Source organism: Delphinus delphis, chromosome 11, assembly GCF_949987515.2.
Source record: "Delphinus delphis chromosome 11, mDelDel1.2, whole genome shotgun sequence".
Taxonomy (NCBI): domain Eukaryota; kingdom Metazoa; phylum Chordata; class Mammalia; order Artiodactyla; family Delphinidae; genus Delphinus; species Delphinus delphis.
The window spans coordinates 94898513-95114522 of record NC_082693.1 but is presented as its reverse complement, the minus strand read 5'-3'; the positions used below and the strand labels follow the sequence as shown (position 1 = coordinate 95114522).

Below are 216010 nucleotides of genomic sequence, written 5' to 3'. Positions count from 1 at the left end.
GGAGGCCTGTGTGGCCAGAATGGAATGAGTGAGTGATGAAGACAGCGCTAGGAGATGAGGTCAGAGAGGAATGCAGGGCAGATTATTCTGAGCCTTGGAGTTGTGGTTAGGAGTTGGATTTTATTCTGAGTTTGACTGGAAGTGTATCCATCAGAGCCATTGCAGAGTCTTGAGTGGCAAAGTCCTGTGATCTGTTTTTTTTAAAGTTGGTTCTTGCTCATGAGCATAATGTTAGGCTTAAGCCAGGTGCAAAAAAAATACTGTATGATTCCATACGGACAAAACTAGTCTATGCTATTAGAAATCAGCACAGTTGTGTCTGCAACCTTCTGGGCTGCTGGTAGTGGTCTATTTCTTTTTTTTAAAAAATTCTTCTTATTTTTTTTAAATTTTTATTTATTTATTTTTGGCTGTGTTGGGTCTTTGTTGCTGCGCTCATGCTTTCTCTAGTTGCGGCAAGCGGGGACTACTCTTCATTGCAGTGGCTTCTCTTGCTGTGGAGCAGAGGATCTAGGCGCGCGGGCTTCAGTAGTTGTGGCACGTGGGCTCAGTAGCTTTGGCTCACGGGCTCTAGAGCACAGGCTCAGTAGTTGTGGCGCACGGGCTTAGTTGCTCTGCGGCATGTGGGATCTTCCTGGACCAGGGCTCGAACCCATGTCCCCTGCCTTGGCAGGCAGATTCTTAACCACTGCGCCACCAGGGAAGTCCAGTGGTCTGTTTCTTAATCAAGTGCTGCACCTGGATGTGTTCAGTTTGCAAAAATTCATTGATCTATACACTTATAATCTGTATATGTATATTCCCTTGGATTAACATTTTTTAATATAAATTTATTTATTTATTTATTTTTGGCTGCGTTGGGTCTTCGTTGCTGCATGCAGGCTTTCTCTAGTTGCATCAAGTGGGGGCTACTCTTTGTTGCAGTGCATGGGCTTCTCATCATTGTGGCTTCTGTTGTTGTGGAATACAGGCTCTAGGCGCACAGGCTTCAGTGGTTGCAGCACGCGGGCTCAGTAGTTGTGGCTCGCGGGCTCTAGAGTGCAGCCTCAGTAGTTGTGGTGCATAGGTTTAGTTGCTCCATGGCATGTGGGATCTTCCCAGACCAGGGCTCGAACCCGTGTCCCCTGCATTGGCAGGCGGATTCTTAACCACTGCGCCACCAGGGAAGTCTGGGTTAACATTTTTAAAAAGAGAAAGAAGAAATTCATTCAGTTGGCTGCATAGAGCACTGACGATGGTTGGGTGAGAGAGAAAGCAGGAACCAGGCAGAAGGCAGTACCTACAGTCCAGGTGAGCCCTGAGGGTGGCTTTGCCCAGGAGGGTGAAGTGAAGTTTTAAGAAGTGATCAGATTCGGGGCTTCCCTGGTGGCGCAGTGGTTAAGAATCTGCCTGCTAATGCAGGGGACACGGGTTCGAGCCCTGGTCTGGGAGGATCCCACATGCCGTGGAGCAACTGGGCCCGTGAGCCACAACTACTGAGCCTGTGCGTCTGGAGCCTGTGCTCCGCAACAAGAGAGGCCGTGATAGTGAGAGGCCTGCGCACCGCGATGAACAGTGGCCCCCGCTTGCCACAACTAGAGAAAGCCCTCGCACAGAAATGAAGACCCAAAACAGCCAAAGTAAATAAATAAATTTAAAAAAAAAAAGGAAGAAGAAGTGATCAGATTTGAGATACGGGTTGCAAGTAGAGCCCATAGGACTTGCAGGTGGATTGATCCTGAGGAGTGAGGGAGAGAGAAGTCCAGGGTGACCGCTGGGTTTGGGGCAAGATAATGCTCTTCCTGACCAGTCTGAGTTCATCTCTGATACACAGGGCATAGAACAGGGTCCTTGTAACAAATGACTGAGACAATCATGGTGTTGAGGGAAGGAGGTGTGTAGGATCCCCTCACCTTGATGACCTTCCTCATGCTGGAGTGGGTCCTGGTGATCTGGTGCCAGTAGTTCTGGACCTGTCAGATCAGAAAGAGGCAGAGGACAAGCAGGTTGCCGCAGCACCGAGGGTCCCTGCAGCTGTGATTCTCGGAGAGCAGGCCCCGCACTGGCTCCCACTCAGGGCCCTGGAATGGGGCCCCACCATGGCACAGACGCCCAGGAGGGGCAGCAACATGACACAGCTTAGGTCAGGCAGGTGGTGTTCAGGAGTTGTAGGGCAGGACTGGTATGGCTGACCCAGCCACTTCAGGGCGGGGTAGCCCCTGCCTCATAGCACCCCCGTCGCTAAGGCCACCTCACAAAGGCTCCTGATGCTGCAGCCTCAGCTCCAGCTGCTGCACCTGGCATCAGGGCTGGATAACATGCCCTCAGTACAGGTGAGGGCAACATCAGGGAACTGCCCAAAAGGAATTAAGAGGAAGAAGAACTTGTTCTAAATATCCTGACCTCTGGAATGGAGAGATTAAGTTCCCCTGTGTATGATGGAGGGATGGAAACTGCAGTCTGCTTGCTTTCTTTCTTCCTATTTGATACTTTCATCCTTTTGTCCATCAGGCTATCCAATATCAAACATTTAATGAACACTGTATTGAATGTGTGTTCTTGTTTAACCACCCAACATATCCTGATTTTTTGTTAGGGGATTACTTTCCCATCTCAAGATCACTGTTTGTAGGAGTATAAATGCTACCCTGGAGACTTTCACCCAAAGGTTATATTCAAAATATTGAATTACAGAGCAGGCAGGGTCATCAGCCAATCAGAATGGGCCACGCCTTAACCCTTTAATACCTGGGTGGTAAGTGGCCCCTGGGGTCCCAGTAGAAGGGCATCACCTATTTACCAACCAGTTGGGAAGTATTTCTCTACTTTAAGAACCCAGGGACTTCCCTGGTGGCATAGTGGTTAAGAATCTGCCTGCCAGTGCAGGGGACACAGGTTTGAGCCCTGGTCTTGGAAGATCCACATGCCACGGAGCAACTAAGCCTGCGAGCCACAACTACTGAGCCCGCATGCCACAACTACTGAAGCCTGCGTGCCTAGAGCCCGTGCTCCGCAACAAGAGAAACCACCGCAGGGAGCAGCATGCCCACTGCAACGAACAGTAGCCCCTGCTCACCACAACTAGAGAAAGCCCGTGCGCAGCAACAAAGACCCAGTGCAGCCAAAAATAAATAAATAAAATAAATAAATTTTTTTAAAAAAGAACTCAATATACCACACAATGTATCTTGGTTAAATGTTACCCCGGCTTATACCTGATACTCTTTCACAGGCCCAGGACAGCCAAGGAGTGGAGGTGTGACCTAAGTTTGGCCAATTGGGCCCTCTCTTCCAGGGCTCTAACTATCAAGGTAGGGATAGGAAGCTGGTAAAAAAAAAAAAAAGAAAAGCAGCCCATGGCAGCTAGAAACTGGCCCAGCTCTATCAGTTAGGCCTGATGTTGCTAGGAGCTGGCCTGACACTCATAGCTGAGCCTTGGTGTTCTCCTGTTGAACATAAAATACTTCATAGAGTGTCAGCATCAGACAAAACCACTCTAACTGTGATAATCAAGAAAAAAACAAGACCACTCTTTAGTCATGTCTGAACACAGACAAAAGCATGAACATTGTCAAAACCACAAAAATAACCAAACACCTTACCATCCTGGCTAATATCTATTTTGTCACCAATTATAGCTTTAGCCTCACTTCATTCCTTCCACCTTGTAGATAAGATTTATTAGGATGCCCAATCATAGAATTACTCACACTTTCTAATAGCGTCTAATCCAGAGCAAAGCCCATTTCCTTGAACCCTCCCGAAATCATTTGACACAAGGTCAAATCCTATAGTAAATCCAAACACCCTCTTACTGAGAAGTGCCACAGTTCCCCATGGTATGTGTTCTCCCTTGTTGCAATGAGTAATAACACTGTAGAGGTGTGTGCCTGGTGGTCTTTAGCTAAATTTAGGACACTGGTGTAAGATTTTATGTCTGGTCCTGCTCGCACAACCAGCTCCCCTTGAGCCTCCAGGCTCCACTGCAGAGTCTTTTCCCAGATTCCTTTTTGCTTGCTTCCCACCAAAGATCCCTAAGTGAAAAAGAACTTCCTTTGGATCAGGCACAGTGCCAAAAGATAGATATCCAAAGTGTCCAAGGCATCTACCAGCCCTGCTCTCATAAAGCTCTCAGTATGGTTGGAAAGGCAAACACTGAATAAAGACAGAGTTGACGAAGGCTACAAAGGGCAAGTACAGGGGGCTTGTGGGTGCATCCAGCAGGGGTAATTACCTGGTCTGGATGATCAGGGAGGCTTCACTGAAGAGGTGATGAATACTAAGCAGAACAGTGGAGCACATCACATCACTCCCAAAAGAGAGTGATGGATGGGCTTGGGGAGACTGCGGTGAGCTCAGGGTAGAAAAAGAAGGTGGGTGGGGCTGTAACATGCGGATGAGGAGGGGGGTACCAGTGGGGAGAGGCATAGTAAGCCATGGCAAGGATTTAGCATTTTAAGCACAGAACTGTGGTAAAAGACAAATTTCTAAGACAAATTGATTCTGAGCCTATGTTAACATTTATCAGCCAACTAGCAAGTGAAATAGCAAGATACAAGAGGGTGGGCTAGTTCTGTGAGAACATGGAAACTGAGTTATTATATAGTTGGGAAACAATTAATTAGGTAGAGTATACAGTCTCATTACTCATGGTCATAAAAACATCAAGCCCCTATCAGTCATTACTAGGAGATCTGGGATATAATGGTCCAAGATGCCAGGTAGGCCAAATAACAACCAGACATTATTATAAAGGATATCAAAAAGGCAAATGATAATGACACATCTATGACTGTAAACTGGAATAATAAGGTTTCATTCTCCCACAGTGGTAGCTGATAGGTCCAATTAATATGGAAATATGGGGCTTCCCTGGTGGCGTAGTGGTTGAGAGTCCGCCTGCTGATGCAGGGGACGCGGGTTCGTGCCCTGGTCCGGGAAGGTCCCACATGCCGCGGGGCGCCTGGGCCCGTGAGCTGTGGCCGCTGAGCCTGCGCGTCCGGAGCCTGTGCTCCGCAACGGGAGAGGCCACAACAGTGAGAGGCCCGTGTACTGCAAAAAAAAAAAAAAAAAAGGAAATATGAAACAAGATCTGAGAAAGATGAGGAGCAGGGTCCAAATCACAGATTCTACTCTTTTTTAAAAAATATCGATTTATTTATTTATGTATTTGGCTGTGCCAGGTCTTAGTTGTGGCACGCAGGATCTTCGTTGTGGCATGCAGGACTGTAGTTGCAGCTTAGTTGCTGCACGCGGAATGTGGGATCTTTTTTTAGTTGTGGCATGCAAACCCTTAGTTGCAGCAGGTGAGATCTAGTTCCCTGACTAGGGTTCGAACCCGGGCCCCCTGCATTGCGAGTGTGGAGTCTTAGCCACTGGACGACCAGGGAAGTCCCCTCAGGTTCTACTCTTAAACAGGAGCCATCAGTGGGAATTTCTTAATTTGGAGACAAAATTTATTTTTTGACACGTCATAGATATGCATGGATGAAGTCTGATGGGGGGATTTTTCACGTAATAAATGTTCAGTCCTGGAGCCACTTCAAACCCATCTGGCTGGGTTTTCAAGCATAGCAACCAGATGTGGTGGAAGTAACCCAAGCCGATAGCCAAAATTCCCAGGGTCCAGTTCTGGCTCTGCCACTGCCTCATTCTGTGACTGTGGACAAGGAGCTTCCCCTCTCTGGGCCTCAGTATCTGTAAAATGAAGGGGTTGCACTGCGTGATTCCTAAGGGTCCTGCTACGTCTCTACTTCTAGGTTTCCAAAGGAAATAACTGGAACTGGCCCACTACAGTCTAGTTTTGGCTAGATCCAAATGGTCCCAAGAGGGAATTCCCAGGCAGTCCAGTGCTTAGGACTCTGCGCTTTCACTGCCAGGGCAATCCCTGGTTGGGGAACTAAGATCCTGCAAGCTGAGCGGCATGGCCAAAACAACAACAGCAACAACAACAAAATGGTCCCAAGATATGCCTGGCATCATGCGAAGAGAGATGAGTAAGGGCCATAAGAATCCAGGAGCACCTCTTGGAGGTGGTGAGGCATGAGTGTAGCCTTAAAAAATGGAGATTTGGAGCAGCATAGGGAAAAAAGCACCATGCTAAGCCAGAAGAAATTGGGTGTCCTAGACATTTCCAAACTCAACCTGACAAACTCAGCCCCCATCCTCAAACCTGCTGTTCTTCTTGAATTCCCTACTCAATGGATTCCATTTCTGGTGGACTCCACCCCCACCAGAAAAATTTAACAAAGGCATCTGAATATGAAGGAGAACATTTAGGATTACCTATCATTATCTCCATACCATTCCTTTACCAGGGTAGAACAAAAAAGATGATTTTAAAAGCACAAAAATGTGCTAAAAGATAAACTAGCAATGGAATGACGACACCCTTGAAAATCTTTGTTTTGGTGTGTTATTTTTTGAATGTTTAACTCACTGTTTCGGCCAATAATTTATGGTAGAATAACAGTAAAAACAGCAAAATACGGTCCCTCGCCCAAAACTGGCGTCATTCCCCGCTGGTGCCTTTAAGGGGCGTGACCCGTCCGCCTCTTGGTGACGCCACTTCCGCTTCCTGCCGCACGCTGCCATTTCCACTTCTACCCTGCGACTTGCCTCAGCCGTGAGCGCTGCAGCTCTGACGTCGCCTGTGCTCCTTGAAGAGTGACGGTACCACGGAAGCGGAGCCATGGTGAGTGCGTGCTCGTGGCTGAAGGGCTGGGAAGTGGGAGACGGGGTTCCGTTCTCTCACTAGCTTGTCGGGTGCTTAGAACGTGCGCCGTCTCGTCCGCCCGGCCCGGGCGGGCGCGTAGCGCCAAGCACTGTCTTCTCTCCCGGCCCGAGGTTAGAAGTCTAGAGGACTCAGGGTCTCAGGTGCTGTGCTGGGGCTTCTTTCCGCAGTTTGTGCTCCTGGCCGAAAGCCTCCGGTGAGCAGAGGGGGGCATGGCCCAACCTGGGAGAAAGAGACAAACCCACGTAGGAGAGAGTTGAAAGCTGGATGGATGGGGAAACTTGGCTCCATCGGTTTTCTTTTTCTTTTGGGGGGATCGCTAGAGTATGGGGTGGAACCCTGGATTTGGATCAGCCCTCTCCTACCCCGCTTTCTCCATTGCTGATGTTCAGGAGAGGGAGCTCTCCATGGGTCTGCGCGCCTAGTGTCTGCCGCGAGTTACATGGGCCAGGGATTAAAGTGGCTTTTGGCGTTTGGGGGCTGTGGGGAACGTGGAGTGAACCCCAGCCTGGAATGCAGGAAAGACTCTTCCTGCGAGGCGGTAGCCTCTGAAATCTGAAGCGCTGGTAGCACCACGTGCGGCTCCTCTAAAACTCTTGGTGGTCTCCAACTTTTTAGTCAGATCTTGTGGCCTGGTAGCTAGTTTTGGTTGGCACTTAGTAAGGAGGGAAGAGTTTACAAAACACTGATTTCCGTAATGAGGTTTAATCCTTTTAACGGATTTTGGATCCTAGCGGTATCTCTCCTACTGCCCGCCCCGCCCCCATTTTGAAGCTAGTACGTGGCTGAGCCTAGAATTTAAAGCTTCTAAACCAGTGCTCATCTTTCGCAGTGCCGTGAAAAGTTTTGGAATCGGTTGATTTCAGTTTAAATGCATTTAGTAGACCTAACGCTTGGTATGGAGAGAGTGAGCATGCACTATTTGTTGTTAAATCAAAACCTTGCAGGTTTCGGCTGTCTGGTGTATGGGGAAATCAAACGCATCAAGCTACGGGTTACAGTTGCCTAGCAGTAAGATTTCATTCATTCATTCATTCAGTTAGCCCTTGGAAAAATTAAAAGGTGAATAAATACACACTAAGCAAATTTCAGTTGCTATTTATAAGGTGGTTTGGTTTTAAAGTTGAGTGGAATTTTTGTTGTTGTTGACTTTTATTAAACCAATAAAGTGACTCTTCTTTGATCGTGTTGGATCTCCTGAAGTCTCCCCTTTTGTGCATTTTATGTTTATTAAGAGTTGAGAATCCTAATTTCCAGAGATGGGCTATTGGAAACTGCAATAAAAATATCTGGCATTTTAAAAAGTATATTTATGAGGAGTGATAGGAATAAAAGTGTTGCTGGAACCTTTATTGTTTAAGAGGAGGGTGACATTATTGAGCATTAGATTTTGACAGACATAAGTTGTGATTTCTCAGATAGCCACCAAAAGAATATAGATAAATAGCTCCAAACCACTAGAGGGGAAAATAGTGGGGAGAAAAAACTCAAAGGAAGGAAAGAGAGAAAAGGAAACCGAACAGGTGGGACAAATAGAAGGCACAAAAGAAGGGAGATTTGGACCCAATATATTAGTACTTAAATAAATACAGGAATGGACTAAGTGCTTCAGTTAAAAGACAGGTTGAAGTAAAAAGAACGGGAAAAAAAATCAGTAAAGATAGTGGCTAAAAAATAAGGTACAAGTAAAATGAAAATGACATAATTACAAGAAGAAATAGACAAATATGCAATTATATAGCATTTAATTGATCGTGAAGCCAAAACATCAGTGTGGAAATAGAAGATTAGAACGGCACTATGAATAAACTTGACCTAGTGGTCGTAGTGAAACCAGTGAATACTTTACCTATCAGTTATAGAAGACACTTCTCAAGCAGAGAACATTAATGAAAATTGGCCACCTACTGGGTCATAAAGCAAGTTAAACAACTCTTAAAAGATGATAATAATATAGACCGTGGTCTCCCAACCAAAATACAAATGACTTAGAAATCAGAAACAAAGTGTTTAGAAAGAAGGTATAAAGAACTCGTGGGTCAAATGGAAAATATGTAAGGGAAATTTGAAAACAACTGAACAATAATGAAAATACCACATATTGAGAGTATGTAGGGTACAAATGAAGCACTGGAACCTAAAATGCTTGGTGAGGGAGAAGTAGTAACGTGAAAAGTCCCTTCTGGTGAGATTAATCAAGAAAATAAGCAAAAAGTTATAAATAAGGAATAACAAACTTGAAGGAGATATAATTTGCAAACATTAAAAGAAAGGATATTATGAACAATGTGATATCTATAAATGTAGAAATTTAGATGAAATGAACAAATACCTGAAAAAAATAGAATCAAAACCAATTCAAGTAGAAATAGGACGGCTGAATAATAATAAAGAAACTAAGTTAATGTACCGTATGTTAATTATAACTCAATAAGAAAAACTAAAGTTTTTTGACATGAAAAAACTTTACACCTACTTTAAAAAATAGCTTTATTGAGATAATTTGCATACCATAAAGTTCCACTCTAAAAGTGTATAACTCAATGGTGATCATTTTGTAATGTATAGAAATATCAAATAACGGTGTTGTGTTTTGCACCTGGAACTAACACAATATTGTGGTCAATTATACATTAATTTTAAAAAACAAAACCAAAACAAGGTGGTAGTAGAAAAAAAGTGTATAACTCAGTGGGTTTTCTTATATTTACAGAATTGTGCAACCATCATAAGAAAATATTAAAATTGGTTTTATCTCGGGAGTGTAAAAGTGGTTTAACATTAGAAAAACTTTAAGGAGAAATATCTAATTCATCCAACTCAGTACAAAAAACATGACAGAATTCAACATCAATTTTATTTATAACAGAAGAAATTCTTAGTATACTACGGAATAGAGTGAATTTTCTTAAGCTGAAATATCTTAAGAGTAAATCTAAAAGATATTAAAACTTTTGGAGAAATTACAAAGCTTTATTTAAAAGCACTAAAGGTAGATACATGTGTTTGAATGGGTTGACAGATTCTGTATCCTAAAGGTGTCTTATCCTAATTGGGATTACTTCAAATCTACAAATCAGTCCCAGCAGGCTTTTTTTGTACACCTTGAAAAAGCTGATTCTAGAATGTATGAAGAGAGCAAATAATTAGAGGTCTACTCCAGCCCTTGCCTAATTCCTCACCACCCTGGGACCATGACAAATTCACCCAGTGCGATGTGTTGGTATTAGGGAACAGGCATTTTGGTGCAATCAGGTTATTGACGCCACTTCCCCTGACGTCACTTCCTGCTCCTCTGTGGGTGGGTCATTTCTTTGTCTTTGCGGCATCGGGCTGGAGACCGCCGAGGCGGACTCAATGGTGAGTGTTCCCACTGGGCCATCACCCATGGGTCACCACCTAGAACCGCTGTGCCGCCGCGGCACCGCACACGTGTATAATCAGCAGCCTCCAAACCCAGGGTTAGACGGCACCGCTGCGGGCGAACTGCTCAGTGCTCAGGAATGGTAACGTGGGCTGCACCCGGGTTATGTCTATAATAAAATATATATTTGTAAAAAGAATCACAGGGAAAACAAATGAGAAATTAATAAAAATGGTTAAAGTTGAGAGGTGAAGATGGGATAGAAGGAATGGAATAGGCCAGGCACCACCCAATTTGTTCCCTACGTGTGTTATTTTGAAACGGATCCATTGAGGTAGGATTTTTTTTTTTTTTTTTTTTTTGGTACGCGGGCCTCTCACTGCTGTGGCCTCTCCCGTTGCGGAGCACAGGCTCCGGACGCTCAGGCTCAGCGGCCATGGCTCACGGGCCCAGCCGCTCTGCGGCATGTGGGATCCTCCCGGACCGGGGCACGAACCCGTGTCCCCTGCATCGGCAGGCGGACTCTCAACCACTACGCCACCAGGGAAGCCCGAGGTAGCATTTTATCCATAGGTATTACAGTATGTGACTATAAAATAAGGATTTTCAACAACTGCAATGCCACTACAATACCCCAAAATTTAATAATTCCTTAATATCAAATATCTAGTATTAGAATCAAAGGCTGGGACTTCCCTGGTGATCCAGTGGTTAAGACTCCACAGCTTCCACTGCAGGGGGTGTGGGTTCGATCCCTGGTCGGGGAACTAAGATCCCGAATGCCCTGCGGTGCAGCCAAAAAAAAGAATCAAAGGCTGGATCAGATTTTTTCTTAGCTCTCCGCCCACGCCCCCCCACCCCAAGACAGCTTGATCACAGATGTTTTGCTAAGAGGGGCAGTGGTCACATGGTATTTTTTGTGATGTTGGTAGCTATTAAAATCAATGTCTGGATCCATTAATTTGGATTAAATTAGTATGGGTTGCAAGATGGTGCTATTTAATTTTATCATTCTTTCTTTATTAGGTGGAATACAGGAGAAACTTATCCTCGCTATTTGGTTACCTAGTAATACAGTCTGTATAGGAAAGGCAGGATAAATGCTCTACAGTTTACCTTTACCAGTTTTCAAAACACTGACTTTGGAACCATGTAGATGTTTTATATATTTTTAAGAATTTTTTTAAAAAGCAAACTAAATACGAAGGAGCCCTAATTGTATATCAAATTGATAACCACAGGAAAAAAATAATTTGAGTAACCTTTGAATATAATACTCTGGACGGCTTTAGTCAGATTATTCTAAGAATAAAAAGAAATGTTGACCTTATAGTTGGTGGAGGTAGTATTGGTATAGCAATTCTGAAACAATTTTTATATGTATTGTAGGGTAGAATAAATGAGAAAATATGTTGATGTTTTGGAAACCGGGATTCTTACTGAAAACAGAATAAGATTCAAATATTGAAGGGAATAGAGGGAACTTTGTGCTAGGTTTCTATAAATTATACCTTAGTTTAGATTTAGTAAATTCAGGGTGGAATATGGAAATCTAAATTTAGAGATTACCCCATGTGACTGAAATGGGTACTGAGCCATGGAAGCCTGTAATAATCCATTTGCAATAATATTAGCAAGCATTAGGCTAAAGAGGCAAAAATACATAAGCTTTAGTATACATTATTGGATTATGTAATTACTAATTTTTTTTTTCTTGAGCCTAATATTTTCATTTTTCTAAGTTGAGAGTGGGCAGGCCAGTGTCAATTATTAAATGTGTGTGTTTGGAGGGGGGGAGCAGGGAAGCTGACCATTGTCTCTCTCAAGTGTTGACTGAAGTATTTTGTGACTTGTCTGGAACAACTTCTAGTTCAGTTTGACTCATGCTTTGATTTCCCCCCCGCCATAGACTGAGGCTGATGTAAATCCGAAGGCCTACCCTCTTGCAGATGCCCACCTCACCAAGAAACTATTGGACCTCGTTCAGCAGTCATGTAACTACAAGCAGCTTCGAAAAGGAGCCAATGAGGGTAAGGCAACCAGAGAGTGCTCCAGGAAGAGTGCTAAAGGCACTGTCCCTGTGTGGGGTCTCTGGACTAGATTTCCAGTATGGAAAGAGGGCTGGATGCTCTTGATTAGGCCCAACATGAGGACCTAAGAGTGTGGTCCGTGGGCTAGCACTGGGTCACAGAGATAAGCAATCAGGAATAAGTATTTGAACAATGCTGTGGTGCATTGAACTTGCTCGGTGAGTTGCATGTGGTATGAGCTTTCTAGAAGTATAGATCGTGGCAGATTGGGATGGTAAAACCCTGATCCTTGATCACAGAGTTTGAGAAGTGCTGCATTGCACTGCTTCGTGCTGGTAGAGGTCAGCCAGGCAAGGGGTGGTGGTGACTTGGATGAGTGTGGTAGCAGAGGACAGGAAAGAAGGGCTCTGATTTAGGATGTGTTTGGACAGAACTGATGGGTTTGATGTAGGGTTTGAGAAAGGCATTGGGGATGAGTAATTGGTGCTTGGCTCCCTATCACTTCCCAAGGCCACTATGGGGCACAGAATTGCTTAGTCCTGGACATTTTGCCCAGTTTTCTTGCACCTGTTTCTTTTCCTTGGAAATTGCTTTGTTGTGGCTTCCCTGCCCCAACCCCACATCACCTATTGGCCTCATGTTCTCTCTACAGCCACCAAAACCCTCAACAGAGGCATCTCTGAGTTCATTGTGATGGCTGCAGACGCCGAGCCCCTGGAGATCATCCTGCACCTCCCACTGCTGTGTGAGGACAAGAATGTGCCCTACGTGTTTGTGCGCTCCAAGCAGGCCCTGGGGCGAGCCTGTGGGGTCTCCAGACCTGTCATCGCCTGTTCTGTCACCATCAAAGAAGGCTCACAACTGAAGCAGCAGATCCAATCCATCCAACAGTCCATTGAAAGGCTCTTAGTCTAAACAGGTGGCGTCTGCCACACTCCCTGCTGCTGACTCCTACCCCAGGGGTTATGTATCGTTTGTTTGTTAGCATATAGTATTTCCAGCTACCTTCTATTGTTATAAAATATTTTAGTGCTCAATTTGGTTTTTGTATTTTTGTATTGTTTTTGTCTTGTTTTTAGGTTGTCATCTCCTCCCCAGCCTCTCCTGTAATCTCCACTTCCACTCTCTCTCTGCCGTCTTATCCTCCCTTTTGGAAAATGCATGCCCAGAATAGGTGGAAGCAGGGTGGTTGATACCATTCAAAGGCAGGGAAGAGCCAAGGTAGAGATTTGGTTCCAGCCTTCAGGTGCCACCTTCCTACTGTGCAGGGCATGATGGAAGTAAACACTGTCCACTTTGTATCCCTTGTGCCCAGCATACAGGATCATGTTTGAATAATCAAGGGGTTTCCTTTGCTCTCTAGGACATTATGTATCATTTGGGGAGGAAGCATGTTTCTGTGAAGTTGTTGGGTGTATGTCCCAAGAGTCAGTTTCTGATGTACCCCTGCTGTTTGCTTTTGGTAATATATTTCCCCCCAACTCCCACCTATGCCTCTGAGGGTGGCAGGGCAGCAACATACCAAAGAGATACGCTGCAAAATTCCAGAGGCACCTTGGTGAGTGAGACATGGGACAGTTGACCTAGGTCTTGAAGGTGTGGCAAGAGGTTCTGGAATGGAGGATTCTGGGCCAGTCATGGAGAACTGGAAGCTACAGCAAAGATGATGGAATTCAAGGGAACATCCTTGCTTTGGTGAATGGAGATTTCTACAGTAGACGCTTGGTACCAGCTCTGAGAGCCCTTACCCCTTGCCCATTTCCTGCCATGATGTGGGTCAGATGTGTGTATTCTCTGTCACATCAGAAGGACAGTGCTAATGTGTCATTCTTGTGAGCACCCTAATAAAGAACACATATATTCGTATTCCAGTTTAAAGAAGGTGTGATTCTTGTTAGGAGTCCAGCTGATACTTGAATGAAGCGTTAGAATGGTTACTAGTTTCTTGAACTTTTCACCAAGAAGGTGTGGAAAAGCCATGACCTCCACCAGATGATTTCTGGTAGTTCAAAATGTCTTGTTCAGTCATTGAGGTGTTGCTGTCACTCTAGAGCAGTATTTCTCAACCTCAGCTGCCCTGTATGTTGTAGAATGTTTAACAGCCTCCCTGGCCTTTACCCACTAGATGTCACTAGCAATCTTCCCCGTCTACCCGGACATTGCCAACTGTTCCCTGGTGGCAGAGTCACCCCTGGTTGAGAATCACTGTTGCAGGACTAGGGCTCCTAGCAGTCCTCCACAGGTGCTAGAGAGCGGGGGAGCCGGTATTGCTGACTGAAGCTGCTGCCACCTCGCCTGCCGCATTACTCTCTATCTTAAAGTACCATGAGAGCCTGACACCTCCTCTACCTTGAGAAATTTTCTTCCAAAGTACAAACAACTGGATACCATAATGGTCATATTGATAAGAATGGATTACATTTAGTTTACTCTTGGCCAGCTTGGGCCAGTGTGACCACTCCAGCAGTGGGTTCCTAGGGAACCTAAAATCACCCTGTCATGCTAAGGCCTGTTCTGTACCTACTGAGCTCATCATCTCCCCCAGCTCACTCCAGTGTTTATATACCCCGCCCCAACTGCCACCCCAAGCAGTTTTCTATCTATCTGTGGATGGTGGAGTCTGAGGTAGTACATACGTTCTTTTGTTGTATATGTATCTTTACAATCATACTCTAAAAGACTGAAGTAATTTGGGGGTGGAGGGAGATCAAGTAATCCAACCTCAGGAATTCCCTGGTGGTTCAGTGGTTAGGACTCTGAGCTTTCACTGCCAACGGCCCAGGTTCGATCCCTGGTCAGGGAACTAGGATCCCACAAGCCATGGGGCATGACCAGAAGAAAATAAAAAAGGTAATCCAACCTCCACTTAGATGGAAACTAGGGCATACCCACCAGAACCCTGAGAAATGGGGTGGGGCAGGGCTTCTGGAATCTTCATCTCTAGGGTCCATTTGGAGTGCTAACTCAGTTCCCACAGCTTCATCGTAATCCTTCAAAGGACAGGGCATCGATTTGTGATCACCCGAAAAAACTCCATGACTCTTCCCTGTTCCTAATGGCTCTGCTGTGTGTCTTGTGTCTGCCTCTCTGCCATGTTCTGTCTTTGCTCAGTGTTTCATATTTGGTTTCTTGAACACGTCAAATCTGTTTCTCAGATTCTTTGTACTTGGTATTCCTTTACTGCACTAGTGGCTTTGTCCTCATGCTAGTCTTAATTCAAGTACCACTTTTTAAGGGCCTTTCCTAGCTACATCTCATGTTTCCTTTACCCCTAGCACTGTAACATTCTGTTTTTTAACCTGTCCTTAGCTAATATCTGAGGTTGTTTTCTGATTATTGCCCTCATTAGGAACTTGTGTGACTGTGATCCCCTAGCACCTGCAGCAGCGCCCTAACACTGATGCTCCAAAAGTGTAGAATGAATAATTCCTAAAGCCTAGACATGCAAGCAAGAAGGAAATCTAGTAATTCCATTCAGTCACCTATGAAGTAGGTTGCAAATTTTTGTGTGTAAACATTTTATTTTGGAGAGAGAATCCATTAGGCCTCAAAGGGTCCTCTGACCTCAAACACTGGTTAGGAATTTCTGTTTTAGAATAAGTTTCCTGAAACTCTTTTCTCAAGAGGACCTATGATTAAGGAATATTTTTACATTAACAGTAATGGTCTTGTTAAAGAGATTATTCATTCTGTAGTATTCTTAAGTACTAAACAATGCATTTCCATTATCTTTAATCCCAAACTGATGTGACAAGGAAGGGAGGGAGAGGAGCTTGTTCTAGGCACTTAGTATCCCTGGGTTCCTCTTCTCAGTGTCAGCTAAGTTACATTTTGAAAAGTCAAGAATGTGCTTTAGCAGATATATCTGCTTGAGGGAGGTGGGGGGGTATAATTGCTTGTTTTCTGAAGGAAAAAAATTTTTTAAGTAGCAAGTCAGTATTTTCCATGATACCCTGTGGCAGCCAGCCTCTAAAATGTTCCCCAGTGACACACACAGCCACCCCCTAGAATTCATGCCCTTCTGTGTGAATGCTCTGAGACCAGTCTACACCAACTCAGAGCTGGTCTAGCTGCAGGACTCAGTATTATGGAATAACATGTGACTTTCAAGTTTCTATAAAAGACATTGCAGCTTCTGCCTTCATGTCTTTGGATCACTGACTGTGACAGAAATCATAGCCATGTTATAAAGACTTCTAAGCAGCCTGTGGAAAGTGCCTTGAGGCCTCTAGCCAAAAGTCAGCACCAACTACCAGCTGTAGGAAATGAGTCTATCTCATCTGTACTTGAGGGATTTTAATTCATAGAGGTGACTGAGTGATGACATGGAGAAGTTGGTACTACTGAAAGAAGAATTTATTACTTTTCCCAGGAGAAGGGTGCCAGTGTGCCATGCAGGACCACAGGGAAAACACCAGGTTTTGGTCAGGCAGCAGAAGCAGGAGCAAGGGGAAAGCTTAGGCCACAGCCTTTATTGGGGTTTCTTTGGCAAAGGCAAGGCAGGGCAGAGTAAACAGCTTAGGATTGGCTAGTTTGAACAATTCTGGTGGGCTTTGGGCTATAAGGGTGGTCTCTAGTTGCCTGGTACCCTGCCCTGATAATTTAAGGCAAGGGCAATACTGGCTTGGTGTGTGACGTAGATAAAGGAGGTGCTTCGCTTGCGTGAGAGGTATGCTCCCAAGTAAGTTTTTAACTGGCTTTAGTAACTACCTAGCCCTGGGAGGAGCAGTCTCTCCATCCATTTGTAAGGCCCCGCAGCTTATGTCAAAACATAAAATACAGAAAATAAAAAACGTGATTAATACAGCCTCCCTGCAAGTGGATCCTCCAGCCTCAGTCAAGCTTTCAGATGACAGCAGCCCTGGGCAACATCTTGAATGTAGCCTCATGACTGACTTCAAGCCAGAACCACCCAGCCTCTTCTTTCCCAAATTCCTTATCTACAAAAATGGTGAGAGAATATGTGGTTATTGTTGTTTTCAAGCCAACAGTTTTGGGGGTAATTTGTTACACAGCAATAGACAACTAAGGTTGGGAGGTAGATGAAGAAAAGCTGAGGCAGTCTTGTCAGAACAGCACCAATAAATACGACCATGTCAAAATTGCTCTGGTGACAAAGAATGCCGGAAGTGCTAGCAGGGCCCACAGGTGAGAGGGTCCCAGCTGCTTGAGTACCCAGAAGTAAATTCTAGGTAGGACTGGCTTTCATATATGAGGCAGTCAGTTACAATGAAGATTACACATTCAGGGATAGTTTGGGCTCAAACCAGAAAGGCTGGATAGTCATCATAGCTGCTGGTCGAGAATAACAGGTATGTGCTTTCCCTCCAAAACAGATTTGAGGTTGGAATTTCTGTTTGAGGGGGAGGGAGAGGAAGTGGATGACTAATCTCTCCCAGATTTCACGGTCCTGCGTTACTTTTCTTCTAATTTTTTAATAAGACATTACATCTAAACATTACAGGACTTCCCTGCCTGCCAATGCAGGGGACGTGTTTGAGCCCTGGTCTGGGAAGATCCCACATGCTGCAGAGCAACTAAGCCTGTGCACCACAACTACTGAGCCTGTGCTCTACAGCCCCCGAGGCACAGCTACTGAGCCCGTGAGCCACAACTACTGAGTGCCACAACTACTGAACCTGCGTGCCGCAACTATTGAAGCCCGTGTGCCCAGAGCCCGTGTTCCACAATGAGAAGCCACTGCAATGAGAAGCCTGCACACCACAATGAAGACTAGCCCCTGCTTGCTGCAACTAGAGAAAGCCCTCGTGCAGTAACGAAGACCCAACGCAGCCAAAAAATAAAAATTTAAAAAACAAAACAGGACAAAAAAAACTAAACATTAAGGGACATCCCTGGTGGCACAGTGGTTAAGACTCCACGCTCCCAGTGCATGGGACTGGGGTTTGATCCCTGGTCAGGGAACTAGATCCCACATGGATGCCGCAACTAAGAGTTCACATGCCACAACTAAGGAGCCAGTGAGCTGAAACTAAGGAGCCCCCAAGCTGCAACTAAGACCCAGTGCAACCAAATAAATATTAAAAAAATTACAGATGTTCCCTCTGCATTCAGCCAGGAGGCATATGCACCTATGCACATATGCTTGTTTGGTGCAGTTTTGGCCAAACATCCGTCCGTGCTCTCCAGCTCTTGCCCCGCCCCCGCCCCCGCCGCTGGCCGCTCAGAGGCGGATGCACCTCCCTTCCCTTCCCTACCCGCGTGGCTCCTAGCCCTCCTAGCCGCGAGGTCTGCGGCGCGCATGCGCAGGCCGTTTCGTCCAATCATTGGCCGCGCGTCACCAGCACCTGCAGGAGCGAAGCGTGTTTGCAGCCAGAGAAGTTAGGATAAGAGTTAGTGCCTATTGAGTACCGTGCCCATTTACGTGTTTTCTCATTTATTTTCCATATTCCACGTTATTATTCTTATTATAAATATGATGAAACTGAGGCTTGAAAATGCCAGGTAAATTGCCGGTGGTCACTTGTACGTATGTGATGGAGCCAAGATGCAAATTTACTAAATCTGACTTGTGAGTTTACAAAAGCCCAACCAGATTATGTCTGGACATGATGTTTCTCTCCTGGGGAGCTCAAGAGCAGAGAAGGCAAACATTATTAATTTACAGAGAAACTGAGATCACACAGTTGCTCTTTATCACAGACCTCAGTGGTTATTTTTCTAACATTCATATTACTGGTGCTTTGTTGGACCCTTGAACTCTTTCCTTCTCTCCATTTTGTAAATAGGAGAACAGAGGAGAAGGAGCCTACACTTGGGTAAGGTCCTGCAGGAGTGCACAGAGAAGCCTGGGACTCACTAGGTTTCCTCCTCACTAGCCAAGAAATCCAGGCTTGAAAAGAAAGGCCCAGCAGTGGTACTCATTCTTACCTTCCTACTTATGGTGACTAGCCTGATTCTAATCTACCTTTGTGGTATTAGTAACCCTCTCTAGAACCCAGAGTTTCCAAGCATGCTTCATTTAACGGGGATGGTCTTATTTCTCAACAACAAGAATGAATAAGTACTATATTAAATGGTTTTGCATTATTTTGCTGTATCCTCAAAGGCATCTCTTCTAATTGAAGAATTATTTTCCCTCTCCCCCAGATAAGGAAAGAAATCCAAACAAGAACATAACATCTCCTTTCCAAACAAAAACAAGCAAAAAGAAGTTAAAAAAAAAACAACTTATAAAAATCAGAGCAAAGAATCCAAAACTGAAAAAACTCTTCCAAGAGTAATCTGACCCCTCCAACACTCACCTCATGAGATGCTCATTCTAGTTTTGAAAGACACAGGACCTACAAGCCATCCTCAGAGGATAAAAACCCTTCCATCTCCTTCCTTCTCTCAGGCTAATTCTTCAAAAGCAATAGCTGCAGGAAGAGCAGGAAAGGGGCAGGGAGGATAGAGGGATGGGAAGGGGAAGAAAACAAAGAGAGACACTCCCCTCCTCTTCCTCTTTTCCTGACACTAGGACCCTTCCTTTTTCCCTTCTCCCATCGAACCTCTCTGTATCTTCTCGAACTTCCTACAGCACCCCTGAAAATAACAGGAATAACTCATTTCACTTACACTGCAACCCGAACTCTCAGGGCAACAGAAAATGTGTATCTCTTCTTCTTATACTTGAGTGTCACATTAAGAAAATACAACATGAGGGGGGGTTGCTATTTACTCATGAAGCAAATGGTACCAGAATTAGAAATGTTGCCTCCTTATTACTTCTGAAATCTGATCTTTAGATCTTCAATATGACACATTTAAAGGAAAACAGGTGGGAGGACAGAGGATCAGGAGAATATAACCTTACTAGGGCTTGTCATTCCTAAACTATGTTCACCTGTCCTTAATTGTCACACTCTTCCCTACCCTCATGGATATTCATTTTGTTTCCATTGTGATGAAATGCGTTCCCAGTGGGAGAGAATATTAAGCTAACAGCCAATGGCATCTTTGGATGCAAAGCAGACACATCTTTCTCTTTTATACTATAGAACAATATATAGTACAAAGTTAGGGCTCTTTATTCAGACAGTAGAGTAAGGCACAGCAAAGTGAGATGGCAATGCTCTCTCCATGACAACAGAAAGTCTCATAAACAAAGTCCTTGGCTTCTGTCAGCCAGACTCTCCCTGGCTCAGGAGAAACATGTTTTAACTTGATAAAAACAAAACCAGGCCACCTGGCTGCAATGTGGAAGGGTAACTGGCTGTATGGTCTCTGGTCAGGCCTTCTGGAAGCGCTTGGTGAGCGCATCCAGCAGCTCCTGCTTCTTTGTCCCGCTCTTCAGCCCGTACACCCTGCAGGCTTCCTTCAGTGTGGGCACAGTGAGCTTACCCAGTGTGCCCTTGCTGACGTGGGCCTTCAGCTCCTCTTCAGATAACTCCACCTTGGGCCTTTTGCTTCCAGAATTTTCATCACCTGGGGAAACAGGTCAGGTGGGAGTGATTGGAAATGCTACCAGTGGGATCCCAGCTATACTGCACGGGGGCCCTCATATGATCTGGGCTGCAGTTAACCATCTTCCATAAAGCTGTGATGCCTACCTAGAACACCATGGGGAAGACAGATGTCTTGATAAGGCAGCTTCAGTTAAACACAAAAAAATGTATCATGTCTAGGAGGGAGTTAAAAGTAGTGAATCCTATCAGTTTACCCGAAACTGCTGATCACGCTGGGTGAGCAAGTCATTCCTTCCTTCCTTTCTTCATTCGAAAAGATTTATACTTTCAAACTATACTACAAAGCTACAGTGATCAAAATAGTATGATATTGGCCCCAAAACAAGACACATAGGTCAATGAAACAGATGGAGAGCCCAGAAATGAACCCACACTTATATGGGTAATAAATCTATGACAAAGGAAGCAAGAATATACAATGGGAAAAAGACAGCCTCTTCAATAAATGGTGTTGGGAAAACTGGACAGCTACATGCAAAAGAATCAAACTTTCTCAGACCATATTTTAAAAAGACCTCAAAATAAATTAAAGATTTTTTAAAGATTAAAAAATAAAGATTAAATGTAAGACCTGAAACCATAAAACTTCTAGACGAAAACACAGGCCGTATGCACTTTGATACTAGTCTTAGCAATATTTTTTTGGATATGTCTCCTCAGGCAAGGGAAACAAAAGAAAAAATAAACAAATGGGACTATATAAAACTAAAATGCTTTCACACAGCAAAGGAAACTACCAACAAACAAAAAGGCTGCCTACTGAATGGAAGAAGATATTTGCAAATGACGTATCAGACAAGAGATTAATATCTGAAACATGCAAAGAACTCAACATCAAAAAAACAAACAACCCAATTGAAAATGGGCAGAGGACCTGAAAGTCCATTTTTCCAAAGAAGACAATACAGATGGCCAACAGGCACATGAAAAGATGCTCAACATCACTTATCATCAGGGAAGTGCAAATCAAAACCACAGTGAGATATCCTTACACCTGTCAGAATGGCTATTATCAAAAAGACAACAAATAACAAGAGTGGAGAAAAGGGAACCCTCATGTACCATTGGTGGTAATGTAAATTGGTTAATGGAAAATAGTATGGAGATTCCTCAAAAATTAAAAACAAAACTACCATACAAGCCAGCAATTCCACTTCTGGACATTTATTTGAAGAAATACAAAACACTAATTAAAAAGATACATGCACCCCTATGTTCACTGCAGCATTATTTACAACAGCCAAGATATGGATGCAACCTAAGTGCCCATAAATAGATGAACGGATAAAGAAAATGTGGTACACATATATGCAATGGAATATTAGCCATAAGAAAGAATGAAATCTCGCTATTTGTGACCACACAGATGGACCTAGAGTGCATTATACTAAGTGAAATAAGTCCGACAGAGAATAGCAAAAACTATATGATTTCACTTATATGTGGAATCTACAAAACAAAACAAATGAAAAAACATAACCAAACAGAAACAGAGTCATAGATACAAAGAACAAATAGATGGTTGCCAGGGCGGCCTGAGGGGAGGAGAGAAATAGGTGAGGGAGATTAAGAGTATAAGCTTTTTTCAGTTACAAAATAAATGAGTCACAGGAATGAAATGTAAACTGTGGGGAATATAGTTAATAATTATGTAACATCTTTGTTTGGTGACACATGACAACTAGACTTATCGTAGTGATCATTTTGAAATGTATAGCAATATTGAATCACTATGCTATGTACCAGAAACTAACATTGTGTTGGAGGTCAATAATACTTCACAAACAAACAAACAAACAAACTCATTGAAAAAGGGATCAGATTTGTGGTTACCAGAAGTGGGGAGTAGGGGCAAGGAGAACTCGGTGAAGGCAGTCAAAAGGTACAAACTTCCACTTACAGAATAAAGAAGTACTAGGGATGGAATGTACAACGTGATAAAGATAATGAACACTGCTGTATGTTACATATGAAGATTGTTAGGAGAGTAAATCCTAAGAGTTCTCATCACAAGGAAAAAAAATTTTTTTTCTATTTCTTTAATGTTGTATCTACATGAGATGCTGGATGTTCACTAAACCTAATGTGGTCATCTTTTCATGATATATGTGAGTCAAATCATTATGTTGTAGGGACTTCCCTGGTGGTGCAGTGGTTAAGAATCCGCCTGCCAATGCAGGGGACATGGGTTCGATCTCTGGTCCAGGAAGATCCCACATGCCGTGGAGCAACTAAGCCCATGCGCCACAACTATTGAGCCCACATGCCACAACTACTGAAGCCCGTGCGCCTAGAGTCCATGCTCCACAACAAAAGAAGCCACCGCAACGAGAAGCCCGTGCACAGCAATGAAAACTAGCCCCTGCTCGCCACAACTAGAGAAAGCCCGCGCAGCAACGAAGACCCAATGCAGCCAAAAATTCAAAAAATAAATAAATTTATTTTTAAGAAAACCATTATGTTGTACACCTTAAACTTATACAATGGTGTATGTCAATTATATATCAATAAAACTGGAAACAAAACAAAACAAAAAGCATTTACAGAGCACCTTGTCAGTACCATGGCGCTATGCTAAGTGATAAGGACATGCAGGCTGAGTGAGATAAACAAATATATAAATCACACTCATGCAGGTGTGAAAAGTTCTGACAGCACACAGGGCACTGGAGGAATCACTTCTGATGCAAAAGGGAGAAAGCGCAATGACCACAAACCTAACCTCTCATAGCTCCACTTCCTCATGGGTCTCAGGGGCAAGCAAGGCCCAAATTTGGCTTTACTTGAGCAAAGATAGTTAAAAGGATTACAACCTAAGACAGAATTATTCCCAAATGCTGAGGAATTCACAACGTGCTGTCCTGAAAAATGTGAGAGTCGCAGTAAAGACATTTTGTTTGGGTCCAGCAGTAAGAAAAAGGGCAGTCTAGTAGGAAAAATGGTTAAAGCCCCAAACTGGGAGTTCACAGAAAAAAAAAAGTCCAGTAAAACTACATCTTACTCATAACTGAAGAACTGCAAATCAAAACAGAATACATTTTCCCTCTATTATTTTTTTGTGAATATATAATTTTTAAAGTATATAAAGTCTACAATTGGTGAGAGTGTAGGGAAACACACCAATCCCTTCTTGGATAGGGTATAAACTATCACTTTTTCAGAGGCAAACTGGCAATTCTTATCAGAATTTAAATGCCTACACCTTGACCCAGCAATTCCACTGCTAAGAATTTATGCTGTGTAACTGCTCACACCAGTATGCAATGGTGGTTCCTGTTCACTGCAGTATATCTATCCATCAGTAAAGGTCTGGTTGGATAAATTGTGTATATCTATCCAATGAAGTACTCTGTAGCCTTATTTTTTTTTAAGTAGGTAGGTATGTGAGTGTAGATATAAATACCTGCCCAACATATATAGCTGAGTAACAAAATAAACTAGAAAACAATGTGAATATTGTTTCATTTGTGCTGAAATATGTTGTGTTAGTAAATATGTAGGTTTGTATAGCAATTTCTGAAAGGACATTATCCTCTGTGATAGGACTATAAAGGCAACTTTAAAAAATAACCCACTGGGAATTCCCTGGTGGTCCAAAAAATAACCCACTGGGAATTCCCTGGCGGTCTAGTGGTTAGGACTCCACGAGTTCACTGCTGAGGGCCTGGGTTCAATCCCTGGTCAGTGAATTAAGATCCTGCAAGCCGCACGTGTGGCCAAAAAGAAAAACAAACAAAGCAAAACAAAACCAAAAAAAACCCAAAAACCCACTGAACGTCCACACCCAGCTCCTTACCTTGTTTTCGCTTGGGAACTTTTTCCTCAGGATTGTAATCTGGTGGGTAGACAAGTTCCTTAAACTCATCCACCAGGGAGCCCAGTCTTCTGTCCATTACTTCAACCTTGGGCACTAGAAAATAAAAACACAAGAAGAGTGGCCTGTGAAGTCACAAGCCCTGGCTTCCTGTCCAGTTCAACTCTACTGGGACCGGAGGAGAAAATACTTAGTTGCTGAGATGGGGGAGGGTCCGCAAGTCAGCTGAGCTGGCCATGAATACATTTGCTCGAAGTCTAACATTTACCAAGTAGCTTTTAACAATTGTACTTAATGAGCACTTTTGACAACCAGGCACTCTCCTAAATGCTTTAAACTTATTATTTTTATTTAATCCTCCTAACAATCTCTGGGGTAGGTAAACCTGTCTTCCCGTTTTACAGAGCTGGAAATCAGAGACGTTAAATGACTTTCCTGAAGTCAAACAGCTGGGAAGCGGTAGAGTTGAGAACCGGGCTAGACCCTGTGGATTCAAACAAGAGTCTGTACCCTCAGGGCTTACAGTCCACGCGCCATAAGGAGGTGGTAAAAACACCAATGCAATACAGCTGCACAGTGCCATGAAGAAAGGGACCGTACAGGGCACGCTGGAACACAGGAGGGGTCAGGAAGGACTCTGTGCAGCACAGTCTCGCAAGCTGAGTGTCCTTCCTCAGGCAGATACTAGTCTAAGCAGAAGGCACAGGGGTGAGAGACAGCCAGTGACACACAGCTTGCAGGCAGGGTGTGAGATGGGCAGGACCAGCAAGGAGGCTAGAAAGACAAGCATGGCGAGGTCATGGAAGCCTCGAATGCCTGCCCAGGAATTAGGCCTTATCCTAAAAGCAGTGGGGAACCTTTGAAGGTCTACAAGCAGGGGAGCGACGTGATCAGATGGACGTTTTAGATCACCCTGCCTGCCAGCTGTGTAGAGTATGAATTGACGGAAGGTGAGACAGAAGGCTGAAGCAGTGTGTGTGAGTGGGGCGGCTGGGGGGTGGCAATGGGACTGTAACTTGAGAAGTGACAGCACTGGCAGGACTTATGGACGGAATAAGAGGTGTGGGGGTGGGTGGGGGAGGAGGTGAGTGGTTGGGGTGGCAGGAACATTCCCCAAGGCAAATGCAATAGGCAAAGGAAGCTCTGGGGGAAAGAGAATATTTTTATTTCCTTTCTTACAGCTGTATAGCTTGTAGAGCTTTTGCTGAGAGCTGGGTCACATCAAGGACAAGCATGATGAGATGAATATCTCATCTCCTCATGTGACCACGTTTGCCAAGTACAGAGGGGAGCTCCTGCCCTGTGGTGTATGTACCTACAAGACGGCAGAACGTCACCGTCAAACTGCGCTACCACCGTGTCAGAAGCCCCATGTTCCAGGTTACAGGAATCTCTACTAGAGCTTTGGTTCTCAACCTGGGGACTTTTAAAGAGTACTGATGCCCAGGAGATTCTTATTTAATTGGTCTGGGGTGAGGCCTAAAGAGCCAGATTTTTTTTTAAGTCCCCCAGATGAGTCTGCTGTATAGCCGAAGTTGAGAACCAATGTGCTAGAGGCAGTGGCATGTCTCAGAATCACCGGGAAGGCTTGTTAAAACACATGTTGCTGGGGACTTCCCTGGCGGTCCAGTGGTTAAGACTCTGAGCTTCCAATACAGAGGGCACGGGTTCGACCCCTGGTTTGGGAATTAAGATCTCACATGCCACATGGCATGGCCAAATACAATAAAATAAAACACACGTTGCTAGGCCTCAACCTGAGTTTCAAATTCAGTCAGCTTGGGGTAGGGCTCAAAAGGTGCATTTCTGACAAGTTCCCAGGAGATACCAGTGCTGCTGGTCCAGGGACCACACTTAGAACCACTGATGTAGCCTGATGAGGCCATGCAGGGACAAGTGAGAGGACAGAGAAAGATGGCGCCCAGGATCACCCAGCACATTTCCATGTTAGAGGAGAAAAAAGGGAAGCAGGTCCAGCAAAGAAGTCTTAGGGTCTCCACAGGCATAGGAGAAAAACCAAAACAGTATGGTTTGACAAAGCCAAAAGAAGAAAGAAAACAATTTTGAGTCTTTGATAAGGTATTTATTAAAAGAAAGCCTTATGGCTTCCCTGGTGGCACAGTGGTTGAGAGTCCGCCTGCTGATGCAGGGGACACGGGTTCATGCCCCGGTCCGGGAAGATCCCACGTGCCGCAGAGCGGGTGGGCCCGTGGGCCATGGCCACTGAGCCTGCGCATCCAGAGCCTGTGCTCCACAATGGGAGAGGCCACAACAGTGAGAGGCCCGCATACTGGGAAAAAAAAAAAAGAAAGCCTTATTGTGTCACAGAGAAGCAGACACATTTGATTAGAACTGAGAGAGGGATGTGAAAGAACAAAGAGTCAAAGGGGTCACATGTTTGAGCAGTAGGATACCCAGGGCCTTCAATAGATGTCACCTGGGCAGCTGGAAGCTTTGGCCAGAGCTTAGAGGAAAGGACAGGGCTGGAGATACAGGTTTGGGGGTTGTGGGCATGAGGTCATACTTAAGGCTATGGGAGTGGATAACATAACCAACAGAAAGGAGAGAAGAAAGGGCTAAAGACAGGAACCTGAGACATTTAGCTTACAAGAAACACTACAGCAGCCAAAATTGTTTTTGAAAAATAGAAGTAGAAAGAAAAAAACAAGACTTTCTCCCAAAAAGTATAGGGCCAGAAGAGAGAATGCAAGAGGCTGGGGCGCTAGTAAGTAGAGCACACGGCTGTGGAATAAAGGAGAACAACTGTGTTCTGAGCACCTTCCCGAGTGTCAGGGCCTATATTTTGTTAACACCTTGTAAGGACAGATCATTATCCCCATTTTACCAATAAGGAAACTGGGCTTCAGTGAGATTAAGTATTGTTCCAAGGCCACGCAATTTAATAAGTGCCAGAGAGCTGGGATTCAAATCTACCTACATCGAGTGTTTCCAAAGTCTGTGTCTCTAGCCATCTTGCTAGAGACTAGGCAATTGACTTCCTGATCTGCCTAAAGGCCATAAAGGAAGAGATGGGCTGCCTCACTCAAGGGTTCTTCTTCTGCCAGGCCCAGCTGACAGTCACCACCGTGACACACGTCCAACAACTCATGCTTTTAATGCTGGCGCTAGCATGAAAGAGATCAATAATAACTGGGAAGCTAAGCAGGCCGAACTAACTGTTCTGATCTTTTCAACCTCTGTCAAGAGTCTTTATTAAATCCAATCTGTTTTCCAGTGGGTATTTACTTACATTGCTAAACTTCATGCATCCTCTTATGAAGTACATGAGAGAACCACAATCCAGAAAGGGACCAGCAGGGAGCTCAGAACACCTCAGCCTGGGAGGCCAGGCAAATGTCCTCCATGCTGGGTAACGAGGTCCATTTTCTCAGGGCAGAGCACGCCGTCTGATGGAGCAGCAGTAAGGTAAGCATAGTGGTTCAGAGCAAGGGCTCTGGGCCAGACTCACTGGATTCTGCGCCGACAGCCACCGCTTACTACTTAGTGCAAATCACTCCCTTCCCTGCAAACTAGGGACAGTGACAGAACCTACCTCATAGTCACACAGAACAAATGAGTCAACACACAGGACAACAAGGCCTGGCACACAGTAAGCACTCAATAAATGTTGCAGATTTTTGTTTTTAACTTTTACCAACATGTAGTCATGGATGGTCTACTTCAGAGGCAGGTCTCAGAAGCCTGGCACTTCCTCCTCCTCTTACTGCAGAATCGGCCAAACCCGTTCCCAGGCAATCTAAGATGGTCTAGGAAACCTCTCAGGAAGAGATGATCTGGACCACAAGGTTGTGTACTTAGAGGGTGCTAGGAAATGCATCCATATTACTGGTCCAGAGTAAAATCGACACGAAAGCCTCCCACGAAAAGAACTTCTCAACTCAGTCACGGCCTCCTTACGTGTCAGATCCACGGCTTGTTCGGGCTCCATCAAATCCAAAGCCAAGGCCTCCATGTTCCTAAAGTGCTGCTGCAGCACTGGGTTCTCAAAGCTGCCACTTCTGTTAAAACATTAACAGTGGCATGAATAAGTTAAAAAATAAAAATTTAAACATTTAAAAAATAAAATAATAGAGTTAAAAACCCAGCTGAGACAGTGAAGGCCCAAGGTCAGCTGAGAAATACACCCCAGGTAAAACAGTTGGGAATCTTATCTCTTGAATCAACTTCTCTCTTTCCAATTTTCAGTTTATTGTCCAATGCTAGGGATCCACAAGCAAATTTTAAAGCAAAACAATACCTGCCCACCTGTCTGTCACTGGAAGCTGTGGACAGAGACAGAAACAGAGGAGGCAGGGCCAGAGGAGGTAAGTACAGAGAAAACACAACAGAGGGATGGTGGGAGGTGAGGAGACAACGAACCTGAGTATTCTTTCTTCCCATACTCGATAGAACATGAAAGTAAAAACAGAAAGAATCTAGAGGCATACAGTCCTACACTTGAATCCTGGCTCCAGTTCCTTCTAGGTGGGTGAGTCTCGGCAAGCTGCCTCACTCCTCTAAGCCTCAGTTTCTTTACCTGTAACATGGGCACCAAAACTTTCAGGGTTCTCATGAAGAATAAATGAGATACTGTTGGAGTTGTATCTAGAACAGTGCATGGCACATGGTAGAACCTTAACAATGCTTCCATTTTCCCAACAAAGGACTACACCAGGAGGTTTCCTTTGGAGAAAGAAGGTCACTTTGCCCACAGGTAGGAAGAGTTAGGGAAATAGCCCAGAGACACAAGACGAAATGTGAAAAAAATTACGTTTGGTGTCACCTTATGCGGGTTCTGGGAGATGGTCTATGTGCATTATATAATCATTTTTTCAACCCCATGACAATTTACACTGGATTTACTTGCTTTTACTCACCATGTGACAACAAACAATCAAGGAGAAGGCCAACCAAGAATCTTCTCCTTACTGCTGCTTTGCGGAGCTTGTTCAACTAACCAACCTGGCTTTCTAAGCACAACACAGCAGGTCAACCAGCTGTGAACCCTTAGCACAATTCCAGAGCCTTCAATAAAAGAACTTCCACTCTCCCTATAGCTTCTAAAGACTAATTATCTATCAGTTAATGGAAAAGAATACAATCACATTCTCTTGGTTTATGCTTAACTCAAATCTCCAGTACAACCTTCAAGTCAGGAGGCAGTTCCAGAAGAAAGCCTGTGAATGACCCATCACTCACCTGTACTTGAAGTGGAGCTTCTGAACAATAGCCTTCATCTTGTCTATCTGCTCTGGGTTTGCCATGACTTTTTCAGTAAAGGGCACCTTCCGTTTGTCATCAGCATAGGGCAAGAAGATGAGCTGGAAGCCTGAAGAAGAAAGAAAAATACGTTTTCGGAGATTTGACTCAACGAAAGGTTTCAGTCACTGAGCTATCGTTTTAATTCCTTTTTAAAAAAAATTAATCTATTTTATTTTTGGCTGCATTGGGTCTTAGTTGAGGCAAGCAGGATCTTTGTTGCAGCACGGGGGGCTTCTCTCTCATTGTGGCGCACGGGCTCAGTAGTTGCGGCACACAGGCTTAGTTGCTCCGCAGGAAGTGGGATCTTAGTTCCCGGACCAGGGCTCGAACCGGTGTCCCCTGCATCGGCAGGCAGATTCTTGACCGCTGTGCCACCAGGGAACCCTCCTGAGCTGTTGTTTTTTTCTCAGCTCCAATTCACCCTTCTGCGTGCTGTGCTGCTGGAGCTAGGACCCTGCAAATCCCATTTCTCCTTTACCAGCTGATTCCCGTTAGCATCTGCCTAGCAGACTCCCTTTGGAGTCTCCAGAGGGGGACCTGAAAGGAGACTTCTTCCTTCCTTCTCAGGTACTTCCTGTTCCTGCAAGTGTCGCTCCAGCCAGCTTCCAGCCACCAGCTTTTTCCATACACCCAGAACCAGGTGGACAGTGCCCCTCCCTGGAGGGCTACATCCAACTCTGTCGGCCCCTCCTCCGAGCTTCAACCTCTCCCCTTTGCTCCCCAGTCCCCACCATGTGCTAGAAGGGAAGAGGTAACGGTTACCAGCCTGACCCTGTCCAGTTGCTGACGGGCTCTAGAAAGACTGAAAAATCTAGAGACTGGAACCCACTGCTGCTGCCAGGTGAAGAGCCCTTGCTGGCAATGCCAACAGCACTGAGCAAGAGGAAGTCTCTTAGCTCTCCACGGCCCTAATGTCTCCCTCTAGCACCCACTATTGACAGAGCATCACCGAGAGCCCGCTGGCAAAGGAGAAATGGGGCTTGGAGAGCCTCTGCTTCATCAGCACAGAGCTGAGAGACAAAGCGTCAGAACTGACATAAAAGGTGTTCCTGAGCATTCACATGACCAGGGCTGGAAATATAACGCATTCAAAGACTTACTTTATAATTTTTATTAGCATGGCTAAAGAGGAAGGATGGGACTCCCTGGTGGTGCAGTGGTTAAGAATCAGCCCACCAATGCAGGGAACATGGGTTCGAGCCCTGGTCTGGGAAGATCCCACATGCCGCAGAGCAACTAAGCCTGTGCGCCACAACTACTGAGCCTGCGCTCTAGAGCCCGCGTGCCACAACTACTGAAGCCCGCGTGCCTAGAGTCCGTGCTCTGCAACAAGAGAAGCCACCGCAGTGAGAAGCCCATGTACCGCAACGAAGAGTAGCCCCCGCTCACCGCAACTAGAGAAAGCCCATGTGCAGCAACAAAGACCCAACACAGCCATAAATAAATAAATATTTTTTAAAAAGAAAGATGACTAGTAGTCATCTGTTGGCTGCTTTGTGCTAGGCACTTATCTGTTTATTAACTTATTTCAAATGTGAACTGACCTTGAGAGAAAGGTGTTCCAGAATTCTCATCTTTGCAGATAAGGAACATAAACAGAAAGGTTAAATTATTTGCCCAAGGGCTTCCCTGGTGCTGCAGTGGTTGAGAGTCCACCTGCCGATGCAGGGGACACGGGTTCGTGCCCCGGGCCGGGAAGATCCCACATGCTACGGAGCAGCTGGGCCTGTGAGCCATGGCCGCTGAGCCTGCGCGTCTGGAGCCTGTGCTCCACAACGGGAGAGGCCACAAAAAAATAAATAAATAAAAATTAAAAAAATTATTTGCCCAAGTTGGCCAACTAACAGGTGGCAGAGAACGGTCTAAAACAAAAGAAAGTGAGCTTTCAGACACATAAGTGTAAGACAAAGTCAAGTGTGACTTCAAAACCCACGGTCATGGGACTTCCCTGGCATCGCAGTGCATAGGACTCCACACTCCCAATGCAGGGGGTCCGGGTTCCATCTCTGGTCAGGGAACTAGATCCCACATGCATGCTGCAACTAAGAGTTCGCATGCTGCAACTAAGGAGCAGGTGAGGCGCAACTAAGGCGCCCTGAAGCCGCAACTAAGGAGCCCTGGAGCCGCAACTAAGGAGCCCTAGAGCCACAACAAAGGAGCCCACCTGCTGCAACTAAGACTCGGTGCAACCAAATAAATAAATAAATATTTTTTAAAAAAAGGGGCTTCCCTGGTGGCGCAGTGGTTGAGAGTCTGCCTGCCGATGCAGGGGACACGGGTTCGTGTCCCGGTCCAGGAATATCCCACATGCCGCGGAGGGGCTGGGCCCGTGAGCCGTGGCCGCTGAGCCTGCGCGTCCGGAGCCTGTGCTCCGCAACGGGAGAGGCCACAACAGTGAGAGGCCCACATACCGCAAAAAAAAAAAAAAAAAAACCCACAGTCATTCCATGATACCTCACTGCTTTGGTATACACAAGAGATAAACCAACCATTAAATATTACAAGGGTACCAAACAATGGTTTTTAGTAAAGAATGTGTCAGCAGTGAGACCGCATGAACTTATGCCAGTAACCTGCAAACAGTCCCTATCAAGTCAATTTTCAACCCTGGCTGCAGAGCTGCCTTGTACAGTTGTACATGCTGTGCACTGCACAACCATATTTGACAGACTTACCTGGCTGTTCATCAAATTCACCTGTGCAATCTTATAAACACACATTTCCCAGGCCCCACTCCTGGAGACTCTGGTTCAGCAGGTCTGAGTTGGTATCCCAGGAATGACTCCAAGGCTAAGCAAGGTTCAGAAGCACTGAAATTATCTCTTTCACATACCTGGGGGAGTCACCTGAATTTTCTGGTCATCCAGCTCCTCTTCCTGTGGCATCAAGGCCACAAAACAAGGGGGGACATTCTGGCGGGGTGTGTATCTGCACACTGCCATGACCTCCTTCTCCAGACACTTGGTGAGTAGAGCACTGAATAGGGTTGAGCTCCCTGGAAAACAAACATCCCAGGGATCTATATCCTAAAGATGTCTCCTCCTTTCTTAGCCCACGTTATAAACCTACAGTTTCTCTCACATTTTCTTAAAAGCATTTATGATACTTTGATAGCTCAGGGGTGATGGACCCAGAGGTGAGGGTAAAGTGACGGTAGCAGAGGCATAGAAAGGAAGAGAAAGGAAAGGGCACCTCAAATACTCCATTTAGGGGTGTGAATTATTACTGTCAGTTCACTTTTACTATCATTAGGCTAATGACATAAGCCCTAGTTGCTAATGAAAACCAGTCAGGTCAGATCTGGGAGGTTCATTAGCTATAGCACAGAGGAATATAGGTCTGGACAGCACAAATAAACCCAATGGCCAAGTTCATATCATCCTTAATCGCAACACTAGGGAAGAAGCCAGGTTTGTTTTTTAGTTTTTCCCGAACTCTTTATTTGATGCCTCAAAGAAAGAATTTCATAGCAACTAAGTTTTAAATATGCTAATTCCATATCCCCTCCTGGATATTCACAATGCTATCAGTATATTATAGTTCCTAAAGAAATCTCTTTAACTTTGTTTAGTCCCACGTTTCCAAAATTTATTTGAGCGTGAAACACTTTCAAAACACCCAGTAACACATCCTATATAGTTTCCAGCAGCAGCCATTTAGGAATGCTGCTCGGTAAATTGCCTTCTGCGTGGCTTACTCGTTTATCCCTGGTTTATGCCCCTTACCATTTATCAGGGACTCCTCGGGGTACACGAACAGGGAGGGCCTCAGGTAATGGTGCTTCTTCAGCATTATCAAGGGCTTGAAACCGATGAGAATCAAACCTGGTTCATCAAACCGTTTAAGCTCTTCTGTTTCCTCTTTCTCTAATACAATCTGACGACTCCCATAGGTCTATAGAAGGGGAACAACGAGGGCCACATAGCGAGGATACACAGAGATGCGAAATGGTTGCCATAGGACACTAGCAAGTTAAAATCAGCTTTCTTCTAAGGAGCAGGAAGAGGGCTCATCAGAGGCATCTTCCTCCTATCAACAGCAATTGACATGTATTGAGTGCCAGCCAGGCACTTTACTTTTGCCACCCAGTTTATCATCTGTAACAATCCTAGGCAGTAAATGTTAAAAACTCTGTTTTACAGATGAGTGAACTGAGGCTCTACAGTTAGTAACTTGCTCCAGAGTATACAACCGAATTGGGCTTTGAACTGTACCACATCTGTCTGGTGCTAAAGGCCATGCTCTTCAGGCATTTGTTCCTTCCCTCATTTAATGTGTACTAAACCCTCAGCATCATCCCTGACACACAAAGGATGCTCAAACCTTACCTACTTATTGAGAGGACCTACGTCAGGTATTGTGCTAGGTCTCAGTGTAGGAGGCCCACACGCACACACACATACACACATACTACTTCCAAACTTTAACATTTGCATTTCGATCCTAAATATGTGATTAGTAACAGAACTTAGTAAAGGTCAAATTTGGGTTTTATAACAAAAACAGAGCCCTTAAGACTTTTTGTAGGCACAGTTAATCAAGAAAGAAACTTAGTAACCGGAAGAGCTACTGCCTATGAATAAACCAACATGGAAAACTAGCTACTTCCAAAATGGAAGGAGAAATTTCTTGTCGTCTTCTCCTCCTGAAAAGTAGGGCAAGACACTCTGGCCTGAAATTTGTGCTCCAAAAGACATCTCGAGGGTTGAATCAAAATAATATTTAATTTTAGTCACTTAGTTGATCCTTCTAGGTCCTGAACTTAGGCAAAATCTGCTCTCCCACGTTTTGCATAACTAAAAAGGAAGAATGACTCACTTGATTTTAATTTCAGATATCAAATCCTTCTATAGGGAACTACATTCAATATCCTGAGATAAACCATATGGAAAAGAATATTTAAAATGTATATATATATGTATAACGGAATCACTTTGCTGTACAGCAGAAATTAACAGAACTTTGTAAATCAACTGTACTTCAATTAAAAAAAATCCTTCTATAGATTGAACAAAGGTGAGAGGATGAGGAGAGATAATGTTCTGCATCCTTAGTATGTCTTTCAGATTAAGAAAGGCATGAGGGGGGCTTCCCTGGTGGCGCAGTGGTTGAGAGTCCGCCTGCCAATGCAGGGGACACGGGTTTGTGCCCGGGTCCGGGAGGATCCCACATGCCACGGGACCCGTAAGCCATGGCCGCTGAGCCTGCGCGTCCGGAGCCTGTGCTCCGCAGCGGGAGAGGCCACAATGGTGAGAGTCCCGCATACCGCAAAAAAAGAGGGTATCATTTCAAGGCACAGGAAAAACTGGTTAGTTTGGCAAAAAAAAAAAAAAATCTCCCTAAAACGAGGGTACTTCACACCTAACACACTTTCTTTCCCTAGCTCATCTCCCTAGTTAACTATAAAACAATTTCTGCCACTGTACTGGAATTAGACTGTTAAGACTCAGAGCAGCAATGTGCTGGCTGATCGAGGGCTGAAGTTTTCACTGACACCTCTTCCAAATACTGGCTCTAACTTTCTAGCTCCCAAGGTATTACTGATCTAGATGCCATATTCCAAAGGGTAATGACAACAACTTTCTAGCTTGGCTAGAAAGATGCGCACATGAAAGTTATTTAACTAGTTAGGCTGATCATGTCTCCCCCTCCCTGTTAACTCTTCAACAGGACAAAATTCAGTAAGAAGGCAGAGACCTACCTGGGACCTCTTGGTGTCGCTAGGCAAAAGCAAACTGCCTGTATTTACATTAAATGTCCGGGTCTTGGTTTTCACTGGTTCATTTGTTTCCCGATAAAGCCTCACTGGAGAAGGTTTGAGAGCCTTCTGGACCATATTGTAAATGCCAACAGTGAGCGCTACATCTTTGTTGAGCTTAAGCTTCAACCTGAAGGAGAGAAAAACTTTTTAATTTGGACAGAAAGAGTATATTTTCCTATCTAAAATTCATTCATGGCACCCAAGCCCTGATTTGTTTTATTCTCTCCAATAACCTAAGCTTTTCGAATACAAATATAAAGCTTTTTAATAATACAATGGAGTTTGCTGTAATACATCTCAGTGTCTATATTGCACAATATTAGTCTCAGAATGTATTGTTAACTCCTTAAAATAATGATAAAGAATGTACCGTAATAAAAATAATGATTTTTTAAATAGAGCCTAGCAATTTATTAAATCACTTTACAGTTATTCTCTCATTTAATCATCATTATAATCCTATAAGTACTATATTATCTGCTGCTTCTGCTTGTCTACTATACCTTCCCTCTTATTTTAACAATGAAACCCCAATTTTTCTTAGGGAACCACCCTTGCCCCACTGCAGTTTTAGGAAAATGTTCATCCAGGTGCTATGCTTTACCCTGACCAAGAGATAGGCACATCTGGCCCAGGCTCAAGCCATCAGACTTATTCTCCTGAGAATCTGGGTCTTAAACAGTGACCAAGAAAGGACACGGTTGGAGGGGATGCTTGCTGACAGTGGTACCCCAAAGACACTGTCAATAATTTTTATTTTCTAGATTCCTGGTGCCGCCCTGGTTCCTATACTACCCACCCTGTTCAGGATTTTGTTTTAATATGCTGAAATTAGTCAAGAGTCAGTGTCTGTTACTTGCTACCCAATAACCTTATTGTTGTCATTTTTACAGATGAAAACACTGAGGCTCAGGGATGTTATCTAACTTGCCCAAAGACATACAACTAATGAAAACTGGTATTCAAATTCACGTATGTCTGATTCAAAGCTCAGGTACTTTTCCTTTATAACATTTTGCTCCAGCGTATTTATATCAACATCTTAAGCACAAACAGGACCTCTTGAAAATGTGTTCTATAATAAAGACAACATGCAAAAATATTTACAATACAATACTGTGGGGAAAAAAGGCAGAACAGAAAACTAACCTGTGCTACACGTTCTCTTCAAGCACACACAGAACATTCTCTAGGATAGACCATATACTGAGACACAAGACAAGTCTAAATGCATCTAAAAAAATTGAAATTGGAAATTCCCTGGTGGTCCAGTGGTTAGGACTCTGCGCTTCCACTGCAGGGGACACAGGTCAATCCCTGGTCAGGGAACTAAGATCTCACATGCTGTGCAGCGCAGCCAAAAAGGAAAAAATAAAAAGGATTGCTATCATACAAAATATGTTCTTTACCCCAAATGGAACTAGGTTAGAAATCCACAACAGAGAGAAATCTGGGAAAACCTCAAATATTTGGAAAGTAAACAATACAATTCTAAATAACCCAGGAGGTCAAAGGAGAAATCACAAGGGAAATTTAAAATGATTTTGAACTGAATGAAAGTGAAAACACAACATATCAAAAGGTATAGGATGCAGCTAAATCAGTGCTCAGAGGGAAATTTATAGCTTTAAAACCTTTACCCCAAAAGAAGAAAAGTCTTAAATTAATAACCCAGTCTTCACTGTTGTAGAATGTTTAGCAGTATTTACTTTAAAGAAGAGAACATGTTTAAACAAGTTATAGCTAGTTCAAAGATATATTGGTTCACACAGTAGAAAGAACATTGGTTTGGGACAGAGCCCTGACTAGAAATTTTAGGTTCCTGGAGCAAGCACCTGGTAGGTATGGTACAATTTGGTAATGTATGATGTGCCCCAGAGATGAGTGTTAGTAACAGATGGGCATTAGTAATAACACCACCCATTTGATGGCTTCCTACTTTAAATCATTCCGGCTTACTAGGTGTTAAACACAGTTGTTTAAAGGCTGCTGAAGGAGAGCTGACAATAAATGTAACCGATTTAAAAACTGCACAATCTGCAAAAGTAATTTTTTAAAATTGTTGTGCCCTCTAAATTTTAGTATCCTGGGAAAAAGCACTGGTCAATGTGGTCTACTATGGCCTCAGGCTTCAAGTGACCTTAGTTCTATTTCTGAACCAAAAGAGCCAATCGGTTAGTCCCCCCACCCCATATTAAATGTTCACATCTATAAACTAAGGTACCTTTCGACCTTGAAAATGTCATAACTCTAAGTTAAGACAGAATTATAGTATAACATCATGTGGTTTGTGTCATACCAAGGAAAGGAAAATGTGAAAGCCCACAGCACAAAACAAGCTGCTTATGTTAAACGTCATCTGAAATGATTTAAGGTTAATAAATGTTACTAATGGGTAGGTTTCAACCCAACTCAAAGCACTGTTTTTATAGATTAAATGAGGTAATTATGTTAACAAAGAACTTAGGACATACGGATGAACTGGTTTGCAGGGCATAAATAGAGACACAGGTGGCACAGTGGTTAAGAATCTGCCTGCCAGTGCAGGGGACACAGATTCAAGCCCTGGTCCGGGAAGATCCCACATGCCGCGGAACAACTAAGCCCGCGCGCCACAGCTACTGGGCCTGCGCTCTAGAGCCCGCGAGCCACAACTACTGGGCCCACGTGCTGCAACTACTGAAGCCTGCCCACCCTAGAGCCCGTGCTCTGCAACAAGAGAAGCCACCTCAATGAGAAGCCCGCGCACCGCAACACCCCGCACGCAGCAAGAAAGACCCAACGCAGCCAAAAATAAATAAATAAATTTATTAAAAGAAAGAAAGAAAGAAAGAAAGAAATAGAGACACAGATGTAGAGAACAAACGTATGGACACCAAGGCGGGTAAAGTGGCAGGGGTGGGAGTGGTGGTGTGATGAATTGGGAGATTGGGATTGACATAGATACACTAATATGTATAAAATGGATAACTAATAAGAACCTGCAGTATAAAAAATAAATAAAATTCTAAAATTCACAAAAAAAAAAGAACTTAGGACAGTGCCTGGCACATAATAATTATGCAATAAAATAATTCTATTATTTTATTATAGCAAGAATAAGTGTAATAATTTTCTAAGCCTTAGGCAATTAATTCTCAAACAGCTCCAATTTATTATTATTACTACCAAGTATCCTATAATGACTCTTTCACAAAATAGTAAGAATAGCTAACGTTTATAATTACTATGTTATTCCATTTAATCATCACAGCAGCCCTATAAAGAGGGACCATTTTTGCTCCCATTTTACTGAGGCTCAGAGAAGTTACATGATTTACCCCAGGTCACACAGCAGAGGACTAGAATCTGAGCCAATCTGACTCTAGAACCTACTTTTAACCACCATTTTATCCCCCCTGCCACTCCCACCAATATGCGTAGATTTCCAAATTATAGTAGTAACAATATTCTACCATTTCAGGAAGGAGAAAAGGTGACAGGGTAATTGTTTGAGGAAAGAGAAATAGTTCCTGGGAGGAAAAGGAGAACAATGACAAAACTATAACTGTAGCAATGAGCTGCTTCATGGTTTCCTTAAAATATTTAATTTCATGGGTTTTCTAGTAGAATTGTCAGTAATCTCTTGAAAACAGCTCAAAAACTACCAAGGGTCTTATTCCTCTATACTGAGGAAACTAGTCTAAAATGAAAGTCTGATGCTCTTTAGGAAGAAACACTGAGGCGGCCTTAGGATTCTAATGTCAAAGGAAGATAATCCAACCACCTGGTTCTTATTGGTCTCAAGTTTATAAGAAATTAGAATAACACAATTTTAACAACAATGATAATAACTAAAATTTATTGAGTTTTTGCTCTATACCAGGTACTATCGTTATCCCCAATTTACAGAGGAGAAGAAAACAGACAATGTCCTAGTGAGTGCAACTGAGGATACCGTTAGCCGCAACTGTTTACCCCAAAGGAGTGGAGAGCTGTTTTATTTTGGAGAAACAGCATACCAGCTCTTTCTAGAGAAAGAGAAGCAAATAGCTTGTGCTATCCTGAAATAAAGCAAGTTTTTTTTTTAGAGGAACAGTGAGGCAGTGGTACAGCCCAGAGTTAAGGAGCCAGGGAGGTCAAAGCCATGCACTGCTTATGATCAGTTAGGGGCCTTGTGGGCAGCTGACCCGGGCTTAGTGCCTACCTGTAGAGCACGCGCTTCCTGGTCTCCTTGGCGCGAACCTTCCTCGACAGGTCTTCGAGCTTGCTCGACTCCTCAAAGTGAACCCCTATGTCCTCATCCTCTGCTATGCTGATAATATCTCTGTAGAACAAGGATATGTCAAAGCCCCCACGTTTCCTTAGGTGCAACAAGTCAAGGAAGATACCTGGAGCGAGGATAGACAAAAGTGAGGGGAAACAATTTCCAGCAAGGGAGAATTTTTTTCAGTTAAGTTTAATTATGCTGTTAAAAGCTCCCAAAGAACTAGATTGATTATAAACATTTTCAGGACTTAGAGAAAGTGGTTAAGGGGATCAGCTGCTCTAATGACTTCAGACAACTTATTCAAATAACCACCATTTGTGGTGGCGTTAAAGTCAAGAAAAGCTCCCTCTGGTAGAGCCCTTCAGACAACTAATGGCCTGGTCATTTTCACTGGGAATATTACATAGGGGTCTCCCCCAGCTTCACTACATTGTGTCATTTTACTTTGAAGGGTGAAAAGCAACTATTTGACATCAGCTATAAAAAAGCAAAAAAAAATTAAGTGCCAAGTTAAAAGAACAGGGGGCAACTTCCCTGGAGGTCCAGTGGTTAAGACTCCTCGATTCCATTGCAGGCAGCACGGGTCCGATCCCTGGTCGGGGAACTAAGATCCCACAAGCCGCACAATGCGGCCAAAGAAATAAAATAAAAGAACAGGGGAATGCCGACCTGTGTCACGGAGATCCCCAGCTTTGGTCCTGGCCCTGCTGGCTTTGGCACTGTCATTGCCGTGGGGGTCATCTTCATTGGTGAAAAGCATGATCCTCTTATGGCTCATCTTGAACTGGACATCGCTAAAGAGGTTGGCGCAGACCCACAGTACTTCACTTAGGGAGTAGTCAGATCCGTGGCCAATTAGGTCTTGGAAATGTTTCTTCCCCTCCTGCCCCTTAAAGCGGTCAAGCTCTAGCACTCGTTTAGCACCTGATCAGAGACAGGGAGTCAAATGGGCAGAAAAGTCGGAACAGCGTCAGTGTTTTACAAGACTAACAGAAGCTCTTTCTCACCCAGAGCTGTTTAACCCACATAACAAAAGTCTACACCCCAGTAAGAACCCCCTTGTGCAGGAAAGCATACTCCCAGTCAAGATGTTATCTGCTTCCTTCTTCACATCCCCCTTTGTGTATGTTAGTGACCTTCTCATGTAAGGGAAAAGCTGATCTTAGAATACTACTGACCTGGATTATCCAATTCCTGCAAGACGTAAATATTTTTGAAATTCACTGAATTTTTGTCCTTCTTGGTACCATAGAACACCACTGCCAAGAGATCTCGATCACTGCTTATGATCTTACTGGTGTATACACTCCGGATACACTGAAAAAACAAACATAAAATTTCAATTAATATTTAACTACGTACCACTAAACTTAAGCTCCACAGGTGCCTGACACATAGTAGGGCACTCAATATATATTTGCTGAATTTGTACATGGCATTAGAGTAAGGCGTGACCCCTACCTTCAGGAAACTCATAATCCAGTGAGGGTGATGGTCATTTATATTATGTATAACACAAAGCAAAGTGTGGTTAAGTATACAACAGACATATAAGCAGTCCCTACAATAAGAAATCGGAGAATTCAAAACATGTAGGGCTTCCCTGGTGGTGCAGTGGTTGAGAGTCCGCCTGCTGATGCAGGGGACGCGGGTTCGTGCCCCAGTCCGGGAAGATCCCACATGCCGCGGAGCGGCTGGGCCCGCGAGCCATGGCCGCTGAGCCTGCGCGTCCTCAGCCTGTGCTCTGCAACGGGAGAGGCCACAACAGTGAGAGGCCCGTGTACCGAAAAAAAAAAAAAAACATGTATATACTCCGGAAGGAAACTCTGCTATAGGGAAATAAAAATCAATAAAAGCCCAGCACTAGAATCGGAAAACGTGGATTTGAGTCCCAATGATGTCACTTACTTAATTGGCTGAGTTTGAACAGGCCATTTGATCATTCCTCAAGTAGCTTTTTTTTTTTTAATGTGGACCATTTTTAAAGTCTTTATTGAATTTTTTACAATATTACTTCTGTTTATGTTTTGGTTTTTTGGCCCTGAAGCATGTGAGATCTTAGCTCTCTGACCAGGGATCAAACCCACACCCCCTGCATTGGAAGGCAAAGTCTTAACCACTGGACCACCAGGGAAGTCTCTTTTCCTCAAGCAGCTTGATACCAAGAAACAAAATTTACATATATAAAATAATTACATATATAAAAGGTTTAAGTGAATGTTAGTATATGTGACATTAATAAATAATGGAAAATAAATCTATACCTACTAAAAGCAACTTTTGAAATAAAATTTGCCTAATTACACAATTAAACACATCAGTATTCCAGGAAATATAAACTAAAGCCATATCTAGTAAATCAGTGTCTCATAAGTGGTCAGTCCTGGTGGCCTATAATTCTGGGGGTACTGACAAAATTAAGTTTCTGATTCTGCAAAACTGAGGAATAAACCAACAATGGTGACCTCCCTCCATATCCTGCTTGAGACTCTACCTGGCCTTCCTCCATAGCAATTCTCTCCTTAAATGCAGAACTTACGGTATGTCTAGTCATTGACAGTTATCTTCATGGCAAGCAATCATTTCTTTTTATTTATTTGTTTATATATTTATTTTTCATATTTATTTATTTATTTGGCTATGCTGGGCAGGATCTTTAGTTGCGGCATGCGAGATCTTAGTTATAGCATGCAGGATCTAGTTCCCTGACCAGGGACCAAACCTGTGCCCCCTGCAGTAGAAGTCTTAACCACTGGACTGCCAGGGAAGTCCCAGTGAGGGCTTCTTTAGGTTCTACTATTAACCACCCCTCCCCACCCACACACACACACACACACAAACTAAAATAGAATTTTAGAAAATGTTTTTTCATTGCTCCTTATCAAATACATTACGTTCATCGGTGAATGTTTCACTTACTCACTACATAATACTACAGTTGCTTCTGGGTTCTCTAGGCGTTAGCATTTCATGAACCCTTTCAAATTACATGTAGAACTGTATCTTTTTGGGGAGAGGGTACATAGCCTTCATCACATCTTCAAAGAGGTCCATGGTCCAAAAAAGGTTAAAGCAGTGCTCCTCAAAGAGTGATCTCCAAACAACATCAGCGTCACCTGGGAGCTCTGTTGGAAATGCAAATTCTTGGTCCCTCCTCTAGACCTATAGAATCAGAAATTCTGATTGCAGGGTAAGGCCCTGCAATCTGTGTCAACAGCCCTGCAGGTGATTCTGATGTAGGTTAAAGTTTGCAAACCACTGCTTTAAAGTTAAGAATTGTTTTTATTAATTCTTTTTTTAGATGCAAGATATTCTGACTTGTCAATTGCAAGAACTGTCTGTGTACAAATTAGGACATGAGAAGCTTCTGTTTGGTTCCAAACTCCAGAAATATGAGAAATGAGATGTACAATAAATTCTTAAAAATTCTTCTCTATGAAGAAATACTAAACTTTTTAATTGAGGTGAAATTCACATAACAAAATTAATCTTTTTTTTTTTTTTTTGCGGTACGTGGGCCTCTCACTGTTGTGGCCTCTCCCGTTGCAGAGCACAGGCTCCGGACACGCTGGCTCAGTGGCCATGGCTCACGAGCCTAGCCGCTCAGCGGCATGTGGGATCTTCCCAGACCGGGGCACGAACCCGTGTTCCCTGCATCGTCAGGCGGACTCTCAACCACTGCACCACCAGAGAAGCCCCAAAATTAATCATTTAAAGTGAACAATTCAGTGTTCAATTTAGTACATTCACAATGTTGTGCAACCACCACTTCTATCTAGTTCCCAAACATTTTTATCATCCCAAAAGCAAACCCCATACCAATTAAGCAGTTGCTCCCTCCCCTGCAGCACCTGGTAACCACCAACCTGCATTCTCTATGGATTATCTATTCTATACTTCATATAAATGTAATCATACAGCATGTGACCTTTTGCCTGGCTTCTTTCACTTAATGTAATGTTTTCAGGGTTCATGCACCTTGTAGCATGTATCACTACTTCATTCCTTTTTATGACTAATATTCTACTGTATATATAAACATTTTGTATATCCACTGAAAAAGTTTTAGAATGAGATAGGGGTGGTGATTATTGCATGACGTGAATGACTAAATACCTTAAAACTGTATACTTTAAAATCGTTAATTTTGTTATGTGAATTATACCTCAATTTAAAAAGTAAAAATATTTAATCCTCATAACAATTTGACAAAGTAGGTACTATTATTTTATTTTTTATTTTTAATAAATGTATTTATTCATTTATTTTTGGCTGCACTGGGTCTTTGTTGCTGCGCACGGGCTTTCTCTAATTGCAGCAAGCCAGGGCTACTCTTTGTTGCAGCGCACAGGCTTCTCACTGCGGTGGCTTCTCTTGTTGCGCAGCACGGGCTCTAGGTGCGTGGGCGTCAGCAGTTGTGGCATGCGGGCTTCAGCAGTTGTGGCTCGCGGGCTCTAGAGTGCAGGCTCAGCAGTTGTGGCGCACGGGCTTAGTTGCTCCACGGCATGTGGCATCTTCCCGGACCAGGGCTCGAACCTGTGTCCCCTGCATTGGCAGGCAGATTCTTAACCACTGTGCCACAAGGGAAGCCCAAAGTAGGTACTATTATTATCTCCATTTTACAGATGAGAAAACATATCAAGAGCTTCAGCAACTCTTCCAATATCATACAGTTTGTAAGTGGCAGAATCAAGATCTGAGTAGCTGTTATTTATTTAATTGGGTAAACACCTAGGAGGGGAACTGCTGGCTCATGTAAGTCTACGTTTAACTCTTTGAGGAACTGCCAAACTGTTTTCCACAGCAGCTGATCCATTTCACATTCCCACCGACAATGTATGAGAGTTCCAATTTCTACATCCTTGTCAACACTTCTTATTGTCCCTTTCTTTTTTTTTTTAAATTACAGCAGTCCTAGTGGGTGGGTATGATACCTCATTGTGGTTTTGATTTGTATTTCTCTAATACCTAAAAATATTGAGCATCTCTTCATGTGCTTTTGGCCATTTGTACATCTTTAGAGAAATGTATATTCAAGTTTTGTGCCCATTTTTAAATTGGGTTGTTTGTCTTTTTGTTGTAATAATCTTTTTCAACCACAGGTAACACTCAACTACAAAAGGACTCATCTCCACACCATAATAGCTGGAACTTCTTTCCTTCCTTTACACTGACATCTCTATAGAAAGAGGAGCCCACTTCTGCTACCAGGGCTAACACAGAAGGTGGAAGCAGTGTAGTCCCAGGGTCGGAAGTTCAAACCCAAAATAAAATGGGCCTGTTCTCCAACACTGCTACTCTTTTTTTTTTTTTTAAGTTTATTTATTTATTTATTTATTTTTGGCTGCGTTGGGTCTTTGTTGCTGCGTGTGAGCTTTCTCTAATTGCGGCAAGCGGGGGCTACTCTTTTTTTTGTTTAAAGGAATTTTGCCTTATTTATTTATTTATTTATTTATTTATTTATGGATGTGTTGGCTCTTCGTTTCTGTGCGAGGGCTTTCTCTAGTTGCAGCAAGTGGGGGCCACTCCTGATCGCGGTGCGCAGGCCTCTCACTATTGCGGCCTCTCTTGTTGCGGAGCACAGGCTCCAGATGTGCCGGCTCAGTAATTGTGGCTCACGGGGCCTGTTGCTCCACGGCATGTGGGATCCTCCCAGACCAGGGCTCGAACCCGTGTCCCCTGCATTGGCAGGCAGATTCTCAACCACTGCGCCACCAGGAAAGCCCCGGGGCTACTCTTCGTTGCGGAGCGTGGGCTTCTCATTGCGGTAGCTTCTCTTTTTGCATAACACGGGCTCTAGGCACACAGGCTTCAGTAGTTGTGGCACGCGGGCTCTAAAGCACAGGCTCAGTAGCTGTGGCACATGGGCCTAGTTGCCCCGTGGCATGTGGGATCTTCCTGGACCAGGGATTGAACCCATGTCTCCTGCATTGGCAGGCGGATTCTTAACCACTGTGCCGCCAGGGAAGTCTCCATATTTTTTAAAGTGGTGTTGATACTTTTTGTTGTTTGCTTAATTAAATGAAAGGTAGTCTTACCTGGATGCTCATGTCAAAAGGAGTCAACTCATCTTCATCCTGAGTTTCAAACATGGCCTCAGAAGCATCAATCAAAAAAATCAAACTATCTCTTCCTGAATATTTATAATCTCCTATGGGGAAAAAAATAGAAGGAAATGTTTGCCCTTGTTTTATATTTATCATGTTTATTATTCATATAAAACAAACAGAGGGACTTCCCTGCTGGTGCAGTGGTTAAGACTCGCACTCCCAACACAGGGGGCTAGGGTTTGACCTCTCGTCAGGGAACTAGATCTCACATGCATGCCGCAACCAAGAGTTCACATGCCAAAACTAAGGAGCTGCTGAACTGCAACTAAGGAGTCTGCCTGCCAGGGCTTCCCTGGTGGCGCAGTGGTTGAGAGTCCGCCTGCCGATGCAGGGGACACGGGTTCGTGCCCGGGTCCGGGAAGATCCCACATGCCGCGGAGCAACTGGGCCCATGAGCCATGGCCGCTGAGCCTGCGCGTCTGGAGCCTGTGCTCCGCAACGGGAGAGGCCACAACGGTGAGAGGCCCATGTACCGCGGAAAAAAAAAAAAAAAAAGGAGTCTGCCTGCCGCAACTAAGACCCGGGACAACCAAATTAATTAATTAAATCATCCGTCATAAGCATGTCAAAAAAAAAAAAAACCCAAAACTTCTAAGAAATAGAATTAAAATAAAATAAAATAAAACAAATAAAGTAAAATAAAACAAATAGAGAAAAGCCCATTAAGCAAAATTATAATCTGAGGAATTCCCTAAAGTGAACACCCTTAGGGAATTTCTTGGTGGGCCAGTGGTTAGGACTCCATGCTTTCACTGCTAAGGGCGCGGGTTCAATTGCTGGTCAGGGAACTAAGATCCCGCAAGCCACAAGCTGCGCAATGCAGCCAAAAAAACAAGAAAAAAAGTGAACACCCTTAAAACCACCATGCACATCAGGCAATTGAATCTTGCCAGTCACCCCAGAAGCCCTCTCCAGGTCGCCTCCCAATTTTAACACCCACCTTCCTCCCAAGAGTAATCACCATCCTGACTTTTGGTAATCACTTCATTTTTTTCTTTATAATCATCCAAGCCAACATTCCTAAACACTGGTTTTGACTTTAAAAAAAACAAAAGCTTTTAAAGCCTCTTATAATCTGTAGATACCCCCTCTGTCTTTTGTCTCATAATTTATTTGCTGAAAAACCTGGATATTATGTCATATAGTTTTCCACCTTCTGGATTTTGCTGACTGCATTCTTTTGGTGTAGATTAACATAGTCCTCTGTCTTTTCTACTAAGGACCTAGAGAGGCTTCATTGGATTTGGGTTTTGGTTTTTTTTTTTCTGGCATGATTACATTATAGGTGATGTTGAGTTTTTCATAAAACGGCATATAATATCTGGTTGTCTCCCTTTTTGACGATGCTGCTTCCTAATGCAGTAAATTTAATTACCCATCTTTTCTGAAGCAATACAGCAATACGTGTCAAGGGCCTTAAACAAAAATTCTACCTTGAGCCAGTGAACTCTACTTCTTAGGAATCTATCTTAAGAAAATAAAATATGGAAAAACCCTATGCAAAAATTTCCACAATGTTGTTTATTAAAGAAACTGAAAACTAAAATGTCCAACAAAAGATAGAATGAACAAATTATAGCATATTTAAAATGATTTATAGAGGCTATATTTGCAGTTACATGGAAAGATATATCTATAATACAGTAAGAAAAAAAGACAGAACACAAAACTGTGTATATATGTTTAAAATTCTTTTTGAAGATGTAAATTTTGAAAATGTAAATTAAAATGAAAAAAATATATGCACTATGATTACAACCATATAAAAAATCAGACAAAAACAAACTATATATAGTTACAAAATATAAAGAAAGATATATGAAGGAAATATGCAAAATGCCAAAATGCTAGTAGTGGTTGTGTTAGGGTGGTAGATTACATATATTACTGAATTCTGTTTTATTTTTTATATAAATAAAAAATATTTTTAATAAAAAAATAAATATAAAAAATATATAAAATATATAAAAAATATATTTTTCCTACTTTTAAAAAATAAAAATACTTTAAAAATTTCTACCCAGGACTTAAATTAACCAGTATGTAGAGTACAGGCACCCCTTATTTCTCTTCCTTTGTCCTATGTGTTACTGTGTTGTCTGAACATATACTCCCAAACCTGCAGGCTAGGTGAGGGAATGACTCTTGTAACTGTGTTGCTAATGTATACTCTTTGGTTGCTGCAGTTATTGAAGGGTGAAAGCATTTTCACACTGAGGTCCAAGAATGAGGAAAACTACTTTTCTGGGTGAGGAAGGGTCTTACCTGAGTCACCTAAGGTGACACAGGATACCAATGTTCAGGGTCATTTATTGGAGATCAATCTACCAGTGTCCAGCAAAAGTTTAAGGCTAGGAATGTTCCATAAACTAGAGTAGGACCTGAATAAAAGAGCCTAGGGTAGCTCTGCAAAGTTCAAAGGGAGAAAAGTATTGGAGATTCTCTGGGGAGAGAAGCATGGACCACAAGACAGCAAAGATCACCCAGCAGAGACAAGTAGGGAAAGTCTTTCTTCCACACACACAAGGGTACATGTTAATGAAAGTCACTTACCACCTTCTTCAAGGCCCTCCTCTTGATCTTCTTCTTCCTCATCACCCTGATTTTTGTAATAAGACTCCCACCCTGACATGTTGGTTACTGCTCACAAGATGAAAGAAAGTGGAGATCAGTAACAACCAAATTTAAACCTAAAAGTTATCGACCCCTAGGCTTCTTTGAGGTCTGTTCTAAAAGCTACATGTTACTGCTGAGGAACGTGGATGCTGGATCCTGCTGCCTGGAGAGCTTGGTAATTGAGATGCAAGGTAAAAGGGCATGGGGATCATTCCTGAAATAGTCTCACCTTAGCTATCCCTTAAGGACAATTCAGGGCCAGTGGCCCGTAATGACCTCTCTGACGGGTGTGCTGGGGCAGCCTGACCTGGAGGTCCAGTCCCGCCTCCAGCATCATCTGGCATATGAAAATTTATTACTATCGTGCTTTCATCATCAAAACTTATGATCTTGGTCTTTCCTTCTTGCCTTTGTATAAGGCCAAAAGAGTGACACTGGCTACTCTGACAACCTTAAAGCAGACTCCAGGAATGTCACCAACAGCATGACCTTTGCGACCAAATCCAGAAACCAGAACTTCATCATTTTCCTCAATAAAATTCAAACAACCATCATTGTGTACAAAGGGTGTGATTTTTTTGCCATTCTTGATTAGCTGAACCCTGACACACTTCCTGATGGCAGAATTTGGCTGTTTGGCCCCTACTTTTTCAAGCACAATTCCCTTGGCATGAGAATCACCTCCAAAAGGGTTGGCCTTCAGGGCTGTACCCAAATGGGCTCTTTTGTACTGTTTATCATGCCACTCCTGGTCTCGTCGGCGGCTACGGAGCTTCCTGGCAGTACGAAGACCGCGACACTTGCCCAGCCTGCCTGCGCCACGGGCCTGAGCGAAAGAGCTCCGGCATCATCTGGATTTGAGAGATTCCCGGTCCAGTGTACTGCGTCCTTTAGCAGACCCACTTGTCCTCATCCCGCCCCCAAATCTCCCCCAACTCCTCAGCCAGCTATGCCCAGTGGGGTCTCAAACGCAGGCGGGCCTCCAAGGCCGGGTGCGCCTCCCCTCGGAGGAAGGAACAGGGATCAGAGGCCGTCTCCACCCCTCGGGTCCGCACACTTCTGGCTGACGCTGCCCCACGATGAGGCTACGGGGACGCGCAAGGCTGAGTGGGCAAAGCAAAATGAAGCCAGCCCTGGCAGAGAGCAACAAACACAAAACTCAGCCCCTTTCCTACCTACCTTGAGCGTAATGAAGAGATCAATTTGGGCAGAAGGCGGGGCGCCGCACACGCGCAGGCTCCTGTTCCCGCTCCCAATCAACGCCCCTTACGTCATCACGCATAGCGCGCGCCTTTCGCGTCCAGGTGACACGCCCACTCTCTCAGGCGCTTTCCACACCCGTCCCGAACTAACACCACCCCGTCCGCGAAGCCCCGCCCCCTGGGAAAACCCGCCCCCCGCCGCCCGTCAGGACGGTACGCACATGCGCGAGAATGCGTCCCCGCCCGCGTCCCCGCCCCCGCTCCCGCCCCCGCCCCCGCCCAGTCTTCCGCGCGAAGCCGGCCGGACCCCGCTCTGTCACCTCACGGTAGTCGTTGCCGGTGGCGGGTGCGGGGGCCCGAGCAGCGCTGGGCGACCTCTACCCCGCCCCTCAGGCCGGGCCCGGGCTCGGTCTCCCCGCTCCCTCCGCTCCCCTCCCCCGTCGGGTACGGGAAGGTCCAAGCAGCTGCCGGGTGCCTGAGGGACTTAGTGGCTGCAGCCGCCACGGGTCCCGATGGAGCCGCCAAATCTCTATCCTGTGAAGCTCTACGTGTACGACCTGTCCAAGGGCCTGGCCCGGCGGCTCAGCCCCATCATGCTGGGTGAGGGGCTGGGGGCGGGCGGGAAGGAGGGCGGGAGCCGGGCCGGAGGGCGCCGAGACGGCCGGCCGAGGTGGGGAGGCCTGGGCCATGGCTCAGGGGAAGGCCCAGAGGATGGAGAAGAGCCCCAGTAGAGAAGGTGTGGGTCTGAGGTTTGGGCCCCCGAAGCCCCTCTTGGCCCTCATCACGTTTGAATCCACGGAGAGGGGATAAAGGAGTCACGCTCTCCCCTAGACCTTCAGAGCCACTTCAGCTGGGAGGTGGGGGAAGCCGGCGCTGGGTCCCCGTGGGTTTCCTGACTCGCTTGGGGAGCCCCCTACACTCCTTCCTCGGCGCTGTGGAGTGGAGGTGAAGATGCCTGCCGCGCGGTGCCCCTCGTGGTGAAAGGGACACTGCGGAGGAGAGCCTTCCCTCCGTGCCAAAATGAAACTCTTTGTGCAGTCTCTGGGGTAGGTGGGGAGAGAAAGCTAGAGCTGCACAGGGGCCCAGCCGTTGCCCCCAGGTAGAAGTAAAGTCAGGTCTACTGGAGCCCGAACTCAAGAATTCACCAAGTTCCGCCTGACAGTGCGGTCTTCTCAACAGCTTCTAAGTTAATTGCTTTTGCCCAGGTGGTAAGAAAGCAATTCTGGGGGAGGATTGGTTGCTGTTGTGTCAGTAAGGATTAGTAAGGGAAGTATTTCAGTTGTGCTCCATTAAACTACTTAACTGCCAGGAGAGAAAATCAGCCCTAGTTCAACATGGATCAAACCTCTTTATAACCCAAATACCAAAATGTCTTGTGTAACATAGGAATTGTCAGGTTTGTGATTTCAGATGATGTTGGGCAGGAAAGGATTCTGGGAATTGAAAATTGAACAGCTTTGGCAACATCCATTTGAATGGCTAGTATTTCCTGGCTTCTATGGAGACATTAGAGAATGTTTTAGTTCTTGTCATATCTGTGAGACAAGAGGGCAGAGATCAAGTAAGCAGGGCTGCTTTTGAGTTTCAGTGTCCTTGAGTTTCTAATGTGCCTTAGTGGGTTGAACTTAATCTCTTAACCCTGGGGCAATGAGTGATTCCTATATTTGGCTTCACATCAGAATCACCTAGGGTGCTTGTTAAAGATACAGATAACTTCATTTCCAACATATATTGTTTTTTGTTTATTTTATTTTATTTTATTTTTGGCTGTGTTGGGTCTTTGTTGCTGTGCATGGATTTTTCTCTAGTTGCGGCAAGCGGGGGCTACTCTTCGTTGCGGTGCGCGGGCTTCTCATTGTGGTGGCTTCTCTTGTTGCGGAGCACGGCATGTGGGATCTTCTCGAACCCGTGTCCCCTGCATTGGCAGGCAGATTCTTAGCCAGTGTGCCACCAGGGAAGCCCCCAACATATATTGTTAAATGGGAATAGAAAAAATGAAGTTGGAACAGTTCTTTAAATATGCAGTTGTGTGTTTAAAGCAAAGGATACATGGTTGTTTAGGCAAATAATTATCTGGAAGATACATAAGAAAATTGCTAACAGTGGTAGCTTATGAAAAGAGGAACTTAGGGAATTCCCTGGTGGTCCAATGGTTAGGACTCCGTGCTTCCACTGCAGAGGGCACAGGTTTGATCCCTGGTCGGGGAAACTACATGCTGCACAGTGAAAGAAAAAGAGAAGAAAAGGGGAACTTGACGCTGAAGACATACATATATTTTCTATTCAAAATAAGCAAAGTTTTTTTGGCCACGCCGCACAGCTTGCGGGATCTTAGTTCCCCAACTAGGGATTGAACCCTCACCCTTGGCAGTGAAAGCATGGAGTCCTAACCACTGGACCTCCAGGGAATTCCTGCAAAGTTTTAAACGTATGGATTCTAGAGTCTTATTACACAAGTACTTAATAAGAATCTTTTGGAGTTTTGATCCAGAAATCTGTATTGTTAATAAGCTCCTCAGGTAATTCTTACGTAGCCAATCCATTATTAGAAGGTTGGGCCTAGATCTCCAACTGTTAAAATGAATAAGGCCAATCTGAAAGCAAACTAACAGAGGCACTGTTTGAGGAAGGTGCTAGTCACTAGTACATTACATCAGTCAAGTTCTGACTACACGTCTTGTAATGGAGCCATTTAGTTAGCTTGATCATAGTGAGGAGTTACTTAGGTATTTCCTAGACCCATAAATAAAAGCCTCCACCTTTACACTGGATATTTTTTTGTTCTATTGTATACTAGTTATTGATTTTAGCTAAAGGGGGCCTTAGGGTCATTGATTCATGATTCATTCAGCAGACATTGAGTGTCTACTACGTGCTAGTCCCAGTGTTAAGCTTAACTGAAAATGATGTGATAAAGATGTTCTCTGTCATCATGGAGCTATTTAGTGGGGAAGACATTAAAAATAAATACGCAAATGAAGTAATTACAGATCGTGATAAGTACTAGGTTGTGCAGGAAGCCAACTAGGTGCTGAGACAGAAAATAAGAAGAGAGACCTACTTTAAATAAGGGGATCAGAAGTAGTAACTTTTAAGTTGGGAATTAAAGGATGAGGAAGAAGTAGTCACAAGGTGGGTGGTGAGGGAGTTATAATGTTCCAAACAGAAGGGGGATTAACCTGCCAAGGCCCTCAGGCAAAAAAGAGCCTGGCCTGGTCTAGAAGTGGCCTGGCCTTTGTGGAGTTTGGTGGGTGAAGAGGAAGGTGCCATAACTGAAGGTGGAGTACTGGGACTCCCTCCCACCCCCCAAACCTTTTTTAATAGATGTGAAATCCTAGAAGACCTCAGCCAACGTCATCAGTTTGGCACATCTGATTCCAGTGGTATTTCTGAGAACATTACCTTGCCTGCAAATCTGATTCTCTCTTCTCTATCCCATTTTCTCATATTGCTTTTATGCCTTTTTCAAAAGTAATGAATAAAGGGTTATCAAAGGTGGTAATCATTACTTTCTAGAGTTAAAAACTTATGGAAAATGGGCATTGCCTTATGGGTGCATCCTATCCAGACATCACTAACCTTAAAGTTGGGTATGTCCCAGTTCTGTTAGGAGCCAACTATTAATTTCCCGTTCCTAAATATATTTGAACCTTTAAAAAATCAATTTGTTTCCTGATTTTTGCAATGAATTCTAGAAGCATATTAATAGCTAGATTTACTGAGTGCTTACCATGTGCCAGACCCTTTTTTTTCTGAGTATCTTCATGTGTTATATTCTTCACCACAAATTTGTGAGATAGGTCCTGTTATTATCTCCATTTTTCATTTGAGGAACCCAAGATATAGGACATTAAGAAATTTGCCCCCCACGTCACACAGCTGGTAAGTGGCAGAGCTGGGTTATAAACACAGGCAGTCTGACTTCCAGAGCTCATGTTCTCAGGTATTTTGCTATACCACCTTTCCTGTGTAATATGTTCCTTTATAATTGATGTAAAGTAGGTCCCTAGTTCAAGTTTATAAAGGCATCTCTGGCCAAGTGTTTCAAATTTGGATGAGGAAAATAGCTGGATTCAATGTGAATGTGCCATTCATAATCATAGTTTTATGATCATCCCTCCCAGCCTTCATTGTCCTGAACTAGTGTGACCTCATCAGCAGTGCCAACTTCTTCTTTTTTTTTTTTAAAGGGGGAACTTCATGGGTGGAGTGGCCTGGCTCTTTATCTAGTTATAGTAGCCTCTTATTATGACAGCTCCTCATTGTAAGACCCCCATCTAGTCTATTACAATCCTGATTAGACTAGATAAACCCAATGTAATTCCTTTCTCCCCTGAAACAATGTAGACTCCACAGTTTTACCCTGTCCAGTTTTCAGTCTTCTAGAATTGCTTCCTATGAAGGTATTCCTGCTCCACAGTCTTTCACTCATAATGAAGACAGTCCTGGAATTATCCTTATCACTCTAATCGAGTAGACAGCCTGATTGTACTTTTTTTTTCATAGTTACTATTTGCCTAAGATAATTAGCTATTATGATTGTCCTTCAGTTTGTCCTTTTAATAATTTTGGCTGCTCTTTAAATTTCTTGACCTCTTTCTGTGCTAAAGTACATAAAGATAATGGTGGAGGTTTGTTATATTTGTTTAATCGTGGTAAGGGATACTTTATATTTGTTGACTGTTTTCCGATCTGAAGTTTGTGTGCATGTACGTGTTCCAAGATCACATTTATTTTTCTTTACAAGCCTATCTCAAAATTGTTGTCAGGGGGCTTCCCTGGTGGCACAGTGGTTGAGAGTCTGCCTGCCGATGCAGGAGACACAGGTTCGTGCCCTGGTCCAGGAAGATCCCACATGCCGTGGAGCGAGCGGCTGGGCCCGTGAGCCATGGCCGCTGAGCCTCCGTGTCCTGAGCCTGTGCTCCGCAACGGGAGAGGCCATAACAGTGAGAGGCCCGCGTACCACACACACACACACAAAATTGTTGTCAGGTTTAAAGACTTAGGCATATGGAATGTGTGTGTGTGTGTGTGTGTGTGTGTGTGTGTGTGTGTGTGTGTGTGTGTTTATGTATTTCTTGGCAGAATGCAATCAAACGAATATTTGAGATTTTACACTGCTCAGTTCCTTGCTTAATTCTGTAGTACAAATAGTAATGAAATAAAAGACATGGACTCTGTCCTCGAGGAGTTTAATTAGTTAAAAGTAATGCTGTGCATATGCAACATTAGATAACAGCACAAAAGAGATTATGATTAGGACTTCCCTAGTGTTGCAGTGGTTAAGAATCCGCCTGCCAATGCAGGGGACACGGGTTCAAGCCCTGGTCTGGGAGATCCCACATGCCACGGAGCAACTGAGCCCGTGTGCCACAACTGCTGAGCCTGTGCTCTAGAGCCCATGCTCTGCAACAAGAGAAGCCACCGCAGTGAGAAGCCTGTGCACTGCAGCAAAGAGTAGCCCCTGCTCGCCGCAGCTAGAGAAACCCCACATGCAGCAGAAAAGTCCCAACGCAGCCAAATAAATAAATAAAGTAAATTTTAAAAAAATAAAATAAAAAGTGAATTAAAAAAAATAGAAATTATGATTAGATGCCAAAAAGGGGTGAGTGGTGAAACAATTATTTTAGGCCTTGAAAGATGGGACAGGCCATGGTGGGCTGGATGTGTCAGAAAGACTTAAGCAAGAACCTTGAGCTCCTGGAGGGCAGCAACTCTGACTCCCCTGTGTGTCCCCTGTGGCCTTTCAGAGCTAGTGGTCAGTAAATATTGATTATAGGAATGATTGAGACTTGAACTCAAGCTTAAAGATTAAGTAGAATTTATTTGAATCTGAGGATTTTTTATAACGTTTTAATGCCATCTATTGTGCTTTGTTTTAGATTTTTTTTTGTTCATTGTGTGCACTGTTTTACATCCGTCCAGTGAATTAATTTAGTAATTGTGCAGTTTCTTTCTGGCAAAATGAAAAAACACCAAGCCCTTCGTGATTCTTCTCCTGCTTTTCTCTCCACCCTCACCTGTCTCTACATACTGAACACGCTGTACATGAGCCTTTCTCAACTGGGTTCCACAAGAGAATTAAGCACTAGGGAAAATGATCTGAGTAGCTATTTTCTCATTCTCCCAATAGATTCCTCAGGGCATAAGGGCTTAATTCTCTTGCAGAACCCCAGTGGAGAAGGGCTGTTTCACACGGTAACAGGACTGAACCCGTTCAGTTCTTTTTTACCTCTAGACTTTTCAAAGGCTGTGCTCTCTGCCAGGAATACTTTCTCTCCCCATCTCTTAGCCTGGATAACTTCTGCTTATCCTTGAGGTTTCAACTGAAATGTTACTTCCTACAGGAAACTTTCCCTGTCCCCCACCTCGCAAATCTTGGTCATGTGTCTCTATAATGTGCTGATAACATCCTGTAATCTCCTTTAATAGCATTTATCATTCTATTTTTAAATTGCATGTTTTCTCATCTGTGTCCACTCCCCCAGCGCCAACTTGACTTTAAGCTCCAATGGGGGCAAGAACTCTTGAGTGTATCCCCAGAGTTTAGCACAGTTACTGGCATTCAGTAAATACAACCTGAGTAAGTGACAGGATGTTGCAGACCTACCTCAAAGCATTGCTACAAGGCCTGACTAATAACAACAAGCAGTGGTTAGGAGGGAACCTTCTGAGTACTGAAATAAAGAACTCACAAATTAGTTATTTTTATTCTGAGAAAGAATCCTGTACTGGCTCCAAGGAATCCTAGTGCTAGAGTATTAAGTAGTTTTAAATCTACCCTTTTTTGAGGATTAAAATACCCTCTTAGTTTTTAGCAATGTTTTGCATTTTGATTTTGTGATAACCTCTCTACCTAAAGGAGGGGCAACTGGCAATAGGCATTTTTTTTAGCCTATAGGCACAGAGGTCCACTTATGTTATACAAATGTATCCTTTTACCTTTTCCCACGTAGATTCGACATTTACCTGGTAGTTCCAGAGAAGAATAAGCTGATTTTTTGAGTTAACCCCTTCACATTGCTGGTAATCTGGCAAGTCACATTAAAACACTGCCAATTAAGAACACTTTGTCAGGGACTTCCCTGGTGGCGCAGTGGTTAAGAATTCGCCTGCCAACGCAGGGGGACAGAGGTTCGAGCCCTGGTCCGGGAAGATTTCCACATGCCGCGGAGCAACTAAGCCCATGTGCCACAACTACTGAGCCTGAGCTCTAGAGCCTGCAAGCCACAACTACTGAAGCCCGCATGCCTAGAGCCCGTGCTCCACAACAAGAGAAGCCACTGCAGTGAGAAGCCCTCGCGCCGCAACGACGAGTAGCCCCCCACTCTCTGCAACTAGAGAAAGCCCGCGTACAGCAACAAAGACCCAACGCAGCCAGATAAATAAATAAATAAAAAGAACACTTTGTCACTGTGGGGTGAAATCTAGGAGGTGAGCTAGGGCTACTTTTGATTTATACTAATGAGCTAATACTGCCTGCCCCTGGAGTCCCAGCAACATCACCCACTTTATGCTTATTAATATACATTTATTTAGCACCAGCAGTATACCAGGTGCTGATCTTGAGCACAACCCATAACCAGCAGGAATGTCTATATGCACAAGCTCCATTACCTTAATTGATGAGGAGGTAGATGGAGTATTTTCTCCTTGGCTTTTATGTACTGACTTTACTTTTTACAATCAGTGGACGGCTGACTAGTGTGGACCTCACTCTACATTCTTTGTTGTGCATGATGAAAAACAGGGCTAATATCCATGTCTTCCATTTGTTTTCTTTTTTTTGTTTTCTTTTTTATTTTTGGCCGCGTTGGGTCTTTGTTGCTGCATGCGGGCTTTCTCTGGTTGCGGTGAGCGGGGGCTACTCTTCGTTGCAGTGCGTGGGCTTCACATTGCAGTGGTTTCTCTTGTTGCAGAGCATGGGCTCTAGGCACGTGGGCTTCAGTAGTTGCAGCATGCAGGCTCAGTAGTTGTGGCTCGCAGGCTCTAGAGCACAGGCTCAGTAGTTGTGGCACACGGGCTTAGTTGCTTTGCAGCATGTGGGATCTTCCCGGACCAGGGCTCGAACCCGTGTCCCCTACATTGGCAGGTGGATTCTTTTTTTTTTTAATAAATTTATTTTTTTACTTGTTTTTATTTTTGACTGTGTTGGATCTTCATTGCTGCTCACAGGCCTTCTCTAGTTGCATCAAGTGGGGGCTACTCTTTTTTTTTTTTTTTTGTGGTATGCGAGCCTCTCACTGCTGCGGTCTCTCCCATTGCGGAGCACAGGCTCCGGACGCGCAGGCTCAGCGGCCATGGCTCACGGGCCCAGCCGCTCCGTGGCATGTGGGATCTTACTGGACCAGGGCACGAGCCCGTGTCCCCTGCATTGGCAGGAGGACTCTCAACTACTGTGCCACCAGGGAAGCCCTTTTACGTTAGGTTTTTTTTTTTTTTTGAGGGGGCTACTCATTGCAGTGCACGGACTTCTTATTGTGGTGGCTTTTGGTTGCAGAGCACGGGCTCTAGGTGCATGGGCTTCAGTAGTTGTGGCACGAGGCTCAATAGTTGTGGCTCACTGGCTCTAGAGTGCAGGCTCAGTAGTTGTGGCGCACGGACTTAGTTGCTCCGCGGCATGTGGGATCTTCCCAGACCAGCGCTCAAAGCTGTGTCCCCTGCATTGGCAGGCGGATTCTTAACCACTGTGCCACCAGGGAAGCCCTTCCATTTGTTTTCATGTGCATACCTCATAGGCTTCAAAATCAACGCAACGGACGTGCCAGCAAGTTTGAGACATGCAGCCATCTGACCCACCCACTCTCCAGTTTGCTGAGGAAATCCTAGTGGGAAAACAGTCTGTTCCTATAGTGTGCTAATATCCACTGAGCCTAATTCACATCCCAAAATGACCTTGTGCCCCAATTCAATCTCAGACCCCCACCATCTACTCACCTACTGTACCTCAGTCTGGCTGAAAAAACTTTTTAAATCAGTTCAGTCCCACTTTACAATGCCTGTCACCCCCAGAGGAGGCCATGACCCTCATTCTTGTCCTCATGAGAGCAGGCCACTGTGTAGCCAACCTTACGTTTCTACCTGAGCTGCTCCAACAAGTACATGGTTACATCCTTTTTTTTTCTTGTCTTTACACTGGACAAACCATGCATCTTTATTTACCTGTTTGAAATGATGTTAATAAATATTTGTTCCACTCTATCATGTAAAGATGTGAGAATAAGGATAATTATGAAGCACTTTAAATTAAGAAAGGATGTAAATCCACTCAATCCATTTTAAATGTTGTTGGCTCCAAGTGTTTGGTAGACAGATTAATAAATGAAAGAATGAATAAGAGGATCTTTTTTCTACAGTTTCTATCACCATTCTATGGATGGATGTGATCTTAAGCATACCTTGATGTAGTTGAATAAGGAGGAAGTATAATGTCCAGCTTACAGATAAATTTAGTGATCAATACAGAGGATATCAAGTAGAATAAAGTAGGGTTTGTATCCCACAACTTTTGAATTGTTTTTCAGGTGTAAAATAAGTGGCAGGATGGTCTCTGAGGCCTCTCTCCAAAAACCCATTATTTTAGTAGGGCTGGGTTTGAACCGGTGCATCTGTACCTGCCACCTGTCCACCTGGATCATTGAACATAGGCATCTGAGAAGGCAGTAGCACACTCAGGGTGCAATATGCCAGGGTTGCAAAGTCATTTGAGTAACAAGCCAGGGCAGCAAAGATTGGGATTAAGAACTTTGGCCTCATTAGCACTGTGTGTCAACCACAACAGCTGTGCATGTAGCATCTCTGTTCCAGGTTCTTTGCTAGGTGCTAGAATTGCAAAGATGCATAAGAAACTGACCTTGTCCTTGAAACAATTATAGTCTAATGAGGGAAAAAGGTAGTTTCCATACCAAGGTACTATGAAAGCAGCCATAACACTTTCAAATCATGAAGGCTAAAAGAAGAGTTAGTTTTTGTTTGTTTGTTTTTATTTGGCTGCGTCAGGTCTTAGTTGCAGGATCTTCGTTGCAGCACGTGGGATCTTCTGTTGCAGCACGTGGGCTTCCTTCTAGTTACAGCGCGCAGGCTCAGTAGTTGGGGCACGGGGGCTCTAGAGCCCGCAGGCTTAGTTGCCCCGCGGCATGTGGGATTTTAGTTCCTCCAACAGGGAGCGAACCCAAGTTCCCTGCATTGGAAGGCGGATTCTTAACCACTAGACCACCAGGGAAGTCCCAGAAGAGTTAGTTTGTGGGGGGCATATATTATGTGCCAGGCGCTGTGCTGGGCCTATTTTGTGTGTCATCTCTTTTAACCTTGGAAATGTTATGAGGTAGACACTATTACTATGCTTTTTTTTTTTTTCTGACAGAATAGGAAACTAAGGTTTAAACAATGCCATCCAGAAAAACTTCCTGCAATGATGGAAATGTTCTAGATCTGCACTGTCCCATCTCTAACTGCTAGCCGCATGTGGCTACTGAGTACTTGAAATGAAGTAGTCAACTGAGGAACTGAATTTGTTCTTTTAATTTTAATAGCCACGTGTGGTCAGTGACTACCATACTGGACAGCTTAGGCTTAGAAAAATTCTCAACTTCTACAAGTTCATCTATATGATCTGGTCCTCGATTACCTCTGCTCATCTCCTACTTTTCTCCTCCTCACTCACCAAGTCTAGCCACACGGGCCTCCTTAAGGTCCCTCAGATACACCTAGCATGTCCTGCCTCTGCATGGCTCCCTCCCTTGCCTCCTTCAGGCCTTTGCTCAAATGACACTTTCTCAAAGAAGCCCACCCTGACTATCCCTGAAACTCCCAGTGTCCCTTACCCTGCTCTTATTTTTCTTTATCACTCATTATTGTTAACCTACTATGATTTATTATGTTTATTAGTAGTATTTATTGACTATCCTATCTCCCCACCCTGTAAATACAATGAAGGAGGTTTATTTTCATCTCCTTTGTTTACTGATGTATCCCTACTGCCAAGAATATTGCCTGAAGTATAGTAGTCACTTCATAAACATTAGTTCACTGACTGAACTGATAGGATTCAGACCTGGGCTGTCCACACTAGAACCTGTGTTCTTGTTCACTACACTGTACTTCTTCTCATACAAGTATAGTGTTTTTCCCAAAGTAAATGAGAGCAGGAACAGTCAAGAGAAAGCAATATCCCTTATATGTCTAGTTTCATGCATCATTGCATGTCTCCAAGGAAATAAACAACAAATTGCTGCCATTTAGACAGCAAGCTGTTTTATAAGTGGCAGTCCAGAAGAGCACATCAGCTCTATTTAAAATGCAATGTTAAAAAAAAAAAAAATGCAATGTTAGGGCTTACCTGCTGGCGCAGTGGTTAAGAATCCGCCTGCCAGGGAAGTCCCTAACGTTGCATTTTATTTATTTATTTATGGCTGCGTTGGGTCTTCATTGCTGCACGCAGGCTTTCTTTTGTTGCAGAGAGCAGGGGTTACTCTTCGTTGCGGTGCGCGGGCTTCTCATCGCAGTAGCTTGTCTTGTCGCAGAGCACGGGCTCTAGGCGTGCGGGCTTCAGTAGTTGTGGCTCAGAGGCTCTAGAGCGCAGGCTCAGTAGTTGTGGTGCACGGACTTAGTTGCTCCGCGGCATGTGGGATCTTCCCAGACCAGGGCTTGAACCCATGTCCCCTGCACTGGCAGGCGGATTCTTAACCACTGCACCACCAGGGAAGCACCTTCTTTTATCTTTTGAAAGTCTTCATCCTTTTCCCCAAGGAGGCTATCATATGTAATATCTCCATTTATCAAACTTCTGTGTACCACACACTGTGATGCTTTATACAGATTATCATTACCAGTTACAACAACTTTGTATTGAAGAAACTGTGGCTCAAGTTGAGTTAACTTGCCCAAGATCCATCGCTAGCAAAGGGAAAAAGCTCAGCTCTGAACCTGTGCCATATTCTTAACTGCCTCTGATGACACTATGCTGAGCCATCAATAGGTTGTCATTGCAGGACCCATGGTTTCTTCTGTCTCTTCCAAAAAAAAGAAAATTAGGCTACTGTTACCTTATTTTAAAAGCTTTCTTACAGGGGCAAAATAGTGCAACTTATGCAAAGGGAGAAGTGTAATCATATCACCTCTCCTTCCACACAGTGCCTAGAGTTTCATCCTTTAGAAAGTCACAGGGCAAACACTGAAGCATTGAAAGTATTCAATTCAGCAATCAATAAACAGTTACCATAAAATTATTACCGAAGGTGAATGAGTGATGTTTGATAATGTTCTCATGTCTTTCACTGCCCTTCCTCTTCATCCTTAGCACTGTGGAATCTCCCGTGGGCTACTGCAAAGACCTCCTCACTCTCGTCTGCTCTCTCTACTCTCTGTCCTCCAATTCATCTTCTATTCCTACAGTTATCTCTTAGAAGATACAGTTATCATTTAAAAACATGGATCTTATCAGGGCACTCTACTGCATAAAAACCTTCAATGCCCCACAGTGTAGGGCAGCCTTCAGTCCAGGTTTGCCCTACTTTGCTCACACCCTGGCCTGCCACTCGTCCTCTTACCACCATCACTGCACCCTTTGCTCTACCCTGCAAGACCTTAGTCTTTTTCACAACTATGCATTTGTACATACTATTCCCGCTGGCACAGATGTCCATCCCTCCCCCGTTTGTTCATTGGTTGAATTGCAGCTTGTGAAGGTAATTCTTTATCTTTATTATGTTTACCACTATTATGGAGCCTATCAACATTGTGTTTTAGTAAGTTACGTGTGTCTCTCTCTTTCCATTTGACTTTGGGCTCCTTAAAGGCAGGACAGTAATCTGTTCATATTTGCATTTCCATACCTCGCATCATTTCTGGCACAGAGGTGTAGAATACATGTGCATTGACTATTCCAATGGATGGCATCTGCAGTTTGCTCTCTAATTTTCTAAAGGAGTTCACCTCACATATGCTCCATGAAGAAGTAGACAATAGTTTTTCTATACTATTTTTAAGATTTTTTTTTCTTTTTTTTTGCTGTGGACCATTTTTAAAGTCTTTATTGAATTTCTTACAATATTGCTTCGGTTTTTTTATGTTTTGGTTTTTTGGCCACGAGGCATGTGGGATCTTAGCTCCCCAACTAGGGATTGAACCCACACCTCCTGCATTGGAAGGCGAAGTCTTAACCACTGGACCACCAGGGAAGTCCTCTATACTATCGTTTTGCTTTATCTCTGTAGATGAGACAAAGACATTAAAAAGGCAGAGTTGAGTTGACCCTAAAGGGGAAAGAAAAGCAGACATAAAATTGGGTACCTCTATACCAGTGTTCCATCTTGCATTCTGCTTAAGGATTCTGATTATTTTTTCAGCTTATTTAACACAACATACCATGTCATGACCTAAGGACCTTATTGGAGGAGAATTGCGTTCCTAGAAAGTCCCCCAGGAGGTTTATAATGGGTTACTCTGGGTTTGACTGATGTTCTGAATTTACTCCGGCTGGGGGGCCGGTTAGTCTAGTCCCAAGTGGTTAAATCTGTTCTTTTTTTCTCCACAGGGAAACAACTGGAAGGCATCTGGTAAGCTGGGTGGGACTCCTTAATTGGCTGGTTTATGAAACCAAATAGCACCCATGCATTTCAGGTTCCAATCTGTGGCTTCCAGTTTGAAACCTAGCTCTCTCAAGTCACAAATCTTCAAGTTCTAAAGCAGTGGTTCCCAACCAGGAGTTATCAGTGTCTCGAGACTTTTGGGGTGGATGGGTGAAGGCCAGGGATACTGCTATAAACATCCTACATTGTACAGGACACCCCTCCACAATGAAGAATTTTCCAACCAGAAATATCAGTGGTGCAGAGGTTGAGAAAGCCTGTCCTAAAGAAAGGTGGAATTATGTCATGCACACCCCTGACCAAGCTTTCTAACTATGGAAGTCATGAGTATCCCACATGTCTGTCTTAGAACACATTCTACTTTGGTCTCTCAGACCCATCCCTGTCAGACACAAGGTGGTGGCTGGGCTCAGTTCCATTTCTGAGAAAACCTTAGGTCAGCATTCTGTCTGGATCCTAGAGCCTGCTGACATATTGGTTGACCAGAATGACCCTTTGCTTTGTTTGACTCGAACCAAGAAGTGATATGAGCACCTTCACCTGAAATAGTTTCACACTTATCATCTGGTCTTTCTCTCAACATGGTCCAGGTTAACTGCTCCTGTTAGTTTAAAAAGTCTGGGAACACACCTTGGTCTGCAGAGATTTATTTCAGTAATTGATTTGTTAATACTGGGGTGAATCTGTAAGGACTCCTCTCTGCTTACATGATCTACAGCGGTGGTTCTCAACAAGGGACAGTTCTGCCCCCAGGAGACCTTTGGCGATGTCTGGAGACATGTTTGTCGCCACAGCGGAGGCAGGTAATGCTAGTGCCATCTAGTGGGTAAAGGCCAGGATCTGCTGAACATTCTAGAATGCACAGGTCAGTCCCCACAACAAAGGATTAGCCAGCCCCAGATGTCAGTAGTGCCAAAGTTGAGAAACTCTGGCCTATGGTATTTATCTTACCTTTGTTTGGTTAGTTTTATAAAGATGTTGACCTTATAAGTCATATCCTTAGGCAGAAATCACTCTCATTGCAGTGTGGTGTTTGCTTTTTCTCGGACCAATTTTAAGCTTTCTGGCTTATTCTGCCTCTTCTCTGCATTGCAGGCACACCTCCATAGTTGTACACAAGGATGAGTTCTTCTTCGGCAGTGGCGGTATCTCCAGCTGTCCACCGGTGAGTGTCTTCCCCCACCCTGTCTGCAGTGTCGGGTTCCCATAGACCAGGAACTTTGTTCTCCTCTATAGTTCTGGCTTCTAGCCCAGTGTATACAGGCCTGTGGCATAGTTCCTCATGGTGACCTTAAGACTCAGCTCAAGAATACCCTTCCCAGATCTTCCAGCTAGCTGACCTCCCCTCTGCTCCCATGGTATTCGTGGTCCCTCTGTGTCACACTGAGCATGTTATGGTGAAATGGGCTGTTCCTGAGTCTCCAGGGGGAGCCCTGTGTAAGCTCCTTGTAAGCTGAGACTGTCTCATTCTTTTGTCACCACCACCAGCTCAGTGCCTTGTGCATGGTGTGAACTCAGTCAATGTGAAGCTCAGTCAGTGTGAACTATGAGGGCTCTGATAGGTAAAGTGAGTTGCCCAAAGTTACATGGCCAGTTACAGCACCAGTACTAAAACTCACGTCTCTCTGACTCCAAAGCCCATGCCCTTTTCCAGAAAATTTGTCGGAGCTGTCTAAGGGTCGTCACAGGAGGTACTCAAGCAAAGACTAAAAAAACATTCTTTTTTAAAAAAATTTATTTATTTGGCTGCGTTGGGTCTTCGTTGCTGCGCGCAGGCTTTCTCTAGTTGCAGCGGGGGGGGGGGGGGCTACTCTTTGTTGAGGTGCATGGACTTCTCATTGTGGTGGCTTCTTTTGTTGTGGAGCACAGGCTCTAGGCACGTGGGCTTCAGTAGTTGTGGCATGTGGGCTCTAGAGCGCAGACTCCGTAGTTGTGGCGCATGGGCTTAGTTGCTCCGCAACATGTGGGATCTTCCCGGACCAGGGCTCGAACCCGTGTCCCCTGCATTGGCAGGTGGATTCTTAACCACTGTGCCACCAGGGAAGTCCAAACCATGCATTTTGATACTTATAAATGGGAAGTCATTTTTTTTTATCTCTTCCTCCCACTGGCCCCCCCACCTCATATAACAAGTCCTTTGTTAAGCCCACGTCTGTTCTATCTTGTAAGTGTACCTTAAACTAGTCTAATTCTCTTCATCTCATCTCATTTTTCCAGAGCTTTCACCTTAATCCAGGCCACCCTCATTTCTAGCCTGGACCACAGCAATTCATCTACTATTCCTTCTCAGTGAGTTCTCTGTACAGGAGGCAAAGTGATTGTTTCAGAATGAAAATCTGATCATGGCATTCCCCTGCTTAAGTCAGTACTCTGCCCGTTGCTCTTGGAATAAAAACAAGAAAGCTCAGCATAGCCTACAAGGCCCCATCTGATCTGGTCTCGGTCTCTCTCTCTGGGTGGCCTCTTTGCAGGTTGTGCCCTTCCCCACCCCCCTCTTCTCATTCCTTGAACCCACCTTGGACATTTAAACCTGTCCTCTGACTTCAGTCTACCTCCCTGACCCTTCATGTGGTTATGCCTCTCCATTCTCCAGATGAACTCAATGTCACTTTCTCAGCCAAGTCTTCTCTGACCCTTCGGACTGGGAAGGTCTCCTGTCTTAAGTACTGACAGCAGTACTTTTTCCAACAAGACCCTATCGCAGCTCGTAATTATACATGGTTTATGGGATTTTTTTGTTTGCCCTCCCTGGTAGACTATAAGCTCCGTGAGGGCAAGAATCTCATCTGTTTTGTCCAATGCCTAGCATAAGGCCTGGCAGATAGTAAGTTCTCAATACATATTTGTCATATGAGTGAATAATAGGGGGTTGAATAATGACCTTTTAGTTTCTTGCAACTCTGACTACAATGGTTATCCTGCTCACCATGTTTTCCCCAGTGCCTAGAACAATATCAGGCACATAGTAGGTGCTCAATAGCTGCTATTGTGTGAATTTATGGTGTTTTCAGGGAGCTCTGCTCTGGAGTACTCTCCCTTACTCCTCAGTCCATTCCCAGCTCTCTCCTCTTCAGTGACCCTGTTGCTTTCCACTTGGCTGGTTTCCCCCAGGACCTCGGTCTCTCCTTGAGTCTGCTATGGCAGTCTGTTAACCCATGGCTGAGACTTTTCTGTAGGTCTTTTGGGGACCATTAACTCCCTTGCCAGAGGAACCCTATCACCTCGTTAACTTAGCCTCACAGATAAAAAAGGAACTGAATTGTGGAAATATTTGCCAGCCTGCCAGCTTCCTCACAGTTCTTCACATTTTCCCAGTGTTACAAGGGATATCAAGTGTGTCACAAAAAAAACTGGCTGCATACATTATGAATATAGACCTGGAAAGATGGCATGTCAAGTGTGAGCCATTTCTAGTCGTCCTGTTCTGCCCTCGTGAGTAGGCATGTTGGGGCCAAAGGGAGACTTCAGATTCCGGGTTTCTATCCTTTTATCAACTGAATGAATGGACAGTGTCAGGAGTCTGACCTGCAGGAGACTAAGCTTCCCAGGGCCCTGCCAGAAACAGGACACCTGACTTCTTAGCCATGTTGCCAGCACGTGGCGATGGAAAGTCTCCAGGGAGCTCTAAGCCATTATAACCTTGACACAAATAGGAACTAACTCTTGGGCTTCCCTGGTGGCTCAGTGGTTAAGAATCCGCCTGCCAATGCAGGGGACACGGGTTCGAGCCCTGGTCTAGGAAGATCCCACATGCCGTGGAGCTACTAAACCCATGCACCACAACTACTGCACTTGCGCTCTAGAGCCCACAAGCCACAACTACTGAGCCTGGGTGCCACAACTACTGAAGCCTGCACACCTAGAGCCTGTGCTCCACAACAAGAGAAGCCACCGCAATGAGAAGCCCGCGCACTGCAACGAAGAGTAGCCCCGGCTCGCCACAACTAGAGAAAAGCCCAAGCGCAGCAACGAAGACCCAATGCAGCCAAAAAAATTTAAAAAGTAAATAAAGGGGGCTTCCCTGGTGGTGCAGTGGTTGAGAGTCCGCCTGCCAATGCAGGGGACGCGGGTTCGTGCCCCGGTCCGGGAAGATTCCACATACTGCCGAGCGGCTGGGCCCATGAGCCATGGCCGCTGAGCCTGCGCGTCCGGAGCCTGTGCTCCGCAACGGGAGAGGCTGCAACAGTGAGAGGCCCGCGTATCGCAAAAAAAAAAAAAGTAAATAAATTAAAAAAAAATAATAACTCTTCATCTGTCCTGGGTGCTCTGAGAGTTAAAAGTTGTTGGAACAGGACATTTGTGGTCTTCCACGGGAAACCACATGAAAAAATTCAGTGGAGAGAGTGATTTACTGACTTTCTTTGGGTTGGCTTTTTTAGGGAGGTACGTTGCTTGGGCCCCCAGATTCTGTGGTTGATGTGGGGAGTACAGAAGTCACAGAAGAAATCTTCCTGGAGTACCTGTCCTCCCTGGGGGAGTCTCTGTTCCGGTGAGTGGAGACAGGGGTGGTGGTTAGTTGTGTCTGTCTCCCCCACTAGATGATTGGCCCGCAGGGGCAGCCACCAGGTCATTTCCCCCAGAACACTCAGCGTGTTTGACCCGGTATTTGCTGAATAAATATGAAGGGAAAGCAGTTAATTGTTACACAAAAAGAGCTCAGCATTGCCTCCAAGGCCACTGTTCCATCCCAGCATATGTACTGCTGAAACTTTTGAGGAAAGGAAGGGCTGTTTATTCCTTCTGATTAAAATCAGCTGCTGCTATTTCAGCACATGCTGCTCTCGACAGCAGTATTTTATCCTGAAAATCAAAAACGGAGTTTGTAGAGAGGTTGGGATAAAATACAAATTTGAGCATATTTTCTCTTAAAGAAACTTTAGTCAATTTGAAGTGTTAAACTCTAACCCTGTAGCTCTGATTTCGTGACTATAAAGATTCTCCTGAAACTGTGGAGGAGCCAAATGTGTTTATTTCATCCTTCCCTTAAAATGCCCAGAGTGGCAAATCAGGCACTCCTTTTGGGTGTAAGAGAGGGGAAATCGCAGTCCTCAAATTCAGCTGTGCTCACCATTCTGTTACCTGGTTTGAATGGTTTCCCATACATGGTTGCTGACTTTCATATCTGTTTCCCAAACCTCACAATGTACAGAGGTGAAGCCTACAACCTCTTTGAACACAACTGTAACACCTTCAGCAATGAAGTGGCACAGTTCCTGACTGGCCGGAAGATCCCTTCTTACATCACTGACCTTCCCTCTGAAGTTCTCTCCACGTAAGTGGCCTCTGTCTCTGCCTTTGAAATCCCCATTCACAGACAGGGCCTCTCCTCTGGCCCACATCTGCCCCCACTGTTCTCAGCAGAATCCTCCCAAGCTGGGTGGGGTGTCATGATGGCAGCTTCTAACATAGAACGCCACCATTCTTTCTACTCTCGGGTGCTCACCTGTGTTACCTTCACCCTCCTTGGAGTTGGACCAACTCTATCCTGACCTGAGTGCAACTGCAGAACTTAGAAACCCAGTTGACGCTGGCCCCAGTGTTTGTACAGAGTCCTGGTATCTGTCTTCCCCATTGCACATGAAGCACGCCACTCCCCAGAAATGCCCACTTAAAAGGCGGTTTAGATAGACGAGCCAAGAGTAGGTCAGAGAATTAGTAGGGTGGCTTGTTTTGAAACTGTTGTTCGTCCTTCTTCCCCTGCACCTTGAGTTCTTTGACACCTTCAAACCTCCTAATCGCCCTCGTACCTCGTAGCGCACAGTCAGCCTTCGGTAGATGTTTTCTTCAAAAATACTGTGTAGCCCCTCCCTCCCTGATGTGGTCCAAGCTTTGTGGGCCATCATCCAGGCACCCCCAATGCCATCACACCCCTCCCTCCCTTTGCTGTTGATTGCATTCAGGCAGTCTCTGCCCACTCTAGGACCGGGTCCATTTGCTGACTCTGACTCAGTTTCTCCTGAACTGGGGACCTGTTCAACAGGGATCCTGGCAGGTTTAGCAGACTCAGCAAGGTGAGCTGTTCTTCGCACCCAGGTAGGAGCCCCTCAGGAAAAACTTACACAGGAAAGAAGGCTATTGTCTGTGTCGAGCTGGTGAGGAGAGCCCCACGTCCCAGTCCTGGCCCTGCCTTCCTATTCCTTGGTGGGTGTGTTAAACACCACAGCATTGCTGAAGGATCTAGGTTATTGGGCCCTGAGCAAACCCGAGTAGTTGGAATGTTCTTGCTATTATTATTTGATGGGTGGGGTTCCTGGACTTGTTGGAATTGGGGTTAGTATTTCTTCGTTTCATCAGTTTATGCTTTAGAATATTTCATTTCCTTTGAATTTGGGGATGGTTTTCAAAAATGGCAGTATCACCGAAGAAAAAGAAAGCCAGTAACTGAGATGTGTTGTGGGCAACCGGACTTAAGGTTGCAGTAATCTTGGAAAGTCTCTAAGACTACAGCATTTGTGGTCTTTTTTCCAGCTAAGCTACTCTGAGAGCAAACTGGGAGCCCTTTATACAGTGGCATTAACACCTTCTGACATCCTGCACCTGTCATTTTTCCTGAGTATTCCCTGTACTCCCTAGAAGACCTCAGTTCCCTGAGGAGTCCAATTATGTACCATCCTCACTTCTGACTTTTTCTTTTTCATATCCTTTTTCTTTTACCTCAGCTTCCTCACTTAAACTTTATCTTCTTGTACCGTGAGAATTAAAAATACAAGTACAGAAAGTACAGAAAGCTCTAGTTCCCAGTACGTCACCAACCTTTTCAAACCACAGCTAACCAGGAGGCAAAGGTAGTACGATGGTAGCATTTACTAAGGAGGGGACACCAGGAATAAAAATGCAGAGCAGCTATGTAGCGATCCCCTCTATGAAAAAGGATGGGTGAGATAGGTGAGAAAATTAAATGGACTGTAGCGAACTTTTTCCTGGCGTGGCAGTGCTGCTGCACGTGTGGGCAGAGCTGGGCGCGCCGGCCAGCTGTGGCAGTCTGCGTCCGAGAGCCCACTCCAGCTCCCGTGTCTGTTCTCTCTGCAGGCCCTTTGGACAGGCCCTGAGGCCCCTCCTGGACTCCATCCAGATCCAGCCTCCCGGAGGGAGCACGGTGGGCCGACCCAACGGCCAGAGCTAACAGGACTGCATGGGACCGCCCTGCCTCACCAGGGCTTTTCCTTTTTAAACAAAACAAACCCTACCAGATTTCTATTTTATAATTTTACATCAGAGCTAACAACCAGGGAACGGCTTTTTAAATTTCCCAGGGAAGGAGATCATCAGGCTGCATGTAGAACAATGCTGCTAAGAAACAGAACAAAATGCCATCCCTTCTAATAGTATTATACTAATTTATTCAGGCTGTCTTGTCTGTGAGTTCACTTTTGACACTGCTTCCTAAGCGTCCTCCACACTGGAGAAACAGAGGGCATTTGTTTAAGCAGAAAGCAAGAGACACAGTCTAGGGGAGCCCCAGCCCAGAACCTCTTTCCAGAGAATGCCCACGCTCTACCCAGGTTGCCACCACCTATGGGACCCAGGTGAGTTTTACATTATCCATGACCTGGAAACGGTTACTCTCCACCATTAAATGAACCAAAGGATTTGGTGCACATGGGGCCAGTTTCAGGATGACTAAACCAGCCTAAGTGAACTCTTTAGCCATGATCTCTCTCACCTTCCCTCTCCTCCCCCAAGCAAGGCCATGGGGTGGGCTGGAGCAACCCAAAGCCTCAAGATGGAAGGGGAGTAACAGCAAGTGTCAGGCCAGAGGAAACAGGATAAAGCCATTCCTCCCTCCACCTAGACTGATTGCCAGTCCTCTGACATCAATCTTGGAGAACCTGCTTTGCTGTCTACAGGCTGCATTTCCTCAGCATAGCTGACCTGTCATAGTTAATGAAGGTCTGGAGCAGCAGAGACCTTTTGTCTGCAAGTAATAATGTAGGTTATTTGCAGTCACTGTACCCACCCCACCCAGACCAATATGCAGTATTCAGCTAGGGGCCAAGGGGGAATGATTCCCTGCTCTTGGAAAATATCCCTGATGTAGCAAGAATAATGATGCAGAATCAAGGTGGCAAGAAAATTTAGAGTTATTTCTGATATGGATTTTTACCTTATCCTAAATGTGTTTTGAAGGCACGTGTTATTTCTGGTGTCATTCTGACGTTAAAGAAGCAAGGTTGAGGGCATGAGTGGGCATTTTCATAAAGAGCTGCTGCTAGGAGCTTATAGGCAACAAATAATCTGGAAGTTTCTAATCTGGAGAGGCTTTCATATTCTCTTTCTTCACGTGAACCTCCTTTAACTTGGGAGAGTGAATGTGGAGAAGAACTCAGAGCTGCGTGGTACCTGAGTCCCAGCCCTGGCATCCTCGGGCCCCTCATGCCGTGGCTCCTGCCACTTCTCAGACTTGAATTATGTTCTCTTTCCTGGCCTCTGGCCTGCAGCAGGTGCCTTTCCTCACCAAAAAGCTGCTGCTCACCTCTGGCCTCATCTCCTCCCATCTCTGCCATTAGCCATGGCAATTGGCATCATCAGGGTCTCAGCTAGAGGACAAGATGTTATTCTGCCTTAGTGTTTGCCTGTGACCTGACCAGGGCACGTCCATGATGACTAGCTGTGATGTCAAGTGACATTTTGGAACTGTTAAGATTGGAAGCCAAACCAGTGAGCACTTTAATTCTTCTCAAGACCCACTGATTGGCCAGTGTGCATGGTAATAATACATTAGAGCAGAAACTATCAGGGGCTGTTATTTAATGTTGACCGACTGGCAGAATTGGGCCGTGGAGAATGGGTTTCAGGCTGGCTTTCTCCTGGGAGGGCAGCATGTGGATCAAGGCCATGGCTCTGCTTCTCGGCTGCTGGGTTTCTCTCCTTTTTCAGCTTGCCTTGCCCAGCGCTCTCTCCCTTCCAGGCTCCTGCTCCAGACCTCTCTGCCCAGGGCACTCAGCTCTGGCCAGAGCATGATGGGCATCACAAACTCCTTCTCTTCTCCCTCCTCCCCCACGTCCAGGCTCAGCTGATTGCTCTCCTTCCAGTAGTCACCTCCAGACCCAGGGCTGTACCACGAAGTTAGCCTGAGTGGCTCCCCTGAGAGACTTTGAGTCACTTGGTTCATTTAAAGACACCCTTCATGTGCAACAGCCACTTGTGCCAATGCCTGTGCCTTAGGGTTTGTGGGGGGAGAAGGAGGATCAATAAGCCGTCTTCTCAGCTCTGCAGGAAGGCAAGCCCTCCCTCCCCCACCCTAGTCCCACCATCACTAACTGGAAACCTAGTCTCAGGCTAGGAACCCCCCCAGCCCCATCCTCACATTTCTCTGTCTATCCCAGAACCTCAGGAGCCTGCTCACTCTGACCAGCTAGCTCCACACGGGCGTGCGCAGGCAAGCAGGATGAGAAAGATGTGTGTGACTATATCACACAGGTGGACACCTCTATCAAGGTCCATTGGTTTAAAGGGACAGGGAAGGAGGAGGAGGGATGAGACTGTCACCCCCTCCCAGAAATAAAGTTTGTACCTTTGAGATTCCTTTTCGCCCTTGAAGTCAAACTAATAATTGTGTCTAGTACGGAGGTGTTTGCTGTTTTTCTTTGGTATTTTTTCTAATGCAATAAACTCATTTCTGCCTGCGGCATCTGGGTAGCGCTTGAAGGTCTGGGTATGCATCCACCATGAAGCAACTCCAGGCTGCTGCTTCATCTGTCTCCCTCTGAGCCTAAATATGCTGAGTCTGGCTATGCCGCCTTTGCTTGGTTGTACACCTTGTGGATAATAAGTGTCAAGAGCAGAGAAGAATGTATGACTTTCACCATTGGATTATAAAGATGGGGAAAGGGCCCAGAGAGAACTCGACTTGCCCAAGGTCACCTCGTGACTGGGGGTGGAGTAAGACTCAAAAGCCTGACCTGCTGGCCCCAACCTCTGAGATCTCAGAGGACCTCTGACCTCACCAAGAAGTGTTCACTTCTGGCTTCAGTTTGGCTGTAGGCTGGGACTGTGGCCCCAGGGATCTCTCCCCACCTTGTTACTGTCACCTCACTGAACAAGTGTTGGGGTGGGTGGACAGCTCTCTGAATGTCCCCTGATAGGACCAGGCTCATCAGCTTGGCTGCTGGTGTCTGCAGGTTCAGTCAGGCCACTTTGAGTGAGCACCTTCCACTCACAATGGACGTGAGATGTGAGCAGTGGTCCCGTTTTACAGATGGGGAAACAGGTGCAGAGAAACTAAGTTATCCATGTGGCGAGTGGCTGAGCTCTTGTATCCAGGCTGTGTTCTCACCACCACCCAGCTGAGACCTCATCATTGAAGCACTGTATCTTTCCAACATGCTAGCTTAAAAATTAAACAAGAGATTCTGTCTTTCCAGAGGACACAGAGGGCGGGTGGCTTTGACTGACATATTTGCTTCCCAAGAGCTGACATTTTCAGAAGCAGGAGTCCTTTAAGAACACCTGGTCTGGGGGAGTTCCGTGGTTTGTCTAGTGGTTAGGATGTGGTGTTTTCACTGCCGTGGTCCGGGTTCAATCCCTGGTTGGGGAACTGAGATCCTGCAAGCTACGTGGCACAGCCAAAAAAAAATGTGCACCTGGTCTGAGATCACACAGCCTGGGCTGAAGTCCTAACTTTGCCACATATGGGCCAGTCTGTTTATCTCCTTATCTGTAAAATGGGGGAACTGGTACCTACTTCACAGGGTGGTTTTGAAGAGAGTAAATGGAATGCATTTTGCCCAGTGCCTGGCACAGATTAAATGATCGATGAATGTCAGGCCGAGGACGGAATCCATTCAACAGCCACTGACTGAGGACTCCTGCCAGCCAGCTCTGTGCCGAGGCCCTGACCAATTCTCTGTGCTGAGGACGGTTTACAAGATAAGGTACTGCAGACTTGCACTGTTTGCATCGGGTGGGGGGAATGGCAGAAAACAGATACTTTACCCTTAGACTTTGTGACTCATGACAAGTCACTGTGGGGTTCGTTCATTCAACCCCACAAACTTCCCTGGGAGCCTACCGTGTGTCAAGCGGCACTGGGCTCTTTGCTGGGGTACAGTGGTGAGCAGGACTGATAAGGCCTCTGCCCGGGCAGGGGTTAAATTCTGGGGAAGCTGAGGGAGACTTGGGGAGACAGGGTAGACAAGTTCAGCAATCTCAGGTGGCAATTGCGCTAGGGAAGAAATAAAACCAGGTGGCAGCATAGTGTGTGGTGGGAGTCGGGGGGGACAGGGGGATGTTTTAGGAGGCTGGGGAAGCCTTGTGTGACGAGGTGATGTTTGATCTGAGACCTAAATGACAAAGCACAGATCTGAGGGAAGAGCATTCCAGGCAGAGGGAGCAGCAAGTGAAAGAACGTTGGAGGGACTGAACGGGGGCCAGAGCAGTTGGTGCGTGAGCAGAGGGGTTGGTGGGAGGTGTTGAGGTAGTTTCTGGAGGGGCCGGTGGGCCAAACAGTGCAGGGCCTTGTAGGTCAAAGAATGATGTGATTGATTTGCACTGTTGAAAACAGACTGGGGGTGGGGGGAAATGGGGTGGGCGGGTGGCAGAAAACCAGAGAGGAGGGTAGCGCAATTGTCAGGCAAGAAGTGAGGTGTATTGTGCATCTGCTCTGTGCCCAGAGCTGTGAAGAAGCTCTGGAAATTGGTTTGGTCCCTGCCCCCAGGAGCTTAGAGTGCCAGGAAAAATGGAACAGCCCTTGTGAAACATGCAAAGAGTCAAGAGCTACAGGACTGCAGAGCCACTGTCAGCCACTCACGTTTACTGCACTATTCCAGCTTCGTTTGGGATGTGCTTAGATTTCTTAATTTGTTTTTTCCAAAATGAAAACTTTGGGGTTATGTGAGTATAAAGATAATATAGATTTAGAAGATGTAAGGAATCAGTAAAATTACAAAGATGAGAGAAAACAGTCACCTAAAATTCCATCATCCTAAGATATGTTAACATTTTGTGAACATCCTTGCAGATGTATCTGTGGATTCAAAGGCACACATGCTAGACATGCCTTGTTGTACCTGGCTTTGATCCCTTGACACGTAGAGATCTGTACAGCCCCAGCAAGGTGGAAGAGAACCATGGAAGAGGGGGTGGGGGGGCTGACGGGATGGACAGAGGAAGTCCTAAGGAGAAGTTATTCCAGCAAAGTTCCCCAAAGCCTGAGGGAGCTTTAGATAGGAGTAGGATGCTCATCACAGATGTGTGCTTGGAGGCGGGCCCTGCTCTGGGGTGGGATGATAGTGTAAGAGGATTCCTGCCCAGGCTGGCAGGTTGGACCATGAGACCCATGTCTCCTCACGCTCTCATGGGGACCCTGGCCTGAGAGGGCAGGCAAAGAATCTAGTAGGGGTCTGGCACATCCCTGAATGTGAGCTCTTGACCATAAAGCCTGGCTGTTTTGGAAGGGGACAGAGGTTCCGGGACTGGTCCTGGTCCACAAGTTTGCCTGGGAGCCCAGAGTCCCCTGTAGAGATCTCTCCTACCTTTTCCCCAGCTAGAGAGCCCAGCGAAGTCAAGCTGCAGTGAGGGAGATGGGCACCAGGTGGCGCTGTGGACCCAGGCGGCCCAGCCCACTGCCAAACTCGGCGGGTCTTGGGTATCCCAGGTCACGTGAGCGTGCCCTGCTCCCCACACATCTCAACTTCTCCGTGACGCCCCCTAGAGTCCACGGGGCAACAGCCAAGCTCCCTGTACTCATGGATCAAGGCTCTCCTCAAACTTGTCCCCAGACCTCTCCAACCCGCACTCCCTGCTACATATGTGGGTGCCTATCACAGCAGGCAGGCAGTTTCCACCTCCAGCCTTGGTTTACCTCACCTGTCCTCAGAGCAACCCCTTAGCGCTAAAGCAGCACCAGCGTTTCCTCAGAACCTTCCTGATCTCTCCCTAACCCAGGGTCAACCTCTCCCCGCCGGTAGGTGCCTCCCAGCACACTCTCCCCAGCTGTGGCTCTCCAAGGGCAGGCCCTGGCTCTGATTACCTGAGTGCCCGGCACAGAGCAGGCTTCTCTGAGTGAATCAAACCACCAGTTCAGTCCTGATAGGGCTGACATTTCAGGGGAGGGCAGATCATAAAAACCCTGAACTTGGACACAGACAAACCTGGATGGAGCCTCTGCCTCAGAGACCTTGATCAAAGCCATCCCTTCTCTGGGCCTGTTTCTGCATCTGGCAGTTTCTGGATCAGATAGCCTCAAAGGCCCCTTCCAGGGAGACTCCCAGCCACCGCACCCCACCCCACCAGCCTCATCCCCCAAGTGATGTTTGAAAGGTGAGGAGTGACTTGCCCAAGTTCTCACAGTCCTGGGGCTGAGTTCTGATCTGCAGAGGTCACTAACACCAAGTTTTGGGGGGCTACTGCCCCTGCCCCCCAGCCCCAGGTGGGGCAGTGCCATCCCTGTCCCCACTGTCTTTGGCTAAGGGAGCCCCAAGGGGGCCTATGACAACCCAGCAACAGCCTCCACCCCTCCACAAACACCACCTTTGAGCATGCGCCCTTCAGCGTAAGTTCAATGGACTTATTTATTGTGAAAACAATGTAAGCACTGCTGGCATTTTGAAAAATGGAGAAAAAACCAGCCCACATCCACAGTCTCTCCAACTTCCCACTGCCCCTGAACCAAGATGGAATTGAAACCAGCAACCAGCCCTGACCTGTTCTTTGCAGAGCCTCTTTAAGCACTTCTCCTTCCCTGCACCCCTCATCTTCCTGACAGCTCAGAGAGGCTGGCAGTGTTGGCCCCATTTATTAATGTGAAACAGGCTCAGAGTGGGAGGCATCTGTCCAGGGTCACCTGGCTGTGGAGGGGCAGCCCTAGGAACTGTCGGTCTGACTCTACCCCCACTATACGGAGGCTGCCCCTGGGGCTGGGACTGCCTACCCTCAGAAGGCCACACTCCAGGTAGGGAAAAAGAGGGTCAACACCTCCTATATTCATTCACTCAGCAACATGTGGACACTTGGCCTTCTACCAACAGCCAGGGTCAGGGAAAAGTGTGGGCTTTGGGGGAACAGAACTGAATGAGAATCCTGGCTCTGCTGTGACTCTGAGAGAACCACTTCACATCTCTGGTGTCAGCACCTACCTCTGGAAACTGACTGTACAGTGCAAGGGTACTCACCTCAGAGGGTTCTTAACAAAAGTAAGTGAAACGCGCCAGGGAAGAGCTACACTGCCCAAAGCAAACACAGAAGTCACTAACCTCCAAACCTCAGCCACTGTCTGGCCCAGAGGAACCAAGAGTCTTCCTTTCTGATCAGGATTCTGCCAGGCTGGGGTCTCAGGCCCCCTGCTTTCAGGCCTGGCTTCCTTTGGTGCTCTGGAAACATCCTTCTGGCCAGACCTCCCAGTCCCAGTTCCCCAGTCCTGCCCCTCCCTCTCCCTGGGGCCTCCCTGAGCACCAGCTGCCAGGCATGAGCCTTCCTCTTAAAGGGACATACTGATGGCCATAAGGGCTACCCCACCTGGTCTTCCTGAGTCTGTGCCTCAGGGCAGTTCACTCATCCCCCTCTGAGTTTCAGAGGCCTCGTCTGTGAAATGGGTTATGGTGAAAATCCAGGGTGAGACTGTGAAAGGTACTTGTAAGGAAACTAGTTCACTACAGATCTAAGGCACTGGCGTGCTACTGTCAGGGAGCTTATCTTTGGAAAGGTGGATCGAACCCTAGGAGGAAAAAACCTGCCCTGCCCTGTGGGCCCCACCCTACAGCTTCCAGATCCCAGAACCAGGGGTGGGACCCAGGTATCTGCATTTACCCAGTTCCCTAGGAATTCTTAAGCAAAGGAACAGGTATTGACTGTGAGATATCAGAGATTAATCTAGGCAGTTCCAGCACCACCAACAGGCTCTAGATGAGGTGGACCCTGGGAGGGGTCTTGGGCCCTGCCAGCACCCAGAGTCATAGAAACCAGATCTAGATGGAACAGGAGGTGCAGAAAAAAGAGTTCAGTCTTCCCTCCCACGGAGATGGTTCCATTTGCTATCTGCATCCTACAGAAAACAAAAGCTTCTTGAGGGCAGGGTTCTTGTTTTGTTCCCTACGGTGTTCCTGGGACCCAGAACACACTGTCTGGCACAACAGTCGTTTAACGACTGAACCAAACTCTGTCACAGGGCCTGGAAGGAAAGACAGATTTTTCCTTTTGCCTCTCCAGCATGGCTCCTCAACTGGACACAGTTATTCATCCTGTCCTTAAAATTTTTTCTTGATATTTTGTTCATCATCTAATTTTGATTTTTAAAAAATTACATTAAAATGCTATTTGTTGTAAATCAACTATACTTCAATAATTTTTTTTAGATGCTATTTGTTTTGGTTACTGAGCTTTCTGATTCCCTCTTAAATTTTGTGCCTGCAGAAAGTACCTCACTCAGGTGCTCCGTGCAGTGCATCCCTTTCCATTTTCTGCACCAAGTGGAGACGGTAACATCTCCTAGAGATGCTGTCAGAGTGAATGAAGGTATGTGATCAAGGGTCCAGTATGGGGGCTGGCACATAGTAAGGGATCAATAAATATAAGTTATTACTATGTCAACTAAAGAAAAACACACACACACAACCTAAAAACTGCGAGTTATGTTTTATTTGGGGAACTTACTGAGGCCTATAGATGGGGAGACAGCCTCTCAGACAGCTCTGAGGACCTGCTCCAAAGAGGTAAGGGAGGTGCCAGGATATATAGGAGTTGTTTGCTGGAAAAAAACATCAAAAGTTTATTGCTAATCACAAAAATAGACATCTCAGTTATTTTAGTGCTTTTCTATATATGGGAAGATGAAAGAGTCTGGGCTCATTGAAATCATTCCCTACATATGCATCTTTATTATCTAGGGCCAGTCTCCAAAGTACATAATGCTTCCTGTTTTCCTCCATCCCTGAATTCCTCTCAGGGCCCACCATGGTGTGAGGCGTGGGGGCATCTGCAGTGGCTGACGGCTTGATCTTACTAGAACTGAAATGGCAGTCAACACTCTTCGTTTATTGGAATGGCAGGCAAGTCACTGTCCACAGGTGGAGATTACATCCCCATTTGTATAGATAAAGAAACTGAGGCCCAGCAAAGGAAGGTGACCTGTGCAAGTCCCTTTGGTTATCAGGGACCTCACTGTGGTTCTCCTGACTTGGTCTCCAGTTATCTCCTCAGGGTACAGAAGCTACCGAGACAGAAAAACAAACAGGCCTATCAAAAGTATTGTGCACATCAGCGTCACTCATAGATGTGTGGAGTGTGTGTAGGACCAAAACTGCCAGAGTTGATCCCAGGCATCAGGGCAAAGACGGTGGATGTAGCAAAAACGCCTGCCTACCCAGGCACGCTGGCAAGCTGGAGGGCAACCCACACAAATACAGGGGGGACTGGAGGTGGGCCTTTGCCTCTGGCTTCTGGAGGAAGAAATAGAGAATCTTAGAAAAGACGAAGCTGCGGCTAATGCACTTCCAAGGGGGGAAAGGACTTTGAAATTTGCCATAATACCAGCATCCAGAGACAGTCTGCTACTTTTCCATTAGAAAAATGGGATTATGCTTTTTCCATGTTAAATTTCCTACAACACAGATTTTCAAGGCTTCACAGGAATTCATCTTACTGATGGATCGATCATAATTAATTTAACCAATCTCCAATTTTTTTTCCTTTTCTTATTTTCTAAAAGTTGAGGACTTCCCTGGTGGCGCAGTGGTTAAGAATCCACCTGCCAATGTAGGAGACACGGGTTCGAGCCCTGGTCCGGGAAGATCCCACATGCCGTGGAGCAACTAAGCCCGTGCACCACAACTACTGAGCCTGCGTTCTAGAGCCCGTGGGGCACAACTACTGAGCCCGTGAGCCACAATTACTGAAGCCCGCGCACCTAGAGCCCATGCTCCACAACACGAGAAGCCACCACAATGAGAAGCCTGCGCACTGCAATGAAGAGTAGCCCCTGCTTGCCACAACTAGAGAAAGCCCGCGCGCAGCAATGAAGACCCAACGCAGACAAATTAATTAATTTTTTAAAAAGTTGAATTGTTGGCTCAAAGGGTCTGCACATTTTTAATGCTGTTGACATGAAATAGCTGTTTAATTAGTAACAGTATCAAGTACATCTATACAAATTCTTCTTTGGAGAGGGCCTGCTATGTGGGCTTTTTTATATTAATTATTTCTTTTCATGCATAAAGCAACCCTACAAAGTAGGTGGTGTTCTTCACATTTTACAGATGGGGACACAAAGCCTCAGAGAGGTGAAGTGACTTGTCCAAAGTCACATGGTTGGTGAAGCTGGGAAGACACCTAGAACTGACTCCAAAGTCAACGTGATGGTTAAATAGTTGTGAATAGAGAGGTGTCCAGGAAGGCTTCTTTTTTTTATGCATTTATTTATTTATTTATTTATTTTGGCTGCGTTGGGTCTTCCTTGCTGTGTGCGGGCTTTCCCTAGTTGGGCGAGCGGGGCTACTCTTCCTTGCAGTGCGCGGGCTTCTCATTGCGGTGGCTTCTCTTCTTGCAGAGCACGGGCTCTAGGCGCATGGGCTTCAGTAGTTGTGGCGCAAGGGCTCAGTATTTGTGGTGCACCGGCTTAGTTGCTCCGCGGCTTGTGGGGTCTTCCTGGACTAGGGCTCTAACCCATATCCTCTGCATTGGCAGGTGGATTCTTTTTTTTTTTTTTTTTTTGGCAAGAGTATTCTTAATCACTGCACCACCAGGGAAGTCCCAGGAAGGTTTCTTAAAGGAAGTAAACCGTTAGCTGCGCTTTATGTGGTGGACAGAATGACAGCGGGAGGAGTAAGGGTCGGGTCAGGCCGTTCGGCAAAGTCCAGAGCCTTGAGAAAAGGCCATCAGGAGATTTCTTAAAGCTCAAGATTTCTAGGTCAAAGGCATTAGCCGGGAGGCGTTGAGTCCTAGAGCGATTGATGGCCGCTGAGACAGCTGTGGACGCTGAGTCCCGCCCTCCCCCCGGGGACTAGGCACTGCGAGCTCGAGACCCCGCCCCAGTCCAACCACTTCTCGGTCAGCAGCAATCGGACTCATCCAGCCAAGGGCCAATTCTGGCCCCGCCCCTCCCTTCCGGGTTCTATCCCTCGCTTCCGGTCCCAGGCCCACGCCCCGCCTCCGTCTAATTTGGAACAATCCGACGGAACCTGCTGGGGTCTGCTCCTCCCTATGCCACGCCCCTTCTCCTTCTGGTGCATTCAGAATTATCCTCCCGAGTCAGCTCAGGCCCCGCCCCTGCCCCGTCCGTGCCACCCCCTGCCTCCGAGATCAAGCCCTGACCACGCCCCTTCTTCGTTTGGCGAGGGCTGGCCTGCTGGCCCCGCCCCTCCCAGGCCCCGCCCCGTCTAGACTCTTCGCAAAGCCGCCGCCTCCTTCGACTCAGCTGGGCGTCGGGAGCTGCACCCATGGCGGTCACCGCTGAGGGCGCCCGCAGGAAGGAGCGCGTCCTCTGCCTGTTTGACGTGGACGGCACCCTCACGCCGGCTCGCCAGGTAGGGCCCCGAAGTTCAGAAGCTCCCGTCGGGAGTGTCACGCGCACACCCGGAGGCCGAATGTGTGGCCTGCAGCGGCATGACCCCAGACCCCCCGGGACCGTGTGTGGGATGCGGCAACACCCGACCCCTGACACCCCCGGGCCTTCTGCTGGGAGTGATGGGAACCCGGTTCCCCACGTCAGAGCCCGCTAGCGTCCGCGCCCACGTTCTGCCCGGGAGCGAGAGGGGTGGGTCGGATTCTGGAGGGAGGAAGCTGCGAGCAGGGGCCTAGTCTCCTCCCCACCCTACCAGGCCTGGCTCCGGGGCGCCCCCGCCTCCCCAGCCGTGGCTCCCACCCCATTTCAGCCCTAGGACGCACCGGTATCGCGAAGCTGGAGTCTGAACGTAGGGTTCCATACAAGGCTCAGCGCACCCAAGCGTTAGGTCCCCATCGGTGGGGGACAAGGGGGTCTCGGAGCCATCCCACCTGACCTTTGCAAGACTGGGCCTGCGTTTAGTTTCTCAAACCCCTCCCCTACTTTCCCTCCCTTCCATCCCCATCCCCCTCCTCACCGAGGGAAGGATGGCGGGCTTCTGTACCATTTAGGCTGTTTTGGGGCTCCTTCCACCTGGAGATGGGGGCGGTGGCTAGTCTGGTCCCATGGGGATATTGTGGTACAGGGTGAGTGGGAGTGCAGTTTTCCTTCTAAAAACATCTCACTGGGTTGTTGATGCTCCAACCTCTGCTCCACACATTGTTTTTCTCCCTTTGGATCTCAGGATGAACCCCCAGACCCACCCTCACCAGCTGGGTGCATGGATAAGCAGGCCTCTTTCTTGCCCTCCAGTCTGGGTCCACCAGGACCTACTGAAGGATCTCCTAGAGCAGGGAGCCAGCAGGTCTAGGTTGCAGGGCAGGGGCTGATAGGAACCCAGGTCTTGGCCTCCCCTCCCCTATGTGAGGGCCCTGGGGGCACAGGCAGCAGTCAGGCCACCTGGCCTTCCAGCAGCTCCCAGGGTCCTCAGGGCTGGGAGGAAGACGACAGTGGAGGGAGGATAGCAGAGTCTAGGAACAGCCCCTACACCTCCCTCTGACCCTTAGCTCCCCTAACCTAATAGCCTAAACAAGGACAGAGTGTCAATGCTGTTCACCCACCTGGATCTGTCCTTAGCACTTTTTAAAAGTTAATTTTTAATTGTACACGTATTTACAAAGACATTCTCTTGTAAAGAATGGAACCATAACAGAGGAGGGTAAAGTCCCCTCTGACTAGTCAGGATCCCAGGCCCAGCCCCATCCCCAAAGTTCTAAGGTTTTTTGTGTGATTTGTTTTTAGTAAGTGGCATCATACCGTGTGTGCCTTTCTGCAACTTGCTTTTGACAGTTAACAGCATGTCTTGGGGCTGTCTCATGTTGGAAGCACAGCCCTGCTTTATTCTGTGTAGCCACAGTATAGAATTTCAGAGCAGGTGTGTGCCATGCTCCGACTGACTAGCTTATTTGCAGTTTTTCACTGTTATAAACCCTCCCAATGAACATCCATATACACCTGGGCAGTTCTGTGTGACAGGGTATTTGCATTTAAAGTTTTAATAGGTTTTGCTAAATTAACCTCCAAAGTGACTGTTCCAATTTATACTCTCACCAGCAACATATGAGAGTGCCTGTTTCCCCTATGTCCACCCTAGATGTTGTCAGCTTTGAATAGCTGAATGTTTGAAAACATGGATTATAACTCATTAGCTTACATTTCCTTGGTGGGGAATCTTTTCAAGTGATTAGTCACTAGTTAATTGTTTATTCATTTCCAAGCACTATCTCATATAATCCTTAACAGTGATGTGGTTGCTACTCCACATGGTTGTTATTATGATTCCCATTTTATAGATGGGACAACTAAGGCAAAGAAAGGCAAAGCCATTTGCTCAGGTCATCCTGGTATTGAGGGACTTGAGCCAGAGTTTGAACCCAGGTGCATCTAATTTGGAGATGTGGGTTCTAAACCTTGACCTGCCTCAGATCTGGGTGGAACATGGGCTCCCAGGATTCTGAGCACTGAGTAACATCTAAGTGGAGATCCCAGATGTGCTGACAGAATGCTGTGCTTCCCTGCCCCCCTGCAGAAAATCGACCCTGAGGTGGCTGCCTTCCTGCAGAAGCTGCGAAGAAGGGTGCAGATCGGTGTGGTGGGCGGCTCTGACTACTCTAAGATTGCTGAGCAGCTGGGAGAGGGGGATGAAGGTAAGAGGAGCAACTAGAGCCAGTTCCACATTCGGGGTGGGGATGGAGGAAGTGGGGAGTTTGTGAGATCCCTGGAGCAATGTGCCTTCAAAGACCCAGTCCTGCTTCTGTGGGGCAAAAGAAGCAGAGTGAACAGCCAGGTGTTTCCTTCAGTGATTCAACAAACATTTGGTGAGCACCTACTATGTGCCCGGCACTGTGCTGGGCTTTGGAGAAACAGCAGGGAACAAACCAGACAGAATCCTGACCTTACATAGTTTACGTTCTCAGTTCTCCCTGCTGAGTCTTGATTTCCTCATCTTTAAAATGGGCCTATGGGGCTTCCCTGGTGGCACAGTGGTTAAGAATCTGCCTGCCAAAGCAGGGGACACAGGTTCGAGCCCTGGTCTGGGAAGATCCCACATGCCGCGGAGCACCTAAGCCCGTGTGCCACAACTACTGAGCCTGCGCTCTAGAGCCTGCGAGACCCAACGCAGCCAAAAATAAATAAATAAATAAAATGGGCCTAATCAGTAATGGCTACCATTTGTTGAAAATGACCTTGTGTTAACTTCTTTTCATTTAATCCTCACAACCATGCTTTAGAGTGGGTATGAATACCCCATTTAACAGAGGAGGATTCTGAAGTCACCCAGGAAGTTGTGTGGACCCAGAGCCCCTTTTCTCAGCTGGGTTCCCGGTTTCAGCTTAGTTGAGGCAAATGCCTCCAGTTCCTCAAACCAGAGACTTCCTTGACTTTTCCCTTTTCCCCTTCTCCTCGTTTATTCCATCAGCAAGTCCAAAATGTCTCCTTGTGTCCGTGTCTCCATCTCCATCGCCCCACCATAGTCCAGGTGGTCACCTCCCACCTAACCCTGCAGCAGCCTCCTGGCTGTGCTCCAGCCACTTCTTGTGGCAGTCAGAGCCGAAAACTCCCCTTGCAGCCAGCCTTGATAGCACAGTGATGGAAGTTGTAAAATGAAAGGGAAGTCCCCATACAGAGGGGCTGTGAGAGCACAGAGCGGAAATGATGTCCTCTGCCGGAAAGTCCTGGAGGGCTTCCAGAGGAGGGAGCTGGATCTTGGAGAAGCAGTGAAGGGGGAGGGCACCCCAGGCAGAAGGAGCTGCATGAGCCAAGGCCCAGAGCGAAGCTCACTGGCTTGTGTGCTTGTTCGGGAAAAACCAAGCTGCAGGAGGCGAGGAGGCTGGAAAAGCAGCTTCTGGACAGAACAATTGTGCTTTGGACGCCAGACCAAGGGGTGTGGGTTTCATCTCTCTGCTTGGCTCTGGGTACCCGGTCTCACACTCTTTCTTTCCTCCCTGGCCTCTACATGGCCCTGAAGTCATTGAGAAGTTTGATTATGTGTTTGCTGAGAACGGGACGGTGCAGTATAAGCATGGACGACTGCTCTCCAAGCAGGTCAGTGCCCCCCTTCCCTGGGGCCTTAGGACCCCTTTCCACAGTGGAACATTCCCTTGGTGGCTTCTGTCCTGGGCGGGGGGGAACAGTGCTGTGCCCACCACACTCAGAGCCCTGTGTCCCTTGCCCAGACAATCCAGAACCACCTGGGGGAGGAACTCCTGCAGGACTTGATCAACTTCTGCCTCCGCTACATGGCCCTGCTCAGACTGCCCAAGAAGCGGTGAGGTCCCACCCAGCCTGTGTCCTGCCCCTCCTGGGCCTGAGCGAGGAAAGGGGCAGGTCTCTCAGATGGGCCCTGACTTGCCTGTGGGTGGCTTCTTGTCCCCCCTGATGTCCAGGTGGGGCTGGATTTGAATTCAGGGCCCTTCTCCTTCTCTCTGGCTCTCCGCCCTCCCACCTGCCCCCTCCCCACCAGTGGAACCTTCATCGAGTTCCGGAACGGCATGCTGAACATCTCGCCCATTGGCCGGAGCTGCACCCTGGAGGAGCGAATCGAGTTCTCCGAACTGGACAAGGTGCCGCCAACTGTGCAACCTTAGGCTATAGGACCTCAGTCACTCAGCCTCTCTGAGCCTTTATTTTCTCACAATTGAAAAGGATTGGGGGTGGGTGGGTGTTCTGATTCAACCAGTACCCTTTTGGATACCTACCATGCGCCATGGTTGTAGGCACTTCTGCGTCTTTCCAGTACTGCTAGCTTCCCTCCCTTGGTGACCAGCACCACCAGCCACCTACTTACCTGAGCAACACCTAGGGCATCATTTCCACCTGCCCACCCCCATCAAGTCCAGAAGTAATGTCTAGGGTTTCAGCCTCCAGAGTTGGCCTCAGATCCTTTCGCTTCTGTGTGTGCCTCCACCCCCCTGCCCTAAAGCCCTGCCAGTCAGTTCTCCAGCAGTGCCATTGAGAAGCTTTTGAAGCACATCTCTCTGCCCCCATCCACTCCCTGCTTACAGTCCTTCCATGGGTCAGCTTTCCAACAGGACCGTGTCCCAGCTGCCTCCCGTGGTGTCCTGAGCCCCGAGGGGTCTGCCTGGCTCACGGCTCCCTCTTCAGCCTTCTCCCTGTGCCTCTGTTCTTGGAACACACCAAGGTCCCTGTCGCCTTTGGATGTGCTACCCTCGCTGAAGCTTGACTTGCATTTTGCTCATCATCCCCACCATGTACCTGCTCCCTTTCAGGGATGGAGCCAGTCCACCAAGCCTCTTCACGCCCGCCCATCTCTGTCCTTCCCGCTGACCTGCCCTTCTGCTCTCCCCCTGCTCTCTCTGCTCCGGCCATGTCCTCCTTGCTGATTCTAGAGATAGCAGACAGTTTCCTACTTCAGGGCTGTGCCTTCTCACCTCCTTCACATCCGCTCAAGTGTCACCTTCTCAGTGTCACCTTCCCCGAGCATTACACGAAACATTGCAACCCCTTGTACCTGCTGATCTTCTCCTCTATTTTATTTCTTCCCAAACAGCCATCACCCTCTAATCCACTGTATCACCTATTTTTAAATCTTGGTTATTGTCTGTCTCCCCAGCTGAAGCTGTAAGCTCCTTAAGGGCTGGGGTTTCTGTGACTGTTCACTGCTGGATCCACCGGGCCCAGCACATGCCTGACAGAAGTGCTTGAGAAATACTTTTTGAATGAATGAAACAGATGATATTATACCCATGTTATGAATGAGGAAACTGAGGCTCAGAGAGAGGAAATGGCTTGCCCAAGGTCGCTTAGTTGCAGCCCAAAGATTTGAACTTGGGCCTCCACCTGCCGCCCTCTGATGTTTCCCTGAGGCTGGGTGGGACTTGCAATGATGTCCTAGCTCATCCCCATTCTCACCCTGTGCCCCAAGGCTTCAGGTAGGCAATGCCCGCAGACATGGAGACTTTTCTTGTAGAGTGGTTAAGGTTGACCATTGGCCGAGAACCTCCTCCCACGCACATATTGAGAGGTGGCCCTTTCTCTCCAGTTTCTAATCCCAGTTCCACCTCCTACTTGCCCAGTTACCTGGAAAAGTGGCTTCACTACTATGTGCCTCTGTTTTCTCATCCGTAAAGTGGGGATAATCACAGTTCCCATCTCATGAGCTGTAATGAGACAGGACACGCCGACTCCTCCCGCAGCCCCCAGGGTCTTCTCTTGTCTTTTGGGTCTTGTTTTGCCCTCTTCTGATATTGGAGAGGGAGACGAACCTTCTGATCTCCTGTGTACCCTTCACCAGTGCAGATCTAATATAAATGCTTTACTCTCCTTCAGCCCTGCGGACTGGGCAGAGCTGACAGGGCTGAGTCCTGCCCTGAGGTGGACACTGTGACTTGGGACTCAGACTGTCCCATCCCTTCAGCCTTCCTCCTCGAGCCTCTGCTCCAAGGCCTCCTTCAGGACACCCCGCCCGTACCCCACTGGCAGGATCTGGCGCTGAGTTCAGTTACAGGCCTTTGGGATTCAGGCCCTGGCTCTGCCACTGAGGCTGGGTGACCTTGAACAAGGCATAGCCCCCTCTGAGCCTCAGTTTCCTCATCTGTAAAGTGGGGGGTGGGGCATGACATCCACCTGGAAGACTCAGTGAGCTCACATGCACTGTGTACCCAGCCCAGGGCCTGGCCCACAGCAGCCCTCTGAACCTCAGTCTGCTCTCTCCCCTTCCGCAGAAGGAGAAGATCCGGGAGAAGTTTGTGGAAGCCCTGAAAACAGAGTTTGCCGGCAAAGGACTGAGGTTCTCCCGAGGTACGTCAACCCCTTGGAGGGCCTGAAAGGTCTGGTACATGAGCCCACCCCAGGGCCTCACTCCCAAGGCCAGGCTGCACCCCCCAGCATCTTTAGAAACCCCTCCCAGCCCTCCGAGCACAGCAAGGGCAAGCTGAGCCAAAACAGGCAGGCACTCCAGCCCCCGAGGCTTCCCCACCTAAACCCAGGCAACCCACACCTCCCACCCAGTTGCTCAGGTCAAAAACCAAAGCGTCTCCCACCACCACCTCCCGCTACAGTCCATCCCCTACAGTGGCCAGAGGGATCGTTACGGAAAAACAGACCCTGTCATACCCCTGCTTAGAGCCCTTCAGAGGCTCCTTCTCACTCCTCATGAAACCCAGGCCCCCTCCCTGCACCCCAGGGCCCGCATGCCTGTGCTGCTGCCCTTTCCCAGCTTTCTGTGTCACTGGGACACTCCACGCCCTTTCCTGCCTTGGGGATTGTATCATTCCCTGGCAACTGCCACTCTGGCTCAGGTCTCAGCTCAATGTCACCTTCTTGGACAGCTCTCCCCTGATCACACCGTCTGGGGAGCTTCCCTCCCCCGCACCCTGCCCCCTTCATTGACTTACACGATCTGAAAGGTGGTCTGGTCACTTACCACCCGTTTCTCCCACCTGGATCGTAACTCCCGTGAGGATCCTGAGTCTGTCCATGCCCTGTGCCTGGTGCTCAGTAGGCACTCTAGGGTTGTTGAATGAATGAATGAAGGAAGGAAGGGCCTTGCCCGAGGTCCCCGTGAGCCGCCCCTCTGCCGGCCTCATCTGCCACCCTCACTCCCACCCCCACAGGAGGCATGATCAGTTTTGACGTCTTCCCTGAGGGCTGGGACAAGCGCTACTGCCTGGACAGCCTGGACCAGGACTGCTTCGACACCATCCACTTCTTTGGGAACGAGACCAGCCCCGTAAGTGTGGCTCAGGCTCAGCCCAGGTCCCCCCACCCCAAGTCACCTCCAGATCGGGGCCAGGACATGGGGTGACAGAACAGACCTCCTGGGAAACTCCCAGAGAACAGCCAGTGCTCACCAGCCCCATCACACAGATTGGAAGGCTGGGGCCCAGAGCTGGCTGGACACTTGCCCCATGTCACACAGCAAGTCAGGGCCTCCTGGCGGTTCTAAGGCAGCAGGAGGAGGGGCAGCTGTGTAGGAGCCGGTGTGGGGAGGGGATCCCATGGCAGAGTGGGTGTTGGGCTCCAAACCTGGGAACCTCCTCCAGGCACCACATGCGTACATATGCCTTCACTGCCCTTCCTCTGTGTGCAGGGTGGGAACGACTTTGAGATCTACACAGACCCCCGGACTGTTGGCCACAGTGTGGTGTCCCCGCAGGACACGGTGCAGCGATGCCGTGAGATCTTTTTCCCAGAGACAGCCCACGAGGCGTGACCAGGGCCCACACCTGCCCCTTGGGACTTCCAGAGAGCTCTGCCCGGCCCTAAGAGAGCCCCTGGCCCTGGTGTTCGGGGGCGCCAGGGCCCCTCCTCTGGCCCAGGACACCTGCCTCATGTTACCTGCCTAAGTGGGCCCAGGGTCTGTGTGGACAGCCACCCCCAGCTGGTCAGCTTGTGGTGGGCCTGGCTCCCGTCCTCCAGCCCGATGGCCCCGGCTGCAGCTGCTGCTCGTACTTCTGGACAGAACAGGTTTCTGTCTACGCGGGAAGCGTGTGCGAGTGTCGGTACAAGATAGAGCCCGCACTGCTTCCCTGCCCTAGATGGGGAGCACAGCAGTGGGGAAGGTGCATACTTGTGAGAACTTGATCTCACAGATACTAAACTTCGTGGAACGCGGTGTGGAGTCTGAATGGCTATTTGGCCCCAGTCACAGACGCTGTTACAGCCCTGCCTTTGCAGATGCGAAAACAGGCACAGATGGCAGGGACTTGCCCCAGGTCACACAGGGAATCTGATGCAGTCGAGGAGGGTGGGCCATTGAAGCCCCAAACAAGGGCTGTTTGAGGTGTCCTCCCCCAGCCCCTTCCCCTGGGACCCAGACAGAAAGGCAGCTGTGGGTCAGGCTGAGTCACAGTTGAGGGTTTATTGCCAGTGTGAGGAAGGATGGGGGAGTCCAGGTGGCTGGGGGTCTCAGGAGGTCGGACTGGACGCTGTGGGGCGGCCCCAGGGCTGACGTTACCACAGCCTGCTTCCTGGTTGGTGCCTAAAGCGGGGGCCTACTCCTGGTGTGTGTGTGGGGGGAGGGCGTCTTGGGGGTTCCCAAGAGTTAACCTTCCGCCAAGGAATCCAGGGAGCCTTGTTCCTCAGGGGAAAGGCCTCAGGCCTTGCTAGAGTAGCCCCAGCTCAGCGTGGGGGCCAGGCTGGGCCATTCTGAGCTTTAGGGGGCTGGCCAGTGCATCTTAGCAGCTCTGGTCTTCCAGCCTCTGTGCTGGGGACAGGGGTGAGAGACACATACCTCAGCTGGTGTCTCCCCTGGGGCCTTGGGGCGCCTACAGGGCTGGGGATCCTCCTAGACAGTCACTGACCCCCACATCCTTGGCATCTGTTTCACTCAGACTGGGTTTCATAAGGATCACTCCCTGGCAGGTCCTCCCTTGAACCCCATTTCTTCCCCCATCAGGTGATGTGTTCTCTGGAGGGGAGTGTGGTGGGAAGGTGGGGGGATGGAGGTAGACCCCCTCCTTCCTGACCTCCCAGGCCAGGCCAACCCCCTGCCCAGGAGTGAATGCACGCAAACACATCCTGGCCCAAAAGGAAGAGGGATACCCCACACCTTAAGGGATGGACAAGACAGGCCACACCTCAGCCACTGGCCTGTTGGTGGCCAGTGGGAGCCACTATCCCATGGCTTTGGGAAGAGGGTCCAGCAAGGGGGGCTGCAGGGCTGGTGGTCTCCCAGGCTGAGAGCTGTCCTTGTGGCTGGCTCGCCTGAGGGCATGTGTGTTCCTCCATCGCTGGGTCCTCAGCGGCCATGATGGCTGGGCACGGGCAGAGCATCAGTGGGGTTTCTGAGTCAGGGCAAAGGGGATGGCTGCCTCCAAGCGGGGGGAGCCGTGCTCCCACCCCTCTGCAGACCTTTGCCTCCCCGGGGTGGAGTCAAGGCAGCAAGACTCAGCAAGGCCCAGGGAAGTGGACACAGCCTCAGTTTGGGGTTGCCAAAGCCACTGCCAGGCTGAGGAGGCGCTGGCCAGCAAAACCGGAGCCCCCAGAACTGCCTTCTGCCCCCAGGCCCCTCTTTCCTGCCTCAAGTGTGCTGAGAGCGAGCAGGAAGGAGGGAAGGCTGGGCCTTGGCCATGGGGGGCGCGAGGGGGTGGCCTTTCTGCCCCGGATTTCACCCTCTTCCCCGGCAAGAGGCCGGGAGGCTCCCCCAAAGCACTCAGTGGCCTGGCTTCTGAGAGGAGGGGTCCAGGTCACAGTGGGAGACCCCAGCCCGGGGGGAGGGGGCTGTGTGTGAGTAGCACAAGCAGAGTCTGGCCCCCGGGGCCAGGCCTGGAGCAGAGGCAAGGGGAGCAAGCTTGTACGGGGCGGGGGGGCAGGGCCCACTGCTGCCCCGACTCCCAGCCCAGGCCTGACGCAGGCCCTCAGAGGCTCAGTGGACACGCACATGGGTGTTAGGAGGGCAAGAGGGTCCTGTGCGTGTGTGGCAGGGAGGGGAGGAAGGAGAGAGAGTGGAAAGCAGGGAAGGCAGGTCTGGTGGCCTTGCCCTCGCTCCAGCTCACACGACAGTCACGGGGTAGGTGGAGGCACACACTCACGCCCACAAGCACAGACAGACACACGTGCACGCCGAGGCCGCCCGGGGGACTGGCTCAGCCAGTGCCGTGGGGCGTGGAGCTGGCTGCTGCCCATCTACCCTGTGTGGCTCCCCGCACGCCTGGCGGCTGGCACAGGGGCCAGCAGCCTAGGAGCCCACGACCTGGCCGGACCACGTCTCGTGGGGAGTGTGTGGAGCCAGCTGGGTGAGCACCACCTCCACGGCTTGGAACTTCTGGTTCTTGGGCGGGATAGGGCACATCTTGTAGGTCACCTCGTCGCCTTCCACTGGCACGTACTCCCCCTCGATGCTGGTGGGGGGGAGGGGGTGTCAGCCCAGGAGCAGGCCCCCTCCCTGGATGCCCCCTGTGGTCTGGCCTAAGGGCATCCTAGCCCTGGGCCTAGTTAGGCCAGGGAGCCTGAGCCTGAGGCTCCCCCTTCTCGGAGCCTCAGTTCTCTAATCTGTAAAATGGGAATCATAAACAGCCCCTCGCTATGCTACAAACTGAGATGCAAAAGGGCTCAGGGAGGTTCCCAAGGCTTAGGGCTCAGTGACTCCACAGGTCACACCTGGCATTAGGGCTGGGGGCCAGGCCTAGACCACCTCCCACCTCCTAGCTTCCCTCCAGGCTGAAGGACCCAGCCCTCTCCGTCCCCGTGATGCGGGAACAGGATCCCAGGACTCAGGCAGTGGTTCCCAGGGCTTCTGGGGTCTGAGTGCCCCCTCTCCATCTGGCCCCAGCCCTCCTCCACCCATGCCCCTGGAGGCCCTATGAGAGGAGAAATGTGCCAGGAACAGACTTCAGCCAGTGAGGGGAGAGGCCTAGGGAGCATTCTGGAGGCACTGCTAGGATACTGCAGCAGGGGCCCAGCCAACAACGGGGAAGGGGGAGAGACTCACTCAGACACATGCACGAAGATGTCCTCTGACCCGTTCTCCGGGGTGATGAAGCCGTGGCCCTGTGAGCGTGAGAACTGCTTACAGACACCCTTGAACACGGGGCCAGCCGAGGCACGGGCTGTCCTGAAGATAGGGTAGGGGTATTGGAACTGTGGGCTGGGGACCCCCTCCCTGGACCCCCACAGCTCTCCCGGGGCCCGTCTGCAGGGCCTGCCTCAGCGCTAGCGCTGTGGAGAACCCTCCCCAGGGCAGAAACCACCCATAGAGATTAGTTCAGTCCTCTCATCATCCCATTGGACAATAAGGAGACTGAGGCCCAGAGAGGGAAACTGGCTCTCCGAGGGTGCACAGCAAGTGGGTCTCCTGACTCCCAGCCAGTGCCCCTCTCCCTGTACAAGACCCTCCCCTCCTGAGGTTACATGGATTCCTGTTGTAAGATTTCGAAGTGAAGAATGTACAACCTAGGCTTGAATAACTCCCAGAACGAGGAGCTCACTATCTCCTGAAGCAGCAGTATCCATTCTGTTCACTTATTTGTCATTCATCCATTCATTCATCATTTATTAAGCATCTGCTCTGTGCCTGGTCTTGGGTTGGACATGGGACAATCAGCGCTTGCCATCAAAAACCCCTCCTTTGACCAAAGCAAGTCAGCCTCCCTGTGGCTCCCACAAAACCCTTCCCCAATTTGACTCCACCCCGTGACCCACCCCAAAGACCCAGGGCTGGTCTCTGTCCAGCCTGCCCGCCTCTCTCCAAAGGTCCACCCCATGCCTCTGCATTTGCCCAGTCTGTTTCATCCACTGGGAGCACCCAGCTTCCTTCTTCACCTGATAAATCTTCCAAACCCAGCTAGGACATCTTCCCTGATGCCCAACCCGGCCAGGTGTAGTGAATGGTGGACAAATTCCCTCTGGATTGTAAGCACCTTGCAGGCTGAGACTTTGCCTTATTCATCACTGGATCCCCTGGTCGGGAGCTCAGTACAGCTTTGTGGAATGAATGAACGCTAGCAGTTACTGGAAGGTCCTTACACAGCTCCCCTGTCCTCGGATGAGGACAACAGGGGATGGAGGAGGCTGGGAGCTGGGCAGCCCCGACCGGAGCCCTGTCCTGGAGAAGGACCACCAGAGCCTGGGTGAGGGGCGGGTACTCACGCTGAATACGTCCTGGTCCGTTTGGTGGGCAGGGGACTGGGCAGGTCCCGAGATGAGACACAGCCTCGTTCCCAGACCCTGCTGCCCTCCCGGTGGAATGGGAAGGTGGGCCAGACAGGGGACTTGGGGGAGTGGAGCGGGGGCACGACCGGGGGTGGCGTGGGCTCCGAAGTCATGGTGGAGCCAGTGGGAGAGCCTGGTGGGCTCCCAGGCGCAGGGGCCGGTGAAGGGCTTGGGCGTCCTTGTGGGCAGGGCCCGGCCTGGCCCTGCTCGGCGGACTCACCAGCCACAGGCTCCGTCTGGAAGGGGGAGAGAGAGGTAGAGGTGAGTGTGGTCCAGGGTGGGCAGCTTCTGGACACAAGTCTGGAGGGCTGGGCCTGCCTGCTACTCCTGACAGAGTGAGTTCAGGCCACTCACAGCCCCTGCCTGACTCAGTGTCCTCCCCAGAAAGACAAAATGGTCATACAACCTTGCTGTGGGCTGAACTGTGTTCCCCTAAAATTCACATGTTGAAATCCTAACCCCTCCGATGTGATAGTATTTGGAGATGGGGCATTTGGGAGGTAACTAGGTTTAGATGAGGTCAGGAGGGTGGGGCCCCCATGATGGGATTAGTGTCCTTAGAAGGACAGACACCCCCCCAGCCAGAGCTTGCCTCCTTTCTCCCTGCCTTATAAGGACACAGCCAGAAGGGGGCGGTCTACAAGTTAGGACAAGAGCTCTCCCCAGACAGAGCCAGACCATGCTAGCACACTGATCTCGGGCTTCTAGTCTCCAGAGCTGTAAGAAGTAAATGTCTTGTTTAAGCCCCCAGTCTGGGGTATTTTGTTAATGGTGATCCAAGCTGACTGAGACTAACCAAAAGTCCTTCCAGCTTGAAGTTCAATTCTTTAACTTGGGGCCCTAAGAGGTGGGATGGGTAAAGTGACCAATGATCCGGGACACAGTGTGGCACAACTACTAGCAGTTTCAAATCCACAGACCTGGGTCTGAATCTCAGCTTTGTCACCTGTAACTTGGTGACCTCAAGCAAGCCACCCAACAGTTCCAACATGGCAGGTGGGAATGTGGGTGAATGTGGACCCAAAAGGTCTGGGTTTGAATCCTGGCTCCTCTACCTACCAGCTGTGCAGCCTTGGTCAACACTCATAACCTTTGACTTGGTTTCCTGCTCTGTAAAATGGGGATAATGTTGGTTCTTATTTCACAGAGAGGTTGCTGTGAGGATTAAATGACTTTCTGCATGCTTAGAACAGGGCCGGGGCATGGTGAGCTCTTAGGAATGTTGGAGATTCTTCCTTCGCCCCAGGTTCCCCGTCTCTAAAATGAGGTTGAGAATGCTTACCACGCAAGGCCGCTGAGGTTTTTGGGTTTTTGGTCACACCACACAGCTTGTGGGATCTTAGTTCCCAGACCAGGGATTGAACCCAGGTCCACGGCAGTGAAAACCCGTGTCCTAATCACTGGACTACCAGGGAATTCCCCTGGTTGCTGAGGATTCAATGATTTAGTGTGTGTGACGGCATCTGGCATCTTGTAGGTACCCAATAAATTGCTACTATCAGTGCTAATCAATAGAAATTCCCCTGTCAACAGCTCAGTGCCTGGATGACCTTAAAAAAATTCATCCTATATTTTTCTCTGCAGAGGAAGAGAATGTAGTTCCCCCACCCATGCACTCACCCCCCCTCTCCCTCCCCAGGGGCTGGAAAGTCTTGGGCTCAAAGAGACGCTAGCTGTTGACTGAGCCTGGGGCGGGCAGCCTGCCACAGTGGGGCCAGGCAGGACATCACCTGGACCAGGAGAGCTCCAGCTCCGCTGCGTGTTAGCCGTGGACTTGGGTAGCACTTCCACTGGCCTCAGCTTCCTCATCTGTATAATGGAGATGATAAGCCCCGCCTCACTCCCTCACAGGCTATGGTGAGGCTTGGCTAAGGTGGGGGATACAAAGAAGTGCCCATTGTCCATGGTCATATAAGAGTGAGGGTGGCGAGTTCCCCACCTCCTCACCCCCATTCCTTCACTCCCCCCCACTTCACCCAAAGGCCTTGGGGCCAGAGGTGAATCCCTGAACTAAGTCTCTTTCTGGCCTCCATCTCCACCCTGCCCTGCCCCCCAGGGAAGAGCTTAGGACTCCTTAGGACTCCAGAGCCCTGCATGGACTAGAAGAGCCAAGGAGTCACCCCATTCAACCCCCGTCATTGGAGCAGGTCTCCTGGCCACTGTTCAAGATCACATAGCAAGTGGGACTTTTCTGGGTCAAGGTGATGAGCTGACTGTGCCATCCCTGGGGGTGGAGATGCAGCCTCCCTCCTCCCCAGCAGGCGCCCAACACATCCCTTCCAGCCAAAAGAACTGCCAGGGGTGGGGTGAGAATTGCCCCTCACAGCCCCTCACGCTGACGTGCAGTTTTTCTCTCTGAGCCCACTTGAGGAGGCAGGGATGGGCCAGGTTTAGCATTTTTATCCCTATTTTATTTATTTATTTATATATTTATTGGCTGCGCCGCCCCGCGGCTTGTGGGATCTTAGTTCCCCAACCAGGGATCGAACCCGGGCCCTCGGCACTGAAAGCGTGGAGTCCTAACCACTGGACTGCCAGGGAATTCCCATGTCCCCATTTTAGAGAGAAGAAAACTGAAGCAGTCACAGAAAAACTTGCACATGAATGTCCATGGCAGCGTTACTCATAACAGCCCCAAAGTGGAAACCACCCAAGGGTCCAACAACAGATAAATGGATAAACAAGATGTGGTTAACCATAAAGTAGAGTATTATTCAGCCATAAGAAGAAATGAAGTACCGATACATGTTACATTACAGCTGAACCTTGAAACCGTGAACCTTGAAATCATGATGCTATGTGGGAGAAGCCAGTCACAAAAGACCATGGATTACATGATTCCATGCATGTGAAACGTCCAGAATAAGCAGACCCATAGAGACAGGAAGTAGATTAGCGGTTCCAGGCTTTGGGGAGGGGGAAGGAGAATGAGTAGTGACTGCTAATGGGTACAGGGTTTCTTTTGGGGGTGATGAAAATGTCCTAAAATTGACTGCAGTGATGTTGCACAACTCTGTAAATATACTAAAAGCCATTGACTTGTCCATCTTAAGCGGATGAATTATATGGTGTGGGAATGATATCTAATAAAGCTGTTACCAAAAAGGAAGACAGGCAACAAAGCTACCCAAGATGACACAGCCAGGAAAGCAGGAGATGACGGGCCCTGCATCACAGCCCTGGGTGCCTGCTTCCCTAACTGGGTGAGGGTGGCCGGGGGCAGGGAGAGGAGCTCGGCCTCCCTTTCTGCAGGAAGCAGGGCGGCACAGCCTGCCCACTGCACAGTTTTCCCAGGCCTGGTATTGTGCTTGGCGGTGACAGCCTGTGCTGGGAGGTCATGGCGGGTGGAGGGGAGGGAAGGAGGTGGGGGAGGGGCAGAGGCAGCCCACAGTGGTTACCAGGGAGATGCAGCTGAGCTGGGCCCTGCTCTGGCCAGCCAGGCCTCCAGACCCAAGACTGAGTGAGCGTGCCTCCCAGGTCTCATGCAAAGCGGGCAGTGGGGAAGGGGAAAGAGGCACCGATTTTCCAGGGTTAGGGTTGAGGGCAGCCCCCCTCCTTCCCTTCCCCCAAATGGGCCAGGCAGCAGAGGGGGAGGAGAAGGGGATGGAGTAACAGCAGCAATTGACATTCATCCCCTGTAGCTCCCAGTCCACAGCCCCACCTACCCAGAGGGGCTCCCAGGGAGAAGGTGGGGAGTTGACCTTCGGGCAGGAGCTGGGGCTGGAGGGGCAGACGAATTAGGCCCCACAAGTGCCAAGAGCGCTGCTCTGAGATCTCCCCTCTCTCCTTCCTCTTATGGAAAATGGAGATTACAAGAATCCGTCCTCCGAGAGCTTCAGTGAGAATGACATGGGATGGAATGGGGGAAGCACTGGGTAGGTGCTGGGTGAGAGGGTGCTCCTTCCGGACAAGGTGGCTAAGTTGGGCGTGGAGGGGAGAGGGGGTGGGCAGAAGGAGAGACCCGCCAGCCAAAGCCGCCCCTTATGCTCATCTTCCCTGTTTCCCCAAGGACTCACCCACACACTAGGTCCCTGCGCTGCCCCTCATAGCTTCTCCTTTCATTTAGTTCCTGCAATAGTCCTTTAAGGCTGGTGCTATTATGACCCCATTTTGCAGATGAGGAAACTGAGGCTCAGAGAGGCTGTCACTCACTCAATGCCACACAGCAATTAATGTCTGAGCCAGGACTTGAACCAGGGGAATCCGACTCTGGAGCCTTGGAGTGGGAAGTCAGGAGTCCTGGGTTCAGCCCCTGCATTGCTACTGACTTGCTGTGTGATCTTGGACAGAGTCTTTCCCTCTCTGGTTCCTGCCAGAGCCCTGGACTTGAAGAAACTCTACAGCGCAGGGCAGCCTGGGAGACCAGGGAGAGCGGAACAAGGGGGTGCTGAGCAAGCCTCCAGTTCAGACCCTTTCTCCAGAATATTGCCACAGAAGGGGGCAAGTGAAGACAGGGCTTTTATTGTCTGAATGCTATACACAGTCTTTACAAAAAGTCTTTACAGGACTTCCCTGGTGGCGCAGTGATTAAGAATCAGCCTGCCGACGCAGGGGACACAGGTTTGAGCCCTGGTCTGGGAAGATCCCACATGCCGCGGAGCAACTAAGCCTGTGGACTACAACTACTGAGCCTGCGCTCTAGAGCCTGCAAGCCACAACTACTGAGACTGCGTGCTGCAACTACTGAAGCCCATGCGCCTAGAGCCTGTGCTCTGCAACAAGAGAAGCCACCGCAATGAGAAGCCCGCGCACAGCAACGAAGACTCAACAGATCCAAAAATAAATAATAAAATATTTTTTCTTTAAAAAGTCTTTACAGAAATTATTTTCCATTTTTAAATTTCCCAGTTGCCCTCAAAGGTTGAAATCACAATTGTTTCCATTTTACAAATGAGGAAGCTGAAGCTCAGAGAGGATAAGTGACTTGCCCAAAGTCACACAGCAGGTAAGTGACAGAGGCCAGATTTGTCTGAAAGCAAATGGTGCTTTTCCTGCGAGGATAAATTCTGTTCCTGGTTCAGCCAAGACAAGGCTGAAGTTTTCCCAAAAGAACTTTCCCTGAGAAAGGGGAAATAAACTCCGAGAGCAGAGAAATAGATGTGTCTGTAGAACATGTGCTTCAACTCAAACAGAGCTAAGCCCTAGCTCCTGAGGAATTCGGTGTGCCCATCTGGGGGCATCTCTGGCCTGGAATAATGCCCTTCAGAACTAGCAGTTGGAGGGCAAGAGGACAGCTCAGGACCCAGAGGGCCCAGGACTGAATCCTGGCTCTGCAGTGTCCTAGCTGAGTGACCCTCCCTCTTTGAGCCTCAGTTTCCCCATCTGTCCAATAGGGCAAATCGTAGCACCCTGTCCAGGTTATGAGAGGAGCTGGGAGCTGTGTCAATGGTCCACCTGTGAGTGTTTTGGTTCTGACCCTGCCAGCCAAGATCCTCTTCATTTCCCTGCAAGAAGATCAAACCCCAGCAATTCCACAGACAAAAGGGCCAGGGGAGCTGAAAACAAAACATCAGGGCTGTTCGGAGATAACCCTAGGCAAGGTCGTGATACAGCTTCACAGGGCTGTGAATGGTGACTCAGCCCTGACAGCAGGTGGCCATCAACCTGGTGTTGGGGCTCCTCCAATTATCAGCTCCCCAAAAAAGAACTGGGCAGGAGATGGCCCTCAGAGTCCTCTGTTGACCAAGCGAATCCCTCTCCTGGGCAGATCAGGGAAAGCAAGGTGGCTCAACCACCCAGGGCTGTGTGACCTGGGGCAAGCACCTGCCCTTCTCTGGGCCTCAATTTTCTCCTCAGCTATATGAATCATCATTGGTCCAGATGACTCATGAGGGTCACTCCAACTCTCCTCTGAGGTTGTCAGAAACACACACGTCACTGAATATGATTGCCAGGCTCTGGGACAACAAACAGGAGAGGAGACAGCCCTGCCCTTAGAGGGCCCCATTCCACTGGGGGTAGCAGATAGACAAGTAAAACACAGGGTGGTTAGTCCTGATACGACTAGATCACAGCCACCGGGACTTCCCTGGTGGCACAGTGGTTAAGAATCCGCCTGCCAATGCAGGGGACATGGATTTGATCCCTGGCCTGGGAAGATCCCACATGCCGTGGAGCAACTGAGCCCGTGCTCCACAACTACTGAGCCTATGCTCCGGAGCCCATGAGCCACAGCTACTGAGCCCGCGTGCCACAACTACTGAAGCCCATGCTCCTAGAGCCCGTGCTCAGCAACAAGAGAAGCCACCGCAATGAGAAGCCCGTGCACCGCAACGAAGAGTAGACCCTGCTCGCCGCAACTAGAGAAAGCCCGCGCGCAGCAACGAAGACCCAATGCAGCCAAAAATAAATAAATAATTTATAAATTTATTTTATAAAAAAACAAAACAAAACAAAATTCAAGTAGTGAGTTTAAAAAAGAAAAAGATCACAGCCACCATCGATTGATTATTAACCGTGTACCAAGTGGTATGCCAAACCCTTTGCCCTGTTTCCTCATTTACTCCTCACAACACACCTACATGATAATTACTGTTATTAACCCTGTTCTTCAGAGGAGTAAACTGAGGCCCAGAGAGGTGAAGAGTTTTGCTGGGGTCACACAGCCTTCCACACCCTGGAGACGTTTTGGGGGGCGGTGCAGAAAGGCCTCCAGTGGGAGGCGCAGCAGGTCCCTGAAAGCGCCTGCCTCCCCTGGAGAGGGAAGAGAACAGGGCCTGGGGTTCTATTTCTGGCTTTGTGCTGACTCAGACTGTGACCTTGGGTGAGTCACTTGTCAACTACAGCAAGCTTAAAAGCAACTCCCTCAATAAAAACATCCCAGCCCGAGCCCCCATTGTGGAGGAACAGAGAGGGGGAGGAATGGGTATGGTGGCTTGGAAAGGGGAAGGGCAGGGAACACAGGGTGATGGTGGAAGGGCTTTCTGAACTTTGAGGTCTTGCCTGTGATGGGCCAGAGGAGGTGAGGAAACAGCCTCAGAACCACCAGAGAGAAGCTGGCACTTCCCCGGCCCCTCCCCCTCTCCCAGCCTCCCAGACACTCCTTAAAATACATCAGTGCCAAAGCTGCTCTAGCAGCTGGAGGTGACCTAATTAAACCTGGTTCTTTCCCTCTCCCACATCGTGTTTGTGTGTTTGTGTGTGTGTGTGTGTGTGTGTGTATATTGCAGGGAGGTGGGGGTGCGCTGCCCCGGCCAATACTTGAGCTTAATTGAGACCCTTTAACTCTCCTCCTTGTTATGTCCCCAAGCTGCCCTGGGGGGCTGCTATGATTAAGCCCTTTGGGCTTCCTTGGTATTAGTGGGGGTAGGGATGCCAGGATGGACACCACGAGATCCATGCTCACATCCCAGCTCTGCTGGGCTGTGTGACCCTGGGCAAGTTGCTTTCCCATCCTGAGTCCCCCTAGAAAGAGGTACGGCCTGGTCAAAGTCACATTTAGACTGGCCGAGCTTGCATTCAAATCAATATAACCCCAAAGCCCATGAGCTTTCCAGCGTGCCATGCCACTCCTCCTGGTGACCATCATGCCACTGGCTTTGGGGCAGGGGAAGAGCTCCCTGCTCCCATTGCTTTTTGCCTCCCATCTTAATGCTCTGCATGGACAAAGGTCTGAATTGCCCCAAGACCTCTTCCCACCAGGCTCTGGGTCCTGGTTTTGCTGGTTGTTACCAATGGATGTGACCAGCTCAGCTAAGCCCTGAGCTCCCTCTGCTGGTGCCACTCTCAGGGACTTGCCTCTAGACCAGCCTGCTGGTGTCCCCTCCCCACCAGCCAGCTGTGTGGGACCCCCCAGTCCCCCCTAGGGAGGCCCCCTCCAAGGCCAGTGGACTTCTGTGAACATTGCCCATCCGTCTCTTTCCAGGCCTGGGAGAAACCTCTGTGGCCAAGATTGTCCCCTGACCTCTCCCAGGCCCCTGTGAGCTGGTTCCTGCTTACACCTGTCTTTGTTTTTGTTTTTGTTTTTGTTTTTGGAGGAGGGTCAGACAGATCCAGAGGGGTGGGGCAGATATGGGGAAATAGATGTTTTTGGAAAGGACTTAAAAGAAATGGTGGGGGGAGGTGGGGTAGGAGGCTGGGAGGAGGAAATATCCAGAATTTGGAGGACCCAGAGGCCTCTGGGATGGAGTCAGTTTTGGGGAACTGGCTCCCCATCCCCCAGGGGGCTGGAGACAGTCCCTTCCGAGGGAGACGTCTCCACAGGAGCATACCCAGGCGGGCATGATGCCAGGCTCTCAGAGAGGTTGCCCACCCTCCACCCAGGCGCACTTCCTCTTCCCCTCCCCCAGCCCCAGCGGATGCAGCAGTTCACACTCTGTATTTATTATTGTTCTCGCTCCGCGTCTCCCTCCCCTCTGCCTGGGAAGAGTCTGCAGGCTGGCAGATTGGCAGGAACCTGCTGTCTCCCTTCTGGGTGCCAGCATCACCCCTTATCTCCGCCCGGACTCCTTGTGCCAGGGTCATGCCACTGAGGAACTCGGCACTAAGCAAGGCTGCCCGAGTCCCTGAATCCCACGGCAGGGGACCCAACAGCCCCTGGCTTATCACCCCTGCCCTCCAGGGGCTGCGTCCTGGCAAGGGTGGAGGTTACAGCCAGACCAGTGGGCAAGGGAGAGGAGTGGCCTTAGGAGAGGCAAGAGCTCCTGGTGGGGTTGGCTCTGAGGCAAAGGGGAATATAAGAACATGGAGCCACCTCCCCAAGCCAATTAACACCATTATCCCCCATCACATCAGGGAAGAAATAGTCAGGATGAGACAGCTGCTCCAGGTCCAACTGTCTGCCTGCCCCAGATGGTCCCTGCCGACCCCCAACCCAGATTCCAAGGGGAAAGACCTATTTTGCTCCCTGCTGCACTCTCTTTTCAGTGTCTGGTAGGAGACACAGTGATTTCTCCAGTCATTTCTCTCCCCCTGGTTCCCAGACAGGAGGCTGCGGCTTGGCAGGTGTCTGATGCTCTCTGCTTCTTGAGCCAGACACAAGTCCCAGACACACACACACACACACACACACACACACACACACACACACCCTCTCACAGGGAGCCACACAGCCTCAGCTTCCCCTGGGGGCCAGGGAGAGGGAGCGCAGGCGGCGGGATGGCCCGGTGGGCTCATGTGCTCAGCCGCCTGCCCCTCTTCTGTAAACTGAACGGGGCTGAACCAGCCCCAGGGGAGGTGCCCACCTTCCCAGTGCCCCCAAATCACGCCTCCCTCCTTCGCCCCTGCCAGAGCCAGTTTCCAGCGTGCCCTCTGTGTGCCCGCACGGTCTGGCCCCTTACCTCTCCCTGGCAGCTGAGGTCCTGGCACTGCCTCCTGCAGCTGGCTTCAGACTCGGCCTCTCGCGCGCGCTTGGAGCTGATGAGCAGGGGATGGTCTGAAAGATGAGCTGTGTGTATGACTCTGTGTGAGTGAGTGTGTGTGTGTGTGTGTGTGTGTGTGTGAGCATGCGGCACCTCAGGCCCCTCACTCACTCACACACGCCTTCCTCCTGACGTCAGGAAGAGCTGGAGGGCGGGGCTGGGATGGAAATTTGTACTCCCTGCTTAAAGGGACACAGGGCCCGTCTCCTCTGGCCCCGGCACCACCTCCTGAGTCAGACGCAGGCAGTGCGAGAGAGTTAGCTGCATCCCTCAGGGCCCTAAAGCTTCTTTTTCTGGAAAGTGGCTTTTATTGGCAGGCCAGGGTATAATTTGCCCTGCCAGGTGGGAGCCGTGGCTGAGGAATGCAGAGGAGGAAGAGCTGGGGACAGCCTGCATTCCTGGCAGTGCGGGAGCAAGTGAGGCGGTGAGTGTGTGTGTGGGGGGGGGGTGGGCCGCGGGGTTGGGGGTGAGTCTGGGAGAATGGAGGCCACAGCAGGGTCCCAGGGACTCTCAGACCTTCCTCTCCCCTCTGTACCCTCTTGTGTCTCCTGCCCTCCACTGGTCTGTCCCTCACTTGGCTCTGAGATCCTCGTGAGTGAACCCACGTGGGTAGGTCACAGGAACCCATCTCTTCCTCTGTCTGACCCACGGCAGGCCCTTGAGCTATTTCTAGTGAATTGAACTGAAGAGGAGTGAACGTTTGCTTCAGACACACACACACACACACACACAAGCACCACAGCCTGGGAAGCTCTCCAGAGGCCCTGGATGTGAGTCTCAGCCCCAGTGCTTCCAAACTGGGTGACCTTGGGCAAGTCTCTTACGACTCTGGTCCTCCACACGCTCTGTAAAGTAAGGAAGGAGGCCCTTTCTGAGGCGGCTGTCGGAGGCTCCAGCACAGCCCGTGTACAAGCCCCGGCCTGGCTGCAGGAGGCCCCTACACACTGGTTCCTCTTCCCTCTTCCCGTCCCTTCTCCTCAGACTCGGCCTGGAAAGAACGAAGTCTGTCCCTCACGTATCTTTAGTACTGCTGACGCAGCATGGCGTTTTCAAAAGAAGCCTTATTTAAAAAAAAAGGAGTGGGGAGTTTTAAAGGAGACAATTAAGAAAGATATAAATACCTAATAAAAATAGCTAGTAAGAGGCATTGAGGGCACCCCACCTGTCAGGCAACCTGCTTTGCCCTCATTTAAAGCTCAGGACAACCCAGCAATGTATTATCATCATCTGGATTTTGCTGGTGAGGAAAGAGTGGCTCGGGTAGGAGGAGTGACTTGCCTGCATTCCTTACCTGGTTACAGGGGTATTTGAACCAATGTGACCGCTTATCCATGCCCTTCCAGAACGTCCCAGAACAATCAGGTTTCTGATTCTGCAAGAGAGATGGTGATACACGTCAGCTGTTGTTACCTGAGGCCCGGAGTTCTGATTCTATTCCACCCAGTCTGAGGACCCTGCGCAGAGGACCCCATGCCCCCTTTAATTCCTCTTCTTCCTCTCTGCCTCCATCTCTTCTAAAGATAATAATAGTTTCCAAAGTGCCCTCCCAGGCATCATCCCACCTGTTTCTTATAACAACTCTGTGAGGTTTACCTGGGTGAGGAAACAGGTGGCACAGATGGGCCTGGGCCCCAGGCTCTAGACCCATGATTTCCACACTCACCCACTTGTTTTTCTGGAGAAGGGCTGGGGCCAGGGTGGACACCTGTGATTTTCCCTGCCCACCACCCACTGTCCCTTCTGGGGGGAAATGCCTCCCTGCTTTCACCTGGGGACTCCTCTCTCCCCTGTCTTGGTCCACAGGACCCCTGGCCCAGGCCGGGCCAATCAGAACCAGAGTCAGGCCTTGGGCTGGAATGCCAGGCAGGCTCTTCTCCCGTGGCTCCTGGGTTGGTAGAGTTTCGGCCTTGAGCTGTTGGTGGCTGGGCGTTACGAGCCAGCAGAGGGGAGTGGCCAGGGAGGACCTCTCTGAGGTGACGATGTTTAAGCTGAGCCCCAAGTGACAAGAAGTATCTGGCCTTGCCACGATCTAGAGAGAATTGTGGGAAGAGGGGATGGTGTGTTAGAAGGCCCTCAGGCGGGAGTGAGCTTTGGCGTGACAGAGGACTGGGAAGGAGGCTGATGTGGCTGGAAGGGGTGAGGGAAGTGAGAGGTAGGGTATGAGCCTGGAGGGTGGGAGGCAGGGCCTCAAAGGCCAGTTCTGAGGAGGCTGCGGCTTGGTCCGCTGGGGACAAGGCCAAGGCAAGGGCCAAGGGCCTGACCTGTCCCTTCACATCCAGCCTCCAGTGTCTGCGGCCCTCCCCGCCCCGCCAGCTGGCAAACATGTGCTGTGACTGCCAGGCCGCCAGGGAGCCGTGAATGAAGGAGGCTGGGCTGAGGTTATGATTATTCTCGACAAAGACGAGAGGGCACAGCTGTTCATTCAGGAAAAGAGCAGCCCGTGGCACCACCCACCTACCCACCAGCAGCTGAGCTACAAAGAAACCAGGGGCTCCGCCCTGGAGGCTATTTCTGTGGAAACCAAGCATTCAAAAGCTCATCTCCTCGAAAGCCTCCGTCGCCTTGGAGAGACTGTAGAGGTGAGTCAAGGCAGAGCAGCCCTTAGTCTTATTGATTCCAATCGAATTATAATCCCCGTTTTGTTGTTGACTGTCAGCCCACAAGTGGGGGCCAGTTCTGGGCTTATGTGGCCTTGAATCCACATAACCCTTTAAGGTACATACACTCCTAAGGTGTTGGTGCCGGTTGACAGATGCTGAAACTTAGGCACAGAGAGGATAAGAAACTTACCCAGCACCACACAGCTGGTGATAGAGCTGGAATTAAAACACAGGAATTCTGACTTCATTACATTCTTGTTCTTTCTGCTACACCACGCCACACTGCCTTTGCAATGTCTTCAGTTCCCTGGATGCCCTTCTCCTCCACTGTGAGACTCATCTCCAGCCTCTACTAACGATTTTACCCAGTAAAGCAGAGTGGTCCTTCCCTCCTCTCTGGCTATGCCCCAGTCATCTTCTCTAATTCAACTACTGTCCTTCTGCCAGAGAAGATCTTTTCCTGCAATTCTGACCACGTCATTTGTTCATTCACTCATACATTTGACAAATATTTACTGACTACTTACTATGTGTCAGATGGTCCAGGCTGGAAGACTGCAATGAATGAGACAGGTATATGCCTTGAGTTTACAAAGCTCCTGTTTCATCTAGGAAGAGACTTAGCACAAAGTGCACAAGCAAATAAATGTATAGTCACAAATTATGAAGACAACAAACAAGCAGGGTGAGACGAAGGAGACTAATAGGGCCAAGTCAATCTGCTGAGACAGAGGGCTGAGAAGGGGCCCGGTAAGCTGAGCCCAAGGCGTGAGAAGGAGCCAGCCTTGTCAAAAAGCAGGGAAGAGGGTTTCCCTGGTGGCGCAGTGGTTGAGAGTCCGCCTGCCGATGCAGGGGACACGGGTTTGTGCCCCGGTCCGGGAGGATCCCACATGCCGCGGAGCGGCTGGGCCCGTGAGCCGTCGCTGAGCCTGCGCATCCGGAGCCTGTGCTCCACAACGGGAGAGGCCACAACAGTGAGAGGCCCGCGTACAGCGCAAAAAAAAAAAAAAAAAAGCAGGGAAAGGTGTTTCCCAAAGAGAGAACAGCAAGGGAGAACTCCCAGAGGCAGGAAAGGACTCCGCATGTTCAAGGAACTTCAGGTCAGCAGTGTGGCTGGAGCAGAGGCCACATTGTGTAAGGTTTGGGGGACCTGGCAAGAGGCCCGCTCCTCATCTGAGATGAGACAGTGTCGCTGGCAGCCTCGCAGCCTCATCCAGGGTAATGGTCAGGGCAGGCGGGAGGACGGGGGTATGAAAGGCTCTCCTGGCCCTGCCCCTAACCTGGAGCCTACCCTTAGGTTGGTGGGTGAGGGTCTCCTTCTGCTATAGCAGCTTGGATCCTCTCAAGTCACTAGGAGAAGCTCTCTGTGATGGGGTGAGGGGGTCCCTGGCCCACAGCCGGCCTCCCTTGCACCCTTCCCTGAGGACCTGGGGCTGGAACAGCCAGGCTGACCAGCTGACCTAGGTCTGGGATGGGCCGTGAGCCAGGCCTCTATCAGCCATCTGTTCACAGATGTGCGCTCCTGGACCTTGGGCCTCCAGCCTTCTCAACCCTTAGTGCTCAGCTCCGCTCTCACCTTCTGAGCCAGGCTGTCCCTGACTGCTCTCACCTTCTGAGCCAGGCTGTCCCTGACCGCCTTGGCCAGAGGAGCAGTTCTCACTCACTTGCTATCACATGCATGTGACCTTTCTCAGCAGCAGTGCCTGAGGTGATCTGTATCTGTTTCCCCATTTACTGTTGGTCCCCCTCACTGTAGCACTAGCCCTCATGCACAGCAGCCCTAACAAATATCTATTGACTTTCTGTACTTTGCTTTTGGCTCAAACCAGAACAGAGAGCAATGTCCTGGGATGCTTTGTTTAGGTCCCTTCTAGAATCACCATTCCCGGTGGTCCTCAGCTATGCCTCTGCCTCCATGGAGGGCATTTTTTTAAACATATTTATTATTTTTTTAAAATAAATTTATTTATTTACTTTTGGCTGAGTTGGGTCTTTGTTGCTGCGTGCAAGCTTTCTCTAGTTGCGGCGAGCAGGGGCTACTCTTTGTTGCGGTGTGCAGGCTTCTCGTTGCAGTGGCTTCTCTTGTTGCGGAGCACGGCCTCTAGGTGCGCAGGCTCAGTAGTTGTGGCACGCAGGCTCAGTAGTTGTGGCACACGGGCTCTAGAGCACAGGCTCAGTGTTTGTAGTGCACGGGCTTAGTTGCTCCGTGACATGTGGGATCTTCCCCGAACAGGGCTCGAACCTGTGTCCCCTGTATGGGCAGGCGTATTCTTAACCACTGTGCCACCAGGGAAGCCCAAGGACAAAGTCCTTTTTGAAGATGGAAAGTCGGATAGGATAGCAGCAGGTTTGCGGGGTAGAGACGACCAGGAGCGCCATTTTGGCCCAGGTTAAGCTTGAGTTGCCAAATGGGCACGTGAGCAGGTAGGTTTGTAGACTGTGCAGGGGAGCCCGCCAGTTTAGAGGTGGGTAGAGGAACCTGGGAAGTGGGAAGAGGATCCGGGTGTGTGAAGGAGGAGGGAGTGATCAGCTGGGATAAACGCTGCCCTTGAGGACTGAGAATTACCACTGGATTTGCCAAAGTGGAGGCCATTGTTGACCTTGAAAAAGCAGCTTGGGTTGAGAGGTAGGGCCAAAAACCTCACGGGAGCAGGTTGAAGAGAGGACAAGAAGAGAGGATTTGGAAACAGCAAATGCAGATGACTCCTTCAAGGGGTTTTGCTGGTTAAAGGGAGCAGAAAATGGGGCAGTAGCTGGAGGGAAAGGGGGCCGAGAGGGTTTTTTTTTAAGAAGTGAAAAAAATCTTAATTGCTTTTTAAAATTTGAATTTTATTCAGTTTTTAATTTGAATAGGTAATATGTTCCTATGATCCCAAACATCAAAGATTCTGAAGGGCATTTGAAAAAAAAATTCTTCCTACCCCTGTCACTCTCCCACACCCCTCAGGCATTCAGTTCCTTGCCCTGGAGACAGCCAGCGTAATTAGTCCCAGAGCACACACTCATGCACGCGCGCGCGCACACACACACAGTATTATTTTTCTTTTTATATGAATAGTAACATCCCATATAAACCACTCTGTGCCTTGCATTTTTTAACAATATATTCTGAATATCATTCTATCTCAAGACACAGAGGGCATTTGCATCCTTTCTTATGGCTTTGCATTATTTCCCTCTATGATACACTGTGTGTATTTTTTCATCCAGTCTTCCACTGATGGACAATCATTTGAGATGGGTTCTATCATTATCTCCATTTTACAGAGAGGCAAGGAGGTGCTGAGAGGTTCACCGGCTCCACCACGGTTGCTAGCTAGTGCGCTGCGGCGTGGGAACTCCATGCCCTTAACCACCACTGCTCTCTCCTCATCCTCCTGGATTAGTTTCCAACCCTATTTCTCCTTCACTCCTACACTCTTAGCAATTATTTTGCTATCCCTTTGTTCATTCAAATTGCACATATTTACAAGCGCTGACCTTGTGCCAGGCACAGGGCTAGGCCCTGAGGATGCAGAGGGACAGGACAGTCCTCTGCTGTCGAGGAGCTTGCAGACTAAGTCTTTGTGTGTTTTTGTAAGCTACCTCAAAGCTTCTGTGGAAGGACACAGAGAATTAATAAAGAAGCCTGGTCCTTGTTTTAACTAATGAGGAAAGCAATCGTGCCAACAAATCACTGTTGCAATCCTATGAGCTGAATACTATAAAAAAGCCTGGGAACTCTGCAATTCTGGCCTCATCCCCTGAGCCTGGCCCTCCTCCAGTTTCCCATCTCAGTGAAAGGCCTTAGGCGTTGGCTCCTCCCACTTCCGTCCACAGGTCTTCCACCCTATCTCTGAGAGCACCCCCTGAAGGCCTCTGGACTCGGTCCAACTTTGCTCTCCATGGCTACCAGCTTGCTTGGGTCTTCTCTTTCAGGGGCCACCCAGTAATTTCCTCCCTGGTGTTCTTGTCTCCACACCAGCCCCTTCCCATCCACTGTCCCTCCAGCTGATGTGTCACTATGTCATTTCCCCGTTCTGACCTAGAAGGTGCTGCCCTTGGGCTAATGTGGTGGCAGCATAGCCCAGTGGTTAGGATGATCATGGGCTCTGGAGCCTGAATCCCACCTCTGCCACTTATTAGCTGTGTGACCTAGAACGACCCACTTAACCCCTCTTTGCTTTCGGTGAGGCAAAATGAGAAGAGATAAATGATAATGAAATAAATTAGATAACAATGGTAATAGCTCCTACCTTATACAGCTGTCGTGAGGATTAAAAGTTAATGGATAGTATAATAATAAGGCCCTGTGATCTGGACCCTGCCTAGGTCTCCAGTCTCACCAGTTTTCATCTTCCCTATAAATTTTTGGATCCCTGAGAGAGCATCAAATCCTCTGGCCCCGCCCTCCCTCTCCTCCCTGCACCCTCTCTGAGCTGAAGCTGGGCCTGGGAACCAGTTCTTCTTCCCCACTGGATCTCTGACAGCTGTAAAATAGTGTGTTGGATGAATGAATGAGAAAGGTATTACATTTGGGTTCCAATGGATGAGTAGGAGTTTTTCAGGTAAAGAAGTGTTCAAGGTTGGGTTATAAAAAAGGGCTTGCTCCATCCTTCGGGCTGGAAACTCCCAGTGCCAGGAGGACAGAAGGGAGGTGAGGCTGGAGAGGAAGGCTGGGTTTAGTCCAGAATTTCTGCGTGGACAAAAGATATTCATGAAGGGAAGGCTTTTGTGACCGTGTGGGAGGTCAGTTGCAGGAAGGACTTGAGGGCAGGAGCTGGGATGTGTGGTGGCTAAGCTCCAGGGCAGCAATGAAAAGGCTCTCAGGGCAGTGATTATAGTGGTGATAGCTGTGGGAATGGAACGAAGAAGGAAAATTTGAGAGGAAGAAATAATGATCTCCTAAATACTTTTTAAAAATTTAGTTATTTATTTATGGCTGTGTTTGCGTTCTGAAAGGATCACTCTGGCTGCAGCTTAGAGGACGGCCCGAGGCCAGCAAGGAGAGTAGTTACCGGCTGGGCGAGAGATGACTGGATTGCACCGAGGTCGCCTAGCAACCTGAGAGCGTTGTCGGAGGGTTGACAGCTGCGCCTGCGGCAGGCAAGGCCCCACCCCACCCCACTCAGGCCCCTCCCCCCGCCCCGCCCCGCGCACGAGCCGGTAGACAGCTCCGCCCCGCGTCGGGGGGCGGGCCGAGGATTCTTATTGGTCGGTCCTCCGGAAGCTACCGGATTCGGAGTCTCGCCTAAAGTCTTGCCGCCGCCGGCTGCGAGTGGGTTAGCGGTGCGTGGCGGTGGCGCTTGGCGAGGGCTGTGTGTGGCTGGCCGCGCACCCCTCCCGCTCGAGCCCGAGACCCTGCGGCTGAGCCTCATTTTCCTCTGTTTGTAGTAGCGGAGCACGCCCCGCACGGGACACCCCTACGGTGCAGCCCCATTTCTGGCCTGGGGGCTGGTCACAGCTATTGGAACGGGACGGAGCGGGCTCAGGGATCCCCACTGCCCCAGGCCCCGGTGCGTGACTGACCCACCCGTTCCCAGAGCCCCCCGCGCAGGCCGGGATGTTCGTCCTGGTGGAGATGGTAGACACCGTGCGGATCCCCCCGTGGCAGTTTGAGAGGAAGCTCAACGACTCCATTGCCGAGGAGTTGAACAAGAAGTTGGCCAACAAGGTACTGGGTCCACGGGGTCGCGGGCAGGCCTTGGCACGGGAGGGCCCAGCACTGCCTACCCACCCGCTGCCGGCCTGGCCATGCCAAGCCTTGGAGTTGGGCAAATAGCTTAAAGTCTCAGAATTCGGTTTCTAAGCCTGTGCATGGGATGGGGGTAATCCTTAACCCACTAGGATGCTGGCAGGAATCAAAAGAAAGACTGGGTTTGAAAAAGGCCTTGTAACTGGGAATTGCTAGCGTCCCCACTTCCAAATTACTTTGCAATCTAGGGCGAGTCCTTTACCCACTCTGGGCCTCAGTTTCCATTTGTAAAATGGAAATAATAATTGCTGTCCAACCATGCATTGTTTCTGTGAAGATGGATGGTAGTTTAGCTATAAGGAGGTTTATCCATTCATTCCTGCAAAAAAATGTTTGTGCACCTTTTATGTGCCAGGCTAGCATGCCTTAGTGCTGGGTCCTCAGAGGCCTTCCCGTGGCCTTTTCTGAAGCAGCCCTGCCTCTGCAGTTATTCTGTGCCATGTCACTCTTTCCTTCTTAGCACTCACCACTCTTTTCTTATTTGTTTACTTGGTTACTGTTTTTCTCTTTCCCTCTCCATGAGGGCAAGTGACTGTTGTCTTCTTCCCCATGGTATCCCCCATATTTAGCCAGAGTCTGGCACAGAGTAGATGTTCCATAATTGCTTATTAAATGAATAAGACAAGCTTCTGCTCTGTAGTGTGGTGGGGAAAGCTGATAATGGGTGAGAGACTCCCACAGCTGAGTGTGTGATGAGACGTTGAGGTAAATGTTATGAGAACAGGTGTTCACAAGCCTGTGGAATGAAGGAACTTCACCTACAATGAGGGAGACAAGAGGGTTTGCTAGGGAGGTAGTGCTTGAGCTGAGATCTGGTGGTGAGGAAGAACTAACATAGGGGATTTGTTTGTTTGGGGGGGGAGGTTCTGGGCAGAGAGTAGAGCTGTGCAGGAAGCAGAAACAGGATGTGCAAAGGCCCTGTGGCAGGAGGGAATATCGCATCTATCATGGCATGGAGGGGCTGGTGTGGCCTGAGCACACAGAGCGAGGAGAGGCTGGAAAGTGGTGGGAGCCAGGTCATACAGGGCCTGCAGGACTTCATCGAATAATGGTCTTCAGCAGGAGGTAGTAGGCTGAGGAGAGAGCCGGAGGAAGATTGGCTGGCTGTCGGCAGGAGGCAGGTCCCTTCCATAGAGCCTGAAATCACAGAAGGTGGAGTGTACAGACCTAGGGATTTATTGTTGGTGGAGAGAACTCATGGAGTCCTTAGTGGATGGTGTCTGATTACTTTGTGAGGTAAAAGGAGAAGGGACCTCTAAGGGACAAAGAGAAAAGGTGTGAAAGTTACAAGAAGGGTATGTAGTCCTTCTGTAATGCAGGTCCTTCTCTGACCTGTTCAGACAAATATTTCTTTTTTTTTTGGCCACGCTGCGAGGGTTGCAGGATTTTAGTTCCCTGACCAGGGATCGAACCGGGGCCTTCAGCAGTGAAAGAGCTGGACTGCCAGGGAATTCCCAGACGAGTATTTCTGTATTTAAATCATTGAGTCATTTGAGAGGAGGCCACACAGAAGAGGTCCAAGGTCCAGCCAAGGGCACACATCTCCTTGTGCTTCCAAAGCCAGCCGACTGCCTCATTGCCCTGAGGTCTGGCCAGGACTCTGAGTTCTCTGAGCTTCCTGCTAATCCTTGAACAGTCCTGCAAGGTCTCTAACTGGGAGGTGATGACGCTGGTGTCAGATAAACAGACACCAAGCAGCTAGTCCTTTGCAGCATCCTGGAGTGGAGATGGGTCATGGGATGTCCTCTGCCTGTTCTCTGCCCAGTTTCAGGGCCTCCCATGTGTCACTCTGCCAGCCTCAGTCCCTGTGGCCCCGTCTGTGTGTCCGAGACTTTGTGAGCAGAACAGCGATTAGCTGTGGTCTGACACTTTAAACTGTGAGCTCTAGTATGGAACTGGGGCCTTGGAAAGTGTAGGTTTAACCAGGGGTTCCCCACCACTGATCCTTATTAGTAATGATAATGATCCTTGATTGGTGATTGTTATTTCTAGCAGGTGAGCTGGCTACTGAGCTAGGTACTTCGCAGCTGTTCTCTTGATTTAACAACCCCACAGCCTGGTATGTCCATTTTTGCAGATGGGTAAACTGAGGCTCAGGGAAGTGACCTTGGAGGTCACACAGGGAGTGGTGGAGCTGGCGTTGTAACCTGCATCCGTCATGTCACCAAAGACCTTGTTCTTTCCAGAGTTCAGCATCCTCCCCGAGTTCCTTACCTCAGGCAGTGCCCCAATGCATTTCCAGCTGTAAAGGGGGATAATCATACCTGCCCGGCGCGGGGTGGGGGTGGGAGGTGGGGGGTGGATCTCAGGAGAGACTGCGCAGGGAGCTGGGCCTCAAGGTCACGGGCTGTGTACACGGATGCCCACAGGTCGTGTACAACGTGGGACTCTGCATCTGCCTGTTTGACATCACCAAGCTGGAGGACGCCTATGTGTTCCCGGGGGACGGTGCATCACACACCAAAGGTGGGTGCCCTCCTTCTGGGCACTGGGCTTCTTGGGGCTCAGTTTTCTGTAGGGGGAGTCCTGGTCAGGGTGTTGGGAGACCTGGGGCCTAGTCCTGACTCTGCCAGGAATTTACTGGGTGATCATGGGCAGAATCTTCCCCTTTCTGGGCCTCAGTTTCCTATCTATAAGAAGGGGAGGTAGACAAGGTGATTCTCAAGGCTTCTCCAGCTCTGAGATTGTGGCTCTGTGTCTGTGTCCCCTTTGGTCTTGTGTGTTATATGAGCCCCGCTCTGCCTGGCTCTCAGGCTGCTCAGGTAGGGTGGGTGGACAGATAGTGGAAGACAATTGGAGTAGGCATTGCTAGCTTAAAAGTGGGGAGAGCGGAGGGGAGCACAGCTGCCCCTCTTGGGGAGATGGCTGGATGGGGGTGGGAGACTTTGAGGGACACCAAGACATAATGGTTAAAAGTGTGGCCTCTAGGTTTAAATCCCAACTCTGCTACTTACTTGCTGTGTGTCCTGAGCGGAACATGTAACTTCTCTGTGCCTCTGTTTCCTCTTCAGTAAAATGCAGTTAACAGACTTTATTTTTTAATTTTTTAACAGTAGACGTTATTGTTGTGAGAATCACTAAGTTAATATGTACAAAGCTCTCAGGACAGGACCTTGGCACAGAGCGAGTGCTTGACGGCTCATCGATTTGAATTGTTTCTCCGATTCTGTGGGTCAGCTCAGTGGTGGTCTTCTGGGCTGGCTTGGCCAGGGCTGGATGGTATAGGGTGGTCTCATGTGTCTGGTGGTTGACAGACTGGTTGGATGGGGGGCTTCGGCTGGGTTTCACGTCTCTGCTCGGTGTGGTGTCCTGTTTCAGTAGGTAGACTGGGCACCAAAGCACGGATGCTTTTCAGGCCTCTGCTTATGTCCCATTGGCCAGAGCAGGTCACATGGCCGAGGCCAGAGTCTAAGGATGGAGAAGGGCTTCCTCTGGATGGGAGGGGCTGCGGTCACATTGGCAAGGGATGTGCACCCCGGATGGGAGGGAGGAGTAGAGGGCGGGTCACCTTGAGGAGAGGGCTCAGGGAGGAAGCGGGGTGTTCTTCTCTCCCCTGCCTGGACAAACCAGATCAGAAGCAGAGGGCAAGGGTGCCATTGAGGTGGTCCGGGGCTAGTCGGGGTGCAGGCATGCCTCTCGCCTTCCGCTGGGCGCTCGTCCGCCTGCCCCAGACCCTCTGAGTCAGAATCTCTGGGGAGGGGCCTGCAGGGATTCTCACAGGAGGCCGCATTTCAGGAGCCCTGCCCTGGCCCGTACTGGGGGGGGGGGGGGGGTCAGCCTCAGCACAGAGATGTCCGAGCATTCCAGAATGTGCCGTGAGGCTGCCTGGTGTGTGTGTCCAGGAATCCAGAGATTTAATTAGTTCTCACGGATGCTGTTGAACTCTGTGGGGAGCTGCGTGTAGGGACCAGGACGGTTTCGTTAGCAGAAAGACCAGTCGGTGATGTGGACACAAGGCCACGAGGGCTCTGAGCCCAGTCTCTGTCGTGGGACAGGGGCCTTGCTGTCCAGGAGACAAGTGGTCAGGGGGCCAGAACTTCAAGAAAAACTCAAAGGGACTTCCCTGGTGGTGCACTGGTTAGGAATCTGCCTGCTAATGCGGGTGACACGGGTTCGATCCCTGGTCCGGGAGGATCCCACATGCCGCGGAGCAACTAAGCCCGTGAGCCCCAACTACTGAGCCTGTGCTCTAGAGCCTGTGACCCACAACTACTGCTGAGCCCACGTGCCACAACTACTGAGGCCCGCGCGCCTAGAGCCCGTGCTCCGCAATGAGAGGCCCGCGCACCACAACGAAGAGTAGCCCCAGGCTTCCCTGGTGGAGCAGTGGTTGAGAGTCCACCTGCCAATGCAGGGGACACGGGTTCGTGCCCTGGTCTGGGAAGATCCCACATGCCACAGAGCGGCTGGGCCCGTGAGCCATGGCTGCTAAGCCTGCGTGTCCAGAACCTGTGCTCTGCAGCGGGAGAGGCCACAGCAGTGACAGGCCCGAGTACCGGAAAAAAAAAAAAAAGAGTAGTCCCCGCTCACTACAACTAGAGAAAGCCTGCGTGCAGCAACAAAGACCCAACGCAGCCAAAAATAAATAAATTAATTAATTTAAAAAAAGAAAAAAACTCAGAGAGAAAAGTTAAATATGAGGAAATTCTGTCCGTTCATTTGGGTGTGTCTGCTGCTTGGTGTAGGACTTCACTGCTGGTTTTCTTATCCACCCTGCTTCACCCTGGGTCCCCTGCGTTCTTGGGAACGAGGTACGGGAGTAGAGCCCAGGGTTAGGCCTGTCACACAGACCTGGAGTTGAATTCTGGCTCAGGCCCCCCTTCGTGGGGACCTCAGGCATGTGACTACCTTCCTCAGCCACACTCTCCTCATCTGTAAATTCTGGCTCAGGCCCCCCTTCGTGGGGACCTCAGGCATGTGACTACCTTCCTCAGCCACACTCTCCTCATCTGTAAAATGGGCTTAACACGTGGCTACAAGGCTCCTCAGGGCCCATCGAGCATCGCGCAGGGTGAGTCTTTGGTCTGTGGTGGGGATCGGTGGCCAGGCTTCGAGGCTGAGCACAAGCCCAGGCCCCCCTCCCGCCACTGCCTCGCCAGGGCTGTGGCCAAGGGTGTGCTGAGCGGGGCTCCGCACCGGGCCTCTGCCTTCGCTTAGAGGATTATTCATTTGCCAGTTGCCTTCTGCTTCTTTCTGTTTCTCCTCCTACTCAGGCCAGATTACTTTACCTGTCTCTCTGGGACTCACTCCTGGAAAAACGGTGTAATGATAATGGTACCCGCCTCACACAGCCCTTGCGAGGAATAAACGAGAAAAACCACGGGAGGCCTTTGGTCCGGTGCCTGGCGCATAGTAGGTGCTCAGACATGTTAGCCTTTGTGACTGGTGACACTGGCCCCGACTGGCCAGCCTTATCCCTTGTCACTTAGGGTACCTCTCCTTGGCACCAGCCCTGTGTTCTCCATGCCTGCCAGGCCGGCTGGACCCGCCTCCTTCCCCTGCCTCTGGCTGAACTGGGGCCCCGCTCTGGGCTCTGGAGCAGCCTGTCTTTGTGCCCACCGTTTGCTTTGCTCTTTTCCCTTGTTTTTTAAGTTGTGATAAAACACATATAACATAAAATTTACCATTTTTAGTGTATAGTTCGGTGGTATTCAGTGCATTTACATTGTTGTGTGGCCATCACCACCATCCATCTCCACGACTTTGTCTTCTTTTTTTTTAAACTTATTATTTTTTTTAATTTAATTTTATTTATTTTTATTTATTTATTTATTTATTTTTGGCTGTGTTGGGTCTTTGTTGCTGCGTGCAGGCTTTCTCTAGTTGCAGCGAGCAGGGGCTGCTCTTTGTTGCAGTGCGTGGGCTTTTCATTGCAGTGGCTTCTCTTGTTGTAGATCATGGGCTCTAGGCGCGTGGGCTTCAGTAGTTGTGGCACGTGGGCTCTAGAGCACAGGCTCAGTAGCTGCAGCACACAGGCTCAGTAGTTGTGGCTCACGGGCTCTAGAGCGCAGGTTCAGCAGGTGTGGCTCACGGGCTTAGTTGCTCCGCGGCATGTGGGATCCTCCCGGACCAGGGATTGAACCCGTGTCCCCCGCATTGGCAGGCGATTTCTAACCAGTGCACCACCAGGAAAGTCCCTTTATTGTCTTCTGAAACTGAATCTCTGTCTCCACTAAACAACAGTTCCCCAGCCCCTGCCCCCCAGCCCCTGTCCACCACCATTCTACTTTCTGTCTCTATGAATTCGACTACTCCAGGTACCTCATGTGAGTGGAATCATGGTATTTGTCCTTTGTTGAAACTCATCATATCCTGAGACAGCCCTACGTATCCTGGAACAAGGTTTGCTCGAGCCTACAACTAAGAATGGGTCTTCCTCTTCTTACTGGACCTTCAGACCCATCCTTTCTGACTTTCCAGTCTTCCCACCTGCAGGCTAAACATCCCTAGAACTTCAGATGGGGGTCTTGGGAGGTGGCCCGCAACATAGCACCATCCCAGCTGGCCCTCCAGCTGGTCTGTGGCCTCCTATTTTATTTTATTTATTTTATTTTTTGGCCGTGTGGCATGTGGGATCTTAGTTCCCTGGCCAGAGATCGAACGTGTGCTCCCTGCAGTGGAAGCGTGGAGTCTTAACCACTGAACCGCCAGGGAAGTTCCTTCCTTTTTGTTTTTTAATTGAGATATAATTCACATACCATGAAATTCACCCTTTTAAAGCATACGGTACAGTGGCTTTTAGTATATTCACCAGGCTGTGTGACTATCACCACTGGCTAATTCCAGAACATTTTCATCACCCCCAAAAGAAACACCGTACTCATTAGCAGTTACTCCCCGCTCTGCCAGCCCCTGACAACCATTAATCGACTTTCTGTCTCTGGATTTGCCTATTTTGGACGTTTCATATGAATAGGATCGTAAAATACGTGGCCTTTTGTGATTGGCTTATTTCATGTAGCATAATGTCCTCGAGGTTCTTCCATGTTGTTGCATGTGTCGGTACTTTATTCCTTTTTGTGGCTGAATAATCTCCCATTGTATGGATATGTCACATTTTGTTTATACATTGATCTGTTGTCAGACACCTGGGTGGCTCACCATTTGCTTCTGGAGGTAATTGTTCCAGCCTTGAGCTCCCTGGGCACAGGATCCTGTGTCATCCTGCCCCTGCAAGCCCAGTGCCCAAATCGGGCCTGGCACAGACCTGGCAGAGGCTCCGTGGGGATTTATTAAAATGAACTGACATTGGGTCATACAGGGGACAGGATTTTTCCATGCTGTGCGTAAGTGACATCTGCCCTCATCTACCCTCTCCGAGGTCAGCATGCGGCTCTCCCATCTTAAGAAGGCTCAGACGGCTTTTATTTGTCTCCTCCCAGGGAGGGAGGGGCACCAGCTGCCTCCTCTCCTTTTCCCACACTTTCCTGCCTGGTGGAGCCATGGGGAAGCAGCCTGGTGGGGAGCTGGGGGCCAGGTGGACCCTGCTGTCCTTGGGGTGAGGCTGCCAGACCAGGCAGCTGAGGGCATTGGTAGCAGAAGCCTGTGTTTAGGGATTAAACCCTTTCTGAGGAAGGCAGATTCAACCCAGCGTTCCTGTCTCATGGTTCAGAAAGACTTGGAGTTTCCCCTTGGCAGAACAGCTGTGTGACTGTGAGTGGGTAACTCAGCCTCTCTGAGCCACTTGAGCATGGTCACACTGAGGAAGCATGACATCTGACACAGGTGGATCGTGATGGGCACTGGGCGACTGCCAGGGGGCAGCCTTATGGTTATTTACTAGCCCTGGCGGAATTCAGGCCCTAGACACCACCTTTGGGGCTCGGTGGACACCCCGTGTGTGTGCGTGCACGCGTGTGTGCAGGGCAGGGGGCAGGCGCTCAGCAAGGGGCAGCAGTGATGGAGTGACGGCTTCTGCCAGGCTGTGGAGTCAGAGTCTGTGATGTGGGCACAGACCTTACCTGATATTTTTCTTGGGGTCAGGTGAGTAGGGACCACATAGGACAGGACTTGAGAACCCACAGAGGCATTTTTGCTGGTTTATTGGCTCTTCCCCCACCCGAAATTCCAGAGCATTTTTAGCATCCTGTTCCAGGTCAGAGCTATGCCTGGGGCAAACTTTGCCAATCAGCAGGAGATGGGGGAACTTGTTTCCAAACCTGGTTCTCTTTGCCAGTTGCTTCTGCCCTTGTTAGAATTTAAAGGAGAGAGCCTGGGCTTCCCTGGTGGCAGAGTGGTTAGGAATCCACCTGCCAACGCAGGGGACATGGTTCGAGCCCTGGTCCGGGAAGATCCCACATGCTGCGGAGCAACCAAGCCCGTGCGCCACAACTACTGAGCCTGTGCTCTAGAGCCCGTGAGCCACAACTACTGAACCCACGTGCCACAACTACTGAAGCCTGCACACCTAGAGCCCGTGCTCCACAACAAGAGAAGCCACCACAATGAGAAGTCTGCGCACCGCAATGAAGAGTAGCCCCTGCTCACGCAACTGGAGAAAGCCCGCGAGCAGCAACGAGAACCCAGCGCAGCCAAAAATAAAAATAAATAAATTTTTTAAAAAAAGAAAAAAAAGAACAGCAGCCCGGTAATTTTAAAAATAAATAAATAAATAAAGGAGAGAGCCTGGAGGAAGGCTGGAATTGCCTTTGGAGTCATTGCTGGCCCAGAATCTGAGCTCAGCTGTGACTGATGGATTTGGGAACTGAGCCTCAGTTCCAGGGCCAGTGCTGCCGGCCTCTCACACGGGGGCCAAGTTGTGGCCTTGCCGGGGACGGGGCCGAGGGTCCCTCCGGCTTAGCTAACAGGTCTAGGCCCACGGGCGCCTGGCGTGGACTGCTGTGTGGCTTCTTGGTGCCGCCACGGGGTCAGCATGCCAGTGAGTGAGAGTGGACACTGGAAAGCACAGGCCACCCCAGCTGGAGCAGCCTTTCCTCATGGCCTGCTCATCACCGACACGCTTTCATTTCCAGTTCACTTTCGCTATGTGGTGTTCCATCCGTTCCTGGACGAGATTCTGATTGGAAACATCAAAGGCTGCAGCCCGGAGGGAGTGCACGGTAATGTTGGCCCTGAGTCCTCACATGAGACCCGGGAGCACACTGGGGGCAGATGGCGGGGCTGGCCTGCCTCCCTTTAGCTTCTGTGCTGGGCCGCATGGTCAGGGGAGGGGTCACATAGGTAAAGAGAACCTTCCCGAGCTGTCTGAGCAGCTTGTGCGCAAGGGGGATGCTCAGCCCCGTGCTCTAACTGTGAGGACCTAGGCCAGCTGGGGGCCGTCACTGCAAGGCTGTGAGTCAGGACCTCAGGGCAGGCACTGGAGCTGGCAGAGGTGACTCGGGGCCCTTGGCATCCGCTGGTCCCTGTCGTGCAGTGTCCACCTCGGGTTTGGGTGGCTGCTCAGGCTGTGGCAGAGGCGTGGGGCTCTGGGGTGGGGACGGGGCCCAGGGTTCCATGGGCAGCACAGGGTAAGGGCTTGCTTGTCCATTCTGAGCCCCGTCTCATGCTGTGACCTGCATGTCTTCCAGTCTCTCTAGGGTTCTTCGATGACATTCTCATCCCTCCAGAGTCACTGCAGCAGCCGGCCAAGTTGTATCCTCCCAGGGTTAGAGTGGGTCATGGAGGAGCTCGGGCCTCTCCAAAGGAAGGTCCTCACTCTTCGAGGTGGCCTTGGGTCCTGTGACCTGATGCTGCTGGCCTCTGCCCACCCCTCCAGCTTGCATTTTGCTCTGGAAGCACTGACCTGCCTGTGCTTCTCACACTGACCGTGGTGTCTGCACACCTGCGCCTCCATCTGGACTGTCAGGCCTGGTTCCAGCTCAGTGCGCTTAGGTTGTCCCTTCAGGAGTCATCTCAAAGGTCACCTCCCTCTAGAGGCCCGCCTGACTGGCCCACCTCCCCCCCCTCAGCTAACATTTGAGGGCTTGGCTCTGCGGTTCCTAGGCTGGTTGAAGATTCCCGTTGCTGGCTCCCCCATTGTCCCTGTCCCAGCCCTTGCCTGCTGCACTGGGGTTGCTGTTTCTGTGGGTGCTCACCGAGACTGCTCACCAGGAGGGACCCCATCTTGTCCCGACTGTACCTGCAATGCCCAGCATGGGACCTGGCGCAGAGGAGGGGCAGGACCCATCTGCGGGGCTGCCATTAGAGGGCAGCATGTCTCTTCAGTGTGAGCTCTGCTGATTGGAGGGGGGCCATCCAGCAGAGCCGGCAGTAGGAAGCCGGGGTGTGTGCGTGCGTGCGTGGGTGTGTGTGTGTGCGCGCGCGCGCACATGTGTGCAGGGCAGGGGCTGTGTGTGGCTCTGGAACTTGCCAGAAAACCTGGCCCAGGCTGGCCTGTCCCTCAGCCTGGTGACCTCCCATCCTGCCGTGTCCTCTTGGAAACTGGGCAAGTCCTTGGGCTGCCTGCTGTCAAGTGTCCTGAGGCACTGAGAGGGATGTGGAATTGCACTATGTGGAGAACGCTGGCCAGCGTCAGTGAGCGCTCGGGCTGACCGAGGGGTCCTGTGGAAAGCACTTTCCACATGTGCTGTTTTATTACCTCCCCACCGCAGCCCTGGAGGGCAGGCCTTACTGTAATCTGTGTTTTACAGATGGGGACCCTGAGGCACCGAGAGCTTGGGCCTGGCCCCAGGTGGGTGGTGGAGCTGAGGTTTGAACTTGGCGGTTGGCCTCTGAGAGGACACACGGGCAGAGTAAGACCTCAGGCACCGAGGGGCTGTGGTCATTCCACGTTGAGGCAGAGCTCGCGCTGTGCTCTGGAGCTCCCTCCTGCGCTGGTGTCCCGTGGTGCCTGCCGGGGTCCGTGTTCCCAGTCTGGATCCTGGTGCCCAGGAGATCCAGCCACTCACTGGGCCCGGCCCGACCTTGCCTCTCGCACACAGCGCTGGGCCTGCTTTTCCTGTGACTTCCCAAAGCATCTCAGCCTGGGATTGGATTTTCCTGGGGCGTGCCATGGGAGGACTCCCCAACACTCTGGCTCCCCCGTGGCCTGGTTGTTGCCTTGACCCTGCGCCCCACCTAGCGATGAGGCAGAGCAAGTGTGGGTGTGGGAGTACGAGACGGAGGAAGGAGCGCACGACCTATACATGGACACCGGCGAGGAGATCCGCTTCCGGGTGGTGGACGAGAGCTTTGTGGACACGTCCCCCACTGGGCCCAGCTCAGCCGATGCCACCTCTTCCAGCGAGGAGCTGCCAAAGAAGGAGGCTCCGTACACGCTTGTGGTAAGCTGTCCTCATAAGACTGCGGGGAACCGAGGGGCGGGAGGCCCCAGCAGGTCAGGGCGCAGGTCCCTGTTGTGGGGTCTTGGGCAGTCCCTTCTCCCTGGGCAGCCCCATTTCTGCAGGCCAGGGCAGCGGTAGTTCTTTGTTTTTTCCTTATAAATTTATTTTTTGGCTGCGTCAGGTCTTTGTTGCTGTGCGTGGGCTTTCTCTAGTTGCAGGGAGCGGGGGCTACTCTTGGTTGTGGTGCGGTGGCTTCTCCTGTTGCGGAGCATGGGCTCTAGGCACGCGGGCTTCAGTAGTTGTGGCTCACGGGCTTAGTTGCTCTGTGGCATGTGGGAGCTTCCCGGACCAGGGCTCGAACCCATGTCCCCTGCATTGGCAGGTGGATTCTTAACCACTGCGCCTCCAGGGCAGCCCAGGGCAGCAGTAGTTCTTGCAGCGAGGTTGTAACGCTGCCATGGCTGTTGGGGAGGCGGGGGAGTCAGGCCCCGCCCACAGGAGGGATGACACCAACTGGACGACGAGGCTGTGGGTCAAGGGGCTGAGAGAGGAAGAAACCAAGGGAGGGGTGGCAGGGCTGCTCCCACTACAAACCCACACGGCCTGAGGTGGCAGGGAAGCTGCAACCGGCCAGATCTGACTTGGGTCCCTTTTGTCTTTTATCCTCATGAAGCCAGACAGTGAGCGACCCATGACAAAAGTGGGATTTCAGGGGCCTGCTGGTAGGGTTTTCTGGTATAACGTGGGCCCCGTAGTTCACTTTTAGGGCACCTGTCTTTGTCAGGATTGTGGGTGGCCCAAGGCTTCCCCTCTGCGTGTGTTTGGAGGCTGGGGCTCAAGGTTACTAGGCCTTTCTGGCAGAACTAGACCACGAGTGGCTCAGAAGCCAGGCCCAGGACTGGTCTGCTGGTGCCTGTGTGGGCCAGGCCTGGGGGCGAGGGGTGAGGGGCTGTACCCTCAGTAAACCAGCACTTTTCCTTACATGCCTCAGGAGAGGCTGGAGCAGGAGAGGGGAGTCTGGACCAGCGGGGAGTACTGCTGCAGCTCCGGCATGTCCCCAGAGCCTCCTGGCTGGGGTGTGCCCCACCCTCCCTTTGGCCTGTGCTGGGCACCTAAAAGGAAGGGCCCCCATTGCCTCCTGTCCAGGTTGGCTCCAGCTCTAAAGGTAGATGAAACATGCCTGTTCTCTCTCCCCCCCTGGCAGGGATCCATCAGTGAGCCGGGCCTGGGCCTTCTCTCCTGGTGGACTAGCAGCTAGCACTGGGGCTTTGACACTGGACCCTGCCCAGCCCTCGGGAAGGTGGTGCGGTGGGTCCTGAAGACGACAGGATCCGAAGAGCAGCCTGTGCCCTTCCAGGCTGTGCCCTCCCCTCCTCCTCCCAGACCTACCCCGCTAAGTCCCACCGTCCACATGGACTTCTGCCTGTCAGTGACAACAAAGATATTTAATAAATGATGGCCACGTCAGTTGGGAGAGCCACCATTGTCTCAGTGTTCTAAGGTTACCGAGTTGCCACAGCTGGGACAGTTCCTCACCCCGGATCACTTCTGGAGATGACTTAATGGCAGGACTTGGGGTCTGAGAGATCCAGGCTGCCTCAGGCTATGCTCTGGGCCAGCTGAGCTTGGTGGCTCCATAAAGTAACAGCAAGAGGCTGGCCTGGGGCAGCTGCCAGTTGCTGATCAGAGTCTGACCTTTAAGGGAAAAACCCTCTTCCCACCAGCGTGTGGAAGGTGGGGCGGCCTGGACTCAGCTGACCAGCTCCGTCAGGAAAGTGGATGCTGTGGATTTTGCTGGCCCAAGGGGGTGAGGGCTGGTGACCTGCTGTTGTTACTCCCCCACCAGCAGTAAAGCAGGAAGCCTCGGGCCACCTGTCACTTTCCGACCTTGGCCACACCAGGAACAAACACCAGTGGGTGTCTGCTTGTGATGTGAGATCCTGGCACCAGGGCAAGCACCCCATCATTTACTCAGCAGAATGGCTTTGCCAGAGTCCTGTCCCTTCACTCATTTCTGCCAGGAATTTTTGCCGGGACCAGGACATCGTTTTGTAGCACCCACCCGACGCCATGTTTCTGTCAGGCAAGTCTTGTCCTGATGAAGGAATCTCCGTGGAGCCTGCCTCCTGCCCTGGCCTTTCTGCTCACATGGACACAGGGCCGTGGAGGTATGAGTAATGCCAGTGGGCAGTGCTCCAGGGAGAGGAGCAGTTGCTGAGCAGTGCCTGCGGCCGCCCTGTACTAGAAACTAGGGAGCAGTACACATATGGACTAGCTGTGACCTTGGACGTGGTGGTCTGTCTGTAAAACAGACACTCTCTGGGCATTTGAAAGGCAACTCGATGCCCAGGGGAAGTGGGGGCTGCATCTTGGGCCAACCCCTGCCCCCATTGGGGAAACTACTGGAATGTGTGGGCGTGGGGAGGGGAGGCTGCAGGCAGAAGCAGGGCGGGAAGGAAAGTGGGAAGTCTGGTGATGGGTCCGGCTGTGGCGTGGCTGTCGGCATCCACTGACTCTGGCTGTGAAGGACCCCCTGCCCCACAGGCTGGAGTTGGTAACAGCACAGACACCATCACTCACAAAGGAACACTCACTGAATCTGGATTCTTATTTTCCTTAGAAGAGCAAAAGGATCTTTCGAACCCTTCGGCCACCAGTGAAATGATCATGCAGGAGAAAAACTTTAGATGGGAGTCTGTTGTTAAAAATAAATACAGTTGCCCAAAGCTGCTCTAGATCTGAATCAAACTAAAAACAGGAAGGTGGGGGGTTGATACGTTATTTTAAGAACCTCCCCACCCCCACCTGTGGGTCGCTCCATGGGCAGAGGGAAGAGAGGCCAGGAGGCCTGGCCACACCATCTCGGTGGTGAGCGAAGCCACGGCTGGATCGGATCAGATCCCGTTTTGGTGACGCAGAACTGCACTCGTGACACCGGAGCTGGGTCCGAGGAGCAGGACGGGCGGGCGCTGGTGGCAGAGCAGGACCTTACTTCTGCTGCAGCTCCTTCATTCTGTTCAGAGCACTGCCAGCGCGGAACCACTCGATCTGGGTCTCATTGAAGGTGTGGTTCAGGAGGATGGTCTCCTGGGTCCCGTTGGGGTGCTTGATGATGCATTTCAGGGGCTGGGAGGAGGAGGGGGAGGGAGGCAGGTGTGGGTGGCCTGGCTCTTGGGAACACGGCCTGGCCCTCGGTTCTGGTAGAGGGTCAGGAGGGTGGGTCAATGCTCTGGGTCCTTGGGGCCAGCAAGGCGAACCAAATCCTAGGCCAGGTCTGGGCCTCGGTGGCCATGGTAAGACCTAGATGGCTTAACTCCTGGGGCCAAGAAGGTCCTGCCGGGCATGGGCTGTTGGCCTCTGAGTGCCAAGCCTGGGCTACTGAGTGGACGGTAGGAGGGCCTGAGCTGGCTCTACCCTCATCTATGGGACGGCATTTCCTTCCCTCTCTAGGGGGGTTACCTGGAGAATTTAGGGGCCCTTCTAGCTGGAACAGAGGCTCATGGGAGGAGGTGCAGGTAGGGCCAGGTTTAGAAGGAGGGGAACCAAGGCGGCTGCCCCCTCCATTCCCCTCCCCTCTTAGGAGGGCCCTGGGGGAAATGGGCTGGCTGGTCCACCTCCTTCCCTGGTCCCCTACCTTGCCAGGGGTAAAGTCCTTCAGGCCCTGGATGGTCAGCTTGTCCACAGGGTGAATCTTGTTGTAGTCAGCTGGGTCAGCGAAGGTGAGGGGCAGTAGACCCTGCTTCTTCAGGTTGGTTTCTAGAAGGCAGAGGGCACACTCAGTCCATACACGGCAGGTTCCTTTTGTGAGGAACCTCACCAACCAAATCTAGTTAAGGCTCTGGGAGAGGCACCCCTAGTCCTGCCACATGGGGACAAACCTGGGGCATCGACTATGAGGACCAAGGTGGCGCACTCCCTGTGATGTGGGGCCCTATGCAAGTGTGCTTTGGTGCCTGTGTTTCCTGAGGCCTCTGACAATCAGAGACAATCCTTTGACCACGTGCCCTGGATTTCAACTGCTACAAGTTTGGAAGCAAGACCAGCACATGCTAGAGATGGGAAGCCGTGGGTGTCAGAATCCACGCAAACCTGAAGGGGCAGAGGCTGGAGGCTGGTGATGGTGGAAAATGAGCTGCCGACACGCCCCAGGAATCAGGCGTGTGGCTCCAGGCCCCACTGGGCCACTGGCAGGTTAAGGAACCTTGGGCTGCCAGCGAGGGGAGGTGGATGGGGCTGGGATGGCGCTCCAGCTCACCGTGGATCCTGGCGAAGCTCTTGGTGATGATGGCCCGGCCCCCGAGGTGGCGAGGCTCCAGTGCCGCGTGCTCCCGGCTCGAGCCCTCGCCGTAGTTCTCATCTCCGATCACCACCCACCGGATGCCATGTGCCTGTCAGGAAAGTAAGGAGCGAGTTTATGAGGGAGAGGAGGGCACTGGCCCCCCTCCTGCACAGTCCTCGGGCTTCCTAAGGCTCACAGGTCAAGGAGCTAGAGAGTCCCCTCCTCACCTGCTCCCCAAGGACAGGTGAAGTTAGAGGTGAATCTGGCCCAAACCAGGCCCTGGGAAGACATGTGATGAGACACGGGCCCTGGCTGTCTGCAGTGGGCCTGAGAAGGTGCGACCCCCCCATCAGTGCTCAGCCTGGAGGCAAGCGTGAGTGGGGGGGCACAGTGTCGGGGAGAGCCCAGGGCAGTGGGGGTGACAGACATGGGACTGCCTCCGTGGCACTGGGACACTATTCAACTGCAGAGTTACTGGTATGGACTCCCCCTGTCCCTGAACCACCCACTGCCCCATGCAGCCACCAGGAGGTGCCAGAGGACCCCCATCCCTAACCCCCACCAACCCACCTTGTAGTAGCGGGCAGTGTCAGGGACGGGACCAAACTCCTGGGTGACGGCATTGCGCACGGAGTTGGCCTTGCCGTTTTCGATGTTGATGGCACCGATGAGCAGATTATTGGAGATGTTGTCCAGGTGCCCACGGAACTTGAGCCAGGGGCCAGCAGCCGAGATGTGGTCAGTGGTACACTTCCCTTTGACCTGGGGTGGGTGAGCAGAGAGGACAGAGGTCGTGGCAGGGCCTCTGAGTGGCGGATGAAGGGAGAGGCCCTCTCGAGGCAGGCAGCGGGACCGGGGGATGGGGACACGAGAAGGATGTCGGGCTGTGACACAGGGTCTACAGTTTTGGCGTCACCACTCTGGCCAAGAGGGCTCAGGCAAGGCTGTCACCCACCCCTCAGAGCGGGTAGAGGAGTCTGGACATGGAGGACACGTATGTCTGCTCACTCACCCTTTAGACCTAGGCCCCCAGGTAGGAGATGCCCAGGCTGGAAGACCAGCGACACAGAGAGGAGCCCAGGGATGTGTCTGGGTTCTGGCTAGTGACTGATCAGTTTCATCTACCACGTGGGCCTAATATTGGCTGTGACACTGCCTGGAGACCCCACAGTTAACAGCATAATGCACGTGTGACATGGGTCTGAGGCCTCTGGCTGTACCACAAGAGCTTGTCTGCTCAGCTCCCAAACACAGGCCATACCCCCGATGCTCAACTGTGGGAACAGAGGAAATGACGTCTTCCGGAGCTTGTCTTGCAAGCCAGACGTGTGGAGACCTGGCTGTGCAGGGTCACATGTGCCCATCTTGCCCTCCCTGTGCTGCATTCGCTACCCACACCCACTGGAGGTGGCCCTCACCAGCTGGAGCAGGATTGCTGAGGGCCTCAGACAGCAGCTGGCCAGACTCAGTTCTGCCCGGCATGGGGCAGTGGAAGAGGTTTGGCTCCTCTGCAGCCAAACCTCCCTTCCTGCCCCCACCCTAATCTTGACTGTGTCCTCCACCATGGTCCATGGGAGAACGTGTGGTTTCACGGCCCTTCCTACCAATCAAGGGAGGGTGCCCTGGCAGCACAGTGTCCTCCCTGTCCCCACGCCGCTGACCTTGATGAGGATCTGCAGGTCCTCCAGGTCTTTGCCGTCCCACTTGTCAAAAGGCTCCAGGAGCTGCAGACGCTGGCTGGTGGGACTCACGTCCACCCGCTGCCCGCTGCTGTCCTTAGGGGGGTGCTGGTAGGTGTCCTGTCCAGGATCGAACTCCTGCAGCAGGGGACAGGGCACATTGGGTGCCAGCCCCTCAGCCCCCATTCAGAAAGGCTCTCACGGAAGGCAAGCTCCCCCGAGCACCAAGCCGCTCTCTCCCAGTGAACACGGCCGCTTCACCCTCACAGACAGTGAGCGTCCCTCCTGGGCAGGAAGTGTCTCAGCCACACAGCGGCCCTGAGGCCCAGGCCGAGGCGGGCGTGCAGGACAGGTGGCCGTGGTGGTGCCTGCTCACCGCTCGGGGAAGCTCATCTGCGTCTGGAGCCTCCAGCTTGAACTTCTTGCCATCCTTGCCCGTCAGGAAGTCAGTATCTGGGTTGAACTTGAGGGTGCCAGCAATGGCCAGGGCTGTGACAATCTGAAATGGAGGCGGCCAATTTGTCAGTCGGCACCAAACTCCACTCCCGTTCCTCCACCTCAGCAGAGACCAAAACTGAGCTGGAGCCCAGGAAATTTCCAGATTCTCCACAGACCACTCTTCCCCTTAGAGGCGGGAGCTGCAGGAATCTCCCTGGGACCAGGGCCATTGGGCCCGCAGGGGACTCATGAACCCAAGGGTAATCTGGCCTCTACCACCCCCACTGGGGCCTGACCTCAGAGCCCCCTCGACCAGGGTCAGTGCTGGACCCAGAGAGGCCGGAAATGCGGCTGCAGTGAAAATGTTCCTTAATGGGCACTGAAAACATGGAAAGGGCCGTTTCTTCACAAAAGTATTTCTGGAACACTCATTCAAAAAACCAAGTTACAAAAGACTGGCCAAGTGCGGACAATCACTAAGTGCCCGGAGCACGCGGCTCAGTGGCTGTTCACCATGACAGCGGCCTCCCTCCCGGCTCAGGGACAGTGCGAGCAACTCCTGCGCTGCTCCTGGGCCGCTGACAGGACCCTGGGGCACAGAGGAGGGGAGCGACAGGGTCAAGGCCATAGGTCTGGGTGGAGGTGGGCTGCCTCTGTCCCCAGGTGATGCTAAGGCTCCTGCTCACCATCGCAACTGTGCTAAATGAGACCTCAGGCTCCTGCCACTGAGCGGAGCCAGGTGGGGGGCACCAAGGGAGCTGGACGCCTGGGGCCGGCAAGGTTTATGGCTCTTGGTTTCTGCCCTGACAGTCCCTTGCCCTGCAATGCCAAGCCTCCCTCAGCAGCCCTGCGGGGTCAGACGGCCTTCCCCAGTGCCCCTACTCCCCTGACCGGCCAGCAGCAGGGCCCCGAGAGGCCGTCCCAGGTTAGGGCCGGGCCTGGCAGAGTCTCACCTCAGGGGATGTGACAAAGGCATGGGTCTCAGGGTTCGCATCATTGCGGCCTGTGAAGTTCCTGTTGTAGGAGGTGACGATGGTGTTCTTCTCCCCCTTCTTGATGTCCTTTCTGCCAGGTCAGAGGGGACAGAGTTAGGGATGTCTGGCCTTGCCACCTGGCCCATCCTGCCTAGCTCATGGCAGAGGAGGGGGAACTGGAAAGACCCTGAAAGGGTCACCTCCTCCCAGAACTCACACACACAGAGCAAGAGGGAACCTCGGGCATCACTGAGGTTTGCTTGAGACCACACGTAAGACAGAGGCCAGACCAAGGCCAGAGTTTCCTGACCCGGGCACTGCTTCCTTTCAAGAGGCTGCATCAGAGGTCACCACTGTGTGCATTACGATGAGGCCCCCTGGCTTCTTCCTGCCACCCCAGGCTCGTCCAGGTGGCCACTCAGTGCTGCTGGAGGCTCTTCCTCTTTACTTCCAGCCCAACTTTCCAGTCCTTCCTGGAAAAGTCTTCTAATGTGCAACAGCCCCAAAGCTAGAGGCCTTGGGCTGAGAGTTTTCACTTCAATGACATCTCCCCTCAACATCTGGGGCTCTGTACCCCAGGACATAAAGGGCCGTCCTATCAAAATCGTGCTTCTGGGGCTTCCCTGGTGGTGCAGTGGTTGAGAGTCCGCCTCCCGATGCAGGGGACACGGATTCGTGCCCCGATCCAGGAAGATCCCACATGCCGCAGAGCGGCTGGGCCCGTGAGCCATGCCCGCTGAGCCTGCGCGTCCGGAGCCTGTGCTCAGCAACGGGAGAGGCCACAACAGTGAAAGGCCCGCGTACCGCAAAAGAGAGAAAAAAAAAATCGTGCTTCTCACCTGTCCCACTGGCCAATGCAGGGGCCACAGGCATTGGCCAGGACAATGCCACCCACGTCCCTCAGGATCTGTGCCTGCAGCAGGGACAGAGGACAGGGAGTTGTCAGGGGCAGGCTGGCAGCTGATGGGAAAGGGTGGTTCAGCAGCCTGAGGGATGAATAGCTGATGGGAACCCTGGGGCCTGTCCCAGCCCCTGCCTACAAGGCTGTGGTTTGTTCTGCCCTGAAGCCACGTTACTCAGCAGTGGGGTGGGGGAGCCAGGGGCGGGATGCGTGGGCACTCACGTAGCCGTCCCGCTCAATGGTGGCACGGATCTGCTCAGAGCCTGGCGTGATGGTGAACTGGGACTTGCACTTGAGTCCATGAGCCAGTGCCTGCTTGGCCACAGCAGCTGAACGCCCCATGTCCTCGTAGCTGGAGTTGGTACAGCTGCCAATCAGACCTGGTGCATCATAGGTGGTGAGGCCAGGAGTCAGGAGGAGAGAGTAACCAGAGCTCTCCACCTGACCGCAAATGATCCAGGTCTGGTCAAGAGTTCACCAACTCTGCTTCCAACAGAGACACGTTGGAAGCAAACTACCTAGCTGTTTAAGAGTAAAGGATAAGCTCCTCTTGACCCAGCCATTTAAGGGAAGAAGATGAGGCCAGTGAACACGACACTGAACATGCGTGGAAGCAGTACAAGCCACTCTTACAGTAGTACAGTCTGCATGTGTATGCACATCAGCAGGCCCACACTGAGACACTTACATGACTGCTGCTGGGTGAGGGCCTATAGGCCAATTTTCTTCTCTTATACTTTGTAGTATTCTCTGGCTTTCTAGTTGGTTTATAATCAGGGGAAAAAGAATTCTTTTTAAAAAGTCTGGCTTCCCTGGTAGCACAGTGGTTAAGAATCCGCCTGCCAACGCAGGGGACACGGGATCGAGCCCTGGTCCGGGAAGATTCCATATGCTGCGAAGCAACAGCCCGTGCGCCACAACTACTGAGCCTGCACTAGAGCCCACAAGCCCCAACTACTGAAGCCCGCGTGCCAGAACTACTAAGGCCCGCGCGCCTAGAGCCCGTGCTCCATAATAAGAGAAGCCACTGCAATGAGAAGCCCACGCACCGCAACGAAGAGTAGCCCCTGCTCGCCGCAACTAGAGAAAGCCCGCACGCAGCGACAAAGACCCAACACAGCCAAAAAAGTAAATTAATTAAGTAAATAAATCAGAAAAAGGAAAGTCTATCAGTTATTCAGAAAGTCAATAAAGACTGGATGACATCACACTGTCTATAGACAGAGACAGTCTCTCTCACCAGCTCAGCAATTTAGTTTCTAATTTTAAGCTACCAAAGATTTGTTTTTATTTACTTCAACTCATAAGGCTGAACACATTGTATAGCACTTCATGCCAGGCACCACCGAAAGCTCTTACCACACATTAACTCGTCCCACTTCCCAGCAATTTTAACGGGTAAGTACAGTATCACCCTCGTTTTACACCTGGGGAACCGAGGCACAGGAGGTGAAGTGATTTGCTCTCAGTCACCCAGCTGTGAAGTGGCAGAGTCAGATTCATACCCAGGCCACCTGGGTTCATGTGCTTCACAGCCACACTAAACTGTGACAGCGGTGATACCATGCCAGTGTGTCCGTATATGTAAAGCATGTAAAGTAAAATCAGTCGTCACGGTTGGTGAGAGGAAGTGTTTGTAAAACAGAAAATTACACACATCGGTATGTGCATGTACACAGAAACACAGTATCCTGTCAAAGAGCTTCCAGAGCTGCTTCTGGCTGAGGGTGGAGATTAGGGGTGTTTTAAAATACTTCTTATTTGTCAATATTCTCTACACTGATATATATTTCTTTTTTTTTTGAAGGTTTTCTTTTCTTTTTCTTTTTTTTTTTTAGGTTCCACATATATGTGTTAGCATACAGTATTTGTTTTTCTCTTTCTGACTTACTTCACTCTGTATGACAGACTCTATGAAGATTTTCTTGATGTGGACCATTTTTGAAGTCTTTACTGAATTTGTTACAATATTGCTTCTGTTTTACGTTTTGTTTTTTTTTGGCCGCAAGACACGGTGGGATCTTAGCTCCCCAACCAGGGATCGAACCTGCACCCTCTGCACTGGAAGGTGAAGTCTTAACCACTGGACCATCAGGAAATCCCTCTATTTCTTTTATACCAAGAAAAAGTAATTTTTTAAAAAGCCATAAGAAAAAAACCAACTGCTTCAGAAAGTGCCTGGTCCATTCAGGAAGGGCCCCACGGTAAGCACAGGCCACAGCCCACAGCCCTGGGTGGACCGCTGGCCCTGAGGCAGGGGGCGGGGGTGGCTCACCTACTCGGATGTCCAGGGGCCACCCCTCCTTCTCTGCCACACTGCCCACTTCTGCCACAGGGTGAGCCAGGTCGGGGGTGAAGGGCCCATTGATGTGCGGCTTCAGCTGAGGAAGAAAAGGCACGGGAGGGAACCCAGCTTGGCGCGTGGACAGCCTCTCTTCTTCAGAGGCGGCCTCACTCCCGCTCACCAAGTCACGGTGGGCCTGGGAGGCCAACTACTGTTCTCACGGCTCTACCCAGGAAATGCCCGAGCAACGGGCACTGTACGTGCCGCAGCTCCTGGGATCTCTCCAACCCCGCACGGCTCGTCATCTCCAGCCTGCAGACGGCAGAGCGCCTACTTTGCCCAAGGTCACATAGCTCGGCGATAGCAGAGGCATGGGATGAATCAAGGTTGCCAGCTTCCTAAGCCCATTACCTCCCATACTATGGTGCTTCTGGAATCTTACAGCCAGATGCTTTACGTGTGACGATACTTATCAATCAACGTGAAGCACTTAACGAAGTGCCTGGCACACAGTAAGCACTCAATAAATGTCAGCAACTGTTATTACACGGATTAGCTCATTCAGTTCCCATGACTGCCTTGGGTACACTGTGAAGTGAGGCCCACAGTGCTTGAGTAACTTGCCCAAGGTCGCAGGCTTAAGTGGCAGAATCAAGATGTGAACTCATGCAGGTTGGCTTCAGGGCCTAAACCCTTGGCTGCTGTGCTCTGCTGCTTCTGCTCCTCCAGACTGCCCTTTCTCTGGCCTTCCAAACGCCACCCTGGCCTACAGGTCTCAGGGTGCCAGGCTCAGGCTTGGGAATCTTGGGCTTTGCCCTCTGAACTCTCACAACTCTAGGGCAAAATCCTGGCTTCTCCTAAAGCTGAGGTGGGGGCCAACTGAATGTTTCTGAATCACCAGCAGTAGCCACCTCCACTCTCCCCTTGGCCATACAGCCTTCCTGCTGCCCCTCCCACCCCACTGATTCAGGCAGCAGTTTGCAGGGACACTGGGGAACCAAAAGCCCAAGAGCCCTGCTGGGTGTGCAGCCAGGGACCTGCTCTGGCTCTCCCCAGGGCCCACCAGAAGTCCCCAGACGGGGCCTGAACCCCCCACCCTCAGAAACTCCTGGAACCAACTCCCTTCCTCACCTCGCTGAGGTTAATTTCTATCAGTTGGTCATAATGGCAGCCAGGGTCAGGTACCAAGTGATCCTTGAATTCATCAGCAAGGTTGGCAATGTCTGAAATCAACAAGGGAGGGAGACTGAAGCATGTAAAACAGAAATTGGCCATGAGACTCCATCCATCCATCCATCCACCTGCGCATCCATCCATCCATCCATGCATCCATCCACCCGCCCACCCATCCATCCATATGAACCAGCTACCAGGCACCTGTCAAACACCAGGCCCTGGACACTGACTGGGCAAACAAAGGAACAAAACAAACAGCACAGGACACAGCTCCTGCCCTCGAGGAGCTCACATCTAGCGAAGGAGCTATCAGTGAGCCGGAAGTCACAACATAATACAACAGAGGCACGCAGGAACACGGGGACACAGGGGAGAAGTAGTGACTGAGGCTCAGAGTCAGGGAAGGCTTCCTGGAGATGAGAAGCACTGAGTTTTCAAAGAAGGAGAAGAAGTTACTTGATAATAAAAGCGAGGGAAGGGCCTTTCTGGTAGGACTCTGTGTGCGGAGAGCTTGGGAACAAAGTGACAAACTCCCCCCCAGGCCCCTGGCCTCTGGCTCCACCAATCACCCTCGCTCACCTCCCTTCAGAGGCTCCAACAATTCCTCCCCCAGGACCCATTTCCCACTCTGGGTTTCAAAGAAGCCAAACTAGAACCTCAAGGAAGTTGCTGAGGGAGGCCTACAAAGTGGTTCTTGTTCCAGACCTTTATCCTCCTCCCCCTGCCAGGGCAGGGATTACAAACAGAAGCAGATCCATGTCATTTCCAGAGCCTCCCACAGAGGGCACCAGGGACCAGGCCAAGAAGAACCGGAATGCAGACACCCTTTCAGGGGAAACTAAATTCCAATCCTGAGGCAGGGATATCTCACACTTAGATGCCAGACCCACTGAGAAGCTGATGAGAGCTACAGACACCCCACTCAGGAACAGTAACACACATAACCTCTCACAGACCGTTAGAGGCTTCTCAGAGCCTCTGAAGCCAGTCCGGAGACACCAGGCTTAGGACTTAGGACGCCCACTGGCTCACCTGCCCGGCCTGTCTTGCTCAGGTACTTCTTCATCCTGTGGTTGTAAGGAAACACCGAAGTGGTGGCCCCAATTTCTGCACCCATGTTGCAGATTGTCGCCATGCCTGTAGAGAAACAGAGCCCAAGGGGCTGGCTGTGCAGCTAGGCGAGGGTCCCCCACACCTGCTAGAGGTGCACACACGTCTTCACACCAGGGAGCTGGCATCATTTCTTCCCTCACTCTCACTGCCTCTGTGGCCCAGGGTTAAAATGAGGCCCAGTGAAGAGAGGCCACGGGGCCAGAGCTCGGTGTCCCGGTTCTCAGGGTGGCTGCTGGGTAGAGTGAAGGGGATACAAGATTCAGCTCCTGCAAGCCAAGTTCCAGTTCTAGGCCTGGCTGTCCCGCTCAGCAGACTAGACAGCCCCCATGTAATGAACGCTGACCTGGCCAGACCACCCAGTTGTTACTGTGTCCATCTGCAGGCGAGGGAACTGGCTCAGAGAGGCCCAAGGTCATGCCACAGAGCAAATGCAGCATGGCCTGAAGTTCTCGGTCTGACTGCCTGGTGTGCAGGCCTGCACTGTTTCAGCTACAACACGGTGGAAATGTTTCTGGGTCCGCAGTTTTCCAGCAATAAGACTGGAATGACGTCCACTGCCTGGACCACAGACCGCCCACAGAACTAGAAAGGCTACAGATGCCCTGACTGCTATCAGGACTCCAGCCTCATGGGGTTGCTGGGACATGGGTCTGGGCTTGTTGCCAACTTCCTAACTGAGCTGTCCAACAGTAGTAAGGGCTACTTATAAGAATGAGCCCCACATCACTGGAGGGACACAAGGGCCAGCTGAACTGTAGCTCTGTGGGGCTGCTGTGGAGCTGAGGGAGGCCCCTAGGGAAGTCTGGACTGAACCATCTCTAAGGTTCATTCCAAGTCTACCTGGATTTCTGAGGGCCCAGGCATTGGGGCCAGATCACCAGGAGTGATGAGTAGGAAGGGGCTGGCTCCCACCTGGTCTTGGAGACTAGCAAGTGACGGTCTCTAATCCAAAGGAAGAGAGTGAGGTTCCAACTCCAGCCAAGGGAAGATGTGAGAATGCGGCTGCTTTGAGACAGAAGCCCTGACTCTGATTCCCCTTCCCACCACCACCTCCACCCTCTGTAGGTTCTTCTTCTGGATCACCCAAGGCAGCCCAGGGCCACAGCCAAGTTGGCTCAGCCCCTAAGGGAAGTTACCTGTCGTCCTTGAGGGGCCCCAGTCTCCCGTTTAATGAGGGACCTGGACTAGACAGTGAGGTCTCCCCTCGACCTCTAAGTGTCCATCCCAAGTCCCCAAATTGACTGGACAGATCCTCAGGGGAAGGCCATTCACTGCTTCTACGGCTCAACTACAGGCCCCATTGGGCCCAGCACAGGCTGAGAGCCATGTCACGTGGCCGCCCTCCTCACCAGTGCAGGAGATGGAGTCTATGCCAGGCCCGTGGTACTCCACAATCGCGCCCGTGCCGCCTTTTACTGTGAGGATGCCCGCCACCTTTAGGATCACATCTTTGGGTGAGGTCCAACCGGAGAGTGAGCCTGTCAGCTTCACACCGATCACCTGAGTAGGTGGGGCAAGGAAGCAGTTACAGGCCTGTGTATCATGTGCCATGTTCCAACCAGGAATCTACCTGCTGGAATTCAGCTTATTTATCCCTGCCTCCTTCCCAAAGAGATCTGAGCCTGACCTATTCTCTCATCCTTTTCGGGTCCCACATCTCCCATTCACCCCCGCCAACCACCCCTCTGCTGTCACCCCGAAATGAGCCCTTCCCTACCCCTCACCTTGGGGCACTTCAGCTCCCAGGGGATCCCAGCCATGACGTCCACTGCATCAGCGCCCCCAACTCCAATGCAGATGCCCCCCAGGCCACCACCATTGGGGGTGTGGGAATCAGTGCCAATGAGAAGAACCCCAGGGTATGCATAGTTTTCCAGAATGATCTGAAAAAGAATCCAAGATCTTAAGCTTAAAAGCCCTCAGGAGAGAATGGAGGTAGGGCTCCAAAGGGGTCTGCAAAACTGCCCCCTACCGACACTGGGCCACTGGGCCATTCCCAGGCACCCCTCCAGGATGGGGCCTCTCCAGTGTGGCCTGGACGAGCCAGAGACCTGGGAGACCGGCGGCCTGGGCTCACAAACTGCTCTGACAGTTCCTGACTGTATGACTTGGGCTTGTCAGTGCCTCTCTGCACCTCAGTTTCCTCATTTGTTAAGAACGGCCACACCACCTCGACCCCAGGATTGTGGCGAGAACCAGATGAACTAGGTACAAGAGTGTGTCGTGTGACAGGCCTGGGGACAAGTGCTGACCCCTGAAAGGTGTTCCCCTACAACACCCACTGCCTCACATGGTGGACACAGGGAGTGTGCTTATCTGGCTTCTCAACAGGGCAGACAATCTTTCATGGCCTGGCTCCAGCACCCACAAGGAAGTACCGGGAATCCTACGGGAGCACAGGCCAGGAGTTTTTCCACCACTGAACTAAAAAGAAGTATAGACAACGCCTCCCTAGCCTCAGTGGCCTGGAGGTGGCTCTGAGAACAGAAGTGACTTGCTTAAGGAAGAGGATGACTTGCCGCATTACCTCTCCGAGTTCAGTGTTCCCTTCGTCGAGGCACTCCTCCTAGCTGGGAGCTAGGAGCTGGCGGTGAGCATTTCTCCCCAGGATATTTAAAGGAGCTACGGGGGCAGCTCCCCCAGTGCAGCCCCGCCCACCATCCTGACAGCTGAGGTGCTGGACACGCTGAGGCTGCAGCGGGGCTGCTTGAAGAAACTGCAGCCAAAGGCCACGCCTGGGTCTGCGGTGTGGCCGCACCGCCTACCGGTAGTCACTTCACCCCTCCAAGCCTCAGCTTCCCATCTGTAAAAAGTAGCTGATAACAGTGCCCCCCTCACTGGATCATTGTGAGCACTTGATAGGAACATGTTCGTCAAGCTGTAATAATGTCTGAGAGAGGCATTATTTTTATTTATTATTTTGCAGCAAGATCCTTCACCTGAGGTTCTGTTGCTTGCTGCCAGAGGCAATTATGGCCCAACACACACATAAGAATGTTGGGGAGGATAAATGAGATCAGAGACGCGAAAGGCTCTATGAACTGTCAGGACTGACAGAATGGTGGGTAGTCTCCCCAGAATATTACAGAAACCCCAGGGCCTCTGCCTCAGGCTAGGCATCTGCTCAGCAGACTCAGCAAGGGTCCAGGGGTCTCGCCTCTTGGGAACACAGAAAGTTAGAAGACCTGGTTCCTTCTCCAGAAACGAGGCAGCTGGCTGGGAGAATAGGCCAACACAGAAGAAATCCCTAACAAAAAACAACTGTTGGAGAGAACGCCGTTTAACTGCTTCATTTCTCCAGCCCTCCTTTTCCTTGGCCACATACAAAGATTTAAAACTAGTTAATCTCTAAAGCTCCTCAAGGTTGTAAAAGTCTGATCCATGAAGACCAGACACACAGAATTCAGTGTGGTCACACCATGTAGACTGCCAGTGTGGTCCATGTCCAAAAGGGAGTGGTCAGCACAGACCCGAGGACTGCAGAAAGCATCACAAAGAAGCTGGTTGTGACAGTGACCTCAGTGGTCGGCTGCATACGGTTAGGCAGACGGGGGTGTGGTGGAGAAGTGTATTTTTAGGCTGGACTAACATCTAGAACATAAAACTAGAAATTCAGCCATCTACCTGCATGACACATGTACACTGAGGATCTATTCTATACTGACCTGGCGCCAGGCCCAGAGCTAGACAGGAATAAATAAGCCATAGTCCCTGTCCCCACAGGGCACACTCAGCATACACTGTGGCCATAATGTGAAGGGTCCCACACAGGATCACAAGATCCCCAATGCTGGGCACCGGAGGGCCAGGACTTCACAAAGGTGACCAGAAAGCAGAACTGTGGAGGAGGAAGGGTCTGCCAAGGGACTCAAGGCAGAGGGAAAGGGATTAAGATGTAATCTGGACATGGCAGATTAAAGCTGCCTACTGTCAAGGGGGAGAGGAAAGAAAAGCTGCACAGAGATCACATGATTCCTGGGAACTTTCTTTCTAAAGAAAGATATCAGGCTGTACACTTAGCTGGTGGCCACTGGCAGGTGTGAGCTGCCATCACTCACGACCCCAAACTTTGGCCCAGAAGCTGCCAAAACGGCCTCAGCATTTGTACTAAGGTGAATGGAGGACACTTGGATTGGGGTCCCCTTGACGACAAAAGACCAAGGTTGGGTCCACCTGACTCCCTCGCCCTGCTGCTGAGAGAGGCTCTCTGGCCCCTGCAGACCAGTGTGACATGCCATACCCGGGGAGCCCCTTCCTGGCAAGGGCGATGGTTTGAAAGGGCAGAGCAGTGATCTGTGGCTCTGGTTTCAGAGTGGGGCAGTGCTGGGAACCCATGCAGGGTCGGATTACAACCTGACTCAGCTCATCTTGAAGGAAGGCCTGGAAGTGAGCCCTGGGATGGAGGTGGGGAGAAAGGTCACCTTGAGAAGGTACAAAGAGGCAGGTTTCACATACAGGATGGATGGCAAATGGACACAAACCAGCACACACCCCACAAACCAGTCAGAAGCCCTGAACAGACACCTTTGATGAAAGCTAATCACCTATCTCCCCAGAAACACACACACACACACACACACACACACACGCGCGCGCGCGCGCGCGACAGAACTGCCTATCAAGAGAAAATCCATCCTTGGGAGACCACAGGAGAACTCCTGACTGATGTGGCCATGTGACCTTTGGCCCCTCCATCCTCTAGGACACCCACAATGGGCCAAAAGGCTCCGAGGAGCACTCTGTGCACTGAGAGGGGAAGAGCTCCCGGTGTGATGGGAGGCCGTGACGCAGCACAGCAGTGTGGAGCACTGGCTCCAGGGCCAGGCCGCCTGGATGCAAAGCCTGGCCCCACAATCGGCCAACTGGGTGCCCCTGGGCAAGGAGATTAACTTCTCCATGCCTGTTTCCTCATCTGTAAGGTGGGGACAATAAAACCGCCAATCTCACAGGGTCACGGCGAGCACCCAGTAGGTTACCATCTGCGGAGTGCCTGGCACACGGAATATGCTCATCAAGTGCTAGCTATCCACACAACAAGGTATAACGCTTGTGGAAAAAAGCAAAACAAAAAAACAATACAATACTATAATGCTTAGAAGAAGGTGTAGCACAAAACATGTCAACCTTAAAAAGCTGGTCAGAAGGGACTATTTTAATTTCTCACACGGAGAGTGAGACTGTATAACTTGACACAGTGAAAATTAATTTTAGGGACTTCCCTGGTGGCACAGTGGTTAAGAATCCGCCTGCCAACTGCAGGGGACATGGATTCGAGCCCTGGTCTGGGAAGATCCCACATGCTGCGGACCAACTAAGCCTGTGCGCCACAACTACTGAGCCTGCACGCCATAACTACTGAAGCCCGCATGCCTAGAGCCCATGCTCCGCAACAAGAGAAGCCACCGCAATGAGAAACCCGCGCACTGCAATGAAGAGTAGCCCCGCTCGCCACAACTAGAGAAAGCCTGAGTGCAGCAATGAAGACCCAACTCGGCCAAAAAATAATTAATTAATTAATTTTGAAAACAGAAAATTAAATTTAAAATGAAGGCGGAGGAGTCTAAGGGCTGATGAAAATGTCACCCAATTGCCTGCCTGAGCCCCGGGCTCCCACAGGCCTGGAGGTGCTCCCTGGTTCCCTAAGGGCAGCCCGCTCCCCTGCCCACCCACAAAGGCAGGCCAGGCCCTGCTTTACCTGGTGAATGATTCCAGAGCCAGGCCTCCAGAAGCCCACGCCGTACTTGGCACCTGCAGATGCCAGGAAATTATACACTTCCTGGTTTATGTCCTATGGAGACAAATCAATAACCAGGTCATTAGTAACACAGTTTGCTCATGCCTTCCCCCCTCCCCCACCCCTCCCCTCTGACTCTGAAATGCTGGCACTGTGAAGACAGGCCCTCTCCTGGAGGCCGTCTACAAATAATTCCAAAAGGGCTTGGACGCTGGCCCATAGTCTCAGCTGGCAGGCCCAGGAGAGAGAGCAGGGAACAGAGACAAAGCCCAGTTCTGTGACACCTGGCCAGGGAGTGGGTCCAAAACAAATCCCTTCCCTGCCCTGGGTCTCAGTTTCCTTATTTGTAGAAGGGTCCCTCTGGCACTCAAGTCCTCAGCCAAGGCCAGCAGTGAGGGGTAAGCATGGGACTACAGGACTAACTGGGACATGGTGTGGGGGAGGGGAACTCTCAAAGGGAAGCAGTGGGACAGAGTGGACAGCCCGGTCCCACCACGCCTCATGTTGGGTGTTGTTTCTCCACTGGCGCCTCGGATGCCTCATTTGCAATCCTGGCTGACATTTACTGAATGTCCACTACGGAAATGGCACCACGCTAAACATCCTCACAACTCAGGGGAAGTATGTCACCAAACCCATTTTACAGATGCAAAAACAGAAACTCAGAGGTGAAATAACTTGCTGGAGATCCCAGGGTTAAACAGAGGAGCCAGTGTTTGAACCCAGGCCTGTCCAACCACAGAGCTGAGGGCTACGTTGTAATAGAAATAAGGCTACCTCCCTTACAGAGACTACATCTCAGAACACCTAGACCACTGTCTGGCATACGGTAGGTGCTCAACACTGGGTAATATGTTTGATGGGCCCCAAATGAAAGACCGTGAAATGGACCATGCTCTGAACAAACAAAACAAAAAACAGGATGGTACCCACTATACCTATAATTCAGAGACAACTTCCTCGGGGGGAAGGAAAGGCTTCCCACCACACGGATGTAGGCCAGAGTTTATCTGGAAGACATGGCATGTCCCTGGATAGGTGAGACCCCAGGGACTAAAGGGATGGGACCATAGCAGACAGCACAGAGCTGCAAAGGAGGAAGTAGGAATAGAGACCTGCTAGCCTCTGGGTGTGGGACAGCCGTGCTCCAAGACAGAGGAAGGACTCACTGTGGATTCCGCTGGGCCCTCCATAAAACACTCTCAATACCGTGCAGCCCCCTTCATTTAAACTCCACACCAACCATGCATCCTTCTGAGGGCCCGTGTAGTTCCCCCAAGTAAAAGAACGGCAGACAAGAACTTAGGTATCCAAGGCAGTCTCTTTCTGATTAATAATATACTGGGTTTTTCGTTTATAAATCAGTCACCAATTGTAAAACTGGTACTGAGGGCAGGAGGCAGCTGGTTGTGTGTGCATTTGCTCATGTGTCTGCGTGTGGGAAGAGAGGCAGCGCGGCGGCCAGAGTGGTGTGGCAGAGTCTCGACCAGAACTCAGCCTAGATACTTCTCTGGTGGTCTGTATGACCCTGGACAGGTCACTCTGCCTCTCTGAGCTCCAACCAGAGGGACCCTTTACAAATACATGTAAATCTGACCATATCCCTCTCCTGTGTAAACCCCTCAGCGACTCCTAGGAGGGCGCCCACAGTCCTCAAGGCCCTGCCTGCACCTGCCCCCACCCACCTCAGAGTTCCAGGCCCACAGGCCCCCTTCCAGCTCCACAAAAGTACCAGGTTTCTTCCTCCTCAAGGTCTTTAGGTCATCTGTTCTGTCTAGAACGTTCTTATCTGTTCACATCTCAGCTTACATGTTACATCCTCAAAAGAGGCTGTCCTTTCCCCAACGAAGTCTAAATCAGACATCTTTCTTATACTTCCAGCGTTCCACACTCTCCCAAATTGGCAGTTACCAATTTGTGCGATTGTTTAGCTTCTGTCTCCCTACTGGACTCTAAGATCCATGAGGGCAGAAGGCAGAGCCCCTGTCTGTCATGTTCACACTGAGTCCCAGCACCTAGCACAGTGCCTGGCACATAATTAATGTTCAATGAACATTTGTTAAATAAATGAGGGAATGGGTCCTGAAATCCTATGATTTTGTGAATCTCATCTCCAGAAGGTAGATTTTAAAACTATAAAGTAAGGGGAGGGCCAGACCCTGAAGGTGGTGGCCCTGCTGCAGGCAGTCATTCACCCCTAGGGCTGAAGAGGACCCAGTTCCCAGCACTGAAGGATCCCCTGTAATGTTACCAGTTACCACCGCCGCTGCTGCTAACATGGAAACCACCAGACAGAAAGCTGGGCTCTTTCAGCTGAGTGGAGCCGCTGTCCCACCAGGACACAAACGAGCAGGCCAAGGTAGGAAGAAGGGGCTTGAATGGGAAAGCTGCCCTGAGCGTTTCCCATGGGTCTGAGAGGCTCTCTGAGCCATGCTGACCCTGGGAGCCGAAGCACTTTCAATTGCATGCTCTGCTCTATGCCCAGCCGGGCTGCAGCCCTGCCAGCATTCAGCTCCTGCCAATGGCCCCCCAAGAGCAGTGCCCACTTCCATTGCGAGGGACGGGGAGGGGGTGGGGAGGGTGGAGGCCCAGAGCTGGGGGAGACCTGCTATTGCCAAGAGTAGACACACACAAAGGCACCACAAGTAGAGCCTGGAGGAAGGAGCACAAATTTGGTTTCATAAGAGTGAGAGGAATCCAAGGGGAAAACTCTTCAGTGTGGCATCCAGCCCCTTCTACCTTGTTAAGTGAAACTCACAGAAGAAAGCCCACAAAGCGGGTCAATCAGTAAGAGAGGGCCCTGACTGGGAGAAGGGATAAGGGTCTGGTCCTAACCTCGCCCCCATGCAGGTGTGCGACTTGATGCACGCGCCTTGGCCGCCTCAAATTTACCAACAGCGACACTATTCGCCTCCCTCCCTGACAAGGTCCCCAGGGGCCAGGCGAGAGCACGAGTGATCACATGTGATGGTGGCAGCACGGGAACTAAAAAGTCCCTTCTCCAGAGCAAGTGGCGATAGGTATCAGAACCCGACATCTGCATCACTTTTCTTATAAAGTATTCTGTTTTATTACAGAAAAAGGACCTGAAAAGAATACCTTTATTATGGTAAGATTAAGGATGATTTTTGTTTTCTTTAGGTTTTCTCAGTATTTTCTAACAGCTTCACAAAGGGCAAATGGTATTTTTCAAAGTAGAAGAGAGCAAAAATAAATTAAAAAAAAAAAAAAAGTAAACCAAAGAGTCCATTAGAATTTGGGGGTAATGCCCTAGTTCAAGGGTTTTGTCTCTCATCCCATGTCACATCCACTGGCCCCCTCCACGCCCCTCCCACACTACCTTCAGCTCACCTTGGCCCGACGCAGGTCTTTCTCACCCCCGAGCTGGGCCTCGATCAGATGGTCACAGTGGATGGTGGACGGCACAGCCACCTTGGGCAGTCCACTGCTGATGAACTGCAACATGGCCATCTGGGCTGTGGCATCCTGCATGGCCACGCGGTCAGGCCGCAGCCGCAGGTAGGTCTTGCCTCGCTCGATCTCCTGGTGGGCCGGGTCATCCAGGTGTCCATACACGATCTTCTCTGAGAGGGTCAGAGGCCGGTTCAACCTGGCGGGAGAAAGGAGGGATGGCCTGGGACCAGCTGCATGGGCCCCCGTCCGCCACAGCCATTCCCTCTCCGCACACACGGCGGGCACCCTGCACCCCACGAGGGTGGAGGCGAATCGGTGCTGCTCACTGTGGTAGCTCCAGCACACGGCACAGCACCTGGCACTCGCTAGGTCCAAAACCACTTGATGAATGCCAACATCACAAGAGGCGGCACTGTTTTATTTTTCCCTGAAGTATATTTGCTTTTTCCAGCATATTAATTGCTATTATCTGACGGGCACCTATTCCGTGTATGTCTCATCTTTTAATCCTTACTGTATCCTTGTCATTTAGTAAAACGACCATGAGGTAACAGAGACCCAGCAGAGTGATGTTCGAAGCTCAAGTTCGCAGCCAGAGTCTCACCTTGGATGCTCTATTTCTCGCTGTTCACGGCCACCTCCCCCGTGCACTCAGCCCCACTGAGACAGAGACTCTGCACCAGCACCCCTCACCCAACCCGCCTCACGCTCCGCCCGCAACCCTCCGCCTCAGGTGCTAGAGGCCTTGTTACCCTATTACGCTAAAGCCTTTCCTGCTGGCTCCACTCGCTCTCACCCCATGAAGACAGGTGTGGCTGTCAGCTCTCAAGAACAGAAGCTGCCTCTGGCCTCTCATGAGCCCCTCTTCCTAGACCCTGTTTCCTCATCAGAGCCCCCGGGGAGGTGCCACCCGGGCAGGACTCAGCTGCCTCCTTGGCACAGCCTCCCCCCCACCCGCCCCCATCCCCGCACAGACGGAGCTGGGCGCGGGTCAACTCTCACCCCCCCCTCCCCTGACCTTGAGGCTCCCTGCTGCTGCTTGCCGCTGCAGCACAGCTGCCACCCCACGTGCCTGGACCTCACACTCTGCCTCCGCCGTTCTCAAAGCTTAGGCCAAACCTGAAGGCTCCTCGGGAGGGGCACAGTTCCACTCACACCCAACGAGCCCAAAAAAAAATATATGGGACGAGGAGTCAGAGGCTCTGGGTTTAGACCTGACCCTAGTACTAAACACACCGTGTAACCAGATAAGCCACTGCCCCTCCCAGGGAGCTCCCAGTCCGTCTCTAAAGTCCAGGGCTCGTATTGGAAAGAGATAACAGATAGCACTTATATAGCACATACTTGTTTTTAAACAGCTTTATTGAGATATAATTGGTGTGTAATTAACCGCACATATTTAAAGTATACAACTGGTAAGTTTTGACATATGAATACACCTGTGAAATCATCAGCACAGTCAAGATAATGAACACTTCCATCACCCAAAAGTCTCCTTGTCCCCTTTTATAATCCCTCCCTTCTGCCCCCATCCCCAAGCAACCACTCATCTGCTTTCTGTCATTATAGTTTTATCTTAGCACTTACTTTTAGCCCAGAGCACTCTGATGTATATAACTCACTTTATCCTCACAACACAGATGAGCAAACTGAAAAGCACAGTGAGGTGAAGTAACTTGACCCTCCCTGGTCATGAGCTAGTTACTGAGTGGAAGAGCTAGAATGCAAGGAGCCATTGTGGCTTTATACTGTCTCTCAATAACATCTGGAAACTCAGAACAGGGCCCGGCCTGCAGTTAAGTGTTCAATTACTATCATTACTGCTGTTGCTATTACAAATACGACTCTGCTGGGAAAGCAGAGAAATGTCCTTCTGCTAGTCTGGGTTCTAGCCCCTCACTCCCAAGTTTACCTAACCCCTTGAGAGCAAGAGTTTCCTAGGGTGCTGGCTCTGTGGGCAACAGCAGAGCAACTGGCAATTCTAAAAATCTCTCAGTTCTGCTGTCATGAGAACCTTGAATAAAAATAGCACAGGCCTGAAGTACAGCCTGCCCCCTTTTTGTGGCAGCATCTCCAAGGCTGGTGTACAGGCAGTGACTCACTGCACAGCCCCTCCTTCTGCGTCCAGGGGAGGTGAAAAATAGCACATGAGCTTTAAAACCAAAGACCTTGACAGCAAATGCCTGAAGTTGTATAAAAAAGCCTGACAATGACAAAAGCCTAAGGACGAGTTCATCACCACATTTCCTTGAGGATTAACTGAGGATGGCAAGGTGGGTCCTCTATGTCCATCTGTCCCCCACTTCACTGGATGACAGAGGCCCAGTTCCCAGGAACAGAATCAGGCCCCTCTGTCACAGGGTGGAGGAATCGTCCCCCTGCAAATCCCCTGGCCCTCTAAAACACTCTTACATCTGTTTTAATCCACTAGCATCTTTTTAGAACAGCCTCACTTATGCTTTCTTTCTCTATGGAAGGGTTTCTCAACTATGGCACAACTGACAGTTTGGGCCATATGACTCTTTAGTGTGGAGGCTGTCTTCTGCACTGTAGGATGTGTGACAGTTTTTTTGGCCTCTACCCACTAGGTAACAGTAAACCACTCCCCACCCCAGGTTATGACAGCCTACAATGTCTCTAGACATTCCCTAGGGGACAAAATCGACCCCTTACCCCACCTCCAGCGAGAACCACTCTTCTATGGCAACAATGAAAATGGAACATCTCTTGTCTGTACTAATCTGGAAAATGCTAAAAGTTATTGATTGGACTTTCTGGTTAGTGCAGAGTTGGAATAAGAAGGCAAAGGAAAAATTTTAGGGGGAGGGTTAATTTTGCTGATAAAAATTAAAACCAAAGGGCAGTTTTTTGATTAATTTTTTTAAAGCAAAGACAAAATGGTGAGCACTTTTTTGTCAAGTTATCTCAAAGCAAGCTTCTATGTTAACTCTCCTTCTAAGCATGATAAAGAGCAGGGGAGAAGTGTTTTGCAGACTAAAGCAAAATCTATTATTTTTCCACTGAGCTGTGATCTGAGAGCTCTAAGAATAAATAGTGTTTTCTGGTGAAAAAGTATTTTATAAGGTTGCACAGTGATGAGGACAGTGGTTTCAACCCTGACTACACATTAGAACCAGATGGAAACCTGACCAGCACTTCTCACATTTTGATGTGCACTCCAGTCACCTGGGGCTCCTGTTAAAACTGCAGATTCTGACTCAGTGGGTCTGGGGTGAGGCCTGAGGCTCTGCATTTCTAACAAGCTCCCAGTGCTCTTGTTGATGCCGATGCTGCTGATCCATGGGCTGCAGTTTGAGCAGTAAGGCCTACGCCACCTGAATCAGATGAACATCCTTGATGTGCATTAAGAGGTCTTTATTACAATTAGGTGATGCCAAGTTGCAGGTACAGCAGATAAAGACTAAGATAGTCCCTTACCTGTAAAACTGAAGTGAGGATACCAGTAAAGAGGAAGCAAAGTGGCAACAGAGAGCAAGTGTGGGACAGTGGCCAGAGCACTGGACGAGAGCCTGGAGACCAGGTCCCACACTCACTCACAGTGTGGCTTTGTCCACCTGAGCCCATTCGTCAGCTATTAATGCGGATGGGGACACTGTGTACTCATACTGGTTCTCTCGTCCTCCCAGGGCCATGTCACCAGATAGGCAAGCGCGCAGCTCTGTCTGCAGCCATTCAAGTTTCAGGCGCAGCGCTGGTTGGCGCTACCAGCCCCCACTCCGCATCCTCTTGTGGTTATCTTATTCATCCCTCCTGTGCCAGCATCTAGCCCAGAACCTGGCACACAGAACAGCAGTGCAAAGACAGCTGCCATTTTATCAAATGAGCAAAGAGAGGTCCAGAAAAAAAATATGCTCAAGATCCCACCTGAGATTCCTGCTGAGTCTCAAGGCTGAGCTCTCCCCTGGGCTTATGCACTGAAGGGGAAATATATGTATTTCTGAAGTCACTGGGCCCGGCAGATCCCAGAGAAATGGCCCAGGGCTAGTCGTCTGTCCTGGAAAGAGTGGGTGGAAGGTTCGGGCCACAGCACCGAAGAGTGCCTGAGACCTTCCCTAGGGCCCACATCTCCAGGCTTCTTGCTAACAGACTTTTCCTTGGCAGAGAGGACAGAAGGTCCACCACTGATCTGGAACACCCTTCCTCAGCAGGGACCGCTGTACCCTAAACGACTCAATCCTGCCACCACCACGACCAACCATCCTTCCCCAAGCACCTCCTACGCTGCCCGAAAGGGGCAGGCGGCACCAGAAGCACCAACACCCTCTCGCAGTCTCCGCAGCTCGCCCTGCAGCCTTACCGTTTGCGGACGACGTTAATGTTCTTCTCGAGCAGGTCATAGCGGATGTACTCAGTGGGCTCAAAGTGGCTCATGGCCACCTCGGCCCGCTGGCACAGGACCGAGGCCACATGGTACTGCCGCACACCCAGGGCTTTCTGCAAGAAGAAGGACAGCAGCGACTGTCAGTGGAGTATTTAGAGCGGTCCACCCCTGAGAGACAGCGCAGAATGGTGAAAAAAGCAAAGAATTCAAGTGTCAAGAGCTATTCAGTGACTGCAGCCTCAGTTTCCTCACCTGAGGCACAGGGATGAGACAGTAGCCAAAAGGAACACAGCCTGTGGTAGCAGAAAAGTGTAAGGGATTTACAGTCAGAATTTCTGCATCAAAGTCAAATTCTGTCCACTTAAGAAAATCCTCTATCATCTGAGGACCAGAAAAGTTGGGCAATGGGGATACAACCAGCTGTAGCGATCATATAGTTACTGGGAAGGTTGAAGGAGAAAATATGTGGATGTTCCCATTAAGCTCTGAAGCACCACCCAAATGGTAGCTGCTATCCTGCCTGCCCTATAAGTTCCTTGGGGCTTGGGATCAAGCTCTGTCTGTCTTATTCATCTGTATCTGGACTACCTGGCACATATTTGAGATGTAATAACTAATGGTTGAATAGATGGAAAAATTAGTGAGGAAAACCTATGCATGAGCTTTGGATGTTTCCTCAATCCTTGAAAAGGTGGTGCCTAATCCTGCTCCCCTGGAATGTGCAGCAGACTCACCGACTGACTGGACAGAATGGCACAGTGATACCAGGGGACCTCTGAGGCTAGGCCGCAAAAAGGATTGCTTCTGCATGGCTCTCTCTTTCTTTGATGGCTCTGGCGGAAGACAGTCACCACCGCTGTTAAAACATTTCAGCAGGGCTTCCCCGGTGGCGCAGTGGCTGTGAATCCGCCTGCCGATGCGGGGGACACAGGTTTGTGCCCCGGTCCGGGAAGATCCCACATGCCGCGGAGCGGCTGGGCCCGTGAGCCATGGCCGCTGAGCCTGCGCGTCCGGAGCCTCTGCTCCACAGCGGGAGGGGCCGCAACGGTGAGAGGCCCGCGTACCGCAAAAAACAAACAAACAAACAAACAAACAGTTCAGCAGTCCTCAGAGAGGCCCACCTAGAGAGGAACTGAGGCCTCTTGCCAAAAACCAGCACCACCTTGCTAGGCGTGTAAGCATGCCATCTTGCAAGCCAGTGCTCCAGCCTCAGCCCAAGCCCTCAGATCACCAGGGCCCTGACCGACAACCTGGACTGCAAGTTCTTGAGCGACTCTGAGCCAGAACCACCAGCCAAGACGCTCCCAAATTCCGGGCCCACAGGAACTGTGAGCGAGAAACGTGTATTGTTGTTTTAATCCTCTAAGTTTGGGAGCAACGACTTCTTATGCAGCAACAGATAAGCAACTGTTATGAAGGGGTCTGTATTAGTTCATTTTAAACTGTGGATGACAAACTTCACAGGGTCCATTTTGACCAAGGAGGAATAGATGAACCCAAAGAAGCGACAGAGGGAAAGAACAGTGGTGTTCGCCATCTAGGAAGTCATACCCTCGGGCAAGGAAAGAGGCAAAGCTCAAGCCACTGCCCCAGGCTCCCTTCTATATGTCACCAGAACATTTAAAGCCAAATCCTGCCGACCTCAGCATCTAAACCAATACAAATGCACAGCTGCCACTCGCTGTCCAGGTGGCCGGCGAGGAGGGCAGACCCCATCAGGAAACAGCACCCCACCCGCCACCCCCTGACCTGCCACAGCAGAAGCGACCTCCCAGTGCAGACTGCAGATCCACCTGCCCTCCAGCTAAAAATCCACCAGGGGACCCTCACTCTCTGCCCTACTGGGTAGGGGTGAAGAACTCACCAATCAAAGGACTTTCCTTTTTTTTTTTTTTGGCTTCACAGCATGTGGGATTCTAGTTCCCCGATCAGGGAACAAACCTGTGCCCCCTGCAGTGGAAGTATGGAGTCTTAACCACTGGACCGCCAGGGGAGTCCCAAAGGACTTTCAACAGCCTGTGCAGAGGAGGAATGTGGGACACTGCAGCTGCAGGTACAGCCGCTGCTGCCTGCCGCTGCCATTACAGTGGGAGGCCCAGTGCACAGCGGCAGTCGGGGGGACCTGGACTTCAACCTGGCAAGCCATTTACTACCTGAGCCACCTAGGACAATTTACCCTCTCTAAGTAATCATTTCCACACAGTGCTATTGTGAGGGCTAGGAGGTAACAGAAAGTACTTGGCACGGTTTCTATTATTACCCCTGTGCATTTATAAGCATACATTCAACCTCCTCTGTGTTTTTCACACAAATGAGAAGCTATACAAGTTGTTCTGCAACTTGCTTTTTTCATTTATCAACATATCTTTGACATCTTTCCAATGTTTATACACAGATCTATCGCTCTCTTTTTGTAAATTAATTGCCCTTAACTTCAGTTTCCTTAGAAATAAAAATGAGTAGAACAATACCTAGTGTCTGGCCCAGTAAGCAAAACAAATAACTGTAATCATAATTATAGTGTAGAGAAAAGGTAAAGTAGCAAATTCCTAACAGTAAGGGGACAATTAAGCAATCTATGGACACATATCAATACTTAAAAATAGATTTAAGTAATAATGCTGATTGGAAAAAAAAGGACAAAATAATATGTTCATACAGAATACAACTCTGGGATAAAAAAAGAATATTTATTAGTACCTAGTGTGAGATGAGCACCGTGCTAAGCATCTAATCCTCACAGCCGCCCAGTGAAGCGGCGTCTATGATTAGCCTATTTTCCAAGTGAGGCAACTGAGGCTCTCATGCAGTGACCAAGGCCACAGAGCAGCAACCAGGACCCAACCCAGCCTGACTGGCCCACTTTCTGCTATTGCCCCAGGCCCTCACCCGAAGCTTTGCCCCTAAAATGGAGAAAAACTCAATAGTGTTAATAACAAATCAACCAGCTACATGCTCAATCCTTAATCATGACACTGCTCTGCTTACCAACTATGTGCAAATGTCTGTTCACAACAGCTAGCGCTGCCCAAGAGGACTTCCTGCCACGATGGACACGTCCTAGATCCTCACTGTTCAATACAGTAGCCACCCACCACGCGTGGCTGCAGGGCACCTGAAGTGTGCTGAGGTGACTGAGGAGTGGAATTTTTAATGTTACTCAACTTTAATTAAAGTTAAGTTGCCACATGGGACGGCTCAGGTTTATACATTAATAAGGATGGAAAGAGTTTTTAGGGAGCCTGAACAACCTGAATGTTCATCAAGTCAATTTTTCTAAAAAGCTATTTGGACCCCATCCCATGCCAGGAGTTCATCATCCCACACGACCACCAATCCATTTCTGAAAAATTTCAAAATATTCTCCCTCTCTCTGTTTCCTTGCACAGTCTGCTTTTTCAGGTAGTGGGGGCGTCTGCCCTCTGGACGGTATGAAATAAACGCAACCATCTTTCTCAGGATATTGCTTCCCAGACCTGAGGTGCAACAGAATCTCCTGAGTTTCTTAAAAATACACAATCCTGGGACTTACCTGGTGGTCCAGTGGTTAGGACTCGGCACCTTCACTGCATGGGCCTGGGTTCAATCCCTGGTTGGGGAACTAAGGTCCCGCAAGCCACAAGATATGGCCCAAAACAACAACGTAACCCTAAACCTTACCCAGGTCAATAACTCAGCTGAGGGCGGGGGTCCCTCAACTATCTGAAGACAGGACTTACTGTCCTCTCTAAACTCCCTCTTCTCTAGGCCAAGGGTAGCCCTGAGTTTTTTCAACTTTTCCTTTACGTGGCATGTTTCTAAGTCCTGCAATAGCCCAACCATGCCCTGTGCTGAGGGCAAAGGGACAGTCACTTCCTTTGCTGAGCTCGTGGCTGTCCACCTCACTGCTGACACATGCATCACTCCCTTCCTCCTAACCCCTCAACAGCCACCTTCCTCACTGACCGCTCAAGCCACACTGTACTACAGACTTGGTTTTCTGTGCAGAGCTCTACCTTAATCTTGGTTTAATTTCAGCACCAGTTTCTGTCTACCTCCAGCCCTCTGTGGTCTACAGGAGTCCGGGTCAGTCACCCCAGGTCCTGACAGGCTGGCCTTCCCAGTGCGTGTCAGCCACACACAGTAAGCACAACTCTCAGGCTGTTCATTCAAGTCTCAGTACAAATGTGACCCATTCCAGGCCAGGCTCCCCAGGGTGGACGTTTGGTCAAGCCAACAGTGATCTATTTAGTGACAATCCCCAGGTCCGGGTCTTCAACCCACAACAATAACCACCTGACTGAAATGTCACTAAGCCATCGCTTCTGTTTTGCGACTAGGGACAGCCTGACTGACCCGTCAGTTGCCCTACAGAAATCAACACTCACACTCCGTTTCACTAATCTAATCGCAACAAAAAAGTAAGAAGATGTTAGCCTGGCTGTGAGACCTTAAGCAATTCACTTTGTTCCTCCAGGCCTGAGTTTTTCACACCTGTAAAGGGTGAAATCTCAGCCCTGTTCCCTGCTTCAGAGCCGAACTGTGAGAGGTTTAAAGTGTATGAAATGTCATGTATAACTCTGAAGAGGCTGATCACACTAATATGCTTACCCAAAGACTGACTTCAAGGGCAAGGGTACCATGTATCATTCATTCAGGACCACATATATCTCACATATAAAATGAAGACTAGGCTATGGGTAGTCTTAGAATAAAAATAAAACAGCCTTACTTATTAAGTACCTGCTCCATGCCAAGCATTTTCTGTGCCTAATTTTGAATTCCATAGTGGTACAAGGTAATTGTTATTCCCATCTTACAGATTTGGAAACTGAAGATCATAGAGGTTAAGTCAGAAGTCTTACATGTGACAGTGAATCCAGGATGCAAGTGCAGACCTGTCTCTTTCTAGGATAAGCCAATTCCCCTAGATTCTGCTACCCGCTAACCCCACATAGCCTATCCTTTCCCATTGGAAGGTAGCATGGTGTGATGGTTCAGATTGAAGACCTGTAGTCAGATTGCCCAACCCAGCAGCATCACTAACCTGCTGTGGCCCTAGAGAAGTTATTTAGCCTCACCAAGCCTTAGCTTCCCCACAGAGAAAATGGAGATAAACGTGTTAATAGTAAATGAAATAGTCTACTTTAAGTGCTTGGCACAGAGCGGGTTCATATGTGCTCAATGTATGTGATTTTTTTTTAATTAATTTATTTGTTTTTATTTTTGGCTGTGTTGGGTCTCTGCTGCTGTGCGCAGGCTTTCTCTAGTTGCGGCGAGCGGGGGCTACTCTTCATTGTGGTGCGCAGGCTTCCCATTGTCGTGGCTTCTCTTGTCGCGGAGCACGGCTCTAGGTGCATGGGCTTCAGTAGTTCTGGCGCACAGGCTTAGCTGCTCCGTGGCATGTGGGATCTTCCCGGGCCAGGGATCGAACCCATGTCCCCCGCATCGGCAGGCGGATTCTTAACCACTGCACCTCCAGGAAAGCCCTCAATGTATGTTATATTGTATTATTTTCATGGAGGAGACAGACACACAATTAGATGTGATGAAGTTGTGCTCCTTTTCTGGATTCTGGCAGAAGGGGTATCCTCTTCTTTTGCTTACTGAAAACATAACTTTTGGCTGATCAGCATTTTTCAGAAGCCTTAGCTCATCTGGGCCTTTGACATTCTTGACCCCTTTCTGATGTATTCCAGCTGCCACAGTGTTTCTCCTTAGTTACTTGCCCTCCTTCCAACTTTGGCTAAGACATTCTAAAAATCTAAGCTGAGCTCTGTAGCAGCATCTCTTCTGTCTCTCCTTCAGACTACTTGCAATTTGTTAGAATTTGCCTTGGAAAACCTCCCATCTCTCTGAAACCCCTTCTGCTTACGGGATCCTGGCAGAGAGACCTCATCTATTTGGTCTCTGAATAATTCAGAAACTTGCTTTCCTCCAGGGCACCAAACATGCTGAACTTCCGTAGCCAGTACAAAGTCTAAAGGGATCTGCCACTGGGCCTTTGCACATGCCGTTTCTTCTGCTTAGAATGTTCTCTGCCCACCTCCTTCTCAATCTACCCTTTGTGTAGGTAATTCCCATTGATCCTTCAAGTTCCAAATTAACTTCACTTTCTTAGGGAACCTTCTTGAACTCTCAGCCCAAGCAGAGCCTCCTATCATCTATGCCCATTTACTACTTTCTGACGTTCATTCGTGAGATGATATCTGTCTCCACTAGTCTGTAAGATCCACTAAGGGAGGGATTATGTCTGTTCATTCATAATAAAATTCCCCATGCCTGAACACCAGGTCTGATACACAGGTGCTACATAAATATCAGTTAATTAAACCAATGAATGTTGCTTTTACTTTACCAACCAGTTCTTCCTTATTGAGCAAGGTTAAATACAGAGCAAGTTTGGTTAACCTTGTGAGAACAAATAGTTAACAGGACAAATCAATAATTTGCCAGGCTCAGATGCTTGTGGTTAGACTGTAAACAGGTTGAACGTTTTTGAAAAACAATTAGGCAATACCTATTAAAATGTAAAACGTTTGTACCTTTTGACTAGCTTTCCCTCTTCCAGGAAGCTATCTTATAAAAATACTCACTTCAATGGGTGTAGAGACTAGCAAAGACGCTCTCTACATCACTGTTTTTACTTATTTATTGAGACAACTGTTCTTTATCTAGCTTCACATTTGGATTGATGGTCTTCGTTGCCACGTGCGGGCTTTCTCTAGTTGCGGCAAGCGGGGCTGCTCTTTGTTGCGGTGTGCGGGCTTTTCATTGCGGTGGCTTCTCTTGTTTCAGAGCACAGGCTCTAGGCGCGCAGGCTTCAGTAGTTGTGGCTCACGGGCTCTAGAGAGCAGGCTCAGCAGTTGCGGCGCACAGGCTTATTTCCGTGGCATGTGGGAGCTTCCCAGACCAGGGTTCGAACCCGTGTCCCCTGCACTGGCAGGTGGATTCTTAACTACTGTGCCACCAGGGAAGTCCCCATCACTGTTTTTAAAAGAACAACACAATTGTCCAAAAATAGGGCACTGATTGAATAAATTCTGGTTCATCCACGAAGGAATGCCATTCTACACCTTTTTAAATATTCAAGAGTAAGATGATGGTGGTGGTCTAACAACATTGTGAATGTAGTTAACGTCACTGAAGTGAACAGTCAAAAATGGTTAAAATGTCAAACTTTATTATGTATTTTACCATGATTTAAAAAAAGAAGTAGAGGGGACTTCCCTTGTGGCGCAGTGGATAAGACTCTGAGCTCCCAATGCAGAGGGCCCTGGTTCGATCCCTGGTCAGGGAACTAGATCGCACATCATGCTGCAACTAAGAGTTCGCATGCCGCAACAAAGGAGCCCACCTGCCACAACTAAGACCCGGTGCAACCAAATAAATACATAAATAAATATTTTTTTAAAAAGAATATTTAAAAAATAAAAAAAAATTTAAAAAGAAGTAGATCTACCTTTACTGGCAGGAAAAAAATTTCATGACACATTCAATGAAAATAAGAAATAGCAAAATAGTGCCATGGTATGGGCCCATTTCTGTATAATAACAGTAATTAACAAATGTAAATATGTTTAGAAAAAAATTGACATGATATGCCTAAACTGTTCACAGCAATTATCTCTAGAGATTAGAATTATGGGCACTTTTATGTTCTAGGCTAAGTATTTCTGTAACTTTTAAATGCTGCATGATATATGTGAGTTTCTTTTGTAATCAGGGGGAAAAAAAAGAATGAACAAGACAAATTGGTGCAGAAAAGCATGCTGACTGTAGTGTAGCATACACAGCAGGATCAGTCAGGAGCACTTAGACAATAATCAAGCGTTCTGGTTTTTAAAAATGTGCAAACCCTTTGTTTCAGCAAGTTAACTTACAGGAATTTATCACGACTAAGTAAAAGGAAAAAAATGTACCTTCACACTAGAGGAATCTGGTTACCACCAGCTCAACCCAGACATCAAACAGCATCACCAACAGCAAGACTACCTTACATTCGTGCCTCCCGATGGGACAGCGTCACCTATGAAGAATTCTTGTCAAAAAACGTTTAACCTGAATCTAAGAAAGCTTTGGGACCTTACTTCCAGTTTAAGGGAAATGTAAGGAATAAAAGAATAATCAATTACATCCAGAATGCGAAAGGTCTACGAGAATCTGGGCTAGTCCCTTTCAAGTCAATGTCATGGGGAAAAACGGTGTGTGTGTGACGGGGTGGGAGTGGGGAGGTGCTGTTCTAGATTAAGAGACTAAAAAAGTAAAATCAGGGCTTCCCTGGTGGCGCAGTGGTCGAGAGTCCGCCTGCTGATGCGGGGGACATGGGTTCGTGCTCCGGTGCGGGAAGATCCCACATGCCGCGGAGCGGCTGGGCTCGTGAGCCATGGCCGGTGAGCCTGCGCGTCCGGAGCCTGTGCTCCGCAACGGGAGAGGCCACAACAGTAAGAGGCCCGCATACTGCAAAAAAAAAAAAAAGAAAAAGAAAAAAAAGAAAATATCAATGCAGCATGCAAATTTTTTTATCAGGTCTTGATTTGAAAAGAGATAGCTACCAAAGACATTTTTGGGAGAAGTGGGGAAGTTAAGAAAATGATACTGTAGTTATATAGCTAATTGACTTAGTTTTAAGAGATAAATGTTGAAGCTTTTAGGAATGAGGTGTCACAACGCCTTTAATTTCTTCTGAAATGGTCCAGAAAAAAAAATAATAAAAAATATATAGATGGGGGGGTGGGATGAATTGTGAGACTGACACATATACACTATCGATACTATGTATAAAATAGATAACTAATGAGAACCTATTGTATAGCACAGGGAACTGTACTCAATGCTCTGTGGGGACCTAAATGGGAAGGAAATCCAAAAAAGAGATATATATAAACGTATAAGCTGATTCACTTTGCTCTACAGTAGAAACTAACACAATATTGTAAATCAACTATACTCCAATAAAAATTTAAAAATATATATATAGATGAAGCAAATAAGGCAAAATGTTGATAACTGTTGACTCTAGATGGTAGGTATATGGGTGTTCTTTGTACTATTTTCTACTTTTACTTATGTGTAAAAATTCATGACAAAAAATCTTTTAAGTAAGGCATCAAGTATGGTTAAATCCATGCGCTAGACATAATGGCTTAAATTTCCTTCTTGATTTTTTTCTAAATTTTCCAAATTTTCTACAAATGAATCATTATAATACTTCTTATAATTAGAAAGAATGTAACCAACATTAGTTTTTAATTAAAAAATGCTCAGAACCAAAGATAAATATCCTTGCAGACTGCTTGCTGTGGACTAAAAGCAAAATAATTCAATCTTTTCATAAAGCAGCTTGTCAGTAAGACATCCACAGGAACATCCATACCTTTGATTCAGTAATTCCATATCTGAGACTCTATCTTCAAGAAATAACTCCAAGTATGTAAAAGAAATGAACATTATAAAAAATGGTTTAAGACAGAAAATTATTTTCTCCTATAATTCCCCAAATTTGTATTAAGGTAATACTGTGTGGATGGAAAGAGACTGACAGCAAGCTGTTTTTAGCTGATGTAGAGAGAACCAAAGTTCCCTAATATCACTATAGGTTTCTTCTTGAACTCCAATTTTGAAATCCAACATTCGGGTGAAGGTATCAAGCTCAGAGTGCCCGCCCCATGGGTCATTTCTCTGTGTGCAGTATGGTGGACAGTGAGATTCCCCCTGTGACAGGAGGTGGTGGGGGCCAAGAAGGAACATTCAGGGGTTGGGAGTCCAGAGATCTGGCCTCCGAGTTCGGTCACAATGCACCCCTGTACAAATAATCTAGCCTTTCTGTGCCTTCTTTTTCACTTCTTTCTTTTTTAAAAAAAATATTTATTTATTTGGCTGTGCCAGGTCTCAGTTGCAGCTCGTGGGATCTTCGTTGCCGCATGCAGAATCTTTAGTTGCAGCATGTGGGATCTTTAGTTGCGGCATGCGAACTCTTAGTTGCAGCATGCGGGATCTAGTTCCCTGACCAGGATCGAACCTGGGCCCTCTGCACTGGCAGCAAGGAGTCTTAGCCACTGGATCACCAGGGAAGTCCCTCCATTTCTATAAAATGGGAGAAGCAGATCATTCTGGCTGCATCAAAATCATCTGGGAGGTTTCACTGAAACAGCTTCTAGGCCCTAAGGGCTCCCAGACCTCTCAATCAGAATCACCTGAGGTGGAGGCTTAACCATCAATAAAGATTACAGGTTACGCTGATACAGCCATATCTGGGAACCACCGGACTAGACGTTCTCCAAAGTTCCTTCCAGCTCAGAGATTCTATAAATATTCCTCCCCAGTAAGCAGGCACCAGATAAACCCACTTACTCCCAAAGGCCTAGGGGAAAGCATAGCAACGGCAGAACAGATTAATCTGTACCAAGGAAGAAAACCCCCAGAGCTCAGGTCTTTCTGGAGTAGCCACAGCCTTCGCCTTCATTTACACACAGATGTGGATGTAAAGGTATGCATATGTGCACACATCAAATGCAACCCAGAGTGGTGTCACAGAAAGCACACCAGATTCAGAACACTACCCATTTATTATTAGCTCCCTGCATGGTCAAACTGTTTACTCTATTTTAAAATACTTATAAAATATGGAGAATAATCCCTGTCATTTAACAAGTAATGCCAGAAATTGTTTCCACATGGCTCCCAAACTTTTTCAAGTTAAGGCCCACGAACAAAGTAATTCTTTTTGGTAAACAGACCAGGTTGCTGCTGGAAGACAATTGGCAGCCTTAGTTGCTGGGGGATGGGGGGGGGGGGGTCATTATCTCTGCACACCTGTATGTTATTCGCTACAGCACACCTGGGGAAAGCTTAGCTGTACCACACTAGACTCCAGAACACCACCATGCTCTCCCTGCCCTCAAGACCACAGTACGGTGTGATAAGACAAACAGAAGGTGTGGTAGTGTGTTAGAGTGGCTATTGTATGCGTTAGGTACAGGGGAAATACGAGTGGTCGAGTGAAAAAGAGGCTAAGGCCTCCTCAGGGCTCAAACAAGATCTTGTTTGGGTTCAAATCAAAAACATTGGCTACAGATTCAAAAACCAGAGAGACTGAGTGATCTGCTCAAAATCACATGGCATTTGTGGAGAGTCATCAGGGAAGGAGGAAGTCATTCAAAGTCCACTGTATCCTAGCAACATCCATATACTGGCCACAGGATGTTCGGAGCTAAAAGGAGCCTTTGAGAGGGGACTTCCAAATTCTGACTGAAAACACACAGGCACAAAACACATTTTATGTTGTGGCCCAGCAGCAGGTACTGAGAGTGTGTGTAATTCACACGAAGTTTCACTAAACAATACCTGATGTGTGCAATGTACACTGATACTTTTTATTCTCTATTATTATTTTCATTGTGGTAAAATCTACCATTGTAACTATTAAATGTACAATTCAGTACATTTACAATGCTGTGCAACTATCACCACTATCTAGTTCCAGAACCTCTCCATCACCCGAAGCAAGCCCCGGACACACTGAGCAGCTGCTCCTTTTTCTTTTCACCCTCCCTGTCCCAGCTGCTGGCAATCACTGACCTGCTTTCTGTTTCTATGGATTTGTCTGTTCTAGATATTTCATGTAAATGAAATCATACAATAGGTGGCCTTCTGTGTCTGGCTTTTTTCATTTAGCATTCTGTATTATCTTTTTTTGAAGGCCACTTGTACCCCATTAATTTCATGATCCAATAACAGGTCGACATAGGCAGTCCGGAAACACTATCTTAGAGAACTTCCAATTAAAAATATTAGTTACATAAAATGTATGGTGATGGACGTTAACTAGTCTTATTGTGGTGATCACTTTGCAATACGTACAAATATATAATCATCATGCTGTGTACCTGAAACTAATACAATGTTGTATGTCAATTATAACTCAATTTTTTAAAAAATTACATGGGCTTCCCTGGTGGCGCAGTGGTTGAGAGTCCGCGTGCCAATGCAGGGGACAGGGGTTCGTGCCCCGGTCCAGGAGGATCCCACGTGCCGCGGAGCGGCTGGGCCCGTAAGCCATGGCCGCTGAGCCTGCGCGTCCGGAGCCTGTGCTCCGCAACGGGAGAGGCCACAACAGTGAGAGGCCTGCGTACCGCAAAAAAAAAAAAAAAAATTACTTACAAACATCAAAGGCAAACAGCGACAACGAATGACAGTCACCGAAGGCGTTTGCAGAGCATCACCAGGCTCTCTGCAGCATTCCACCTACTGTACCAGAGGACCCCAAACCTCAGCCCGCCCACTTGATGCCTGCCTGCACACAACTATCCACCAGGAAAATGGAGAAAATAAAGACAATGTAGCAAGTTTTTTTAAAAACTCAAATTTATTACATTTAAAACATGTTCTTTGTTCTGAGTCTTTCCTTCCTATACCTTTGATGTTAAAAAGGCCCTTTTAAGAAATAATGGTGATAACAGAGAATGATATAGTGGTTTTTTTGTTTTGGTTTTGGTTGTTGTTGTTTTGGTGTCCTTACTGCAAAAAATTTAAAACGTGCAACCTCACATTGATCCTCTCAATTCTGTCTGTACACTTTGGTGACCTCTATCACGCAACTTTCCCAGAACAAGACTGTCTTTGGGGGATAGTAGCAGTCACTGGAGAAGTAAGATACAAGGATGAAGAAAAAGCTAGGTTTTTACATTAACTTTATAATCTCAGTAGCAGCCAGAAGTATGAGAAATGATAAGCAGGGCTGACTGGTGAAAACACCTATCTTCACTGTCATTCTCTCTGTCTCCCCTCCCTCCTACCACCAAACCTTACCCATTTGTTTACTCATTCGTCTGTCCATCTATCAACTAGTTACTGAGTGACTACGGGTGCCAGACACTGTCTGAGGCACTGAGGATACAGCAATGAACAAAATGGTCCAATACTCCCTGCCCTCTTGGGACTGACATTCCGGGAGGATAAGGGCGGGGAGGGGACAGACAAGTAGACACAGAGAAACAAGTAAAACCTCAGTCAGACATCGGTAAGTGTCATGAGAGAATGAAGCAGGAGCCCTGCGAGAAGGAGCCAGGGAAGTAGGGGGAGGTGCAATTTAAAGTAGGAGAGTTGGGAAGGGCTCCAGTGAGAAGGTGACATTGAACAACAACCTGACAAAAGGTCAACCTACAGGTAATCTGAAGGAAGAGTATTCTAGACAGAAAGTTGAAGGATCCTCCAAAGTGAGGTAGTGCCCGTTGTGTTCAAAGAACAAGGAGAGACATCTGTATACCCACGTTGATAGCAGCATTATTCGAAATAGCCAAAAAGTGGAAGCAACCCACCCAAGTGTCCATTGATGGATGATGGAGAAACAGAATGTGGTACATACAATGGAATGTTAGTTAGACTTAACAAAGGATTTGTAAAAGCCTAAAAAAGAATCTGACACATGCTACAACACAGATGAACCTTGAAGACATTATGCTAAGTGAAATAAGCCAGTCACAAAAGGACAAATACTGTGTGATTAGTTATATGAGGTACCTGGAGTAATTAAGTTCATAGAGACAGAAAGCAGAAGAGTGGGTGCCAGGGGTTGGGGGAAGGGGGAAATGGGGAGTTAGTGTCTAATGGCTACAGTCTCAGTTTGGGAAGATGAAAAAGTTCTGGAGATGACTGGTGGTGATAGTTGTGCAACAATGTGAATGTACTTGATGCTACTGAACTGTATACTTAAAATTCTTAAAATGGTAAATATTTAAAAGTAAAAAATATATAGGGGGGAAAAAAAGGAACAGCAAGGAAGCCAGTATAGCCAGAGCAGAATAAACAAGGAGGAGTACAGTAAGAGGTAAGACCGAGATTGCATAGGACCTAGGGACTTCCCTGGTGGTCCAGTGGCAAAGAATTCACCTTGCAATGCAGAGGACACAGGTTCGATCCCTGCTCAGGGAACTAAGATCCCACATGCCATGGGGCAACTAAGCCCATGCGCCACAACTACTGAGCTCGTGCACCTCAACTACAGAGCCTGCGTGCCGCAAACTACAAAGCCCACCCGCCCAGTCTACACGCCACGAGAGAAGAGAAAACCCGCACGCCACAACTAGAGAGAAGCCCACGCGCCACAACGAAAGATCCTGCATGCCTCAACGAAGACCCACATGCCACAACTAAGATCTGACACAGCCAAAAATAAATAAAACAAATAAATAATAAACAAATCTTTAAAAAAAAGAAAAGGGGCATAGGACCTTGTAGAATACAGTAAAGATTCTGGACTTTACTCTGAGTGAGAAGAGAAGCTAACAGAGAATTCTGAATGAGAATTACATGGTCCTACTTATTTATAAGGACCATTCTGGCTGCTGTACATAGAATAGAAGGAAGCAGGGAAACCAGATAGGAGGCCAACACAATATCCCAGGCAAAGATGGTGGTGATTTGGACCAGAGTGGTAATGGTGGAGGTGGTGAGAAGGGGTTGGAGTCTGCATAGTCTCTGAAAGTACTAACAATAGGATTTGCTAACAAACTGGCCAAGAGGCATGAGAGGAAAGTCAAGAATACCACTGAGGTTTTGGGCCTGAGTAACTGGAAGAATGGGGTTGCTATAAACTGAAATGGGGAAGGCAATAGGAAGAGCAGGCTTGGGGGTGAGATCGGGAGTTTTCCTGTCCGACACCCAAGTGGAGATGTCAAGTAGGCAGTTGGAGTCTCATCCTAAATCCCATCCCTCTAGAACTTGGCTAATTAAATGGTTCATCTAGAATCACAGATTATCAAAACCCAAAGTGTCCCCAGATCACCAGATATCTTTTCTTCACGTGACAGATGAAGAGTGCCCCAGGTCACATACCTAGTTAACAGCAATTTGGAGCAGAACTCAAGTCACTTAATTCTCAAGTCAACACTTTTTCCACCACACTACCACCCTAATTAAAACTGAAGCAGGGACTTCCCTGGTGGCACAGTGGATAAAACCCCACGCTCCCAACGTAGGCAGCCCGCATTCGATCCCTGGTCAGGGAAGTAGATCCCACATGCATGCTGCAGCTAAGAGTTCACATGCCACAACTAAGGAGCCTGTGTGGCACAACTAAGGAGCTGGTGAGCCACAACTAAGGAGCCCTGGAGCCACAACTAAGGAGCCAGCCTGCTGCAACTAAGACCCCATGCAACCAAATAAATAAATATTAAAAATAAATAAAGTTACTCTTTTTTAAAAAAAACTGAAGTAGTACTGATTCATTAAACAAATATTTATCCAGCCCCAGACTTTGTGCTGTGGTGCCTGAATTAGTGAGATAAGCAAGACGACACAGTCCCTCCCACTGCTGAACTTACAATCTGGTGAAGAAGATAGATATCAAGTAATCACTAAAGAAACTATGGAAGCAACGATATGAGAAGTGCTATGAAAGAAAGGTTAAGCAGCTATAACGCTATAACAGTATAAAGCTGGAGAACCTAATCTAGACTAGGGGAAGGGCTTTTCCAAGAAAGTGATATTTAATCTGAGAACTGAAACCTGACTAGGAGTTAGCCAGGCAAAGAAAGTGCAGTTTAGGAAAAGGAATCCAGGGAACCTGGCAGGCGGAGAGAACAGCATGTGCAAAGGCCCTGTGGCAGGGAAGCACCTGTAGTTGAAAGAAGAAAGAGAAAGCCAGCTTGGCTAGAGCAAAGTGAGCAAAGGGCAGTGGAAACGGCAGAAAATAAGGCTAAGAGGTAAAATAGAGCTAGGTATCATGACGGACCTTGCAGGTGTACGAGAAAAGCACCGCAGCAACCTTGAACTATAGTTTATCTGAGTCTTGGCAGAATACCTCGGAACACCAGACGATAGAAGGCCTCTAAAGGAGTTGTGAGGCCCTCTCCCACTTGCTCCTTATCTCCCTGGGAGGCAGTCATGAGACAGTTTCTCCTCGCCTCCCAGGATCTGATGAGGTATAGAGCTTTCTGCCCTGGACTCTTCAAACTAGAGCTGCAGGATATAAACCCGCTTAGTGGCATCAAGGCTGTCACAACTTTCAGTGCAGTCATCAGCTCCTTTTGTTTTGGTGCCACCCTTTTCGGTGTATGCAACTAGGACCCAAGGAGCTGGCAACTTCAGCTTACTCTTCTCAGTCTGTATATAAGTAATGAACCGTCAGAATATGAAAGTGGTTCATTGTACCTTTACCAATCAATTGGTCGGGCTTTGATTCTTTTGTATGAGCTTTACAGTAGGACATGTTAAATGTTTAACTTGATTCTAAAAGCAATGGGAAGAACTTTCCTGGTGGCACAGTGGTTAAGAATCCGCCTGACAGTGCAAGGGACATGGGTTCAATCCCTAGTCCGGGATGATCCACATGCCACGGAGCAACTAAGCCTGTGCACCACAACTACTGAGCCTGCGCTCTAGAGCCCACGAGCCACTACTGAGCCCACGTGCCACAACTACTGAAGCCCGCGCGCCTAGAGCCCGTGCTCCGTAACAAGAGAAGCCACCACAATGAGAAGCCCGCGCACCGCAACGAAGAGTAGCCCCGCTCACCGCAACTAGAGAAAGCCCACGTGCAGCAACGAAGACCCAATGCAGCCAAAAATAAATAAATAAAATTTTAAAAAATAAAAGCAATGGGAAGTCACTGAAGCAGGATTATATCTGCATTAAAAAAAAAAAGTCACTGTGGCTGCCATGTAGATAATGCATTCAAGAGGGGTAAAAGTATTCAATGGAGTAGGTTGATGGTGGCTTATCATGTAACCTATTTCCTATAAGCACATTTGTATTTTAACACTTGAACACCTATTCTGTGCCAAGCAATAGGAAACAGATACCAAGAAGAATAAGACAGTCCCTACACTTATATACCTTAGTTTGGCCACAATCAGCAGTAAATGTAACCCACTGTGACCTGCTTGAGGAAGGAAACACACACAAGGGGCAGGAGTACAGGAGAGCGGACAATTAGCTCTGCTTGGGATGCCCAGGCAAGACTTCCCTGACCAGAGCTGTGGAGGATAAATAAGGGTTTGCAAGGTACTCAGAGGACAGATAGTACATAAAAAGATACAGAATCATCAAGTGAAGTGTGCAGGAGCTACAAGTCACTCAAAATGGTGCGAGGTAAAAGACAAAGCAGGAGATGGTGGAAGGTCAGGCTAGAATCCCAGCAGGTTTGATTCAGGAGGCTGAATTATGACCTGTGGTTTATTTACACAGTGAAAAGAACTTAGATATAGCTCAAAGGCCTAGCTCCACCATTTATTAGTTGTGTGGTGTCACGCAGGTTTCATCTTTGAACCCAGTTTCTTTCTCTTTTTTTAATTTTTATTGGAGTACAGTTGATTTACAATGTTGTGTTAGTTTCAGGGGTACAGCAAAGTGACTCAGTTATACATATACATACCTCCACTCTTTTCTAGATTCTTTTCCCATATAGGCCATCAGAGAGTACTGAGTAGATAGACTTCCTTGTGCTATACAGTAGGTCCTTATTAGTTATCTATTTTGTATATGAACCCAGTTTCTTCACTTGGAAAAAGGGAATAAATACCCACAGTATTAAGTGAGGTCTGAAATTATGTGAATGAGCTCCCAAATAATAGCAATTATTATGTAAAATGCTACAAAGCAGGTTGTTGGGTTTTTTTTGTTTTGTTTGTTTGTTTTAAGCAGGTTGTTTTTTGTTTTTTAAATAGTCTTTACTAGGGTTTTTCCTCCCATTCAAAAAAGGAGGACAGATTTCATGGAGAAAATTTAGACAACACATAAAACAACACAATTTTACAACTCCCCAGAGCCCATCCAGGAGTACTTACCCCAAGACCCCTCCACCAGACCCCCTGGCCTGATGCCAGGTACCCTGTGGTGTTTAACAGCGACTCCAAGAGAGGCACTAAACACCAGTCTGTGCTGAATCTACACCTCCCCATAGTCCCTGGCACCAGGATACCTACTGAACCCAAACTGAACAGGTGGTAGGGCTGAGGTTTCTAAGCAAAGACAATGATAATAATAATAATTACTAGTAGTAATAGTGATACTTAATACTTTCTATTGAGTGCCAAGTTATAAGCACTTTACATGGATGAACAGCCCTACTGTATACGAGCTCCATTTAACAGATGAGGAAATTGAGGGCAGGAGAAGCATAGTAACTCACCCAAGGTCTCACAGATACACCAGCACTCAAAGACAGCCTGGCTCTAAGCCGAAACACTGAGCCTTCCAAGCGCCAAGTGAACCCTGGCAATTCTAAGTATTGATTTGGATACAAATGAATTAAAGAAATCAGATAAAATCAAAATGGAATAGATGCCAAACTGTTAACAGTAGCTATCCCTGGAGGGTGAAATTATGGACAATTTTTTACTTTTTATATGTATTTAATTTGAACTTTGAGAATCAGAAAAAAAATTTAAGAAATATATATTATAGATACATGTATTATTAAACGTATTTTTAATTTGGATTATAACATTTTAAAAATACTAGATGGAAATATACTACAATGTTAATGGTAGTTATCTCTGGGTGGGGGTGGGTTATCCCTGGGTATTACAAATAATAATAGGTAAATTTTATGGTATTCTTTATACTTCTATATTTTCCAAGTTTCCTACAAGGGGTACCTTTACAAATATGAAAAAAAAGTAAGAAATTAATTTTACCTTAAAAATAGATATTACTGAGTCTTATAATATCTGACTACTGTGGTTGGAGTATGAGTAGTCCACATCAGTATTATTTAAAGAAGGATCATGACTTGGGCATATTTTTTAAAAAATAACTTATTGGGGTTTTGTTTTTATTTCCTAAGTCCAAAAGTAAAACATACTCAATGTTTGGTTCAACCTGGCCCCAGGGCCCAGAGACATTCCAGAGATCATCCATAGGCCATCCACACAGATGTCACAACAACCAGGAAATGGGAAAATTTTCCCCCATGCTTGGAGCCCAAGTCTTGGGGCTTATGAAATTCTCATGAGTAAATACCAGGCCCTTATCTAAAACAGATACTTCCACTAAGCCCTCAGCCTCCATTTTCTCAGGAAGTAGGGGGCCAAGGGCAGCCTCAAGGCTGAAAACCTCTCTTCAGCAACCTCTACAAGCCCCTGATTCAACATGATTAATCCAGGAAGCTCATTTTCTTCCAGAAAGTCTGTTCCACTACTAGACAATTCTAATACTTCACAACAACAACAAATGCTTCTGAACTGAAACACACCTCCATTAAATCAGGCACAGATTCTAGCAATGGAAACGTGGGCTCAAATCCCAGCTCTACCCGCAACAAGCTGTGTAACCTTGTGTGTTTTTACTTAAGCCCTCTAAACACAGCTTTTTTCATCTGTGAGTGGGAATAACACCTTCACAGGCTGTAGTGAGGATTAAAGGAGAGCACCTACGTGAAAGTACCCAGCACGCTTCCTAGCCCCATCCTCTGGAACCAGATCAAATGAGCTTAATCACTCCTCCACACTTCAGCCTTTCAAATCACCAAAAACCATAATCGTGTCTTCTCCATTCTAAGCATTCCTATAGTACTTCCTCGCTATAAAACTCCCTCTACTTGGGTGGGAGTCTCCCATCAGGGTGACCAGCAGCCAGGTGCCCTCAGATCTGTTTTGGAGTAAATCACAGTAGCTAACACACTGCTCCATGCCAGCCACTCTTATAAACCTTGCTGGACAGAGCTCAGCCTCCCTAACGGCCCTGAAGATGGAGAGGCTCAGAGACAGGAAGTAGCCTGCCCAAGGTCACACAGCTGGGAACCTGCTGAGCCCATTCCCTTCTCACTATGCTACAGTGGCTCCCAACCTCCACAGGCCCAGCAGCCAGGTGGGCTCAGTGCTCCATGGTGGCTCAGTCCCAACTGTTCAACGCCTCTGGTGGAATCTGGCTTCTTGGTTAGATAGTGCCCCCTCCCTTGCTGGATGGGATACAAATCTCTAGGGCTCTCACGGAGTAAGGGAGGCTCTCCTGATCCTGCATTTACTGACACAGAACAAACTCTGAAGGAAGGAATACAACCAAAGCGGACCCACCAGGGAGTCTGGTAAGAAATAAAATGAAAAGAAACAAACAAAACTGTGCCAAGCAAGATCACAAAGGTTATCTTATGTCATCTTCCCAACAACTGTGCCAAGTGGGATTGTTATAGGTCATTCTGTCTTATGTTTTAATGAGAAAATGGAGACTTAGACAGATAAGGTAAATAATTGCACTAAAATGTAAGCTCTATGAAGGCAGAAAACTTATCTAATCTGATCACCACTCTATACTCAGAGCCTAGGACACTGAAAGAAGAACCATGATTTGAACACTACTCTCTTCATCTTGCTTTCAAATTCAAGTTGTGAGTGCCTCTGGCAGAGGCTGTGCTGAGCCATTAGTGCCTGTTCACAGAGCAATGAACAGTCCTTTTAAGAGGCTTGGAAAGGGGGCAGGGAGCCATGTCTCTCCAAGACACAGCCTCTAAATGGGCTCCAAGGCAGTAGGGGGTTCCTTTAAGTAATGAGTTGACAGAGTCACTCATCTGCCTAATTCTCCTTTGCTGCTGTCTGGAGCAGAGACGCTAGGCACACTGTACATACAAATCCCAAACCCTGCTCTGGACCCCCAGGGAAGCAGCCCTTTGAATACTTACAAAGGGCATCCTCTGTAAGCTCAATAGGCAGCCTGTGAGGCTGACCCACAGCTCTGGCCTCTCCCTCTCAAGCTCTGCTGGTATTTGGGGCAGGAGGCAATCGTGGCCTCAAATAGATCCATATGCAAGCAGGGCACGGAGCCAACCGAACTGTGTCCCCTCTATCCAGCCCACTCTTCAGAGATCTAGTTTCTACTCTCTATGCCCAGGGGAGTTCTCTGGGGGAACAGCTTGAGTGGTAAAAAGCCTGAGTTCTGCAGTCAAACAAACCTGCATTCAAAATCTGGCTCCGCTGCATGCTGGTTGTGACCTCGGGCAAGCCGTTTAACCAATGGGGGTCTATTTCATCATGGTGAAAACAGGCTAATGACACCCACATCTTAGGGTTCTTGTGAAGATCAAGTGAAGCAGTGTTTGTCCAAGACCTAGTTCAGTGACTGGCACAGCGGGGCTGAGAGCTCATTATCAGTATCTCTAATGCCAACAGTGCCGCGAGGCAGACTAAACATGCCACCACACATGCAAGTTCCTGGATGGTCTGGCCTGAATTTAGCTCCACCCAGCTCGCCCCCTCCCCTTCTTGCTTCAGCCCAGTGTATTATAGCCGGGCCCTTGTCTTAAATCAGCTCTGCAGCTCTCAGTGAGCAGCAACAACAAAACAGTAACAGCACACACGTCCAGCCGAAGGTGAAGGAGCCCAGCTACGAAGCACTGAAGTGTGGCAGTTACAGGAATCCCCGAGGCCTCTCTGCAGACCCCCACAACTGGCCACAGGATCGAAGCTCCCACCCGGAAACTGCCTCGCCCTCTGCAGGGTGAAGGCAGAAATCCTCCTAACTGGGCCTAAATTCCCCAAGGAGCTTCATGGTGATAATGCAAATGTAATTCTAAAGCACATCTTCTCAATGCTGCCCTTCAACTTAGAGAATCAGAAAACAGGAAGCCAGTGGATTCATTTGTGCCTCTTCTCCCAACTCTCCTAGGACAGTACCCAAAAGATCTCCTGCACAACTACTACATACCCGATATCCATGGACAGCACGGGAGGAGCAAGCAATTTTCCCAGAGCCAGTCTTTTTTATTTATTTATTTTTTGGCTGCACTTCACGGCCTGCAGGATCTTAGTTCCCTGACCAGGGATCGAACCTGGGCCCACAGCAGTGAAAGCGCCGAGTCTTAACCACTGGACTGCCAGGGAAATCCCAAGAACCAGTCTTGAGGATAATGCTGTGGCAAGGGAGGCTGTAGACCATCTCCAGGACTGAAGACACAGACTAACTTTCACCAAGTGCCCATACCCTGCATCAGATTTCCCCCAAGTATACACAGTCCTATTTAATACTCAGAGGCAGAAGATACTGTGTCCATTTTACAGGTGAAGATACTGAGGCTCTGGAACGTAACTATTTTGCCCAGGGCCACACAGCAAAGCTGGTGCCCTTTCCTTTGGCCCAAGCTTTGCAGAATGAACCCAAGAAAATCATTCTCCATGCCTTTTAGGATCCCCTAAATAAAGAAAGGCTTCTACAGGTTCATTCTGGAACAATCTAAGGAAAAAGTCTGTCCTTTGTCTCAGTATTAGAAAAGGCCTATTCCTAAAATAACATTATAAACTATTCACAAATTTTTATAGTGTATTAGAGTTCAAAGAACTTTCCAGGGACTTCCCTGGTGGTCCAGTGGGTAAGACTCCACACTCCCAATGCAGGGGGCCCGAGTTTGATCCCTGGTGGGGGAACTAGATCCAGAATGCATGCACAACTAAGAAGCCCGCATGCCGCAACTAAAGATCCCACGTGCCACAACTAAGACCCGGGGCAGCCAAAATAAAAAAAAAATAAAATAAATATTTTAAAAAAAGAACTTTCCAAATATTATTAGGCCTTCAGGACCCTTCTTAATTGGAGGGTAGCTATGAATTGTCCCATTTTGCAGATGTGTAACCTGAGAGCCAGAGGGTAGAGACCTTGCTCAAAGCCACATGGTAAGTATGTGGTAGACGAAGTCTCCTAAGGTTCTTGATATTCTATGTGCTGCCTTTTTTTTTTGGTTTATTTTTATTAAAAATTTTTTTCTTCCGGTTTTATTGACATATAATTGACATAGATGTATAAGTTTTAAATTGTACAGCATAATGATTTCACTTACATCATGAAATAATTACCACAATAAGTTTAGTGAACATCCATCATCTCATATAGATACAAAATCAAATAAATAGAAAAATATTTTTTTCCTTGTGATGCGAACCCTTAGGATTTACTCTCTTAAAAATTTTCATATATAACATACAGCAGTGTTAATTATATGTATCATGTTGTACATTACATCCCTAGTACTTAATTATCTTATAAGCAGAAGATTGTACCTTTTGACAAACTTCATCCAAGTCCTCCCCGCCCCACAAAGCAGCCTCCCTGCAGTCCCTCCCCTCCTTTATGCTGAGAAGCCGAGAGCCTACCACTGCCTTCCAAACCACCTGCTGGGAAAATAAGGTGTGTCAAAGAACACTGAGCCAATGAAGACAGACGGCTCAAGCCCCAATCCTCATTTCTAAATACTTCCCAGATGACCCTCTTGGAGACACCAGGTAGCAGAATAATGCCCAAGATGAACAGGGCTCACTTCAGACATGAAGCTCATACTCAAGTGAGGGACCCTGTGGCAAGACACTTGACCCCATCCAGCTTCCTCACCTGTGAAATACAGATACTTGTTGAATTTATAAAGGAGCTTCGGCTCCTGACTAAGTTTTGCAAGTACTATGCAAACACATGACTACTGAATTCGAGTTCACCCATCCTTCGGTTACTCAGGCCCCAAACCTAAAAGTCATCCTTAACTGTTCCCTGTCCCTCACACTCCACATCCAACCCATCTGCCTCCAAAATATCTTCACCACCAGAACCCTAGTCCCAGACACCTTCAACACTCCTTGGATAATTCCAACAGGCCCCACTGGTCTCCCTGCGTCCTCTTTCGTCCCTCTGTGGTCCTTCGTCCCTCAGTGGTTCATCATCCACGCAGCAGCCTGAATGATTCTTCTCAATCATAAATCAGATCCTGTCACTTCACAGTTTAAAACCTTCCAGTGGATTTTCATTACACTTGGAGTAAAACCCAATTTCCTTACCAGAGCCGACATGACCCTGGCTCCTACCTCTTGCTCAGACCTTCCTCTCATCATCTCAGCCACACTGCCCTTACTTCTTACCCTCAGACCCATCTCAGTTGCTTTGCACATACTGCTCCTTCTACTTCAAGTCTCCCCTCCCATAATGCTGAAGGGCCACCTTCTTATCATTTTATGTCACCTCTTCTGAGAGGCCTTCCCCAACCACTCCAGTTAAAGCCATGCCACATCCTCACGCCTATTCTCTCTACCACACTATTCTGTTTTATCTTCCTTGTCCCACTTCATAACTACAATTTTCTTGTCTACTTGTTTATTTTGTCTCCCCAGAACTACACTACAAGCTCCACTACTCCTGTTCATTATTACACTCTCAGTGTGTAGAACAGTGCTAGGCACATAGCAAGCTTTCAATAAACATTTTAGGAACAGTTGGTTCAAAAGGCAATGGTGGGGGCTTCCCTGGTGCTGCAGTGGTTGAGAGTCCACCTGCCGATGCAGGGGACATGGGTTCGTGCCCTGGTCCGGGAAGATCCCACATGCCGCGGAGCGGCTGGGCCCATGAGCCATGGCCGCTAAGCCTGCGTGTCTGGAGCCTGTGCTCCACAACAGGAGAGGCCACAACAGTGAGAGGCTCAAGTACCGCAAAAAAAAAAAAAAAAAAGAATCCGCCTGCCAATGCAGGGACACGGGTTCGATCCCTGATCCGGGAAGATCCCACATGCCGCAGACCAACTAAGCCCGTGCGCCACAACTACTGAGCCTGCGCTCTAGAACCCGTGCACCACAATTACTAAGCCCGTGTGCCTAGAGCTCCACAACAAGAGAAGCCACCGCAATGAGAAGCCCGCGCACCACAAAGAAAAGCAGCCCCCGTTCACCGCAACTAGAGAAAGCCTGCGCGCAGCAACAAAGACCCACCGCAGCCGAAAATAAATTAATTAATTTTTAAAAAAGGCAATGGTGTGCTCCCCTCTTCCTCTGCCCAAATTTAAGATTGGAAGTTTGTTTACTCATCCATTCAATCATTCATTCATTCATTCAGTTCAAATCAACAGCTGACTATAGGACACCTGAGAAGGTACCACAGTGAATAGGGATGACCTGTTTCCCAATTCAAAGCAAGATTTTTTTTTAAACATGGCACTTTATACAGGCACTTATAACTTCTGCAAATTTGTCAGACTTCTTTGTAGTTAACTGCTGTTTCAGATTTACATGCAAGAGGTTACGTGACTTCCCCAAGGTCACAGGATGAGAACTCAGCATCCCAGTATCTCAAGGCAAAACCAAAATCTAAAATGTATCTGGAAGTGCCCAACCATTTTTATTTACCATCCGTGGTCATTTACACAAAATTTAAAAAACCAGAGAGTAAATGTGGCTTTTCAAAAATTTCACCTCCATTTTCTTCACTCTGTTTCTATCTTCCTACCTGGTAGCAAGTACTATCAAACAATAGAACACTTTAAAGAGCACTGTTTTCTGGTTATGGACCATTAATGGTACCCTGGTTGACAGGCTGAGTCTTGATGCCAAAGGGAAGCAGTACTATAGTGCAGGTGCTGGGACCTCAGCCTTGGGAGTCAGAAAGGAGCAGATTCAAATCACATCCACTCACAACTAGTGATAAGGCCCTAGACAAGTCTACTTTAATTTAATTAACAAACAATTATATAGCACTTACTAGATGCCAGCAGGGTTCTCAATACTTTGCAACTATGATTATTAGATAAGTCAGATATACTATTATCCGTGTCTTACAGGTGAAGAAACAGGCATAGAGAGGTGAAGTAACTTGCCCAAAGTCACAGCAAGTGAGTATTAGTCACCATTCAAATAAGATCGTGTGATGCCAGAATCCATGCTCTTAGCCATTACACTATGCTTCTGCTCTAATCCTGTTTCTTCATCTATAAGACAGGGCTAATAAATCTGCCATATCTCACAGGATCATGTGAGACTACCGGCACACTAAGGTAAATGTTAGCTACTCTTAGTGGTAGTAGTAATTGCCATCATTCTATCATCTACCTTCACCTTTGGTCCAGCCAAGGTCCCACCAAGACCTTTGGTCTTCTGCCCAAAATACTTTAGCTGAGAAAGATCTCCAAGGTCCTCTGCAGTAGAATACATTAGAATATACTGACGTTTCACGAGAACAAAAATTGTCTGCTTTTTTTGCTTCACTGTATCCAGAGGAAGCAGTGGATACTCAGTAAATATGTGGTGAATAAGGTAGTAATAAATTGAATGCATAGACCGGGTTCTGTAGACACAACAACTAAAGTAGTACCATCACTTCTCAAATGTAGCTATAAACACAAAAGAGGTAAATTTACAAGGTTTTCAGAGCATAGTGGTAGCTGGCCGTTACTTAAGACAGCCTGCCTATTAGGAGACAGTGTGGTATAATGCTGTTCATTCATCTTAGCTAAATGAACAAATAAGGAGACTCAGGTTCTCAAGGTCTTGGATTGTCTATCTGTAAAAGAGGAAATTGGACAACATGATGATCATAAACAAATATATTCTACTTTCTCATCACTTTATAACAATCATCATAACAATATGAATGGAAGCCGACCACCAAAAACTCAATAAATGTTTGTCAATGAACATAATCCCCAACTGACAGATGAGGAAACTGGGATTCAGTTCTCAAGTTCAAGGTCACTTGCACTGGGTAGAATATGAACTATAGTCCAGACCTCTTCCTACACAGGTCTAACACTCATGCATTCCAAGATCCTTTGTGATATCAGTCCTCTCTTCCAAGTTCAATAAATCTGTAATAATTTATCTTATCAAATAATCTCTCCTAACTTCACTACATCATGGGTCAGGAGGATCAGAAAGAAACACTATTTCCACTTTGTTAACCTGGAAAATCAAAAGATCTAAAGAGATAATTAGCAAATCCCTTTTTTTGCGCAGAATTTAGAGATCATAAAATAAATGATGATTTCGCTTTAAACCATATGGTTTAAATTTAAACAATGTGACTTAAAAAAAAAAAAACTTCTGGTAACACAATACTTTTTGAGAGTACAGTACAAAAACTTATTTTTCAGTTCTGTAATCAGAGTTGTGCTACTTGATCCAAAGTAGAACCACAAAGTTAAATGTAAAAGGCTGTCAGAGAATATCTATAAATGCTTGCTCACTTTATTTTTATTAATGAAATACATGCCTGACATTGAATCTGAGTATAACACCTTCCTAGGATTGTCAAGTTAGGAGTGAAAAAACATCTGGCAGTCATAGTCAATTTTCTAGATGGTTCATACCAGGACAGTCAAGGTCAAATTGTTGAGTCTCTTTTACCCTCCCATCTAGTAACTGAAAAGCAACTAATTATGAGCTCAAAATACTCCGTTCTGGTACTCTCACAAACACAAATGTCAGCTCCAGGATCACACTCGGGCTCAGAAAGTTCTGAGGGCAGGCTGACATGAACAAGAACAGAGAACAGAGGGGTAGTAGGGCAGATGCTCAGGCCACAGCACTTGGGTAACACTCAGAGAGCAGGAACTTTTACCTACTTTCTAGCAGTTTCATCATCTATCAAATGAGAACAGTCATCTCACCAAATGATTTATGAACCAAATGACATGACGAGGAATTAAGTCTTGCAATCTTGTGCAAAGGTGAGAGACTACAGTTATCGTTACTAATTACTACGCCTGGGCACGGAAGGCCCCCTCTAACTCCTGGCTATATGTTCCGCAGGATCCCCACAAGATGGAATAGGTAATAGTTTTTTTCCTCCAAACTTCAGGTCTGGCAACCACGGATGCACCTGGCTAGCAAGGGTCTGCTGCTGAGAGATGAGAAGTGAGGCCTTCGGGCTCTGGACCTAGCGGGCTCAACAGCCACCGCGCCCCCCAGTCACCTTGTCCTGACCTTGAGGAACAGCAAAAGAAAAAGAAAAAGAAAAAGAAAACCCTACAGGGGAGAAAGTGCGGCCCTCAAAAGAGGTGCCTCCACTCTTCACCTGGCCGCCGCTTCTGAGACCCACGCTTCCCGCGAGGCGGAGACAAGGCTGGGAGAGCTGAGCCGGGGACGCCTTGACCTCGGGCGAAGGGCCCAAGGCAGGGACAGGTACACGAAAACCGGGCGGAGGTCGGGCCCGCCTCGCCTTGCCTCGCCCACAGCCGCAAGCACAGGAGGAGGTACCCCGCCCCCGTGAACCCAGAGGGCCCTCAGTTCGCTCTCACCTGCAGCCGGGTCACCAGCAGGTTGTAAGGCGCCATTTTGTGCACTGACAAAGATGAGGTCGCTTGAAAATGACGTGAACACGGCGTACTTAAAGCCTTCGGGCAGGGGGCGTGGCCTGAATAGAACCGCAACACAGTGAAGGCTGGGCCTCCCGAGAGGCGCCGAGTCCTGCGAGCGCCTTGGGCGGAGCTCCCGTGTGAGGAACCTACAGGGAAGAGGACAAAGCTGCATAAAAACACTTGCGGAAATAAATACCGGGAACAAGGATGTCTTATCGAAGTGCAAGCTTCATCTTTGCACTTTTCAATTTGTATCTTCCATTCAGATCTCCAAAGGTGGTTTTTTGTTTTTTGTTTTTTTTGATGACTTTCATGCACCTGCCAGGACCTGACTCCCCAGTTAGGACGGAAACTTGTCTTTGAAATGTCATCGCGCGAGAACGACCGGGGCGTGGTGCAAAGATTGTAAACGCTGATGGAAGCCTAGAGAACCAATCACGGCGACCAGGAGGCAGGAACAATGGAGGTTAAAGGTCGGCCGGAAGTTCCCTAAGTTTCCGGTGGCATAGAGGGAGCTATGGCTAAACATCACCCGGACTTGATCTTTTGCCGCAAGCAGGCTGGTGTTGGTGAGATGGCCTCCTGCCCCCGACTGTCTCGGTGGGGATAGTATTAGAACCTGAGGAGTCCGGGGTTCCCATCACTTCCTTAGGGTCTTGCCTCGGCGGCGCCACGTTTCCCGCCTCACGGTCGGTAGTGTAGGAGCGCGTGGGTTTAAGGTCTCTGATGAAAAGAGGGCGGGGCGTGCGTGCTGGGAGGCGGAGGCGGGCTGCCGGGATGGGGTCCGGAGAAATTCTCAGTTTGCCCAGGACCTGGGAGGGACTTCGGGAGGGTGTGGATTTGGTTCGGATTGAAGTTTATGAGGATAAGATGGAAAGACTTCCTCAAGGGCTCACTGCAGTCCCTGCTCCTGTCCCCACCTCAAGCTCGAGGATGTTTGTCCCCTCTTCGTCAAAACCTTAATCCTAATTGTACTCTTTACCGTCTTTCATCTTGCAGCCATTGGAAGACTATGTGAAAAATGTGAGTGGAACACGCCTCCCCAGACAGCCCACCCGTCCCACTCAGTTTCTGTGGAGCCAGCCAACGGGCATTTCCAACGGTGCCACTAAGAGGGCTTTGAGTAGATGTGACTGGAAGCATGTTAACACAATGGCAGGCTGCAACTAAAGGCCACCACCCCACTCCAACTTGCACATTTTAGACACTAATTTGAGAAAAATCTCTAGCTGTGGACCAGAAGTAGCATGACCCCGTCCCCAACACACACAGCGTTCTGCCAGTTAATCATACAGACTTATCTACCAGGTGCTATTCTAAGCTCTTTACCGATTAGTTGATTGACTTTTCCTGTGTGTTGTGGAGATTGAGCTGGACACTAGGTAAGCCAAGTTCTGTGATGCCAAAGCAGCAGGCCCTAAAGTCACCATCAGAAGACCAGTGTATTTCCCCGTTAACAGGAGGAGGGCAAAGGACTTGAAGTACTTGCAAGTGGGCATAACTTCATTCTCTTTTCCTCACAGGTGATGGCAAGTGTGTGATCTGTGACTCCTATGTGCGTCCCTGCACCCTGGTGCGCATATGTGATGAATGTAACTATGGCTCTTACCAGGGACGCTGTGTGATCTGTGGAGGGCCCGGGGTTTCGGATGCCTATTATTGTAAGGAGTGCACCATCCAGGAGAAAGATGTGAGTATATACTAAGCTTTTCATCTGATCCTTCCTTATATTTAGTAACACTTTGCCATCCACTCCTGTGGCCTGTAGATGACTATGTTCATCTAGTCATCTAGGTTATAATTTCTTCAAAGTCTGTGAGCCAAACTGGATGTAGTCCAACAAAACGCACTTATTTTGCATCAAGGACAAAAATGCAAGAGAAGCAAATGTTTGTCAGCACTAGCAATTTGGAAAGCCCTCTCTTCCTTTGATGTCTCTCTCTCTCGTTATTTTTTTTTCTCTCATTATTTTTATTCAGAAATAATATCCTTTTTTTTTTTTGGCTGCCCCCCCTGGCTTGTGGGATCTTAGTTCCCCAACCAGGGATTAGACCCAGGCCACGGCAGTGAAAGCCCAGAATCCTAACCACTAGGCCACCAGGGAATTCCCAATATCCTGCATTTTTAAGTCCTAGCACAGTGCATGGTGTGTAATAACCACTCAGTAGTTCTCTTAACTATCATTAAGGACTATTTGGGTGGATGTGGTGACTTCTGAACTTGGGACAATTCAAGTTGATTTCAGCTCTAAGTGGCTAGAGAATGCTTTTGGTTTGATTTTGCAGAATTGATTGCAATTCTTCTTATGACATTTTTGCCCCTTGACATTGTGTGGTGGCAGTGGCTAGTTATTCAACTTCTTGAGCCAGATGCCAGGGTAGAGGAATGTAGGTCTATACCAAAAGTAGGCTTCTTGGGGAGAGGGGTGGGAAACCCATGAATCAGCTTTTATTCTTCTTATGACACAATAAAAGGAACTGTGATACATTACCAATAGGCTAGTATAAGGTATCTGGTTACCTAATCTAGGATAAGGCGTAAGGCAAAAGATAAATAATTCTTGGGACTTCCCTGGTGGTCCAGTGGCTAAGACTCTGCTCTCCTAATGCAGGGGACCCGGGTTTGATCCCTGCTCAGGGAACTAGGTCCTACTTGCCACAGCTAAGAGTTTGCATGCTGCAATTAAGAGCCTGCAACTAAAAGATGCTGCATGCCCCAATGAAGATCCAGCAGATGGCAACAAAGGTCCCGCGTGCGGCAACTAAGACCCAATGCAACCAAATAAATAAATAGATAGATAAATAAATAAAATCTTTAAAAATAAATTTTTTTTTTTTTTTTTTTTTTTTGCGGTATGCGGGCCTCTCACTGTTGTGGCCTCTCCCGTTGTGGAGCACAGGCTCCAGACGCGCAGGTTCAGCGGCCATGGCTCACAGGCCTAGCCGCTCTGCGGCATGTGGGATCTTCCCAGACCGGGGCACAAACCTGTGTCCCCTGCATCGGCAGGCCGACTCTCAACACTGCGCCACCAGGGAAGCCCCTTTTTTTTTTTTGTCTGCATTGCCTGGCTGTGGAATCTTAGTTCCTGGACCAGGGATGAAACCCAGGCCCCCTACAATGGAAGCACACAGTCCTAACCACTGGACCACCACGGAATTCCCAAAAGAGAAATAATTCTTAATATTTCCTTATGCAAAGAGTAGGTAGTTTTATATATATATATATGCATACACACAGACACACACACATACATACGCTATCTCTCTTATTCTTCACAGTAGCTTTGTTAAATAGGGATTATTATTATCTCCATTTACAGCCTCTCACCCAGCTGATAAGTGGCAAGTCCAATCTATCTGACTAAACCTAGTGGTGTCCTTTCATAAGTCCTTTTTTCTTTCTTTAACCCAATTTATTATTTATTTAGTTTTGGCTGCGTTGGGTCTTTGTTGCTGCGTGCAGGCTTTCTCTAGGTGCGGCAAGCAGGGGCTACTCTTCACTGCAGTGCGCGGGCTTCTCATCGCGGTGGCTTCTCTTGTTGCGGAGCACGGGCTCTAGGTGCGCGGGCTTCAGTAGTTGTGGCTCACGGGCTCTAGAGCGCAGGCTCAGTGGTTGTGGCACACGGGCTTAGTTGCTCCGCAGCATGTGGGATCTTCCTGGACCTGGGTTCGAACCTGTGTCCCCTGCATTGGCAGGTGGATTTTTAACCACTGCGCCACCAGGGAAGTCCCCTTTCATGAGTCCTTTTGATAGGATGTGCCTGTGTTGAGGAGAAGCAATTCAGCCACCTCAGCAACCTTTACATTTGGATCCTGTCTACCTCTAATAAGTGGGATATATCAGACCAGATAAAACTTTCTTAACATCATTAATTCTTCTGTTATTTAGAGAGATGAGAAAGGTCATAGATAAAGTACCAGAAACATAATTTCACATGGTGATTTGAACATCCTCTTGTCCTAAACTGTGATTTGCATTTACCTTTGACTGTCAAATCATATCCTGCTTGATCTGATCCACTCCCTTTATAGAAAGGACCTTGGTTTGTGTATTTGTCTCCCCTTTTGCCTAGTTCTTGGTATACTCCCTGGCATGTACTGTAAGTATGGTCCACATTTTTGTTGCTACCTCTGTAAATCATGCATAGGGTTCCCCCTACAGAGTGTCTGGTATATAGTAGGTGTTTGGTAATTATTTATAGCCTATATACCACGGTGAGACAATATCAGTGAAGAGAAAGTACAAACAATCCTTAAACTAGCTAAAACTAGCTAAAGAGTCCATTAAGGACAACATTTTCTTGAACCTTTGCATGGTTGTAGCTAGAGGTTTTGTTTTGTTTTGTTGTAGCTAGAGTTCTTATCTGGCTTATGCTTGGCAACCAGAGAGTGCTTAATAAGTGTTAATTGCTGTCTGATTCCTCTGCATGCGGTATGTGACCTGATCATTCTGGATCCTTGTGCCTCATTCTGTCCCTGAGAATTATTCTAGATGTCACCACTTCCTCTACTTCACGTGTACAGGAATGTTCTGAGGATATCTGAGATGGTATCTAACTCACATTTACTCAGCAGTAGTTTCCAACGAACACAAAACAGTCCAGTGATATGATCCAGCCTCTCAGCCTTACAGATCATCATGTAGATTAAGTACCTAAGACTTTCCTATGCAGAAATCTTCCTGCAACCAAAGCAGCCCCTGTTACTGTTCTCTTCCTGCAACTTCCATAATTTATAAGGGAATTAGACCAGTAAACTAAGCTGGGTGTTCTCCATAGTTTTTCAAAGCTTCAAGAATACTCAGGATTTGGGGACAATATCTGTGGGCATTGCTGCCAGAGGACCATTTGTTTCTTTGCCTTTTTTTTTTTTAATTATTTATTTATTTTTGGCTGCTACTCTTCGTTGCGGTGCGCAGGCCTCTCATCACAGTGGCTTCTATTGCTGCGGAGCACGGGCTCTAGGCACGTGGGCTTCAGTAATTGTGGCTCACGGGCTTAGCTGCTCCACGGCATGCGGGATCCCCCCAGACCAGGGCTCGAACCAGTCTCTCCTGCGTTGGCAGGCGGACTCCTAACCACTTCATCACTGGGGGAGTCCATTTTTTTTTTCTTGAAAGAAATACTTTGTCCTATCTAAAGTGAAGCTTTGGGCTTCCCTGGTGGCTCAGTGGTTAAGAATCCGCCTGCCAATGCAGGGGACACGGGATCGAGCTCTGCTCCAGGAAGATCCCACATGCCACGGAGCAACTAAGTCCATGGGCCAAAACTACTGAGCCTGCGCTCTAGAGCCCGCGAGCCACAACTACTGAGCCCATGTGCCACAACTACTGAAGCCCACACACCTAGAGCCCATGCTCTGCAACAAGAGAAGCCACCGCAATGAGAAGCCCACGCACCGCAATGAAGAGTAGCCCCCTCTCGCTGCAACTAGAGAAAGCCCGTGCACAGCAACAAAAGACCCAACTCAGCCAAAAATAAATAAATAGATAAATAAGTAAGAAATAATAAATAAATAAATAAAAAATAAAGTGAGGCTTTGATTGTGTCCCAAAGGACACTTTTTTTATTTTTTTTTTTTTGTGGTACGCGGGCCTCTCACTGTTGTGGCCTCTCCCGTTGTGGAGCACAGGCTCCAGACACGCAGGCTCAGCAGCCATGGCTCATGGGCCCAGCTGCTCCATGGCACGTGGGATCTCCCCGGACCGGGGCACGAACCCGTGTCCCCTGCATCGGCAGGCGGACTCTCAACCACTGCGCCACCAGGGAAGCCCGGACACTTTTTTTTTAATATGAGTTTATTTATTTATTTTTGGCTGCATTGGGTCTACATTGCTGCGCACCGGCTTTCTCTAGTTGCAGCGAGTGGGGCCTACTTTTTGTTGTGGTGCACAGGCTTCCTATTGCAGTGGCTTCTCTTGTTGCAGAGCACGGGCTCTAGGGTCATGGGCTTCAGTAGTTATGGCATGCAGGCTCAGCAGTTGTGGCTTGTGGGCTCTAGAGCACAGGCTCAGTAGTTGTGGCACACAGGCTTAGTTGCTCTGCGGCATGTGGGATCTTCCCAGGCCAGAGATCGAACCTGTGTCCCCTGCGTTGGCAGGCAGATTCTTAAGCACTGCACCAGCAGGGAAGTCCCAATTTGTAGTTTCTTATGTGTGGCATCATATTGATCTCCCTTCGCCCTTGACTCCTTTACGCCTTTTACTTAACCATTTTCTTTAACTCTCCCAACAAGAAGACAAGAAAAATAGTAGCTAATATCTTTGGAGCACTTGCTGTGTACCAGGTACTGTGCTGGACATTCTTTTCCAAAAGTTCTATATGATACAGATGAGGAAACGAATGGCTTAAAGGTGTTAAGCATCTTAGCCCAAGGTCACATGACTAATAAGTGGCAGATATGGGATTAGAACCCAGGTCTATCTAACTCAGTTTCTCAACCCTTTTTTCCCCCATGATTGTTCCCCCAAAGGAGAAAAGTTAAAATCTAATTTAAATTAAATTTTCTTGGGAATTCCCTGGCAGTCCAGTGGTTAGGACTCTACGCTTCCACTGTAGGGGACACGGGTTTGATCCCTGATTGGGGAACTAAGATCCTGCATGCTTCGCGGCATGGCCTAAAAATTGATTGATTAATTAGTTAATTAATTACATTTTCTCCACCAAAAGAGGAACTGAATGCTAAGGAGTAAGATTTTGTTGGGTAAGAACAAACTTCAGATCGCAAACCACTATAATAGCGAAGATGTTTTCATCCCCACTGAGGGTGCATGGTCTGACTCAGAGCACTTAGTCTGACCGCCTGACGGTCTTGGTCTTCTCAGGGTGGGTAAGGATGTGCCCCTCCCTCTCTTGCTATTTCTACCATTCTCTTCTCTCCATTTAAGTAAACAGCGGAGCAGTCAAATATATGCAAAAGTTATTTGATACTTTTCAAAGCTATTTCACAAGTTTACCATGCTCTCCAGCTTCCAAAACCACGGGAAAGTTTTGGTTCTTGCCTCTGGGAAGCCCTGTTAGAAAAAATGCCAGACTGGGAGGTAGAAGCCCAGGTTCAGGTCTTGGCTTTGCTACTAACATGCTGTGTGTGGCTATGGGGAAATCTCCACCAAAAGGAAGTATTGAATAATAATCCCTGTTACCTTATGGGTACATTTACTGAGAGCTTAAAAGCCTTTAAAATTAAAGTTTCAAATAGAAAACATGATACTCTTGTTAAGGTCTCAAACCAGTGTACAGTCTGGTTTTTACATTGTAGGTATTCATTGGACAGTTGCTGAAAGAATGAACGAAGTTTCATCTTCTAGTTTCTGTTAATAAGGCAGGTCTTGCCTGCTGTTCATAATTCTTTGCTACCGATTGTAAGAAATAGAGATGTGGACGCATTTTCTGTAATCATGTTTTTCTGATCTCAAAATTTTTAAATTGCCTTTGGTTCTGTACCTATTTCCCCGTTGTATGTTATATTTTGGTACATGATTAGCGTTGGTTTTTTTAAAATAAATTTATTTTGTTTATTTTTGGCTGTGTTGGGTCTTCATCGCTGCGTGCGGGCTTTCTCTAGTTGCGGCCAGCGGGGGCTACTCTTCGTTGCGGCAGGTGGGCTTCTCATTGCGGTGGCTTCTCTTGTTGCAGAGCACGGGCTGTAGGCGTGCGGGCTTCAGTAGTTGTGGCACGTGGGCTCAGTAGTTGTGGTGCACAGGCTTAGTTGCTCTGCAGCATGTGGGATCTTCCTGGACCAGGGCACGAACCTGTGTCCCTTGCATTGGCAGGCAGATTCTTAACCACTGCACCACCAGGGAAGCCCTTGAGGTTTCTTAACAGTCCTTCCATCTTCCTTTTCATGCTTTCCATTCACAGGCATATTCACAAAAGCCAGCCAGTTCCGATGCACACATCCTCACCTCTTCACAACATTAGTGGAATTTGGGAACAACCACAAGACCCATGGGAGATGTGTAGAAAATAAAAAACAGGAGTTTAGGCAAGAAAACAGGAAACTTATAAGTCAGTGAGAGAAAATGCCATAAAAGCCAAAGAGCTAATAATCCAATGCGTTGGTTTTCCGATTTTTTTTTTCAACTTTTTAACATGTAGAGTCCCATCTTCAAAAAGTGTCTTACACAGAAGCCGCGTGTGTATGTGTGTCTGTGTGTTAGGTTGAACCATCATGAAATTGCTGATATTTATTTTTGGCAATTTCTTATAATTTATTAAGGGCTGGCTATATGCTAGGCATTGTTCTAAGTATATTGATTCTTAATTCTGTAAGGTCGGTTCTACCATTGTAGTAATTTAATATGTGACTAAAAAGAGACACAAGGAGGTTCATAACTTCTCAAAATTCAGGTGACCTATCTCCAGAGCCTACAACCTTTTTTGTTTGTCTGTTTTGGCTATGTTGGGTCTTCGTTGCTGAGCGCGGGCTTTCTCTAGTTGTGGTGAGCAGGGGCTACTCTTCGTTGCGGTGAGCAGGCTTCTCATTGCAGTGGCTTCCCGTTGCAGAGCACAGGCTCTAGGTGCGCGGGCTCAGTAGTTGTGGTGCATGGGCTTAGTTGCTCTGAGGTATGTGGGATCTTCCTGGACCAGGGCTTGAACCCCATGTCCCCTGCATTGGCAGGTGGATTCTTAACCACTGCGCCAGGGAAGTCCCTACAATCTTAATATGAGTGAGAACACAGCTGCACAGATTGGGGGGTGCGTCCTACTGTCACCTGGCACCTCTCAGGACTCTCTAGGGCCCTATAAATACAGTTTATATACACTGACCTGATCCAGTCATCTTATAGTTGGATACAAATCCAGACAGAAGTGGTTTGCCCACAGTCACACAAGTCAGTGAGGCAGAATAAGCCTGAACAGGCTATCATAATACCATAAAATTTCAAAGCATCCCTAAAGGGCTTAAAGCACTGTCGTGTTTAATAGCAGGCTACCTGGGGCCAGGAGAGGCAGCTCTTCCCACGTTTGTACCAGGACTTTGAGTACAGATTACGTGGCTTACTTGAGTTCCCCCAGCAAGCCATTGGTGGGGCCGGGCCCACAACCCGGCTTGCTTAGCACACCAAACTCCACAGATGGTAGTTCTCAGTGTAATACATGGTACATGTTTTCTAGAAAATAATGAAATGTTAGTGTTGGCTTTGTGTGGTTTCAGAGATTTTTGTACAGTGTTGATATCAGTCCCCAAAAAGAGAAAACAGCTGAATTAGAAATTAGGCATTAGAGATGCCTAAGGACTTGATTCATTCATTCATTCTATAGCCCAGTGTCACAGGAAACAGCTGCCTTTGACATGGGTGTTTAATAAAATCCTGAGATCTAAGAAGCTTTCTTCCAGTAGCAATTCCCCCAATTTTCCTCCCATCATCCCCAATCAACTGATGGAGTCATCATTCCTGCAAAACACAGCTTCCCAAGGGCTTCACTGAAACCACTCAAGCTCACAAAACGGCCAGGGGAGGGTGTCACTACACATCAGAGTATGAGCCGTCAACAGCTGTCTCTGGCACAGGAGCACTCTTCCCCCAAGACCATGTGTCCGGTTAAGTGAATTGATACGGACACACCAAACTCAGTATTCTCTTACGATATTTGAAATGTAAGGTACTATTTCCTAAAGTCTTTAGGTTTTTTTCCCTTGGTATTTTCTCCTTTCTTGGGATAGTGAAAGAAAGCTAGGAAGCTTGATCTGTAGATGATTATTACCATTTCTTACCTCTCACTTGGAGAAAATCCTTTGAACACCTTAAAGAGTTTTAGATTCTACCTCCACTATATCATATTAGTAACAGAAGTGGGCTAAGAATCCAACATTATAAGTGCAGGCCACTGGATAAACGGTGGACAGGCCCTGGGCACATTCTCGGTGTTTAGTAAATACTTGATTGATCAAATAGCATAACTGAAGATGAATGGCTAAACCATTAATCCAAAAGTTATTTTTATCTTAAATCCCTCTCAGTTCAAGCTCAGAGACTTTTAACAACTTATCTGTTCTGTTTTCCAGAGAGATGGTTGCCCAAAGATTGTCAATTTGGGGAGCTCTAAGACAGATCTCTTCTATGAACGCAAAAAATATGGCTTCAAGAAGAGGTGATTGGTGGGCTGCCTCTTCCTCCCCCCATCAAGCTGCTGCAGCTGCCAAAAGAAATGCCTACAGAAAGGAAGTGGAGCACAGAGCATCACCTGAATTGCCTATTAGTACACTGGCCCCTTTCCACCCTTTCCTCTCCTCTCACCCAGCCATGGTAGGAATGGAAAAAAAGATTCTTCGCAGAGCACTCTGGCAGACTGTACCACAGACAAATTAATAGATTGGTTCATGGCATTCCTTAAATTCAAGAAGCAAGGCTGTGTTAATCCACATCAAGAAGTTCTGTACATCAAAAGCTTCTAAAACAGGAATGATGTATTATTTCAGTCTTCTGTTTGAGGAGCTGACTGTGAGGCTAGCTGCAGTGAGAAGCATGGCCTTGCAGCAGCTCTGATGGCAGCTGTCCTTGATGAAACATCTGCAGTGCGATGGGGGCTCTCAGAACAGTCAATGTGGGCATTTCATCTTGTAACACCCACCAGGTGGTGCTGCTTCATGTTATTTTTCTTCTAAAAATTGGAAACCCTTTCTGTTGCTATTGTATTCATAAAGTAGGTGTTTATTTTCTGGTAGTCAGCCCCTCCCCAATTTAATTTTAACTCTAGGAATTTTAGTCACCCAGGAATTTGTGATTCAAAATAAAGGTACTGGGATTCATTAAGCACCTTGTTCTCTTATTACTACTGGAATTCAAAACCACCCATGCCTTTTATGATAGGTAAACCAAAGTTATTTTTAGAAACTTTGATGTTTCCCCTTCCTGTCCAACTTGAATTTTGAACTGAAGAGATGGCTTCCAGTAATGTTGAAGGGAATGAGACAAAATGTACTCGAATGAGTTAGGAGAACTGAATTTGGTTGATTTGTTTCACAAAGTGCATATATACTCACATTAAGGATATGAGGAGAGGGATTTCCCCGGTGGTGCAGTGGTTAAGAGTACACACTTCCAATGCAGGGGGCATGGGTTCAGTCCCTGGTCAGGGAACTAAGATCCCACACACCTCTCAGTGCAGCCCCCCCACCAGAAAAAAAAAGGATATGGGAGGTTGGTTTAAGTAAATTCAAATTCAGACGCATCCTTTACCCTAACTCAACTACCTGTACTTTTTGTCTGCTAGAGGCAATAAGCAAGTTAACCTGAGGAGCCACATTCATAATTGGAGACTTCCAGTCAAGAAGGTCTTTGACACCATGAATTTGAAAAAGGTTGTGCGTCCTGCAGATTCTAGGGGCCTGGCCCAGTGTTACCCTGCAACTCAGTGGCAGGTCCAAGTTGAGATGAGAGCCTTCTGATTTCCTATCAGGGTTTTATCTTGGATCAATAAAACTTGGTTATTTGTAATGTATTGAGTGTCCAAAATAGAATTAAGATAATCTCTGCCTTTAAGGAATTTAATAATTGAGCTTGCCAGAAATAGCTCAGTGTAACACAGGGGACACACAAAGGAAGGGTTCTGGGCCTCGCATGGGGTACCTCGGGAAGGCTAGGGGAAGGCCACAGCCATAGGGCTGCCATGAGGGCTCCTTTCAGTTCCTCAAACTGCCGTTTTCCCTCCTGCCGCAGTGCTTTTTACCTGTTTTTTTACCTCTAAAGCTCTGCTTCCCTTCTGCTCAGCTAACTCCTACTCATCCTTCAGACCTTAGCTAAGTATTTCCTAAAAGATGCCTCATCCAAACCCCAATCTAAGTTCCTCTTGTTATACTCCCACGTAGCACCATAAGCATTTTGTTTATAGCATTTGGTAATATTGACTGTCATCTACTAGGCTGTGTTCCATGATGGCAGGAGGCAAGTCTGTTCTGCCCAGCAGGTAGCAGGTTCTCAGTATTGAATGAATAACTGAAGTCATAGAAACCAGATAATAAACTGGGCTTTGAAGGCCATGTTGGAACCTACAGGCAAAGCGGGTAGGGTCTGCAGATAAAGATATTTGTGTGGGAGAAACAGTTTGAATGGGGTGATATGTTTGGGGAGCTCTGAGCAGTTCTAAAGCATCAGGTGAGGGTTATGGTATATCAAACGAGTTGCAGAAACCAGATAATTTTCAGATTATAACTAGAATCTGTCATTTGATTCTATAGTAACTTTAGTTTTAATGTGTAATATAAGTCAAAATGTTTTGTTTTGCTAAACAAATCAGTTTCTAAAATTTGTTTATTGGGACTTCCCTGGCAGTGGTTCAGACTGTGTGCTTCCAATGCAGGGGGCACAGGTTCAATCCCTGGTGGCTGAACTAAGATCCCACATGCCGCATGGTGTGGTCCCCCCGCCAAAAGAAACATTTGTTTATTAACCACCTTGGTCTACATAACATCTTGCATCTCCAGATGTTTGAAAAGCTACTCCTTACTTTCAGCAAAACACCACCTTAACTGTGCTCTGTGAGTCTTAGTGCGTATGCCTCTAAAAGTTCTTGCAAGGGAGCTTAAAATTTAATGCCCAGTAGGATTTCCACACTGATCAACAACAGGACAAGTTCAACCTCAGTCTGGTGAATTCTGCTGAACTCCGTTCCTCTGTCACCTAATTTTATAATCCCATTCTCCATTTGTTTGCTCTCTGAGGCCAAGAGAATGATACAACGAATAATTTAAAAACTTCTTAGATAAACAGCATTCAAGTTCAAATCCTTAGTTATCGTCTACCTTGGACTTTAGAATAAGTCCTTTTCAGTTTTAAAAATTAGAATAATGATAATACTGAATTCTCTATTGGGAAAACATTGCTTACAAGCTGAATTTTAACCTCGAATAGTATATAGTTCTGTGAAAAGAATTAGAATGATCTCAGCCAACTGTGTATGGCCACAAAAAATCAGAATGGGCTTAAAAATTATTGCTTTTCTCCATTGTTGAAATAAGCACTACCTACACAGGTCTAGTTGAAATAACTGAACTCATCATAGTCTGTCTAAGAAAGTGGTTCCATTTCCTGGGTTTATGATTATTACTATTAAGTATTCAGGGTTTGATACATTCATTTCTAGGATCTAAAAAGGATGAGTGTCTTCCAGCTTCTCAGATATACTCTGTACACATATGGTAATTTAATCTCCTTTAAACATTGCACTTTTCATGTGCTCTTGCTCCAAAAAAAAAAAAAAAGTATAAAGAGAAATGTGTGGGCTTTATTTTCGGTCCTGTATTTGAATTCTAATCTGCTATTGACCTTTAGTGAGGTTTTCGGTGCTTTTTTTTTTTTCTCATCTATTAAATAAGGATATTAATGCCTCCCTCTTTGGGTTGTAAGAATTAAATGTGACCTCGTAAGTGCCTGACCCTTACTGGGAAGGCTTTACATCATAAATGGTAGCTCTTTTACAGTGAGCCTTTACTTCATAGATAAACATTTAAGTTTTAGCACTGAAGATCCTCCATATGGTTCCCTCTCTTCCCTACCCCTCAGGTTTTCCTCTATTCATTCTCTGCTGTTGATTAGGCAGCTGAAGGGGATTCCTCACACACAGCCCATCTTCTTGGCTCTCTATTTCCTTTGTTTGAAATACCACTCCACCACCGTCACATCATCCAGCCAAGTCTGTACCTTTTCCTTCTAAGCTCCTAACATCTCATGAATGCTTCCAGATGCACCATACCCCACAACAGTCTCTCATGCCTAATACATATGTATAACAGAAAAATTTCATGAAACATTTACTGTGTGTACAGTATTTTCAATTTATTCTGCCCTAAAAAAAAAACAGAAAAAGGGGTCACAAATTCAGGAGTCTGGGTGAGTAATATAAGTGATTAAAAGGGAGGCGTGGGATTTCCCTGGTGGCCCAGTGGTTAAGACTCTGCCCTTCCATTGCAGGGGTCATGGGTTCCACCCCTGGTTAGGGAACTAAGATCCCGCATGCCAAGCATTGCTGCCAAGAAAAAAAAAAAAAGCATGATGATCAACGGTATGTGGCACTGGGCCTCAGTGTCTGTGGGACAATAGGGAGTGGTAGGGACCTTGGAACCAGAGAGCACAGGCCCTGTCTAAAGAAGACAGTTGCTGTTCAAGTCCAGACAATTGCCAGCTTGAATACCCAGTGTTAACAGATCTTTTGAATTCAGGACAAGTGGCAAATTAAGATACTTTTGTGCAATCTCCCAATTTTTAAGTGTTGTCAATTTTTTTTTTTTTTTTTGGATGGGTACCATTTTTAAAGTGTTTATTGAACTTGTTACAATATTGCTTCTGGTTTTTTTTTTATGTTTTGGTTTTTTGGCCCTGAGCCTTGTGGGATCTTAGCTCCCCCACCAGGGATAGAACACACATACCCTGCATTGAAAGGTGAAGTCTTAACCACTGGACCACCAGGGAAGTCCCTGTCAACTCATTTTTGAAATTTTAATGTGTCAGTATATGCCAAGGCAATACATCCACCAGATGTGGACCTTGGCCTGCCAATTAGCAGCTTCTAAATTAAGAAAATTAACTTCCCAGGGAATCAAATTCAACTGACTAAATTTCCAAGAGATTGTATGTCACTATATTTTGACCTGTAGCTCTTTATAGTTTGAAGCAAGGACATAAAGGTGAAAGATTCTTTGCCTTGGTTGGAATTTTCCTGCCTTAAAAAAAAAAAAGGACTCCAGTTCCCATCTTTTCCCAGTTATTCAGTTCCTTATCAACTCTATCCCCAAGTGGCCTCTCTGCCACCACCAAGGCTACAATGATACTTTCTTTGAACACGGTAGTTTTAGTGTCTTAGCCAAAGACAGGTTCGTTCACTTACCTTGTTTACTAGAATTCACTCACATCAGGTCAGTACATAGCAAATCATTTGCCCTTGGCATCCATCCAATCACTCTTCTCCAAAGCTAATTTCTGTTGTGGCTGTCTTTGCTCCTGCCCAGTTGAAGGAGTGGATCTGAAGAATCAAACTGAGGAGCTATTTTCTTGGATAACTTAAAAGAAATTACAAAATTTCTCACCCCAACATGTGTATATGAGAGTGTGACTCACCCCTGAGAGTTAACTGGGGCTAATTATGACTAGCCTGACTTGTCACAACAAAACATCTGGCATAACTTGCTTACTCTCAGACAGGGGAGCTGCCTCCACCCTCTCCCCAAGCACACGCTTACTCCTGAAGCTCACCATTTTGATAACAAAGCGTATGCCTGTCAACGTATGATAATTCCAAATGGGAGGGGACTCTGGAATGCTTGAGTAGGAATTCAGCTCACAATTAAGCCCTGGCAAGATGAAATCACACGTTGGGGAGAGAAAAAACGTCCTCCTCACAATGATAAATGGAGACATCAGCAGTTAAGAATGGTGATTGCCTTTTTCCCCTCTATTTTATTTTTTCCTATTTATATGCTAACCCTTTACCCAGGGATCCCATTTACCAAGGAAGCTGGATTTCTCAGTTTTGTTTCAGTGATATTCCTCAAGGCTGGTGTGTTTTCAGCACTGCAGGGGAGATTCGAATAAATACAGAAACGCGCAAAAATTCAACACCTTCCTTCCAGGGATTCACTCCGCTCTCCCACAGCCTGCAGTGAACGGTAGGAAATGTATACCCTTTATCTACTTATATGGACTCCATCCCTCCTTCCTGTGATACCCTAGAAGAATTCGTTTCAACTCACTCTCACCATTCTCATCCTGTCTTGTAAGGTTTCCCAGTAGGATGCAATTTGGCCAGAACGGTGACCTTTAAATTAAGGATAGTACCTATTTGAGACAGGCTTTACATACAGTATCATATTTAATCCCCGCACGATCTCCATTTTAAGGATGAGAAAACAGGTTTGATGATGTAAAGAGATTTGTTGCCATTAAATCAAGATAAAACAGTTGGTGTTGGAACTGGGATTCAAACCCACCTATTTCCACAGCTGCCTCTACTAAATGACTACAAATACCAGCATCCCTTACAATGCCCCAATGCGCAGACGTACTCTCCCCAAGGGCCAGGCTCCTTGGCTCTCGGCCCCCACTTCCCCGTCCTAGAGGTTGGATCGAACACCCAATCAGATGCTGCCGCTCCCTCTTCCCCACCAATGGGAAGGCTGTTGCTAACGTACCGGTTATATTTTTAGCTCTCCAGTACTCTGGCACCCTGAGTCGGCCGGGTCTCGCTGCCCGGTTGGAACTCGCGACGCTGGGGGAGGGGAGGGGAGGGGAGGGGAGGGGAGGGGAGGGGAACGAGGTAAAGGAGGAAAAAGAAGGGGAGGGGCGGAGTGGGGCTAGGCGGAGGAGGCGTGTGTGTGACGCTCTGGAACTCGCTGACGCACAAGCAAGTAGTCCCTTGAGGTGCCCCAGGGGCTGAAGCGCTCAGAGTGTGGGGGATGGGAGCTCTCGGGCTCAGGCTCCCTCCCCTTTTCTGTCCCCTTGGAGTTTGCCCTCCAGTCCAGCGTTTCTCTACAGCAGTCAAAGAAAGCGCATTTAAACCCGCACGCTACCGTTGCTCTCTGCCCCTGCCAAAAAAAGTGATCAAGGGAAAAAAAAAAAAAACTGCAAACCGTTCGTAGCTGGAAACTTTCGCATCTCGCCATCCCACGTGGGTTTGGCGGCTGTTGGGCTGGAACCGTCTGGAATGAAAATAAAGACCGGGGGTGGGGAGAGTTGGGGAATGGGCGATTGAAGAAGGGATGGGAAGACTTCAAGCGCAAGCTCCCAGCGGCCCCGGGCTTTACCACCTGGCAGTCCAGTCCGCCTATGACCTCACTGGGCACAGGCCTCCCTATCCCCAACTCCGCGCCCCGCACAGTCACAAACTAGCCGAGTGGCCCACGTGGCCATAGCCCGGGCCAGGGGTGCCGAGCGCGCGAGGGTGCCGGGTTCGGCGAACCTGGGTCAGCCGCCCGAGGGACCGTCGGGTGCGCAAGCGCGGCGGCTCTGGCACGGGCAGGCGCCACCCCCAACGGCGGGGGCTGTTACTAGAAGACATGTGGCTCTGGTGCCCCTTGAGGGGGGCGCCGACCTGGGAGAAACTACGGGTGTGTCCGCAGAGGAGCTGAGCCCCGCCCGGAGTGGGCAGGGCACAGCTCGCGCGCCTGAGCGGAACCGGCGCTGGCCCTGTCAGCGCCGCGAGGTTAACGGGCGCCAGAGGTGGCAAGCGGAAGGTTAATGTATCGCTCAGCTCCTTTTCCTGGCCGTTCAGCCTCTCCTCGCCCCCTCTTCCTCCCGCTCTGCCCGGGCCCAGGTTTCTCCCTCGCCCTTCCCTCGACGTTACGCGTCCCCCGACGAAGCACCAGGAGCTCGGAATATTCGGGATAAGCCGCCTTGATATAGGTTTGAAACCTTTACAGAGTTCCAGTCAGGCGGCTGGGAAGTAGTCCCGGCCCGGCGCTCGGCCCCGCCCCTGCAGGGCGGAGGGACGCATCACGCAGGGGTGGGGAAGCCGGATCCGTGCGCAGGGTTGCTAAGGGTGAAACTTTTCATTGACTTTGCTCACTTCGGGCAGGGGCGCGGGAAGGAGCGGGTCGTCGGCGGGGAGAACCGAGTGGCTTGGGCGACGCGGGGCCAGAAGGGCAAGACCGTCCGCCGGCCACAGCCGGGACCGTCTTCCGTCCCGCGACACAAGCAACCCTCCGGTCCTCCAGCCTCGCGCCGTCGCCGCTGGCCGGCCCGCCCGCCCTCTGTCCCCCGCCGCTGAGCCCGACCTCCAAAAAGCTGAAAGAATTATTATTGAGATCATAGCCCATACTCCCCTCACTCGCTCCCCCATCCTCAACGAAGAAAAGGACACATCGGCTCCCGGGAAGGGAGAGCAACCTCCGCCCCGCGCCCAGGACCACCCTGGAGGAAGAAGCCGCCCCGCGGCCGGCACACTGCCCCGCCGCCGCGGAGACCCGAGTGAGTGAGTGGGGGGCGTGCGGGCGGGGGGGCTCCCCCGAGACCCAACAGGCCCGACGCCTTCCCCTACCCCCGCCCCACTCCCGCTCTCCGCTTTGGTGGACTCTCCACGTTGCTGTCGCCCCCCCTCTTACACCTGGCCAACATTTTCCGTTCCCCTTCCGCCTCCTCACTGGACCCCACCTTTTCCCCGTGCTCTTCTTTCCCTCACGTTTGCTCTCATCCTGGGGTATCCCAGAGCCCCTTTCTCTCCCTGTTCCAAGTGTGGCCACCTCCTGGGTGCGGTGCATTTCCTCCCTTTTCCCTCCGTTCTTCATATCCTAGAGAGTCGCTAGATTTTCCTCGTTCCCCGCGAAAACATAACTCCCACCACCATTAAATAAAATCAGAAGAAGGAAGGGGATCCAGGCCTTGTTTTTCTGCTTTTCCCGTGTGCGGGGTAGGAGGGTGGTAATAATTAATAGGGCTTATTTTTGGCCCTGTGGAGCCTGAGGGATGGAGGGTGGACACCCCCCTTTTGGACCGGTCAGTGGTGACTGTCCTCTGGCCGCCGAGCCAGAATTTACCATTTGGCTTTAGCTCTTTATCCACGTTAGTGTTTTAAGGGGAAACTGGGCGGAAAAAAGTACCCTTACAGCAGTATCAGTGAGTGGATTCAGGTTGACCCTGGTGAGGTGCCTGGGAGGAAGAGCCTTACTCCTAAGCTCCTGTCCAGAGGATGGACTGTGCCCTTGACCAGAAAGGGAGGGGGAGGAGGAGGGAACAGAGAGAGGAGGGGCAGCTGGCAGCCCTTTCCCACCCCCTAGAGGAACCAGAACCCCACACAGTAGGCGTCAACTCGTGGGCTAGTCGAGGGGGGTCCCTGGTGTCTGCTCAGTATCTAACCTTTCTTTTCTTCTTCCTGCCCACCCTACCGTGGGAGTGGGTCCCTCATCTTTGATTTAACCGCAGAAAAACATCCCTATTGCTTTCTTGGGTGCCTGCCCCCATCCCCCTCTTAAGCGGAGGGGGAGAGAAGCTTGTGTGGGAGGAAGGATTAGGGAGGTTTAACACCCTGCAGAGGAGCTTTGCCGAGGATCTGGTAAGTCTGGTCAATAGAGCAGGCCTTGCAGCGGAAGGAGACTCACAAACAATTTTTAAGTATTAGAAAATGTTGTCAGATGTACAGTTTTTTCTTCCCTGGCTGGGAACTCTTTCCCATTACCTAGCCGGGTCTGGTTACTCGGACTTGGATTAGAAGAGGGGTGAGGCTTGGGCCCTGCTGGCGTCGGGCCTTCTGATTGTCCGCCCGGCGCCTCCCCGCAGCTTAAAACTGGGAATTTCTTTGGCCGAGAGGACGGGAGAACTGGGTTTATTCCTGCCGTTCCATTCCTGGTTGTGAGGTGCTACAGCGGAGCCCGCTGGGCGTTAAGTGAAAAGGCTCTTTCTCTTTGAATCCGCCGTCCCTACAGCAACTCCAAAGGGAAACCACCCAGCCCAAGGAATACAGATTAAGTGGCAGGGGTTTGGGGAGAAGGAGGGATGTGACTCCTATCTATCCCGGCCTACCGCCTTCACCCAGAAAAAACTCATTAGAAGCTGTTAATTCAACGGTCTTGCGAGGCAGTGAAGAGAGAGGAAGAAAGAAAAGTTCAGTTTTTCGGGAAGCCGAGACATGGATATGGTGGGCGACACAATACGGGGAGTAGGCCTTATGGGTAGAATTTATATAAAATGTATTAGGCGGTGGGCGGGGGAGGGGGGGGGGGCGCCAGTCTGCCACAACGCGCATGTGCATCGGAAACTTTTCCTCGGTTCTCCCACCCTCCTCCAGCTCCCCTTACTGGGCATGCGTAGTTCCCCGGCTGAGTCTTCGCAAAGTACGCAGGGAAGTGTAGTGTGCAGAGAAAGTAGGTCGTTTGCTCCAACCTGAGCGTGAGGTTTCTGAAGACTACAATTCCCAGAGCGCAGAGTGCACCTTTGCCCCGGACCTCCCCGTGTATGTTGGGGTTCAGTCAAGTCTTCCTGGCTTCAGAGGAACCTGGAGAGGCCTAAAAAGGGCCCCCTTTTTTTTTTTTTTTGGCCGCCCAGCGGGGTTTTGTAGGATCTTAGTTCCCGACTGGGGATGGAACCCAGGACGTCGGCAGTCAGAGCATGGAGTCCTAACCACTGGACTGCCAGGGAATTCCCAAAAGGGCCCTCTTAGTCGGAAGGAGTCTCGTAGTCAGACTTGGGCTTGCACAGTCCATGTTTTGGGGAGATGGTGTGGGACACTGGGGGGGGGGGTGCAGTCAGTTGGCACAAGTCCTGGTAGCCTTTCAACCACACCCACCCGTCTGCCACCGAGACCATTGTGGTGGGGCCACCCCCTGTCCCGCCAGAGCCGGGCTCCCACTGCCCAGCACCCGGTCTGTGACACCTACTGGCCTTGTCAAAATTGAGGACCCTGAGTCCTCTTTCCACACTCATTTGAATCTGGTAGTGCTTGATTGTCCTATGATTTGGATGTTAAGGCTTGAGGTGCCTGAATATTTTACAGGTGCTCAGGGTTTGGGGGCCCAGTGGGTTCCCTCATTATCCCTCCTTTTCCCCTTTAAAACAACTTTTTCTTCCTAAAAACTGTCCTTCGAGTTTTTGTCAGAAGTTCTCTGGCGTCTCCATTTACCATATCGTTGACTTGCAGCCTCCTTTCAGCTTCTTTCTCCCCTCCCCCGTACGCGGGCCTCTCATTGTTGGTGGCCTCTCCCGTTGCGGAGCACAGGCTCCGGACGCGCAGGCTCAGCGGCTATGGCTCGCGGGCCCATGCCGCTCCGCAGTATGTGGGATCTTCCCGGACCGGGGCACTAACCCGCGTCCCCTACATCGGCAGGCGGACTCTCGACCACTGCGCCACCACGGAAGCCCTCTTCCCCCTTTTTTGACATTCTCTTGAGCACTTACTCCTTTAAAACTCAACACAGGGATCTGAATCCAGGATGAACTTTGTTGCTGGAATTAAAGCAAATGAAGGAGGATAAGATTCTAAATAAAAGGGGACAGAATTTTACTCTCATATTTGCAACTTTTTAATATGTTGACAAAAGGTAGATTTTGCTGTTGTTAAGCACTTAGCCTTTTTTTTTCTTTTTGCCACATTTCTGGCCTTTTGTGCCTGAGTCAGGGTTGGAGAAAGTCTTTGAGTCCTCTCCTGTGGCTTGACTTGAATCTACTTGTTCCTTTTATTGAAGGGTGGTTATTTTTAAGCTAATTTTACCACATTGTATGAATATTTAATATATAAGCTCTAGAACTTGTCCAATAGCCTTAAAAAAATGAACAAACTGATGTGAGTGGTCACTCCTATCTTTAGTTAAAGACAGCACCAGTGCTTTAATCCTCTGTTCCGTAAGCTTCTTGAAGTCAAAATTAGAGCTTGAGCTGCTAGAGCAGAAAATCTCATTCTGGTTGTCCGTCGTTTTTGTAAGGTTCCACCCCACAGCCATCTGGCCTGGCCTGTTCTCGAGTTGAAGAAGCGAAGGTGGCATTATCTACTTCTGATTTGTGCAGCAGCATCACTGACGTATAAATTGGTGTGCCACTTTTTTTTTTAAATAAATTTATTTATTTATTACTTATTTAATTTTGGCTGCGTTGGGTCTTCGTTGCTGTGCGCAGGCTTTCTCGAGTTGCGGCGAGCGGGGGCTACTCTTCGTTGCAGTGCCTGGGCTTCTCATTGCGGTGGCTTCTCTCGTTGTGGAGCACGGGCTCTAGGCTCACGGGCTTCAGTAGTTGTGGCACGTGGGCTCAATATTTGAGGCTCGTGGGCTCTAGAGCCGCAGGCTCGATAGTTGTGGCGCACGGGCTTAGTTGCTCTGCAGCATGTGGGATCTTCCCGGACCAGGACTCGAACCCATATCCCATGCATTGGCAGGCGGATTCTCAACCACTGCGCCACCAGGGAAGCCCCTGGCGTGCAGCTTTAGTTGCTAATGCTGCAGAAAATGGTTAGCTGGGCAGGGCTGATGACAGTGATTCTATTGTATTTTGGGGTAGGAGGCTTATTTCCCAATGACTTTGGCCTGCATTTAAAATGCTCCCATTTTGAGGCCGAACTGTTCAGGGGAGGTGATTTAGAAGGCAGTTACGCAGCAGAGTTTGAGAAGGCATAGCAGGGTGCAGGAGCCCTTTGGACCATGTGGCATGCCAAGAGGCCATGTGGTTCCTTGGGAGAAGGGTCATATGTCATGTTCAAGTTTTACTTTTCAAAAATACTTTGAAGACACTGCCTTTAACTCCAGGCCCATTCTTGGGAACCAGTGCCAACTTTCTTTACAACTTTTTAGTCTCATGTGTGTTGGACACGTCTAGTGGGCCACTGTGGCCCTTACAGGCCTTTGTTCTTGAGGGGAGGCCCATGGTCCTGGTAGCTATCTTTGCATCTGGTGATGAATCCAATCCTCGTAAACAGAAAGCTCCTTATCTTTATCATTCTCCTTCTCTTTAAACCTAGAAGGACCCTGGAATTGATCTTTGGCGACCAGGAATAGACATCTGAACACACATGGAGATTGTCTGTATTGGAGGCTGGGATAGATGGGGAGAAAAGAGTCACCTGAATCCTGAGCCTCCCTGTGGAGGGCTCAGGAGAGGCCATGCTCGTGGCACTTCTTTTGGTGCCCCACGTGACCTTTTGTCTACTCAGACCTGAAGTGAGGGAGGGGCTAGACATGGCCGGCGTCATCAGATACTCCACATTAACCCAGACTCCACATTAACCCAGTGCGTTTTCTCTGATACTCACCCCGGAGAGCTTTGCCTGAGGGTTCCGTCCTTAAAACGCCCTGGGGAGCCATGGTCCCAGGCCGTAGCCAGTTGGGTCAGGTGTTCCGAAAGCTCAAGATCCTCAAGCCTAGAATTAGCACCTGGATACTGTGTGCTGGACCCAGAAGGGATTTTAATCGAAATCCAGCTCCAGGGACAAAAGATGCCCTTGACGGATAGTGGATCAGTCTTGTCTCTGTGCTGAGCTCAGCAGCACATTCTCACCCAGAGGTCTGGTTAGGAACATTTTCTGGCTCTGTCGGCCCTCAAAGATGGCCCTTTTCAGTTCAGTTCTCCTATGGCATGAACCTGGATCTGCCCTTTTGGAGAAGGTGAGGCAATTAGGATCACTGGCTCTCAGGACCTCACAGATCATCTTCCTGAGAAATGAGGCTGGCCCAGACCTCAGGAATAAACCTTTTTGACCTCTGTGGATCTGGCTGTGAGAGAATCCCAAAATAACAAGCTGAGTGTTTATGTTGGACTGCCTCCTCTCCAGGGATCTCCAAACACGTGATGAATCTGGTCTGGTGCCAAGGACAGGTGGTCAGACAGTCCCTGGGAGACAGAGTGATGATGGGTCCCCAGCTGGAGGCTGTAGGGTGATGGAAAATTTCTTCTCTCTGCCCACCTCATCACCTACACTCTAGCCAGAAACTATAGAGATTTCCCTCAGGCCACACCGGTACTGCTCTTAAGGCTTTGTTGGCCTACAGGGCCCACTTCCCTCTCCTTTCCTCTGCTTCCCTAGGGCAGCCCCTAGTCAGTAGTTTCCTTGTTGGTCCATGCCTCTGATTGTGATAGGTCTTGACTTTTTCCTGGGGATCATGCCCCAGTCTCCATTCTTGGAGGCTGTCTGGATGGAAATGCTCGCCTTGGTTACACTGTTCTGCAAAAGAATCAGCTCTGCAAACCCAGAGTGAGCCAGAGCACACGCACACCCAGGGAACTCAGGATAACAAATTGGATGCGATTGGAGTCCTGGCCTCCCGTGAAAAGTTGGCAGTGCTGCTTCCTGTTCAGTGACCTGTATCCCTTTCCATTTAAGGGGTTGAAACTAAAGATTTTAAACTCCTGTCTTGGCCTGTGACAGTTTGGGAGTGGGACTTCACCGAGATATTGCAGAGACAAGTTAGCAAGAGCCTTCCCTTCTCCATCTGATTTAGGAGCTCGATTTTTTTGGTGTCACTCATAAAGTGACCTGAATTCTCAAAATAGTGGAAACCACAGTACCCCTGTTTCTTTAGAAGTACTTAAAAATATTTATCAAGTGCCGACTAAAATATCATGTTACTGATGAAACTAAGGCTCAGAAAAAAGGGACTTGCCCACAGTCACACATATAAACCTGTCACTAGTGCAGCAGAAATGGGACCCTGAGGCTATGTGATCCAAAGTTGGTGCTTTTCTGTCTGATGCCCACTGGCTTTCTGCATATCTACTCATGAAGCCTTTCTTTCTCATTTTTCAGCGTTGTCTGGAGCCCAAGGCTGCCCACCTTACATTTCCTACCACTGTCCTTGGCTTGTGCACGTGCCTGTGCTGATTCTCTGCCTAGGAAAGGACGATGCAGCTGGAGATCAAAGTGGCCCTGAACTTCATCATCTCCTACCTGTACAACAAGCTGCCCCGGCGCCGGGCAGACCTGTTCGGTGAGGAGCTAGAGCGACTCTTGAAAAAGAAATATGAAGGCCACTGGTACCCTGACAAGCCACTGAAGGGCTCTGGCTTCCGCTGTGTCCACATCGGGGAGATAGTGGACCCCGTGGTGGAGCTGGCCGCCAAGCGGAGTGGGCTGGCGGTGGAGGATGTGCGGGCCAACGTGCCCGAGGAGCTGAGTGTCTGGATCGACCCTTTCGAGGTGTCCTACCAGATTGGTGAGAAGGGGGCTGTGAAAGTGCTCTACCTGGATGACAGCGAGGGCTGTGTTGCCCCAGAGCTGGACAAGGAGATCAAGAGCAGCTTCAATCCCGATGCCCAGGTGTTTGTGCCCATCGGCAGCCAGGACAGCTCCCTGTCCAACTCCCCGTCACCGTCCTTTGGCCAGTCGCCCAGCCCCACCTTCATGCCCCGCTCCGCTCAGCCCATCACTTTTACCACCGCCTCCTTCGCAGCCACCAAGTTTGGCTCCACCAAGATGAAGAAGGGGGGCGGGGCAGCGGGTGGGGGGGCGGGGGGCGGGGCAAGTGGCCAGCCGATCCCCCAGCAGCAGCCCCGCATGGCCCGCTCTCCCACCAACAGCCTGCTGAAGCAGAAGAGCCTCTCTCTGTCTCTGCATTCACTGAACTTCATCGCCACCAACCCAGCCCCTCAGTCCCAGCTCTCACCCAATGCCAAGGAGTTCGTGTACAACGGCGGTGGCTCTCCCAGCCTCTTCTGTGATGGGGCCGATGGCCAGGGCAGTGGCACCCCGGCCCCCTTCGGGGGCGGTGGGGCTGGCACCTGCAACAGCAGCAGCTTCGACATGGCCCAGGTGTTTGGAGGTGGCGCCAACAGCCTCTTCTTGGAGAAGGCGCCCTTCGTGGAAGGCCTCAGCTACAACCTGAACACCATGCAGTATCCCAGCCAGCCGTTTCAGCCCGTTGTGCTGGCCAACTGACTGCCCACCTGCCCACGGGGCCAGGAGCACCCAAGACCACAGAAAAGAGAAAGGAAAGGAAAGGCCAAAAAAAAGAGGAAAAGAAAAATACACAAAAAGATTTCCAGTCTTCTCACTCTAACTTCTAGAAACATGACCCAGCCCGGGCATGGAGTGGGAGGGGCCCCTGAAGCTCTGAACAGTGTTTAGCTCAGCCCCCTGCTGCTCTCCTGCCTGCCTCCGATTTATTCGGTTGGTTTGGGTTTTATATTTCTTTTTCTTTTTTTCTTTTTTACATGTAGTTTTCTATATAACATCTTTAATTAGTGGCTTCCTGTGCTAAGAATGGTCCAGATGTGAATTGCTGCTCCCTGCTCCCTCCCTCCCTCCCTCTCTCCCTCTCTCCCTCCCTCCCTCCCTCCTTCGCATGCCTGGTTTAGGGTTGGTGTGTCCCAGCTCACAGGGAAGGAAGACAGTGGCTGGGGCCTGGCCCTCCTCAGAACAGGGAGAGACTGCCCCGTGTCACTGTCTTCATCACCCAGCTGTCCTCTCACTCAGAGCCATCCAACCTCAGCAGGCCTGCTCGGGCCCTGCCACCCAGATAGGTCTGACTCCAGCCCCCGCTTCCTCTCAGGCCTGGGCCCTAGGGAGCTGCCAGCTGGCCACTTGACACCCTCCCCCTAGAGCTGAAGTCTGTGACTCCAGGGAGGTTAGCACTCTGTCTGGTGTCCCTTTCATCTCTGTCCTGTGGCCCCATGCCACCATTCCCACCTGGCCCAGACCATCACCGAGGCCCTGGAGACCCAGCCATTGGCACATGTGGCCTCTCTCATGTAGCCCCTTCTTTCCTGGGCCTGAGTTCTTGGGTAGGGAGGTGGGGTGAGTGTAGGTGTGCGTGTGCATGCGTGCGTGCGTGATTTGCTCTCCTGTTTTAAAGGATTCCGAGCCATGTGAAACTTCCCCTCTGGGTGTGATTCTGGGTCGCAGCAAGTGTTTATTTATGTGTGAGGGTGGGGAATGCACTGGGGGTGGGTTGTCAGTCCTTTTGTGGGGTGCTTCACGTGGTGGCGCCAGACTGGCTGAGCCTGACGCTTCCAGAGGAAAGCACTGCAGAAGGAACTGGTTTCCAGACTGCGGAGGGATCTGCACTTTTGTTTTTGACCAAAAAAAAAAAAAAAAAAAAAAGGTTAGCAGTGAGGGGCTGAGAGAATGCCCAGCCTCTGATACCTAAGAGAAGTCCCTGGACTCGGACCCTCCTATTGTGTGACCTTAGCCCAGGGTGGGAAACGCTTACCTGAGCGCCCTGGGGGGTGGGAGTTTTGGGTCAGTGCCTGTAGTGGGCAGTCCAAAGCCTTGAATTGAGACTTTGGTCTTTTGGCTGTAGATGTCGCTTTAATACATTTCTTCCCCTGCCTGCTTGAGAACCTCTTGGTACCTCTTGCCAGCCCCTCACTGTCTGACCCAGGCCCACTGGGCCCAATGCTGATCTCGAGCAGGCTGGGCTGGACAGGCACTTGGCCACGGCAGGCGCTGTGTCTGGATTCTTGAAGAGCCCTCCCCACCTCTGCTGGAGAGAATTTACCTTGACGCAACCCTAGTGGGCTAGCTTCCACGCCATGACGCTTTGGCAAGTGGGCACGTAGCATCAGGGCCCCCATCACCAAAGCCTTTGGCACCCTACCCTCTCCTCCCAGTGACCCCAAGTTGGCAACTGCTGTGGCAGCGGATCCGGCCCAGACGGACACTGCCAGCCTCCTCTCCCTGCAGTGGGCACCAGCTCTACCTCCCCGCGCGGGGCAGTGCCCTGGCTCCTTGGCCCGGCACCGTCTGTCCCCCCTAGACTTCTCAGGGGCCAGCCCCGTCTGGGCCACCCTCTCCCGAGCCCTCAGCTCCCGCACAGGTGACAGGCCCAGGCTGCTCTCTGGGAAAGGTTGGATGCTGCCTTATGCCCCCTTCCAGCCCCTCTTCCCCCACTCATGCACACAGGCACCCACCACACCCTGGGCGGCTTGTTCCTCACCACATACAGGGAGGGGGAGACCAACCCCTTAGTGTCTTTTGAAATACGAAGAAAAATGTGTGATCAGGAGCATGACTCCTGTGCTGGGCTCTTGGGCCCACCTCAGTCTGTCTCAAATCTAGGCATTTTTGCTTCAACTTTATTTTTTTTTTTAAGAAAACAAAACAAAAATCTGCACTAATTTACCTGGTTTCATAGGAAAACTTTTTTTTTTTATTTTTTACATTTTTTGGTGTCCGTTTGTATTGAATAATTTGCTACATTTGTAAAATGTAAGAGGTATATATAATATATGTATATTTCTAACGTAAAGGTAATTTTTTTCTTTTCAAGATTTTTTCTTAAGAGGAGAGAAAGATATTTTTTCAGGAAAAACAAACTTTAAAATAAAAAAAGAGGAGAATAAAACCTATTTCTCCCCTTTCCCCATCCTCTCTCTGTCTACCCCCCTTTCCCAGGAACAAGTCAAAAGGTGGATCGTCTTGTAAAGGAAGTAAACTTTTAGTCCAGAATGATGTCTTTTTCTCAGTGCAGTGAGCTGTAGATTCTCTAGTTTGACCCCTGGGGATGGGAAGGGGGGCACTGAGGCAACATGGAGAGGAGCTCGCGGGAGCAGGGTAATGAATTTGTTTTCTTTAGTGAAGGAGGAATACAATCAAGTGTTTTGTATTCAGAATGTTGTGCAATATTTTGGAATGGAACATTGGTGTGTTTAGAGATTTAGTTTAAAAACAAAACAAAAAGATTGATCAAATCTGTACAGTTTATATTGTTCCAGATTTTTTTAAGTTTGTATTAAAAGCATGATATATAATAACCTTCTGCTTGCTCCCTGCTTGTTTTGTTTCTGGGGCCCCTTTTGGGATGGGGAGAGTTGGAGTGACCCAGCCCCTGTGAACCTCACGAAACGATTAGTCATCCTCACCTGACCCCTGGGTGGGCACAGTGTCACAGGGCCCTTTTACCACCTCTCCCCTCGGCCCAGGACACTTCCGGGTGCCCATTCCCACAGGGCCTTTTCCACACGGAAGCAGGTTCCATGAGGTTGGGAACTGCCCCGCTCCCTCTGCTGACAGGTGGTGAGAACAGGACACGCCTCTTCTGGTATTTGGCCATCAGAGACCACTAGACCCTTAGGAGTGGGCAAGGATGAGAAGAGCCTACCTAGGTCAGGTTCCATCCAAAAACCTGGTGCTTAGATTCTCGACCCTTCTCTTGGCTGGGCAATTCTGGAGCTGTTTCAGGGTTGACGTGGCCTGCCTGAGCCCGGGGCTAGGGAGGAAATCAGCGTCTCCTCCCTCTTCCTTGGTACCTGGGGCCCCTCCCCAGCAGTGATGCACATCAGCCTCGCAAGGCCCAAGGGTTGAAGATGTCAGCTAGGTATTTGTTGAATCTTATTTTACACTCACAACAACCTGGTGATAACAGGTATTATCTCCATGGTACAACTGAGAAATGGGCTCCAAGTTAGATTACCTGCAAAATTCATAAAACTAGTAAGTGGGGAAGCTGAGATTTTGCCCCATGTGTGACCTTTTCATGTATAAAACTGTGGAAACTGCTATAGAAGAGTGCCACTGGGGTGTGGGGGGAGGGCTGCCACTGGGTGTGGGAGAGGTGACAGGCCTGGGGGATGCCACCTCCATCCAGGCTGGGGCAGGGGGCAAGCAGCTCTTCTGGGGCATCAAAAGGACCGGCGTTTCCTCAGGCCCCTCACCCCCCAAACAGGCCAACACCGATCCCTCCCCACCCAAGTGTGTGAACTGGGCCTAGAAGCTCTCAGGCCAGACATCCCACATCTGCACAAGGTCCCAGGAGCCCTTGATGTCTGGCCCCTCCATGGGCCGCTTCCTTCAACAGAGCCTGTCGAGAAGAGAGAGGCCCCAGTCCAGGATGCCCAGGCCCTGGCAGAGCTCTCCCTTTCCTCTGCCCTGGCAGGGAGAAGCCCAGCCTGTCTCAGTGTCCCTGTGCACAGGTTGCCCATTGCCTGTGGGCCCCAGGTCCCCTCACATACTCATTCCTATTTATGTTAATATAAATAAAACACCTAGCACAGGTTCTACTAGAGTAGAGGTCCATACCCACTCCCACTCACCCATACCCACTCACTCATTCCCACTCCCTGTGCACGTGCCAGGGAGCTGACAGGCCTGGGGGAGGCCCAGCTCAGGTGCCGAGATCGCCTTCCCGGCCAGCCCCTCCAGCTGAAAGAACAGAGAGTCCGGGTTTGAACAAACCTCCAAATTCTCCATGGCTCAGGCACAGAAATGATTCATTCATACGTTCTTGCCTCCATTTATTCACCAATTGCTGGCTCTGAAGGGGTGCAGTGGGAGACCTGGGGGTAAGGAGAGAAAGAACATTCTGGTAGACTCAGAGTTCCTTGGAAAAAAGGCTCACTTATTCACAAACACTCCATGAGCACCCACTGCCTGCCTGGGGAGCACAGGTGGGACAGCAGTTACAGGAGAGGTGTATACAGGGGGCCTGGGAGCCCAGGGATCAGGAGGCAAAGAAGAGCCAGGAAGGAGAAAAGCAAGACCAAGTCCCCTCCCCAGGGAACGTGTCAGGAGGGCGCCCATCAGGGAAGAGTCTAGACTCTGCTCCCTGAGAAAACAAGGATTCCAATCCCAGCCCTGCCGCTCCTGAGCTGGGTGACCTCAAGCAACCACTCCACCTACTCAGGCGTCTCAGTTCTCTCACCTCTAAAATGGGTATAATAATTACACCTACTTGTGAAGATTAAATGAAACAGTGAGTGGAAAATGCTGAGCACCGTAGCTGGCCCAGAATAAATGACAAGTACCATTTCATCAGCAGGGCCATAATCATTCATCCTCAAACACCAGCAGCCAGCCCAGTCCTGGATGCTTCCTTGAATCAGCAAACAGGTCGAAACCCAACCCTGCCAACAGCGGGACCAGGCTGGGGTGGAAAAGGAAACTCCATTCTCAAAGCAGACACTAGGCTGGCCCCCAGTCTGCCCTCTGCAAGAGTGGGAAGCTGCTTGTCCCCCAGCAAGGTAGCATCCTGGGACGTATACTAATCACCCTCAAAATAGTTTCTCCTGGAGAACAGATGGGTGGGTAGGGGTGAGTCATGGTGGCAGGAGAACCCTGCTCCATTCGTCACTGCTTGCCTGAGTCAGCACCCGCCCTTGGGCCAAGGGGATGCCACTGTCTGGTCCCCTCACTGCCACCTCCCCCAAGTGAGTCATGGGGTGGAGGGGCACACTCTTGCCCTCCCTCCTCCTTTCCCTGGGTCTGGCCACTTCAGCCAAGTCCTGAGTGGGCAGGGCCTAAGGACAGGCTGGGACCAGCCAGGAAGTGTCCAAGCCCCTGGGTGACAGGAACCTGCTGATTTTCTGGGTTTTAATTTGGGGAATTTCACTGCCAGCGACAGAAGTGGGTCCTCACAGCTGCCGACTCTGTGTAACCTCAAATATCTCTCTCCCCTCTTGACCTCTGTCCCATTTGTACGAGAGGCAGTGAGGCTAGGCGCCTGTCCAGCTAGGCCATTTGGGCTGGTCCCTGGGTCAGCACCTCTTCCTGCCCCACTGGCTCCTGAGCCCTGGTGAGGGCCCTGGAGGACCCTGTGCTGTGGCACCTTCCCCAGGGAGGGGAGAAAAGAGTGATGGGCTGAGCGCTGGGTGGGACCATAGGGCTACCAGTCGAGACCCCCGCAGGCATGAGGACCTGATCAGAATACTGCTGACCTGTGGCAGGGCTGGTAAGGCCAAGCAGGAGAAGAGGCCTGGTCCAGCCACCTGGACATCTGGGTCCTGAGGCTGGCTCTGCCCTAACTGACTCCAGTAAATCACTCAACATTCAACGTTTACCATTCAACATGGAGGCCCCATAAGTGCTGGACACTGTTCCAGGCATCTTCCTGAAGTGATGTTCTAGGAACCACAAACAAATAAGTGAAGAATTTGTCAGATGGTGAGGATGTTCCACTAAGACAATCAAAACTGGTGATGGTAGCTAGTGACCAAGTGGCTCCTTGAGATTGGGCAGTTGGGGGAAGGCGAACCTTCCCAAGGAGGGGGCTTTCAACCCGCAATCTGAATTACAAGAGAATTGGCAGAGAGAGCAGAAGAGAGGTCAGCCACTCCCAAGGGCGAGGTAGAAAATAGTACGGTGTGCTCAGGGAATGAAAAGGCCAGCAGTAAACAAGAGACAGGCAAAGATGAGGTCGAAGAAGTCCTCAAGGCCGCATCATGGGCCCCATAGCCCAGGTGGCGAGCTGGGATCTAACCTCCAATGTGAGAGTTAAGTCTCTCATGCCCAGGTTGCTGCATCTGTGGCTAGGAGCAGAGATAGAGTTCTCTCACACATTCAATCAGCAAACCTCCCCAGAGCCCCTCCTCTGTGCGAGGTCCTGACCTGGGCCCTGGGCACGGGCCTGCTGGAGGACAGGGAGACTTCTAGTGGTAGAAAAGTGGAGTAGAAGACAGACCCAGGTCATTATGAGTTCAACACCTTGATCAGATCCACGGCAGAAGGAAGGTCAGCGAGCCGCAGGAGGCTCCTATCCAGCCCCGGAAGGCTCTTCAGAGGGTTGATAGAAGCTCATGGGGGAGGAGCTATGGCCCAGCACACATGCCAAGTACTTCAGGCTGGGCTGGTACGATGGCACCTGGACTCTACATTGAGGGGCTCCAGGCGGTGGGCAGGGAGATGGGAAAAGAAACAAGACTCCTGAGCGGAGGAGCGAGGGGGTAAAGCCATGGGCACAGCAAGTGCAGATGACCCCCTTCACGGAGCCACAGAGATATCCAGGGGGCAGAAATGTAAAACTAAAACTATAAAATGTTTAAAAGAAAACAAAAGAGGGACTTCCCTGGTGGTCCCGTGGTTAAGATGCAGCGCTCCCACTTCAGGGGTGCAGGTTCGATCCTTGGTCTGGGAACTAAGGTCCTGCATGCTGCACAGCCAAAAAACAGAAGGAAAAAAAAACAACAAGAGAAAATATTTGTGATCTTTAGTTATGCAAAGATTTCTTAGATACGACTCCAAAAGAATGATCCATAAAAGAAAAGACTGATAAATTGGACTTCATCAAAATTCCCTTAGATACTGTTAAGAGAATAAAAAGACAAGCTATAGACTGGGAGAAAATGTAGGCAAAATACAGTCTTTGTAAAAGAGCTTTTATAGAGAAACTATGAAGAACTTTCAAAACTCAATTATACCATTTTACAGGATATACAAATATCAAATCACTACACTGTACACCTGAAACTAATATAATTTTGAAAGTCAGTTATATCTCGGGACTTCCCTTGCGGTCCAGTGGTAAAGAATCTACCTTACAATGTAGGTTCAATCCCTGGTCAGGGAACTAAGATCCCACATGTCCTGGGGCAACTAAGCCCACGTGCTACAACTACTGAGCTCTCGTGCCTCAACTGGAGAGCCTGTGTGCGGCAAACTACAGAGTCCACATGCTCTGGAACCTGTGCACCACAACGACAGAGCTCACACGCCCTGGGGCCTGCATGCCACAACTAGAGAAGAGAAAACTCAAACACCACAACTAGAGAGAAGCCCATGCACCACAACGAAAGATCCCACACGCCTCAGAAAAGATCCCGCATGCTGCACCTAAGCCCCATGCAGCCAAAAATAAATAAAATAAATAAATAAATCTTTAAAAAAAAGTCACTTACATCTCAATTTTTTTAAATCCTCAATTATAAGAAAACAAACAGCCCGTCCCTGGTGGCGCAGTGGTTAAGAATCTGCCTGCCAATGCAAGGGACATAGGTTCAAGCCCTGGCCCGGGAAGATCCCACATGCCGCAGAGCAACTAAGCCCATGCACCACATCTACTGAGCCTGTACTCTAGAGTCCGCAAGCCACAACTACTGAGCCCACCTGCCACAACTACTGAAGCCCGTGCGCCTAGAGCCCGTGCTCTGCAACAAGAGAAGCCACCACAATGAGAAGCCCGTGCACCGCAACGAAGAGTATCCCCCGCTCACCGCAACTAGAGAAAACCCGCGTGCAGCAACGAAGACCCAACACAGCCAAAAAGAAAGAACAAACAACCCAGCACAAAATTGGGAAAAGATTTGACTATATCAAAAGAAGATATATCGATGGCAAATAAGCACACGAAAAGATGTTCAACATCATTAGTCATTAGGAAAATGCAAACTAAAGCCACAATGAACACAACTATTAAAATAGCTAAAATTAAGGGACTTCCCTGGTGGTCCAGTGGGTAAGACTCCGCGCTCCCAATACAGGGGGCCTGGTTTCAATCCCTGGTCAGGGAACTACATCCTGCCTGCATGCTGCAACTAAGAGTCCATATGCCGCAACTAAGACCTGCTGCAGCCAAATAAATAAGTAAACAGATTTTTTTTAAAAGTTAAATCAAATTGAACATTTGGAAAAATAATAAATGACTTTTTTTTTTTTTTTTTTTTTTTTTTTTTTTGCGGTTCACGGGCCTCTCACTGCTGTGGCCTCTCCCGTTGCAGAGCACAGGATCCAGACATACAGGCTCAGCGGCCATGGCCCACGGGCCCAGCCGCTCCGCGGCACGTGGGATCCTCCCGGACCGGGGCACGAACCCGTGTCCCCCACATCGGCAGGCGGACTCTCAACCACTGCGCCACCAGGGAAGCCCAATAACTGATTTTAAAAATAGCTAAAATTAAAAAGAAAGGCCATACCATGTGTTACCGAAGATGTGGAGGAATTAGTAACTTTTATACACTGCTGGTGGGAATGTAAAATGGTACAACCACTTTGCAAATAATTTAGAAGCTTCTTTAAAAGTTAAACTTCTGGGGCCTCCCTGGTGGCGCAGTGGTAAAGAACTGCCTTACAATGCAGGGGACACAGGTTCAATCCCTGGTCAGGGAACTAAGATCCCACACGCCGCAGGGCAACTAAGCCCGAGTGCCACAACTACTGAGCTCGCACCTCAACTAAAGCCCACGTGCCGCAAAACTACAGAGCCCACACGCCCTGGAGCCTGCATGCCACAACTACAGAAGAGGAAAGCCGCACGCCACAACTAGAGAGAAGCCCGAGCGCCACAACGAAAGATCCCACATGCCTCAACGAAGATCCTGCGTGCCACAACTAAGACCCAATGCAGCCAAAAATAAATAAATAAAATTTAAAAATAGATATTTAATTTTTTAAAAAGTTAAACATCTACCTACAATATGATCCAGCCATCCCATTCCTATTCACCCGTAAGAAAAGGAAATAACTGTCCATACAAAGACTCGTACACAAATGTTCATAGCAGCTTTATGTGTTAGCCCTAAACTGTAAACAACCCAATGTCGTTCATGGGGAGAATGGCTGAACAAACTCTAGTACACCCACCCTATGGAATACTGCTTAGCAATAAAAAGAACTACTGGGACTTCCCTGGCAGTCCAGTGGTTAAGACTCTGTGCTTCCACTGCAGGGGGCCTGGGGTTGGATCCCTGGTGAGGGCACTAAGATCCCGCATGCCGCGTGGCACGGACAAAAAAATAAAAAATAAAAATAAAATAAAGACAAAAAAAAAAAGAAACGAACTACTGATACATGAATGAAGCTCAAAATATTAATGCTGAGTGAAAGCCCTAGCAAAAACAAAAAAACCCACACATACTGTTTCAATCCATTTATAGAAAATTCTAGAAAATGTAAACTAATCATGCAGCAAGAGAAAACAGATTAGTGGTTATTTGGGGACAGGAGAGGAGGAATGGAAGGGACTGGAGGGAAGGATTAAAGTGGGGAACAAGGGAATTTTGGGGGGTGATGGATATATTCATTATCTTGATTGTTTCACGGTATGTAATATGTCAAAACTTACCAAATTATAATCTTTAAGTACGTGCAGCTTATAGTTTATCAATTATTCCTCGATGAAGCTGTTGGACAAGACAAAGTCCCTGCCCTCACCAAATTCATGTTCTAGTGGGCAAGATAAATAGTAAACCTCATAAACAAATGAGAAAAATACCCTCAGGGAAACAAAAGGACGCCACATGGTGAGAACGCGGCAGAGGGAGTGGTGAGGAGGGTGCCTCCGAGCAGGTGCAGTTCCTCCCATCTCTGTGCCCCTCACTCCCTGGGGCGGCCCCCTTCCTGTTTCCCATGGTGAACGCTTAACTCTCAGCCGCTGTGGGGCTTTGCACAAACTGCTCTGCAGCTCAGCTTCCTGAGCCATGGGGGGCAGGGGGCAGGGGAGATAAGGCTGTGTCCTCTCACGTCTCGGCGTCAGCACGGGGCCCCGCAGTCAGTTCTCTGCCCAAGGGGGCCTCTCACCTGCTCTGGCTGGATTTGGGGACAGGGAGAGCAAAAATGCCAGGAGCAGGAAAATAGGCTTCTCAAGAACCCAGCTGCCTTCCTCTGAAAGGCACCCCAGGGAGCCTGTCCCTCAGGACTCAGGGCTGCCTTCTGGGAGAGGAAGGTTTGGAACAGCGGGCACCCCTCTTCAGCAGGGCATGCAGAGAGGCAGGAGGGGCTGAGGCGTGCCAGGCCCGGGGACAGGCCAGGTTGGCCTGAGGCCCAGAGGGGCGGGGCAGGAGGTCATCGGCCATGGGCAAGGGGCCCACTTGGCCCTCTCTCTGGACACAATGTCCTGGACTGCTCCAGAGCTTGGCTGGCAGACAGGGAACAGTGACTGGCAGAGGGTTCGGGGAGCCGGCCGAATGGCGGGGGGGCGGCCGGGGGGAGCAGCCTGGCCTGAGCAAAGGGCTGGTTCTTACAACCTGTCCTGCCACCTTGGGCAAGCAGAGGACCAGCTTGTCCGGGAGGCAGGCAGGGGGCCTGGCGCCCTGTGGGGACCTCAGCAATCCCTCCCTACCCTGTGCCCTAGTTGCCCCGTATCACCAGCAGCTGCCGTAACGTGAGCTGAGTTCTCCAAGAGTACAGAACCCTGCAAATGGCAGTCCAGCTGCTCACTGTTGTGGCCTTAGGCAGGTCACAGCCTCCCTGAGACACAGAACTCCACCTGAAAAATGGTGTCTACTTCTTCGGGCTTCAATGCTTGGGAAGCATTTAGGATAATTACCCTCACAGAGGAAGCCCTTGATGGAATAGTTTGCTATAATTACCACATTATAGCAGCAATAACAATGTTCATATATGGAGGGCCTCCGGGGTGCCAGGAGATTTACCTACATTGTCTTGAATCTCCAGCAGCAACCGGAAAGCAGCTTTATCACCCTCATTTTATAGGTGAGGGAACTGAGCTCCAAAGTGACACAGCTGATATCAGGGGGCAGTGGCTCCCTCAGTAGGAACCCAGCCTCCCCTGTGGGCAAAAGGGTTAGGGCCTGATGGGTGGACCCTGGGGGGTTCCTTGTGGCAGAGCTGAACCAGGGAGGGGCCGAGGGGGTGCTAGGAACTCAGCAGCAGAACCCAGAGACCTCAGTTGCTTCCCATAGGGCTCTCCTAGATCCTGATATACAAGCCACGGGAGTCAGCAAGGGTTGGAGGCAGGTGCAGGAAGAGATGCATTCGTACATTCAGAAAATACTGATGGAGGGAAATACAGTCCGGTGTTGCTGTACATGGCCTCTGGAGTCGGACTGCCACTTCGGACTCAGACACTGTCACTAGCGAGCTGTGTGGCCTGGTGACTCCCAGTTTTCCCATTGAAGGTGTGTTTGTCCCTGGGCAAACCAGGACTTTTGATCACCCTACCTGGAGGAGTTACTCCACTTCTTGGTTTCCCCAACCGTAAAAGGACACCAATTCTCACCTCAAGTTGCTGTTTGAAGGTAAGATTAACATGTAGCCCTGGACTCAACACTCCAGGCCCGATAAAGGTGAGCAGGGTTAGAGGCATTTCATCTCAACCTGGCAGAGGCCAAGCAAGAGGGGAGGAAGGGAGGTGTGATTGTCCCCATTTTGCAGATGAAGAGACTGAGGCTCCCATTGTGTCTGAGCAGCACAGAGATCTGGGCAGATACCTCCTTCATCCCAAAGCCTGTTCTTAGAAGGTGCTCAAAACGTGTTGGGGTGGCTACCTCAGAGAGAGACCATGGGTGGCACTGCAGGGGATCCCCAGGTGCTCCCAGGGGTCTTGTGCGAGGACAGCCGGGCAGGGCCTGCAGTGCTGCACCAGCGGGCCCTTCAGCAACAGCCTCAGCTGCAGCTGCCGGCCGGGCCACAGGGCAGACCTAGACCACGTGCTCCCCGGGCAAAAGCCAAGGTGCACTGGGAGTTGACTGGCCCAGTGGGGCACCGCCTACCAGCCCAGGGCCAGGCCCAGGTCCTGCACTTTGTCAGGCCCTGGGAGGGGTGAGTGGAGGATAAGGACAGTTCACAGTTACCTTCCTAAGTACTCAGCAGGTGCTGAAATGCGGGGTTCTTCCCTAAGACCTTAGAAGGAGGGCCTGCAAGCAGCACCATTTTATAGGTGGGGACAGTGAGATTCAGAGAGGCGGTTTACCCAAGGTCACCCAGAGGGTAGGCGGAGGTACCAGTCACCACTGGGCTTCACTGCCTGACTTTAGAATTCAAGATACTGGTGGCCCACACACAGTGGGATGGGAAAAGCAACTGCGGAAGACTCCTCAGCAGGGGACCTCCAGAGCCCCCAACGTCAGGGCCAGGAAGGGAACTTTTGTTCAGAGGAGGAAGTCGTGGCCCCAGCCGGAGCTGGGGCTCTCACCGCAGACTGAGCTCCCCTGGGCTCCCCTCGCCTCCTAGCGAGGGCGGTTACCCCCATCCCCGCGTGCACCCCAACTCACTGTGCCCTGCTGGACAGCTGCCTCAGTTTCCCCTCGGGCACTAAGCAGAAGGGGAGGATGCCGGGCCAAACAAGGCAGCGCGGAGGGAGGCGGCCCTGGCCTCTCCTTTCCCAGCCCCACACCACAGCGGAGCACGAGGGGGAGGGGGAGGGGAGGGAAGGGGAGGGGTTACGTAACGGGCGCGGGGCGGGGAGGGGCGGGGCGAGGTGGGGCTGGGCGGGCGTCAGCGCCGGCGCCGGGTAAGGGGAAGGGAGGCGTTAGGGACGCCCTCTCCCGGGAAGAGCCAGGCTGTTCCGTCTTCTCCACACTAGGGCAGCCCCCTCCGCGCTCCCTTCCCCGCTCCTGCCCGCGAGTGCTGGGGAATCCGGCGGGCCTACAGCTGGAGAGACCGAGGCCCAGAGCGGGCGCGGCGAACTCGCCGAGTCCCGGGCTGGGCGTGCGGAGTGGCCGAGGCCGCTCACCGCGGGGAGTCTCCTGCTCAGAGCCACTCGCTGGCTCCCCAGTGCCCGACCTCGGCGCCCCGCAGCCTCCTCCCCAGCCCCCTAGCCAGGCCTTGTCACACCTCCGGCTCGGGCCTGGCTGGGAGCTCAGCAGCGCCGCGGACCCGCCTGGAGGCCGCCCCCCGCCCCCCGCCCGAAGGTCACCCGGGACCCGAGGGAGCTCCCGGCCCGCGTCAGCCGCGCGCCGCCCCGTTCCCGCTGGAGCGCCTCTGCCTCCCCCGCTCCCTGGCGGCCGTTCCTGCCTCCCTGCTCGCACTTACTTCATCCGGCCCGGCCTCGCTGTTATTTATATCCGCGTCTGTCTCCCCAGCACAGAAGGGAGGCAGCAGCAGGCCCGGCGCTGAGGCCTGCAGGCACACCTGGTGCGACAAATGCCGCTCGCCGCTGGGCCCACCTTTGGCCGGTAGACTGAGACAGCCCTGTGCCTAAGG

General features: G+C 49.0%; 9 protein-coding genes and 1 long non-coding RNA gene across 21 annotated transcripts; 6 read left to right on the top strand and 4 right to left on the bottom strand.

Annotated features, from left to right (window-relative positions):
- Nucleotides 1-6558: 6558 nt before the first annotated feature.
- SNU13 (small nuclear ribonucleoprotein 13) lies at nucleotides 6559-13973 on the top strand. 3 transcript variants are annotated; one of them, XM_060025755.1, is made up of 3 exons: nucleotides 6559-6673; nucleotides 11986-12106; nucleotides 12759-13973. In XM_060025755.1, the coding sequence occupies exons 1-3, from the start codon at nucleotides 6671-6673 to the stop codon at nucleotides 13019-13021; spliced, it is 387 nt and encodes a 128-aa protein (XP_059881738.1). In that variant the 5' UTR covers nucleotides 6559-6670; the 3' UTR covers nucleotides 13022-13973. The 3 variants fall into 3 exon arrangements, with proteins under 3 accessions (XP_059881738.1, XP_059881739.1, XP_059881737.1); XM_060025756.1 differs by lacking the exon at nucleotides 6559-6673 and adding an exon at nucleotides 10013-10072; XM_060025754.1 differs by lacking the exon at nucleotides 6559-6673 and adding an exon at nucleotides 10079-10218.
- A 6130-nt stretch (nucleotides 13974-20103) lies between these two features.
- On the bottom strand, nucleotides 20104-49626 carry XRCC6 (X-ray repair cross complementing 6). Of its 4 annotated transcripts, none has more exons than XM_060025749.1 (13): nucleotides 49566-49626; nucleotides 48324-48410; nucleotides 45699-45811; nucleotides 40839-40977; nucleotides 40330-40584; nucleotides 39598-39781; nucleotides 35352-35538; nucleotides 33376-33544; nucleotides 32484-32645; nucleotides 29588-29717; nucleotides 28307-28407; nucleotides 24371-24484; nucleotides 20104-20533 (listed from the first exon to the last, which is right to left on the bottom strand). In XM_060025749.1, the coding sequence occupies exons 2-13, from the start codon at nucleotides 48400-48402 to the stop codon at nucleotides 20337-20339; spliced, it is 1830 nt and encodes a 609-aa protein (XP_059881732.1). In that variant the 5' UTR covers nucleotides 48403-48410; nucleotides 49566-49626; the 3' UTR covers nucleotides 20104-20336. The 4 variants fall into 4 exon arrangements, with proteins under 4 accessions (XP_059881732.1, XP_059881733.1, XP_059881736.1 ...); XM_060025750.2 differs by lacking the exon at nucleotides 49566-49626 and adding an exon at nucleotides 49068-49543; XM_060025753.1 differs by lacking the exon at nucleotides 45699-45811 and having other exon boundaries at nucleotides 49566-49622.
- A 232-nt stretch (nucleotides 49627-49858) lies between these two features.
- DESI1 (desumoylating isopeptidase 1) lies at nucleotides 49859-72800 on the top strand. Its single transcript, XM_060025748.1, has 6 exons — nucleotides 49859-50188; nucleotides 63123-63144; nucleotides 64273-64342; nucleotides 67557-67666; nucleotides 68327-68449; nucleotides 70207-72800. Exons 1-6 carry the CDS (start codon nucleotides 50101-50103, stop codon nucleotides 70298-70300), a joined length of 507 nt encoding a protein of 168 aa, XP_059881731.1. The 5' UTR covers nucleotides 49859-50100; the 3' UTR covers nucleotides 70301-72800.
- An 8677-nt stretch (nucleotides 72801-81477) lies between these two features.
- On the top strand, nucleotides 81478-98591 carry PMM1 (phosphomannomutase 1). Of its 2 annotated transcripts, none has more exons than XM_060025746.1 (8): nucleotides 81478-81632; nucleotides 83739-83856; nucleotides 85179-85255; nucleotides 85387-85478; nucleotides 85674-85773; nucleotides 87895-87970; nucleotides 88786-88901; nucleotides 98329-98591. In XM_060025746.1, exons 1-8 carry the CDS (start codon nucleotides 81546-81548, stop codon nucleotides 98428-98430), a joined length of 768 nt encoding a protein of 255 aa, XP_059881729.1. In that variant the 5' UTR covers nucleotides 81478-81545; the 3' UTR covers nucleotides 98431-98591. The 2 variants fall into 2 exon arrangements, with proteins under 2 accessions (XP_059881729.1, XP_059881728.1); XM_060025745.1 differs by lacking the exon at nucleotides 98329-98591 and adding an exon at nucleotides 89262-89918 and having other exon boundaries at nucleotides 81487-81632.
- CSDC2 (cold shock domain containing C2) lies at nucleotides 89996-103281 on the bottom strand. Its single transcript, XM_060025747.1, has 4 exons — nucleotides 103102-103281; nucleotides 93761-94059; nucleotides 92604-92726; nucleotides 89996-92013 (listed from the first exon to the last, which is right to left on the bottom strand). Exons 2-4 carry the CDS (start codon nucleotides 93934-93936, stop codon nucleotides 91851-91853), a joined length of 462 nt encoding a protein of 153 aa, XP_059881730.1. The 5' UTR covers nucleotides 93937-94059; nucleotides 103102-103281; the 3' UTR covers nucleotides 89996-91850.
- Nucleotides 103282-103393: 112 nt separating this feature from the next.
- Nucleotides 103394-124205, top strand: POLR3H (RNA polymerase III subunit H). 3 transcript variants are annotated; one of them, XM_060025744.1, is made up of 9 exons: nucleotides 103394-103606; nucleotides 105462-105761; nucleotides 110724-110867; nucleotides 111305-111435; nucleotides 113886-113982; nucleotides 120489-120575; nucleotides 121044-121107; nucleotides 122537-122738; nucleotides 123943-124205. In XM_060025744.1, the coding sequence occupies exons 4-9, from the start codon at nucleotides 111325-111327 to the stop codon at nucleotides 123994-123996; spliced, it is 615 nt and encodes a 204-aa protein (XP_059881727.1). In that variant the 5' UTR covers nucleotides 103394-103606; nucleotides 105462-105761; nucleotides 110724-110867; nucleotides 111305-111324; the 3' UTR covers nucleotides 123997-124205. The 3 variants fall into 3 exon arrangements, with proteins under 3 accessions (XP_059881727.1, XP_069397316.1, XP_059881726.1); XM_069541215.1 differs by having other exon boundaries at nucleotides 111156-111435; XM_060025743.1 differs by lacking the exons at nucleotides 103394-103606; nucleotides 105462-105761; nucleotides 110724-110867 and having other exon boundaries at nucleotides 111021-111435.
- Nucleotides 124206-125322: 1117 nt separating this feature from the next.
- Nucleotides 125323-177101, bottom strand: ACO2 (aconitase 2). Its single transcript, XM_060025741.1, has 18 exons — nucleotides 177022-177101; nucleotides 149049-149185; nucleotides 144668-144926; nucleotides 141278-141370; nucleotides 137307-137465; nucleotides 136932-137082; nucleotides 135502-135606; nucleotides 134425-134516; nucleotides 133285-133390; nucleotides 131232-131389; nucleotides 130948-131021; nucleotides 130088-130199; nucleotides 129073-129195; nucleotides 128679-128834; nucleotides 127588-127779; nucleotides 126994-127126; nucleotides 126373-126494; nucleotides 125323-125864 (listed from the first exon to the last, which is right to left on the bottom strand). The coding sequence occupies exons 1-18, from the start codon at nucleotides 177055-177057 to the stop codon at nucleotides 125727-125729; spliced, it is 2346 nt and encodes a 781-aa protein (XP_059881724.1). The 5' UTR covers nucleotides 177058-177101; the 3' UTR covers nucleotides 125323-125726.
- Nucleotides 177102-177523: 422 nt separating this feature from the next.
- PHF5A (PHD finger protein 5A) lies at nucleotides 177524-187850 on the top strand. Its single transcript, XM_060025740.1, has 4 exons — nucleotides 177524-177650; nucleotides 178081-178104; nucleotides 178605-178771; nucleotides 187089-187850. Exons 1-4 carry the CDS (start codon nucleotides 177599-177601, stop codon nucleotides 187176-187178), a joined length of 333 nt encoding a protein of 110 aa, XP_059881723.1. The 5' UTR covers nucleotides 177524-177598; the 3' UTR covers nucleotides 187179-187850.
- A 3006-nt stretch (nucleotides 187851-190856) lies between these two features.
- LOC132434114 (uncharacterized) lies at nucleotides 190857-192986 on the bottom strand. Its single transcript, XR_009521266.1, has 3 exons — nucleotides 192525-192986; nucleotides 191906-192040; nucleotides 190857-191047 (listed from the first exon to the last, which is right to left on the bottom strand). It is a non-coding gene; the product is annotated as an uncharacterized lncRNA (long non-coding RNA).
- A 1601-nt stretch (nucleotides 192987-194587) lies between these two features.
- On the top strand, nucleotides 194588-205174 carry TOB2 (transducer of ERBB2, 2). 4 transcript variants are annotated; one of them, XM_060025737.1, is made up of 3 exons: nucleotides 194588-194979; nucleotides 198423-198517; nucleotides 201230-205174. In XM_060025737.1, exon 3 carries the CDS (start codon nucleotides 201326-201328, stop codon nucleotides 202355-202357), a length of 1032 nt encoding a protein of 343 aa, XP_059881720.1. In that variant the 5' UTR covers nucleotides 194588-194979; nucleotides 198423-198517; nucleotides 201230-201325; the 3' UTR covers nucleotides 202358-205174. The 4 variants fall into 4 exon arrangements, with proteins under 4 accessions (XP_059881720.1, XP_059881722.1, XP_059881719.1 ...); XM_060025739.1 differs by having other exon boundaries at nucleotides 194588-194983; XM_060025736.1 differs by lacking the exon at nucleotides 198423-198517.
- Nucleotides 205175-216010: the final 10836 nt, after the last annotated feature.

Bases quoted from the DNA above. Each gene is read 5' to 3' on its own strand.
- SNU13 (XM_060025755.1), top strand. The intron at 12,107-12,758 runs GTAAGGCAACCA...TTCTCTCTACAG, and splicing joins TCGAAAAGGAGCCAATGAGG to CCACCAAAACCCTCAACAGA.
- XRCC6 (XM_060025749.1), bottom strand. From the start codon at position 48,402: ATGTCAGGGTGGGAGTCTTATTACAAAAATCAGGGTGATGAGGAAGAA. The intron at 32,646-33,375 runs GTAAGGGGCATA...TTTGTTTTCCAG, and splicing joins CGAGGAGTCCCTGATAAATG to GGAGCTCAACCCTATTCAGT. The intron at 24,485-28,306 runs GTAAGGAGGCCG...TTTATTTTCTAG, and splicing joins ACAAGCCGTGGATCTGACAC to TGCCCAAGGTTGAAGTAATG.
- DESI1 (XM_060025748.1), top strand. From the start codon at position 50,101: ATGGAGCCGCCAAATCTCTATCCTGTGAAGCTCTACGTGTACGACCTG. The intron at 63,145-64,272 runs GTAAGCTGGGTG...TCTGCATTGCAG, and splicing joins AAACAACTGGAAGGCATCTG to GCACACCTCCATAGTTGTAC. The intron at 64,343-67,556 runs GTGAGTGTCTTC...TGGCTTTTTTAG, and splicing joins GTATCTCCAGCTGTCCACCG to GGAGGTACGTTGCTTGGGCC.
- PMM1 (XM_060025745.1), top strand. From the start codon at position 81,546: ATGGCGGTCACCGCTGAGGGCGCCCGCAGGAAGGAGCGCGTCCTCTGC. The intron at 85,774-87,894 runs GTGCCGCCAACT...CCCCTTCCGCAG, and splicing joins AGTTCTCCGAACTGGACAAG to AAGGAGAAGATCCGGGAGAA. The intron at 88,902-89,261 runs GTAAGTGTGGCT...CTCTGTGTGCAG, and splicing joins TTGGGAACGAGACCAGCCCC to GGTGGGAACGACTTTGAGAT.
- CSDC2 (XM_060025747.1), bottom strand. From the start codon at position 93,936: ATGACTTCGGAGCCCACGCCACCCCCGGTCGTGCCCCCGCTCCACTCC. The intron at 92,727-93,760 runs GTGAGTACCCGC...CCCTATCTTCAG, and splicing joins CGGACCAGGACGTATTCAGC to GACAGCCCGTGCCTCGGCTG. The intron at 92,014-92,603 runs GTGAGTCTCTCC...CCCCCCCACCAG, and splicing joins ATCTTCGTGCATGTGTCTGA to CATCGAGGGGGAGTACGTGC.
- POLR3H (XM_060025744.1), top strand. From the start codon at position 111,325: ATGTTCGTCCTGGTGGAGATGGTAGACACCGTGCGGATCCCCCCGTGG. The intron at 113,983-120,488 runs GTGGGTGCCCTC...TTTCATTTCCAG, and splicing joins CGGTGCATCACACACCAAAG to TTCACTTTCGCTATGTGGTG. The intron at 121,108-122,536 runs GTATCCTCCCAG...CGCCCCACCTAG, and splicing joins CTGCAGCAGCCGGCCAAGTT to CGATGAGGCAGAGCAAGTGT.
- ACO2 (XM_060025741.1), bottom strand. From the start codon at position 177,057: ATGGCGCCTTACAACCTGCTGGTGACCCGGCTGCAG. The intron at 128,835-129,072 runs GTGAGCAGGCAC...CCCCTGCTGCAG, and splicing joins CAGATGAGCTTCCCCGAGCG to GAGTTCGATCCTGGACAGGA. The intron at 127,780-128,678 runs GTCAGCGGCGTG...CACCCACCCCAG, and splicing joins ACCTGCAGATCCTCATCAAG to GTCAAAGGGAAGTGTACCAC.
- PHF5A (XM_060025740.1), top strand. From the start codon at position 177,599: ATGGCTAAACATCACCCGGACTTGATCTTTTGCCGCAAGCAGGCTGGT. The intron at 177,651-178,080 runs GTGAGATGGCCT...TTCATCTTGCAG, and splicing joins CCGCAAGCAGGCTGGTGTTG to CCATTGGAAGACTATGTGAA. The intron at 178,772-187,088 runs GTGAGTATATAC...TCTGTTTTCCAG, and splicing joins GCACCATCCAGGAGAAAGAT to AGAGATGGTTGCCCAAAGAT.
- TOB2 (XM_060025736.1), top strand. From the start codon at position 201,326: ATGCAGCTGGAGATCAAAGTGGCCCTGAACTTCATCATCTCCTACCTG.